The sequence below is a fragment of the Lichenostomus cassidix genome, chromosome 27 (assembly GCF_008360975.1).
Source record: "Lichenostomus cassidix isolate B80296 chromosome 27, HeHo_3.0, whole genome shotgun sequence".
NCBI lineage: Eukaryota > Metazoa > Chordata > Aves > Passeriformes > Meliphagidae > Lichenostomus > Lichenostomus cassidix.
The window spans coordinates 1-242382 of NC_139507.1; the positions used below are offsets into that span (position 1 = coordinate 1).

Genomic DNA, 242382 nt, shown 5'->3' on the forward strand with positions numbered 1-242382 from the left:
AGTAAATTCTGTCTGATGCAGTGTACAATGTCAGGCAGGGTGTTGGGACCTAGTGGCGCATTCACCAAAACCCGAACATTCCACTACTCAACGTCTCCTAAGAACGCCTGGGTCCTCAGGCCACATGCTCCAGCCACACTTGGAGGCTAACACCATCATTTCAAGTTTTTGGAGGTTGGGGGCCATTGGAATTTTTTCTCCATCTGTGTTACTAAGCAATGAATATCTGGGTGATTAGAGCCGTCAATTCCTTTGTAGGAGACAAAAGGGTGTGCTAGGTGGGGGAAGGGAAAGAGGCAGCCAGCCGTTTGGGACGGGCACTCGTCCATTGGACACCAGGAGGAAAGCGAGCTGCTTTTGCTTCTGGCTGTGACTGCGGGAGACCCAACTGTGCTCTGCCTTCTTCTCCTGGCTGGGTAAGCTTTGATTCAACCTCTTTCCCACTGGGAGTGCACATTTTCCCAGCTGCGCTTTGCTGCAGCTGCGGGGGAGTTCGGCTGTCCCTGCCACCCGCCCTGCTTTCACTGCACGAGACCGCGGCATCTGCTGTGACTGCACAGTCCCTGTCACCCCGCTGGCTAGCCTGGGAGAGCCAGCCCCCTGCCCCTGCCACCCTGCTTTGCTGCTCCGAGCTGCTTGCTGCCCCGCGTGCTTCTCAGCCTGTCTGCTATTACTAGCTGCGTGAGGCTGACCTGACCCTGCACCACAGCGCCACCTGCAGCCGCTCAGGAATCATCGTACCTGCCCTGCCTTGCTGGGAGCTCAACAGTGCCCCTGCTGCTTGCGACCGTGATTACACCACACGGGGAAAGTGCTCGGCAGCTCAAAAAGTCATCTGTTACTGGTTTCTGGTTTTGTTGGTTGTTGTTATTCTTGTTATTGCTTGTTTACTCTGCCATAGATACTAGCAAAGAACTGTTATTCCTTTTCCCATACCTTTGCCTGAAAGCCCTTGATTTCAAAATTAAAATAATTCGGAGGGAAGGGAGGTCACATTCTCTGTCCTAAGGGAGGGTTCCACCACTCTTAGCAGGCACCTGTCTTTCAAACCAAGACACAGGGTACACTTGGGTTAAGAAGAGACAATGTGGCATTGCTGAAACTTGACTGGAACATCACTCCTCCTCCCTACCTTCCTGACTCACTGCAAATCCTTGGCCATTGCTGAAGGCTACCCAGATGGTGCCTTCAAATGCAAAAGGTAAAGGCTTCATCACAGAGTCCTGTAATACCTGCGGAAGGCTCATGAGGGCGGCAAACCAGGTCCATTAGCAGGTTGGCAACAGATTTCGGGCCCGGTAGGTGTAATACAAGTGGACTGCTTAAAACACACAAATGACAACAGACGCTTAGAGCTGCACCAGAATTTGGCACCCAAGCAATAACAACTGGTTCTGTCCACTGGTCACTGCTCACCTTGCTCACTTGTCCTTGACTGCTGATATCAGGCTTTACTTCCTAAAAATAAAGACAAAGAACAACCCTGTAACATAGCCATTGTTTACGCCTCTCCTGAAAAGCTGCATGATGACCAACTTTCCTGGGGGAGAAGGAGCAAAACAAAATGGAAGGGTGCATACTGACATAGGGTCCAAAAGTGTCATGTTGCTGTGGTAGTTTCCATCTGAAACTGCTTGACTGCAACCTCTTTCCATAAGGGTCTCTGTCATATTGGACTAGTGGTTTGAATGCTGCACACCACCTGTAAAATGCAAAAAACAAAAGATGCTTATAGTATCATCACTAATACAACTCTGGTAACATCTATTTCTGTCCTGTAATTAATACACATCTTGGTTGCCAGTAGTCATCTGGCTCATGGTCCCCCCTCCGGTGCCGATACCCCGCCCTGTCAAGTGCTTTGCATCTTCAAAATGAAACAAAAAGCTAAAGAAAGTAAATGTAGAGCCGAAAGTCACAGTCACTTGGATGTCAGGTGCAGATCCTGCCTCGTCACTGTACTACTCTGGCCTCTTCTGTTTGTATCAGGTTTAAATCCTATCACTCTGCCTCTGCAAAAAAATTATTTGTCAAAGTCACCCAGAGACACAGGGAAAGTTTAAACCTTTCTGAAGTTCTCATTTCTTGAAGCAAACTGCCTAAGATCAGACAACAGCATGCATCAAGACAAATGACTAGAAAACTGCAAGAATCTGCTGTAGCACTCCCACTGTCTCTGCTGAAACCCACATGGACCAGGCACAGTTGCTCCATCTGAGGTGTGGCTTGGGTGGCTAAAAAAAGCAAAAGGTTACCTGTAAAGTCTTCTTTTTACTTCACCTACCCCCAGTCTATTCCACAGGGCAGAGTAGTTCCAGGCTAAACACAAACTCAAACAACACATTATGCTACAAACAGTATGATGCAAGGATGATAAAAAAGCTCTTGGAGAGAAGAATGATGGCAAAGAGCAAGGGGATGCCAAAAGAGACAACTGATGGTATGGCAACAGTGGATGGAGGAGGCTCTAAAGAGCAGAAGCAAAGACTGTAACAGGGTGACCTGTTATAAGGACCGTCAGTCATGATGATCAAGATGGCTGTGAGACAACACTATGTTCAGAGTGCTTCCCGTATCCTTACAATCTTACAAGCCTCAGGACATTACTGTTACAAATGGAGACAGGAGCTTAGATAAGTTTCTGTCTTTTGCCTAGGCCTTTGGCAGCTCGCAGTTAGCTTATTGGAGTGGTCAGCACCCCAAGATCCAGTCTTGTTCACAAGTTCTTTAATAATGGTTGATTAGGTCTAATATGATATAAATTATCATTTATTAGACAAAAAATAACAGACGTAAGACTTGGGACAAAACTACAATCTACACAGAAATAAATTAAACTACTATTAGAGAAAATGCAGGGTGCGAAAAGGTACCTATTATTGCAGCTAGCAAAGAAATATTACAACTTAAGAACCAATGTATCTTACCAACTCCAATTTGATTGAAGCACACATCAGAATCTTTTCTCTGAATTCTCGAGAAAGTAACCAGAAGAGCTCGCATCCAAACTCCAGCGAGAAGCCCCTGCATGCTTCAGGGTATGTGTAGAAAACTTCTACCTGTGTGACAATTCATGTGTCTTTTATAGTGTAAAAGCAGTGCTTTTTGGTCACCCTTAATGCTTCCTTTCATGTCTTTCCACATCTGTTTTCCCATACCAAGGTGCTGACTCTTGGTTGTAGTTCAGACTTTAGGGCGCCAGGAGATGCCCCCATACTGGGCCTTTTGACCCCTTGCTGGGCCTTTCCATACGCCAGTCATCTTGTGAGGAAAAGAGAAGGGGGGGACTTCCTACCACAATTGCAAATCACAGCTGAAAAAGCTGAATAGCAATACAGACAGGAACAAGGCCTCAAAAGATATCTGACTCAATGCTTCCAAGATGCAATTCCAAGACACAGTCAAGCCCACTGGTAAAAGAACAAACTATCGGCATCATGCCGAGAAGTGCAAATGTTCGAGAACCTAGAGATGACAGCTGACATTTTTGATAAGGCCCTCAAGGGTAAAAGGCAGAGATACCTGATCCAAGGGATCCTAAAGGCACACTAGGCAACACAACACAATAGACAACACAACACAGACTGGAACTGCTCTGCACTGCACTCCCTGTGGTTGCAACCAAAAGTAGAGCCGCTCCCTTTAGCTGTCCTAAGAGGTCCCTTAGAGGACATCTGCGACGTTAAAAACACGATCTACACAATGCTATGGCAAAGAAATTTTATTGCAAAAATCTAGGGCTCTTAAACTGTTAGTTTGAATTTACATACTTGTGAGGCACAACAAATGTGCTTCACCAACCACCATAGACCACAATAGGAACAGGCATCAGGTGTAACCACCCATGAGCCCCATGGTGTGAGCACTTATTGGTTTTATAATTGTTTTACAATTATGTAACTTGTTTTTCACTTTTAGTTGAGCTGAGTCATTCCCAGAATGCTTTTCTAGTTAGCCAAAGTAACAGAAGTGAGCAAGGATTTTACAAGGGCAACAAGGCCCTCTCACTTTGCAAGGCCTTTCTGCTCAGCAACAGACATCCCTTTCCCCTACGCTAATTTTTAAATCTCTCCCAGGAATTTCAAACCCACTATCCCACTGTCATCCCATCTCCAGGTCATGGCCCCCAACTTATCTTTTGGATGACCGTCGACGTGAATCCACGCTGGATGTGAAATGAGTCTGCCTCGGCCATCTCAGAAGGCCCTGTGATAACTGAGTAGCCTCTTAATCAGCTCTGATAAAGAAAACCAAAATCAATACATGAGTTTAGTGGCATGTGGACCAAATCCCAACAATTCAGCTACTCACCATCTCCTAAGTGCGCCTAGGTCCTTGAGTCTCTGGCTTCATCCCAAGTCAAAGGGTGGCTGTCATTACAATGGACACCTGGGTTAGCACGACACAAAGTTATGTGGTGTTTCTGTGACTGTGGTGAATGCATTTGTGTACCTTAAGATACCTGAGTCCATCTCCTTTGGCAAAGGCTGGTTTTAGTACACCCCTGTCTGGGCCCGCCTCTCATTTCCAGCATTCCTGAGAAAAGGGAGGAGGCAAATATCACAAGGTATGAAAGCTCTCAGAGCAGCTCTAACTTAAATTCAAGGTAAGTAAAGGGCTCAATGGAGAAGAAAAGTCTTCAGGGAAATGACAACACCTTCTTTTTTATTACAACTGCACTGAGTGAAAGGGCAGAAATAAAACTATGTTTGGGGAGCATAGATACGATTTAGGGGGATAAAGGTTGGATAATGATTTACTAGAAGTTGATTGTTAAAAACAATGTATCACTTGCTTAACAGTTTTTGCTCTTGCCAAGCAGAAAGGGAGCATACAGGAGGAATGCAAGATCGATCCACAGAAGTTAAACCACCGTGACCAAATATCCTGCTTTTGGACCCTAGAGTCGGCCTGAGTCAGCTGTGAGGTTTGGACTTGGACCAGGAACTCAGGGAGTATGCGCAAAGGAGACAGGGTGAAGACTTAATCCCAAGGAATAATCCGTTTACTGCCTACCAGAGACCCTCGAGACCCCTGTCCACAAAAATGAGGTGGCACCGTGCAGGTGCAAGCATATTTAAATGAACTTTGAACTCATTATAATATGAAGCAGGGGTAGGTAATGAATATGTATAAGGGTATTGTGTAACTTCGTGCATATGTGAGCTGTAACCTAATATAAGCCAAGTGAAGTGCTGCTGGGGTGTGCGTTCTACCTCCCATGCACCCCAGCTGGATTAAAGCATACCTACTTTGCAATTTTTTGAGTTGTAGAGTCTATCTGCGCATCAGATGGATAAGTTGGATAATTTATTGTTAACTTGCATAATTGTTCTTTAGTGATTACTAAGTAGTACTCCACATGCGACTGAGTAGGATGGAGAAGAATAGTAATGATATAAATGGTGTAACTCTCATTGGGACCTCTAATCAGAGCTATATACATTCTAAATAAATTTAAGAACAATAATGACTTTTGTACGGCATATATATGTGCTGGCCTTGCTCCCGTACGAGAAATTTAGTAGCAGGGCAAGAGTAGAAGCACCCTGAAATGCAGATTTAAATCCTTAAAATGCTGAAAAAGGGGGAGGTTTCTTCAATTGAAACCCTTAAAATGAGGGAATAGGGGGTGTTTATGTCCACCTAAACTGATACAATAGCAAATAAATAGCTTCTCCCCTTTAATTTAATCCCCTAAATCATTGGAAAAAGAGGGGTTTTCCTCAATTTAAATACCTCAAATGAAAAAAGGGGGATTTTTCTCTCAATTCAAACCCTTAAAAAGGAGGGACAAGTGGACTTCCCCCTCAGTTTAAACCTTAGCATGATGAAAATGGGGGAGTTACCCTTAATTCAAACCCATAAAATAGTATTGTTAAGGTTTTCCCCTTCCATTTAAACTGGAAAATAATGGAAAATGGGGATTCCCTGTCAATTGATACTCCTAACAGCATGGAAAAGGCAGGGTTTCCTTCAACTGATACCATTAATATTGCAGGGAAAGGGGATTCCCCCTTCATTTGAACACAGGCAATTATAGAAAAGGAAGTTTTTCCCCTCAATTTAAACGCCTTTTCTTTTAATAATCCTTCTCTTTTCTGGGTGTTCTGGGGAGGAACTGACAAGATGAAAGTGGAAAGTTAAAAGTTTCCCCCAGGACCCCTCATGCAGCCAGGTGCCCTCTTCCCCTGAGCCGGGCAATTTCTTTTGTCTCTCTTAAGTACCGATAATTAGGGTGTCATAGGGACAAAAATTCCCGAAGAGAAAGAAAACAAAAGGAAAAATCCTACCCTCCAACACTTAGGTTAGTAATTACCGAGGAAATTCCTCATAGATCATAAATGATTACCAGTAATGTTTGCTCTGCACTCATTACTGACTTGGGTTTCTGTTGAAGTGTTTGACACATCCCTTGAGGGGTCAGGGATTTGGCCAGGTTGTTTATGGTAATCCTGACAGGCCCAGACCAAACCTGAGCACCCCCATCACTGGGCCACCCTGAACATCAGTGCAATATTGATATAGTTTAAAAATACTCTCTTTGCCTGCTACTCACTCTTTCCCTGTGTATCCAGGGAGCAGATTTACTCCATCCTTTGTTTCCAACCACAGCTCTCCAGCCCAAATGCTGGTTCACACAGGCACAAACCAAGTAGAAAACTAATACAAATGTTTTCTTTCAAAGTGAAATTCTGGGGGTATCTGGCTATACAATCAAAATAAATACATGTATTGGTGGTTATCAGGGGAAAGCTCTTCAGAACAGAAAATATCGATTTTGACAGAGATCCCATTTTGACAATATTGCACTACTTTGTGTTTGGGATTCCTGCCCATATATGATGTCTGCAAACTGGTATTTTGGAATTTGATACATTGAAATTGGGACAATTTGGTATTTTGGAATTTTATATTCTAGTATTTTGAAAAGGAATTATTTTGGTATTTTGGACCTTGGTATTCTGGTATTTTGAAACTGGAGTACTTTGGTATTTCTGCACTTGTTTTTTTGGTACTTTGAAACTGGATTACTTTGGCTTTTCAAAACTTGGTCTTTTGGTATTGTAAAACTGTATTATATCAGGAAAATTGATCCACAAACACCAGAGATTTATGTTCAAAAGGAGACAGAGGAGTCCTAAAACTTTATTCATGAATAAAGGGAGAGGTCATGGGCATTTCCCATGGGGTCTCTCAAATTGCTAGAGGATGCAGCATCTTTTTATCCTAGTTTCCTGGCTACAGTTCCCTCTCCCTTTCCCTACTGGCTGAGGTACTTAAGAGGTACAAACTTCCCAAAACACCTAATAAAAAGGCCCTTCTAATTGACATCCCCCCCTTCTTTTTCTTATGTCTCTGTTTCTGCAGTTTATTAACTCAGTCTTGGGCAAGTCAATCAGTGCAATTTCTATGGGAATCCTTCCCATTGTTTCTTCTATTTTTTAGTATCAGTCTTATCTTACCAGCGGACTCAATTTGTTTGTAAAGACACTCCCTTATTCTTTTCAATTACTTTGGTATTTTGAAACTTGGTTTTCTGGTATTGTAGAACTGGATTGCTTTGATATTTTGAAACTGGGTTTCTTTAGTGTTTCTGAACTTTGCATTCTGGTATTTTGCAACTGGGTTACTCTGGTATTTTGGAATTTGGTATTCTGGTATTTTAAAACTGGGATTTTGAAACCTGCTTTTCTGATATTTTGAAATTTGTTTTTCTATTATTTTGTAGCTAGGTTATTCTGGTATTTTGGAACCTAGTTTTTTGTAACCTGTTTTTTTGGTTTTTTTGACTGGGTTTTTTGTTGTTTTGTAACCTGTGCTTGGCATGGCAGGGACCTGGGGCATCCTAGTCCAGGCTCTTGGCTTCATTTGCCTTCTTCCACTGCAATTATCTTTGCATGAGAACTGTTAAGTCACAGACTGTACAAAGAGACACACTTCCTGAAACAGAAATTCCAGCTATCGAAAATATCACTGCCACATTTAGAAACATTTCAGCAAAAATCTTGGAAAAAGCAAAACTGATGTGTGATTACCTGAGGCCCCAGGAAACTGAGGTGAAGGTGGGGAACAAGCAGAAAGTGAACAGCTTCCACTGCTTCTCGCTCCAGCCACTACTGCAAGCGTAGCTTCCCTTGAATTTCATGTCCAGTGTATCTCTGCCAAACTCAAGATGTGAACAGGTACTCTGTCGCTGTCGAGCCGCTAGCAGAGTAAAGAAGACCAGGTTCTCAATGGCATAAAAAGGGTGTCTTTTATTATTTAATTCCAACTTATATAGACTTTTGAAAGGTCACCCAGTTTGGTCAGTCTGAAACCTCCCCCTGAGCCAATTGGCCAGGCCTGAACTGTCCAAATCTCGAGACACTGTTTTTAATAACATCCAAACTTTATCATTGTTTATAAAACACAGGAAAAAGAGAGAAGAGAGTTCCCATGGGAAAGGTCTGTGCTAGCCACAGTACTCCAGGATTTACTTCCTTTGTACTTTGGGCACCACAGACCCACCATGAGGAACTGTAACCCAAGGTAAAATCTGAAAATGATCCTTCCCCCTACTTGCTGCTCTCATCTTTTGATTATTCCTGACCTTTCCAGTGCTGTGCTTGCAATGATCCTTTGGGCACCCTAAGTACACATCCAATTCAGGGCACACCAAGTTAGCCCTGGGCCAGGAAACAAAATACAACAAGTATTTAAAAATAATCCTTGCCTCGAGAGTGTCCAGGCCTGGGAGTAAGCCCTTCCCACCACCCTTTTGGCCTTTTCCCAGTCTGAGTAACTCCAGAAATGTACATCCAAATCTGAGTTAGATTGCGGTGTGTTTTCCACACCAAACACCATAGCCCTGAGCACCAGGAGTCTGAAGATGCTCTGGATTGCAATTCACAATCTTAGTGTACCCTTGTCATGGTCCACTCATAAGCAGATGCGTCATGGTTTGTACCAGCTATGATCTCGGACTGCAAAAAGAAAACAAAGCACAAAATCCAACAAGTCAAGAGAGTTAAATTTCAATCCAAGGGGGAACTTCATTAATTTGGCCCATAAAGCGGCCTGCGATAGAGAGAGAGAGAAAACTGGGAAAAGATGGGGAGAAAAGGGAAGGAAAGGGGGCTATAGCTACCACCATGGGTGCAGCAGTGCAGAATCTAAAGGCAGCTCTCCCCTGCTATGGGGGGGAGGGCTGCCCCAGAACCGGAACACGCAGGATGGTCTCTCCTTGGCCACGAGCGGTGGGATTGGTCAGACTGGGTCTTTGTAGAAGTGTTGCAGGTTTAGAAAGGCAGCTCTTCCATTCTAGCTTCCACGTGGTTTATTGGGATAATAAGGGAGGGAACTGGGGAGTGGGGGAGAGGAGAGCCGGGGGGATTTTAGCTCCATAGAGCCTAGAATCCAAGAGACCCAGTTCTGGGTCCCGCTGGACTTTTATTCGTGGTGTTAGGAGGCGGTCCTGGCTCACATCAGCCAGTCCGGAAGGGTCAAGGGGGAGGGATCGGGGAAAGGACACACGTTACAACACACGGGTCCACAGACGTCCGGCGTCCCTGGGATCCCATTCAGTTGGTGTTCCTTGGCCTCTGCAAAGATCGATGTGATCTTTCGGTGGGGAAGATCTTTGGAGTTCAGCCACTCCAGAGCTGTCTTTTATGCTAGTCCATGACGAAACGGCGAGAGGGAACTCACGGCAGTCTCAATGTGAGATGTAAGTAAGCTCCATTTTATTTCACCAAACGAGAAACTTATATACTGTTACAGATGTTACTAATTATAGTTACACACGTATCTGCAGTTTGTTCTCACACATTCAGGGATCCTCCTGGTGACTCCCTTATTCTTTCTCATAACACTTTTGACTCCCTATTCTTTCCCATGACATTATTCTCACAGCTCAGAAGCACAGCTGTGGTTCCCAGGTGTTAGTTTCTCATGACAGCTTGTTAGGATTTTTACTGAGGCCTGCGTATGCTGAGGTTTTGTTCAGGCCTGCTCAACCAACACAATCTTTGCTGGAAAACTGTGTTTTCCAACAAGTCCATACACCTGGTCCCTCCTTGCGACCCGCCTTTGTTCCTCCTTAATTCTTGTGGAGATATGCCAAACTCCACTTGACAGGGTCAAGGGAGGAGTGTCCGAGGCATGGTCGGCAGGTTTTTCACAATGGGTGTCAGGGCAACAGGTGCAAAGCCTTCGTCACGTACCTGCTTTGGCAGGCACAAGGCCTTTGTTCTGTACCAACTCAGGCAGGTGCAAAGTCTTTGTTCTGTACCACCTTAGGCAGGTACAAAGCATTCGCTCTGTACCAGCTTTGGGTAGGCACAAAGCATTCGTTCCATACTACCTTAGGCAGGCACGAAGCATTTGCTCTGTACCAGCTTTGGGTAGGCACAAAGCATTCTCTGCGTAAGTCCTGCACCTGTAGTTTCTGATGAGAAATGTTGAGACAGAACTCGATTCTTGGATCGACCCTTACAGCCCTGCATGGTAAAGCCTCCTCTGAGAGAAAGAAACACATGACAGCAAGGGCTGTCCCAGCCAATCCAGCCCTTGTAGTCAACTGTGTTGCTGAACAAGATAATGCATTGGGTCTCACTTTGCTATTGTAAAATACTACAAACCTTATGGTTCTGGGGTTTAAAAGTTACTTTTAGTCTGCAAAAAGGTCTCTGGCTGGGACATTTCACTGAATTCACTGCTAGATCCCAAAATCTGTGGATTTCCAAGTGCATAAAAACCTACATGAAAAGGTGCTGACCACACTGGAGTTAAAGGTGCTTAAGACACAGGTTCCCTGAACTGCAGGGAAATGATCTTGAGTCTACCTGTGGGCAGCTTGTCCCTGCACATTGTATTCTCCAGAGCAGCCATCCTGCCTGAGAAGGCCAGGGAGAGGGGAAGGAGGTTTGGAGACCCTCTGGGAGCCACAAAACACACTGTCAGTGAGCAATGACTGTCAGTGCCTGCAGCTCCCACTCCAGTTTGTGTCACTCACTGAGTGGCTCCTGATATGGTACTTGGGGATATTGGTCAGGGGTGGCCTCAGCTGTCCTGGGGTAGCAGTTGGACCTGATGGTCTCAAAGTGCTTTCCCAACCTCAGGGATTTCATGGAACACTTGGGGACTGACCCAGCTAAACAGGCATAGGAAGCTGTTACACACATTCTATTGCCATGAACCAGAGCACTTCAGGGCATTATTAAGAGAGTATAGAGAGCAGGGAAAAAAAATACACAGCTTCACCTTTTATCTTGCTCTGTGGTTTGCAGGTAGGGCATGAACACCATTTCATTTTGATATTGAAAGCTCCAAGGAAAGTAATTATAAAGGTGGCACTGAAGATGCCACTTTCCTGACCCAGAACCATGTCCCAGCAGGTTTCTGTGGGAATCTGAATGATTTGTGTTGTTCAAAAGCTGCACACCCCTAAAACTGCCTTGGGAACACAAAGCTTGCCACATTCATTTTATACTCCATGTTGTATTTCCAGCACATATTTCAAGACAGTTCACATCAGAATGAGGTCGCTTGGTGCCAGTACAACATTAGAATAGACACATCAGGAAGCTCAGCTGACAATATTCACTACAGACTCCCCATTTCCATCACTCTACCTGCAGCATCCTCATTTCTCACAGATACTCAATTGACTCACATTAGGAAATGGATCGCTGTTCCCAGAAGCCAATCCCCAGAGATATTTTTACTCCCTGCAAACAGCAAGAGTGATGGAGGACAGCTGCTGTCACAGGAAAAAAAAATAAAGAAGATTGTTGTGATCAGACGTGAAGCTCTGAGGGCTTCAGTTTCTACCTGCCATCCTGAAGCAGATCTGCCTTGCTACATCTGCTTTAAAATGCAGCCATGGTGCTCAACGCCATCTCTTTGGATCTACCACACTGCCTGCGCTGACATGAAGCGCCCAACACCATAGCAGGCGAATACCTGAAGAAGTACAGGCAGGGACACATAAGGATCACCAGGTTTTGCAGCACAGCTTACTGTGCTTTATGGCTTCAGGTGTTTGTTACAGATTCACTGCAATTTTGCCTAATTGAAAACATCTTGCAACACTCAGTAATAACCCAGAGGATCCAGTGAATCACCTGTGTTATCTCAGTCAGTTCAGCTGAGTTTTGTGGGAGAAAAATTGTGTGTTTGTACCTTTATACAACCCTGTTCCAGTGATTTTTGATTTTGTTTTTGTCTGTGACAATGTGGGGATTTTTTGGTTTTTGGCTGCATAAATCCCAGGAAGTATCTGACAGAAACTTTACAGTTTGGGACTTCTGGGAAAGATCAATCTGCCTGGATTTATGTAGCCAGAAATCAAAACCTTGCCCCCCCACACTTTTTTATATTCATATAACTATTTTATATAAATATAAACATGTAAATAAATATCATATAAATAAGATATATATATAATATATATATAATTTATATATACTCAGCTATTTAGGCTATAGCTATCTACACTTACCATATAGAATACCTATTTATACTTAGAGCTCTATTGACATATATCTATTTAACTTATATTAACACCTATACAAAACATGTGTTTAGACTTGTGTATTGTGACACTTCGATATCATTTTAAACTTCTCTATTTCGACGTAGATATCTACTTACATCACCCCGCTGACACTGTGGAATGGATGATCTCAAAGAACTGCCGCGTTAGCCGGGACCCGCGCCTGGTGCTCCCACGCTGCTCCCGGGCACAGTGCAAGCGCTAGGGCGGGTGGGAGGCACTGGTAGCCACGGAAAGGACCACCGCAGTGCTCCGACTCAGAGTGCCGGATATTTCCTAGTGGGCGGCAGCACTAAGTGTAAAAAGCCACGGCCAATGCACAGCCCCCGTCAAGTCACTGCACATCCCCGCATTTCTTGGTTGCAATACCGCTTTTGGTCTGCAGGTGCCACTACTGAGTCACTAAAAATAGTGTACCTGCACCACCTCATGCTTATCACCAGGTGGCAGCAGCGATTTAAGTCACAGCCAAGATCTCCGACTGTTTCAGTGACGCACAAAAAAGCTTTGACTACACAGAGCTATTTCTGTTGTTTTCATAGAGATCATATTTTCTCCTGTTTTCAAGCCCTTTATTATTTAATTTATATATACAAAGGTTACATTTGCATTTTCAAACCCTATATATCTGTATTTAGAATTTCTTATTATCTTAAGATCCTGCATATAAAGCACTAGATATAGAGTTGTATTTGGAAATTAATTTTTATTAATTTTTAAAAAAAATATATATAAATATAAGAGAAGTTACAATTTTTAGCTACCCTAATCATTAACTACCCTAGGGCACTACCCTAAGCACTGCCCTTAGAACTACTCTTAACCTCTAACCACTACCCTAGCCACCATCCTATTCATTACCTACAACAACACCCAACCTGGCAAAGCAGTGTCTTGAGGAATCCAAGGTCAGCCAGAGCTGTAGTTCCTGGCAGCTTTCTTCTGGGAGAAATTAATGTTCTTTCGAAGTTCTAGGAGGTGGAATCCCACGTTCAGCCACAGGTACCTGGCCATTCGGTGCGGCTCTTTTCCCCAGCAAGGAAAGCCTGATACCCCAGTGTCTTTGGGGCAGCTGAGATGCAGCCCCTTAGAGGCAAAGGCCAGTGAGACCCATCAGTCCTGTCAGCTTCCGTGGTGCCCATGACTCAAAGTGGGCTTCCATCTCCTAAAGCTGCGAAAGTATGAGGATTGCTTCCTAACGGAAGCTCCACCGTCCAAAAAAGGACTCCTCAGTAAGATTGCAAAACACTATTCCTGAATTTTAATGCACAAATTCTATTCTTTCGTTGTTACTCTGAAGTTTCCCTGACTCAAGGGAGTTCAAGTCATGGACAGGATTTCACTCTGCAAGCTTAACTAAGTAAGTTATTAAAACTAGACTTTTTAGCAAACTGCAAATAGGAATTGCCTTCTCCAGAGTCTTTCCAATGTCTTGGCTTTCCTCTGAATGCCTGGAAGGAGTCTGAGTCCCCACTTCTACACATTACAGTTTTCTGGTACTGGCAGCCAAGTAGCAACATTTGCATGTGAATTCCATGCAGAGTTTGCTTTTGAAGCTTTGAGTATGAACTGATACCTGTATTCAAGCTTCATTTTGTAAGTCACAGCATCCTGCTTACACATTCCACACAAGGAGAAGATGCAGAGCTTCTTCTTTGCCCCACAGCATTTTAAAAACATGATGAATTTCAAGTGTGAATAATTGCTAGATTATTTAGAGTAATTAAGATTGTATTTCTTTCCTGAGGTATTTTATATCATATTATACTGCTGTAATTTTAGGGTATTATTTGTGATGCATTCCTGGTGATGCCAAAAGCACCTAAAACATGTACCATGTAACAGGTACTCTTTTCAGCATTTCTACTCATCTAAATAAATAATTCAATGTGCCAGAGTCCTTCCTATCAACTAGAGAAGATGCACAATCTGGTAGAAGTGTCTTTCCCAAATTATTTGTACTAAACAGTGTATATTCTGAATCTGCATGCCTTCTAGCATTACTTAGAAAAGAGAAGTAAGCTATTTCCCAGGATTCTCTGACAGAAGTGTTCACCAGCAAACTATTTTCTAGATGGTTGATTTGCCACTATGGTGTAAAATACATATGAACAAAAAGCCTTTTGCTTAGGCTGAGATTGGCAGACACTCACTGATAGCCTGAAGAACATCATCACAGCTTGAGAAGAAAAGAATACAGAAATTGGAGGGGAAAGAGTGGAGAAAGAGACAACAGGTAAAAGAACAATTTGAGGAACACTTATAAGCACACTAAGGCATAGAATATTATAACAGAAAGAATACACTAACCCAGTTATAGCCTTTCCCAGGGGTAACAGAATACTTGACCCATGAGAGGGACACACCAGCACCCCCAAAATCACCTGAACCAAAGTCAGAGGTGTTTTGCTCAAAGTCCTGTGACAGCTAAATTCAGAGTTAAGGGTGATGTTGCTTCCATTCACAGACTGGCTGGTCCTGTGTCTTCCTACTTGCAATTTTCAAAAGGAGTATGGTAGTTCTCAGAAACACCATTAGTAGCCTTAAAGTAGATTTTATCAAGCTTGAATTTGCATTTCAAGATCCAGCATGTGCATTCTGTAAGTGCACATGTACAAAAATCCCTCCTGTAATCCCTCCTCTGCACCCCCCTCCAAATGAACTTTATACACAGCATTTTTTGTCCCTAATCAGTGAAACAGAACCCTGTCTTGCAATAAGGGCTACTCTTCCATGACAGCAATACTGTACTGTGTATTTACAGGGGAAATAATTATTAATTTCTATAGATAATTTCACTATTGGCAGCTGGGACTTTAATTACAGAGGCAAATGCGAGCAAAACATGTTTGTCAAGAGTGAGACAAAATAAATGTTTTACCCAGAGGGTTGATTAGATTCACTGTTTTAAGAAAAAGTATTCAATTAGAACCGTAGAGTAGAAAACTGGGAAGGCCAAATCAATTGCCCTTCATGGAACATTTCCAGGGCACTGCCTTTTATTTTGTGACAGTTATGAGTACTGTGAAATCTTCAGCACCTACAGGTGGCCAAGATCTCTTGCTGTATCTCCCTGAGAATTGACATTTCTAGAGGCAGCTCATGTCTCTTTCGTGATCTGTTTCAGGAAAGCTTAACACCATCTGATTCTGCACCTGGCTTCCCACTGTGCCAGGATTTTCCTTAGAGACCTTCCATCTAGGAATGCAGGAAATTAATTCCTTGTTTTTCATATTAGTGATTATTATCTACATTGTAGTTGAATTAGATTAAAAAAGGAAGCAGCCACATCCTTCCAAAAACCACACACATACACCCTCTTCCAGTTCTGGATTTTACATCTCTAAGTTTCAATTGCACCATCACTTTATTCCTTATAATTTATGCTTGGTAGTTGCCATCACTCTTGTCTAATCAGTATTGGACATTTGCTTTCTTCCTTATCTTCTCTAGTATTCACTGGGTCAGATGTGGCAACAAAGATTCTTTCCCATGGCAACTTTTCTTCTTTCTATGTTTTCATAAATAAAGATAAAGTTTTTACGTTATTGAAATGGTCTTTTGGATACAGGCGGTTCACGCCTGGACCAATCAGTCCTGGGGGGAGGATTAAATCGGTCCAATCCGAACGGCCCGCTGATGTCTATATAAATTGCTAAATAAATAATAAAATCAGACCTTTGGTGCACCCGAGAGGTCTCGACTCTTCACTCTGCTAACGGTCCAACAGTGACAGGTCAGACTAATTTCTTTGCTACCTTTTTGTCATTTAATGTAAGAGAGATCAATGAAATGCGGGGATAAATATCTGCATGGCCATGAGACAGGTTGTCACTACTGCAACATGGCCTGAGTGTAGTCAATTATACCATCCTCATGTAGTCCAGCACAAAGCAGTTGCCAAGAAGGAAAACACAGATTTGGGATTTACATACAGGCACAGAACAAACTTACAGATTCAGACCTCCCTTCCTTGACTGCATCACTTTTATTTTTAAAGACTTACAGAATTCTGAGATCGAGCCACATGCTGATTATCAGAAAAAGGGCAAGAAAAGTAGCAAAAATACAGAATTCCCAGTTACCTTGTAGTTATGTAACATCCTCACTGCTTTCTTCTGAGTGTTACAGCACTTTACCAGTTCTATTTTGTAGTTGAGCTCTTTTCACTGGGAATGACTAAGGAATGAGGTCTATAAAAACTTTTTTAACAGTGCTGATATACATGAGTACAGATACATGCCTTTCAGTTTCTCTGACCAATGCGAACAAGTCACCAACTCTCTTCAGTTGTTCTGGCAGCAATGAATTAGGGAATCTTAATTAAACTAAGGGTGAAAATTAGGGTTTTGATGAGGTCTTTTTCCAGCACTCATGATTAGCATCCCAATCCATGTGAAAGCTTTTCTTGGCATGGTTAATACAATTTCCATCATCTTGAGAGGTCCTTCATTATTCCACTCATTTCAGGTATGCATGCAGGAAGAATTAGGATCCATTTGTGGTGCTGTCATTTGTGACCAAGTCAGAAGATCAGCACTATGGACATGTCAAATTGAAACCCATTTCCCCCTCTTAGCTTGTTACAAGCTGCAAAGCAGTGGATGAAACTTTCCAGTTAATTGGCAGTCAAACTCTGCATGGATCTGTATTCTGTACCTTGCAAGGCTCTCTGGAATGACATTTTTGATGTTTTAAAATTCATAGAATATCTGGAGCATTAGGGCTGTAGTTGAGCTGCTCTAAACAGGTCACATCAACTGATCCAGTGGCTGCTTGTGGTTTGAAGTTTTCGTCAGTCATCCTGAAACTACAGGGATAACTACTTCCAGTCCTGACTGTCTTGAGGTTGGGAGGGATTTTAATTAGAACCCAGGCTATGAGATGTTGGATTTTTGTGATTCCTTTCTAGTCTCACCATTTTGAAATGTTCAGCTTAAAGTAACACTGTGATAAGGATAACTTTTTCTTTTATTGTTATTGTTGTTATATGTGTACCTGACATAACGACGAGAGGGAACTCACGGCAGTCTCAATATGAGATATAGAGTAAGCTCCCTTTTATTTCACCAAACGAGAAACTTATATCCTGTTACAGAAGTTACTAATTATAGCTACACACGTATCTGCAGTTTGTTCTCACACATTCAGGGATCCTCCTGTTGACTCCCTTATCCTTTTCTCATAACACTTCTGACTCCCTATTCTTTCTCATGACATTCTTCCCACAGCTCAGAAGCACAGCTGTGGTTCCTAGGTGTTAGTTTCTCATAACAGCTTGTTAGGATTTTACTGAGGCCTGACCATGCTGAAGCTTTGCTCAGGCCTGTTTAGTTAGCATAAGTTTTGCTGGAAAACTGCGTTTTCCAACAGTTCCCCCGTTTTGCTTGTGAGAACAGACATTGTCTGTTGTTAGATTAATTTGCTTTGCTATAAGTAATTTTTATTATTAGAATTGTTATAAGTTTACCTAAGGAAATTTCACTAGTTATTTAGATATGTTGCCATGGTCTAGGAACTGTCATTGCTGAAAACATTCACTTCACAGGTAAAGCTTGGAGAACCTTTTCCGGACAAGGACTCCAAGTTTACTTGGAAGAAGGTTTAGCTTTTATGAACTCAATTTGGTAAATGAAAATTATTTGATCACATTTTGGTGCAAAATACTTGGGACTCATGGCATGTTTCCCAGCTAGTTAGAACCAAAGCTTGGCCAGAGCTTAGGTGCTAAGTAGAAGGGTTTTCTTAGAACATCTTATAAACAAGCTTTGATTAATATCAATAAGGAGAGTATCTTAACATGTTACTATTTTTGTAGATAACTATATAAGGTAAGATGAATATTTGAAAACAGTAGATATTATTATTTGACTTTAACTAAGGAAGATGAAACTGCAAAGCTTTTGTGAATAATAATATAAACTAACAAATTTAAAACTTAAAATCAATATCACTGAAAATGAATAAAACTTAATCTTAATAAATCTGATTTTAAACTAACAAATAGGATTTAACTATAATGGAATTTAAAATTGATATCACTTTAACAACTTAACTCTAACAAAATTTAAAACTTAACGGAATTTAAAATAAACATCACTTAATATTACTTAACAGAATTTTAACTTTAACTGAATTTACAACTTAATAGAATTTAAATTCACTATTACTTAACTTTAACAGAATCTATGCTTAACCAAAAGTACTTAACAGGTAGTTTAGACTATTCAGTATAACTTCACTCACAGGTTTTCATTCACACATTAAAACTCTCAAGAAATCAAAATCACACTCTCATCAGTCACAGGCTTCATCTACACATTAAAGCACTCAACACACTCTCAGTAGGCCTACAATATTCACACACACACAAACACTATCTCTAGTAATGCTTTAGCAAAATTCAGCTTTCATTCAAGGCTTTAGTAATCAAGGTGTTATTTTTTATCAGGATAATATCTTGTTACAATGCTTCTTTATTAGTAAAACGCTGGAAATAGGTTTTGGTCTCGGTGTCAGTGCAGCCAGGCTGAAGGAAGAGCCGATCTGCTCCATTTGCTTGGACATTTTCAGGGAGTTTCAGTTGCTGAAGCTGCAGCAGGTGGTGAAGGTTTGCCAGGACAAGTGCTTACAGAAAAAGCCAAGCTCAGAGACATTTTCCTGAAACTCTGGAAAAGCTGAAAAGTCACAATGTTATACTGGATCAGCTATAGCAAGGCTGTGCTGCTGGTTAACATGGGGCAATGAGTGTTTCACCCTGCAAAGCGAATAATTAGAGGTTTTGGAGAGAACAGCTGGAGAATGTGTTCAAAGATCTGTATCTGTAGCTGGAGAGCGCAGCGGGACCGCTGCCGCCCTGGGGAACGACATGGACGTGATTCCCGAGCGGGAGATGAAGGATCTCCAGTTCAGAGCACTGAAGAAGATTCGCATCTTTGAAACTCTTAAAAGTTCTCCATGACTACGAGGAAAAACAACTCCATTCTGTATCAGACTGCTGTTTCTGCTGGCAACGCTGTTGGTTAGTTCTGGTTTGCTGCTGAAGCTGTCAATCATTTCCTCATCCTTGGGGAGGAGTAGAGTTTAGAGTCTCATCATAGACATCACCGTTGGGGCAGTGAAGGAGGTGTGGATGGCTCGCGGCTCCGCCCACCCGGGCACCCTCTTGGACCTCTGCTTTCCTTGTCATTTGACCGGAAACCACGGTTGGAGCAACTTCCGCCACAGGTCTCTCTTGGTGGCATTCAGGCGGCGTGCGATGAAGGGTGGGGGCTGTTGCTGCTACTCGGTCACTGGTCACTTTCTGTTTGTTCTTTTTGTTTTTACAAGCTTCTGTGCTGTGAGTATCTCTGTTGCAGCGGGAACACCAAACTTTTTCGTTACAGTTCTTTCGTATGTGTTTTTCATTCCCACATCGATAACATCGGGATGATTTCTGGTTACTCTGTTTCTTTACCCGCGATATTTGAGCTCTCTCTAACATTGTATTCAGTTGTTCTGGTAAAAGTTCAACAGTGACTCTCTCAAACAAAGCAGCTAAGATGTTTTTCGTTGTAAAGTTGCCAAACTCTGTGATATATTGAGACAGGAATAGCTTTTTCATCCAATCGAGTAACTTTGTATTCTCGGCTGCCGGCACGGAGTGCCCTCCCTCCCCCCCCACTCCCTGGCGGGGGGGGCTTCCCCGGCTGCTGTGCCGCGGCCGCCGAAGTTCCCCGCATATCAAAAGCAGTACAGTAACTCACAGGTTTCTCTCTGCTCTTTGCGGCTGTTATCTCGTGTGCCGCCAGCCACGCAAGGTCCCATTCCGTGGCATGCTTTTGTAAGCAGGCTATGACTTTACTCCATGGTTTACCAAGCTTTCTTGCAATTTTATCACACTCCAAAAGTAAAGTAGCTCCATAATTCAACCACTCTCCTACATCGAATACTGTAACAGGATTTGTAAAAAATCCATAGGCTTGTCCCACCACCATCAGGCCAGCTAAATGCGACAGGCTGCCTTTGCTAAGTCCGTGCTTTTCTAAAAAGCATAACAATAAAAATTGGGCTACCTCCATCTCCATTCCGTACCAGCTGGGTTTAAAGTTACGTAGTCGCCGCCGTCTGCGCTCTGCTGGGGCGTCTCTGCTTATAACGCGGTCGCCACGGTCAGTGCAGCCTTTCCGAGGTTTATTAGCCCATCCGGAAGCGGGTCTTTTTCGGCCCAGGCTCTCATAGCCCCCCAGCGCTGCCCCCGGGGCCTCTCCGGTCTCGTTGGTCTCTGGGCAGGGTCGTAAAACTCTGCTGCCAGTGTCCGTGGTCGTCAGTTCTAAATCCTGCTAACTCCGTATCACGTCGGGCTCACCATTTGACATAACGACGAGAGGGAACTCACGGCAGTCTCAATATGAGATATAGAGTAAGTTCCCTTTTAATTCACCAAACGAGAAACTTATATACTGTTACAGAAGTTACTAATTATAGCTACACACACATCTGCAGTCTGTTCTCACACATTCAGGGATCCTCCTGTTGACTCCTTTATCCTTTTCTCATAACACTTCTGACTCCCTATTCTTTCTCATGACATTCTTCCCACAGCTCAGAAACACAGCTGTGGTTCCTAGGTGTTAGTTTCTCATAACAGCTTGTTAGGATTTTACTGAGGCCTGACCATGCTGAAGCTTTGCTCAGGCCTGTTTAGTTAGCATAAGTTTTGCTGGAAAACTGCGTTTTCCAACATGTACCCTTACAATTAGTGGGTATTTTGGGCTTAGTTATGGCTGAACATCATTAAAAACAAGACAAAACATCTCAAAAAACACCAAAGAACCAAGCAACCTCACAATTTTCTCCTGAGAAACTATTGATTCATATAGAAGGTAAAGTAATGCTTTGAGATGAAGCACATAAGCCACTTGTCTGTAGTGTATTAGGACTTGGCAGTTCCACAGATTCTCACTTGAAATCTAATTTTGACTATTATAATAATAATATTAAAAACCTTCCTTTTGCCATTGAGAAAGATGAATGCAGCACCAGTGCCAGCTGAACTCAGCAAAGAATTTAACACTCCCAATAATTGGGCAAAAGAAGGGAGATTAATTTGAGACATCCCCAGTACAAAACCAACATCAGTTGGCCACAGGCTTTTTTTAAGCTCTTTGTAGAGAAAAAGTCAAGTCTAAGACACAGAAATATTCTGTTCTAGATGTGGTTCATCTTACCTTGCAAAAGATAACTTAAACTGGTCACAGGAGCTTCACTGTGGAAATCATCATCTTTTTAACAGCATAACCAGGTAATCGAGAAATTCCTTCTGAAATGTTGGGTTCAGGTGTGAGGTACCAAGTAACAGGTGAGAGGATTAGGTGTAGAATCTGCTCTGGTGGGTAGGACTTGTACAGCAGCAGGACAGAATTACAGCTAGAATGAGTCTGGTTTCTCAGCAACCTCAATTATGAGTTGTGATGACACGGCATTTCATGGTCAAACATGCTCTAAATTAGTCCAACTCCCTCTCCTGTAACACAAGCCCACCTCATACATGTGGTACATTTACTGCAAGCAGGAGAAACAGTACGGAATGCTAACATTTTTGATTTGCCATCGTTTTCCTAAAAGATCCAGGAACTGAAATTACAGCTTTAGTGTCAAATGATACAATGCTGCAGCCAGAGGTTACCAATGGCCTCCTCAAGAGGCTGTTGGCAACAGGTAGAATGAAAGAGAAACCACTTTCAAACAACCAGTTCAGAGAGAATACTGAATTAAAACACAAAACCATGGCAGAGGTTCAGGGTGACATTTCACAATATTTCATCAGTTAGTCATTCAAATATTTTGATCCAGAATCACGTACATTGAGTTTTGAAGTGTTGGAAAATGCAGTTTTCCAGCAAAACTTATGCTAACTGAATACACCTGAGCAGGCCCTCAGCATACTCAGGCCTCAGTAAAATCCTAACAAGCTACAGTGGCTTGTTTCCCTGAGAATCTTCTGTGAGAAGAATGTCATGGGAAAAAATAGGGAGTCAGAAGTGTTATGAGAAAGAAAAAGGGAGTCACCAGGAGGATCCCTGAATGTGTGAGAACAAACTGCAGATACGTGTGTAACTATAATTAGTAGCATCTGTAACAGTATATAAGTTTCTCGTTTGGTGAAATAAAATGGAGCTTACTCTATATCTCATATTGAGACTGCCGTGAGTTCCCTCTCGTCGTTATGTCAAATGGTGAGCCCGACGTGATACGGAGTTAGCAGGATTTAGGACCCTGCTTCAAGAACCGACGACCACGGACACTGGCAGCAGAGTTTTACGACCCTGCCCAGAGACCAACGAGACCGGAGAGGCCCTGGGGGCAGCGCCGGGGGGCTATGAGAGCCTGGGCCGAAAAAGACCCGCTTCTGGATGGGCTAATAAACCTCGGAAAAGCTGCACTGATCGTAGCGACCGTGTTATAAGCAGAGACGCCCCAGCGGAGCGCTCGGACGGCGGCGACTACGTAACTTTAAACCCAGCTGGTACGGAATGGAGACGGAGGTAGCCCAATTTTTATTGTTATGCTTTTTAGAAAAGCACGGACTTAGCAAAGGCAGCCTGTCGCATTTAGCTGGCCTGATGGTGGTGGGACAAGCCTATGGATTTTTTACAAATCCTATTACAGTATTCGATGTAGGAGAGTGGTTGAATTATGGAGCTACTTTACTTTTGGAGTGTGATAAAATTGCAAGAAAGCTTGGTAAACCATGGAGTAAAGTCATAGCCTGCTTACAAAAGCATGCCACGGAATGGGACCTTGCGTGGCTGGCGGCACACGAGATAACAGCCGCAAAGAGCAGAGAGAAACCTGTGAGTTACTGTGCTGCTTTTAACATGCAAAAAACTTCGGCAGCTGTGGCGCAGCCGGGGAAGCCCCCCCCGCCAGGGGGGAGGGGGAAGCGTAGCCCTCTATCGCTCCCAGCACTAGGAAGGGGAGGGTGCTCCGCGCCGCTGCCGGGAGCCGAGAATGCAGGGTTACTCGATTGGATGAGGGGCCTGTTCCTGTCTCAATGTATCGTGGAGCTTGGCAACTTTGCAACGAAAAACATCTTAGCTGCTTTGTTTGAGAGAGTCACTTGAATTTTTGCCAGAACAACTGAATACGATGTTAGAGAGAGCTCAAATATCGCGGGTAAAGAACCAGAGTAGCCAGACATCATTCCGGTGTTGTCGATGTGGCAGTAAAAAACACATACGAAAGAACTGTAACGAAAAAGTTTGGTGTTCCCGCTGCAATAGAGATACTCACAGCACAGAAGCTTGTAGAAATGGAAAAAACAAACAGAAAGCGACCAGTGGCCACACAGCAGCGGCGGCCCCTACCCTTCACTGCGCGCCGCCTGCATGGCACACAGACAGACCTGTGGCGGAAGTTGCTCCAACCGTGGTTTCCGGTCAAATGACAAGGAAAGCAGAGGTCCAAGAGGGTGCCCCGGTAGGCGGAGCCGTGAGCCATCCACACCTCCTTCACTGCCCCAACGGTGATGTCTATGGTGAAACTCTAAACTCTACTCCTCCCCAAGGATGAGGAAATGATTGACAGCTTCAGCAGCGAACCAGAACTAACCAACAGCGTTGCCAGCAGAAACAGCAGTCTGATACAGAATGGAGTTGTTTTTCCTCGTAGTCATGGAGAACTTTTAAGAGTTTCAAAGATGCGAATCTTCAGTGCTCTGAACTAGAGGTCCTTCATCTCCCGCTCGGGAATCACGTCCATGTCGTTCCCCATGGCGGCAGCGGTCCCGCCGCGCTCTCCAGCTACAGATACAGATCTTTGAACACATTCTCCAGCTGTTCTCTCCAAAACCTCTAATTATTCGCTTTGCCGGGTGAAATACCCATTGCCCCATGTTGACCAGCAGCACAGCCTTGCTATGGCTGATCCGGTGCGGCTTTGTGACTTTTCAGCTCTTCCATAGTTTCAGGAAAATGTCTCTGAGCTTAGCTCCTTCCGTAAGCACTTGTCCTGGCAAACCTTCACCACCTGCTGCAGCTCAGCAACTGAAACTCCCTGAAAATGTCCAAGCAGAGGGAGCAGATCGGCTCTTCCTTCAGCCTGGCTGCACTGACACCGAGACCAAAACCTATTTCCAGCGTTTTACTAATATAGAAGCATTGTAACAAGATATTATCCTGATAAAAAATAACACCTTGAATACTAAAGCCTTGAATGAGAGCTGCATTTTGCTAAAGCGTTACTTAAAATAGTGTTTGTGTGTATGTATGAATATTGTAAGCCTACTGAGAGTGTTGTTTGCTTTTCGAATGCTTTAACGTGTAGATGAAACCTGTAACTGCTGATAGTGTGACTTTGATTTCTTGAGAGTTTTGATGTGTGAATGAAAACCTGTGAGTGAAGTTATACTGAATAGTTTAAACTACCTGTTAAGTACTTTTGGTTAAGCATAGATTCTGTTAAAGTTAAGTAATAGTGAATTTAAATTCTATTAAGTTGTAAATTCAGTTAAAGTTAAATTCTGTTAAGTAATATTAAGTGATGTTAATTTTAAATTCTGTTAAGTTTTAAATTTTGTTAGAGTTAAGTTGTTAAAGTGATATCAATTTTAAATTTCATTATAGTTAAATCCTATTTGTTAGTTTAAAATCAGATTTATTAAGTTTTATTCATTTTCAGTGATATTGATTTTAAGTTTTAAATTTGTTAGTTTATATTATTATTCACAAAAAGCCTTTGCAGTTTTATCTTCCTTAGTTAAAGTCAAATGATAATGTCCACTGTTTTCAAATATTTCATCTCACCTTATATAGCTATCTACAAAAGTGGTAACATGTTAAAACACTCTCCTTATTGATATTAATCAAAGCTTGTTTTAAAGATGTTCTAAGAAAACCCTTCTACTTAAGGGCCTAGGCTCTGGCCAAGCCTTGGTCCTAATTAGGTGGGAAACATGCCATGAGTCCCAAGTGTTCCGCACCAAAATGTGATCAAGTAAGTTTCATTTGCCAAATTGAGTTCATAAAAGCTAAACCTTCTTCCAAGTGAACTTGGAGTCCTTGTCCGGAAAAGGTTCTCCAAGCTTTACCTGTGAAGTGAATGTTTTCAGCAACGACAGTTCCTAGACCATGGCAACATATCTAAATAACTAGTGAAATTTCCTTAAGTAAATTTATAACAATTCTAATAATAAGAACTACTTATAGCAAAGCAAATTAATCTGATAACAGACAACGTCTGTTCTCACAAGCGAAACGGGGGAACTGTTGGAAAACACAGTTTTCCAGCAAAACTTATGCTAACTGAATACACCTGAGCAGGGCCTCAGCATACTCAGGCCTCAGTAAAATCCTAACAAGCTACAGTGGCTTGTTTCCCTGAGAATCTTCTGTGAGAAGAATGTCATGGGAAAAAATAGGGAGTCAGAAGTGTTATGAGAAAGAAAAAGGGAGTCACCAGGAGGATCCCTGAATGTGTGAGAACAAACTGCAGATACGTGTGTAACTATAATTAGTAGCATCTGTAACAGTATATAAGTTTCTCGTTTGGTGAAATAAAATGGAGCTTACTCTATATCTCATATTGAGACTGCCGTGAGTTCCCTCTCGTCGTTATGTCATTGAAGTACATGTGCTTTCTGATACCTGAGTTGGTCCGCTCCATGTAAATAGATCATTACAGGAAAAATAAAGGAGCAGTGCCCCAAAGGTGGTGCAGAGGTGGAACTGCTGTGTAGATGAGGGACAATTAATGAGGGTTTGATCCTGTTTTAATAAAAGTTTACCATCAGTACTCTTCTGCTGCTGAGCTATTTGCATTAGCATCCACCATCTTCCACCCATACGGGTCTGTGTTTCTACAGCTTGAATGGGGAAGAGGGAGTGAAATCAGGAGCTTCCAGTTATAGGAGACCTTTGGGTTTTGAAAAAGCCCTGTCCACCTGTTATGATCCAATTATTAAGGTTCTTTGGAAATACCTCTGCCCGAATTAAGGTGCAAACGAGACCATATACCAGTCAATAGTATGGGTTTTATTTGATAGAAAATGTGAGAGAGAGAGGGAAGAAGAGAGAGAAAAAGAGAAGTAGGAAAAGAGGTTGGGGGGGACAGAAAGAGGAAGAAAGAAAATATCACCATCGGTGGATCCCAACGATATCACGCTTATCTGCTCCAGCTGGTCTTCTTGGTGGTGGTGGTCCCCCCAAAAGCACAGAATGCCATGGGTTAATACACACTGGGGCCAGGGGCAATGTCCAGGCATGTCCCCCGGGGAAGGGGGCAGTCTCTAGCAGCAGACTCTGTTTGCATCACCTGTACTCCTGTGGGGCCTAGCACTTTGGGGGGTCTGCAATGGATTGTGACTCTCCCTCAGCTGCCTCTCACAGTCCCGTGGATGTGGCCTGTGGGGTTGGGGATTCCACAGCTGGGCCAGTTTGTGTAAACCTGGCTTCTGTGAGCTGTGCTCTGCCCCCACCCCAAACTCAGCCAGGGATGATTCTCAGCACAGCTGGTGGCTTTGGCCTTTGTGGATGCATACCTTTCCCTCAGCCTGAGATGACTGAACAATAGGTTTCCCTTTGTGTTGGTTTGAAAACAAACCAGTAGGAGATCACAAGTCAAGATTGAAATTAAAAATAAGTGAAATAATACAAGGAAAAGCACTGACGAAGTCAGATACAACCTAACACCCTGTTAGGGTGGTAGTAGCAGTCCAACTGAAGTAGTCCAGTTGAAGTGGTGATCCTGTGAAGGTCTAGTCTCCAGCTGAAGATCCAGTAGTAGCTCTGGTCTTTTGGGAACCCAGTAGACAGGGCTAGCTCAGGCAGTTCCAAGGCTAGGTTATATCCAGGTGGGAACACCTGGCTCCTCCCTCCTCCGCAGAGCATCTCACAATGGGATGAGATAAGTTCATGAGTCACACGGTGGGTCCCTGATGGCCCATTGCCTGTCATACGGGGTGGGTCGTTAGCAAGTGATAATAGCTAACGGATGGCTCATTGCTTGTCATCCGGAGTGGGTGATAGCAGCTAATGGTCCACAGCTGGTGGTAATAGAATACTTAACTACATCAATATTGCAACCTAGGACATTATTTACCCCTTATTCTATTATTATCTACACAGTTCTCACTTAAGATAAGGTCTCTTTGTGGTACACAACAGGTTTCTCTATCTGCTTTCATCACTCACCAAGTATAACCAGGTCTTTGGGCAAAAACCACTCCACGGATGGGTTTGCCTTTGCCTGAGGTGGGACTAATCCAAACAGTCTTTTTTAAGAAACTTCTTACATGTATCACAGGGACTTTATTTCCATCCACTGTGTGCAAAGGTTCGGACTCGGCAGGACCGGCTCGATTGATAGAACTTCTTGTGTTAACCATCCAGGTGGCCTTTGCTAAGTTCAGTTCTCAATTTTTGAAGGTTCCCCTGCCAAGTGCTTTCAAAGTTGTCTTAAGTAGTCCGTTGCACCGTTCAACTTTCCCGGCAGCTGGTGCATGATAGGGGATGTGGTATATCCATTTAATTCCGTGTTCTCTAGCCCAGGTGCTTATGAGGCTATTCTTGAAATGGGTTTCATTGTTAGACTCGATTCTCTCAGGGGTACCATGTCTCCACAGGACTTGCTTTTCCAAACTTAAGATGGTGTTTCGGGCAGTAGCATGAGGCACAGGGTAGGTCTCTAATCATCTCGTGGTTGCTTCCACCATGGTCAACACATAGTGCTTTTCTTGGCGGGTTTGGGGAAGTGTGATGTAGTCAACTTGCCATACTTCCCCATACCTGTACTTTGACCACCGTCCACCATACCACAGAGGCTTCACCCGCTTGGCCTGTTTGATTGCAGCGCAAGTCTCACAGCTGTGGATGACCTGTGAGATGTTGTCTATGGTCAAGTCCACCCCTCGGTCACGAGCCCACCTGTATGTCGCATCTCTCCCTTGATGACCAGAGGCATCATGGGCCCAACGAGCTAGAAATAATTCTCCTTTGTGCTGCCAGTCCAGATCCACCTGTGACACTTCCACCTTGGCAGCTCGGTCCACCTGCTCGTTGTTACGATGCTCTTCATTAGCCCGACTCTTGGGTACATGTGCATCCACATGTCGAACTTTCACAGTCAGTTTTTCTGCCCGGGCGGCGATGTCCTGCCAAATCTCAGCGGCCCAGATGGGTTTTCCTCTGCGCTGCCAGTTAGCCTTTCTCCAGCGATCTAACCATCCCCACAGTGCATTGGCTACCATCCAGGAGTCGGTGTAGAGATAAAGCCTTGGCCATTTCTCTCGTTCGGCAATATCCAAAGCCAGTTGGATGGCTTTAAGCTCCGCGACCTGGCTCGATCCACCTTGTCCCTCAGTAGCCTGTACAGCTTGTCGTGTGGGGCTCCATCCTGCAGCTTTCCATTTCCGATTTGCGCCTACAATTCGGCAGGAACCATCGGTGAAGAGTGCATAGCGTCTTTCACTCTCTGGTAGTTCATTATATGGGGGTGCTTCCTCGGCACGTGCTACTTGCTCCTCTGCATCTTCTGAAGATAATTTAAAAGTCTCACCTTCAGGCCAGTTTGTTATAATTTCCAGAATCCCAGGGCGATTTGGGTTTCCAATACGGGCGCGCTGTGTGATGAGGGCAATCCATTTGCTCCACGTAGCATCAGTGGCATGGTGGGTAGAGGGAACCCTTCCCTTGAACATCCACCCCAGCACTGGCAATCGGGGTGCAAGGAGAAGCTGTGTTTCTGTGCCGATCACCTCTGAGGCGGCTTGGACTCCTTCGTAAGCTGCCAAGATTTCTTTCTCGGTGGGAGTGTAGTTGACTTCAGACCCTCTGTAACTTCGACTCCAGAATCCCAGTGGTCGACCTCGGGTCTCGCCAGGCACTTTCTGCCAAAGGCTCCAGGACAGACCATGGCTCCCGGCTGCAGAGTAAAGCACATTCTTTACCTCTGGTCCTGTCCTGACTGGGCCAAGTGCTACCGCATGAGCGATCTCCTGTTTGATCTGGGTGAAGGCTTGCTGCTGTTCAGGGCCCCAGCGGAAATCGTTCTTCTTGCGGGTTATGAGGTAGAGAGGACTCACGATCTGGCTGTACTCAGGGATGTGCATTCTCCAAAAGCCTATGGCGCCTAGGAAAGCTTGCATCTCCTTCTTGTTGGTTGGTGGAGACATCGCGATGATCTTATTGATGACCTCAGAAGGAATCTGACGCCGTCCGTCTTGCCACTTTACTCCCAGGAACTGGATCTCTTGGGCAGGTCCCTTGACTTTACTCTTCTTGATGGCAAAACCGGCCTCCAGGAGAATTCTGATGATTTTCTCTCCTTTCCCAAATACTTCCGTTGCTGTGTCCCCCCACACAATGATGTCATCAATATACTGCAGATGTTCTGGAGCCTCACCCTTTTCCAGTGTAGCCTGGATCAGTCCATGGCAGATGGTGGGACTGTGCTTCCACCCCTGGGGCAGTCGGTTCCACGTGTACTGCACACCTCTCCAGGTGAAAGCAAACTGAGGCCTGCACTCTGCTGCCAGAGGAATGGAGAAAAAGGCATTGGCAATATCAATGGTCGCATACCACTTTGCTGCCTTGGATTCCAGCTCGTACTGAAGTTCCAACATGTCTGGTACAGCAGCACTCAGTGGTGGTGTGACTTCATTCAGGCCACGGTAATCCACTGTCAGTCTCCATTCTTCACTGGACTTACGCACCGGCCATAGAGGGCTGTTAAAGGGTGAGTGAGCCTTGCTGACCACCCCTTGGCTCTCCAGATCCCGAATCATCTTATGGATGGGGGCCACAGAGTCTCTGTCAGTGCGGTATTGCCGGCGGTGCACTGTTGCTGTAGCAATTGGTACCTGCTGTTCTTCAATTCTCAGTAGTCCTACAGCAGACGGGTTATCTGAGAGACCGGGCAGGGTACTCAGTTGTCTTATGTCTTCCGTCTCTACGGCTGCTATCCCAAAAGCCCAGCGATGTCCCTTTGGGTCTTTGAAATATCCACTCCTGAGATAATCTATGCCGAGGATGCATGGGGCGTCTGGACCGGTCACAATGGGGTGTTTCTGCCACTCGTTCCCAGTTAAACTCACTTCAGCTTCCAGTACAGTCAGCTGCTGGGATCCTCCTGTCACCCCAGAAATAGAAATGGATTCGGTCCCCACATACCTGGATGGCATCAGGGTGCACTGAGCGCCGGTGTCAACCAAAGCCGTATATCTTTGTGGGTCAGACGTGCCAGGCCATCGGATCCACACAGTCCAATAGATCCGGTTATCCCTTTCCTCTACCTGGCTAGAGGCAGGGTTCCTCTAATCCTGTTTTTGGTGCACGATGTTCTTCTCCTGTAAATGTGTTCCTGAGGTTCCTTCAAGAGGATCAGTCATATTATCATTTCCATTCTGTCGGGGGTTCTGTCCACAAGAGACTGGGGCAGTGTTGTACCTAGATGAGCCTCCTGAAGTGGATGTTTCTGTTTTCAATTCACGTACCCGGGCTGCTAAGGTGGAGGTGGGTTTCCTATCCCACTTCCTCATGTCTTCCCCATGCTCTTGAAGGAAAAACCAGAGGTCACGTCGTGGAGTTTGTTTTCTTTCCCTGACTGGAGTACGTCTGCTCCTGATGGCAGAGACTCGGGTTGGTTTCGGTGTGACATGGAAAAGTCCTTCTTTGAACTCTTTCCTTAGTTTCTGGAGGCTCTCTTCAATCAAGCTCCGGACTTGCTCGGCCAGGTTTGTTTCTACTGATGAGACCTGAGTGCGTAGTGGAGCAGTGACAGTGTCCTCATAAATTCTCAGTTTGTTTGTTAACACGCCCACCTGGTCTTCGCCTTCCCTCCACTGCAGTGTTGCCAGGTAACGAGAGTATATCTCTGGTCCGAGCCGCGCGAATCTTAGCCACATTTGTGAAGTGCATCGGACGTTATCTGGGCTCTTGGGGAATCTCTCGTTGTCTGAGAAAATGATCTCTAGCACGGCCAATTCCCTCAGGCATCGGATACCTTGTTCTATGGTGTTCCATTTTCTTTGGTGCATCTGGAGGTCTTCTTTGCACAGGTATCTGTCCCGTACACTCAGCAGCAATCGCCGCCAGAGGCTGAGAGTTTCCTGGGTTTTCCCAATCCCCTGGTCAATGACCACATCCTGAGACAGGGATCCCATTTGTCTGGCCTCACTTCCATCCAGAATAGTGTCATTAGCTGCGGCGTCCCAGATACGGAGCAGCCAGGTCAAGATGGACTCATTCGCCTGCCGGGTGAATTCCCTCCGTAGGTCACGCAGCTCCCCCAGGGATAGAGAGCGAGTGATGATCTCCGGCTCTGTCTCTTCTGCTTGGTGAGATGGTCCTGCCGCATCCTCATCAGTCGCTGTGCGGACTGACTTGCTCTTGGATTTCTTTTTCTGGACGGGGGCAACCGCTACTGGCTTTGGCTGTTCTGATTCGGCAATGGTCTGTGTCGAGACATTGACTGCTCCTTTGGTTCTTTTCCTCTTGCCTGCTGACTTGCTTCGTTTCTCCTCCTCAAGAAGACAAAGTATTGTTCTGTTCTTCAGCATGAGGTAAACGGTGCTGGTCAAAGAAAACAGAACTAACAAAAAGATTATGCCATCCCTAGCATCCAGAGAGAACTCAATGTTGTCAAAAATGGCTGTGCCTGACCTGAAAGGCTGGAAGAAACCGCTCTCTCCTCCTAGCCCCAGAGGGTGGGTGCGATTGCTGATGAGATCCCAGACGAAGCAGCTCAGGTTAGGCCAGGCAGACAAAGTCGAGTATATATAACGAATGGTGTTCATCGCCTCACAGGTAACCATGCCATAGGCATAATAAACCAATAGAGCAATTTTCATGCCATTCCCTGGTCGCAACAGGAGCAATACGACGGGCAGATAGTATCCCATTTGAGGAAAAATATAGAGAGCGAGATACAGTACCCATATAGATAGGCTGAGCATCATGGTGATAGGATTTCTGAGTTTCCCCAGGTCGTGCCCCACGTTGGGCGCCAAAATATGTATTGGTTTGAAAACAAACCAGTAGGAGATCACAAGTCAAGATTGAAATTAAAAATAAGTGAAATAATACAAGGAAAAGCACTGACGAAGTCAGATACAACCTAACACCCTGTTAGGGTGGTAGTAGCAGTCCAACTGAAGTAGTCCAGTTGAAGCGGTGATCCTGTGAAGGTCTAGTCTCCAGCTGAAGATCCAGTAGTAGCTCTGGTCCTCTGGGAACCCAGTAGACAGGGCTAGCTCAGGCAGTTCCAAGGCCAGGTTATATCCAGGTGGGAACACCCGGCTCCTCCCTCCTCGGCAGAGCATCTCACAATGGGATGAGATAAGTCCATGAGTCACACGGTGGGTCCCTGATGGCCCATTGCCTGTCATGCGGGGTGGGTCGTTAACAGCTGATAATAGCTAACGGATGGCCCATTGCCTGTCATCCGGAGTGGGTGATAGCAGCTAATGGCCCACAGCTGGTGGTAATAGAATACTTAACTACATCAATATTGCAACCTAGGACACCCTTTATCTAATCTCGGCAGTTTAACTCTCAGTCCAAAATCCCAGTCAAGTATCTTCAGGGAGGCTTCTTTGATTGTACCTTCTTTATACACTTTTTGTTATAATGAGCAAAACTTAATATCAATGTTTGAGGCATGAACTATTTCAGTCTCTGACACCACCCCCGTCCCATCAGTCAAAGCCCAAAGGGATGATAGAGACTTCCTCATGCTCCAGGTGCCATCCTGTGACGAAGAGGTAAAAGAGCTTGAGCTGAAATGGCCACACAGGTTGTATCAGCAGATGTCATGTTCATGCATCTCTCTTCTTTCAATCTCAGTTTGAACTGGACTCGGAAATGACAAACCCCAAGTGCAGATGCCACACTCTCTCCCACATGAATCTCAGAAGAACACGTTCTATTCTGTTCTTTACTCTTAGTTTAAATTCAGTTGTACTCCAAAGTTTGAGTGTTGTTAGCACATTATTAAATCATTATTGAATCCATAAAAATCTCCGAGGGTTTGGTGGTCTTTCCTCATGTATAGAGTTAATTCCAAAAGCCCACAACTTAAAAAAAACCCCCATATAAATTTACAACCTTAGATTTGTCTTAGAACCACCTGCTTAAATTAAACAAGTCTTTTAAGTATAAAGTAATAGATGGATAAAATTTAATGGCGAAGCAGTCATGTCTGTTTACAAGCTGCTTTGATATTTGAAAGTAATCCAAAGCTTACTGTCTCTTAAGTATTTCCTCACTTACACTGTTTTTTAAGCACTTCCATACTTGATTTTCTTACAAAGCATTATCTTTGCTTTTTTTCTAGCTATATTAAATTGTATGGCTAATCAGTGTTAAAATGGGAAACCTTTATTAATCTTGGCTGCCTTTCTCTGAATGCTCATGACAGCCTAAAGAAGAGGAAAATGAAAGTCAGCTTTGGAGCTTAGAACTCATTTTTACAAAATTCTTGTTTAATTGCTCTCATTAAATATGAACAATCTCATGAATTGTCAAGAGGGATGTTAGATATAAATGAAACACATTAGACATCAAAAAGGGGGAGGGAAAAAATCAGGAAATGCAAGTTTCAGAAATTAGGAAAATTTACATGATATCAAGTGTGCAGTAAAGATTTTTAATTGAAGTTCTCCACAAAAACAATGAACTATGAAAAGAACAAAGAAACCCCCCACAGTGTACAAGATCTGGTGGTAGGACTTCAGTCCTTTAATTCTTTAAAAGTCTGTTGCAATAAAATTCGGTTGGTAATGTGTTTTGTGTGCTGGCCATCCCCTGATTATTCATTTCAATAATATGTGAAATTGCCTACCAGCACTTACGAGCTTTTTCTGGAACATCTAGAAAGAAGGCTGGCATCTTCTTAGAGACTTTATTAATTTAATAAGGCTTTTGTTCTCATCTAAATTGGTTTTAACCAAGTCACTGTGTTTTCTTTCCTTTGAGCTGATCAGGAAATTCTACATACCCACCCTGTTTACCAGAGCATTGATAACAGTGAGATATTGACATATGCAAACCATGGAAAGGAGCTGGATTACTTTTTTAGGTGCAATGACAAACTGTAAGAAAATGCTCTGCTTTTACTTGCAAGATGATTTTGGATTCTGTGTGTTAGAGCATTGAGCATTTACTCATACAGCTATGATGTCAAAGAGCAGGGCTACATCAAATACAGAGGAGCCTCAAGCTGTTTTCCACACCAGGTTCAGAGTCTGAATAAAGACCAACTGAAGCCTCATCCTTTGAGGAAACTTCCTGGGTTGGTTGTTCCCTCAGGGTTCAAGACCTAAAATCACATTAAGCCATCGAAGTTTTAGGTGCCCATCCCTGCTGAATTCAGAAGGATGTTGCGACTCCTACTAACCTGCTACTTTAATTGAATAAATGAGAAGTAAGGAACAAATTTTAAATGTAGTTATGAGACCTACTCGAACTTATTTTTTATTGATACTTCTATCACCTGGTGAATTAGGGATCACTCATTTCCCATGTCTGAGTGTAACACAGTTGACATTTGTTCTTTGCCTTGTAATTGTAAATCTGCTGCCTCCAAAGTTCCTACCCACAACCTTCACTTTGACCTTGGAGTTAAACTACCCATTATACATGTATTTTATCTATTTTCCATTGCAGAGATATTTTTCTTTCTGCCAAATCTGATTTTTAATAGGTATTTACCCAAAGTAAACTTCATATTTAACTGTTTTGTAGACAGTTATTACTGGCTAAAAAGACATTAACACCCCATTCCTGAGGTAAACACTGCTTAATTGTGTTACAGAACAGGTATTCCTGTCCCCCAGCAAATAGAAGGGGTTGTATTCTTTAAAAGTTTATAATAAAATGGAAATACAGGGCTAAGAAAACATTCTCTATAGTAAATAATTTATTAACTGTAACACAGCAATATTCTCCAGAGTGTGAATTTGCCTTCTTTGCCCAAACAAGATACTTTTCCTTCACCTTCTAGGTCCTATTACAATCCATTGTCCATGATTAGTGAAGAGAAAAATGAGAATGCATATTTTAAATAGACATTTTCCCACCCAGTAACTGACAGGTTATCTTGCAAATCCACTTACCAAATAGCTGATTCTGAAGTTGCAGTTCATGATGCTGCCGCTAAAGGAAGGTTTCTCTTTCAAATGTACCAATTTTCCTAACAGGAAAAACACCACATATAAACAGGATTTAAAAGGCTTGCATTGTCTAGGAACAATGGGAAATGCCAAGCAAGTGGAGCAAGATTTCAGCTCCCATGTCTATAACACAACTCATGTTCTCAGAAAAGCTGAGAACTCTCAGAAAAGCTCGATCAGTAGGGGCAAGTCTTGTTCCTTCGATGGATGTTGTGGTTTTGATTGGCCCAAAACATCAATAAAGTATTTTTAACATCTAGGAGAAATTTGGACCCCTCAGAAGCTGTTGTGGTAGGCCTGGGGAGGTGTCTGAGGGGTGAAGAGTGGCACAAAGATGGCTCCTGTGTGTCCTGAGTGAAAAAAAACCTGGAAGGTTTTACATCAAGTCCAGCAGAGCCAATCTCTGATGGCTCTGAAAATGACGGACATGCTGCCGGCCACGTTTGGGCCTATTAGAGGTGCTAGTTACGCCTCTGTGAAAACATATTTAAGAAGAAATCAAAACAAAGCAGGCACGCACTTCTTTCACTTCTTTGTATTTGGGGGAGGAGAAGGTGGAGGTGAAAATATGTAGAGGGAAAACAACATGGAGACACCAAGGTCAGTGAAGAAGGTAGGGAAGGAGGTGCTCCCAGCACCGGAGCTGAAAACCCTCTGCTAGCCATGGCGAAGGCCATGGAGGGAGCAGGAGGTCCCCCTGCAGCCCATGGAGTCCATAAAGATGCAGAAATCCACCCACAGCCCACTCCAGAGGAGTGGGTGGATGCCTGGAAAAGACTGTGAACCAGTGGGAGTCTCATCTAAGAGTTAAAACTTCAAAAGGCCTTGCAAGGGGGAGAGAAAGGCCTTGCTCCTGGTGAGAAAGATTCTCTGAGCTTTGCCCCCCTTCCACCAGCACAGGCGCCTGTCTGTGGCTTCCAGGGCTGAAGGCTGAACTCTTAATTCAAATTCAAATTGTAGGTAACAGCTCTGGCCTGATGGCTTATCAGCTAAGCATGCATTTGAAACCAGCACAGAAACAACTGAATCATCCCATGAAGGACCGTCACCTTGGAGGGGGCTTTGGGGGTCTGCAAAGACCACCAGGATATACGGAGCATGCGTGGTGCACATGCTAATGATATTAATGACTTCTGAGAAATGATTTGTATAACCACTCCTATCCTGAAGAATGTAATTAATATTCATGATTTTACCTATAACACTGTGTCTTTGGGGTACTGAGGTATGTGTGTTTGGTGGAAACAATTCCCCACACATCCGGTGCACCGAATAAAGCAAATACCCACTTCTCTGACTTGGTCTCTGAAGTGTCTCTGAGCTCGACTGGGGCGAATCACTGGCATGGAAGCAGCCTGGCCTCGGCTTGGGAGAGTCTGCACAGCACCTTACGGACACGTTGCAACAGAATTCAGGCAGGATGTTGCTCGTGAGATTGGACCCACACCAAAGAAGTTCCCAAATGACTGTTTCTTGTGGGAGGGACCCCACCGCTAAGTAGAGAACCCCCTCTCCCTGATTGGACTGACCAGAAAACCCCTCTCACCCTGCCCCCTGTCTGTGTTGCTGGTTTGGAAAGTGGGAAGGGGGGTGAGCACAGAGACTGCTTCTTAAGAGGGTGGGGGGTGAGAGCAGAAAAACTGTCTGGAGAAAGAGAGAAACTAGTAGAGATAAAGAGTATTTGTAGTAGAAGAATTGTGGTGATGAATAGATTTATGAACCTGCTCTGTGGACTGAGAAAATACCCCACACCCTGCCTCCCTACCCGGGCTTGTTGGTTATAAAAGAGGAAAGGGGGTGAATACTATGGGTTCGTAAGAGGGAGGGGGCAGTGAACAAAATAATGTATGAAAAGTTTATTTTTGTCTTGCATTTATCCTCCAGCTCTGTCAGGTAATTAAACCACTTTCTGCAACTGAAAGATGGAGCCTGTTTGCCCTTTTTCTTTTTCTGTGTGTCCCCCTACAAACCAGTGTCCTATCTCATTTGACTCATGAGATTGGCGTGTATTTTTACAGTTTTTTTCGTAGCAAGAGAGAGTCGAGGTGCCTGGCATTTAGTCAGGGTCAAACCCTGACAGATGTGCTTCCCCTTCCATGGGTTTTGGCCAAAGAAGAGCTCTTCCAGTTCTGTCGGCTGGGGCTGCAGTGACATCTAGCAATTGCCTGGCTAATTATAGCCGAGATTTTCACAGGCTCTTTCCCATTAGCTCCAGCAGTGAAGAATTCCCACAGCAGAACTTGCCTTTTCCACTTCCAGCATGTCACCTTCCATCAGAGCACAGGGCAGAACATGCTTGAATACTGAGAGACAAAAAGTTACTTGTTCATGCTGACACACTCCTTAGAATATAAAATCATGCTTTTAATTAATTTTAATTCATTAATAATAATGTCTCTTCTAAACAGACCTTCCTGCTTTTTTTTAACACTGTCCCCGATCTAGCCACTATGACAAAAGAACTACATCTGATAGTTACTGAGTGGACTGAATTTACTTCTTATTTAATATTGAAGAGTTAACAATACTATAGATTGGACAAACTCAAAAGCTTTTTCAGCTGTATTGTAAATAATAACTAATCTAAGCAAGCAGGACTCTACAGGTTTTGCATGATTTGCAACCAGTGACTTGAAAAGGTTTTCCACATATTAAAACTTGCCAACAGTACTGTAAGGATTACAAAATTCCCATTTTAAGCAAAAAGACACTGAAGCACTGGAGTTCTTAGAAGTTTACGTGTAATGAGAAAGCCATATTTACACTTTACATTTTCTCACAGTAATTCAAACTGTATAAATGAAGGCTACATCAATTAATAAACAGCCTGTGAGTGCTGAAGAAGCTGTTGTACCCTCAGAGGGGCAGCAGAACCAAGTTCAAAAGGGCTTGTGCAGGTGCCTTGGAGAGCAGAACAGCAGAATAACAGTGCAGATAATTGGCAATCAAAATAATTATTCAGTGACTGTTCTCTATTTCCAAGCTTAAGAGAAAGCAATGACTTTTCATCTTGTTACTTCACTTAGGTTTTTAACTTGTTGATGAAGAACGGAATTCTAAACTACCCTTCATTCTTCATTTACAAATCCTGACTTTGAGAAAAACAGTTAAAACTCTCATGACCTTGGAATTCCACCAAGAAGCCCTTGTATCAAGTACCCTTTTCACTGTTTTTTTATACTCCTACTTTTCTCCTAGTTTAATTAAAGCCAAACCAAGTTATGTCACACAGTCCTTTTTGTACTTCTGCTGTTGTCTTTTAAAGTCCAAACACTGTCAGCTAATTACTTTCAAAGACCATAGGTCAAGGTAACTAGTAGTGAAGTCAACATGACATTTCTGTTGATTAAGTCCCAAAACTGCCTCACGTAATTGGAAACAGTTGGCTAGTGAGTTGGGCTTCTAACTAACCTCCATTAACCTTTAAAATCACAAGTGATGGACGTGCCTGAGGTCCCCTGACTGTGTATCTGGAGTCACATTTAACACTGACATTCTTTGCTTCTGAGGTTTCTTCTGAATAGAGTTTGAGCTTATAAGGTGATGTGATCCTGTCCATAGCTTTCAGCCAAGGAGGCCAGAGCACACTTTTACATCTGTGAACAACATGTAGAATGCTTTCTTTCAGATGGAATGGGATGAACTTTCAGGAAAGTTCTTGTATTTAACATTCTCTAACAACTACCATGGCCCCAACAAAGAGGGGATTTTCCTTTGTTTTATAAGGGAGAATGCGGGCAGAAGGAAAACAGTTGCTCAGATCTTGACTTGAATGCTGACACAGAGTTGAATCCATGGAAAGCAACTTGCAAACAACTGCTGTCATTTGGAAGTGAAGCTGGGAAAGAGCTTGGAGGCTTCACTGCACTGTACAGTAAGAAGCCTGGAGTATTTGCATCTGTCAAATGAGCAGGCATCTCTCTCTGTCAGAGACTGATTGATATAAACATTGATATAAAGTTTTGCTCATTATAACAAAAACTGTATAAAGAAGCTACAATCAAAGAATCCTCCCTGAAGATACCTGAATGGGATTTTGGACTGAAAATCTTTTGTTCAATCATCTCAGGCTGAAGGAAATGTATGCATCCACAAAGGCCAAAGCCACCAGCTGCTCTGAGAACAATCTCTGAGTATTGGGGTGGGGGGAGAGCACAGCTTACAGAAGCCAGGTTTACACAGACTTCCCCTCCAGCCAATAGGGGAGGAGGAGGTTTGGGATGCGTGGTGTAACCTCTGGTCAGAGGCAATAAACACCCAATCTCCCTTACACAAACTGCCCAGCTGTGGAACCCCCAGCCCCACACGCCACATCCATGGGACTTTCACACGAGAGGCAGCTGAGGGAGAGTCACAATCCATCACAGACCCCCCAAAGTGCTAGGCCTTGCACCACAGGAGTGCATGAGATGCAAGCAGAGTCTGATGCATCACAGAGACTGCCCCCTCCCTGGGGGGTACATGCCTGGACGTTGCCACCTGGCCTGAGTATATATTAACCCATGGGATTCTATGCTTTCCGGGGGGATCATCATCAGCAAGAAGACCAGCTGGAGAGGATCAACGCAACATCGTTAGGATCCATGGATGGTGATATTTTCTTTATTCTGTCTCTGTCACCCTCTTTCTGCTCCCCCCCCCCCACTTCTTTTCTCTCCCTTTCTCTCTCTCTCTCTCTCTCATATTTACTATCAAATAAAACCCATACTATTGACTGGCATATGGTCTCACTAATTTGGGCAGAGGTATTTCTAAAGAATCTTAATAATTGGATCATAACAGCATATCAGCAAAAAAGTTGATCAGTACAAATTTGCTGTATAAATTCTTTTAAGCTTCTTTTTAAGGGTCAGGTTCATACATGAACTTTGTGCATTCTGGCCTGATTTACACATTTCTTAGCTTCTCAATTACACATGAACTTGAAATATATTACTTAATACATTATAATTATTTTTATACTTTATAATTCTCTGTGATGGGGTGGTATAATTTTGTAAATTTTAAGGGACTTAATATGCCCTATGCTGCTGATTAACACTGTATTTGTTATTGTCCATGACTGGAAACCTGATCCATATGTGGGACTGTGCTCACTAGTGTTCCCACTGAGCCTTACTGACTACATGAATTAGAAGGTAACTATTAAGCATGAACTGTACATGATAATTTGACTGATAACCATCCCAGGCGAGGAGCACACAGTGTATTTTTGATTATTCCCAAACAAATTTACATACTAAGCAGACACCGTATTCACAGAACATTGCATTCCTTCTTTGTCCAGCACAGATTAATACCTTCTGAGTCAGGCTTATGCCTGGCTTCTGGTAATGAGGAAACAAAGATCTTGTGGTGACTTGTTTTGCACAAACTGGTTGTTTTCAGAGTAGCAGTTTTTACCAAGGGGTGAAATGAAAACAGCTGCCAAATGCAATTTGCTTCAAAAAGACAATGGCCACTGGTCACAGACCAGACGCATCCATGGCTCTGTGAAGCCCTGACCTCTGCAGTGCTGCAGCCCCTCAGCAAATTCGTGTTCCTGAACATTTAACACTGAATTGTGACCTTCACAAACACCACTGTGTTGGATCTGAGTGGCAAAGAGCACCTCAGCCCAGCAGGCTCCTCACCCTCTCTACGCACTGCTTGCTTGTAGACAAACGTGCCACATGCCTTAAGGAGAGCTGAGCGTGGCACGGTGGATTCTGCACTGCCTGTGCTGTAAGGCTCCCTACAGTATTAGAGTGCCTCCCTGTCTTGGTTTGAAAGACAGGTGTCTTCTAAGAGAGGTTGAACCCTCCCTTAGGACAGAGAATGTGATTTCTCCTCCCTCCGAATTATTTTAATTTTGAAATCAAGGGCTTTCAGGCAAAGGTATGGGAAAAGGAATAACAGTTCTTTACTAGTATCTATAAAAAAGCAATAACAGTAATATTATTGTGGTTAATAATATTAACCACAAATAGAACCAGAAACCAATAGCAGACGACTTTTCCGTGTGGTGTAATCACAGTCGCAAGCAGCAGGGGCGCTGTTGAGCTCCCGGCCGGGCAGGACAGGTGCGATGGCTCCCGAGCGGCTGCCGGTGGTGCCGTGGCACAGGGTCAGGTCAGCCTTACACAGCTGGTAATGGCGGAGAGCTGAGAAAAGCAGGCAGCCAGGCAGCTCGGAGCGGCAAGCAGGGCGGCGGGGGCAGGAGCTGGCTCTTCCCGGCTAGCCAGCGAGGTAGCAAGGATTCCACAGTCACAGTAGACGCTGCGGTCTCGTGCGGCAAAATGGGGAAGGCGGCAGGGACAGCCAGACTTGCCCCCCGCAGCTGCTGCAAGAAAAACACAGCCAGGGAAGCGTGCACTCCAAATGGGAAAGAGGTTGAATCAAAGCTCACCCAGCCAGGAAGAGAAAACAGAGCACAGTTGGATCTCCTGCGGTCAGAGCCAGAAGCCAAGAGCAGCCTCTTCCTCCCGGTGTCTCCAGACAAGAGAGCCAGTCCCAAAACAGCTGGCTGCCTCCATCCCCTGCCCCACCTAGCACACCCTTTTGTCTCTTACAAAAGAATTGATGGCTCTAATCACCCAGCTATTTGTTGCTTAGCAACAGGAATGGAGAAAAAATTCCAATGCCTCCCCAACCTCTGACACTCCCATGAACTGTGGATGTGGGGGTGTGTTGGTTTTGCTTAGCCCAGAACATCAGCAAGTTATCTTTAGCATCTATGAAAAATTTAAACCCTTCAAAAACTGTTGTGGTAGGCCTGAAAAAGTGGCTGAAGGGTTGGGAGAAGGCGTACCCCTGTGTTCATGAGTTGGTTTTTCTTAGTCCAGTTTTTGCTAGTGGGTGGGGAGGGGCACAAAGATGGCTCCTGTGTGTCCTGTGTGAAGGTTCTGGAAGTTTTTCACCCTGTCCAGCAGAGCCAATCTCTGATGGCTCTGAGGATGATGGACATGCTGCTGGCCAAGCCTGGGCCAATTAGAGATGTTAGTTACACCTCTGTGATAACATATTTAAGAAGAAATCAAAACAATGTGAGCATGCACTTCTTTTTAGCCAGAGGAGGAGGAGGAGGTGAGAATATATGAGGGAAAACAGCATGGAAACACAAAAGGTCAGTGAAGAAGATGGGGGAGGAGTTGCTCCAGGCACCAGAGATGAAAACCTTCTGCTAGCTGTGGTGAAAACCATGGGAGTAGCAGCCCATGGGGTCCACGGGAGATGCAGAGATCCATGCACAGCCCGTGGGGAGGTGCCCACAGCAGAGGAGCAGGTGGATGCCTGGAAGAAGCTGTGATCCAGTGGGAGTCCCAGTGGAGAGCAAGGCCTTCCTCCTGCGGTGGAAGCAGCCTGGCCTTGGCTTGGAGGTCTGCACCCCGTGAACAAGGACTTGGGTCAGATTTGGGTGGGATGCTACTCGTGAGATTAGACCCACACCAAAGAAGTTTGTAGAGGACTGTCTCCCGTGGGAAGGACCCCATCGCTAAGTAGAGTACTCTTCTCCCTGAGTAGCAGATGGACTGACCAAAGAGAAACCCCTTACCCTGCCCCCTCCATGCTGTTGGTTAGAAGGAGGGAGGGGAGTGAGCAGAGAAACAGTGATTGTAGCAGAAGAAATTTTGGTGATGGATTGGATAAGAAAACCCCCATACACTGCCCCCCCACCCCATGTATTAAAATGTATTTTAATACATTTTTATTCCCTTCCCTTGTACCCTTCACAAACACTCTTTGTACGTTAGCTCTACATGTTTATGAAGCATGGAATTGACTCCACAACTCAGTTATGAAGTAGGTATGTGTTTATTCCAGCTGGGGTGCATGGGGGGTAGCCCCTCCAAAGACATGCACACCCTCAGTGGCACTTCACTAAGTTTATATTAGGTTACAGATTACATATGCATAAAGTTCGACAAAGCCCCTATATATATTCAATACCTATCCCCGCTTCGTATTATAATGAGTTCAAAGTTCATTTAAATATGCTCGCGCAAGCGCAGTGTCTTCAGATTAATTGTGGGCGAGGGTCCCGATGATTAATTATGACAGGTTCCATCCTCTTCATCACGATGAACTGTTTACCCTGTTCCCTTGCGCATGCTCCCTTGGTCCTTGGTCCTAGTCCAAGCCTGAGAACCAACTCGTACCGGTCCTGGGGTCCAAGGGCGGGATGCTTGGTTACACTTGGTGGTTTCTCTCAATTACTTGGCTCTCCTCTCTTCATCCTCCCCGATACCAGGTAGGCACAAATTCATTAAGAAAATAATAAATGGATCGTAGCTGGCATATCTTAGTAAATCATTATCCAATCTCTGGCTCTCTAAATCAGTTTAAAAATATTATTATTACTATTATCCAGCTTCTAGCTCTTTTACATTAGTAATTTCTATTTTACCCTAAATCATTTATAACTCTTTTAATCTGATATTTAGCTGAGTTTGGGGGTTCTCCAGGGGGGAAGATGAAACCTTTATAACTATCTCAAAACTAAAGGCTCCAACTTTGGACGGAGCCTCCTCTCTGGAACATGTTTTTGTAAACTAGGCTGTAGTCTCACTTGGTGGGGTGGATAATTAGAATAGGGGGACAATGACTTAATTTGTTAAGTTTCTTATTGGGGGATTTTAGGCAGATATGCTAATTTGCGAGCTGCATAAATTTGTATACGCTCTGTACATGGGTGTGCTTCTTGGCGTGTTTCCACCTTTGATGAATGTGCACCAAAGGATCCTATTAAAATCAAGGTAATACCCTTTTTCCCTTTATTGCTGTGTCTGCCTCATATTTTTACCAGCTTTTAAGGCATCATAAGCAGCTTCAGTCTGTTTTTACCTATCAAATCGAGGGAATTAGCCTCTGTGGTGGTTTTGATTGGCCCGAAACATCAGTAAAGTATTTTTAACATCTAGGAGAAATTTGGACCCCTCAGAAGCTGTTGTGGTAGGCCTGGGGAGGTGTCTGGGGGATGGGGAGTGGCACAAAGATGGCTCCTGTGTGTCCTGAGTGAAAAAAAACCTGGAAGGTTTTACATCAAGTCCAGCAGAGCCAATCTCTGATGGCTCTGAAGGTGATGGACATGCTACCGGCCAAGTTTGGGCCAATTAGAGGTGCTGGTTATGCCTCTGTGAAAACATATTTAAGAAGAAATCAAAACAAAGCAGGCACGCACTTCTTTCACTTCTTTGTACTTGGAGGAGGAGGAGGTGGAGGTGAAAGTATGTAGAGGGAGAACAGCATGGAGACACAAAGGTCAGTGAAGAAGGTGGGGGAGGAGGTGCTCCCAGTGCCGGAGCTGAAAACTCTCTGCTAGCTGTGGTGAAGGCCATGGGTGGGCGGGGGCAGGAGGTCCCCTGCAGCCCATGGAGTCCACAGGAGTGCAGAAATCCACCCACAGCCCACGCCAGAAGAGCAGGTGGATGCCTGGAAAAGTCTGTGAACCAGTGGGAGTCTCATCTAAGAGTTAAAACTGCAAAGGCCTTGCAAGGGAGAGAAAGGCCTTGCTCCTGGCATGGAAGCAGCCTGGCCTCGGCTCGGGAGAGTCTGCACAGCACCCTATGGACAAAAAGACTCACGTTGCAGCAGAATTTGGGCGGGATGTTGCTCGTGAGATTGGACCCACACCAAAGAAGTTCCCAAATGACTGTCTCTCGTGGGAAGGACCCCACGGCTAAGTAGAGAACCCCCTCTCCCTGACTGGACTGACCAGAAAACCCCTACCCTGCCCCCTGTCTGTGTTGCTGGTTTAGAAACAGGGAAGGGAGGTGAGTGGAATGCTTCTTAAGAGGGTGGGGGGTGAGAGCAGAAAAATTGTCTGGAGAAAGAGAGAAATTAGTAGAGATAAAGAGTATTTGTAGTGGAAGAATTGTAGTGATAAATAGATTCAAGAACCTGTTCTGTGGACTGAGAGAATGCCCCACACCCTGCCCCCTACCCGGGCTTGTTGGTTATAAAAGAGGAAAGGGGGTGAATACTATGGGTTCGTAAGAGGGAGGGGGGAGTGAACAAAATAATGTATGAAAAGTTCATTTTTGCCTTGCATTTATCCTCCAACTCTGTTAGGTAATTAAATCACTTTTTTGCAACTTTAAGCTTGGAGCCTGGTTGCCCTCTTTTCATGCGTCCTGCTGGCAATGTCCTATCTCGTTTGACTCACAAGACTGATGTGCACCTTTATAGTTTCTTTCTGTAGCAAGAGAGACCTAGAGTGTCAGCGTTTAGTCAGGGTCAAACTGTGACAGCCTCTGAGGGCAGGATTCTGCTCACCTGCCATCAGGTGCAATGTAGACACTGCAGTTCATCAAGCTGCCCCAGTCTCCTATTTTTATTCAGGAGAACAGGGAACTTTAAGTCACCATTCACCTGACCTAAGTTAGACCTGCCAGCAACCCTGAGTGCATCAGAGGTGACATAAAGGGAGCCTCTTGGGCTGTACTTGGGTTTATCAGACGAAGCCCACGTGGGGTCTGGGTGTGGTATGCTGCACTTACATGTGCTATAAACTGCTTCTGAAAATAAAAGGGATGTTTCCCTTCCACACCCTCACAATAGCCCATGATTCAGGGCTGATCCATGGACTGATGGGCACTCCCATGCCAGGGACTAATTTTAGATTGTCCTAGCTGCTTACCTTAGTGGTGTTGTCTGACACCTTGGTATTAAGCAGAGAAATTAAAGGGGATTAAAATAACGAGGCTATTTTTTATCCTTCTCCAGATGAACCCATTCTGAACCAGACCTCACGGAATTTTCTAATGACTCTCTTAAAATGAGTATGCTCAGTTCAAGTTTAGAAGAGTTGATAAAAGGTGGACATTCTTTATGCCTGTGAGAGAGGGGCTTTGGTTACTACAAACTGCTCTTTTCCCCAGAGGCCACATTTCTTTTAGATTAAAATATAAATAAATAAAGCACATTCTGAGCTTCACTGTTTCACATCAGTAGTACAAGCTTTGCTGGGCTTCCTTTGAAGAAAAAACACATACTGAATTCAGGTCAGGTCACCCTGAGAGGGTTTAAGCTCCAGAAGGAAGATGACTCCAGTCTCCTTTTCCCTGCTGCAGTGTGGTGTCACTCCGCATATTTCCACTACTGTTTGCAATTAAATGGAACAGCCTCCCTGAGATCCTTTCACCTCTTGGGTGAAAAACAAAAGAGGAGAAAAATAATTTCCTCCTTCAAAGCATCCTGAGAGTTTCTGCTCCAGGTGCCTGACGTATGCTCTTCACCCAGTAAAAGACAAAACCAAATGGACTCAGTAAAGCCAAGCAAAACCTCACTGAAATTTAAAAGATGTTGCCTGTGGATGAGGCAACTGAGGACATGGGTTAGTGGTGGGCTTGGTACTGCTGTGGGTACGGTTGAACTTGAAGAGCTTAGAGGACTTTCCCAACCTCAACAATTCTGTGATTATGTGATTCTATGATTATGAAATCTCATCTCTCCCCAGCAGGTGAGGGGGAGGATGCTGGTTCTGACCCCAGGGAAGGGAGCAGTGGGTTTGGACAGCCCCAGGCTACCGAAGGCATGGGGAAGCCGCAGAGAAGACGGAGGTGAGGAAACAGCAGGGGCGACGGGTGGAAGCAGGGGAAGCCTGGTGTGTGGGAGCGCTACTGGCAGTGCCCAGAGTGATGCCTGCACCCTGTGCCAGCAGGATGCTGCCAGCCTCACTGCTCCAGCAGAGATCCTCCTGTGCACTAGTGCTGGTCCAGGTCAGCCCTGCAGCCTCCTTTCAGCCCAGCTCTGCAGCCTTCTTTCAGCCCAGCCAGTGTCCGTGGTTGTTTCCAGTGTTCACTGCTCTGATATGAGCCACAGGATGAAGCAGACTCAGTTGGATTACAGTCCCATCTCCCAACTCTTGGTGAGAAATTTCTTCAGGAGGAAATTCTTTCCTATGGGGAAAGACACAAGTTGCCCAGAGAAGCTGCGGCTGCCCCATCCCTGGAAGTGTTCAAAGCCAGGCTGGATGGGGCTTGGAGCACCCTGGTCTAGGGGAAGGTGGCAGGGAGGATGGAAGTGGATGAGCTTTAAGGTCCCTTCTAAACCAAACCATTCTAGGGTTTTATGAAACAGAAACATAATGTCCTGAATGCCTGTGCTTGCCATCTCCCAAAGGGAATGGGTCTCAGAGCCTGTTCATGCCATTGGAAAGCTCCTGAAGTGCTCTTCCAAGGACCCTGCTCCACCTGTCATCTTCATGGAACTCTAGAGTCTCCACAAATAAATAAATGTTGCCCATTCTCCTTCATCTGTCCCTCCAGCCAACACTTCCAAACCACCAGTGGAGCAAAGACATCATATCCATGGGACATGCAATCAAATACCACAAGGAACCAATAAAACATCCCCCTCACGTGGACAGCCTTGGAACCTCACCTGCCTCGAGAAGGTGTGTCATTTCAGCTTTATATTTGTTACTTGTTAGGAACATAGGGAAAGATGAGCTTTGTTTTTTGCAATTAAAAGTAAGGGAAAAAATAAAAGGAAGAAAAGAAGTGGGGAAGGAAATTTTATTTCCAAGCTTCTAAAAGGATCTTAAAAACCATAGAGAGTAAAAAAACGCAAATATATATATATATATAAAATATATATATATAATTGACAGGGTCCTTTTAAGCAATTCTTCACATTATCTAATGGTGATAGGATATACCACGTAACCATATATGTGTTTTCCCGTAATCCTGATCAGTGCTGACAGCTCACAAATTTCTTCTCAGACAACATTACTCCTAGACTGTACAGATTTCTTTTCTCTAAAACAAAGGAGAAGGAAAAAAACCCCAAAGTAATCAAGTAGAAAGAAAAAAACCCAAAACTCTCTTAAACAAGGTCTTCCAGGTCGGGCTGGGTGAGAGCTGAGTTTAACACCTCCTGCATGGCTGTGGGAGCTCCTTCTCAGTCTCTCCATGGCACAGAATTTCTTCCAGCACCTATTACTACCCACCATCCCAGACAAATGCCCCCTCTTGCCCTGCTCCCACCCTGCCCAGGGTCTCATCACTTCACAGGAGCCCCAGCTTTGTCCAGCTGCACCCTTAGCACTTCTCCTCCCCCATGCCTGCCCATCAATCCTAACCTCAACTTTTACTTTTTAGGACTTCTTAATACCTCTGTCCATCCAGAAGAAGTTAATCCCTGCTCTCCATCCCAACCAGCAGCACAGTTTCCAGTTTAGCATGCCTGCTGCTATTGCAAGCTCCCCTCTAGCAGGAATTCAGGCTGCTGGGGATGAGGAGGGATTCATGCTTGGCTTTTCAGGATCTAGCTCCCACATCAGGAAGGCAGGGGCCCAAGGACAGAACCAACTGCTCCAAACCAGAAAGGACCTCAGGAAATAAAGGCAGAGAAAGCCGAGAGAGAGAAATGGAGCCGGGGCAGAACCATATGCTCCAGATTCTTCCTCACCCTGAAATGTCATGGCAGCTTTTGGACATTGCCAAAAAGTAAACAAAAACCCAACGGTGCCTAGTTCCCCATCCCCCCCCCCAACAGTTTTTTAAACACTTAATGTCCAGCTTAAGTGAAATCAACAGATTTTAAAATCCACACAGGTGTCAAAAAGGAGAGTTACAAAAATTTGCTTGTTCCTGTTATTGCAGCAAAACCAACCCCAACTCAAGCCTCAGAGGCAGAGGGCTAAAGGCAACATCTCGAGCTGTGTCACCCCACTTCAAAGGTCCAAGAGGCTCTTTGGATCCCATTCCTAGCAGGGAACTCCCACTGCGGCCCCAACAACTCTCTGTCTCCAGGCATCCTTCATCCCAGGGATGCTGCTGCAGGCAGCTGATGGAAGATGGCTCAGCCCCAGGCACCCCCACTCCTTCCTGCACAGCTCAAAAGCCAGGCAGGGGGTTAGTCACACTGCCTTCCTCTTCCTCCTCTTCCTCCTCCTCTGTTACACCCTACATGGGAAATTGGCAACCATGCCCACCCCAGCCAGCTGTTGATAAACTGCATATATTCAGCACACACTCAGTACAGTATAACAACAAAAGCTACCGTAATTTACTTAAAAAACCAACAAACCACCAATTTCAAAACAACCACCAAAGCTTCCAAATCCTCCCCACCCTACAGTGCTGATCCTCAGCCTTCTGGCCCCAACAAGGCACCAGTGGCAAGTGACACCAGCCCCGTGCCATCCCTGCCTGGTAAGGCATAAAGGGTGGCCCCGCCTCTCTAGCAGCATCTCCTGCCTTGGCACCCAACTCCTCCTGTGGAGTCTGGGGTGTTGAGGGTGCTCCCACCAGAGGGGCTGGGCCAGCAGTTTGCTCTGGTGCTATCCTGTCCAGTTATTTGGGACACACACACACACAAAAGAAAATGGGACAAGCTCTGGCTACCAGCATGGAGAAGCTGCCACAGCCTCACGGGTCTGCACACAGCCCCACAGGGAGGAGAGGGGGATTCCATTGCTGATCCTGGGGAGTCCACGCTGGGATCACTGTAACATTGTCTCTGCTGTATTCTGCTGGAGACAGGGGATGAGGCCGAAGAGAGGGAAGGAGCAGCACAGTGGTCAGGTTGGGAGCTGGCAGGGCCCTCGACACTACACACAGAGGGGAGGTAGATCAGCTTTGGAGTCCCCTTGCCTGGGAGGATGTCTTCTTGGACACCAGCTCGATTCCTGGAGTTTTGGAAAAGCCCACTGCAGGGCCCTGTATACCTGTGCTTGCCTTTTCTCAAGGCAAAGGTGTCTTGGAGCCTGTTCACGCTGCTGGAAAGCTCTCAAACTTGTGCAGGAATTTCCCTCAAAACTTTTTAGCCCTGAAACTGCCTCCATAGCTGCTGCAGGCAAACCGTTGGAAGCTGAGGACAAGCCCAGAGGTGACGGCAGCGACCTGCAGGGCAGGAGGGACCCTGGCTCCCTCCTCTTGGCCACCTGGTTGGACCCCAACCCCAACCCCAGCCCTTCTCCCTGCCCTGCCACGCCAGTCCAGCTGCCACCCCGACCCGTGTGCTGTGGGGATAGTGTGTGTGATGCTCTCCATCCTCCCCCCTCCCCAGGTCCCCATCCCCAGCATCCCCCCTGCCGTTAGTCTTGCTGCTCGTTCATCTCCATGTCCGACACCAGGATGTTCTTCTCAGCAGATTCACTGGGATTGGAGGTGGTTCGACTGTAGCGAGCGCTCTCGAAGGCGCTATGCTCCACGCTCTGCCGGCGCTTGTACAGGAAGACAACGACCCCCAGCACGGCACACAGCGCCAGCATCGACATCACCACCACTGCAATGGCTGTCGTGTTCTCTGGCAGAGCTGCAGGGAGGAAGGGTTGCTGTGAGGCCAACAGATAATGCCTGTTCCTTCCTCAGCCTGCAGGAGAGGCTGGGGCTGGTGGGGCTCCAGCCAGGCTTGAGTTTTTGGGTAGGGTCATTGAATAACAGAATGCCCTAAATTGGAAGGAACCCACAAAGACTATCAAGCCCAACTCCTGGACCTGCACAGGACACCCCAAGAATCTCACCCTGTGCCTGAGACTGCTAACAAAATGCTTCTTGAGCTCTAACAGTCTTGGGGCTGTGACTACTGCCCTGGGGAGCCTGTTTCCGTGCTGTTTCCCCCCATGTGGATCAGAGCAGGACAGGACTGGAATGAGATTAGCTCAGCTGGTTGAACATGATGCTAAATACATCAAGGTTGTGGATTTGATTACTGTATGGGTCATTCACTTAAGAGCTGGACTCACTGATCCTTGTGGGTCCCTTCCAACTCAGTACATTCTATGATTCTGTGAATCTGCCCTGGTGATTTGGGTCCATCTTGCCCCTGGCAGAGCTCCTGGAGCTGGGCAGACTTCCTGGGTCTTTCCTAATCTCTATGAACATTTAGCAGCTGCCTGGGATGGATCTTTGGGATCCCACCAGCAGATGTGGTGACCATCCCCCAGAGTGATGAGGCAGTGTTGGCACAGGCAGGAGAGTCTGGCAAGCAGTTGGGCAGACACACACCTCCATGGAAGTGTGGCTCCTGCTGCTGAGAAGTCCTAACCCAAGGCCAAAGTCACTTGGGAATGGCATTTCCCACCCACAAACCCCATTTCTTTGGTTATTTACACAAGCTGGGCTGCAGTACAGGGTCCCAGTCCTGGTTTCCAGTCCCAGTTCTATGCCAGGCTGATGGTTGATGCCACTCACCTGCCCTGGAAAAGCTGCTCTCCTCCACTGCAATGGCAACACAGACAGGTGAGTGCATGGCTGCGACACCCTCCCATCTTCCCACCACAAGCACCACTGGACCCATACCCTGCACTGCTCCCAGTGCCGCACCACATGGACAATGGGTGATGCACGGCTGGAGCATCCTGACTGTCCTCCACCACTGTCCCACCGGCCTCATCCTGCCCCAAGGAGTTGACCCAGCCTCTGAGACTTGCACAGCCCATCACTGAACCAAATGGGGACCTGCAGACCCCAACACCAACCCATACAATCCCCTGCACTGGAATGAACCAGAACATGTGGTTGGTGCTGCCTGTGTGACAGCTCTTCCCTGTAGCACCCTGCCCAGACCCCCAGATCACTTTATATCAGCCCAGGAGCCTTGGGTACCAGAGCCCTACCTCGGGGGATCTTGCAGATGACCCCCATGGTTACATTTGTGCAGGAGCCTAGGCGCCACACGCCGTTGCTGCTCTGGATCCAGTAGCAGCTGTTCTGGCTAAGCATGCTGGGCCCCGTGTCGTGCTGGCCCCAGTTGGAGTAGTTCACAGCAGTGTTGTCATGCCAAACCAAGGTGCCACCTGGGAAATGGGTGAATTAGGCTTGCGGAGGCTGAAGGGGATACCCCACCTTTGTCCCAGTTCAGAAAGTACAAGGAGGCACGACAGGGCTCTGGGCAACCTGGTCTAGGGGAAAGTGGCCCTGCCAATGGCAGGGGATGGGACTGGACAGGCTTTAAGGTCTCTTCCAACCCAAACCATCCTGGGATTCTGTGATTCTATGGTGGGGAGGTGTGATGGGGAGGACCAAGGGCTGCAGCGCACCTTTCTGCATCTGAAGGCTCCAGTGCCCTGGAGAAGGCTTTGGGCTTCCTATCCCACCAAACCAGAGGAGGACACACACAGCATGTCAAGCACAGCCTGAGACACTGATGTGCCTGGTCACACCATGGCATGAGCCCCCCTCACTGGTGCCACCACCAAGGGCCTCCTCTGCTCACTGCAGACCTGATGGGAATTCATGGAGGTGCCTGGGGGAATATCTTAAATGTTACTCTTTCCTTTGTACCTTTGGGGTTGAAGGTCATGCCCAGCCAGGCCCCCTTGGAAGGGCCCTCGTATGCCTGGAGATGCTCCCATACAAAGACATTCTCCATCTCATCCTGGATGGACAACACCGTGCCGCCAACTGCAGAGGGAAGACTTTCATGGAGGAGCCCAGAATTGAGAGGATTGAGCTGGGGAGCAGCAGTGCATGCCCAAGAGGACAAAATTGAGGACCCACCCGTGAACCACTATGATGATTGGGGAACCCTAACACAGAACAGAAAGATGATGGCTGACCAAGGTTGAACATAGGCACAGGGCCAAGGGGGCTTTGCTGCGCCCACAAACAGCCTAGGGATCCCACTCTCTTCCATTTCCAAGAATGCATCACTCTCCTTTACCACCCCAGCCCCCTCATACCTTTCTGGCACCTCCTCATGGCATCCTTTTGCCCCAGGGTGATCTCCATGTGGAAGGTGTAGCAGTGGTCCCGGAAGGGGATCCAGGATGAGTCTTCCAGTGATTTGGGACAGCTGCCACTGTAGCTCCACTTGTGTGTGTGGGGGTGACCTGGAGAGCACATGGTACATTAAAGGTGTGGTGGGGCACAGGATGTCAGGGTCGCACAGCACATTGGGGCACCCAGATACACAAGGACACAGGGAAGGTTCCTGGTGGGATGCCATCTCTAACCCGTGGTCACACCCCACCCAGACCACTCCAGGCCCCCTGGCCAGCACCTGTTCGGAGCTGGCAGATGCCCCCCTGCAGCTTGGTGTCACAGCCAGCTGTGCGCCAGGTCCCGTCTGTGTCCATGTAGGAGCAGCCGGTGATCTGCTGGGGCTCCCCATCCTGCCAGTTGGTGTAGACGAGGTTCTCCTCAGTCAGCCATGAGTAGCTCCGGCCTCCCTGGAGGACCACAGGGAAGAGATGCTTTAAGAGCTGCTGTGATCCCCCTGGGGACCCCAGCTCCAGGTGTTTGCCCCCTTCCCTCACCTCATCGTTGGCCAACCCAATCCAGAGTGGAGCCTGCAGGCTGCTGACAGCCTGCATGAGGAAGGCCTGGCTGTAGGGGTTAGGGATGGTGGCCAGCGTAGCATTGAGTGTCTCGCAGAGCAGCAGTGCCTCGTGCCACCTGAGGGGTTTCTGCAGGATGCGGTAAGTGCTGTTTTGGTAAAAGAGGGTGCCGGTAGGAGAGGGGGGGAATGGCGTCTGCGCAGGGCTCAGGGATGGGTCTGGAGGAGCAAAGAGACACAGTCAGAGGGCACAGAGGACACTCCTGCATCCCAGGTGAGTCACTGGCTTGTCCATCCCTACCCAGGCCACGCTGTCCTTGGCAACCAGGGAGGGCAGAGGGACATCCCCAGGGATGACAAGCAGTGACACCCTAGTACCATTCCCACCTGGGAGCTGTCCACCACGATATACATCCCTTTGGGACACACTGAGCCAGGCTGGCAGGCACAGGTTTGGGGCTGTCCCACAAATGGCTGAGATCAGGGATCCCCCTGCCCAAGTCAAGTCCCAAGCTCCCCAAGCTGCCTCAAGCTAAACCCATTGCCCCAAACTCCCCAGTCCACCACAGCATGGGGCACTAAGGTGGCAGTGGCAGGTCCCCAGCCAAGACAGCTGGGGCTGTCCCCTTGTCCCCCTCCTACCTATGCTCCGCTGGCAGACATAGCCATGCTTCTCCTCCAGGCAACTCCGGTCATCCCAGCGTCCCGTGAAGAGCGGTGGTGAGCCATGCCACACCACAACACAGTTGGTCTGCACAGCCAAGCCACAAGATCAGCACTGCTCTTAGCACTGTTGTCCTACACCAGAGATCCCCATGCCAGGAACCACTCCCGTGCAGTGCTGCATCCTGCACTGCCCTTGGAGAGCCACCCCAACCCACTGAATCCTTCCTTTCCCAAGGCTGGGCCTGGGGCTGAGACCTTCCAAGGGAATGGGGGTGCTATGGGAAATCTCCCTCACCGGCTTGTCACGGGGGCTGGAGGAACTGCAGCCTGAGGGCTCTCCAGGTGCCCAGCTCACGTGCTGCAGCGGCTCCCCCTCCACCCACTGGAACTCCCCCTGGGCATCGTGCAGGCCAATCCAGAGGTCAAAGGAGATGTTGGGCAGCATGGATGTGATGAAAGCTGCAAATGACAGGTGAGGTGCTGAGGACCACCCCTGGCAGGTAAGGTTAGTGGGGGTGGTGGGGGCAGAGGAGACCTACCCTGCTCCAGGGGGCTGTCAATGGTGGCCAGGATGGCGCCCTGGCTCTCACACACCTGCTTCGCCTCTGGCCACTTCACTATCTCACCTTTGTTGTGGCCATTGAAGCTGAAACACTGCATAGGCAGGGGCACAAGATGGTCCGGGAGGTGCAGCTGCCCCCAGCCTTGAGCCCTGCATCCTCTCCACCCAACCACCCTCTGCAGCCCCATTCTGCCCCAATGGTCCTTCTCTCCTTCACACCCTCATGCCTGCCAGCCCCCAACCCCTCTGGCCCTCCCACATCTCTCCTGGCAAACCTGTGCACACACCTCACCTTCCCCACCCCACAGCACAACTCCCCCAGCATCCCTGTAAATGCATCCCCCAGCATTCCCCACAAAACCTGTGCAGGCATCCCTCTCCATCCTGCCATTTTGCAGCCACCCCCTCTTTGCCTTGACAGGGCTGGTGGAAGACCAGGAAGTAGCCATCACCTCTCCATCCTGCTCTCTCCATCCCCTCTCCCATTCTGTTGTCTCTCCATCCCCTCTCCCATCCTGCTATCCCATCTCCCATCTTGCCATCCCCTCTCCCATCTTGCTGTCCCCTCTCCCATTCTGCTGCCTCCCATCTTACCATCCCCCCTCCCTCCAGTGGTACCTTGCTGAGGAAGGGCAGCCAGCCTTGGGGACAGCCTCTCCCATCTTGCTGTCCCCTCTCCCATTCTGCTGTCTCCTCTCCCATCTTACCATCCCCCCTCCCATGCTGCCATCCCCCCTCCCTCCAGTGGTACCTTGCTGAGGAAGGGCAGCCAGCCTTGGGGACAGCCCCCACTCGTGGGAGCAGGTACCGGAGGGAGGGAAGGCTTCACAGCCGTCCCATTGCTCCGCTTGCAGATATAAGGCAGTGCCGTCATGCACTTCTGGTCCCCCCAGTCCTCTGTGGGGAGGGACAGACTGAGCATGGTGCCCCTCTGCACTGGTACAGGTGCCCCAGGCCCTCAGAGCCCCTTGTGGAGCCCTGCCCTGCCCTGTCCTGCCCTCACCTCGGCTGGCTGTCATGTACACACACTTCCTGTCCTTGCTGACAGGCCGGGGCTTGCCCGGCGCCCAAGAGACGAAATTGAGGATGGACCCATCAGACCACCTGGAACAGCATGAGGAGGAACATGAGGCTGAGCAGCAACTTAATGAATGGGACCACCTGAATCCCCTAACTGGGAGCGCGTCCCACCACTGCCCCCTTGGGTGAGGAACCTCCAAGCCCAGCAAACCAGGATGAGACCCCTGAGACGCAGTTGCTGAGACACAGCACTCTGAGAGGTGGGGATGGTGGTGTAAGGACACACAGGGACATAGTGGTGTGGAGATGTGATGGGGACGGTGGTGTGGGGACATGCAGGGACACGGTGGGTGGCTGTGACTTACTTGAACCTCCCATCATTCTCGTAGGTATGCAGCCCAATCCACCAGTGCTGCTCCTGGCCCCTGGAGAACTGCACGGCCAGAGAGGACATATCAGTGCCCTTCAGGGACTGGGGGTCTTTGGGGACAACTTAGGCTGCAATGGGGATCAGATACCCTTCCCCAGCTTGCAAAAGCAAGGCAAAAAGCATCACTTTGCTGAGCCCCAAACCCACTCGCAGGTTTCAGGACCAGCCATCACACAACCCCATCATAACCCCAGCAAAACCCAGCAATGCAAGTACTGTCCCTCCAGAAAAGGGTTAAAGAAGACAAGGAAGAGCAGCCCACAAGGCAGCAGAGCCCATTGGTGCCCCAGGAAATTCTGGACCCCTTGGTACCTTCTTCAGGTTCTGGCCCAGGAAGCGCAGCTCGGCCTCACTGTGCACCGATGTCAGCTCGGCCTGGAACCAGCTGCAGATGCGCTGTGCCTGCAGCCATGTTGAGTGGTGCTCAAAGAACTTGTACTCAGCCTCCTGGTACTTCACCCACTCTTTGCTGCCTGCAGACAGGAACCAGTGTCATGCTAAGGCTGTGACATCCCTGCCACAGCCACCCTGACCCTTGGTCCCTGCGTGTTGGGCTGCTTTGTGTTTTGTCCCTCTCCTGCAGCAGAGCAGCAGCAGGATGCCTGGGTTCCCCTCCCTCCCACAGCCCTGCCCAGGATCCAGCCTCGTCTGGATATCACTGTGGCAGACATCCATTAAGGACATCAGGTGGTCTATGCATGAGCTGAAGTTGAATCAGGAGAGGTCGAGGTTGGATATCAGAAAAAGGTTCTTGCCCCAGAGGGTGGTCAGGCATGGAACAGGCTCCCCAGGGCAGTGACTACAGCTTCAACATTGCCAGAGCTCAAGGAGCATTTGGACAACACTCTCAAGCACAGGGTGGGATTGTTGGGGTGTCTGTGCAGAGCCAGGAGCTTGGGTCAGTGGTCTTTGTGGGTCCCTTCCAACTCAGAATATTCTGTGACTGTGACAAAAGGCCATGGCCAACGCACCTTGGATCGTGATCTCCGGCTCCTTCACATCGGCACCTGGAGAAAGTGCAAGGAGAAGCTGTCAGTGCGGTGTGGGCTGGGATGCTCCCATGGATGCTTCTCCACAAACCATGTGTGGGCTGCAACAGCAGGATGCCCCTCCTGAATTCCCCCAGAAGAGACAGCACCTCTCCCAGTCCCACAATTAGGAATCATTCTCCTACCTCCCGAGGATTCCCAAGGATTCCACCATCCTACAGCTCATGCTCCTCCAGGGCAGTCACAACTGATAGGTTTGGGGGCCCCTTTGCCAGTACCTTTGGGCAGTTTGCAGATCCAGTCCAGCTGGGCTTCACACTGCATTGGCATCCACTGCAGAGAGGCCAGATCCAGCACCGCACAGCTTCGGATGTCATCGTCATCATAGTTAGTGCGGTCAAAGTTGTGGTAGAAAAACTGGGGGTTAAGAGAGATGGGCAGTGTTGGTCATTTCCACCAGCATCAGATTTGCCCCTCCCACAACCCAAATGCCCCCTGGACTCACCCCCAGCCCGTCACTCCACCTCCAGCTCCGGTCCCCTGTGGGGTCCCGCCGGTTCAGGCCAATCCAGAACCAGTGCTGCTCGTGGAGCTCCGGCTCCGATTCCCTGCGGGGGACCAGGGATATAGGTGAGAACACAACCCCCTTCAAACCAGAGATGTTCATATTTATATACAAATATATATTTATAATCAGGCCTTTTCCTGTTTGTTTTCAAAGCCTGCTGTCCCTACACACCTGAAGGCAGGAACTGGGATAACAGGCATGCTGGCTCAAGACTGGAGTTGCTTTAAACCCAGTCTCCATCCCCAAATTACACTGAACTTCCTGCACATCTTGCACATCAGCCACACTAACTGATGCACCTTCTGTACACCAGTTTGTGCTCAGAAAGACCAGTCCATGCACCATCCATCCATGTGTGCTAGAGCACCAGAAGGGCTGTGGGCTCGTGCCAGGCGTGCTTTGGCAGCAGGACACACACTGATGCCACCAGCCTCTTACCCAAAAATCTTGTTGAGGGTGTTGGCAACAAAATGCTCCTCCTCGTAGCTGCCTAGGCTGAGCAGCTGGGCCCCCAGCTCCCGGCAGAATTCCTGCGCAGCGATCCATGTCTTCTTCTCCTGCAGCTTTTCGAAGTTGAACACCTAGGAAAGGAAGAACCCTCAGCATGGGGGGCCCTGAAGCAGAAAAGGAGCAGAGCGCTGCTCCCATCTGCAGGCAGTCAGGTCCCAGGGCACATTGCTACCACCTAGCCCCAGCCAGACTTGTGGGGTGCCTCTAGCAAGCACCAAAATGTGCCCTTTCACACCCCTGCACTAGGGAAGTACATCCATCCCCACAACAACCTGACCAACCCGCCTTCACCTTGTAGCAGTGACGGAGTTTGGGGTCGGAGTTCCATCCTGTGGGGCAGGTGGCAGTGAGGCCGGGTGTGGGGAAAGGACCAGGCAGTTCAGGGTTGACTGGGGTGCCCAGGTTCTGCCGACAGATGTACTTGGCCTTGAAGGTGCTGCAGTTCTTCACCTCCCACAGCCCCATGGAGCTGCCAGTGGCCAGGGCCACGCAGCCACCCTTGTTGTAACCTGGAGTGCTCACGAGAGCAGGGGAGATGCCAGCCTTAGGGTAGTAGAGTGCTGGGGGGCAGGGCCAGCCCCACCTTGCGTGAAGGGCAAGTCCCCATCCCACCCCCATCCCTTACCAGGCTGGTCGCGGTTCCAGTGAGTGTACATCACCTCATCACCGCTCAGCCAGCGGAACGCGCCCGTCTCATTGATGTCCTGCAGAGCCGTCCAAAAATACTCCCCGTCCCAGCCATAGATGAGGCTGCTCACGTATGCCTGCTCGAACCTGGAGACAGTGAGAATGGGCAATGCAGTGAGCCGAGACACTGAGCTGCCTGTGATGCTCCAGCCCTGGGAGGTCACTCCCCACCTTGCAGGGCTTCTTTTCGGGCAAACTCACCACCACTGGCATGGCACTGACCTGTTGGTGATGGTGACCAGTGTGGAGCCGTAGTCAGAGCACGTCTTGCGGGCACTGCTGTAGGGGACATGGTCCTCACCCAGCCAGAAGCAGGACGGGCTGTGCCACTTCCAGCCCTGAGGACGAGTGACAGGGGACATCCACCACCGCCCACCTGGACCTCTCTAGAAAGATGGGACCAATCCCAGGGCACAAGAGCAACATCCCAAGTTCCTCACCACCACATCTGCCTTCTCCTGGGAGTTCTCCTGCCCCTGGCTGCTCCAGTTTGACCCTGCTCAGCTTTGAGCTCTAACAAGCCCCTGGCCCCAGAGGACATGGCTGCAGGAAAAATAAACACCCAGGCAGCTTCAAAGCTGGGGAAACAGCTCTCCCTGCCAACATCCAGCCCCATCCAGGGTGAAGGGAAGGGAACACAATCACCTCCTTAAAGAGATAAAGAGGAACCTCCTCCTCGTCCGTAAATAGGAATCTCCTTTTACACCACAGGGCTGAGTCCAGAGTGAGTACCACTGCAGCTGGCTTTAATCCCCCACCTTGTTGATGCTAGAGCCTATCTGGGGCTGGAGACACAATAGTGCCTGTTTTCTGCTAGAGCAGGGAGCCGGGTGCCCTGGGGCTGGCAGTGGTGGTGGCAGAGTGGGGGGGGACATGGGGGCTCATCTGCAAGAGGTGACACACACCCTTCACAAGGGTGAACTGGCTCAGCCAAGGACCCAAGTGGCCCCAGGCTCAGGGACCCTCTGAAACAGGAAGCATCACTTGGGTTCTACTCCTGGGTCCCCTGGGCATTGGAAGGACAGTGGGGGACTGTCGGGGGTTGAGTACACTTGGAATTTCTTCCCATTCCTGTTACTAAGCAACAAATAGTTGGGCGTTTTAGAGCCATCAAGTCTTTTGTAAAAGACAAAAGGTGTGCTTGGGCAGGGCACGGTAAGGGGAGAGCGGGCCCTGGGAACGCTCCCTTGTTGTTCTGACGCTGAGGGGAGAGGCTGCTCTCTTTGGTTTCCAGCTGCTACCAGAGGAAATCCAACTGTGCCCTGTTTTTTCTCTTCTCCTGGCTGGGTGAGCTTTGATTCAACTTTTCTTCCCGCTGGGAAGGGCGCGTTTCCCCGGGCTGCGTTTCCTCGCGGCTGCTGCCGGGGAGCCCAGCTGCCTCTGCTGCCTGCCCCTGCCCTCTGCCACACGAGACCGCGGCGTCTGCTGTGACTGCAGAAATCCTTGCTACCTCGCTGCTAGCCAGGAGGGAGCCGGTGCCTGCCCCTGCTGCCCTGCTTTCTGCCGCTCCGAGCTGCCTGGCTGCCTGCTTTTCAGCCCTTCGACATTGCCAGCTGCCTGGGGCTGGCCTGGCCCTGCGCCGCAGCGCCACCTGCAGCCGCTCAGGAGTCATCGCACCTGCCCTGCCCGGCCGGGAGCTCAACAGCGCCACCTGCAGCCGCTCGGCAGTCATCGCACCTGCCCTGCCCAGCTGGGAGCTCAACAGTGCCCTTGCTGCTTGCAACCGTGATTACACCACACGGGAAAAGGCTCAGCAGCTCACAAGTCATCTGCTGTTGGTTTCTGGTTCTAGTTGTGGTTGCTATTATTGTTATTGCTTGTTTATAGATACTAGCAAAGAACTCATATTCCTTTTTTCCCATACCTTTGCCTGAAAGCCCTTGATTTTTCAAAATTAAACAATTTGGAGGGAGGGGAAAAATCACATTCTCTGTCCTAGGGAGGGTTCAACCTCTCTTGGCCAGACACCTGTCTTCCAAACCAAGACAGGGACACATGCCATTTCCAGTGTCATCAGCACAGCAGTGAGGGAAGCAAGAGAGAAGCTTTGGGAAATGAAAACAATCCCAAATCCCAGTTTCTCCCCCAAGCTCCTATTCCTACAGCCTTTCTCTGAAGGTGGCAAATCCGGGTACAGACCACCAGCTGGGTCCCTCTGGAACAACATGGATGCAACTGAGCAGCCAAGAAAAGGGCCTGTCCTGGGACAGTGCAGGCCCCCAGACAGGTCCCCAACCAGCCCTAGGCCCCAGCATTTCTAACACCCCAAGGGTGCAATCTCACTCACTGAGCACCACAGCAAGTCACTGTGATCCAAACGAGGGCCAGGGCAGGATCCCCAATCCCAGCTGTTGCTTCCAGCTCCCAGTCCCAGTGTGACTGCCCCCGCAGCCCTCTCCTGCTCTGCCTTTCCCACTGCCCAAACCTCTATCCTTCATTGGTCCCTTTAAGGCTGTTCCAGAAATAAGAGAGATTTTTAAAGGGCGGCAAAAGCAGAAAAGCCACCACAAAAAACCAGTGGACTGGCTGGAGTGGATAGGACCAACCCCTGAGCAAGGTGTGCCTCTTCTCCACCAGCTTCTGCCTCTGGGTGGCAAAAGTCCTCACTGAAAATGAGGAAGTAGAGGAATAATGGGAAATGAACTTTCCTTGGCTCATTTGTCCCTCTCAGTTTGTTTCCCAATGCCTCTCTGCTGGGCACCCAGGGCCAGGGTAAGACTGTGGCTGGAGAGTCAGGAGGGAGTTAAATCTGCACGGGGACATCCTGTGAGTGCTCAGGACTGCTTTGGGGACACACAGATGCACAGTAGCAGAATTTTGCTCAGCACCTGCTGACACTGGATCTCTTCCAGCTATGTCTGGCAGCCTTCAAATCTGGCCCTGCATGGCAGCTCTCCTAGCTGCTGTGTTGCCTTGAGCTCTGGCACAGCCAAGCAGCTGCTGGAAATGGGGCAAGAACATGGGACAAGCCTGGCAGCACCTCTGGGAGCTGGCCCGGAGCGGCTGCTTGCTAGTCAGGATGCAAGTGCACCGGCCAGCTCAGAAATGCTGGGAGAGGTTCAAAAGCCACAGCGCTGCCAGACTTGGCGCTTGGAGGTTTTGCAGAGAACCACAAAAGCCACTTCCCAGCAAGTGTGGGAAGCTTCAGCCCTGTGCGACAGCTGGGGAAACTGAGACAGGGCATGGGCTGAGAGAGAATCCGCTGGTGTCCCCAGAATGCCCATGCCCTGCCTGGAGGAGGCAACCTGCCATTGTGCCAAGGCACAGGGCTGGCAGCTACCTCCATCCTGCCAGCCTTCCACATGCTCCTGTGTTTTGGCAAGAAGAGAGGCAATGGGGAAAAAAATCCCCAAAAGGCCGCCTGATGGGGAGGGTCTTGGACAATGTGCACAGATGCATGTGCTTTGTGTCCCAATTTCTTCCCATAGTCTTCTCCACCATGGCAGTGAGGGGCTCAGCAGCCCCAGAGTGCTCCAGCTCAGCAGCTCTCAAGCACAGTCTAGCTGCTTCAGGTGCTGCTCATTGGGGCTCCCCAAACTGGTTTTAGGGAAAGATCCCCTGAAGCCTCAAACACCAGGTAGAGCCGGGGAGCAGCTAGAGCCACTCCTGCTGCAAGTGTTTCTCACCTTTCGGCACCCGTGGTCATCCTCCTCCTTCTCCTGGCTCACCCGACCAGGCTTTTTGCAGATGGATGGCAGGGTCTGGTTGCAGGGGCTGTCGTTCCACCTCCCTTCCTGCAGGGTGGGAAGAGAAGTGGGAATGAGCGTCTCTGACAGCTTGGGGAATGTTCCAGCCCCTTCACCCCTACCTTGGGTCTGAAGACTTTCCTTCCCTACACCAACTTCCCAAGGATGATGTGATGGATCCCTCCCATCCCAACGGCTGGGATGAGCCAGGTTGAACCCAGCAGGAAATGCTCACTGAGGAATGCTTTCCTCAGCCATGAGGATGCTGGGGTGCCCCCTGAAGAAGTGCAGGGTAACACCCGACCCCTCCAGGCTCTCACCGGCCCCCAGATGGTCACACAGTCCTCCAGGCTGTCACGGAAGTTGTTGGGCTCAAAGGGGTGCCAGTATGTGAACCTCACAGGTGTCCCATCTGACCACTCGAAGTTCATCTGCAGCTTGAGGTCATTTAGGCCAATCCAGAGCTCTTCCACATCTGCCACGACAGGAAGGGACGGGGTGAAATTCCTTCCTCCTGCCTGACCTTCTGAAGAACCGCCCAGTGACCTTAGCCCCTGTGATGGGACCAGTCTCTGCACAGCACCTGCCAAAACCCACTCAGGGCTCAGCTCTGACCCCCAGATGCAAGCGGGCAGGAGAGGGCAGGACAGGGTTGGGACCTTTCCAGGAAAGGGGCTGGTGGCATAGCAAGCTCCTCCTTACCTTGCTTGATCTGCTTGGTGACAAATTCCAACTCAGAGAGGGTGTGGATGCTGACCAGGTCACCCCCACTCCGCAGGCAGGTTTTCTTCGCCTCCTGCCAGCTCTTCTTCTCTCCTACCAGCCGGTAGCAGTTGGACTGGAAGGGCTGCCAGCTGGGCTCGCAGTCTACCTTCACCTCTGACCATGAGTCTGGCAGGACACAAAGCAGCCTGAGGGCTCCTGCCCAGCTCCCCAGCCCTCTCCTTGGCAGTGAAAGGACTGCAGTCCTGCATGTGTTCAGCAGACCAAGCCAAAGCTGCAGTGGGAAAGCCATGCCCAAAATATAATAGGCAGTGCAATGTGTGGGAATGGCAGCTTCAGAGCTCCAGGGACATAATAAAATTCCTTCTGTCTGCAGAGGAGTGAAGGCAGAGCAGGGAACCCCTGGGGACCATGGGGACCCGTTGTTCTCCATCCCTCCCTTACCACCCACCCTGGAATGGCACCAAGTGCTCCTTGGAAATGTTCCTTGCGGATGACTTTTCCCAAATCTAGGGAGCTCAAGTCCTGCTCCGCATATCTAGGACACCAGCAAGCTGGGTACACCACGGGCACTTATATGGCAGCATCCCCTGACCATGCTGGGGTGGGAGCACACCCAGATTGGATACAGAGCTGCCTGTTCCTGACGCTGGTCATCCCCTGCTCACCCGTCAGGAAGGGGTCAGCTGTGGCATTGGGCTTCTTCTTGCAGACATAGGGTAGGGCGATGCCACAGTCACGGTTCTGCCACCCACCAGACGATTCGGTACGGATCACCCCACAGTTCTCCTCACTGGGGTTGTCAGGCTGGTCTGGAGAGTGGGATGAGGAGGGGACAGGCTACTGAGGAGCCAGGGCAGAGCCATCAATGCAGCTCTCCCTGCTCCAACACCAGTAAAACCCCTTTTATTTTATTTTGCAAGATGAAGATGCAGCCCCACATGTCCAAGATTATTTACAGTGCCTCAACATACAAGAGCCCAACGCGTCACTGTTTTACCTGGAAATAGCAGTCAGGGGGTCAAAGTACCAGACCTGAACTTCTGCCTGTCCCCACACCTCCTCCAAGGGCATCACTGTATTCCCCCAAGTGCCTCTGGGTGATGGCACCAGGCACGACCAATGGGCCCTCTGCCCTCTGAGCACCCTAGGGCTAGGGATGGGTGTCTGCAGCTGGGGACCACTCCTCAGCCATACTCCAGCACTAAGCAGGTATGCAGCAACCCCCCAAACAAGAAATGACAACCCTGGTTATCCACAGGGTCAGCAAGTGTTTGCAGAGGGCTAATTCCCTCCCAGCACCCTGTGTCCAGGCTCCAGCTCCATAGATGTCCTACACAGTTACACAGGCCCCTGGGGCTCTCAGTCCCCATGCAGCAAGGGGATACCCTGCAGCAGCCCAGGCCACGTCCATTGCCATGGGGCCATCTCTGGTGGTCACAGGGAGGTCTTCAGCCCCCATTACCACCACAACCTCCCCTGTCTTACCACTCTCCCAGTTGAGGTACTTGAGGGGTGAGTTATCTGACCACTGCCAACCTCCATTGATGTCCAGGTCATTGAGCCCAATCCAGAGCGTGGAGCTGTACCCAGTCAGCAGCCCTGGAGCCAACACAGCCAGAGAGGCAGAATCAGTCCCCCAAGCCCAGCTCAGTCCCCAGCTTTCATCCCCCCAAACCTGGGGCCAGCAGAACAAACCAGCAGTGGCAATGCCAGCAGTGCCACCAGCTCTGCCCTGGATGAGGAGGGCACAGTCAGGCTGCCAGAACTCACCATTGATGTAGGTCTGCTCATGGATCTCAGTGATGCTCAGCAGGTTGGCCCCTTGCTGCTCACAGCTATTCCAGGCCTCCCGCCATGACAGCGTTGACTGGAAGTTGAACTGGTAGCAGCTGTTGGTGAGGTGATCCTTGTCCCAAAAGGTCTCACAGTCATTGCCTGTGGGGATGAGCAGGGTGAGCTCCCAACACAGACACAAAAAAGCCCCCAGTAACCCAGTAAACCCCAATAACTTGCTGCCCTGGCACTGCAGACTGCTCCCAAGGGGAGGGGAGAGCAGGAAAGTCCCCAAGAGGGATGGGGTTTTTGCTTTTCCGCATGGGAAGTGTTCCCCTACTTACTCTTTATGGGGCAGAAGCCCCACCGCTCGTCCTTGCCATAGTCCTGGGTGGTGGCACACCAGAGATGCCCGTCCTCCCGCCCTGTGCTGGTGCACTCGTGAAACCACTGGTTGTCGTACTTGAAGGGGATGGTGCAGGGCTTCCCATGGGAGTTGCCCTGGATGGTGTAAATCTCTGGGGAAGAAGAGGAGCCCTTGCTTGAGGATGTTTCTGTGGGGCCTGGAGGGACGTTTGGGGTGAGGGGTGTGGGTTGGCCCAGTGTAGGGGGTTATTGGGTGCCCAGAGGCTGCCCACTCCCCATTGTCCAGATCCTGCCTAGGTCTGTAGCCTCAACAAGCTGGGACTGAGCTTCCTAGGCAGGACCTGATTGCTGCAACACCATGGCGTCAGCTCATATTTTGGGGTTGGTTTGGGTTACAGGGTAACACTAATGCCCAAGGAGGTATTACCAGAGTAGGGCACAGAGCACAGATCCTCCTCGGTGCCATACGTCCTCCACTGTGAGCCATGTGTCTGGTCCCCCCTGTCCAGGGAGGAATTGCCCGGGCGGGCACTGAGATGCTGCGAGAGCTGCTCGCCGAGCCCACGGCAGCTCCAGCGCATGTTGACTGACTCGCGGTCGCACTCATAAGTGGCCAAAGGGTGCAGCCCTGACGTGGCATTCGCCCCATGCCATGACACCCCCAGGCACTGCATGGCCCCCACACTGAAGAGGCGATTTCGGGAGACCCATTTCCACTGCTGGGCCAGGGCACTGGCATTGCAGCCCTTGGCCAGTCGCACCAGAGAGTCCTTGGTCTCCAGGCAGCCCTGCGTGCCCACGTTGTAGATGAGGAAGACCTTGGAGTCTGGGGAGAAAACAAATGGAAAGGGTGAAATCATTGCTGGGGATGCAGTATGTGCCACGCATGGCCCAGAGCCCTCATAGAACATCCTGACTCTGTGCAAAGCAAGTTTTGGGATGCATCCCTGGGCACAGCACCCAGGACACCAGGGACCACCACCTTCCTTCAGCACTGACTCAGGGTTTACTCCAATGACTGTCCCCAGTGGAGCGACATGGGTGGGTGTCTGTATCCAGCGTGGCATCACCAAGGGTGGCTATTGGGCATCGAAGCCAGAGCAAAGGGCTCGCCCACTCTAACCACATCATTAGAGTCATTCAAAACTGAGCTCCCATGGGCAGCACTTGGCTGCAGCATTCCCAGGCATTGCAACAATGCCAGTGCTGGAGTCATCTGCTCTGAGTGGACAAAAACAGAGCAGGGAAATAGCATCCATCACTGCTATGTGTGTTTGGGGACCTGCTAAAAACTGGAACAAAGAGGAACTGCTAGGGAAGGTCTCTCATTGTGTGATGGAAAATGCCTGCATGGCCCCAGCCTCAGCAAACACAAAATATCATGTCAGGACCCTTTGGAATCCCAGCCCAGGCACTGGGAAGTAGAAGCCAAGTGAGGGGAATTGCTGCCAGCAGATAAAATGCAACCGATGAGGGAAAACAGTCTGAGCTCAACCCCAACTCCACACACGTCCCACAACCCTGCCTGCTGTCACGGACCAACCATGCATCCCCCAGGAAATTCCCTGACCTCTAGCAACACCGGGGTCACCCCACCATGTGACTCTATCCCAAAACCTGTATAAACCAGTAAATCGCAGACATTATGCTGGGACATGCTGCTCCAGCTGATGTGTCATTTAAAAAAGACATTTTATTTCTTCAAATGAATGTTTCTAAGATAAGAAGCCACCTCAGGGCTTCTCACCACCTCTTCCTGCCCCAGCCCTTCAGCAAGAAGCTGCCCAAAGCAACATACAAACACCACCATTTTTGTTGTTCTTTTTTTGTTATAAAACATTCCATTTTTTTCTACCACAAACATTCACCAGGAGTCCAAGCGAACTCATGGGCCCCACTATATTTAGCTTTGGTTTGCTTTGGTTTTTTGCCACTGTATGAATTATTTGAGCTGAAAAGGTTTCAATTTCCTATTTCCCTGCAACCTCACCCAGCCCCAGCTCTGTTGTTACAGGCGGCTACAGCACATTCAAGCAACAAACATCTTGGCTCACAGACCTTCCATGCCCTGTGTATGAAAGGAAAAAGAAATGGAGGAAGACAGACAACCCTATTTCATTTGGGAGTTACAGCGTCAACCTAGCTCCAGGATAGAAATTATGTCAGAGGCCCTTTCCGCAGTCCAGATGACATCAGTGATGATGTCAAATAGACAGAAGTGAAGCTTGTTTGCAGGGCTTTATTTCATTTAAGGGAAACATTTAATTTCACTGAAAATATTTTTAAAGTCATGGCAAGTGAGAAAATAAGCAAAAATCCAGACAGGGCGGATTCTGGCTGGCTGAAGCTCAGGTTCTTTAAGCTTATGCTGGTGTTTCTCCAGCTGGAACTGGCCTGATCCCAACCTGGACAGCGGAAGACCAGCTCATCCCCCACCAAACACCTTCTCCCCATGCCAGCACCCCCCGTATCACACCCAGCCCATTGCTCTCCCCTTCCCACCTACACTGAGGGCAGTGCAGCCCATGCAGCACCAGGGACATGGGGGCCTTTAAGCACTTTTGGGTGATGCAGCATCAGTGCCATGACCTGCTGGAGCAGGATGAGGCCTCCCAGGGGCACAGCCTGATGCCTCCATCCTCTGCAAGGAGACAAACGCTGGTGCTTTGCTCCTTAGAATAGAAAAAGCTGCTGTACCATGAGCATTGCCACAGACAGCATCTGCAACAGGACACCCTCCTCAGTTACCTGTGAGCCCTGCCGTGCAAGAAAAAAATAATATTGGGTTGGAAAACCCCTGCAGCAGCTCAGGAATTGGTGTCAGGGTGCTCAGTGCCACGTTGGGGCTGGCAGCACCATGCAAGGGCCACCCTCACTAGAGGCCCTGGAGGAGCACTGTGTACAAGGAAGCCATCCAGACTGGAGGGGGCAGGCCTGGGGCCAGAGAAGCACAAAGTATCATTTTACTCTAAAAAGAGAAGAGCTGGAGGTAGGAAATTACAGGCTACAGGATTTGGGCAGTCCCTGCATGCTGCAAGCAGCTCAGCCTCTTGGCTCAAAGAAGGCAGGAGAGGCCACACAGTGCATCCCCCCAGCTCTGCTGGGCCATGGAGGAATGGGAAAGCTCTGGCACCAGCTCAGCACTTGTATACCCCCAGCTCTTCCAGCTTCTCCCTGTGCAAAACCACTCGCTGTGCACTGCTGGGCAGGAGCTGGGGGGACGACCCACATGAGCTCAACACAAGGCAGCAAAGCTGTGTTTCATCCAAAATACACCTTTCTTTCCCTTTTTTCTATAGAATTTGTGGTTGACTGACCCCCACTGGTGTCTATGACATTGGAAGTGGTGCTTGAACAGGCTCCTGAGGCACTGAAGGGAGTGTTCAGCATTCCTGACCCCAGGATAGATATGGAGTTGGGTGGGAGGAAGCAAGTTTGAATCAATGAATCCCTTTTCCCAGTCTGGTACTCTGCAGAGCAAACCAAATCCTTGCAGGAGACAGCTCCAGAGGAGTATCCCAAAGCACTGAGAATGTCCCTGTCCCTTCCAGGGCCCACTCTCCTGCACTGGCCTCAGTAGCCATGGCACAGCTAGGGCTGACTCATTTCAGAGATGCTCCTCAGATTTTGGTATGCACCTGCAGACCTGAAATCACACAGGTGGAGCTTTCCAACCACCCTCCAGTTATGGAAACCTACCCATGGCAACACTAGCAGATCCTTCCCAAAGAGGCTGCCCTCTGGCACAGGACAGAGAGCACTGGAAAATGCAATCCTAACTGGATGCTCTGCCTGGAATCACCAAAATTAAACGAGGGCTGTGATTGGCACCATGTGTCTCTCCCTCCTGCATGCTCCATCTTTTGAGCAGGGCCAGCTCAGAGCAGCTCTGATCCATCACATCCTGCTCCTCCTTCTCTGTGGAGGACTTGTGGAAGCAAAGCAAAATCTCACACATTTCCATCAAGGATGGTGTCTTGTCCCAGCCATGCAGCCACTGGGATGCTGCCTCCAGCCTACTGGTGGGACCAATGGGAAGCAGTTGACGCTACAAGGCAGTGTGATAGTGGGGACAGGGGACAGCTGGGGCTGTGAGCAGGACACTGGCTCTGCCTGCAGAAACACTCTCCTCTCCCATGTGGGAAATACTGGGATGTTCATGCCCCAGCACAGCAGGAGAAATTGGCCTTGGCACTGGTGGCTGAACACTGCAGGGATGGAGAAGCTGTCCTTTGGGGCAGGCCTCAGGGAAGCTTTTACATCCTGCACTGGCTCCAGGTTCTTTCTCTTAATCAAAAAAAAGCAAGTTATTGGCCAGCAGAAAGCTCGAACTGAAGGACTCAGCTCAACCCTCCCCACAACAGCTTTACCACCCCCAAGCAAATATGGAAAGCTTCACAACCAGCAATTTTGGGGACTGTGGGCAGCACTGTGAGAGAGCACTGAGAGAGGCGACAGGGATGGGGAGGTTCCAGGGGGCAAATGCAGTGGTAGACAGAGAAAGCCCTGCAGCATGACATGGATGGGCATCCTTGGCACCACCTAGCCCCGCCACCTGCAACAGCAGCCCAGAGCACCCCTGCTCCATTGCATTTGTCACCCTCCCATCACCAGCAACAAGTGAAGGGAGCAAATTTAAGAAAGGACTGAAGCTACACCTGGACCCTGGTCCCAGTTATCCTGAGCTGGAGCAGCACCAGGGCACTGTCTACAACTGCAACCGAAAGCAAATGCTATCCCCCACGCATCAGTGCTGTGAGGCTCTGTTACCACATCCCTGCCAGCCCCCGCCACCTCTTTGGCCCCTCTGTGAGGGTGATCATGGCACTGTGTGATCCCAGAGCCCTTCACAAAGCCCTGGAGCACAGCCCTGTCCTGCAGCCATTCCAGCATAGGTGTGCCCTGCCCTTGTTCTCACTCAGAGTTCCCCTTTATGTGGGATGTCCCAGAATACACAGCTCCAAGTCACTTCTGCAGGAGACTGAGAACACTTGGAGTTGCAGGGACTATCCCTCTCAGAGGTTCCTGTGCTGCAGACACACTGTGGATATGGTTTGCTCCAAACCACTCAGTAAACACAGCAAAGCCTCAAAGCCCGCAAGGTGCCCCAGCCATGCCAGCAAACAGGGCTCCACTGGTGCTCCAAGACTCATGAGCTCCAGCAGGGGCTGCAGCCCCCATGCTAACCAACACCTTCATTTGGATTTCGGAGCCAAGGAAAAAGTTTTACCTGTAATGTCCTGCAGCAAGAAACCCACCCTTGACTCATATGGTGTAGAAAGGAACCCCTGTTCAGCCTGAACCTCCTCATGTCACATGTCTCACCCACCAGCAAACAGAACACAGCAGACCAAATCCACCTACTCCAAACCGCCATCTTTTCTGCCCATTTTTGCAGCCGAAGGGTGAGCAGTGGCTCCAAAACCTACATTGCACCTATGGGTGAAAAATTGTGGCAAGTGGGAACTCATTCACAATAAACATGGTGAGGATGCACCATGCATGGGGAAAAGATCAGCAACAGAGAAGAAAAATCTCCATGAAATTAAAAAAAAAAACCCAGAAAAATATGACAAAGAAAAAAAAAAAGACAGGCTGAGAGAGATGGGGATGTTCAGCCTGGGGAAGGCTCCAGGGAGACCTTAGAGCCCCTTCCAGTGCCTGAAGGGGCTCCAAGAGAGCTGGAGAGGGACTTTGGACAAGGGCCTGGAGTGACAGGACAGTGGCTTTAAGCTGGAGGAAGGGCAGGGTTAGATGGGATATTGAGAAGAAATTCTTCCCTGCAAGAGTGGTGAGGCCCTGGCACAGGGTGCCCAGAGAAGCTGCGGCTGCTCCTGGATCTCTGGAAACATCCAAGGCCATGTTGGATGGGGCTTGGAGCAACCTGGGATAGCAGTAAGTGTCCCTGTCCATGGCAGGGGCTGGAATGAGATGGTCTTTAAGGACCCTTCCAACCCAAGCCACAGAGCCTCAGCTGGGCCCACCTTGCACTGCCCTGATGAGAAGAGGGAGCTGCTGGAATGGGGAGAGACCAGCCCTATGATTCACCTTCTGGTGACATCTGGGAGGACAGAACCTCAGGACTGCACCCCTGACCATGCCCAGCCAAATCTGCTGAGGAATAGAGCAGGGTCACAGAAAATCCCCAACTCCATACTGAATTTCATATTACTGGACAAATTATTCCTCTGGAGGGAAATAACCTTCTTGCAGAGACATTCCCAGCAAAGTCCAGCTCCAGCAGTCAGCTGAGGCATGGCTGACACCACCCCTACAGTTCTGGTGTGGAGAAGAGCAAAAAGCATGGCCATTGCCATGAAGTCCACCAGGTTTTGGCCCAAGGAAGGAGCCTGTGCATCCTTCTGTGGGCTGGGAATGAGAAGCAGTGATAAAAGCATCAGCTGTGTCCATGGGAGCTCCCAACAGCAGACCTAGAGCATCCCTGCTGCCAGCAATCATAGGACACGAGAGTATTGCCAGACGGCAGGAAGGACATCACAGCTCTACATCCACCCCAGCTGCTTTTGGCATCGGTAACTCCATGCAGCTCCTTAGAGAGGAACTTCTCTAAAGAAAAATTAAGGGGAAGGAAATGCAGCCCCAGGACATGTCGGCAGCATCTGGCTCAGGAACGGCACCAGTCACATCTGCTCCAGAGCCAAAAGGAGACACAACCCCTACCCCAACACTCCTAAATTAGAAGTCTGCAGCAAACCAGCAGTGACGCCCAACATCCCACAGACTCATCCAGCCCAGCACAACCGTGGGGCTCAGCTGGGGCCAGACTCACCAGAAGCAGCTCTGGGTGCTCCAAGTCAAGCTCGGGAATAAAAGAGGGTGGTTGGTTGTTTTGTCTTTTAAAACCAGACCTCAGGGAATTAAGGACTTCTTGCTACAAAGAAGAAAGTGAAGCTCCTGACAATCTGGTTGGGGGTATGGAGCAGCAGGATGCGTACTTGGAGCTGAGAAACTCCTCTTGGCTGGCCCAGCAGTCAGAGAGACGCTGTTGCTTATATGGTGGGAGCTACATAAGATGAGCTCCTTACTTGGCCACGACAACGGCAGCTACCTACCACCCTGCTCACTCCTTCTGCCTCATAAAGATTTTGGAAGGGACCCACATACTTCACCTCAGCCTCTGCAGACATTAAGAAGTCTATTCTCCCAGCATCCTGCCCAGGACAGACAAATGAATGCATTCCAGAAGGGATGCCCGTCCCTGGGCAGCCCAAGGGACTCACCCCAGCAGTGGTCACAAGGGAGACGAGAGCCCCAGAATCTGCCTTCCAGTACACACCAAAGGATAGAAGGATGGAAACTTTCCCCAGTTTCCCCCTAGACTTGGCCCAGGCTCCAGCCCAGCAGCAGCTGCACTCATCCAGAGGTTCTGACTCCCCAGGAATGCAGGGAGAGGAAGGCAGCAGCATCCACTGAATGGGCCCCAGGATGGAGAAGAGCAATGGACCCACCAAGAGCACAGTGGGAGAGGCGAAGGCTCCCTCTTAGGACACGGTGGCCAGATACTCACCCCTCGGCACTGCTCTGCCTCCAGCTCCTCTGACTGCCCCCATTACCGCACCCACCAGCAACCCTGACACCCTGGCCCCAGAAAACTGGCTGGGGTGTGATGTGACGTGCAGGACAGCCGTGACGTGTCCTCACAGACATGGTGCTTCCAGCACAGTTGTTTGAAGACTTACTGAATTTTTCAAGACTACTAAAGAAACTCCCCCCAAACAGATGAAGGATCCATAGATTATTCCTCTCTTGTTTCTCCACCACCACTCCTGATGTTACTTCCCTGAGCAGTGCTATCACTGTCTCTGGACAGGTACTCCTCCATTTACCAAACCTGAGCACATTCACACCACCAGGGGCAGCTTCTGGTGTCCCACACCCTTTTTTTTTAGATTAAAATGATATTTACCATTAAACTTGCCACCGGATACCCTTTGCCTGCCTCATGCTCAGCACGCCCAGCACTCCAGGCATTACTGGGGTAATGGGGCCATTACTGCAAAGTCCCTGGTTCCCATGTCTGGATTCAGGTGGAGGAATGGGAAAAGCTCTATCTGTCCATTCCACCTCTGCACCATCCTGCAAACAAGGCTGTTTTACATGGAAAATCCCATATATGTCACTATTGAGGCAGCATGAGGTGCAGTGCAGGACTGAGCACTGGGATGGAGATGATCCTGGAAAAATACCCTGTGCCCCCTGAAACAGCCAAACCTTTGCTCCTAGACTAAAGAGTATTCCCAGGAATTTGCAAGTCAACCCACTAATCATTTTCTAATCCTTAAGGAATTAAAAATGGGTCCTTTAAGAACAAGAGCATCTGTGTGGGTCTCTTTAGGGCTCCAAACAATCTTAGGAATGAGAAAAATGTCAATGCTCTTCGAGCTGCACATGGTTCAAATTAATTAAAATCCTACTCCTCGCTGCACGTGAAAAACCAAATTTCACAAATTGCTTAAACAACCTTTCAGGAAATACTGGCTTGGGATGGGCTAGAGTGGGTGGGAGGGCAGCCACCACTCCCACTCCCACCTGAAATCCAGCCTCATTCATGGAGCTGAGCAGGGCACGATGATCCAGTGGGTAACACTGCGACCTCTGGCAGAGCTGGGCCAAACCCTTCTCTTCCCTGCTCCAAGCACTCACCGAGGAATGGGACCAGGGCCTCTTGTGATGGACTTATCGTCTGGAAAAAATGATTTAGTACAGAGGAATTATACACCCTCAGCACACATTTGTTTGACTTTGGGGCAAAATGTTTCCCCAATACTTAATGAAGAGGGAATGCAGAAGAGCACCTCTGCCTGCAGGGAAAGGTGCAAAATCCAGCCAGGAATAAAGCCAGAGAGAAAAACCTGCAACGTGGCTTTAACCATCACCGGGACCTCATGTCTGAAAACACCTTGGCACATGCTGGCAAGGAGCACCTTCCCATGGGAAACCTCCTGGGGTCCCCACACCAGCTGGGTGGTTTTAGGGGAAGGGGACAGTTTTGCACAGAAGGTTAAATGAAATCTCTTTCGCTTTTCGCTCTTGTCATTCTTGCGCAAGCACCATCCCCAGCCTTGCTGCCACGTCCCAGCAGCTGCTGGGGCTATGCAGATGCCGGGGAGGTGAGGGCTCCACTGTCCCTTGCGCCCTGCCAGGCTCCAGCAGCAAAGCAACCACCTCTATCCCCCTTTCCTGCTCCCAAACAGTCTGAAGAAGATTGATATAATTTCTTGGGGCTGCATTGCCATGCAACAAGCTATTTCCATTGGAAAGAGGAAAATGGGGAAAATTCAAAGGCCGCTCTGTTTGCTCCACAGGCTGTAAATTCTTTCCAGGTCCCTTTTGTATTCTCTCTTGCCCCACAGCTGACATGGCAGGACCTACACTGAGCACTGGATAGGTGGGAATCTGATCCAGCACCAAGTCCCAGCACTGACACAAAGACCTTGTCCCACCTGCAGCCATGGCAGGATGGGAGCTGCTGCCTCGGTTTTCCTGGAAAGGTGCATGGATGCTCACATGATGCAGCACAGATGGGTCAGCTGGAGGACATATTCCAGCAAGGAGCCCCAAACCTCCTGCCAAGAGCTCTGCTCCAGCTTCCTGGCTGTCCCAGAGGCAAGGGTTTGGCACAAACCCCTCAAGGAAGCAAGAGCTCCCCAGGCAAGGCAATGCTGTCTGTTCAGCTGGCCCCTGCTGAAAGTGTCCTCACAAACAATGGACTCTTGGGACTACTTCATCCTGATCCCAAAATCCCAGCGAGGATCCTTTCTGAGCTGCAAACCAGCCTGGTGCTGGGGAATCCTGGATGTGGCACTTCCATTGGCGCCATCTTTTGCCCCCTTCATCCATCAGGTTTGAACCAGGACTGAGCAGCTGAAAGTGGGGATGGGGAGAAAGAGCTGAGGGTGCTCAGCACCAGCAAGGCACGAGTGGCACAGCCCCACAGGCTGGCGGCTGCTGAAAGCTGCCTTGTTCCTCACCCAAGCCCGGCACAGGGTTAGCTGCCACTGCACTTCTGCCTCACAGCCAGGACAGAGGTGCCTCTGTCCTCAGGATTGCCAGACTTGGATCCCACTGACATTTTTTAGGATGAAAAAGCCAGAATCAGTAAAGGTAGCAAAGCCCTGCTGAAATGAAGTAACCCTCTTAAAACCCACAGAAGGAGGAATTCACGGCCCTCAAGTAAATTATGGGGAGGTTTAACAGGAATTCAGCTGTGGAAAGTCCAGCTGAGATGTCTACAAACAGCAGAGAACCCTGACCGCTCTTCCAAATGCCCCAGGGTATAGGGGTCCCCTTTCCCATTGCTTCCTACTTTCTCCATCTCCCAGACAAGCAGCTTCTCCTCTGATCCCAGAACGGATCCCTTGCTTGGCACTGGATTGCTGCCAGCTATCATCATGTCCATGACTCCATGTTTGCCCCTTGGGATGCTCAGCCCCAGGTACTGTAAGACTGGGGGGAAAGGGGGAAGCAGGGGGCAAGGGGAGGTCAATGCGCTCCTATGCTGCCACTTCCAAATCTGCTTTGGATTTGCTAAATGTACTCTAATACAATAGCCCAAAGGCTTATCGTTGTTATTTTCAGGCAAAAGTAGCCAATTTTGCTTTCTTCTAAAATTTTCATCAATAGGTCCAAAAAAATTCAAGGAAGCCCCAAAAGCAGTTCCCTACTTCTAGGCTAGGCTATCCTAGGATTAAAAAGTGTCTCAAACGGCAATTTCAGGGGCCGTCCTGAGGAGCCTCCAGTGTCTGGCTCATGGTGCCTTCAGAAGGCTAAAAAAAGATAAAATAGGACCCGCTGACTTTATTGTGAGAAGTTACTAAAAAAACCCCAAAAACGTTAGCAAATAGGGACTCGGGTCCCGATCCCCGCGGGCACTTTTCCATAAGGTTAACACGTCGAGAGAGGGGAGGGGGTCAGGGTGGGAGAGGGAGGAAAGCTCCAACAAACCCCTTCGGCCCCTTCCCGACCTCCCGCTCCGCGAACTGCCCTCCCCGGGGAGACAAAGGGCTGGAGCGGGGCTGCGGGGCCCTGCGGGCCAGCGGCCACCCCCCGGTCCAGGAGCCCCCCTGCCCCCCTCCGCGGCCGCGGAAGCGTTTCCGCTGGCCTCGGCCGGCGCTGCGTGGCCGCTCGGCGCGGGGAGTTAAACTCAGAGTGATAAAACGGAGTGAAAACGCGGTGGAAAGCGAAGAAAACACGGCGCGACTGGAGAAAACAAAACGCGGCGGAACGAACCGCGACGGGAGAGGGATTGAATAAAATAAGCCGTAGCAAAAGCAAATAAAACATTCCGCGAGGAAATAAGCCACGGCGATGTGATCCGCCTTAGAGCGAGGCAGCCCCCCCCGCCCTGTGCACCGCCACCAGGATCCCGTCACCCTCTCCCGGGGGGAGCCCGTCCCGGGGAGTCCCCCAGCCCTCCCCACCGTGGTTTCGCTCTTCAGCCCCGCTTTTTCCCCCGATAATAAAACTCGGGAAAGTGGAGGGACGTAGAGCGCGGTCCCACCTGGGTGTGCAGCGCCGAGCACCAGCTGGAGCCCGAGGAGGCAGCAGAGGGGGCCGCGAAGGGGGGGGCATAGGGGGGAGCAGAGGGGCCGCGGTCCCGCCGAGCCGCGCCCCATCCCCGGCGCTGCCTGCTCCGCTCCGCTCCGCTCGGGCCGCTCCTGCAGCTCCTGCCGGGCCGGGGACGGGGAGGGGGACGGGGGATGGGGGGAGGGGAAGAAGGAGGAGGAGGAGGAGGAGGGACGCAAGCTGGAGAGGGAGGGAAAGAAGTGGGGGGGAAATGTTACAAAATAAAGTAAGAAAAACCGAAGCGTGTGCGCCGGACTCAGACACTGCGTCAGCGGACCGGGACCCGGCCCAGCAACGGCGAGAGAGGGGGGCCGCACCCGAGCCCGGGGGGGCTCCGCCCGCTGGAGCGCATCTCTGGGGCGGGGGGTCCGGGAGTGAAGCGGTGGAGTGGCAAAAGAGAAGCCCGCGGAAGCCCAGGGATTGCTGGCTCCCCCGCAGAGTGCCCACGCAGCCCTCTCCACACCCTAGCTGATCCCGATGCCCCGGTACGGGGCGGAGGGTGGAGGGGGGAGATGCCCGCGGTGCCGCCAGCCCTGCGTCGGGTCCCGCTGCGGGTCCTCAGCTTGGGACCCCACCTCGCCGGGGAGAACCGCAAAGGGCTGCCGTGAGCTCCCACCACACATCATTGCTCGCGCCTCTGGGTGCCCGGCAGAGTTATCTGATCCCAAGCACAGCCAGCCCAGCTGGATCCTTCCTCCGTCTGTCCGTCCGTCCATCCATCCATCCATCCATCCCTGTAGCACAGAGCTGGGCCGCTCCCAGCCCAACTGTGGATGCTGAAGTCAGACACAGGTCACTGCACTTTCCACCACAAGCCCAGTCCCTCCAGCTGTGGGACGCTGGTGCAGCTTTCCAGCTTCCGGTGCTCTGCTGAGGGCATGGGGCAAAGAGCATACAGAATATCTGATGTAGGTATATCCCATATCCAGGAGCTGAATATAAAAGGCTTTTTAAAACTTAAAAAGAACTTTTAAACTTTTGTTTTCCCACCTCCACTCCAGCAGGGCTGCCCATGGCCCCAAAAGCCACACAAAGGCATTATGCATGGAAAACAGTGGACGTTGGCATATTCCTGTCTTTTTACATCCATTTGGTGCATTTGGGTGATGCTCACGGAGCTCATTCTTGTGGGAGCATCCCTGAGGGTGTATGAGCCTCATCTCCTCGAGCTCTTCTGGGATCTGAGAAGTGCAGGGAGGGTCAGTCAGTCCTTGACACACAGACTCTGCCATAGAAATTTAAATTTAGGGGAGATCACACTTTTGATGAGGCCAAGCTGATGGCAGAGCTACCTTGAGCAGGCAGCAGGATCCGGCCCCAAGATGGCACAAACCCCTGAAGGGGGTGAGGAGCTGGTGTGAGCCAGCCAAGATTTGGCTGTTCTTAGGAAAATAAACGATTCTGGTTTTTTTCCCAGCGAGGAAGGAACGATCTGCAGTCTGGTGCCAGGATGGGCTTTGGGGATGCAAACCTTCCTTGGAGCGGGGGGAGGTGCTAATTAAGCACATCAGCATCTGAGCAGTTGGTTTTTCTAAGGCAGGGATTATTTTTTAATTGCAGAAGCACTGAGAGAAAGGCTTCGCTGGCTTCCATGGCTGCCACAGGGAACAAGCATTACAACCCAGAGGAGAAGAAGGATTCTTGCTCCTATCCTGAAACCTTGGAGACCACTGAAGGGCAATGCCACCCACTGAGACACCAGTGGCTGGACATGATGGGGCTGTGAAGTCCCATGAGTGGGACCCTCTACCCATCCTGGACAAACCTGACATCCCTTTCCAGGAAGTTCAACCTATCTAAAGGAATGGACATAGAGTCAAAAGGCTTTGGATCCTGTGGAGTGTCACCGCTTTCCTGACCTGGTTCATTCCATGTCTTGGAGGCCCCTATGCTTCATGTGATTGGCAGATAATTAGCACTTCTTAATTAATTCACTTCTTCAACATAGGCCAACAGCTCCTTACCTACTCTCCTAATCCAGTTTAGTACCAGTTGAGTTGCTACTCGACGGAGTGGATCGGCAGGAAATGTGTTTTTCCCTTGGGACATTTCCAGGCTGTCTGACCCCTCTGGCCCTAATGAGTTGCTGCCTGATGAGGACAAGGGGACATGGCCGTATGCAGGGAATAGCCAACTGTGCTGCTGGCCACACTGTCAGAAGAGCTCCTTGCACCAGGAGATGGATTGGTTGATGCCAGGATTACCCAGAACTTGGGATACTTGCTGTCAGTATCCAATTCCCACAGTTGGAGCATCTGTATCTGTCCTTTAATTGGAAAAATAAATTCTGGGTTTTGGCCAAAGCAACATCCCGTGTAGGGAGTGGTCACAGTGGAGGGGCTGCAGTTGGATGGGGTGAAAGAGCATCGGCTTCAGTGAAAGTTGACCCACAGAAGGGTTTGGAAAGTATTTCTAGAGATAGATACAAGCCACTTGCCCACCTTTGGCTGGAGGTCTGACCTGGTCAGGAGCACTTGGGAGAAACTTGGTCAGTCAGGGTGCTCAGCAGGTTGCAAAATGTGTCACCAATGTGCAGTGGTACCCAACCATAGGGGTAGGGGAGAAACCCCAGATTTAGAGCTGGGGGACTCAGTGGCAGTGAGGCATCCCATGACATACTGAGTTTGGGGCTGTCATGGGGCACATTTGGTATTTGCTGGCACCAGAGGCTTTAGAGGAAAGGATCTGGGGACCTGTGGACCATGAGAACAGCATCTGTAGCCTTCAGATTTTCTGAAGGAAGGTCTGAACACCCCATCAGCTACCTCTGATGACTGGCAGGTTCCAAGGGTCTATTTATCATATGACCAGGGAAGCAGCATGTCCTTCTCTGTTGTGCTCTTCCAAGGGTATTCCCCCCAGCCCATGGGTCTCTGTGGGACTGAGGGTTCCAGGAGAGCAAAGCCCTGCCTGTGGGCAGTGGCTGTCGAGGGGCGCTGGTGTCAGGACCTTTGCTTTGCTGGAGACCAGCAGCACCTGCCAGGCTCTGCCAAGAGCACAATGCTGCCTCAGCCTCATCCTGGCCCCAGACAGGACTGGCTGGGCCAAGATCAACACCCACCTGGCAGGCGCTGTGCACTGAGGTCACTGCCTGGGGAAGAGGCCGTCTTGGCGTCTGCTGGCTCCTTCTCCCTCGCGCCGGCAGCAGCAGCAGGGAATGGCCACGTCGCTCTCTCTGTTGGAGACAGGCAGAACAGCCAGTCCAGTTTCCTCTCCAAAGCTCCAGGCTTTGCATCGCAGGCAGTAAGGGTGATCAGTATCCCCTCTCTGGGATGTGGGGTTTGGTGGGTGACCCCATGGGTCAAGGGACTCATCCCCAAGCTTTGCATTTGCATCCTTCCCCTTGGGACAAGCCTGGGGACACCATGTGGGGGCTCAGCTCCTCCACAGCCCTAGGTATGTTGGTGGCAATCGGGGCCCCATGCTAGTGATCCCAAGGGTTTGGTTTTCTCATTAGGGTTCAACACTGTGAGAGGGGTGCTCAGTACTAGCAGCTGAGGCTCCACTGAGCAGGGGGCGTCAGGGAGGCACCTCCTGTTTGCTTCCCGTGTTCCTTCCCCAGGAGCTGAAACACAATGTTTAGGATCAGCCCCGGCTCTGCTTGACACTCAGCTGTGGGTAGAGGGATCCTGGCCAAAATCCCTTTCCCTTGCCTCCAACCCAACCATCCCCTCAGCTCTTGCAAGGAGCAGACGGAGCATTGCCGGGGTGCCTCCGTGTGCTTGGTCAGCCCCATTTTCCCCTGATCTCCTTCCCAACTTTGCTGGCTCCCAGCACAGCAAAGGGGGTCCCTTTGTGGGTGCCCCACATGGCAGCTCTGAGAGCTCTTTGCTGCTCTATCTTCTGCAGCCCTGAAAAGCCAGGCAAGTTCAAGCTGCAAGTAATTTATTAAAACCAGATGTGCTCACTTGGAGCTGCCATGAGGAATTTCAGGGCGCTCCAGCCCTGTGAGGGCCAGCGCCGACATCCTGCCCTTCCGCTGCGGGGGCGAGACAAGGCTGGGGGCTGCCCGAGAAGCACTGCCCCCTGAGCCTGTAGCCTCTCCTTCCTGCCTGGCCTCCCCTGGAGGGCTCCTGGAAGGGGGCAGAGAGGAATTTCAGCCATTTACAAGAAATTTGTCTTTTAGAAAAACACTTTCTCTGCATGACTCAAGAGCCAATTTGCAGAACCGAGCTGCAGAGTGGGGAGGAAAAGCAGCTGGAGAGTGGTGGAGGACAGCACATCCTGAACGGTATCTTCCTCCTGCCGGAAGCAGGGATGGGACCACGGAGCAGAGATCTCACCCTGTTCCCTGGCCCTTTCCAGCAAGAGCAGCATAGTCCAGTTGGCCCAAGGTGCTTCATTTCCACCTCTACCACTGCCTTATCTCATAGCCACGGACATGTCTCCTTCCACCTCCATCCCTCATCAGTTCCTTTAGCCTGGAGGAGTTTTGGCATCAATCCCAGCCAGTCTCCTGGGTTTGGGTGTGAGTGTGTGGATTTTCAGCATTAGCGGGAGCTGGGATGAGCCAATGCTGACAAAAGCAGGCTTGGTGTCCTGATCCTGATGCGGTGCTGAGCCAGGAGCAAGGCAGTTGCCAACACGGCAGCGCATGCTTGTGGCACCCACGCAGCTGGCGCCTTCGGTCAGCAGAGGACACGGCTGAGCAGACTTCTGGATTTTTTCTTTCCCTGAATGCAAAGCAGAGCCAATCACCTTAGGACTTTGCTGCTGGCTTTCCTTGGGGCTGCCCAAGTGGGGATGGGAGATCTGGCCTGAATATGAGGCTGAATCTCCCTGTCTTCACTGTGCTGCTGCTCACAGCATCCCTGCATTTTTAGCTCCATTCCTGCTTTTTTATCTCCATCCCTGTGTTCTAACTCCATTTGGACCATGGCACTGCTCTGCACCATCCCTGCAGCCCCAAGCAACAGACGATGGGAAAGCAGCTCCTGGCCAGGGCTGCCTGAGGGCTGGTGAGGCTCATCCCACACTGGCCGGGCAGATGGTGGATAGCCTCTATTTTCAGGCTTTCCTGAATCAGCTCAAAGCAGTTGAGCCTCCCTTTCACTGATGTGTTTGGGAATTAGTAGCAACAGAGTGAGTGAAACACAAGCTGCAGCTGAAGGATGGAGGGAGAAGAAAGGCTTGTAGTAACCCATCCCAGGGGGAGGTGCAGGCTGGGAGCACAGAGGAGCAGTGAAGAGCACACAGAGCTGGTGGCAGCATGCGGCTCCTCAGCAATAGCACACGCCAGCAGCTTCTCCTGGCCTTCACATCCCCATGCAGCTAAAGCGTGGAATGGGAGCGTGTCTCAGGCCCACTCCCAGAACAGACAATAGTGTCCTTGTGGCCAAGAGCCTGTTCCTGGGTGTGCCACTCTGTGTTTGTTTGGCCTTTTGCCCCCACCCAGGGTGATGGCCGGGGGTGCACCCAGATGCCCCCGAGGGCAGCGCTGGTGTCAGGGAGAAGCAGAGACCATAGGCAGAGCCATGTGCAGCCATGGAAAATCAGTGTCTCAGTGCAAGGATGCATCAGCATTTGGTAGCAAAGGTAGCTCCGGGCTGGGTGGGAGTCAGGGCTGTGCCCAATTCTGCTCCCACATACTCCAAAGTCTCCTCTTCCCCTCCATGCTGGGAGTGGGAAGGTTTAGGTTAAGGCTGCTTGTGCCAAGCTTGTGTAGTACCCAGAGAGCAACATCCTCCAGCAGCAAACCCCAGGGAGATGCTGGCAGAGGTTGCAAAACTCACGTTGAGGGTTTGCCATGTCACAAAATAAACTGAGACTGGCCCATTTAGCAGAGGGAAGCTCATTTATAGAGTGACTCCCAACCGTGAATGTGGGAGGCGAAGCATCCATTGAGGCAGCCCCTTGGTGAGTCTTGATCCTGTGGGTGTCAAGGTGTGCCCGCCCCCCCCCATCCCTGCACGTGTGGGTACCTGCCTGCCTGCTGCAGGACAACACTGCTCCTGCTCCTGCTCCTGCTACTGAAGCACCATTGCCACCTCCCCTGGACCAAATCTCCATCGCATCTTCTGAACTGGCATAGGGGGTGCTAAAAATTGATCAACTGCAGCAGCAGGGAGGGACCTGAGCTCACTTGGTGCTTGGTTTCACTTGCACTCACCTACTTTGACTTCAGGCACAGTGAAGGCCTGGTCAGGTTTGCAGAGAAACCTGGAGTCTGGTGACTGTTCACTTGAGGAAGCAGCTCTGGGGGCAGGTATGGCCCTGGCTCCTGGGGGACACCCAGCACAGTAGCCCCACACACCTGCAGAGGAGCTGGATATACCAAGGGCCCCATCACCCCCCAGTGATCAGTCCAGATACAAACAGATTCAACATCTTCAGCACCCAAGGTCCTTTTTCATTTTCTGTGGTGTATTTTTGTAAAGCTGACAAGGTCCAGCCCCAAGAAATTAGAACTGAGTTTCGTCACTGCTTTATGTGGTTATCGTGGGTGACTGAGAGGGGAGACTTGGGTGTCCATGAGCTGGGGAGTACTGAGGGGTGGTTGTGAGCCACAGGTTTTCATCAACAGGTGTTTTTTTGTGTCCTCAACATATATGGCTTCCAAAGGCAGGTGCTACTCTACAGGAAAAGAGGGATAAACCCACCTCAGATTTCTATGTTCCAGGACAAGACGAGTAATTAAGTGACTTGGTAATTTTCAGGAAAGGTAAGATTCCTCTGATGCAGAAATCTCACTGCCCTGAGCTATGCAATGCACCCTTCCTCTATCCTTCCTCATCCTGTCCTGTGTCACCTCTGTGATGCCACTGTAAGAGAGCTCATGCCAATGCCAGGAGCAGAAAAAAAAGTAAAAGCCAAGCAAATCAGTTTCTTAAAACTTATTTTAATATCCATGTCTCATCTGTTGGGTAGAGCCAAAACAGTCTGGCCTGGTTTGAGTTACAAATTTTTCATACACTTTAAGTAAATGAACAGTGTGGCAATAGGGTCTGTTACTGAAAGTGAAACCCATATTAACAAGGGAAGTGTTGCAGCCAGAATTCTACCAGGGTTCTTCCCTGCTATCAGCCCTAAAAGGCCATTGCTATCCCCTGGCCCTGGATGGGTGTCACACAGCAAGATTAAATGCTTCTGACACAAAACTAATCACACCCACAGAGATGCACACACTGGATGGCCAAGAAACAATGGGACCAGGATAGAGAAAACCCTTTTACAATTCTCCCCAATGAGGACAGATGCCAGTTTTGGCAAATGGGATGAAGCACCAATGCTGATTTCTCCTGACAGAGGCTGAATAAACATGTTGAAGCTGCTTGCTGGACAATTAACTTCTGGCTTAGAGCAGCAGGCATGGAAAAGGCTAAGAAGGGATGGCTGAGGGTTTAAAGATGCAGTATTTCTGTTCTTTGTTTAAAACACTAGTTTAGACACCACCTTAATACAGCTGCAAGGGAGTAAATCCAATCAAAAGCCCAAGAGTCACTACAAAAATACTAAGAAAAATCAAAGCACCAGAGTTCTCCACTTCCCTGGCCTGTTGCTTAATTCCAACAGACTGCTCCATTTCTCAGTTAACTACAAATTCCTGATCACATTTAAGCAATTTTTGCAGATGATAGCTTACAATGAGGCAGACAAGTGGCAGTTCTGAGTGCATGATGAATAGCACTTGCCAGGGGATATCACTGGGGTACGGAGCCACCCAAAGCGCCCACATGCCGCCACAGCTGTGGGCACAATCCTGGAGTTATCCCACAAAGGATCCCCCCAGCCCACAGTGGTCCGGCAGTTGGCTTGGGAAGTGCACACAGGGTTGGTTTGGTTTTTAATGACCACCCTGAACTGCAGTAGTGTAGCACTTGTCTTCTGCCCAGGACAAACCCTGCTCCTCAACACTGCATCTTTAAATGTTTCTGGCTAAAAACTCCTGCCACATGTTAGGAGCACTCCAACCTAGCTGCCACATGTTCAAGTGCTGTGCTTTTTGTGTTTTCAGTTTTCCTTCAATGGGGGGTGGGGTGGAAGGGAGCAGAGTGGGAGGCTCCCATTTCACAGCAGGCAGATCCAGCTGAAGGTACAAGACCCCTCCAAGCAGATTACAGGAGGGAGACAACGATTAGGGTGTTTGCTCCTTTTAAGAACATTATCTCGTTCTTTCCCATCTGAAATTGGATGCAGTGACAGCAGTAAGTTTTACAAGTCAGCAAGTTTGAAAAGTGTTAAGGGAGTGAGGAAGCTTTGCTGTCAAGTCACCCAACAGAGAGGAGCAGACAAGCCTTCAGCTTTGGAATGCTCTAACATGAACCAGATACAAGAGAGCTGCATGGGCACAGACCACACCTGTGACACCTGCGCTGTGCTCTGATCCCCGCCTGCTCTCTGCCTGCCAGCCAAGATCAGGCTCATGAGCGTGGAGAGCTTGGCATGAGCATGTCAGGCTGAGTCTGCAAAAACAGCACTTCAACACATTAAAAAGGTGCAACCATTGAGAGAGCGATGAAGCAGCAGCTGAGACCTTGTGCCAGCCTGGGAAATGACCCACTCCGATCATAGAAGGATGCAGGCCTGCTCTCCCAGGGCTTCACCACCCTCCTGAGAAGGTGAATCATTCCTAAGAGGCCACCCCAAAGGAGAAGAAAGCTGCACCAGCTGAAGAACGGACACTGCCACAAACCTGCTAATATGGGTTTCACTTTGAGACCAGAAAACTGTCTTCTTCCAAAAATTATTATTTTTAAAAAATTGAAATTAATTAGGGGTAAAACACTAACTCTAGTGCCATGAACAGGCAGGATCAACTTTTTTCCCCTCCAAAGGGCAAAGAGTCATATACCATCCCCAGCTGAACCTTGGTGCTTCGAGCTTTTCAGGAGATGTTACCTAAACTTTATTAAAAGAAAAAGAACAATGTTTAAATATCAACACTGGACTAGCCCAGTCTTTTTTCCAAAGTCCACATTCTTCATATGAAGCACACACGGCGTCCTGGATTCCCCAAGGCTGCATGTTCAGAAGTTCACAGTACATGGAACCATGTCTTTTTGTATTTTTTTCTTGAATTTCCCCTCCTTGCTCAGAGCAGCCACCCTTTTGTGGTCACTGACTGGATAAACCTCAAGCCATCTCCTATCCACGTGGCTTGGCCTAGATGCTGCAGGTTTTCTTGATGAAAGTTGATGTTGTCATGCTCTATGGATGGAAAAAAGCAAGAGAAAAAAAGCACCTGGTACAGGTTTCTTGAGACCCTTGTGGATTCCTCTATTCCAAAGGTGTTTCTGAAAGTCTTTTGCCGGTTTCTCAAGCAATTTTTGGCCTATTACTCTGACTCAGTTTGAAGAGCTGTTATTGGATGATCCAGAGGTTGATGCAATTGCAGCTCCAGCTGGGCTGCTTGTGGATACAGATTTGCGGATGTGAGGCAGCAAGTAGGGGTCACAGGCCAGCTGCTGGACATCTATCCGGTCCTCCTTTCGATAGGCCAGACACCGCCTGATGAATGCCTGCAGCGCCCCAAAGCAAAAGCAATAATTAGTTTTTTATGACAGAAAGAAAAAGGTTTTGACTCTTTGGGAGTGGGGCCAATGTGACAACCCCAGTGCCAAAATTCCCTCCCCAGAGACAGCCCAGCACTTCTTGTACCAAGAGAAGCATGGACAGAGGCACACGGTTTTCAACCCTCAGCCTGACAACTGCAGTAATCATGGAATCACAGAATGGCACGGGTTGGAAGGACCTTAAAGCTCATGTCGTTCCAACCTCCGTGCCATGAGCAGGGATACTTTTCACTAGACCAGGCTGCTCAGAGCTCCATCCAGCCTGGCCTTGAACACCTCCAAGGATGAGACGTGCAAAGCCACTGATCACTGTGTGATAGGTGAGCATTAAACACAGGATTCCTGCTGGTTTTATGGGAATCAGGAGGCTGGAACTGCCTGTGCTGACTTGACCCACAAGCAGATTTACCTTTGCTTCTGGTGTGACTACTGGCTTTGGAGGGAACTGCACCTCGGTAGCTTTCAGGATTGTGTTCTCCTGCAAAATATCCTGTTGTGACTGGTTGTGACCGAAGGGCTACCAAAACAAAGAAAGAAGTCATTAAAGGTTGGTGACGGGCATAAAAAAGTCGTAGCACTACTGTTGATCATCACCTGACATCAGGATTCTTCCAGGCAAGCAGCCCACAACTGCTGGGAAGGTGCTGTGGATACCAGAGGACCACGACACATTGCTCCCATACTTAACTGAACAAAAGGGATCAAGCTGGAACATGTCTGGCTTGGCCAGGAGGGATCTCCACCTGCTTCCAGACCTTGTGGGTCTGTTACAGCATTTGGTATCCATCTGAGCTGGCAGAGATTCACTCAGTCGTCTCTGCTAGGCTGGTTCCATGTGTCTGACTGACAGCACTGAGAGCACACGCGTGTTGGCCCCAGCTTTCACAACACTTGGCTACCAGGGACTACCGAAAACAAGAGCCCATGGAATCCTTTCCCTTCTCCATCCTACCTCTCTCCTGTTGTCATTAAAGAAACTACCTTTTCTCATGACAAATCATCTTTTCCTGATCCACGCTCTTCCCTTCCAAAAGCCATCCTAAAAACTTCTAAAGTGAGTCTTTGTACCTACTTTCCCCCCCCATCCCTCAACATTTGCAGCCATCACAACCAGCAAAGACTCAAGGCATTGGAAGTGTTACAGACAAGACCAGATCAAAAACTTCAGACCCTGAATGAGACACCTGTCCTGCCCAAAATGGCCTCAGTGGGAACATGCCCAGTGGAAAGAGATGCACAATGTCTTCTCTGAAGGAAATGCCAAAGGTAGAGCAAAACACAATATAGTCTACGCTCCCCACTTCCATTAGCATGGACTCTTGCCCTGGAACTGAAGGCAAGGAGACAAGGGAGCACATCCTAAGTCTGTGAAGAATGAAGCAGAAGCCTGGGCTGCCTCCCAAGAGGTTTGGGAAACACCACTAAGGAAAGGAATTAAACACCTTCTTACCTTTCTGCCATAGAGACACTGATAGAAGATGACTCCCACTGACCAGACATCAACTTTATTTGAAATCTTTGGAGGTTCTTTCCCAACCACAAAACATTCTGGTGGCAAATACCTGATTAGAAGGAAGTGATAAGAAGTTAGGAGCACCAGCTTCAAGTATTTTCCGTGATTTCCTTCAGAAGAGAAGGAACAAGATTCTATGATCAGATACTGGCGTGGGATGTGAAGGTCCCATTTCATTCCTGTGCATCTCTGGGTGAAGATCACCAGTGCCTACCCCTTCTGGGAACAGTGATCCCAAGGACTCTCCAGACACTCGTGTTCTGAGCTAGTCAGCACAGTCAGTTTCTTTTCCCCAGAGCATGTAAAACAAGCCTATTCTCTTTTATCTTCAGAACTGGTGTTTGTTATTGAAAGGGCTTGGCCAACAATTCCACAATGAAAGCACACAGCCAAAATACCTATTTCTAGAAATACAACCCCAGATGACATGTCCCAGTTAAAGACACTCAGCTTCACTCAGGGCACAAATAGTTTCATTTTTAGGAACAGAACAAAGCTGTACAACACAGAATGTTCCAACAAATATTCTGTGCAGCCACTGCTCATGGTGACTGAGCATGAGCTTGCACCCAAGTCTGCAGCTTGGCTGACATCTAAGAGTTACACTCAGAGGCACTCACCAAGGGTCTGCTCTCAGCCACGGGTGATGCAGTGACACTTGGACACAGAAGATAAGAGGATTGCTGAAAGCATGACACTCACGTGAAGCTCTGGCTATAGACAACATTGTGAGATTTACACCTTTTTCGAGAGCTAACTACAGATTTTAACCTTCTCATTTCAGAGGAATACTCTTTTGATCTCCCTGATGGACCTCTATTTTCAAATAGGTACAGTATTACCCTTATTCTTGTTTAAGATGTGAGACAGAGCCACTCTAGTCTGTGAAAGAGCAGCCAAGCCCCACTCTGGAGCTTGCTATCTCAGCAGCATATACAGCTTTTCACAAGCCCTTTGGATATGAGCTGGTTTTCAAATGCTAACCTACTGAATGGTGAAAAGCTGCCAGCCTCAAAAGGAGCTGTGTGACAATAAGAGCAGTTTCCAGGGTCTCAAACCTCCAGTGTGTCAAGCTGTCACAGCCAATGGCAGCACACACAGAGCTGACACAGAGCCAAAGCTGTTAATAAACTGTTCTTGCTCTTAACTTGCAAGTGCCCCAGGCATCGCTTACCAGTAAGTACCAGCCCCCTGTGATGTCAGCTCCATGCCATCAACTGAGTTGTAGCTGTCATCGTCCATGATTTTGGAAAGTCCAAAATCTGTGATTTTTATCTCTCCACACGCAGTACCATTGACTAGAAGAATGTTACCTAGACAGAGGAAAGAAACAGCCCTTAGGATACACCTTTAGCAAGAATAAAATTGCATTGAGCTCTGCACTGCATGAGGACAAGGGACCTACAGTGAGCTGCAGCAGATGTTTTAACTCTCAAAACCCTGAACTTCAGAGACAATTCGGGGACCAGCAAGTGCCAGAGCTGATCTGCGCATCTTGAATGACCCAGTGACCTCATAACACTTGGAGCCTCCAGATCCTGAGCCCTGTGAGCCAACTAAGCTTCAAGCCCAGGCTGTTTTGACCTCTCCCAAAGGTCCCATTGTAAAGGCAGGTCAGAAAGGAGGATTAAGGAGAGAAGTACACATACAGAGTTATGATTCTGCTCAGAAGTTCTGACTTGCCCTGTCCTCTCAACATGCCAGAAACTGTCTCCTTCCTGGCAGTGCTCTCCAGTGACGTTCTAAGCTCAAAAAGAACAATTATTGCTTAGGCAAGAGTCTCTCATAAACCCATCAAAAAGTCAGATCATCACTGTTTTTCTCCAAGCCTACAATGAAGCAGCAGAACCGTATGTGACGGCAGTGGATGAATCGCAGCTCTAGGCAGCTGCAGGCAGAGCTCAGACAACTTGGTAACAGCCAGGGAGGAAATGCACCACTACAACCAGTGCAACAGCACCATCTCCCGTACACATGCCTCACGCTGATGCAACAAACCACATCACAAATCAGTTACACAGTGCTGATGAGGTGCCACTAGTACAGCGAGACAAGCCAGAGATAACTGCCCAAAGAGATGGATGAATTTACTGGACTAGGAAAAAAGCTATGTAGCGAATATGCATCACCCCAGAACAGAGCATTTCTGTTTTCACCCTTGTGGCTCTGCCCCAATGGTAGAAGGAACATCTACAACATCATTTGGGGAGGATCCTCTCCATGGCAGATGTAATTGAATCAACTCAAAGGCAGACCTGAGCAGTCTCACTGTGTCCTCAGCTTTGGGAGCTGACACACAATATGAAAACGTGAACATTTCAAAATTAGCTTCTGCCATCAAATTTTCAGCTAGATGATTACAGAAAGAATAAGCCAGAAGAATGGGAACATGAGACACAGCAGTAATTGTGGGAACCTTTATGAAGCAATAACAGAAGCTCTCAACAGCAGAATACAAGCACGACATCAAGAAAACAAACACAGACACTTGGTGGTTCAAGGGCTCATTCTGAACAAGGAGGCTCCTTTTTCTGGAATGTTACACTTCCTTGTTTTATGTTGCAATTCTAGGAGACAACACCTCTGTCCATGGCACGTTCTATGCATTTTGTTTTTTGTCTTGTTGCAAGTTATCTTTCCCAGATAGCTCTGTCTTCTTTTTGCTGTCTGACCAAAGGAAACTTCCCTGCATTAACTGTAACCCATTACATTTCCTTAGTATCCTTAAGCATGTTAGCAAAGCATACCTGGTTTAAGGTCATAGTGTATGATAGGAGGTTTGATTTCATTTAAGTATTTTAAAGCATTAACAATCTGCATGATAATGGATCGTGCCTCTTTCTCCGACATTAGCTTGTGCTGCTTCAGGTAGAAATCCAGATCATTTCCCTCACAGTATTCTAACACTGTACAAAACCTGAAAGGAAAACAGGAGTTGTTGCAATTACGGCACCTGACAGAAACCAGAACACTTTGTTACTGCTTGTCTGCCTACCTATTTGGCCAATATATTAAATTAAGAGTCCCCCAGCCTATTAATCCCTTTCTAAAAATAAGCTATCAAGAACACAGGCCTCAACAGTACAAAGGTCAGAGATCCCCCATGACAGACCCAGAGGCTGAAAGCTGTATCAGCGGTGGCATTTGTCCAGGGCCAAGAGCAGGGCTTACCGGTAAAGCACCACATCTGATAGAATACAACACACTGGTTTGTGAACTGGAGTCTCTAGAAAACCAGCATATGCTGGAAGTACACCTTGGTTATCTCTGCAGTAAAGTCTAACATTGGTATGGACACTTTCTGGACTCTCTCAGAAAGTTTTAAATACTTTGCCTGTAGTGAATAGGTCGAACCATGGGAAAGGACATAGCAACACAACTTACGAGTCAGTATCCAGTGAGAAGTAGTCATATAGTTTAACTATTCGAGGGTGATCCAGCTCTTTGTGAATTCTATACTCTCTACACGCATGTCTGAAAAAAGCAAAGTCTGAGCATTAGTCATACAAGTGACTTAATTCGAATTTCTCCAGATAGTGAATCCAGATATACCACATAGCATCCAGCTTCAATCAAACCCATGCATGCTCCTCAGACAGCTTCAGAGAAAGCAAGTGAAGGAGGAACTGCACAGAACAGCTCTTGGGAATCACAGAACCCGAGGGCTGCTCCAACCCTGGCAATGCTACAAAATAACTCATCTTGATTAATGGGCCTGCTTGCCAAAATATAAAACCTCATAAATCCTTAAGGGATCCAAGATAACTGAATACAAAAATCAGCAAGTTCTAGAAGAATTCTATGCTGCTCAACAGCCTAATTTCCAGGCTTTAAATTCAGCTTAGTTTTTCCCAGTGACTTGTTAGGGAATTAAGAACACAGCTTTAACTTAGAAGTCCTATGGAGAAGGCTTGGCTGTCACTCTGCAGAGTTATCTAACCCATGGCATTAGGGAGCAAGAGTTACCAACAGCAGAAGGCCTCCAGTAAATAATTTCTTCCTAATATTTAATTTAACCCTGCTCTCTTGTCAGGCTGAAGCCATTCCCCCCTTGTTCTGTCACTCCAGGCCCTTGTAAATAGTCTCTTTCCATCTTTCTTACAGGCTCCCTTCAGGTACTGGAAAGCCACAATTAAGATCACTTATTCTAGGAAACAAAAGGAAGGGGGAGGCTTCCAGGGAGCACAACACAGGTGTGTACCTGTAAGATGGGCAGGAAAGACCATTTCCCAAAAACCAGCTTGAACATTTCAGAGAGAAGAAACCACTTTAGCACTTTCCTCACAGAGCACCAGTGCTTTAAAACATGGAGCCGAAGGGCTTATGAAAAACTCTCTGTGTGTAGGCACACATTTAAAACATTTCTAATCTGGCAAGAACTTTTGCAAGTAGCTACTGGGACAGAAAGCGGCTTTTGAAATGTGACAAACACAGGAAAAAACTGGCAGTCTGTTCACAGGCACTGGATAACGAAATGCAGGAGGAATTGGGAAACATGGCAGGCTGCTTTACAAACTCACTTACTTGTGATAGTTTTCTTTCTTCTCATCCCTCCAGTTTTTATTTAACTGGTGTATTTTCACAGCTACATATCTCTGTTCTGTTAAATCAAATGCCTGCAGAGAGAAGAGCTGAAAATCAGTGGGAATCATAGCCTCAAGTTAACACTGCAAAAGCAGACAAAGTCTTAACAAACCAATGTCCCCACCCAGGAAGGAAATCAGCATTACAACATAGTGAGGGAAAAGCAAACCCACATTTTGATGTAATAAGTTTCACGAATAAATTCAAGCAACTCTGAAAACAATTGAATATTCTGTGCTTTGATCTGACCTTCCCTACAGATTCTAACTCATGCTGCATTTATTCTGACATTTTACTACAAGAGCAACAAAGGGACCAGGAAACCCAAATTACCAAAGTATAGACAGATTTTATAGTGGGAAAGATCCTGCCCTTATTCCCCGAAGTCCACAATGCATTTTCTACACTTGGGTTAATAAAAAACAATGACCAAAACATGAAGATTTTTCAATGCTTTCACACTGGTAGCTCAGCTCTCCAACTTGGAGCATGATGTTTCGGCACAGTTAGAAGCTGGATAATTCAACAGCAGAGCTTTATCTTTCCCTCTGGTTTTTTATTACTTAAACAGTCCTTAAAGAATGGACCTCTGAAATTGCGCTCAAGGAGCAATGCAGAAATCTTCTACCTTGCCTGAGAGCAGCAACACATAAAATACTGAGGTCAACAAGCAGGCACAGTATGTGTTCATCTCAAAAGTTGTCTATTTAATTCCTAATGTGTAATAGATTGGCCAAGACCCCAGAGAAGAAGGGCTAAGCATTTCTTTGCTTTAATAAAAGTTACAACTCTTAAGAGCAGGCAAGTAGGACATATTCATACCCTCTTGCTTTCATCTGTGGAGCCAAAACTTTCTGCTTAGTCTGCAAAGCAGCTCAAAGTACGTACACATAGCTCACACTCTTTCCCCCTGCCCCATCTGAGCTCTAGTCCCCTTAGTTTAGGGTACCTATTGTTGCACTGCATCAAAATAATATATCACCATGAAGTTTCCAATATTTGCACTGACATAATTATTTCCATTTTAGCCAAATTCAACATGAATTCAAAATTCCTGAGTACAGATGGGGAATATTGAGAACTGGAATGACTCTAAGTATAATAGTCAAACAGCAGGCACCAAAGTATCCCAAGTCTTGGCTGTCAAGAGTGCTGACAGACTAGGAATCCTCAGTTCTAAGGAAGTCCCAAAACTACACGCACACTGCCCCCAGTCTGCTACTTCAGAGGGTAAAATGAAGGCACAAGAAACAAAGCCTTATACCACCAAGAGGTACAGGCTTTGCTTTCATTATTGGAGCTATTTTCTCTTATTTACAGAGATGTTCAGACTTGCTGTGCCATGTCAGTAAGGCTTAGCCACTGTAGATATTTGTGCGTAGTATTTGAAGAAACAAGTGGTTTGCTTCCCTGTCCTAACAAAAATGGAAGAGTTGGTACAACCTTTTTTGACACATATTTGAAGGAAATTTGACCTCTGAGGACAAGGCCAGCACCTGAAAATCTCAACTCTGGTATCTAATGCAAGCCAGATTCACCAGGAGCTTTGCCTTCCCTTCTTCCCTCCATAACCAGACACAGCATTGAGAAAACAAGTGTAAAAATTCTGCTTCCTGCAGATTCAGATTACACCAGATTGCCACTTCAAAGTTACCTTATATACTTCACTGAAGCCACCTCTACCCAGAAGATGTAGCAACAAATATCTATCATTTAGCGTCGGATGATCTTTAAATCTGGTGAGAAAGGCAGTTTAAGAAGACAGAAATAATAAAATCCTCTGCAGAGTAAATTACAGCTACTGCACAGCTATGAAACATTTTCACTTTCAGATAGAGAAATATTATAATCATGTTAATGATGGACAGATTTGATGCTATTTGATCACTCTGCACCAATGAATGACTATTTAGCAGTACCTTGAAGCACTTGAAAGCCTCTGTCTTACATGAACTTCAAGCTGTAACTGTGCCACCCCACAATCAAGTGACTATTGAGTTATAACATCAATTTTAAAAAGATTGTTTCCCATTGTGAACAAATAAAAATTTACTTTAAGTTCTTATCCCTGAATCACATGTGCTTACTGTGAATTATCTTCATTGTGTATCCTTTTCAATTCCCTGATGTGCAGATTTCTAACCCTCTCTAGCCGCTCCAGCTCTGCCTGGATCTCTGCTTCTTCCTGCACAATGAAAAACAAAAGGAAACCACAACACTCTGTAAGGTACTGCAGGTAGTGTTTTCATCTGATTTATAAAAACACAAATTCAATTCCACTTCTGAAGAGGTTATTGGCATAAAACTTGTCTGGGAGATCAGAGAGATGGTCCGAGTGAATTCAGAGTCAGGTGGCAAGTAACAGGAATGAAAACTGACTGGGCAATTCTGTTCACACCTGCACAGACAGGAGGAGACATATCTTTACACCTCCTTGTTTCTAGTATTTTCTCTAATTAAGAAGCCTTGTTGCTATTGTCTTGTTCCTTCCCCGATTAAGTTCTATGCAGCTGTTTTTGAAGGAATTTTGGTTCCGGTGGGACAAGAAAAAGAAGACAGCCCTCAGCAGTAAGAACAAGGATGTCATGATGCCAAGTGGGATGGGGAGGCATCTGGACAGTATGAGAAGTGTGAGAGAACAACATTATGTTCTTCTAGTGGTAACTGCTCAAGCAGGTCAGTGATCTTCAGTGCCATGTGGAAGTTCTGACCTAGTGTTTGTCCAGCTGGAAGTTCTGGTGCCCTCAAAAATGACATGAAAATTCACATCACTGTGGCCAGGACTGCCAACCTCAATTCGTATGCTCTCCCTGAGCAGTATGATTTGTGTATGTGACTCAAGGGACACCATTATCCATTTGTCTTGTGACTCTGCTCCTTCCCTTTCCAATTGGTTCTATTTTTAGACATAAAGAATGAGCCAGTTTCCAAAAGTGGAGAAGGATAAGCACAGCTTCAGACAATGCCACAATCCCAACACATTACTTCATCTTCCATTAAGGTCCATTTCCAAACGGATTCCTCCATTCCAGGGTGGCAATGCTACATGCCAGCACAGATGGACCTGCAGTTAATTCCCTGAAGCAATGTGGGAGCTGTAGAGCTAGCGTGCCTGCAGCGTTCCCCTGCTCATATCACTTCTCTTTCACAGGTCAATAAAGCATAATGGGTAGACTGCCAGCAGATTCCGGGTGTGCAGTAACTTTCTCTTCCACTGAAAATAACAAGGGAGTACGGAGCCTTGCATTCAGCCTGCGTGTCAAGGTTATGGGAAAAAACCTAAATGCAGAGTTTGAGCAGCACCTGAGAAAAGAAGGGGCAATCCAGCAAGACATTTGCTTCCTCTTTGGTTCATTCGCGAAAGGAAACGCCTTAGACTTAGCAGAGATCACACCTAACCAGGAAATGGCAGAAGACATCTATATTTTTTCTCAGTATTCCACCTGTTGAAGTGTCGCAGAAAATTTATTTATAGGTCACTGCAATCATTTTCAAGGTAACCAACAGCCTACCTCAATATAACCTCACTTGCAGGTACAGTTCCTACTGAAGCCAAGGCATTTGAGAACAAACGTGCACTGCAGCTGCCTCAATGAAACTGGTTTGCAACAGCCCAAGAGATTTTATTGGACTGATACTGTTGGTTACTCCATATTGCAAAGAACTGGAAAAGTCAATGACTGTTGCATTTTTTGGCTGTGTTCTGATAATTTTCTTCCCTTGGTCCATTCCTTCCTGTTTCCCTGTGTTATACATACTTAGAGTCCAGCACCAGCCAGGTCACAGTGACAGAAGATGTATCAAAGAGTGGAACTCTGCACGAAATCCTAACTTTAAGAACATAGAAATCTATTTATTGAAGCAAAGAACATCCTTCATGAATACCACTGCCCTGAAAAAATTATTACAAAATCCTGGCTATTCCTTTCAAGCACAAAACCTTCTTGATTATCAATTGATTTCTTCTAGAGGAAATGCTCTTGTTCACAGAATACTGCACAAAAAAACCTTTGCTGCAGCTAGTTCTTACCTTTTTAAGATGACCTAGTCGGAGTTTGAAGATTTCCTCCTGTTCATGGTATTCTGCTAATGTTAACCTGCACAAAAAAAGAAAGACTGAACACATTAGGTTTCAAGACATGATAAAGTGAACAATCTGCAGAATGCACATTGCCAGTGAAAGTAACAACTCCGCAGAGTAAATCAACAGCCAGCACAGAATTTTTTACATAAACTCTGCAAACTGTATTTTTTAATAATCAGTCTAAATGAGAACAAAACCTTAAACCTCAACAACATACATTAATTTCAAATCCAAGTCCCTAATAACACCTATCTAGGCCACTGACTGACTTTTAACTAAACAGCTAAATCATAATCTAAACACAGAAAAGTGAAGCACAAATATTCCCCACCTTATTTTCCATGTAAAGTTTGCTTTACTGACTCATTTTCAAATTTATATTTGTAATAAAAGCTGGATAATAAAACCCAGCTATTCACTCTGGGACTAGAAGCACACCGGGCCACACAACCACTGCAAACAGAGCGATGACCGGGGATTCAGAAGTTTTTCTTGTTTCAGATCCTGCCAAGTGGCTTCCAGGGAAACCTTGGGAAATTTACTTTATCACATTTTTGACCTCCCATGTAGTTAAGAGAAGAAGCAATGGGATAAGGGGAATAATCCCTATTTTATTGATAGTAAATGATGTGCAAAGTTTCTGCTCTAGATGGTTGGTCAAAAGGTTTCATAATGTTTTCGATATCTTTTCCATGCCAAGTGTGCCATGTAGAGGCAAAGCACAGCCTTACACTGAAACACTGACAGAGCTCATCACTTGTAAAATGCAATGACATGCTGAGATCTTTAGGATTAGAAAAATGAATCACTATATTAATTATCTCATTACTACCAACAAGGGGTTTGGTAAAAGCATCACATGTGAACATAAAGTTACGAAGCCCTTATCAACTGCTTCTGTTTGCTCTGTAAACAAGATCTGCATGTGACAGCACACAAGTATCTGTTTTTGAACCTAAATTGAGTTCAAAGCATATTCCAGGAGGATTCCTGCAGCAGCAGTTATGCTCTATACAGTATTTCACACAAGGCTAGCGCAGGAGGCCTCCAGAGTATCAATACCTCAACTTCCTTCACGAGAGGACTGAGTCCTACATCTGTGCAGGGCAACCTTAAATCAGTAAATTGAGAGGAGAGAGCATTCAGTTCATCAAGTGCTCATCTTGAAATGCCCCAGCTTCCCTCTGTTGATAGTGCAGAGAGTCCATATACTTGAAACAAGGGCAAAAAGAGTTGTTACCTGATAAATTTAATGGAAAACTCATAAGCCCATTTCCGTAAGAAAGAATCTTGAGCAGAAGAAACTGTTTATTATGAATCAAGGATACATATAAAACAAAATCAGTATCAAAAATGGTCACATGTTGCCTCATTTCATATAAAACTGCTGAGGGCCCTGAGTCAGACCTGATGATCCTTGGGACTCCCCTCCAACTCAGGATATTCTGTGATTCTATGATTCTAATTCACACAGACAGCCTGAATTCTAATTAGATTCAGATAATCTGAAAGATTGTCCCAAGAGTTTAGGTCTTTGCGGTTCTGTGACTCTTTGGTTGCTGTTGCTGTGTAAGGAATAAAGAGACAATTGAATAAACCAGCAACGAGGTTTGCACACATTCTCGTGCACACAAATAACAAACACTGTCAGTCTGCTCATTAGGGCAAAGATGTAATGAGCACCACCAAGCTAACGCTGCCCAAAACAGCTGCCTGTTACAGCAACCATCACAAAAATCAAGGGGGCTCTGAGACAAACACCTGTTACACAGAAACATGTTAGAAACACTCTACCTACCTCTAGTGCAGCTGAAGGCTGCCCAAGCTGCCCTAATGAATCTCAATCAGCCCCAGCAGAATTATTTTCCTGAATGAAAATCCTTTTCTCATTCACAGGCTAGAAACTCATTTTGGGAGAGCTTGTGTTTAAATTTGGATCACGGGACCTTCCTCTCCTTTTTAAGGCACAGCAACAACCATGAACCAAAGACAAATGAAAAATCAAAAAGGAATTTGGCTCTCTGCTTCTTATTCAACTTTTAGAAACATTTATACTTAAATTGCCTAAAAGTCAGCCTCTCTAAGAATTGCACAACAAAAAGCCTCCCTCCAGAAATCAGAAAATTTTGTTCCTAATACACAAGGGTACAACAAATGCACTTAACTGGATAATCAATGATTAAGTGAGTAGTCTGTCAGTCCAGTTGCTACAGATGACTTGCAAAAACCTCAGTGTTTTCACATAAGCTACAACAGTCCACATGAACCATATCCATACCCTGGCAAGCAGTTTTTATCAAGCACACAACAATAAGCTTTTCTAAACCACGAAGATATCACCCTAAAATATATCAGTGAAAAATGATAAACCAGCAAGAAACAGAGAAAAAGACCTTGGAACTTAAAAGGCTTCCTAGCAGAGTGTGGTAAAGTTGGATTATGCCAAGGCAGGCTCACAGCACAACACAAGCAGAAGCATCACAGACATGACCAGGATTCCAGGGCACATGAGGACCTGTGCTGCCATGTCTCCAGAATACGCCACACTACAGCTGCACCAGACTGCTGGTGAAAAAGAATCCCACAAAAATGGGGAAAGCTCATCCTGCCCTTTGGAAGTGAAAGGTTACCACAATAAATAGCAACACTGTAGCATCCATGTACAGACATTCCATTTGCTTCTCCCAGCTCACACCTGGCAATATAAAAAGACAGCTTTAAAGTTTTATGTAGTTCTTTTCAGGCTCCCTTCGCCATAACAAGGGGGAAACATCTCCAATCAAGTTACTTATCTGCAGGAAGCACCTAGTGCTCTCCCACACAACCCACCTGATCTGCAGGTACCTGTACCCCATTTGGGAGCACAGCCCTGGAGCTGAGGGCACCCTGAATATCAGGATTCAGCCATGTGCCATGTCTGCTGAGACTGCGAAGGCAGTGGGAGCTTTTGCTTCACATGCCGTTTTAAAGATCCAGCCCAAGAATTCAAAGGGCTTCTGGAACTTGGAGGTCAAGTCAAGCCCAGGAGATTTAATAGTGAAAAATGAAAAGTGTCAATGAGAGTTATAGTATTAGCCTACAGCAATAAAATGAAGTCTGTAAAGGGAACTGAGAGAAGGTAGGGCTAAGTGTCCGACTACATGTATTTCCAACTCACAAAAACTTCTGAAAAACTAATGTTTTAAACTTCTTCCGAGACCCAGCTTTACTCTCTAAGAATATCAAGTCTCTTAGAGCATCAGTAACTTCAAAAGAGGCAGGAGAAAAAAACAAATCTGGAAAAGAATAGCACTTCCACCATTTCCCTGGGTCATGTATGTGTGAAGAACTGTTTTGGAGAACAGGCTAATGCTCAATGCACTGTCTCTTTAGAGAGCATCTTATTTCTTCATAACCCCAAATGAATTGTTTGAAAACTCTTAACTCAGAATTTTCCACAGAAAATACACAGAAATCAAGGCTTCTAAATGTGTATAATTTTTTTCCTAAAAAAAGCACCCTGATACTGATATCATTCTGAACTTGCAACACTAAAGTCAGACCCCACTTTTCAAACCTGACAAAACAGGACTACTGAAAAAATTACTGCACTCATAAAAAAATAAAGTTAAGCTCATACAAAGTCTGGACTCAGCAATGATGCTTGTTTTACTTCAATGAAAACTATTTAGAACTGCAGCCAGGTGTTGTTGAATGCCAGGCTAATTCCACAACATTCATTTGTGCATGGAGTGAAGCCTGGAGGCAAGGGCAAGACCCTGTTTCCCAGGAGGTATTTCATGCTCTAATCAAAGTACGTGGCTTTGCCACACACCAAGAAGGCCATGGAACCTACGTTTCATTTTCTGCTCCGTTGGTCTTGCTCTTGCGCTGCTTCTGCTCAGTGCTTGCTGGAGGGGTCTGGCCCATCGCCGGTGGCTTACGCTTCGCTAACATTTTTCGTTGTCTTTCTATTTCTTCCCGCTGGGAATTTATCCTTTCCTGTTGCCTGAAAAGCAGAGGGGAGAAAAAACACGATGCAGATAACTAAGGGTGTGCACTTGGCTGTCTTCAGCATCTGTTCAACCCGACTGGATCCATGAATTTCGGATCAGTTGTAAGATTTGTAACAAAATATTTTTGTACAGAAAAGGGGGATGTGCCAAAAATGATGAGTCCAATTTTTAAAGGTATTTTTACATAAAAGAGGATTCCTTTCCTGGCTCAGAGAAACGTTTCAGTAAGTGAAAGGTTTAATTCATGCAGAGGACATCCAAAGGAGTTGCTAACCCCACAGAAACCCAGGATCCATGGCAAGTCACTAACTTTCCACGTACTTTTTCCTAGAAGCCTCTGCTCTAAATCTCAGATTTTCCTGTTAAAACTATTCCTGAAGTCTGGCACTGTCTGAGAAAGTATCCTTACACTTCAAAAGTACAGTTAAGCTATCCTAATTTCTCTGGAATGTAACCAACACCATTCCCACTTTCCCTGGGAAATGGTCTCTCCTTCAAGATAAAAAGACTATCTGGAAACTTGTTACAGTGATAAAAGCACTCTTGAAATTTCAAGTCTAAATAACCTAAGCATTTGCATAGCTAATTCCCTTTTTAAAAGAGACTGAGGCTGCAGGTAAGTATTCCAGAAGTACTTTTTCCATGTCTTACAGCACAAACTAAGGAAGAATTATAAAGTCCTTAATCTGCACCCAACAAGAGCTGCACCTCCTTACCAGACTACAGAGAAATGATGTGATTTTAAAGGATCACACGTAACTCTCTAGCGCAATTAATTTGCCAAGTCCTACTTAAAGGTCTAGGCGCCAGGTGGGAATTGACTGGATATTTCCATTAACATCCTGCATAAAAGGGTCTCTGATCTTTACTTCCAGATTTCTGCAGCCCCCTTTGATCACTGTTACCAGAAGGCAAAACAAGTTAAATAGTATGGATTTTCTCTTTCAAGCTTCTCCACTTTCTACTTTAAAAAAAAAAAAAAAAAGAAAAAAAAAAAAGAAAAAAAGCTAATAGCTAATTAGCCTTCTTTGACTAATATATGCAAGGATGCAAATCAAATTGATTGACTCATGATATAGGTGAGATTTTGGTCCACTCCTCCACTCCAAGCACTACACAGCCGGGTGGGCGCACTGAGGATTCCCAAGAGGGAACAACAGTTGGCCCAGAGGTCAACTCAAACCATTTTATTCCAATTCAAGTCTCTTGAAGCTTCAGTGGAAATAGATTTCTCACTTCAGTGTGAAAATGTTCCCCATTGTCAGGAGTTCCTATCTGATCGTTCCATGCATCAGTCACACCACTCTCACATTCTGACGTGCAAGACAACACACACAACTGCTGGGGTTTTTTTCCACTTCTGCCTCTGAAGTTAAAGACAATCCTGTTTGTCCTCACTTGATGAGGTTCTGGAAGGCATAGCCATCTGTCCACTGCTCGGTGAAGGACGCGCCGTGCCGCACTGTGGTGAAGTGCCCCAGCCTCAATCGATCCTGCATGCTCTTATCTCGGCATGCCATCTTCTCCTGCTTTGACTGAAAGCAAAATAAAGCCCATGTAAAAATACAAGCCATAAATTACTAGCTAAGGTCTGCAGGGTGTTTTAAATCACCACCAATTCTTACCACTTTCTATTGTTTCACTTCTGCTTATCTGAAACCCAGCTAAGTATCATTGATCAAATTACTGCTGGTGCTTCGCACTGGTTTGACAGGCATTTGTTCACCTCCATCCTAACATTTCAGCCTCACTCTTCCCTCCTGATGACTGCCTGGGCAGCTCATCCATCCTATGATCAGCTGAAATCAGCCTGGCAGTAGGATTCAAACTATCCCTTTGTATCAGTAGTTTAGCTAGACTGCAGGCCCAGCTCTGACCAGGCCCTTATTCAGGAGATGAAGGAAGAAAATGCACCTTGGATCACTATTAAGACTAAGGTACAGTGATCAGCCAGCTCAGTCCTAGTCTTCTACCATGTTCAGAAGTGACACAATCTCAGGTCACCAACATGCATAAACTCAGGTGGTCGTGTCTGTCACAGAGTATTTCTGGTAAGCGAGAGGAAATTTCCAAGGCCTCAGACAAGAGCAGCAAAATTCCAGTCAGACAGAATTAGAGATGAGCCAGTGAAGCTCCTCACTGGAGCTACAAGCATCAATCTGAAAACCAAGTCTACCTAACACCTTGTCCAGAGGTACAAATCCTCCCAGAGAGGGGAACCCTGCTCAGCCAAGAACAATCAGCTCTGTGACAAAGTCAACTCAAACAGACAGCACGTCCCAGCCAGCACCTGGGTAGATTTGCCCATCCAGTGCTCACAAACAATAGGTGTAACTGGCCAACAGGTGAAAGAACAATCAATCCCCCACACTGTTTAACCATCAGAAAAGCTGGAAATCTTTCAACATTGAAGCAGGCTGGATGCTGGTTAACAGCAGCCTAGCACTGTCCCCAGTGTCTTTAATGTGTTGTTTTCAGCGTAACACAAAGCAACAATCTCCAACTTTGTTGTTTGAAAGAAGGAAAGGTCTAAATCACCTGCTCTGGGACATGGGGAATTCCACTGCACAATGGGACACTGCTCCTGCTTCCCAGAACTGCAGAGTGTTGCTTTTCAGGTGTATGGTTTTCCAAATCAAGCAATGCCTGCTGCATTTAGAGCTCTATTTCACTTAAGCAAGAGATCACTCTGCCACTGGTCAAAGTGACCATATTTGAACATTCTGAATCCCTTCAGTCATTGGATTACATTCCATTTCTCAAATTATTTTTGAGAAATAATTCAAGACAGAATTCCAGTTGTCTTTTATCACTAAAGCAGTAGGAGTAGGTTTTGACTGTTAAGAAGATAGAGATGTTTTCAAGGACATGAACTGTGACTGCGGAGATATCCCCTGCTCACCTTTTCTATAAGAAGCTTCTTGCTCATGGTTACACATCGATTCAACCGCTCCTTGTACTTCTCCAGCATCTTTTGCTGCTCGTCTATCTGCCGTCTCAAATCACAGTTAGCCTAAAAGTGAACAGAGAACAAAGCCTGTGACTTTAAACCACTCAGAAGAGCCAAACTAAGCATCATGTAGGAAGACGTTTCTCCAGCTAGCTGTGGGGAGCAGACTAAAGTCAGCAAACCAGCAGGATAAAAGAACAGATTTTGTTTAGCAAAACATCCAAGACAAACTCTTAAATTTTTAACTCACTTCTTAACACCCATCTAGAACACAGAAATTCTGTCATCCTGATTTACATGTAAGGAACTAAGGTACAGAGAGATTAAAGACAAGCAAAAGTATTTTAATTTTTTTCTTTTGTTAAACATTTAGGACCTTGCCACAGCTACCAAGTCTCAAAATAGCTTAGTCATTCCTGGACCATCCTCCCTCTTTAGCCACAATACTGGCAGAGGAAAAAGACAGGGGAACTCCCTTTGTACTTTCAGTTGAATTCTTGTTCGAGTCACTTTCTGTCAGCCCCTCTACACAGACTGCTCCCAGTGGCAGCTGCTGCTTCACACCACCACAGCATGCAACAGGACTGTTTGTGCAACCACTTTCATTACTACAGAAATTAAATTCAACCATTTCCCTTCCAACTAATAGTCTGGTAAAAACAAAAATAATAATAATTAAAAGAAAAAAAAATCTATTTCCTGCTTCATGGATTGTTACCCACAAATTCTCATGTGCCCCATGTCTCCATAAACTGAGGTCTTTCAGGTGCTGAGACAAGATATGCACAGAGCCTTCCCTCTACTTCCTTTAATGTGCTTTCTAATGCTTTTCAACACTTCACAAGAGCTGCCTCTCCAGCTGATGAAAGCTAAGTCAGTTAGACCTCCTCCATTAAGACAAGACACTTGATTTGAAGGTATTTATCTTCTACTGAAGAGTACTAATGGGTTAAGAGCTTTATTCTTTTGGCTCGGCCTAAGGATGTTCTCCTCATCTCTATACATGTCTGTGACTCTCCTGAATGAGCATTTCAGAACATTACTTCCCAGGCTACTGAGAGGCTACTGAGCATGCTGTCAAAGGAAAGGCAGTCAGCTCCTCAGGACACAGAAGAGGGGAATAACTGGGTGGAGGGAAAAGGTCAGTGGTGGAGTCACCATCCCTGGAAGTGTTCAAAAAACGTATGGATGTGGCAATGGAGGACATGGTTTAGTGGTGAACATGGTGGTGGTGCTACACTGATGGCTGGACTTGGTGATCTTAAAGGTCTTTTCCAACCTTAGTCATTCCATGATTCTGTGAATTCTCCAGAGGAACCTGTTAGGTTAGCCAGCAAAATACGTAAGTGTGCAATAGATCAAATGGAGGCCAACACTGCTGAGGGCACAAACAACTGAGCTACAACAACACTGCACTGTACATCCCCAGACACTGCTTAGATTCAAGCAGGCCCAAACACAGTGGGGCTACAATCCAGACAATTATCCTGCAGATAAGGGAACATTGGATTTGTTTTACCTTGCAAGTGTTGGATCTACAGTTGGTATACAAGCCCCTGCTCTGCAGCCCGGCTGGCACAAGCATTCTAAGTATATTTAAATAGCAGTTTTTAGAAGAGTTGCCCCACTTTAAATACTTACTCTTAATAAGTCATCTATCCTCCCCTCCTTCTTCTCCAAGTCAGAGTTCTTACTGTTTTCTAGTGCAGATATTTTTTCCATTGTGAGGTCAGACTGTAGGGAAAAATCACCATAAACCATGTTTAAGATAAACGGATAATGTTTCAAACAGACAGCACCCCAGTGTAAGCCCCTCTGATCTGAACTGCTGGGTCTCAGAAGGACTGATCCCCTGCATCCTTGCAGTCAGGGGAAGAATGTTCTCCATTATTAATTTTGTTGTTGCATGGCGGGCTCCTCCAGCTCAGGAGGTGCAGCCAGCCAGCACGGAGCTGATCTGAATAGCACAAACTGGTAACTCAACAGCCTAAAATATCCTCTGTGTCCTGCAAATTTTGTCTATAGTTGAGTTTTGCACACTTTTTGGTGGTCTCTGTGCAGGAGAGATTATACAGAGAAAAGGCCTAAGAACAAAAAAAAATCACACCAAATCCCAGCCCTTAGCTGGAATACCGAATTTATCTTTCATGAACACAGAGAACCACCTGCAGACAAAGACAACACCTGTGGGGCTCTAAAGTGGTCCTGACAGAAAAAACGGCTCTTAATTTAAAAATATTTTAACAGATTGAAAACAAGAGTATTGGGCACAAGCTTTTGTTTCTGATAAACTGATGTGTTAATGCCCACTGGGGACAGGAGCTTTATAGTTCTTCAGTGAAAACTATCTGCAAAGTTTTATGGGGTGCAGCACATATCAAGTACCTTCAGTGAAGCAGTGAAATGAGCATTATACCCAGGAACAGAAGACACACACTATATTCTTCAAATATTTCAGATTTGGCACTCCAATTAACAGGTGGGGAAGGGGGAAGAGTCAGTATGTACATGAACACAGCATCTAAAACAGCCAATTAAACATAGAGGAAACTCTCCAGGACTGCACACACAGAAATCCCACTTGTGGCTAGCAGGCACCTATTCCACTTCTGAACAGAGATAGCACTTACCTGTGTTCTCCAAATTTCAAGCTTGCCTGGAAGCCAACACCATAGAGTAAGAGACAAACTTGGCTGACTGTTGCTTCCTGACATATGCCCAGTATGGGAAAGCTCAAGCAGAGCACCTGCCAGCACAGCACATCAAGAATGATGGGCCTAAATGTCAAGAGACAAAGAGGAGGCCTGGGCAGGTAACCTCACCTGTGCCTCAACTTGGTTCATGCTTCCTGCCTGCAGGAAAAGCTTTGCCATGGAAGGCACTCTGCAGGATGTCTGTGGAGAACCTGGTGCAGCTGGTGGCCAAACAGCAGAAAGTTTCTTTAGTAAGTGATTGTTATTTCACTTTGGTGAGTGCACAGACATGCTTGCCCCGTCTCAGATGAAGTCTGGATACACGCTCTTAACATGTGACTTCATCCCAAGTCACATCAGAGCACTCAGGCCCTAGCATTGTCTGAAAACACTAAGGAAATCACATCATGCTGACTTGCTTTTGGCACTGCCACAAGCGATTCAAGCTGGGAATCACTCAAGTTTGTTTTTTAACTCTATCAACTCTTAACAGGCTTGGAAGGGAAAAACCAAGATATGTACACGACCTCATCATGCAGCCAAACATCCTCCTAGATTCTTTCTTGCACATGTATGCTCCACCTAGACCTCTGGGGAATATAATGTAGCTGAACACTGGCAGAAAGCTTGCTCAGATAAAGTCTTGCTAAGAACATGGACCTTGCAGGCATGTTGAGCACAGAAGAAAATAAAAACACCCTGTTCCCTCCAGGCGGGACCACTGCTTTAAGCATGGGTGTTCGGACAGCAAAGACTGACATAATCTCTGGCAGGTTCTTGAGTTGTGGCATCATTCTCACACACAGATCTCTCCATGCACTGTCAGGAAACAGGGACCTTCCCAGACCAGCATTTTAACAATACAGACAACAAATGCAACCCTAGTGACACAACAGAACTCAGACTTGAGCAGGTGAGTATCCCCAGAGAGGGGATTGCTGTCTCTGTACAACAGAGAACTTGTACCACCTGCAGGGTTAATGGAGAATGGACCTTCCCAGCAACAACATCATCTCTGACACAGACAGGTATGAGGAAATGATTGTTTAAAAATTGCTCAAGGGAAAACACAGAGAGATCTGAGATGAAAATCCAAAGAAGATTAAAAGCAGGCTTGGAGAAGAAATAAACCAGGTGCATTGCAGATAAATCTGGGCACCCTGGTAAGCAACAGAAGATGGCACAGCAAAAAGAATCTCAATTTAAAAGGTATCAAAAAGACAGAAGTACAGTCAGAAGAGCTACTCCTCTTCTTGACTCCAGGTCAGTGAAGTTGCTGGGAAGCACTTTCAGGAACACATCACGTTCCACCTCGACAGGACAAACTATTCCATGAGTGGACTCTGCAGAGGTAGAAGAGCTGCCAGATAGACTGTGGCTATTTGTACTGTAAGCAATGTGATGCACCCAAGACCCAGCGCTTGAACAGACTCAGCGCTTGAACAGAGACATTCACAACTATCACTCAGTGTTCCTTCACACCTTCACTTCCAGGGAGAGGAGGAATGTTGAGGATACAACAGAGCAGAAAAAGACAGAGCTGAGGTGTTCCTCTCTCAAGCACAGTCACACGCAGCTGACGAACTGCCCACAGCACTGACACAGAAAAGCCTCAGCAGTAGACTGGACAGACTCCAGCAGTAGCAACTGAAAACATTCTTTACAGAATGAGGAACAAAGCTCAGAGAGATTCACTTCACTCAGTAGTGACAGACGGAGCCGGGAATACTGGCTCTTCTCACTGGAAACATCATGTCCACTACCAGCGGCACCTTCTGGCACAGTGGACAAGCTGCATCAAGCTTCAACCTCACATCCACGAGGTATATTGTCTAGTGAGCTATACCTGTGACTGTTTGTGCTGGATGGAAATCTGTTTTTGAGAGGTGCAGGAATGCTCAGTGTTCCCTGATCCGGTAGAAGATGGGCTGCCTTGCTGGGCCTGTAAAAGAAAGTTGTGTATTGTTACATGTCCCTCAGCACGATCACCAGTGCCCGTGCAGATACATTCATCTCCACACTGGAGCTGCAGCCTGGCCTGCACCACACTTTCATGTTCATGTTTAAGGATGCTTTAGAGATTCAGTTCAGTAAAACCTGAGTCAGTTTCCCTCAAGAAGCCTGGCCCAACCTGCTAAAGACAAAGCTTTTAAAAGCCTGATATAATTCACAGCAGCCGAGATTATGCAAAGCCAAGCCAAACTCTTCTCACAACAAGACTCTAATTCAATCTTTTGCTTTTCTGCATCTATCAGATTAGCCTCTGAGATGACATAATTTTGATCTATGTAAGATTTTGACCTGTTAACTTAAAACTCACACCATTTTATTAAACAAGCAAATCCTGGTACCTAGAACTCTTCACAAGGAAGATGAACTTACCAGAAGGGTCAGAAAAAATGAGGTTGCACTTGGGCAGAAAAACTTCAAACTCCCCACCCCTTAACTACACACATGCCTTAGGATTTAAATCTTTTCGGAGCTGCTCACCGAGACAAAAGTAAAACAGAGGCCACCTCCCCTCTGTGCCAGCTGCTCATTCTCTAGCCGCTGCTTCGCCAGCATCACCGACATCAGCGTTGGCAGAGCAGAGTGTTCCTCCTGCGGCTCCTTGGCTGCGCTGCCGTCTACCCCATACAGCGGCTGCTCCACTCGCCGCTGCAACACAGTCAAAAAACAGACAATGAACTATTTTTTTTTTTTTAAATTAGAAAAAGTGATTCTCTGACTCTGCCAAAACTGTTGTCAGCGAAGCAGCAGCTCAGGAATGAGCAGGCAGCGTAGTGAGGATCTGGTAATTCAAACAGGACTCCTGCAGTAATTGTTCCAATGGCAGACAGCAACAAGGAAATGATATCAACAGTTTTAAAAAACTCTAACAAATGAACTCACAGGACAGAATTACTTGTCAGTTAACATACCCCCTTCCTTTGCAAATATGTATGTTTCAGAGTCAGTGGAGCAAAATAGATTGCAGGTCCAAAAATCTACCTTGGGGTTTTGGTCAATGCATTCATAATTGTATTTTTTGATGTTTCTTAAGGTCTCATTTTCAAACAGCCAATTTCATGATACACTGCTATTCTGATAAAGTAACCTAAATCAGAACTGCCACATGGCAGCAACCTGACCATGTCCATGACCCAGACATCAGGGAAAGCTCACTTCTGTCATTAAAGCTGGGGCCCATCTCCAGCAAGGGTGAGAGATTCTCCAGCAAAGTACTAATTCATTCCCAAAATCCCTTAAAGGTCCATTACATCTCTTAAGTGCCAGCTCCTTTCTCCTGCAGTAAGTTAGTTTTCCAACTGTGATGGAGGAACTGGGTTTAACAATAAGAATCATCTGAGCTACACTGACTACAACACACAACATCTCAATGCCCTGGCTTCCAATGCCACACCATCACTGCTAAAACTTGGTAGTCTGGGTAATAATCATCCAAATCCTTCCAAGCTGTAACTCGAGGCCAGGCAAATGCCTCAGAGAAAGCAAACAGTCAGGTCAGGCTTCAGTTTTTCTTAAAAACCTAAACTGCAACCTGTTTTCTGGCTAGCATTATCCATGTCAAGAGTGTGCCTCCTTCCCCCAAAGAATGCTTGTGCCTGAAAGTGGCCTCACAAGAGTCTCAAGACCTGCAGATCATTCTGATCAAATGAGGAGCAAGGCAATTCAAAGCAGTCAAGAGATTTGAAGAGAAGAAGTAACGTCCTGATGCCATTACAATTTCTCTGTGAGTTCTGATAGCAGAAATTTTCCAGTACAGTACAGATTAATTCAGGTCTGGAGGAGGTTTGTCTCATGTGAAAGACATTTTAACGCTCTGCTTCCTTCTGAAATCACACTGACACCTGCAATGGGTAAGATACTCAACGTTTTCCAATTTTCACTCATCCCCTCATTTTTTGGGGATTAGATGAAACCACTGACATTCAGTTTCTAAGAAGAGGACAGATCTTGGAAAGGCCCAGAATAGTTTGTCATGAATAAGGAAATATCACAGATTTAGCTGCAAGAGTAAAGAACAGAAGACAAACACAAGCATCTGTGTAAGGAGAGAGACAAACTGGCCTGGCTGAAACTAACAGTGACATCAATATTCACCAGAAACACTCTGTTAAATTTTTACCTACTCAACACATACAAGCTTAGAAGAAGAAAACCAAAGGAAGAATCTACTTGTCCCATTGTGGGTTATCTAATCTGCTGGAATAAAGAATTGTGCCTAATCCCTCACACACCTGCAACATTCAGAGATGCTATTTCTTCATTAACTTCCCTTTAAAGAGAGGTATTAGTCAATTAATAAATGATAGGATGAAAGTCCATTCAATCAATAAAATGCTTTTTAATTTTTAGAAACATTATAAAGTGTCTGCAAGCATATGTGAAGCTCTCCCTTCAAACAGCATTACAAAGCCTCTGAAATCTAGCAACACATGGCATTCTGAGCAGAGTATTCAGTGTTGGGGTTTAGTTCCGTACATTCAGGAACTGTGCAAAGGTCTCTGCAGAATAACAGAATCACTAAAGACTTTGCATTTGGTTTTGGGAATACCAACCTTGCCGACAATGTCTTTTGTGACGCTCGACAAATGCTGAAAATTTTTTAAGAGGGGCCCAGCCAATGGTCAAAACTAAAGCTCAGGCACCAGAGCAATTGAATACTGCTTTGCTAGTTGCAACAAATTTTTTTTAGCTGCTCTGTCCAAAAATGGCTTAGAAACACTGGTTACTTCTTCACATCCAGATCTTGCAGCAATGCTGCAAGTAAAGTGGGATTACATACCAAAAAATAGCATCAGCTGTGCATGTACACACATTTCTCTTCAAACTTCTGCTAATGCCCCTTGCAAGTCACGTGCACACGAACAGAAGTAAAAGAGCTCCCCAAAATATGCAACAGTGTGCATATTGTTCAAGATATGCAAGGGGTACAACCAAGATCAGAATATCCCTGACTAGTGCTGCACAAACACACAACACACTCCCAACTCCATGCAGAAGTTCATGTGCTACAGCAGAATATAGGGTAACTAATGGGTCAGTTCCACCTTTATTAAGGACTGGAATCCCTCTGTACACACAAACCATGTTACAAACATTCATCCTGCACACTTTAAGCTCAGCTATCCATGTCAGCTACAGCTGGACTAGCTATTGTCCCAAGGTCCTAGACATGGCTTTGCTCTCAGGACCCAGTTTCAGATTTAAAACAGAGAACCAGCCAAATCACTCACCAAGAAACAGCTCCCTGTCCAGAACCTTGTATTACCTGTCTGAAGCATGGCCACCAAGTTTGCTGATGCCAGGCCACCAGCTGTGTTCCCAAGAACACTCACCGGCAAGGGGTTGGACAGGGAATGCTGCGGAGAGGATCTGGCGACAGGTGGAACGCTTCTACCGGGACTGGTTCCTGGGCCACTGCCCCCAGCAAACTGGGCAGACAAACAGATTGGATCATCAGGAATTCCAGAGAGATACTACATTTAATCATGTTTAACACAGACAGAAAAAACACATTTATCTTAAAAATGAAGCCTTATAGGCTTCAAGGAATCATTTAAATAAACAGAACATAAATTAAGAGGAAAACCTTAACAGTTCAAGTAGTTTTCAAAAATAACAGAAGTACCTCAAACACTTGTATTTGCACTGAGTACATTTTCCTTTGTAACACAAAAAGATATAAGCCTGCACACTTGGTCATAATCAGTCATTTACTCTAAGGAATTAGGAAGCCCATTCCCTGTGAGGAGACGTGTCTGACGTGCACCCCAGGAGTGGTAAGGAATGCTCGTCTCCACTGAAGCACCTGTGCCAGTCACCGCTAGAGGCAGGACAGGTATGGAGCTGGGGAACTGCTCCAGCTGGTACAGAAACCCCTACAGCGTATCACTCACTAAAAAACTTAACCCAGGAAAGAACTAAGCACTAATAAGCACTTAATTTCTGACTCAGAGTTACTTTATTAAATAAAGAACAAACTCAAGAGAAAGCTACAGCTCTGGATTGTGCAGACCTAGAAAAACTTCAGTATTAAGCAGTGCAAAAAGAATACTGATTTTTAAAACGTCCATCACTATTTTGGGGAGAGGCTTCCATGTCCCCTATGGTGCCTTCCATGGGAAGTTCTTCTTAAGAGGGAACCCTGTAAGTAACTTCCCACTCCAATCAGCAGGATTGTGCAGGAGGGCTTTTTTGCAGCACTGGACCCTTATCAAAATCATTTGCATACCTAAAGATATCCTCAACTGAGATCCAGGTTACAATGGAAATCAACCTCAAACCTATACTTAAGTGAAAAAAATGCCTTATCAACTGTTCAACTAAATAATAATTTAAAAATCAACTTCCTCATATCCTCTGCCTAAACAGATCTGAGCATAATCAGGTTGACATCATCAATCCATGATCCTAATGACAGATCAGTAACATACGTCACATCACAAACTTCATCTACCAATTTTGCAAAATGGGAATTCAGGCAGATTTATCAATGAAAAGATTCTTACCTCAAAATAATCACTGATTTTATGTCCTCTAGGAGTGCCTTTCCCTAAAAAGGAAAGCAAAGGATCAAAGTAAGAGTTGCACTTTTAAGAACAGAAGTTACCATGCCATTCTAAAAACCTCCTCCTACATTTTGACACTCCTCTTCCTGTTCAGTGGAACACCTATCACAACAATGCTTCTGCGTAACAAAAGGCTGCCGCAGGGTTACAGCCCTTGTGCTGTTTTTGGGAGGCTCTACAGTTGACAATTCAATTAACTCTCAATTCCAAACATGTCAGATCCAATCAAACAGCATTTGCACTGGCTGAAGTACTTAAAAAACACTAAAAGTCCTGACTGTTGCATAGCTTCTCTGAAATTTCCTTCAAGATCAGGAGAGAGCGAAGGACACTTTTACTCCTCTGCCTTCAGATAAATTACTGCATATTAGATGTCTCACTAGCATTCCTGTAAGAGTTTGAGAGATAATTAGCAGTGGCTTAACATCAGCTCATTAAAACTTAGCCCTTTTCTCTTATTATCATATTATCAAAGCAGTTCTGTCAACACAATTCTCATTACTTTCTTGCCGAAGAACAAAAGAAATCAAAATCTGCCCCTCTGCCCATTTGCTAGAAAATCTGAACTTGAATTGAACATGCCAGGCTTTCCACAGCATCCAGGACAGTACTGCCTGCATAGGTACAGCTTGTTCCTGATTTGTCATGGTGAGAACTTGCTCTAACAAGGCAGGCACATGTCTTGGAAAGCAAGGAAGAGATACAGGCTGTATTCTGAAGTCTGGCTGCTGTATATGTAGTGACACAGGACCAAAACAACACTTCAGAACAGCATATGAAGCCGCTGGGCAGCCTGTCCTGTAAAAACGTAAGAGTTTGTGTGAACAAGCCACGTATTTTGCTGCCAATAAGGATAACAAGGCTCCCAAAAGAGAATACACCATCATGGTGTAGTTTTTGACAAAGTTTATGACAAGCTACCTGACACACCCTTGAGAAGAGTCATTAGTTTCCTAGGACACTGCCTGTGCACAATGTGCCCGAGTTACCAAGCACGCGGCAATCCTGCAGCGGGGTTGGAGTGTGGATTACCTTGACTGGTTTCGTAGGCTTCTGCTTTCCTCTTCCTGTTCCGCTGGTCATTCTGCTTTTTCTCGGGAGTCTGTTAAACAATACTTCAAAATTAACATTGCTGCAATTATTCCCATATTTAAAGAAAATGCCCACACACAATGATCCATATCCCAGTGGCTGTTTCACTTCTCTGGTGCATTTGTTTCTATTGTTGGTACCCAAAGAAACAACTGCTGTCAAAGAGCTGCTACCTTCTTATAGATGTGCTGCAGGAGGGAGAGAATGTGGTTAACAAGGAGGTAAATTTATTTTTTCTATTTCAACTGCTGCAAGTCAGCCTGTACTGCCCAGTGACCTCACAGGGTCAGCAGAGTGAGCTCAAACACTTATAAAAACCTGTGTATACCATTTCAAGGTGATCATAGTACTGGTACAAGGGGAATAATGATGAGAGGTTTAAGTACAGACATGCAAATCTGCAGTCCAATCTACAGTCTCTTAAGCCAATTCAATTTGCCTGCAGGTTATGCTTCTTGAAGCCCACTTCAGATGGCTACAGGAACCATCCCAGGACAGAAGCCAGGACAAAGCTGCTACAGATGCAGCAATTCACCTAGACTTCTGTTTGCACATCACCTGCTCTCACTGAAGTCAAGGGTGCCATTTCTGTGACCACCCAGAGACCTGATGGGCAGCTGATCAGTGATTTATGCACAATCAATTTATTTATGCACAGGCACAATACAGAGCACACTTGACAGGCCTGAAGGCTCCAGAAGTGTCATGCCTATCTGTCTGTACAAGGCTAGCAAGGCTAAACATGTGAGAATGGAGGAGACCCTGGCACAGTGCTTTCCAGATCACCACAGTCACATCTGCGGCCAAACCTGCCAAAGACACTGGGAAGCACTGCTGGAAGCAGCTCACTGAGGTTGCTGGAAGAAGAGGTGTCTTGTCATTCGCATCACCATCGTAATTTTAAAAACATCCCAAAGTATCCCAAATAATTCCTGAGCTGTATGTTCTCCAACCACTGCAGCCACGACTAAACTATAGCCTGGGGGCAGGGAGAAAAACACTGTGTGCAAAACACAGGTCTGGGGGAAGGGAAAGCCATGGCCAGAGAGTCTGTGGTAGACCTAAATTTCATGCTCTTTGGAAACCCAAATCTCAAGTACCCTGTTTAAAGATCTCTACCAAAAGACTAGCACACACTAAGCACAGAAAATAAACTCCCTCCTTTAGTAGGGTAAAAAGGATAAAGTTGAATCTAAACCTGGCTGTGTCCCCAGTGGGTGGTGGACATCTACAGCACCATGTTACCACCTGGGCATTCACAAACACACTGTTTTCGTAAGAGGATGGAGCAGATGTTAAGACAAAGGTGGTTATTGTGTCTGCAAGGTACCTTTTTAGAATGAGGGGACTGAAAACTCCAAAACTACCAGAGACTTGCTGTTTCAGCCCCTGTACATGTAAAAGTCAGTGACATTGTCTCCTCACTGTGTAGTGAAGAGCAGCTCCTGAACAGTGTTGGCGTGACTGTAACACCACAGGCTCCATTACAGCCTCCATGGAGCTCTGAGCATATTAATGAGACTCAGTTTAAGCTGTTTTTCCATTCAAGTACTTACATAACAAAAATGACACACAACATTATCTGCTACAGACTTAAAAGGAAGGAATGGGAGATTGGAGTACATCAGCTCGGTCAATTATATCTCTCCACAAAAGTTCATTAAAAAAAAAAACCAATTAAAAGAATGAATACTCAGATTCTCACTATTAACTACACTTACTTTATGGAGTTTAAGATACTGCATTCTCAAAAGCCTCTCATACCAGTACTGCCATATAACAGAGGGAAATATAGTCCAAAACTTACCTGGTAACTATTGGGGAGGATCATCAGAAATGCATAAGAAAATGCACTTACATTCGAGATTCTCATTCATTAACATGGAATTTTAGAGTAAATATCCAACTAAAACTCATTTTACTGCTTTAGCAAGCATTTTGAAATAGTTAATCCTAAAGCAGTGAGATTAACCAGGAACAAAGCATCAATTTTCACTTCCCCAGACTTCACAGAGCAATCCACAAAAATGCTCTGCCTTATATAGGCTTAGGTGAACTCACATATTTGATAGATATGGCAAACTTTTCCATTAATGTTCTCTGGATTTTTTATGTGTTTCCAAAAAACTCCTTATGAACTGAAAACAGTTTCCTAAGCTGAGCTTTACAAATGTTGTGTTTGGGATTGGGTAAAACCTGCCTGGAATGGTAGGAAGCATTGAGGAGAAGCTTCACACAGAGGTTCAACACCTGGAGGATCAAGCTAAATACTTCCCTGGTCCCTTTCACTCTCCAAACTAAGATGACTGTCACTGACTCTTCCATGTTTTGAGTTCAATCTTGTTCACCTTAAACCCAACTACCCCGAGGAGCTGTGCCTGCTTACCTCCAATTCTTTATCGCTCAGAGAGCCCACGCTGCACAAGCTCTGGTTGGAAGACTCACTATTTAATGGACCCTAGTGAAAAGCAAGCAAAGATTGTTAGAAACAACTTCCCTACAAGGCAGACCCATCCTAACAAACACTGAATCTCTGTGCTAACTACGGTTACTAGAGCACCACAGGTCAAACTTCCAGACAAGGTATGGGGCAGTAAGAGGCTTCAGAAGCCATTTGCAGCAGGACAGTGGATTGCTCAACTCTTTTTCTCTCAGGATCCAGCCTTTGGAATATTTCTGCATCAGTTCCTATTCTAACTGATCTATTTAACCACATCCACAAAACAGCCAAGGTGATATTTATAGACGTCTAAGGATTGAGGAAGAAAACCTTCTTATTTGTTGCGTAGCAAGAGTTCCAAGCTCAGCTCTCCAGGCAAGCACCTGCTTGACTCTGAGCTAAGCATTCAGAAGCATCTTCCAACTGGCAAGCCAGCTATTACTGTTATCAGATGCTGGCTGTACCACTGACTTAAATGTGTAATTTTATTTACTGTTTTTTTAAACACTAGGAAACTGAACAAGTGAAAGTTGTGTTAACAGCAGTACAACTGGTACCCATAATACAACCTTTTTCACTTGGTTATTTTATGGACCCATATGTGATGGGCCCACAGAGCACCCACCCAGCACAAACTCAAGAGGCTGGAATAGATTTACCAGAATAGTAACCAGGTACCTCAAGAGTCTGCTGCATCTTTGCAGGCTCTGCTGGATACACATCTGCATTTTTACATATCCAAGCAGTTTGAAAATTATTTAAGATCTCCAGCAAAACTGGTTTTAAAAGGAAAAAGTGAATCATGCAAAGTCACTGTGTTTTATCCTGACACAAAAGTATCCTCCTACAGATCTAACTTAAGAAATGAAGACAAATTTGACAAAGATGTAAAAACAAGATTCACAATTAATGATGGAACATATTAACAGGAAGAATGACATGATAAAGCCAGTTCTCCATTAATAACTTGTGAGCATCTTTTCCCCAAGTTGCTTTCTATCTTAGCATTCTTAACTTTGCAGTAACCACTTCCCACCAATCAATCTTTTCTCAAAGCAAAGCCACTTCTCATTATACACTTGAGCAGAAGACTCCAGTGGTGGAGTGGGTGAGAAACCTTAACACCATAGAGAAGCCCCATAATAGGTAATTTTTGAACGGATGTTTTCCCTCTCCTATTTAAGGGACAAACACCACCATCAAATTGTGACATAATCTAGCTACTACTAACCCAAATTCCCAAGCAGTCATGTACTCAAAGTAGAAGTTCTGTTTACCTTCTGTGTTCACTGTGAGTGTTAAATACCAAATTTGTTTCTCCTAAAATGACATGCTCAGTTGCTTCAACCAAAAAAGAAAATCCAGCACCTGAATAGCTCAAGAAGCAAAACATTTAGGATTCCCTTAGAGAAAAATTGCATGTTTACATTCTTTAAGCCATACCACTATCCCTTCAAGGGATCACACAAACAGCTCAGGGCTAGAGAGATGTTTCACCTAATCTCTCCAGCAATAGTTGCTTTTCAATCAAAGCAGCAAGCTCTCCACCACCCAACGTGATGTCTCACAGATGCTATAGGTACAACTCTTGGTTATTCCATGAATTTACTCCTTATCCAACAGAACTTAACAGAAGTGCCAACACTAACCTCAGCTACATCCACGTGAAAGTCTCACTGCTACAAAAATTGTAAAATCTTAGAGCAAGTGGCAACATAAAGTGAATCCTTTCACACATGAAAATGGCTTGTTTATAAAGTGCTCAAATGCTGCCCTCCAAAATCTTTCCGTTCTCTCAGGAATTTCAACCCCAACAGCACATCTGAGGCAACAACCAACCTCCTGTGCCAGGTGAGAGCTTTGTGAAATACAGAAGCATCTCTCCGAATGAGCATTTGCTGGTCTCACACTGGGGTTCTGACATGATGAAGATGAAAGTGAAAGTTGTTTCTACATTTGCTTAAATCTTGCTGCCTCCATTTTGCGGATAGATAGCAAATGATGGGAGCAGCTGCTCCAAAAACACCACATTTGAACTTTCCAGGAACATTACAATTTAAGGGGAATGTCAGTGGCTTACACAAGGCAATTCTTCTGCAAGACCCCTGTAATCTGAGATCACCTGGAGAATTAACTGATTAACTTCCACTTATAATAGCTAGGAGTGATACTAGGAATGTTTCCAGAAATACAAGTTTATCTTGCCCAATACAAGAAACCCACTCAGTTTGCACTTGAATGTAAAGTTCTGGGATGCAAACAGCTGGAGAAATGCCTAATATAAAATCCACAATGTTTTTCTTATTTGCAGTACTACAACTAACTGTACTGACTACCTTGCACAGGAATTTTTTAGCTCTACCAGCTGGAATCAAAACCATTTCTTGCATCAATAGAAGAGTAGCTTGCTGCTGATCAGATTCTTGAACAGAAAAAAACCCCCTTTTTTTGCTTTATTTTAAATCTTCCTCTAGAACCTACCCTGACACTGTGGTAAAATTCAACTTAGTGCAGTAGTAGAAAGGGTGAGAAGGAATCAACTCCTTCATTATGGAACTGGAACAGAACAGCTTGTCATTGTCTGCAAGTATCCAGCAATTTCACTGTCACATGTATTGATTGGTGAACAAATGCACATTTAATTCTCTGTAGACATTTTTGACCCATGTAATGGGTCAAATGCCTGACCTTCCCTTTCCCCTGATTACCTTTGAGAGGACCTTCCACTGACATTTTTCTTACTCTTAAGGATTAGACCTTTACAGACAAGAGCTGAACTTGGCAAAGGTGGCAAAAAATCTTGTTTTGAGGTATTCTGGCTATGGAAACTCAAATTGTTCACTAGAACATGCTGTACTCAAAGCAATAAAGGTGGAATACACCCAGGATGTTTCAGGAAAGTGACCTAGTGCTCAGATGCACCTCTTCTCATGTAGTGAGGCAAGAGAAAGGAAAAGGAAGTCTTCCTGATTATCCAGTTAACATGAGGTTATGCGTAAAATTAGATATCAACTGCTTATAGCAACACGTTTAGGTATGGATGTGAGAAACCATACATCCGAGTATCTCCCTTCAGCTAACAATCAGTGAATGTGTGTATAAAAAACATTTCAAATTTATACTTTATCATTCCTGACTGTTTATATTTAACTTGGCAACTGACTTGGAATAAATGTTCAGTACTTAATTTAGCATACCATTTTTAAGTGGACATGACACAAAAGGAATTAAAGGAATAAACCTGAATTTTTGGAAAAAAACCCCAAGTAAGCAAAGGCAAAGAACATTAACATCAGAATATTGCCAGGGAAGAAGCAGTGGGGAATAATAAACATACAATAGTTTACACAGGAAGGGTTTATTAATTTTGTTCCAGAAGTCATCTGGCCTTCCTAGCATAGACCACTTTGGGATAATAATGTGCTTCTCTGCTTTCACTTCCAACCCACTCATCCACTGTGCCCTCTCAAGGCAACTGGTGATGGGGCTCAGCAAAAATCCAAAATACGTGGGTCATCTGAAACAAGCTAATAGTTCCTATAGTGTTTACCCAAATGACAAGAACAGCACACACTTCCTCCTCCACAAGGAATTTCTCTCCAAGATAAGCTGGCATTCTCTTTTCCCTTGTGATTCACCTATCAACTGCTGCTTCGAAGTCTGTGGCCTACCCATGCACAACAAAGCTTCCATGTTGAGAAGTGGATGCAACAGCAGCAGGCACTTTCAAGACTCCTACTCAGAGGCGAGAATTTAAAATCTGGCCACTCATAGGAGCTCGTTAGTCATTTCTCCCTTTACCAGAGCCCCTGGAAAGCCCATAGTGAAGCTTCAATGGCTGAGACTTCAAAAGAAACAACTTATCCTACTAATAGCTCCCACCAGACCATCTAGAACAACGCCAAGCTGACTCAGCCCCTTACCATCTCCTGCCTCCCATGACTTGTGCATTTCCACAGCCTCTCCAAGTTCTCAGAATTGATCCATCACTCCACAACTCAAACTGGGCAGTCTCCATTTTCTGCTCTCCAATTCCTCATACTGAAAGGGAGCTCTAGGAATTCCAGCTGCCTAGCCAGAGTCTCCAACATAGGGTTACAGCAACGTGCACTGCGAAATTCTATTGCTGTCTAAATGGGGGAGACATGGAGATGGACATGCTTCATTACTCCAAGCCAGGATAACCCAAGTTCCTCTGAATTCTGTAGCAAATCAAGAGATTTCAAAGGCAAAAAGTAAATTCTTAGTTCCACTGAAGGTTAGTGCTGACTCCACACAGTTTTACACAAAGTGAAACGGTTGAATGATTTCACAGTTACTCTGGTCCAGAGCTACTGTGTCAGACAGGTTTAATTAACGTATTCTTATCTTATTTCAAGCATCACATACGTATGAAAATTACAACTTGCTTCTTAATTGGACCTTTAGAAAAGCTCAGTATTACTGCTGATAATGAAATCCCTGAATCACTGAGGTCTTTTTACCAGGAGAAGTTAATCTACTCTCAGATGTTCACAGGTAACCCCCACTCTATCAGATAGGTAAGCAGATTTGCAGCAGGATTTGCTTGGCTTCCATTATGCCTTAGGAGTTCTCTCTGGTTGGAAACATAGTATTTTTATTTTACTGATGGCAAACTGGACAGAAGGGTCACACAACTCATCCGAACCCTCAGCTCAGGAGCAGAAATAGAACTGAGATGTGACAACTATTTCTGGGCTCTAATAGCCAGACAACACATTTGAAGTAATGCTGCACACAGAAGCATCCAAACAGTTTTAAAGTATCTGGCATAAAGTGCTGGCACACTCTGTGGTAGCTGATAAATTCAATTCTAAGTTTTAAAACTCTTATTAACTGGTTCTTCTCATGGCCTATGACACATGTTAGGGACCACCACTGTGCAGCACCACTTCCTTCCAAGGAAGACATGATTACCCTCAAACACGAATTCTCAACTTGGTAACTTTGCTGCTAAAACTGTTGCTGAGTAGATCACAGAACTGGAGTTCCTGAAGTGATCAAGACTTTTAAAGTTACAGAGAAAGAGTAAAACCAAACTAATACAAGCAAATACTGTTCTTTATGAGCTACTTTTTGGTGGCATATATTCTGCAGCATTACCTCAAGGCAGGAGGAAAGGGAGCACTACCTACCACCAAGAGAAGAATACTTTTTCAATTCTGGCACAGTCAGATGGATCTACAAGATTCTTACAGCTCAGTTACTCTCCCTAGAAGTACTTCAGCCTTTATAGTTTAACTATAAAAGTGGCACACACAGCTTGGTTCAGAGATCTCTTGAATTCTAAACCTGTAGAAGATACACGTGCTGCTGTGAGGACCCACCATGTTTAGGCCTGAAACAGGGTGTGTGCAAATACAGATTCACCCATTACAATTACTTATTCCCATTCTTGTCAAGAAAAGTCTGTGGAAATTACACAAATCCCTAGGAGTTAACCCACCTGATATCTTAAAGGCAGCATCCAAATAGGGGGAAGGGAGGCAGAAGATGAGAATAGACAAAATTAAACAGTATTATCTAGAGAAATAACTCACATTTTGTCTCCTGGGCCTCCTGACCCAAGGTAGATGTCTAGTCAGGATAACACCTCATGGGAATGCACTTAGATTTTCCCAGTAAGCAAATATAAACATGAGCTAAATAAGCAGGAACAGTGTCAGAGTGTCATGTGTTAATTCAGGGAGATTTGTTCTGGAAATTTGGGGAAAATGGCGCTTCACCATATGGCAAGAATAGATATCTAAAGCATCACCAGCTTTTTGAACCTATCTAGTGACCTGGATGAACCACAAGAGTATAACAGTTGCCTAGAAACATCCCTTGCTCATAAATTTGATTCAATGAATTAACTCCAAGCTTCTAGTGAAATACCTTCTTCAGCTACTAAGTTAGAAATATCATTACAGACTTGGAACAGAATTTTGAGGCTTTTGGGGCTGCCAATGACCTCGGTCACTGGATTGTGCCTTCAGCTACCACAGGAAGTGACAGCACACAGCTGTTTCCAAAACAGGTTAGGATTTCTGTCCTCTACTACTGTTACTGGAAAGCTCTTCCAGAATCCCATGACTCTGATGGCTAGAAGCTTTTTGCTAGTTTCCAGCCTGGAAATTTATTTGAGATCAGCTTGCTCTCATATCTCAAAACACCTATAGTTATTCTTTAATAACACAAAGGAACTGTGGGCTTGAAGCTGAAGTTGTATTAAGGTATAAACTAACGCTTTAGTTTTAAGCATGTTCAAAATATACCCTGTGTTTATAAAGATTAAAGAAAGAAGCCACACACAGGGAGATACACCCAGTGGGAGGAAGGCAGGAAGCTCAGTACAACTGCCTCCTGCCTTCACCCAATCACATCTGAGCATCTGAGATGACATTTCTTCCTTTTATGCAATTAACAGCACCAGATACCTTCCATCCCAGGAGGATGGGCCAGGCCCTGTCCCACTAGATGGCACTCACTTCCTCCACGGTTCTTTCCTTAAACATTTCATTTGAGCCAGCTAAAAATCTTGGCTGAATCACACAAAATTGTATCACAGCTTTCCCAAAATATTCCCTTTAAGACAGTGACCTACCAATGCCAGTGCGGAGCATGACGGACGGAGACTTGGGGGGGTAGGGAGGGAATTTGAAGCACCAACCTGGGAGGGAATGTAGTAGCTGAAATTAATATTGCAACCAAGATTTGCTGCAACATAGTAGAGTCATGCTAATTCATATCAATGGTTGGCTGATCTATTGCAAATTAGCAAGAATACAAGTAAATAAATAAATATATTGTTTGCAATAAGTGTAACGCACTTTAACAGTTTACTGACTAGTACAAGGTAGAACTGCATAACAACAGGTAAAAATAAAACTCAGTAACAGAACAGCTTTGCTCAAAGTGAGGCCTCCAAGAAATGAGGTGTTTTTACTTGGATTGCCTTAGAAATGAATTTTAAATATTCACCCCTACAGGAAAGGGCATGTACTTTCTGCTCCAAACATATTGGAAACATAATTAAGATTTGCTTTCCTGTATCTCTTAAAGGTTATTCCTTTAAAAGGAAGAGGTCCTAACAGTCTTTGTGAACACTGAGTACATTGGCACTGCTTTAAAGCTCTAACAGTGTCTATGCTTTTAGCTATTGCAGTAAGATGCTTGGTTTTATCTGTACTGGTACAGCTAGAGATGCTGAAGTGACAAAAATCAGGGAAAAGAGGCAAGAAACAGGTGATAAAGTACACAAGAAGTTGTAATGCTATATAAAACATGATCACAGTACAGTAAATGCCATAAGCTTTTATGCAAGAAAAACAATATGTTAAAAGTCTTAAGAGTAGGGGAAAAGATAAAAAAAATCCCACACTCTTACTTCAGCAACCCAAATTGTTACCCCTTAACTTCTAGTGTTAATCTTCCTTACTACGCTTTTTTACAACTGAGAATTTGGCTTCCTCATGCTCCCTTCCCAGACTCAAACTTGTCTGAGCGGCAGAGCAGAAAGAAAATCACGAACTCCAACTAAACTCCTTCAAGTTCTGAATCACTTTGCGTTTTTCTGAGCAATGTAGCATCAACGTTTCTTCTCAAAAAAATGGCTTCAGAAAATCATCTAACAATTGTTTCTTTACCATCTACCTTGATGTTATTCAAAACTCAGTATCTCCCTCAAAAATTAACTCACTATCCCTGACCTAGTTTAAAATGAGTTCTGTCACCATTTCATCGCTCAGAAAGACTGATATTAGCAGTACCAACACTTGGATAACTCACAGCTTAATTCCACAACACCAAGCAACCATACAATGTTGTTACTCAGGTGCCTTGCTTTAGACAGCTCCTGACCAAGTGGAAGCTCTACGTGAGGACAAAGATGGGATTTTACTGGCAGGTTGTGGATCAGACACAGGAGAGCTGCCATGCAAACACTTTCTGTGTGTCTTCCATGTGATGGGGTAGACAATTTTAGCTCCTGCACCCCAAAGAAGGGAATAACTCAAAGTTTCAGTCTGGTTACATGTTGTACCCAACACACAACACTTGACACTGTATCTCACCAGCAACCAAATTCAGCTCTCAAAGGTATTCTTGGAGAAAGGATCAGCCAGATGAGATTCCCACTTCTACAAAATTGACATGGAGAGTTCTTTGGGCGTACAAGCTGCCTTGATATGGAACAGCTCCTATGAACTTAGAGCCCCAAATCTTCTGAATAGCAAAACATCTGCTCACAGAGATCCCATTTTCATTCCTCTTAAACATACTTCACACAAATTAGAGGTCAAAACACAACTAGTGATACAGAATTTTGTTTGCAAAGCAAAGTGATCCATGTAGAAATTAAAAAGCCTAAATAAAGTGCAGGGTGGGATGGCTAAGCAGTCATACTTGCCACCACAGGCACGCACACTCACCTTGGCAACCCCAACCCCAGTGAACCTGGCTTCCAGGAGCTCCTGCCTGCGTGGGTCCAGGCTATGCAATTCTTCCATCATTTCTGCTGCTATGGGAGAACAACACTCAGATTATGCAATGCAAGGAAAGGAGAGAGACATTTAATATTCCGTGCCACTGACGAGACTTAAAAGTGCCTGTTCTGCAGCACAACCACGTAGAGAGCATTTTCTTGCAAGAGAAATGCAAGATTACCATGTAATAATAACATGACTTTGCCACCATATTATTGTTTTTAAACCATAACCCTGCTGGAGTTTCCTCTCCTCTGTTGTACCAGCCATTTCAAGATCTCTAAATCCAAGAAAGCAATTATGTCACATTCTCCCACTGGATGCTTTATTAAAAGGAAAACATGGGACCAGAGTGTTATGACTAAAAGCTCCAGAGCTTTTCATCCGTGCTGCATGACTAGGAGAAAAAAAAGCAACATTCTTTACCCCATAATTTATTTTTGGCCAATCCTGGAAATACTCGATCTCCACGAACTCCAGATTTCACTGACAACAGCTTTGGCTCTTCCAAGCACAGAGTGGGATTATAAGAAGAAAATAACGCACGATTAAACCTTTTCATTTACAAGGTAAAGCATCAGATACTTCTAAAATAACAGCAGCTTCTACATCCTGGATGTGCCTGGGTTATCTCTTGGCAATCCAACACTATGGATGCCTTATCTGAAGGGTTAAAAACCCACCCAACATAACTGTGTAAACAGGTTAAAAATCAGGAAATACATAATTCAAATCCTGAACTGAGAAAAAATGGGACAAAATTCACTGTTCATTATAACTGTGAATCCCATCTTCCCAACTGCACCAATCAAGTTCATTTCCAGAAATGTCTGTTCCAGTTTCATTTTCTGGACTAAGGTAGAAAAAAAAAGGCAAGAAACAGAAAATAAAGATTTGCTGTATAAAGAGCATATGCGATGAGGAAAGTTCTTGAAGGGCAGCAAGTGCCCTCTAGAACAGGCAGTGCACAATTGTTCCTTTTATGAACTGTCCATTTTGTCCCTGCTGCTTCCTCCAAACGCTGCGGCTCCAAGTCACAGGGGCAAAGTGAATCCATCCGGGGGCATTCACAACTGCTCTCCCAAATCAGTCACAAGCCTCAAAAACTAATGGGATCCTAAACGTGGTTATTTAACAACCATATTTCTGCCACAGGCTCTAAAAGCCCAACAAAGCTCTCAGCCCAGTTTTCAAAACAGGAAATCTGAGCAGCGAGGAAAATGACAGACAAGCCGCGAACGCCAAGATGTTCAAGTGCTCCCAAGGCTCTCGGCAATCATGGGGCGACCATCCACCGGGAATCGCATCCCCACGCCGGGATGCCGCTCTGGGGAAGAGACTGACACAAGTCCCCCTGGCCGGGGGCTGCCCCGAGACCCCCTGCACCCCTCCAGGCAGGACTGGCATTTTTTCCTGCCCTCCCGGGACGGGACTTCCAGCACCCCTCTCCTACCCACCCGGGACGCAGAGGCACCAGCCGCCGAGCCAGCAGCCCTACCCCGCTGCCAGCTGCTGCACCACCTCGGCCTCCTCCTAGTCTCCTCCGGCATCGCCTCAACCCGGGGCTCCGCAGGCCGAGCCCAACCCTCTCCGCCCCCGCGCTGCCCCCCGCTCTCACCCCCCGCCCGCCGGGCCGGACTGGGCCGGGCCGCGGGGCCTGCGCTGCTCCGTGCCCGGCAAGGGGCCCAGGCCGCGCTGCCGCCGCCCTGGGTATGAGGCCGCGGCCCTCCCGCCGTGACCCAGCCTGGCCCGCGGTACCAGCCCCCGCCACCGCCTCCCCCGTGGCGGCCCCCACACACCCTCGGGCTTGGCGGGGGCGAGGCGAGAGGGGTCCCCGCGCCGCCCCCGGCGGTCTCACCTGGCGCTGCCGCTCCCGCCGCCGCCGCCCGGCCCAGCGCTCCCCGGGCACCGCGCGGATCCCGCCGCCGCCGGGGGCAGGAGCAGCAGCAGCAGCAGGAGGAGGAGGAGAAGGAGGAGGGAGGGAGGGAACCTGCTGCGGCGGCGGCGGCGGCACGGGCGGGAGGGGGAGGCCGGGGGCGGCTCCGCGGCCTCCGCTGCGGGCACCGGGGCTGAGAAGGGCGGAGGGGAAGAGTGGCGGGGGATGGGGAGGGAGGGCACCGGGCTGGGAGTAGGCCGCGGATCCCCGGCCTCGCGTGAAGAGCCTGGCCGGGCCGGAGCGCGCGCGGGCCGGCAGCGGCGGCGGCAGGACAAAGGCCTCGCGGGAGGGCCCGGCGAGCAGGTGGGGCGGGCGGGGCGGGGGGTGCACGGGGCCGACGGGCGCGGCGGGGCCGGGGCAGGTGCGGCCCCTCGTCCCTCCCGCCCCGCGGCGCTGGGCCCGGCCCGGCCGATGGGGGCACACGCGCTAGGGAAACCGCGCCGCGTCTCGCGAGACTTGCACGGTGGGGGAGAGAGGGGGGTCAAGGGGCGTGGCTTAAAGTGGGGCGGGGACTAAGGGGCGGAGGGAGGGGCGGGGGGCGGCAGGTGGGAGGGGGGTCAGTGGGGCCTAGAGGTCAGGGCAGGTCCGAGGGGCAGGAGGAATGGGGGGTGGGGGTCACATAGGGCAGGGGGGCAGAAGGGGGTCTGAGTCCTATGGGATCGGGGGGGGCTGGGGCATCATCAGGGCCTGGGGGTCAGGACAGGTCTGAGGGGGCAGGGGGTCATGGCAGGTGTCACACAGGTCTGGGGGAGCAGCAGGGGTTTAGGATGGACCATGGGGTCATGGGGGGCTGGTGGCTGGAGGGAGCAAGAGGCATGGGAAGGGCAGCAGGGGGTCAGGATGGACCATGGGGTCAGGATGCCTGTGGGGGTTGGGAGGGCTGAGGGGGCAGCAGGCTCAAAAGCAGGTCAGATCCAGCTTTGGGATCCAGGTCTGGGGGGTACTGGGGAGGGGTCACGCACCTATGGGGAGGCAGCAGAGGATCAGTGTCCTGTGGGGCTGGGGGGACAACAAAATGTCAAGGTGGTCTATGGGGTCATGGAGGGCTGAGGGAGCAGGCACAAAGGGGGGGTTGGATCCAGCCTTGGGGTGAGGTCAGGGCTGAGGATCAGCAAGGGAGGGGTAGGGGGTGATCACACAGGTGACGGGGCAGAAGGGTCAGGGTCCTAGGGGGACCAGGGGGTGCTGAAGAGTGACAGGAACAAGGAGGGGGTCAGATCCAGCCAGGGCTGGGGAGCAGGGCAGGCCTGTGCACATGTCGCCACCAGGAGAGAAGAGGTTGACCTACCCCCTGCCTCAGTATGCCCCAGAGAAGGGGTGCAGGTGTGGCATCCATGCACCCTCCAGTTCTTCACCTCCTCTCCTCTCAATCTTACACACCCATGAGCAATCTCGCTCCCCAAACCACCCTCATTCCCCTGAGGTAGGGTGCAAGGACACCTCAGCACCCCCAACTCACCCCCATTCCATCTCTGCCCCCTGGGAGCACCATCTAGAACAGGCTGGGCCTCTGGTTTGGGGCTGATCCAACATGGATATCATGTGTGAGATACAACCCGGGTGCCCCAGCAGCCCCCATGACACACAGTCTGCTCTCCCCTTTCCAAGGCCAAGCTGCCACCACATTCAGGAAAACAGCCCCAAAAATTCATAAAGATAGGGCTTGTCCTAGGTTGTATGGAGCAATTCAATTACACGTCATTTGGCTCATTGCAGGCAGTGGGGGCAGGACCCAAAGCGCTGCAGGCATTGCACCCGCTCGCTCCAAGGCTGAATCAGCTTTCCGAAAAGCAAACAAGCAGAAGAGGATTGTTGGGAAAGGAAGTGGCCAGGCCTGTCCAAGGGGAGGCAGGCGTGGATTAGCAAAGGGAGCGGAGGTTCCTGGAGCTCGATAAAGGATTCACCAGGGCTGGAAACGCCAAGGGACATCCGTCACCTCTGCTTCAACTGCGCGACATCGAGCAATTTATGACCAAACTAGAACCGACTAGTTTGGCAAAGGGGATGTGGAGAGGAGCCGGCAAAGCATTGTGGAAAAACCGCTCCTGCAAGGCGATGGGGGAAGTTGTGTTATTTTAAAATTGTTAATTTATCGTACTTATTTAACTCGGTGCAGCAAATGGCTCTGGGAGCGCTGCCTGCTCGCACACGCCACGTTTCCTGTGCTTTAATGTTTTTTTTCAGTACAAGAGCTACTCTAGTTTCAGCTCCCACTCCGTAAGTCACATTTTCAGCATGACCAGTGGCAGGCAGTTGTAAAACAAATAAATAGTGTTTTGTATCTGTGTTGGGTTATGTTTTTTTTTTTAAAGAAAAGATCCTGGAGTAAATATTCCATCAGCTGGTAGCTAATCACAGCCATTTAGGGAATGTTAATTAGGACCACTTGCAGTGAACATCGTTCAAGGAGGTATAAATTTAATTTGTGCATTTCAGTGTGATTTTGGGTGGAGAGTGGAGAAGATGTGGAAGACGTTACACCCAATAAAGGGACTGACTTACTGAACCCCCCAGCTCTTCTGGATCCCCCTTCACTGCCCCTGGAAACAGCTCCAGCTCCAAAGAGAGCACTTCACTCCCTCAGAGTGCTGGGCAGAAACTGGACATCAGTAACACCAAATCTATGGCACTGTCCCCGCCTTTGTGTTTTAGGGGTGATGGGGGTCACTTTGGTCTAACTTTTCCTGTGCTTTTTGGACAGCACTTGATGGGGCACCTCCTCCTCCTTCTCTATGCATTGCCAGGGATTACAATGCCATAAGTATTTCCACGTGGGCCACCAGAAGAACCTTTGGCTATCACAGAATCATGGAGTGGTTTATGTTGGAAGGGATCCCAAAGCCCATCCCATCCCAACCTCTGCCATAGGCACGGACATCTTCTGATAGACCAGGCTGCTCTAAGCCCCATCCAACCTGGCCTTGGACACTTTCAGGGATAGGGCAGCCACATCTCTCATCTTCTGATGGTCGTTTGATCACTGTCATTTTCACCGAAATAACATACCTCTCCTTCCCTCCACCAAGACCAAATTCCCAGGGAGGTAACAGCCACCTGGAGAATCCACTGCAGCCATGAATGTTTTCCAAGACATCCCCTGATGTACTGCTGAGTTCCGGGCCTGACAGAGGACCCATGGCCACAGCTCTGGGCTCTGCCAGGTCAGGCTGGAGCAGGAGGTGGTGACATCTAATAATGAATAGATAAACTAAGGTTGCACCATCCTCCTCCTGTGACTCACCCCTCTCCTGCCCTGCATTCCTCTGAAATGACTGGGATTTCTCTTCTCCCTTGCAAGTTCAGGACTGGGGCCCATTCCCTTCAGTACATTCTGTGAAGGCAGCCCCTGTGTTTTGCAGTCAAGGGCTCTGCTAGCTCAGCTCTGCTTCTGGATGTTCAGCAGCTCATCCTTGGCTGTAATCACATCCTTCCCCCCTCTCCTCTGCTACGCACTCAACTATGGTCCTCTCCACCTTCATCCTCCACAGAGCAGCTCAGAGCAACACTTCCTAGAAAGTGCAGGAATCTGCAGTTTCCTTTTCAAGATGCCAAAACTGCACCTCACACCAGACATGGCAGCTAGTCTCTCAGTGGCATGGAGACAGAAGGAATCAACAAGTTTTAACTGTATTTCTGACCATAAGCAGGCAGAGCAGCCTTTAAGGGTCCTACGTGCTGTCAGCAGAGTGCCAGGTAGGAACAAGGGATTTTAGACAAGTTTGTCGGCTAACAGTAGGAAGTTACTGGATAAATTTCCCAGTGATCAGTGATCTCAGAATGCTTTCCTCCTACACTCCATCAGGACACAGCTCTGAACAGGAATGCATCACACAAGCCCAACCTGGTACAACACTTCCAACTGTGCTGTGCCAGTACATCCAATATTGGGGTCCCTGGAACAGCAAAGGTCTCTCAGGTAAAAATACAACTATCGGTGTTAACTTGGACTATTTTTTATGACATCTTGTCTGCTGGAAGCTGATCCCCTGGGTTTGGACTCAGCAGAGAACTGGTGGACTGTTTGTTTTTTGAGTGCTGTGGAGTTTTTTTTTCTGTTTGTTTGGGGGGGTTGGTTTGTTTGTTTGTTGGGGGTTTTTTGTTGATTTTTTTTTAAAGACAGCTTATTGGAATGTGCTTCTGGCAAGAAAAGGTCAGTTTGTGAGTTTATGTTCTTACAGGGAAAGTTTTGCTACTTCAAAGTGGCTGGAATATGTACATAGCTCATTTCATACAGGAAAATTTTGGATTCAATTAAAAACTCTAATATCAACTTATAAGATACTACTTCTGAAAGCTCACAGAGCTTCAAAACTAAAGGAATGTAAGGATAGAAATCAAGATTCTGTTGACCTCAACTCCATTTTCCCCATCGTATTACAGTCTGGGAGCAGTTTCTGTGTGTTTTGCATTCTGGCCTAGCAAAAGAAGAGACTATTTGGATCTCCAAGGATTCTCATGCAGGGAAACTCCTTCCAGCCCACACTTGAGTGATGCATGAAACTATTGTTTTCCTTTTTTTTTTCATTAACTTTGTAAGAGTCCCTGAGCTCTGGTCCTTTCAGAGGAGCTGGTTATAAGCAACACACTATGTACATGGCTGACCGAGTATTGTCTCATCCATGGGGACAAGCCAGCCCCTCCTCCATCATCAGCTCTGCCAGATCCCTCCCATGCACATCCCGCTCTCCAGGTCTGCCATCAGCCAGTATTAATGCCTCTGATTACATTCCTGTGGTAGCTTTCCTCTTCTTATCTCAGCCTCCTTGGATGTCAGTGATATCCCTAGAATGCTGCACTTGTATCATGTTCTGAAGAACGACCCAGCTACTGCAGCCATTTTCTTTTGTCACTAGATTTGACTAGAGCTTGGAGCTCCCTTCCACAGGGACAGCACACTCAGCAAAACAGCAGCAAGCCCTGCCTTCCCACCATAGCCTCTCTGTTAACCCAGGTTAGATTAGACCAAAATTGGCAAAGATTTTATAGTGATTTTAACAGAGCATGTAAGTTCCTCCTGCCTTGAATTTTGAAAAAATAAAATTACAGAAGTCAAGATCCTGATCTTTTTAATGGGTTTTGATGACTTTTCTTTGCCTGTGCTTTCCAGGCTTGTGGAATACTCTAACTGTATTTTTCCAGGCATTTCGGTACTGCCACAAGGTCTGGAAATCCACTGATGTAAGGTATGCAAAAGAAGAGCTGAGATTCCTCAGTGATACCAGGACATGGGCAGCTGGGCACTGGAGAAAAACAACAAATAACCTGATCCTTTAAAATGTAAAAGCCGGCATCAGTGATCTTAAATCCAAATTTTATAGCACTGGGGAAAAAAAAACCCAACCAAAACCCACAAGAGTTTAACACTCAACAGGCTTTTTAAGGTTTCAGCACCAGGGGATGATGTCACCTCCAGGCATCACATCCTGAAGAGGCCAACCCTTGTCTGCACAGCAGATTCTGTTAGACCTAATGAGGCACAAGCTGCCAGTGAAGATTTTTCTAGGCTTGGGGCATTCAAAACGTGTCACCCTTGTGTGGATTGTTGCCTATTAAAGGTAGGGCTTCTGCCACACTAGGAACACTGAAAGTGTCTTTCCTCATTTTCATTAGGAAGAAAATTTGGCATTTGAGCTCCTCAAAGATAACATGCCATTGTCTGACTCCTTCCTGAGGCCATTCTGAGAGCCTCCACCCTCCCATACAATGGAGTTTATCTCGGAGGTTGTTCCTTCCCCTCCGTCTACAGTTTCAGGAGCCTCCATTATGGAGGCTTTGATACCCAAACCCAGTAGGAAAGCGTCCAGGTCACTCAGCCTCCACACAAGCAGCAAGCTGAGAGCAGCCTCAGGGCCCTGATCCAAAGCAATGTGTGTCCTGCTGTTGGAGGAGAAACGCAGCTGTATGCAGGCACCTGGAATCCTGCAGCCACCTGGAATTGTGCAGCTGCCACGGCCCAACAGAGGGGAACCAAACCTCGAATGTAGGAAAGGAATGCCTCTGTGATCCCAAAGCACATGGTACTGGAAACATCCCCTAGTTCTGCAAGCACCTGGAAACAATGTGATTCTTCTGAATGTGCCAGCAAGTCCTTCCCTGTCCTCACTCACTCTCAGCTTCCCAGAATACAAGAGGACTTTATTCTCAGCAGGGTTTGCCCCTTGCTTCTATTTCTCCTGCACAAAATGGGCATAATAACACCCTACCTTATACGGCTTTGGAAAGCCTTAATTAGACAAACTGCTCTGAGATTTGTGTAAGAGGAAGATTAAATCAACGTCCTATTGTAAAGCCAGAGTCACTGCACACACATTTCTCTAAGTATATTCAGCTTCTCAGTGAATGTAAATATATTCCAGCCTTCCTAACGAGGCTCATCTCAGTAGGGAAGAACTCACTAGAAGTTGTGGAAAAGCCATATAGATTTAGTTTCCTGTGCAACCTCCATCGACCTCTTCACATCCACCATTGGCACCGAATGTGGAAAAAGCCATGTGGCTGTATAATTACAGGCTGCGAGGTGGCCCTGCCCAGGGACTGCCCCCAGGTGAGGGGAATATGCAGCATGCCCTGAGCCTGGTCCCAGGGATGAAGAAGCAGTCCGAGGGCAGATCAGGCAATTTCATCTCCAAATGAGGAAAGCCACATCCAGTGACCCTAGGGAAAGGTGATAACTCTCCCCTTCCAACCGAGCAGATCCCCGCCCCTGTTCCACACACACCACAGAGGTGTGAGTCCCGCCCCTCTGACCAGGGACTGCCAACAGCTTTCGACTTCACAGGAGCTGAAACTAAGTTTCATATTCCAAAGATCGGGCTGCAATCCTCCAGAACTCCCCAGCTTCCTCATAACATGGAATTGCAAGAGCTACAAGGATCCTTTGGACTGCAAAGACAACCTGAATAGAGCAGTCACACTCGACCCCAAAACCAACCTGCTGGTGGTGCTTGCAATGAGGGAGGGCTCTTTGGGGTTAACACCAGAGAGCACAGTTTAGAACAGCAGGGTCCAAACCTCACCAGGATTTTCTTTTTTCCGGGAACAGCCATGGTTGGGAGCTGCTGGCAGGTGCTGACATGTAAGACTTGCTAGTGAGCTTTGCCATCACTGCTTTCCAACTGCAGCCATTTCCTGCTCATCCCACTGTGGGTCAAAGACAGAAAGCCTTCACTGACACGACAACTGTCACGCCATATGACCCTCGGGCAGGAGGGAAAAGCAGAGGTGCACATGGCTCAGATTCCCTTGCCTTTCCCTGCCTGTGTTCCAGCCAATTGTCCAGGCTTTGCCTGTGCTCTCTGTAGCAAAGGTGGCTGTATCCTATTTAGTTCAGATTAGCACTCAAGGCTGCCTACAAAGGTACTTTCTGCAACGTGTCTCACTTTTTAAGCAACACAAGCTCCCATTCAGCCAGGCAGTTACACACAGGAACTTAATGCCTTCAGCAAGAGCTAAAAGCAGGAACTCCAGAGCTTTACTGATTAAGCACAGAGCTGATAACTCCTTTTCCTCCAGAGCACCTCACTTTGCAGGAGAGTCCTCCAAAAAATTCCTCCTAATCCTCGTTTTTTTGGTATTTTCTATTTTGCCCTGAAACACAGTTAAAATCAGAACTTCTGCTGAAGTCAATGTCTAGGGACACTATACACAAGGATGTGTGCCAGACACCCCCATCAAGGCAGAGGAATAGTTAGAACAGCAAAAATTATCCTGATTGTGGTATCCTCTCTCATGGACTTATTTTCCCCAATATGGCAAAAACCCAAAAATGGTGGCACTTCTCTGATTGACAAATCAGATTTGCTGACTGATCAGAACAAAGACTGCATAAATCAGTTTCCCTCCATCTGTGTTTGCAGAGATGGAAGGATGGTCCCCAGGTCCTGTAATAACTTGATCCCTGCAGCTCCACCCTCACTTCTAGGCACTAGAACCTGTGCATCTTTCATTAGAGCTCAGGAAAAACAGTTAAGTTCAGTTTGGGTCTGCAATTCCTGTAGGGAATCCAGCAGGGACAAGCCAAGGCTCATCCCTATGGCAATGACAGAGAGAAGCTCTTCCAGCTTTTGTTATGATACAGTGCCAAAAGCTGCTGGTGTGTGCATAGGGAGGTTCCCTCTGCTCACACCTCTCTTCTGTTGAAAATAATCAGGTGTCATTTATGCTGGAGCTTTAGAACTCATTACAGATTAGAGATGGTGGTGGCATACCCAGAGAAGGCGGAGCTGAATTATTTGGGAGAGAAGACAATTGTGTCTGATCATACATGCCCCTGGTCAGAAGAATTTGATGATTACTGTTGTAACAATCCAAATCACTATGGATGACTGCTGTTCTCAATTTGCTGTGCTGTCAGGAAGACCCTGTGAAAGCTCCAATTTGCAGTGGAATTTACAATTTACTTATTTTTGAAGGGACAGCATCAGAAATACCCCCCAGCCCTTGTTCCCATCACCTCCCCTGTTCCCTCCTGCCTCCCAATTCATAGCCTGTCTGTGAAACCAGGATGTTGTGAGAAGAATGATGTAGCTGGGGAGGAAAAGGCTTCTCTGCTCTCCTTTGCATGGAGCCCTCAGCACCATGGCTGGATCAAAACCCCTTCTGAAGGACTAGTTCCAAGTCCAAATCCAAGTCACAGGCTTGATGGCATTATCCCTACAAGAAAAGGTTATGAGAGGGGTCACAATAGGTGATGATAAAGCTTCCTTCCAGCCAAGACAATCTATGAATCTCCAAGGAAATCCACCATCCTCTGGCAAGAGCCAGGACCAGATTTTCCAAAGTGTAACAATGCCTGGCTCCAAGATCACTGGGGCAGTGCCTGTGAAGAGCTATGAAATCATCTCTTCTGCTTGGGAGGTTCATCAGGCCATGCTGGCGTTGCCTGTAAACCACAGACCACAAGAACTGGAATGCTGGGAACACAACCAGAGCAGAAATGCTCAGCAAGACTTTAAAGTTAATGTTAATCTGCTAAGAAGGAAGAGGGGAGAAAAAAAAAACCCCAAAACACTAAAAGCACTTAACCCGGCTTTTCAGCATGGTAAAAGTCAATTTGGAGATTTCCTTTGAACATGCTGGAAAGCTCGTGCAACCCAGCCTGCTCACCAGGCCCAAGATGGGAATGGCAGGAGCTGCTCCAAGTCAGGACCGCGGTACCTGAGCAGAGCTGTGTGGGAAGCAAGGCCTGGACTGTCAGGAGAGCAGCAGCTTCTGAGAGAACAGGAGCTGGCAGGGATTAGTGAAGGAAGCTCAAACACTATCTGTCTGTAGGAGGCCTGGCTCAATTCAAGGCCATTAACTTGTTGCTTTCTGAACACCACCAAGAGGACTGGAAACAAAAGCATGTCTGCCCAGCATGGGCCCTGCTGAGTGACTGTTTAAATACTTCAGCAGAACTAAGAGCATTAAGAAAGGCAAAGAGCTACTTCAATGGCTCCATGCTCACAGAGCTGTAAGTTTTCGCATGAAGCCCAAGTTAAAACCGGGCAATTGGGATATAGCCTTGAAACAAAAACCAAATAAATCATTAGCCTTCATTTTCTCCCGTTCAGGAGTTTGAATTTAAAGGGGAGTCCATCAACTTTACATAAATCTTTTTTATAATTAAAACCACATTTCCCTGCACTGCTTACAAACCTTTGGATGATTAATAAGGCATTTTTCAAATTACTTTAATTCACACTAATTATGCTGATTGTTTACCCCAGTCAATAATTTTCCTTGCAGGGAGATAAAGCTATCCCAGGAAGAGGTCTTCCTCCAGGGACCAAGAGGGAAAGGACCCCAAGGAACTGCCTGGGGCCCCAGTAACACACAGGATGTCTGCCACTGAGCCGGTTACACGAGTCACGTCAGGTACAATGCTCACAGCGCACTTGCTAAGTCTGACCCTGTGCCTGGATAAGCTGAGGAGACTTGAGCTTGCTCACCTGCTGCCAGAGGCCTTGAGCTGTGTTTTGCTTAGATCTTGCCTGAGGCCTCAGCCTTGCCAGGGAACCAGACTTTGTAGGTTTAGTATGAAAACACAGCAGCTACTGCATAGCTTCTGAGGTGGGTCAGACTTGTGCTCAGCAGAAGCCAAATGTGCTTCAGAAGAGACAAGCTTTATCTCCTCCTGTTTCATTTGCAAGTTTGAAGATTCTTGGCCAAGAACCTTTAGAAAATACACAACAAACTGAACAGGAATTCTCTTCCCAGTTATTTGACTTCCATTCCCCTCCAAAAAAAATTATTTGATTTGATTCAACATTATTTAAAAGAGACAGATACAGAAAAAAGCAATGGTGCATTTCCATTGCTCCAGCACTGCAGCCTGCGTAGTGTGAATGGATTCCCTGGGTTACATTCCCCAGGGAGGGCTGAAATGTCCCAACCCAGAAGCCTTTAGGTAGCAAACAAAGCAATACCTGCAGGACAACACAGTGACTTGGAAGTTAGAAACTCATCATGTTGCCACATGCCCAGCCGGAAGTACTGCCCAGTCCCTTCCTACCCTTCCCAAATCAAGGTGTTCCTGGTCCATCACTCCAGGGCTCCTGCAGGGTTTCCAAACACAGCAATGACATTTCCTCAGCTTTTTACCCCCTCTCCTCTAGTTCAAGACAGCAGTTATTTCATAACCTATGTAGCTCTTGAGGCGACAGTTACTCTTAGGCAATGCCAGCTCCAAACAGGAGTGCCTGGCTAACAAAATACATGGGAACTGCTCTTCAGCCAGCAAGTCACACTCATTTTGTTGCTTTATGAACTAAAACAAAGTAAGAGGTACTAGCCAAGGCTTTCTCTTCTCCAAATACAAGGGCAGGCACTAGTGAGACTCACAACAGAAAAAGAAAACTGTAGTTCTTTAATGGTGGCCCAGGTTCTCACAACCACTTGAGGCTTTTGCAAGCCTGATTTATATGAATCAAACCACCATTGAAAAGCATGACATTTATTCTAATACCTGTTGTACCACACCCTAAAAATAACAGAAGAAAACAAGCTGATAAAAGGTATTTGCTGTCAAAGGTGGGGAAACACCTTCTGAAAGCCAGTGCTGGCTTCCTCCAAGAAAGTAAACAAGATTGCAGAAATTAACATCCTGCAGATTTTAGATCTAAGGAGGTGTCTCATCTGCTTCGGTTTAGCACACCACCATAACAGGGCAGTTTGTGACCCAGGGACCGCAGCCAGTAGAAAAAGCAAGTAATTATTTATAAGCCCTGGTCCTGTGAGCTGCTTCTGATCTGTTGCACTCTGGAGGTGCCCTAAAACCAGCATCAACACCAAACCTTTGAAAACCTGAACCCTGTCTGAGAGGAATTTACAGCACCTGAGTTACTGTGTGCTGGTTCCCTGGGTGGACATCCCTGTGGACAGTGAGGGCAGGGCAGCATCATTTGCTTTCTCCACAGGTTTTCTCCACACCTTGAGGCATCCAGGGAAAGCAGGCACAGAAAGACTCATACAGTCTCAGTTCCTGCCTTCAGATGAATGTATTTTAACTCATGGATTGGCGCACACCTGAATGACTAGGAAACGGCTGCATGAGATAAGCTGGCCAAGGGATTCATGTCACTGAGCAGTTGCAGAGAAGAGCAGATTTATCCGTTGTATGTTAGCTCCCAAGACAAGAGTACACAAGACAGAGATGAGGTCGGAGCTCTCCTGTTTCATGCGGAACTCCAGAGTATAAGCAAGTCACTACTCAACTTGCGCAGCTGCTGTAAGAAACTGTGACCATTTCTTAAATTAAAACCATAAATAATTTTTAAAACTCAAACCAGTAGCATGACATTTACAGGGCTCCATCCTCAACCCTGTGCTCTTCAACATCCACATTAATGATCTGGATGCAGGACCTGAAGGAATACTAAGTCACCTTGCCAACTGCACTAAACTGGGAGGAGCTGTGGAGTCTCCCAAGGGCAGAGAGGTCCTGCAGAGAGACCTTGACAAATCAGAGAAATGGGCAATCACCAACCGTGTGAAGTTCAACAAGGTCAAGTGCTGGATTCTGCACCTGGGAAGGGGCAACCCTGGATGTGTGGATGGACTGTGGAATGAGAAGCTGGAGAGTAGCTGCAGGAAGGAACTTGGGAGTCCTGGTCCATGACAAGTTGAATGTGAGTCAGCAGGGCCCTGGCAGCCAGGAGGGACACCCATGTCCATGGAGCATTAGGTAAAGTATCCCTGGTCCAGCAAGGGATTGTCCTGCTCTGCTCTGCACTGGGACAGCCTCACCTCAAGTGCTGGGGGCAGTTTTGGGCACCACAATACAAAAAAGACATTAAGCCACTAGACAGCATACAGAGAAGGGTCATGAGGATGGTGAAGAGCCTTGAGGGTAAAGCCATATGAGGAGTGGCTGAGGGCACTTGGTCTGTTCAGCTGGAGGAGCCTGAGGTCAGACCTCACTGGGATCTTCAACATCCTCCCAAGGGACAGCAGAGGAACCAATCTCTTCGCTCTCCTGACCAGGGATTGGACTTGAGAAAATGGCTGGAGCTGTGTCCGGGGAGGGTTAGGCTGGAGATCAGGGAAAGGGTCTTCCCCCAGAGGGTGCTGGGGCACTCCCCAGGGAATGGTCATGGCCCCAAGGCTGCCAGCACTCAAGAAATGTTTGGACAACACTCTCAGGCATGGGGTGGGATTATTGGGGTGTCTGTGCAGGGCCAGGAGTTAGACTTGATGATCCTGATGGGTCCTTCCAAACTGAGTATGTTCTGTGATTCTATGACATCTAAAATATAGCTTGCTCTATTCTCGGAACATTCTTCCTTAGCAAAACTCACTTGAAGTGATGCCAGGCATGGTACAAGGCACTGAGGTCCTGGGTGGCAGAACTCCCTCACACACGTCAAAAGGAGGAGACATGAAGAGGCTCCAGCCCAAAAGCCCAGGTGCCTCATGGCTGAGGGGTGGCAGGTTTGCAGTACTTGCACTGGATCCACACCCGATACATCATCATCTGTTTCCCACGGTTCACTTGCAAGCGCCGATCAACCAAATTCTGAATTTTCTCCAGCCCAGCTGTGGTGAAGAGATTATCTAATTCATCTGGAAGCAGAGAGAAGGAGACTGAGGAGGCCATAGCTTTTAACTGATACCTACTCACACTGAGGGCTAAGCTAAGTCCAAAGATGGGCCAGAGGAAATCCATGGCCTCACTTTGGCAGGGAAATGATCAAACAAGACTTAACTTCGTAACTGTTAAACTAGGTGAGTTTAACATCACACTTACTCAGGTTTCCCTTCTAGCAAAGAAGAGAAGAATTATTTGGAGTACATCTAGAACTACAGCGACTTGACAAAGAAAACAGCAACAGTTTCAGACATGGGTACTGCCTCTAGTAACTGATTAAGGAGCATCTTCTGGTAAGTAGGGACAGAGTCATTCTTTCCCCTCCGCTGCGCAGAGGAATTTCAGAGTCCGCAAGAGCGAAGAACAGGATCAGACCTATACTTTTAAATGGTGGCAGTAAGGTCCGTGCTACGTAGGCTGGAGGGGAATGGGATTCATTAACGTTAAGTTTGGGGGGAAAAAAAAAATCCTTAAAACCCACATCCTGTTGGGGCCCAATTAAAGCACTAAGAACCCTCGAGGCTTCAACACTTCCATTGGCAGGCATTCCTGACCAAGCAAATAAGTCTCACAGTGCCCCAGCACCCTGACTGTGGGCAAAGCCAGCCCAAGTCCTGCTGAGCAGCAGAGCTTATTCCTGGAGCACGTGGTTTGTCCGGAGTTTCTGTAGGAAAAGCCTGACAGGTCCCAGCTTAAGCTCCTTTATCAGATGCTTTCCATTGTGAGGTGTTTGCCAAACACACATTAAACATTAATTTTGTTGTGACAAACAAGAGTTGCGCAGTGGGGAACAGCTCAGTTCTGCCACTGCTCTAGAACTGACTGTGCACAGGGGCCTGTAGCAGAGGGACTGGAGGTGTAACTGATGATGAACTGGGAGAATAATAACTGCTGCTAACACCAAGCAGCAGCAAGAACTGGAAGGGCTGCCTTAGCTCCATGCTGAACCGCACCCTTCTGATTTCCTCATAGGAAATTAGGGGAAAAATTAAGGGAAAGTTCCGCTAAGTGGTGTCTATCTCCCTTCATCATCTCCAGGCAAGACACAAGGAGAGCTCCTCCAATCCCACCCCTCCCAGGGTAGCAAACACACCAAACACACCAGTCTTCCTCTTAAAGGATTTTCCACTAAGGAATTCACCATGCCATGCTTACACCAGTAGCTGACAAGCCCAGGTCACTGTTTAATTGGAAGACACTTAACATTTCACAGTGCTCCAAGAAAGTGGCTGGAAAGATCTAGTGGCCAAACTGGAGGGCACAGGGACAAGAAGTGGTGAGGAGAGTCAGAAGGATGTTTTTGGATGGCCAGAGGCATGTTTCTCCTCCTACCTTGTGTGAAGAAGTAGACTCTGGTGCCATCACCTCTCACATAGAAGTTATCAGACAGACACTGACCTGCAGGCAAGATGGATATAAACAGTTATCACTAATCACTTAAAAATCAACAATTGCCATCCAACAACAGGCCCTTCTCTGGCACACTGTGCTTTGGGGAATTAATGAGCCGCCTCCAAACAGGGCAGACACAGCTCCAAAGAAGCAGAATCTACTAGTGATGTGGCAAGAGCTTCCAGGGGAAAGGGAAATACCTTTCTTAAACCGAAGCTGGGCAAGATCATAACGGCCGTAATCTCGTAACAAGATCACTCCCCCTGGTTTCAGAAGGCGACTCAGTCTGGTCACGATGGACTGCATCCTGAGAGAAGAACAAACCAGGAGCGCTCAACATGCTGCAAAATCATGCTTGTTTCTGTCCAAAAAGATGGTATAAAGTTCTACACGCTTCAGCTTCATATAAAGAGCTACCCAAAGCCAGCAGCATTCTGAGCTCTCCCAGAGTCAGGTGGGATGATTTTATTTGGCCTCTTTATTTCTGACACTCCCTCATTTTGCTTTTTTCCTACAAGGATAACATCCTGCCCCAGCAGGGATTAACTGTTCTCTCTTACTGATTACAAAGATTGCCGGTTTCTGTAAAACAAGTAGTAAGCAAACTTGAAGAGAAGTACTGTGAAATAAAACTAAAGGAAACAGAAAAAGAGACTAGTGTGGGTCGTAACAATTATCACACTGAGACCACAGCACTTTCCTTACCTGTTTTCTGAATCTGAACCCTCCCTTCTTGCCACCTCCCATGTGAGAAATTCATCTACCCTTTGAGCCTGAAAATCCAGCAGAATACTTTCCAAAGAGGTGCTGAGTGCTCAGTGTGGCTGGGGCTCAGAACAGTGACCCCAGCAATGATCACCTGTAGCCACGTAGCACTTCACAACCACCCTGTCCTCTGTCAGAATTTGTTACAACAGCATATACCTGTTAATTTCATTTTTAGAGGCTTCATGGAAAACCAGACCACAAACAGAACAAACTTTAATTTTCCTTGATAGGAGACTAAGAAAGAACTCCAGCTTGCAGAATTATCTTCTGCAATCAGAAGGAATCATTAAAACTTACTTCTCTGGAAGAATTGCTGAGAGGACAAAGATAAGAATAACAATGTCAAGACTCTCCTCTGGCATTGGGAAAGGACTTTGGTCACTGCACAGGTCATGGACAAATGCAAAGCAGCGAGAAGAATCATATTCTGCATTATTCTGTAATTGAGGGAGAGAAAGTAAGAACATTAGTAGCACACCCTGTTTTCAGTATTATCTGGAATATACAGATTATTAGTATTGTATGGAGTATTTTAACTTTCACATAATCAAATGATGTGTCCAGAGATCTGTTTCAGCCTCACTGGACTTCTGTATCAGGTATGTTCCTTGGGTAGGCAAGGAACAGGGGTGAAATGTGAAAAAATATTTACACACAGGAGATTTACAGAGCTTTGGTCTTGTTACAATCAATCAGCACTGAAAAAAACCCAAACTAGATTCAGGGTTTATCACATTTTAAGGTCAGCTTTTCCACTAACAGTGGTAAGAAGCAAGGGATTTATACTGTTAAATTGGAAACCTGTATGTAAGGGAGAGTGTCAAGGCACCTCTCTGCATCATTGAAATTAATAATAATTTCATCTACAAGCACATGCTCCCCATACCCCAATAATCAAATCTGGTTGCCTAAAGTTACACTCTTAAAAATCAGATTTAGACTTTTTTTAGAAGTAATATACTTTTCTAAAGCTGATGCTACAGATTGCAGATGCCTTTACAAACAGTGCTTGTGCTATATCCAGAGGAGGAAATGGATGCTGACTCTGGCACTGGGCTCCCCTCTCAGCTCAGCAAGCAACTGACTGCGTTTGATACTTCATATCAAAATGACCTGAAATTTATTAGTGGTATTTATCCTTTGACTAAATCCCAGCCTCTTGCTCCACAAACAGGATCCCTCCTCAGCTGCCTCTGCAGAAGCAATCAGACCATGTTCCCAGAACTACGGTGACAGTAACACTCACACAAACCAAAATCAGCTTTAGTTCCTGCTAAAAAATAGCCTGAATGTTTTCAAAGTTCAGCAGTTACTCAGGTAAAAGAGCACTGTATTGAGAAAAGTACTGTCAACCGCAAGGGCAGAAAATCTGGCTGACTTGTTAGTTCTTAATATGACATTTTGAGAACTTTTACTTCCCTAATTTCTACAATCTTTGATGGTTCATCTTCCAGATTTCCCAGTGCAAGGGTCAGCACCAAGGCTGGATAAAACCAGAAAGCTGCCAGCTAGAGAGTCATTGGCAGCTGGAATAGATTTGTGTTAACAGGCAATTGGCCCCACATACTTCCCACATTTTCATACGTCACTGTTGAGATTACCTGGACAAGATCCACAGCTGTTGTAGAAAAATCACAGCAATAAACAAACAGGCCTGGGTCACTGCAGTAAATCAAAGAAATTCATCATTTATACTGAGGAATTAAGGAGTGTTTCAAATGCACAAAGCCCAGAAATCCCGGGCTTTAGGTTCTGTGCAAAATCTGGTGGATTCCACTGCTCCTTTATGCCTGTTATTCTCATATGGAACTGACTGCTTCCTTTTCCTTCTGGATCTAAAACCAAGGGCTTCCAAGCTCAAAACACAATAAACTGAAGTTGCAGATGGCAAAGATACCATTTGCATTTGGCCTTTCTCTGAGATTGTCCAAACTAAGAGCACATGGAACATTTTTCCAATTGTTTTTCAGAGGCTGGTATCTCATGCAGGTAAAAACCTACTGAGAATCCAGAATGGTTTGGGTTAGGGTCCTTAAAGACCATCCAGCCCCACCCTCCTGCAATGGGCAGGGACACCTTCCACTGTCCCAGGTTGCTCCAAGCCTCATCCAACCCGGCCTTGGACACTTCCAGGGATCCAGGGGCAGCCACAGCTTCTCTGGGCAACCTGTGCCAGGGCCTCAACCCCCTCCCAGGGAACAATTCCTCCCCAATATCCCATTTATCCCTGCCCTCTGGCAGTGGGAAGCCATTTCCTCTTGTCCTGCCACTACTTACTTGTTGGTTTGTAATATTGGGAAGACTGTATTCCCAGCCCCACAGCCAACCTGCATAAACAGAGGAGATGTACACAGTGAACATAACTCCTTCAGCACACCCATTCAGATAATTTCCAATCATCTCTTGACATTCCCATGGAATGAAGAGCAACTCATGAGTAAGAGCTGAGCATGGCAGTGACCATTCTTAAGTGTTCCTGCAGGGTTTGAGCGTGTTAAGGTCTACGGAACAGGATTACATGTGGTAAACCACTAAGCAAGTTCTTGTCAAAATCTTACTAACAAACTATATATTGTTACTCCTTTGAAAGCTGTTTTTGCTGGATTCCCAAGCATAACAACCAGTATGAGTCACTGAAGCACTGCCAAAGGGCATGGATGAGTTACATTCACTTCCATAGATAATCAGAGCAACAGAGAAGTTAGGTTTGCTTTACTCTAACTACTCCTTCTACTTGTTCCCATTTGAAGAGATGATGGCTCACACAAGTATAGATTTTGAGAATTTGCCTTTGAATGTTTAAGGAATCAGTAAAATTAAAATAGACTGAGCAGAAAACACCACAGAGGGTTTGCAGTGACAGATGTTACTGAAAGTGCTCAGGTGAGACAGGAAAGGCATATTGAGAACACCAAAGTCTGAGGAAATCTTAAAGTGTCAGATTAAATTTAAAAAATCAGGACAGTTCATACTAACTCTCCCTGGAAGGGCGGGCCTTTCATAAAAGACAAAGTATTAAACAAATCCAGTAATACCTGCAGTGAACAACTAGAGGTGGCAGAGCAAAAGGTCACAACCAGCTGTCAGGAGTCCAATAACTATAATTGCCACAGACTTCTCTGGGACAAAGCCTGTATCAGTCTGGGATTCCCTGTCATCACAAGGACCCTAAGGAACAAACCCAAGACCATCTTCACATTCTTGACTTCATTGTTTCAAACCTCTCAAGGCAAACAGGAATCAGCACAAACATGCAAAAGATAAATGACAAGGGAAAGCTTTATACAGCTGAGTAGAACCAGCTTCTTCAAAAGATGACTTTGAACATCTGATAGCAATAGCTTGGCTTTTCAATTTGTAAAGTTCTTATGGTCCTTGTGCTCTGCCAATTCAGAGTCTGAACCAAAAGAATCCAAACAGATTTTAGTTCAGTTCTAAGCTGCCCTCTGATTTTTGCATTTTACTGACTGAAGGCAGTCATCCACTCCCTTGCTGTTTTGCAGTGATACATATTTTTATGTTGCAGTCACATTGACACAAGGGAGGCTTTGATGGTGACTTTGATTTACAGCTCTTACCTCTAATATACGGTAAGATGCAGCTGATCCTGGGTAATCCCCACCACTCTGACTCAGATCACTGTCCTCCTGTGCAGCCAACTCCTCTGTGTGGCCCCCAGGTGGGCTTTTTATCAGGTCTGACTGACTCTGTATCCTGGCTTCCAATGAGCAATGGCCATTTTCACAGCTTCTCAGCCCATCATTGTTGGATTTTTCTGTTTTACTAAATTCATGCACAGAATCTCTATTTTGGCTTGAGTTCCTGTTAGGTGCCAGCTCGGGAAATTCAGTGAACAGCCAGTGCCTGTCCTTGAAGAAGCCATTTTCATGGACTTTATAGAAGTCATCCCAGTATTTCTTAGCATTCACCTCATATTCCTCTGTGAACACAAGCAAAAACATCACCAGACATCAATTCAGGTCTCAGGGTTTAATCAGTTCAGAGAGTGAGGGATCCCTCCAGGCATCTATCCACCAACCTGCTTTAGTAAGTGAGATTGACTGAAAATCACCTTTATTTAAATTTGCAATTCCACATAAACAGCCTATATCCTCACAGTCACTTTGTTAGGACTTAGAAAGGGAAAAGAGAGAGAAGAGGAAATTCTGCCTCCTAGTAGGATTTAAAGGAAGCAGCAACAGAAAAAAGTCCCTTTGAAGGAGACTGGAATGAAGAAATCCATATTTTACTTCCATCTCTAACACTAATTTGTTCAGTTCACTGGAACAATTTATTTGGAGCCTAGTGACATTAAGTGTCAAGCACAGCTCCCAAAGAATTTTGTGAGAGCTGCCTGGAGCTGAAAGCTTCCATCCAATACACTGCTCCTATTTTCAGGGGGAGAAACAGAAAAATTAGTCAACTCCTAAGGCCTGGCAGGAAGCTCAGTTAGCATTTATGTAATCCTCCAGATTACAGGACAGCATGGTGTCTTGGATTGATGATATGATAATCCTTTATCCCCTATCGTTGGCTTATATGCCCAAGAAAGAAAAAAATGTGTAAAAATGTGTGGTCCTGTCCTTTTAACTGCACCCAGCCGCAGAGAGAAACGCGGGTTGTTTTGAAAACATTTTCTCCAAGCCTTGCTCCGGGGGAGGATTCGTCGCCCGGCAGAGACTGCGTGCTGGACGGGGGTCGGAGTGAGCTCTGTTCCCGTTTTTTCCATTCTTCTTCTTTTTCCTCGTTTGGACCCCTTCTCTTCGATCTGCTTTGCCACCCGGAGACCCAGGAGGGCCAGAGGACAGCAGAGCTCTCCAGGGAGCTCCACCCGGCCCCGGGTGGGGGGCGAGGAGGAGAGGGACTGCGTCTGAGAAAAGGACTTTTTAATCAGGTTGAATAACTGCCTTTCACCTTGTTTTTTCCCCTTCCCCTGTGCCTTGTAGGGCGCTCTGCGTGGTTTTGTTAAATAAATAGTTTTTTCTTCACTTCCATCTAAGAGGTTCTGTTGGGGGTGGGGGAGGGGGTGTCGGGGCCCTTTGCTCTCGGAGGAGAGAGAGTCTTATCATTAACCCGGGACATATGGTTTCCATGTTTTGCTGCAGTCCAGTCCAGAGCGCTTTGCTTTACATAATTCTGTGCACGTCAAAGCATGACACATTTAGGAACTAAAACAAAAGAGGGGAATCAACAGAAGTGACCACTGTATTAAAGTACCAGTGGAGAGCTAAGGTAGACAGGCTAAAGATGAACAGAATTAATTGAGCAGCAGCACTTTCGTATCAAATGGGTCATTCCAGCAACAAGATGAGTATTACAGGAAGCTGGAATAGCTCTTGTGAAGCCATGATCTAGTGAAATTTGAGCCACCTGCAAATTTATTTCCACATGCACAGATTTCAGATGAAGTACAATCTAGGGGAACTACTTCTTCCACGGGAAGCTACAAATTCAACTGACTTTCTGTGATTTCATCAATGTGATGAGTTCTCTGTCCTGGGAATTAAGACCTAATTATAGCATCCTATGCTTGGAATCACCTAGAGAGGTTAACGTCCACGGCCAGAGATCCCAATTGCATTCCAATAAGTAATTCCTCAATCATCTTTGCAAAGCAACAAGTGCATTACTGAATAAAAATGACTGGAGATCATTATTAGCTGAACTGCCGTTTACTCAGTAGCCTTCCACTAGAGCACAGAACTGTTTCAAAGTGAGACAGTAACATGAATCCAGAATACCTGGAAAAATATGTAGCCTCAGCCCAATATAGACAAAAATGGCTTTAACAAAGAAGCACAAATCAGTCATAGGTCTATTTTTAGTAGGATCTATCCCTGCAGCACAAAGAGCTATATATAAAAATAATCTCTTTATCTCAACTACAAGGATTTTCTCCTTTTAAGAAGCCTTGTCCTTAAACCCCAAACTGAAGAAAATTTTAGTGTCTTATATTAGACACAAGCAGTAAGTTTGTGCCATGATCTCACTGTAGGTCACAGTGAGCAGGGCCAGGTCAGTTCACAATTTTCATGGAAGAACTCAATGACTGCTGATGCTGGAAGAAGTGTTGTGAGAGCTCAGATCTCCAGAGCCAGCATGCTCTGTCCTGAACTGTCATTCTCTCATGTACTAGGAGGAACATGCAAGGCTTCTGGGGCGGATATGCTCTTTCACCCAAAAAAACCCCCCAAATCCTGATTCCTGCTTGTCTCCAACAATCCCATGACAGCCTGACTGCAGTGGAATGCTTACCTGAAATGCTGAGACAAAATTCCAGCCCAGCCATTTTGGATTACCCACATTTTTGCCACATTACACCTCTGAACAAGACATTGTGCTCTTCCTTTGGTAAATTAGTGTGAAATTCTGTTGGATGCTATTGAAGAGCTGTTATACTCCAAACCACATGTGGGGAAGCTTTATTTAAAGCTCATTTACCTTGGAGCTTGGTGTTTACATAGCCCTGAAGAAAGGATCACTGACAATATAAATACAAAAAATCAAGGGCCAGCTGACAAAGACCACACGAGAAACACATTTAAAGCAAAAATATGACCATGCTAATTTTTCAGTAAGACTTCCAGCCAGAAAAGTTCACATACCTGTTTCAGCCCCTTTTTGGGGTATTACCTCACAGGGCCATCAGTGTGCAAGCCAGATTCCTCCAAAGACTTTCCTGATAAGGACTCCTGACCTTCTGCTCACCTGTTGTAAGCACACCCCCAAAGCCAAGCCCATACTCACCCCTTCACTCTGCGAAAGGAGGGAAAACAAAAGTAATTGCTTACAAAGACAGGAAGAGAATCAGGGACCCCCTGAATTGCAAGGGGGCTAATTATGGAGCCTCAAAAGGAAACCAAGAAAATTGGATTTCTTTCTTTTCCCAGCCAGGAGGCACATCTTCCACATACCCAAAGAGCTTGCCTCCTTCTTCAGAACAAATCCTGACATCCCCAAGAAGTCTACAGAATAATACAGCCATCATGACCAATACTCTGCCTTTGTTCTCCACTTTGGACATTCTGATTCTCAAACTACCAGACCCTTCAGGCACATTTGCCTGGGCTGTCTTCCCTACTTTTCAGCCATCCCATTGTCTCCACACACTTCCCAGTAAATAGCAACCATCAACATTTGACTGGCCTCCATTGTTCAGTCTGGGAAATACATCATGGAGCCCTGAAAAAATGCTCCAACAGCAAATTGCTCCACAATTTCCTAGTTGTATATAAGTTCTCAAAGCATGACAGACAGCACCCTTTAATGCTAAACAGATTTTAAAATGAACTCAACACAATGGAAAACTGCTGGATACTTCTAGGAGTCCAAGAAATTAGGAGGGTTACTCTTGGTGTAATTAAATTTGCTATTGTGAACACAACTGGGAGCTATATGGAAGTGTCTCAATAGTTGCAGTAGTGCTCAGAACCATCTTATGGGTGACACACTCAATTTAATTTGAACAAAAGGAGCACATCCACCCTAGAACTCGGCAGGCTATAACAAGATCATCATCAGACGAGTTTCTTATCACACCAAAGAACCATTTCACCATCATTTGAGGGACTGGATGATCTCTACCAGGTGTGGAGGAAATGCATTATTAACCAGCTCAGAACGGCTTCAACCATGACTTAACCACAGAGCTAACCACCTTGAGCTTGATTCAGAGACAGGTAAGCTCTGCATTTTGGACTGATAAATACCCTTTAGGCCAAATAAAAAAAACCCTTTGGAATCCCTTTGCTTTTATCTGACGATAAATACTTCAATCAAGATAAAATAATTTTTCTTTCTCTGATGAAATTGTTCTCATGCAGTTTGTTCACTCTGTAGAGAGAGATATGGACACTATCAGACCCTTTCAGGAGAAAATCAGCTTGAATCAGGGCTCACTCCACAGCAAACCAGCAAAAAGAAACTGGCTACTAGCACTTAAGCTTTAGAGAGCTAAAATAAGCAGAGGCAACAACTCTACAGTCAAAGAGGTTTGCTGACAACAAACATTACCAAGTATTGTAAGATACACAACATGACTAAGAAACTCAACCCAATCTGACTCCTCTCAACCAGAAGGAGTCTCTGGAGAAGTTAGAAGAGTCACAGAGAGGTAAATTAAGAACAGAAAGGCTTCTCCTCCTCCATTTCCAATTATCAAACGTGTTAATGCCTTCTGAATGACTGGGAGAGAGGGAAGGGAGGAATTAATGATGTTCTGATGTAGCTCTAGCCAGATGGTTCCATTCCTGGCACAAAGCCAAGACCCACATGAGGACACTCTCCAAAAGTACCTTGTTTATCTTGTGGCAATAGCTGTGAGCTGTTCTCTTGCACTTTACTCCTGGCACTGGCTTCCTGCTCTTCTGACCATTCCACATTATCCCTGTTGTGAAAAATAAGATGAACTAGAGCTAAGAATGGTAGCACAAAGACAGAGGGAAAAAGAAAGGTCTGGAGAGCCCTCCAAATGGACATTGGTGTGATTCCCAATTCTAGCCCAGCACCAGCACAACAGCCGTCAGCACACACAGGTCCTAGTCATGAAGGTACTCATGAAACTGCAAACACAAGGGAACCTAAATCTATCCCATTTTGGATGCTCAGCCAAATTTAGAGGGAATAGATCCTTGCTAAAACCACGAGGGATATCAGCACAAAACTTCATTGTCTTCCTCAAGTTAAAATATAAAAGGCATTTGGGTTGTTTGGAAGGCAACTGTTAAATTAAATTGAATTGTGAGAAAAATAGGCAGGAAGCTTTAAAGCATTAAGAATTATTAGTGACCTCAATGCACATACACAGCTATGCAATCATTAAAGTGACTCACTTGGCCTTTTTTATTAAAACAAGTGAATAAAGCAGAATACAATGCCCAAGAAGCAGTTCTTGTCTCAGAAGCAATTAGCCTTCTGATTTTAACTCACAAAACAAAGGCTTAAATGTTAAGTCTGTGAAAAAATAGATTACTAAGAATTTTCACAGGAAAACTGAGGATATGCTTTTGTAACGTACCTTTGGTATAGAACAGTCCCAGAAGGAATGACAGGCTGACACATGTAAATATTCAGTAATTACAAGTTAAACACACCCAATTCTTAACAAGGTATAGCAGCCATAGAGCAAAAAAGGTTCTATTTACTTCAAAAATGCAAAATACCTTCAGTTCCCAGCAATTAGAGAATATGGATGCTTAACTGACTTAAAATAACTTCTGTATCCAAATAAATAACTCCTGTTCCAAGCACACCTGGCACAACCCCAAGGGAGGAATGACAGATTATGGGTTTCTAACAGCAGGTAATTTACCTTTATTAACCGCAGCAATAAAACAATTGCTACAAGCATAGGAACATGAGGAATGCATATTGATTCCGAAGGGGCTGAGAATGGCTCAGAACCCCCTATCAATCAGTTCTGAAGGCGCAGAATACCTTGGGGAATCAGTCCCCAAGGCTCAGAACCCCGCGGAGATCATTCCCAAGCTCTCAAGACCCCCGCGGATCAGACCCAAAGGCTCAGGACCTCCGTGGATGAGTCCCGAGCGCTCAGGACCACGCAGGGATCAGTCCCGAAGGCTCAGGACCTCCCGGGACTCCCAAGAACCGGCCGCGTAAGGCAGTGCCCACCCCGGGGATGCTGGTCCCCGCCCGACCTCCAGCCGCTATCCTGCCGCCAGCCGTACACCCACCGCTCCCTCAGCCCGCTCCGAGCCCTGGCAACGTCTCTCGAGGCGAGCCTGGAGAGGAGGGCAGTCACCGCGGTCAGGGCTCCGTGAGGCGGAACGGGCAGGTTGCGGCTGGCTACTGACACCGCAAATCGCAGCGGCGACGGCGAGCCCATCCCGGCCACCCCCACACCACCCCACCCCACCGCCAAGTGCGGGGCGGCAACAGAGGGCAGCAGCGCCCCGGGAGGCTCGCCGGGGTCCGGAGCGGGCAGCAGCGGCCACCATCACGCACCAGGCGTTGTGCTGGAAGAGTCGGGCGGGGTCGGTGAGGAGGCGCCTCCCGAAGGGCCGCCGCTCCCGCGCCTCGCAGGGCGCCGCCATGACGGGCTAGGTAGCGCCGGAAACGGAAGTAGCGTCACGCGGTCCGACCCGAAGGAGGACTGCGGGCGGCGGTCACGTGTGTGTGGGGCGGTGGTGATCACGTGGGGCGGTGCCGCGGGAAAATGTCGGGAAAGGGTGCCGAAAAGGCTTTTTCTGGAGTTTGTCCCGCATTTCAGGGATTCCCGGAACGGGGCAAGCTGGAAAGGACTATAGGGGTTCGTCTGGTCCAGCCTCCCTGCTCCAGCAGGTTCATTCCAGAGTACATGGCACAGAATCCCAGAATGCTTTGGGTGGGAAGCAACCTTAAAGGTGGGAAAAACGAGGTTCACTGTCCTGTTAGGATTTAAAAGTTTAATAAAAGACAATAGGGGACAGATAAAAGCAGAAGTACAGTGCTGAGTGCTTGGCATTCAGTCAAAAAGCACACTTGGAATGGACACCCTTTACATACCCTTTAGTCTAATGCATATTCATAAACAATTATGCATATGAGAAAGGAGTGGTCAAATAGATAACCCAAATCTATTTACACTTCAACCATCCTTATTTCTTTGATCTTTTGCCCCTTCCACCAGTATGGCGCCCGTCCAGGGCTGAAGGCTGATAACAGTTCTGGCCTTATGTATTCCCTTAATCTTATCAAGACAAAAGGGGGCAAAAGGAATCCTTTTGCCATTGAGCACAAGAAATTGCTAATAATAATAATGACTTATGAGAAGTAATTTGTATAACCACTCCTATCCTAGGGAATATAATGAATAATAATGAATTTTACCTATAACACTGTGCCTTTGGAGGTACTGAGGTGTGTGTGTTTGGCGGAGAGAATTCCCCCACACCCAGTGCACCAAATAAAGCAAGTACCTACTTTCTGACTTGGTCTCTGAGGTGTCTCCAGGCTCGATTGGGGCGAAGCACATATTCAAACATTTTCCAAACTAGTTTGCATGTTCTATGAACTGCTTTGCCTAGCTCCTTTTGGGATACGCCTCCTCGGAGCGTGCACAGTCTTCTTTAATTGATTTTGTTATCACTCCTAGATTGTAGTTTCTGCAGACGACAGGTGCTGATAGTTGGAATGTAAGTGGCAGGGTCTGTTCGTTGGATATTATCTAGTTCAAGCAGGCAGTTCAAAAACTATAGCAGCTATTTCACTACTACATCTAAGCTTAGCTAGCAGTAAAAAGAAAGACATTAGTCATCATCACACAGCTATTTTTCACAACAAGACTACCTTTGTAAAAAAAGAATTAAAATTATAGACATAGTATCTATTGTAATATTTGTGAAAAGCCAACATTATGATATGTATTTATCACAAAGGCCATCCATTCCCACCCCTGCCATGGGCAGGGATACCTTTCACTATCCCAGGTTGCTCTATGCCCTGTCCAACCTGGCCTTGGACCACTTCAGGGATGGGGCAGCAACAGTTTCTGTGAGCAATCCATGCCAGGGCTTCACCACCCTCACAGGGAGGAATTTCTTCCCAGTATCCTATCTAAACCTACTCTCCTTTCAAACTGAACCCATTCCACTATGTCCTGTTGCAATGAGGCATAAAGATTTGAACAGATTGTCCAGGACTGCCTCCAGACTGTTCTGGACTATCTCCAGCAATAAAAGCTCCACACCCTCTCTGGGCAATCTGTTCCTGTGCTCGGTCACTGCACAGTGAAGGAGTTCTTCCTCATGTTCAGGTGAAAATTCCTGGGGATTAGTTTGTGCCCATTGCCTCTTGTCCTATTGCTCAGCACCACCGAACAGAGCCCAGCTCCACCTTTTTGTCAACCCTTTAGATATTTATTTACTTGGCCTTCTGGGAAGAGGGAGGGAAAATGAAGTAGGAAGGAGGGAAGTTGAGGAGGCCACCAGGATGATCAGAAGGATAAAGCACCTCTTGTACGATGAAAGGCTGAGAGAATTGGGATTGTTCAACCTGGAGATGAGAAGCTCTGGGGTAACCTAATTGTGGCCCTTTCCAGTACCCGACGGAAGCCCGCAAGAAAGATGGTGAGAGACTATTTAAGAGGGCCTGGAGTGACAGGACAAGGGGGAATGGCTTTACACTGTCAGAGGGCAGGGTTAGATGGGATATTGGGAATAAATTGTTCCCTGTGAGGGTGGTGAGGCCCTGGCACAAGGTGCCCAGAGAAGCTGTGGATCCCTGGAAGTGTCCAAGGCCAGGTTGGACAGGCTTGAAGCAATCCGGGGTAGTGAAGGTGTTCTTGCCCATGTCAGGGGTGGAATGTGGAAAGGTGGAAAGGTGGATGGCCTTTAAGGTTGCCTACAAACCATTCTGTGATTCTGTGATTCTGTAACTTTGTTCACAGCTTGCAAAGGGAAGCACAGTGTGAGCCATCTCTTTCTGAATTTTGTTGAGCTTCTTTCTGCCACTCTTGAGTGAGTCCTCATCCATCCAGACTGGCTGGCGCAGTCCCTGAGTTCCTGCGGGTAGCAACCAGAGGACAAAAAAGGCCGACATTGGCTTGTGAAACAGCCCAGCCCTGCTCAGCACCAGCTGCTGTACCCACGGCTTTGGAGGGATCTGGTACCCAGGGAGTTTAAACTGCACAAGGGTGTGACATGCATGTGGTGGCACTTCCAGCAGTGCCTTTGCAGAGCAGATGGCAGCTGTGCAAATGCTTGAGGATGTGCAACCACATAGGAAGCTTTTGTGGAAATCTTATCTTGGGGCCCCTGTGTTTTGTCTGTGTTGTTATATATGGCACAGATACCCCAGCAGAGAGGGGCACTCCTCTCTCTATCCCACAGAGGCAACTCACCTGATAATCTGAAACAATTCTCTAAAGCAGAGCTGCCAACTCCACCTATTTCCCAAATACTTTGAGGAGGAGGATTCCTCTGGTAATTGAAGCTGCCTGAGTAATTTTTCCTAAGGACTGAAGAGGAGGAGAGTGGTCAGAGCTGTGATTGAGCCTTGTCCTGCTTTCACAGAGCTCAAAGGGAGCAGAGATCCCAGCTGCCCTGAGAAAATCTGGTCAAGTTATGCCACGGGGATCCATCCCCATATTTTGCAGTGCTGGTTGGGTATCTGGCAGGGAGGACAATTCCCTGCAGTTTATCATTAGCCAGAAAAGGTAAGGTCAACTCCTGTGTCCCATCTGGTAGGAGAAGAGCTTGGCCTCTGCTCTTGTAGCCAGGAACATCTGGAACAAACTGGAAAAAGGGAAAAAAGTAACAATCTGGACTAAAATCATGGGCACAAATCCCCATCATAGCTTGATGCCTCTGTGGCACCTGGGGGTACAGAAATAAGGTACTAGACCCTGCTGAGACAGGGGAGGATGATTTTACTGCTGGAGGAGCCATCAGTCCCTCACCACCAGAGACTTGCTTCTGTGTTTATCCCATGTGGGTGGGAACCACTGCAGTATTTTAAGGGAATCAGTTGCTTCATGCTAACATCACATCTTCATCATCTGACAAGCACCAGTACAGGCATGCAGGAGGCTTTTAACTAATCTCTTGAATTCCAGAGATTTCTAGGTTTTCTCCAAGGAAAAAGACCTTAGATACCTAGCCTTACCTTCCTCTGTCCTGAGGCTTCCAGCTTTCCTTGCTGGTCAGATGAACCCTGCTGACTCTGGAGCCCAGAATGGAGTTGAGGTCCTGGGTGTCACCTTTGTGCCCTAGGGAAGGGCCTAGGCAATGTTTGAATGGAACAGGGAGTGTTGCCAGCAGCAGGGACAAGCTTTCCAGGGAGATTTCAGGCTTTGGGAACGACAGCAACAGGGCAGCTGGAGAGACTACATCCACAGAAGCTAGACTTGACACCTCTGATGGCTCTGGGGTCAAGTGAGTCTCCTCCATGACCAGGTCAGAGCCCAGATTATCCACGGTGGCTGTGCCCTCTGTAACAAGAAACTGTTGGAAATCTCCCTGCTGGCAATCAGCACAGAAAGACTTGCCAAAAGAGGTTGTTGAATAATAATAATAATAATAATAATAATAATAATAATAATAGTGGTGACTCCTTTGCCTTTCACCCTCACTCCTTCCATCTCAGGATCTGAAGAACTGTAGCCACAATAATGCAATTAAACTCCCCCCCGCTGCCCCCAGCAAGGTTGGATGCTGAGGCCAAGGAGGATTAAATTACCTTTCCATGGCCACTCATCACCCATCACCTCCTTCAATGCTCCTCCAAGAGTACAGACACAGCCCCTTCTCCTGTGCCCCACTGAGGTATGGCACTGCTGAGACACACCAAGTTCACACTGTGCCTCTCTGCCATGTAATGCAAAGCAAAAATTCAACCCAAGATTACGGGGAGTGCGAGAATTTAAGCTGTGCTGAGTGCATGGCATCTCCCATGCCAGAGTGAATCAAAGAGCTGCAGAGACCCAACAGCCTCCCTGTGCTCCTGTCACTGGGCTGCTGAATTTGGGGTCAGGTAGGAGCAGAAAGCAGGGAGGGGAGTACCAGTCCACTCCTGTGGTGTGTCCTGGGCTTCCTGCAGCTCCTCCCTGGCTATGGGGATAGCTGGAATCGGCATCGTCAACCATGTCCCCGGAGCTGTGGGGAAAGGTGGAGTTAATCAATGGGGAGATTAATCATAGAGTCATGGAATGCTTGGGATTGTAAGGGACCTTAAAGACCATCTCGTTCCACCCCCTTCCATGGGCAAGAACACCTTCAACTAGACCAGGTTGCTCCAAGTGCTGTCCAACCTGGCCTTGAATCCTTCCACAGATCCAGGGGCAGCCACAGCTTCTCTGGGCACCCTGTGCCAGGGCCTCACCACCCTCACAGGGAACAATTTCTTCCCAATATCCCAACTAACCCTGCCCTTTGACTCCCCCTTGTCCTGTCACTCCAGGGTCTTTTGAATAGTCCTTCAGCATCTCTTACCTCCATCAGGTATTGCAAGGCCACAATTAGGTCACTCCAAAGCTTCTTTTCTCCAGGCTGAACAATCCCAATTCTGTCAGCAAATATGTTTGAGGAAGGGAGCCCAAAATACAACAACCTGAATTATTCTGTGATTTTGTGCCATGGGAAATGCAGCATTTTGCCTTTTTGTTTTCAAGTCCAGCTCTTTCTTCTCCTCCACATTTTAAGTTTTCTGCCCAGCACATGCTCCAGATCCTGAGCTATCCTGAAATGCTGATATACTCACCATCCACAGCCATGTCCTTCAGTGCCTCCTGGTGATTCTGGTCTGGAAAGTGGATTTCCATTGAGAGTGATGGGACTCCACCACTCCAACATTGACCTGCTTCCCTAGAATGAGTGGGGGACATGTGTTTCATTTCAGAAAATTTCCTAGAGAGACCTAGAAAACCCAGTTCCGGGTTGTGAATCAGACAAAATGTGCCTTAAATCATCTTCTGACTGCATGAGAAGTGCTTTGCTTATTTTGGGGGTTTATTAACAGAAACAGTTTACAAAAGGAGTTAATAGGGTCCAAGGAAAGTGAGCATTCCCGCACTTTCCGGAATTAAAGTAGCAGTAAAAAGGATCCTGGACTGAAGTGTTGCTGTAGGGGCTGTATCTGTGGAATGGGTTTCAGGGTGTCCCCACCCCCTGGAAACCTCCTCAGGGTGTCCCTCTCCGACGTGGGAGCTGATCACTAAGCAGTCCAGAAGGTGGAAAGCTTGGGCCAAGCACGTACAGACATCACCATCTAGTGGTGCCGAGCTCCAACAGCCTCCATGCAGCCCGGAATTGGCACGTTCCGCAGGGTTTGATCTACTACAGCTCCCAAATGGCTTCTCCCAGGGAGCTGAGAGCAACCACCAACTCCACGCCCTATCCCAGGAGGTACCTTCAGCTGCTCACTCTTCTCTACTCCGGCCGGCACAGCGACACTGCCTTGATTTTTAAGGCGGGGGGAGTGGGGCGGGAAGCCACTCCAGACTTCCAGCAGTTGTTCCTTGTGGTCATGGGCTTGATCCTGCAAATAGCCATGCCCCATGGCATCAAGGGGCAGAGAACGAGGATAAACTGGGGTCTTGCTCATCCCACAGCTCCATGGGAAATGGAAGTTTCTTGCCTGAATGGCATATATGGAATCGTTGGGGTTTCTCCAGTGGAAGCAGCCCCAGGCAGCCTGAGGGGTTCATCCTGCTTCTTAATATTGCTGCCAGGCTCTGCCTTTGCCTTTCCCTCAGCCCACCCTGCAGACAAAATGCTCCTCCTGGGGCCAAATCCACCTGGGCCCACCTCAGCTCAAGCCCAGATCCCACCGGAGTGCTGGAATCACCCACTGAGCCCCTGCCTAAGCACATCTGGGGACACTGAACACTGCCCCAGGTGCCTGAATACAGTGTGGGCTGGGGGCACCTGGTACCCTAGGGTGTGTGGGGGCTGTCAGAGACCCAAAAAAATAGGACATGGGGTTCACTCCACTTGCAAGGAAATGAGGTGCTGCCAGTACCATAGTCTGCAGTGGGCTTTGGCCCACTCTGTGCCCCTCAATTTGTTATTGACCCCGAGGAGGGAAGCAGTAACAGAGCAGAGACCACCGTGGGGGACCCACAGCCCTGCTTGCCCTGGTTCTGCCATCCCTCAACCCATCTCATCTCAAACCAGCTCCCCTAGTTCTGCTGGGGTGCCAGGGGCTGCACTTAGGGCAGAAGCCCGGGCACAGGCTGGGGATACTGACAGTGTTAGTAGTCTGAGGGGTGTTTTTTAATTTTTTTTTTTATTTATGTGATGTGAAATCACTGACACTCTGGTGCTGCCCATCCATCCCCAGCCTCCCTCCAGGGCTCAGTCCCAGATCCCATCCAGCACCAACCCCTGCCCCTGCTCCCACACTGCTGGGACCGGCCAACCAGGGCACAGGGCCACAAGGCCACCACCAGCTCAGCCAACTCACTGCTGGGGCCATTGGGTCCAACCCCATGCTGGGAACAAGGTCACTGTTGCTTTTTTGGGGCAATTGAGGGGAATTGAGCCACCGTGCTCTGTTAGGGCAGGGACCAGGCAGCAACACTGTCACAGCCCAGCACTGCTCCTGGGACACCTCTTTGTTTTTCTCCACGGGTGACACACAGCCCCAGGCAGCAGGACATAGCCTGAGCCCTGCCTGCTTTTCTGGAACCCTGAGCTACACAGAAGTCCAGGAGTGGTGCAGTTACATAGTCCAAAAAACACAGAAGGGGGAGAGAGCTGGCCAGGCTCAAGGGATAACGGGCATCGTGACCCTCCCAAAACGGCTGCTTGCACATGCATGTACACTGTGGCATGGGGAAAGTGGAGGGGAACACGAGGAGCTCAGCACCATCCCAGGGGCTGAGCCAGGCTGCAGCTGGGACCAGCACAGCTGATGCTACATAGAGTCTAAATGTACCAGAGGGAGTGAGGGAGGGCACTGTCATGTGGGACACAGCTTTTCACCACGCTGGGTCACAGCCGCGCAAGTGACATGGCTGCAAGAAGAAAGGAGCTGCTGGGCTGCTCAAGCAGTGTCCTGAACCCCCAAAGCTAGCAATGGCTCCTGCCTGCTGGCAGCTGCCCTGTCCCCAAGGAGAAGGTCCCTGCACCCAGAGGGACTGAGGCCAATGCAAGAGGTGACTCCAAGTAGACAGAGCTTCACCAGCACAGGCCGTGGAAGAGAGCACAGCCCAGAATGTGGTTCAAGCAGCTGATCCTGAAGTGCCCTTGGCCCAATGAGCACCGCAGAGTTCACAGACTGACAGAGATGATCCCATTTCTCCGTGTTCAGTGTATGGAGGGGCCACCAGCTCTGTGAGTGACCCGCCGAGGTAAGGACCCGAGGTTTGCCATAGAAAGCACGTCCCTGCAGTTACAGTGGGGTGACAGACAACAGGGGTTGGAGGCAGTCAGGGACTTGTTAAATTACATACAGTCATTCACACAGGCAGACACACACAAGCTCTTCTGTAAACTGGGTTCCAGGAGATCCCACAGATCCTCAGCTGATCCCATGGCCAGTGCTGGATGTGGCATCCTTACATGTTCCCACGATATGTGATGTTGGTGAAGGTAGATGTGGCCTCTTTATATAAAGGGTTGTGGGTCTGGAGGAAGAAGGAGGACGAAAAAGAGCATCAACATTTCATGCTTGTCTCCAGCATTTGTTCTACTTAACATCCAGAGTAACTGAGGCACCATCTCAGCATGGAGTGGTGGATCCCTGTCTCTACCCAAGGCTTTGGATGAGCAGTTTAATGTCTCCCCATAAGGTTTCATGGGGGAGAACAGGGAAAAGCTGCTGTGGAGGAAAGGAAAAGCAGCAGGAGCTCAGGAGGAGGGAGACCTCTTGAAAGAGGCCCCCCATCCCAGCCCATCCCATCCCATCCCATCCCATCCCATCCCATCCCATCCCATTCCTTCCCTTTGTGGGGGTTTAGGAGATGGAGGGGAGGTGGAGGAGAGGTACCAGTGCTGTCCCAGCCCCCTCCCTTGTGCTCTGGGCTCCTCAGTGCTTTCCAGCATCCTGTGGCAGGAGGGACCTTCTGCCTCACTCACAGGATGGAAACACTGATGGGAGCAGTGAGTAAGTGGGATATGCTGGAGGTGTGAAAATCATCTATGACATCTCTTATCACCTGTGCACAGCCCCTGCAACCACAGTGAGCTCAGGGAAGGGGTGTCCAGGCTGGCAGTGTCACCTTGAGTCCTGCCTGGGACACTGTCCCAGGCTTTAGAGAGGAATGGGACAAGCTGGTCCTTAAGGACCATGTCATGGGACCACAGACAGCAGCTGGGTTCCCATGCTGGGAGCACTGGGATCTGGATCCCTCAAGCCAGGGTCTGTGGGGTTGTGGGGCTCCTGCCCAGCAAATCCAACCCGCTGCCCCTCACCGTATCCCACTTGGCTCTGGCCTTCTCCTCCTCGAAACGGGCAAACTCCCGTCGGTCGTGGATGGTGATGAGGAGCTTCCAGATGAGCAGGGCAGCGAGGCCGATGAGCAGGATGGCACCTGTCACCGAAAGCAGGACCACCAGGACATCTGGTCCCTTTGGACAGTCTGGAGCAGAGAGGAGGGCTGGGTTGGGGGGGCGTGCTCAGCACCCCCAGGACAACTAAAAGCAGCTCTGGGGCTACATGGCCATGGGTACATGGAGCTCCTTTGGTCTCAGGAGGGCTTCACCCTCCTCTGCCAGCAAGCAGGAGCCTCCACCCTGAGCACAGCAGGCTCTGTGAAGGAGGATCCTGTTCATGGGGCACCTGTGCCAAAATGCTTGAGCACCTGTAGGGTGGGGGATGGAGCCAGAGCAGGGGCATCACAGGTCCTAGTCACAGTGGGGGATGACACCAGAGACAAAATCCTTGTGCTGGTGGAAGTTCACCCCAAACCACCAGCCCACTGACACCTGCCCCGGCCTGGCTCTCTGGCTGTGTGTCAACACCGAGTTGGCAAATGGGGGCAGCGAGACCTGGAGTGAGCCTCCACAGCTCCTGCTCCCCCTGCACGCTGCCCAGGGCCGTGTGGCCGCCCCAGCCCTCGCCTGCCTCTCCTCTGCCCTCTGGCTGCAGGGCTGGGGAGTGTGGGCTGTACTCTGCCCACAGCAGATGGCTGCAGTGAGAGCTGGTGGTTGCCTTCACAGCTGTGCTTCCAAAGGACCTACAGCCACACAGCACCAGACTCAGCTAAGGTCAGTGGAGACCCTGGGGCCGCTGATGGGAGCCTCCTCTCATCTGCTTCCCAAGAAAAATCACCCCCCCCAGAGTCAGACAAAGGATCAAGGCGGTGGGAAGATTGAACCCCCATCCTTGGCCTCAATGAAGGGATGAAATAACTTAGGAAATGTGATACCTGAGAGGCAGGAAATCACAGCCCTGGTGGCACTGAGCAGGGAACAAAGAAGTTCTTTAATCCGTCTCAGCCCCCAGCTGTGGTGCCCCATGAGCCTGGCTGGAGTGGGAGGTGCAAAGAGCACTCAAAATCCCTGTTTTGCACAGAAACCCAGCACAGCATGTTCTGCATCCCCCAGCCTGAGTGTGGCAGCTGGGTCTTACCAGGTTCCTCAATGACATAGAGGATGGACTTGCCACTGGAGTCCTCATAGTACTGGAACCTCATCACACAGTCATTCTCATCCTTGTAGGTGCAGTTCACAGCATCCTTGCCCCTGTCATCTGCCAGAGTGAGAGGCTCAGAGCCCCCATGCTGGGGGGGTGCACACAGGGAGGGAAAGTGGGTGGCATACCCTGGATTTCCATGCATTAGGGCAGGGGTTGGGTCTCCTCTTACTCAGTTCCTGCACTGTCTCGATCTCATCACGGCACATGCGGCTGCAGGACTGCTGCTCCACTAGCTTTCCCCGCTCAAACTTCTTGCACTCTACGCAGTCCCTGTGGAAGAGGAGGGAGGTACCATGAGCTCCCCCATGCTCTCCTCAGGGGACTGTCACACCTTTCAGTCTCAGGCTGTGGAAATCACCACAATCCCAACCGTACTGGGCTGCAGCTAGCGAGAGCTCCTGTCACCAGTGCTGCCAGCTCCACGATGGGATATGACCCTTCCCAGCACTCTGCTGGCACCCCAATGAGATATGACCCACTCCAGCTGTCTGCTGGCTCTTCAATGGAATAAGATCCATCCCAGCTCTCTGTTGGCTCCCCGATATGAACCATCCCAGCTGTCTGCCAGCTCCCCAGTGGGATATGACCTATGCCAGCTCTCTGCCAGCCCCCAGTGTGGTATGACCTGTCCCAGCCCTCTGCCCTCTCTCACTTTTTGATGGTGCAGGCATCCGGGCAGGTGGGGCACTTCTCACAGGTGTCTCCGTAGGAGCCAGGCTGGGTGCACTCGCAGCGGCCACACACACAGGAGCCGTGGCCGCTGCACACCAGCCCACTGCTGGACATGCAGGTGTCAGTGCGTGTGGTGCAGTTGCAGTAGTCGCCTGTCCAGTCTGAGTCGCACAGACAGTCCCCACAGCTGCACTGCCCGTGGCCTGGGGACAACCAAAAGTCTCTAAGTTTCTCCACAGATCCTGGTAGCAATCCCCCATATGGATGCACATGACCCAGAGTGGCAGCTCACCCTCTGTTGGCATGGCAAGGCAGGCCAGGAACTCAGGACAATCCTTTGCACTGTCCTTCAGGCGGGACACAGAGTAGCTCACACCAAACCCAGACTTTCACCACGTTCCTACCATGTTCCTCTTATCCCATCCAAACAAGAACAAACTCTCACATTGCAGGCTGAGCTGCCCCACCTCCAGCAGCAGCAACTGGAGATGCTCCATCAGACCTGTCTCTGAGTGAGTCAAGTTCTGGCTGTGGCTTTGAATTTCAGATTGAGTCAGGACATCTGGTCGAAGCCCCCAAGTCTCACTCCTTTCTCAGCCCTGGACCAGTCAGGGAAAGCTGACTGCTGGGAAAAGCCCCACGCATGCCCACCAAGACTGGTTTAATCAGACAGACAGGCATGCTCAAATCCTGCCAAACCCCGAAGCTATTTGGATTGTAGTTTGATTCCAGCTCAAAGAGGAGACACGGTAAGTGCTGGAAACACTGTGGAGCTGCACTTGCTGACCCATCCTAAGCCCTGAGCACGGTGGGACACTTTGAGAATGCTGCTCCCAGTGGGGGATTGGCTGGGCACTGTCATGGCCGTGGCCTTGGAGGCACTGACATGTGAAGTAAATGTGTAACCCCATTAATGAGGAACTAGGGCTGAGTCACAGGAAAATAGTGCCACGCTTGGTGACAAGGCATGAAAACAGATGGGCAGGCTGGGGAGAAGTGGCTCAATGGGATGGGATTGATGCTAACGGGGTCAGACGGTTCAGGTTAATTAACAGCCCACCCTGGTCAGGGACAGCTCTTCATCATCGCCCTTCATCCATCCTGGTGAGCTGCAGCTCCTGTTCAAACAGGAACAGGTTCCTTGAGGGCACTGAATGCTCAGGGTGGGGGAAACCCAGCATTTCCACCTCCATTATCAGCAGGCTGTTAAGATAAGGGATCAATCTGAGCAGCGCAGAGGCAGAGTGAGCCATGAAGTTGGCCTGAGGGGCAGGTGGGGTCCCAAAACCTGAATTTGGGGGAATCAGGGAGCAAGAACTGAGTGTCATCTGGCCCCAGGTTTCACCTCACCCACCCTAGGTTCCAGCGGAGTGGAATCAGCTTTGGCCACTGAATTTTTCCTGGGGATTTTTGGGATTTCAGCAGGAAAGCCCTGGCTTTTTTTGGCACGCTGTTAGCAGCTACCTACCCTGGGCTTACAGAGGGAGGCTGGGGATAGGAAAGGGGGTAGCTACCCCTCTCTGATTCTCCCCTTGAATCACTTTTGTGGTGCTCTGTTCCTGGAGAGGATGTGCCACAGTTTCATGCCCCATTCCCTAGGCACTGTCACCTCTCTCACATCCCCTAAAAAACAGGAGATGGGCAGAGCACTGCGATTCACTAGGACCTTCCGTGTTTACTGGAGATGTGGGTGAAAGGAACATTAAATGAAGGTTCCTGGTGGGTAAGAGGCCCTGGCATATCAGGACATTTGGAATTGCTGTTGGGATGGGGGTTCTGCAGTAGGGCTCCTTCCATGGGAGGAGAACCAGAGAACCCAAGGACCTGGTCCTCTCTCCCCGGTACTGAGAGCAGCTGGACTGGAGAGGGGGAGTCTGGGAGCACGTGGAAGAGATGAATATTCAGGAGGGGAGATGCTGTAAGGCCAGTGAGGAGGGAGGATTTACTTCCCCAACACTTCTGCCAACAGGAAATCTTACAGCACTGGGTGGAGGATAAAACCCACCCCTCTCCAACCCTCCCCCTTCACCCTGGGAATTCCTCCTGCAGAGCAGTACCTCTGATGTGTTTGAGCTGTGGTTCGAGCAAGGTGCCTGCCCTGTGCACCCCAGAGCTGCTTCACTTGCATCTTCACCCACCAGCCCCACCAGGCCTCATTTTTAACCTTTTTAACCTTCTAGCCCATCTCCCCTCCCAGCTCTCAGGCACAGGAGGTGATAATAGCTGCCAAAAAGGGAGCAATTCCCCTGGCATCGCTTCAGACCAGGGCTGTTCCAGGGAGCGCCACGACTGAACAAGCCAGAGGTGGGGACAACTCATGGGACAAGCCCCAAAATGACTGGTGTCTCCCTTGCCCATGATCTCAGGCAGCCTGAACAGCCCCAAGCTGCCTCCCTGCCAAGCCCAGCACTCACCTGAGCACATCTGGCCCTTGAAGCGAACACAGGAAAAGTCGTCGCACTCACAGTACTTGCCCGTCACCTTCCCAAAGTCGCTGCTGTGGCACACGCACTGCCCACAGATGCACTCGCCACGCTGGCTGCACAGGGGCTGGCCTGGCCGGGGGCTGCAGTTGTCCTGCTGTGAGGGGTTGTACTCCTCCTCCGAGCACTCGCAGTGTGAGCCCAGGCGCCCGGGGTTGCAGCGGCACACGCCACACTCCAGTGTGCCATTGCCATGGCTGCAGGATGTGCTGTTGGCCTCGGCATGGCTCTCGCAGGAGCACTCGCAGTCAAAGTTCACTAACACCGTCAGGCTGTCCTTGAAGCCCACAGGTTTGATGGTGAAGGATTTCTGCTGCTCCTGGGGGCAGCCCCGCACTTTGGCCTCGATGCTGAAGCTCACCTGGAGGGCAAAGGTGTGTGTCTGGATGTCAGTACCTGCTCCAGTCCATGCCCCAGCTTAAGGAGCTCAGAAATGGGACCCACCAGGTCTCCGTGGACTCATCAAAGCTTATCAAAGTCCTCCCAGCATGCTGTGGGCCAGGGAATGTTCCTACCACAGTAACCAGGCAAATTTTAGATTTGATATTAGGAAAAATTTCTTCAGTGAAAGGTTTGTCAGGGACTGTCACAGGCTGCCCAGGGAACAAGTGAAATCACCGTCCCTGGAAGTGTGCAGAAACGCCTGTAGATATGATGCTTAGGGACATGGTTTAGTGGTGGACCTGTCAGTGATCAGTTTGTGGTTGGCCTTGATGGTCTTAGAGGGCTTTTCCAACCCAAATGATTCCATGTTCCCATGCCCTATGGGCAGCAGCCCAGATTGAGCTGGAGAGATCACAGAGTTGGCATCCAGCAGAATCAAAAAAGCATTTTTCTCCTTGTAACTACCCTGCTGGACCTCTTTCTCTAGTGCTGAGATTCTAGGGTCCATGTCACCAGGGAGGTGGTGGGACAAGCTGGTGGTGCTGGTGCAGAGCAACAAGTGACCTGGCAGTGCTGCTACGTAGAGGGGAAAAAAGCCAACCCATGAGCAGGGTCCTCACCGTGTCACCGATCTTGAGCCCCATGCAAGACTTGAGCCCAGGGATGACCTCATCATTGAGGCAGGTGGCATTGAAGGCCAGGGACAGCTCTTCAGGGAGGTCACGCACCTCCAGCTCCACTTTGGAACGGATTTTCTAGGGGAGGAGAGAGGAGTGACGAAGACACAGTACAGGCTGGGCAGGGCTCAGCCCTGGGGAGGGTCCTCCCCAGCACCATGCACATGGGTGGCGATGCTCCCATGCACACGGGAAAGGAGCAAAGTGTCCCGAGTCTTTCTCAAGACTCAGCTGTGTCATTCTCTACAGGGAAAAGTCTTCAGGATGGGAAGGGACAGGCAGTGCACACAGTGATCTCCCACCCCCGGGGTGCCTGCACATATGGGTGGAGGCAGATTCTCACAGCTGGTCCAGGGAGGATGCTTGGGGCTGAGGGAGCTGACAAATCTGTGTGGATAGTTGGCAGTGGGAATCAGTGGCTGTTTTGGGAGAGAGAGAACTGCTGTGGGGTCATCACATTCCACACTCACCCCGTAGGAGTCCACTATGAGCTGCAGGACATTGCTGGAGTCTCTGGACAAAGTGCCCACAGTTGTGCCTGGGATCAGCTCACTGTAGTTCTGGAGGAATATAATAAACAGGGACTGTTTGTGATGGGTGAATGTGCCACGGCTGGGCCAAACCCTGTCCAGGCACACGGAAGCTTTGATTGGACAGGAGACCACCAAGCCATGTCCAGGCACACATGGCTGGCTCCTGGGGACCCACCAGCCCCCCAAGGAAGGTGGCTTTGCACAGCAGCTGGTACCTGGTAGAGGCCAACAACTGTATCCGTCACAGCAAAGATCAAGTTGATATTCTTCTGTGAGAGTTTCTCAGTCATCAGGCCCAGAGAGGGATAGTCCTGGGGAAGAGGAGAGGCTATAGCCTAGGAACATGTACACCCCCCCACCACCTTGGTCCCCATCGTGCTCTCCAACCATGTCCACTCTTGGTTCCACTCATGGAACACTCTTCCCATCCCATGGGGACCCAACAGGAGCTCTGGGCTCCACAACCCCATGCCTGGGTCAGGCTTTACCAGTGTGGTGGTGGCAGAGTAGAAATTATCCTTGTCGATGTGGCACTGGGCATCGTTGGGCTGCACAATGCCAGCCAGCCGCCCGTCCAGCGCGATGTGGGTCTTGGCATCCGTGGTGAAGACGAGCAGGTGGGAAGCATCATTCCTCCAGCCAATTTTTTCCTGCAGTGAAAGACAGCTCCCAGTCATGTGTGTTAGTACATGCTGAGCACAGGCCTATGTGCCAGGACCCACTACTGCCTTTGTGGCACCCTGGGGTCATGGCTTGGCCTTAGAGATCAACCCCTGCACAGGGAACCAAGGCACTTGCTCTCCCAGGGAAGTGCTGTGGGAGTGTGGGGTCTGGAAGGTGAGCATGGGCTGCTTGTAGGTGAAAGATGAGTTTTAATTGGTTAGAGCGTTAATCTAGGTGGCTAATGATTCAGGGATGCACCCCCTCCAGGAAAGTAAGGTGCATGCACAGGAGGTGTTGTCCCTTCTGGACTGGTCACTGCAGGGCTGACGTGGGATTGTTGCCAAGCACATGATCCACTCCTCTCCTCTCTCATGATCCCATGAGAGTCCTGCTCTTCCCTTGGCTATTGGGCTAGAAATGTCTCACTTGAATGTTCACCCAGAACAGAGTCACACAGCAGCTCAACAAGGCTTATGATTGTGTCCTGGTGGGATTGGTTGGTCCCTGCCAACCCAGCTGGCCCAGCCTGGTGACCCTGTCCTGACCCCTGCTAGGCCTTCCTGCCCCTTACATGGCACACGGTGGCCTGGATGATGGCATCAAAGCCGCCCTCAGGTGCGTCACGGTTCCGGGAGACGCTCTGCTTCCGCACCTCCTCGTTGAAGCGAGTCACCTCATCCGTGAGTGACAGGACATGTTTGTACCCAAACATGGGCAGGCAAGTTTCCCCAATCCTGCGGGAGAAAAGCACTCAGGGCTAATCGGGTTCTTCCAGCTCCCATCCCTGCCCTACAGCCATCCTATGTCCCATGGTCCTGTCCAGGATGTGCTGGAGGGGCCCAACCCCTCAAGAGCCTGAAGTTGGTGAAGGACCTCTTAAAAAAAGTTAATGTTCTAGGGATGCTGAGCTCAGGTCAGCTCCCAGCCTCAGCCCTGCTGGGATTTCTAGGAATCATTTTCTTCCAGCCTTAACATTTCCTCTGAAAGAATGATGCAAATTTTTTCGCTCCAGAGCTTTCCAGTGGTAATGCTATTTCTATTTTAGACCTGCTACTCCTCCCTGTGCCAGCAGAACACAGATTGCAGCAAGGCCTAAACCCTGTCCAGAATCAGTCACCCGCTTTCTCCACTCACCTCCTTTCCTCCCAGGCTCAACTTCACTCCTGAATTCTCTGCCTACCCACCTCCTAGTAGCACAGGTGAACAGGGAATGGGGGATAAATTCAATTCCCAACACCTCTGCCATTCCTTCCTCCTCATACTCTTTCCTTGCTCCAGCCTGTTGCCCTTCCCATGGGAGACAAGCTTTCAAGAACCTCTCAAACACAGTTCTTCACCAACTGGTGTGGATTTTCAGCCCTGTTCCGGTGGTGTCCGATCATCTTCTCGCCCTTACAGGACTCCCTCAAACTGGACTTACTCATAGCAAGGGTTCTTGATGGCTTCTGGAGGAGATATGTACATGTAGGGGGAAATGGGTTTGTCCACAAAGGCCCCGAAGCCAATGCGTAGGTTGCTGGTGAGCTTGCGCATCTCGCTGGCCAGCTTCGTGCCCAGGTTCTGGATATTCCTCAGATCGTCCTTCATGGAGTTGGACAGGTCCATCAGGTAGTAGATGTCCACGGGGTAATCTTCCACTTGACGCACTTGGACATGAAAGACCTGGGAGTCATCTGCAAAGTGACAGGGCAGTAGAGTGAGAGCTCCTCCCTAATCACCACAGGATTAGGGAGAAGGGGTCAGCAGGAGCCCAAGGGGATGGTTAAAGCTTCTAGGAGGAGAACATCACCCTTAGACAGAGGGACAAAGCACTTAGTCAGGTGCTTGCACAGGAGATGTGCTGTGCACCCCCCAAGGGTGTCGAAGGCCAGGTTGAACTTGGAGAAACCTGGTCTAGTGGAAAGTGTCCCTGCTCATGGTAGGGAGTAGAACAGCATGGTCTTCAAGGTCTCTTCCAACCCAAAAACCATTCTGGAATTCTGTGGCAGATGGAGGTTACGGCTCCTGTTCTCCTAACCTCTCAGTGCCAGGACATGAGCAGCTCTTCTTGTCCAGGGCTGACCTCCCAAGATATCCTACAGGGACAGCTGGATGGAGTGAGGGAAACCCCCAGTGTGTGGGCAGTAGGCCTTGCAAGGATCACAAGGCGGGCTGCAAGGCTGCTGTGGACTTCACTGAGCTCCAAAGGACTCTGACTATTTTCTGTACATCCCCCCATCCCCATTCCTTTCCTCTCCTCTTGGCTCCTCCCATCCCCTTCTGGGAAAATTTTGGTGAAATATTTTCTATTGAAACAAAAACCTGCTTAGAAAGAACCTTCTGGGAAACACCCTAGTTTTGATGACTTTTGCACTTAGAAAAAAACCCAAAAACCCTTTGGGTTAACCTTAAGATTCTGCCTTTTGAAGAGACACAGGTCCTTTCTTCTGATCTTTGAAATGGTTTCTTTGAAATGTAAGCCAGGGCACAGCTGCAGCCTTGTCAGAACACCTCAAGTATTGAGAAAAAAGGCCTTGACTGAGCTTCAATTATTATTGTTTTTACATTTCCTGCATGCCACGTTCTTTCAGGATGAAAAAGTTTCAAAATTTGTGACAGCCCTAAGAGCTCCATCCCCTCTCCAGCTGTGCTGGGAGCTGGGAGCTCACCATGGAGCCAGGGGTCCCACCTTTGTGCTTAGAGAGCAGCTGTTTGTCCCCACTGAGCTGAAACCATGAGGATTCTGAGCTTGTGGGACATGAACTGTGACCTGTCCTGCTTATATCCTTTGTGATTTGGTCTTGGTTCATGAGTCAAGGCAGATGACTTATGCCAAACCTTCTTGGTTCAACAACAGACCGTGTCAAGATGGGGATCTCTCCTCTTTATTCTGAGAAACAGGGATTTACAGCACTCAGAGCAGCACACTCACCTGCCTTGTGACAACTACCTTAAGACCTAAGGAGAACAAGGGCCACTTAGTAGCTCCACGTCCCCATTGTGTGGGGACACCTCTGCCTGCTGTTCTTCCAGGGGCAGGACTCCTCCCGGCCATGCCCAGGGATGTGCCCAGAGGCCAGATGCCTGATAGTTTTGCCTCCTGCCTGGCATGCTTGAAGCTCCTGGATGCTGGCAAAGGGCCAGAGCAGTTAATTGGCTCCAGCCTGCCTGACTGAGCAAAGCCTGTCGGCAGCCCAACTCTGCCAGCTGCTCCATGGCTCAGTTAGACATGAGCTGACTTCCACCCAAGCATTCCAAGCACAGCAGCAGTGCCTCAGGTCCAAATGGCTTTGCAAAATACCCTATGTGTGTTGCATCCCGTCCTACCCCTCAAAAACATCAGGATTGAGGCAAGAGAACGAACACAGTGATCAGACAGCTCAGCTGCCCACCAGAGATGTTCCGGAGGATACTGTGCAGCTGCCAGCCTGGCCTTGCCCCTGAAAGACACGAGACTACTTTGGCCAGCAAGGCAGAGTGATGGCTCACTCAGCGCTTGAGCCTCTTGGGTTATTCCCACTGCATCCTCCCCTTCCTGCAGCAGTTTGGGGGCTCTTACCTGGCCGCAGATTCAGCTGTATCCTCTGGGGGCTCATCTGGGTGGTGGTGGACCCCCCCGAGCCCTTGTTGCTGAGGGGCTTGTCCTCCAGGACAGTGACACTGCTGCTGGGGGACTCGATGTGCTCCTGCTCACAGCCGTTGTGCAGGAGGTTGGCATGTAGGTCACAGCGAGGGGTTGACTGTGCCCAGACCTGCGGGGGAGGGACACAGTCAGGAGCCTCCCAGGACTATGCTGGGAGAAGGAGAAAGGCCCGCCCTTTTCCCTGGAGAGCCCCTGCTTTATCTCACCTAACTCCACACCAGGATCAGAGGCTTCTTGGGGCACATGGTCTCCGCCTGAGGAAGGCGGCACACGGGGGGATTTGGGATCAGCAAGTCTTTCTGGGGTTCAGAGCTGGAGCTCATCAGCTGTTGCCAAGGAGTGATGGATAACACATCCCTGCCAACCTCCTCCTGACTCCTAGCAGCTGGAGCCTTAGGTTTGGGTTTTGGCAGAGCTAAAAGGAAATCCTGTCTCTCTGGGATGGCTAGAGGAGGGTGTGGCAGGATGTGAACAGGGCAAGCTGTGTAGAGGCAGTGTGGGACTTTTAAAATTATTTATTACTTTGACAAAAGACAAATTACCTTTCCCCCATTTTCCCAACACAGGCCCTTAGAAATTGCACCATGAGCAAGAAGCATGTCCATTGTGGGTGAGCTCATTGCTCTGTGTTCAGTTCCTGTCTGGAAGTGGATCAGACCTATCTATAGCTCTCCAGCTTCCTAATGGATGGAGCTGACCGGGGAAAGGAGCACCAAAAAAGGAGTGAAAGAGTGTAAAGGCACCAGGGCTGCAGGAGAAGCCTTGAAGAGCCTGTCAGGGGCAGGAAGCGCAAAGTGTGAAGTCATGGTGAGCTCCAGCCCTGTCCCTCCTTTCCTAGAAAGCTCCCAGCTCCTCATCCTTATCATAGAACATTACGGAGGGTTCATGTTACTTTGGTTGCTTATGAAGACAAATATGGGAAGAATTTCTCTCCCAGCCCAACACTGCTGCGACCTGCTGCTGCATACTCCTGCTCAGGCAGCACCCACCCTCCCCTCCAAAGGGATTCTCCATCTCCCTCCCTCAGCCCAAATCTTTCTTCACTGGGGTCCTCCAGTAGAGGACCAGCACAACCTCTTCCTGCAGCAAATGGAGGTGGCACAAATCCTGGTGAGGCTGGTTCAGTACCCTCCCTGCTCCTGGGATGCTGGAATCCAATGCTGAGCCTTCCAGTGGTGGAGAAGTTCCCATGCAGGGTATCAGCTGCCCTGGGTTCAAGGCTGGTTGAATCCAGGGATGAATTTGTATGTTTTATGCAAACGAGTAGAAAAACACAAATGGTGGCAGGAGGCCCTGGCTGGCCCACAGCCCTCTGGAAACAGTGGCCAAGTGATAGCCAAAAAATACATCAGCAGGCATGTTCCTACCTCACCCCCCCAGGACATTGTGCTGACGGAGAGAAGGACTACTCATTCCTCCAAATTATCTCCCTCACATCCACCCACCCACAGGCTCACACCACGGGGCTCCCTGCTGCGGGAAGGGGTGGCTGGTTCATTCCAGTTCCATCAATCATCATGTACAGTCCTGTCCCAGGCAGGGAAATCATTGGAAAAATACATGGGTGAAAAGCATGCTGGGCAGGTGGGTTTTAACCATGGTGCTTGGTGATACCTGGAGATCCTAGGGAGCTCCCAGGACCTCAGAGGCCTCATGGCACCTTATGGGATTAGCAGCAACATTCTTGCTGTGAGATTTCCATGGAGAGTCTGTTTAACCCAGGGCTGCATTCTTCCCCTTTCTCTGGAGCCCTAAACATAGTGATTGACTCAAGACTTACAGGAGCCTCCCCAACAATAAAAACTACCACAAAAGTGGTACATTTGGCTACAAGGCCCTGGCAGCCTCCAGTCTGTTTTTGACACCAGGCTCTGCCATTTTGCTTACTCAACACCTGGGGCACAGCCTCAGTTAGGAACAAACCAGAGGCAGCCCAAGCTTGCTGGTGACAAACTCACAGCACAGGGATTTCATCCATGAGAAATCCATTCCCTGTCAGCACAGCCCTGATGGCATCAGCTCTCCACATGGAGATGTAGGGGGAGGTGTGCCCCCTCTATCCCAGCCATCCCACAGACCTTCCCAGAGATGCTGCCCAGCTCCAGCTGCCCTCTGCCCCACTGCAGGGAGGAAGGTTTCATCTCAACATCTGCTCACGCTCCCTCCAGAATGGCAAACCTGATGATTTTATCCCAATCGCTGCCTCCAGATCTGATTAGTGAGGGCAGGGTCAGACAAGGCTGTGGCAGAGCCAGCTCTATCCCTGAGCTCCCAGGGCAGGAGCCTGCGGGAATTTGCACATTCCCCAGGGCATCTCTGTTTCCATCTCGGAGACAGCCACATGCAGCATCAGCTTCTCTGCAGGAGAGCTCCTGGGAGTACTCAGAGCACAGATACCTCCACAAATTAAGCTAAAACCTTCCAGCGGCTTCTCTAAAATCCAAATCTGATCCAGTCTGGCCTCCAAGAGACCCAGAGTGGGTGACATTTTGGGTGGGTGAAATCCTGGAAGATCTGTCACAATAATCGCCAAAGGGATTTTAGAGATATGTCTCAGTGTTACAGCTTGGCTGGCTTTTTCCAAAAAAGCAGATGAGAACATCTATTTGTTGGTTAGAGTGGTCAAGGTTTCTGAAAAATAAATAAAACTCAACTCTCCTCTGCATCAGTGCCTGGGGGGGGGGGTGGGGGGTGGCAGGGGGTGTCAGTGATCACAAGAAACCACAATGAAATCCTTCTCCAGTCCAAAACCAGGATGGAACAGGAATAACTCATCAGCCCTGGCTCCTCGGGAAGGCACCGTGAGCTGAAAAGGGCTTCAGTGGGAGCAGAAGGAACACAAATATGGGCACTGTGCCTTTAAAAACGGTGTGGGTGTGGGTGTGGGTGTGGGTGTGGGTGCGCAGTATCAGAGACCTCCCCCACCCCAGGGAAATTAAACAAACCCACAGAAAAAAACCTCATTTGCTAAATTAAGACAATGTGGTCCAGATGTTGGAGGCAGAGTTGCTGAGCAGAGCGCACAGCCTGGCTCTCCGGGGGCCAGCTCTGGCAGCGGGACGGCTCCCTTGCTCTTGTCATGTCTGCCTGGGAGTACAGCTCGGAGCAGCACTGGAAATATTTCCTTTTTTGGAAACCTTTGCTGATCTAGAGGAAAAAAATTCCATCACGGCTCCCACTGCAGCGTCAAGCCACCAGCGCAGCCCAGGATCAGCGGCCGGGAACGAGGAGCTCAGCCCAGCCCCCGTTCCCCCTTGGAGAGGGGATGGAGAGGGAAGCCAGGCTCCTTATCAAGCTGCACGTTTCAGCCACTCCTTGTGGGAGATAAGAGGGCAGAAACATCTTTATTCACACCACACGCCAAGAGTCAGATCTGACAGGCACAGCAAGCCAGAGGCTTCCCCTCTGGATATGCATTGATCCCAAAGCATCAGGCCATGCTGGCATGATCCAACAGCGTTTTTTAACTTGGATCACTTTTCCCATGTCTTTTCCAAATCCCACTATGGGCACAGTTCCATCTGACAAAAGTGGGACTTCAAGGACAGAGAAGGAGAAAGCAAGGAAAGCCTTGAAGAAGGTTTCGTCACTTCTCCCCATCCCAACCTCACCTCCCTTGTCTCTGCCCTGGGGCTCCTCTCCCATCCCCTTAGTAAACTCCTTCTTCTTACCCAATGGATTAATGCCCAGGACAGCATTTTTGGAGGGGAATGTGGCAGATCTGCCTGGCTCTCTCCTACCCAAACAGGGTGATTTGAGAGTAACAGCTCAGCACTCTCATCCACTTTAGCTCCATAACCAAAACCAGGTTACTTTTCTTCTCCCCTTTTTCTAATGAAAAAAGGCTTTTAAACCCAGCCCTTCCTTCTTCCAGGCCTTCCAGGCCCCCTTCCCTTTTCAGCCCTTCCAGGAATTAGGCTCCTTCAGCCAGAGCTTTACAACAGGTTTCCAAGAAGCAAACCAAAATAAACGAAGTTTTTAAATGTACATTATTTGAAAGGTAAAGTGAATTCCTAGTGGTAACACCACTATTTCCCAACCATGTGTTGGCTCCCACCATCACACCCAGATAAGGGGCATATTTTTGGAGCAGGGCAGAAGCAGTTCCCACTGACCAAGTGCCTCGAGCCAAGGTCTGAGCCATGTGCCACCAGGTGCCACCAAGGAACCTGTTTAGATATTGTGGGAACAGATGGAGACTGAGCTTGTGGCTGTAACCTGGACTCATCCCTAGGATTCTTCCCTTCCTTTACATCCCCTGTCCCGCTCATGGATGTACTTTAGCCCTGCTCAGCCCCCAGCTCTTACCTCAGCAGAGCACCAGGCACAGAGGGGACTGACAGCCAGGCACTGCTTGCAGGAGTTCACCCCACGGGTGGTGCAGATGTTGCCTCCTGAAACAGCAAAACAGAGCAATTACAGCCCACAGAACCCAAACTCACATATGCGCTCAGCCACCAGCTTCCTGAGCAGCCAGAGCTCCACCAGGGCCCTGCTCTATCCCCTTTCCCACCTGCAAAACCTGGACGTTGCTTCATTGCTCTCCCCAGCCTGGTATGAGCTGGGCTTCATCCCGCCCAAGGCTGAGCATCATTCCCTACCTGCCAGCTCCTCAAAGGGTCCTCTCACCCTTGCAGTATCACATGGGTGTTGGAGTGAAGCCCCCACTGCTGGCAGGTTCATCTCCCCTTGTGCCTCCCTGCAGACACTTTGGGGCAGCAGGAGGGGAAAGAGTGAATTCCCAGAGGCGCAGGGTGGTACCCACAGCCCTGCTAGGGATCGGCTGCCTCTTCCTACCACCCCGACCTGGGGTGGTTGGTGTCACCTTGTGCAGACACTAAACTCAGTGGCTGGTCTTGGCTTGGCTTCAAATCCAGGGAAAGGAGGGGAGGGAAAGGGCACAAGTCCGGAAATGTGCTGATGGTGGTTGGCAGCAATGTCCCAGGCAAAGGCTGGGCTCTGTGAGTGGCTGTGGCGACTCTGGGAGATAGATGCTGGCACCAGTCCTGAAGGTCAGAGGCTGGTGAGTCTGTGGGGGGGAATTAAAGGGCTCCAAAATGCCTGTGGGGCCCAGGGGCAGGAGGAGCTACTCTGGCACAGACCGGACTGGGTGGCCCTGTGGTTCCTGCTGCCAACGGCCGATGTGACAAATAACTGGGACATGACTGCTGCAGTGTCACCCTTGGCTCTTCCTCCCTCCTGGGCACAAGTGTCTCAGCAGTTTTAGGATTCCCCAGGCAGAGCAGACTGCAGCCATGTGCCCACTTGTCTGGGACACACTGAGCCCAGGGAGGCTGGGGGATGCCGGCAGGGAGCAGTGGGCACTGGGCCCTCCCTGCTGCCCTGTGTGCCCCCATCCCTACCCAGGGCTGTCCCAGCAGTCTTTTCCACAACTGCAGGAAATGCAACAAGAAACAGAAAGAGGAAATGGTGAAACAACATCATCACATCTTGTGGTCAGAACCACAATTGCAGCATTGCACACTCCTGCCTGCTGGCATGCAGCCAGAGAGTGTGAGTGTGTACACATGTTCACACCTGTGTGTGTGTGTGTTTGCATGTATGTCTATTCGAGGGTGGTATCACAGGCTCTAGCTATCCCAAGGACCAGCGGCTGCTTGGGGATGTGCCCCAAGGTGTCCCCATCACACCTCTGACACCTGCAGTTCCCACTTTAGACTAAACTAAAGGCTGGGCCCAAGTGCCTGGCTTAGCACCAGCTTTGGGGTAGCACCCATACCTAGAGCTCTCACCATACCCTGAAATACCTGGCTCATTGTGAGGATGGAACAGATTTTAAATGTAGCATTGCCCAAAGGAGTGACAGGTTGGTCTCCAGTGCTTCCTGCACCTCAGCAATGTGCCAGCAGCAATACTGATCCTTGGGTGGAGAGGGCTGGGAAGAGGGAAAGCAGAAGGCTCTCTGAAAACAGCTATGACAGCACCTCCCATCTCTCACGCCAGCTCCTGCTGTGCCCATGTGAAATCCCTCCTGCCCTGCCAAGTGCTGGCAGCCACAGCCAGGGCACGTGCCACAGATTTGTGCTGTGCTGTGCTGTGCAGCTGGGAGGCAGCTTAGCCCTCTGGGAAGCAGGGAGGCAGTGCCCAGACAGCCCTCGGGATCAGGGACAGCCCTGGAAGCTCCAGGTGCTCTGGATTAAATGTGTAGAGCTGCCAACCCCAGGGCCACTTGCCTGAATATGGAAACAGCTTCCAAATCTGCAGGTCCCCGAGGAGCCCTGATGCTTTGACAGCTGGACCAGGATCATGGCCCCTTGCTCAGGGATGGGGAGAGGTGCCAAGTACCTGCCTGTCCCGTGCCAGGAGTTTTTCTGCTTTCCACTCTCATGTCCCTCATGGAGTGGCCATGTCCAGCTGCTGGATCATGGCTGTGGTGGCTCAGCTCTGCTTGGGCAGAGTTATAGCACTGAATCCCACCAGCAACACTCCTGGTCCAGGCTCCTGTTTAATGCATGTGTGGGGTTTGTCCCCTCATGGTGGGTTTTAGCTGGCTCTGCCCCGGCACCGACGTGGGAAGGGCAGAGCTGACAAGGGCTTTATTGAGGGCTCTGGCACATGAGACACACCAGTCCAAGTCCTGCCTCAAACAGGTTTTCCCTGTGACTTGAGCCAGTCCCTCAGCCACTCCCTGCCTCAGTTTCCCCTGTGCAGTGTTAACCCTGGTCTCAGTGAGACCAGGTTCCACTGAAACTCCATGTGGAGGTTTCCAGGGTCATGTCTGCTGGCAGAGCCCCTGGGTGCCTCCTCATGCCATGAAATCTGAGCTTGGGGCTAAGGAGCCCCAGGACTGTCCCTCTGAGCTCATCTGCTCCTCACCATTTGGAACAAATTACTTCCTGCCTGTGTGCAGCCTCTGGACCCTGGTGGCTTCCTTTCCTTCCCTTTTGCTGCCACCCCAAAACCCAGAGGTCCTTGATCTGGTGTCCCCACTCTTTGCTGGGGATGTAAATCCAGTTTTCTGGTGGATCTTAGAATGAAGGCCACAGACCCTGGCAGAGCAGTGTCATGGCTGGGGAGCTGGACATGGGCTCAGGTGGGGCTGCAGCTGCAAAGTCCCTGTGGGAGGGATGCTGCTGTTCCCAAGGCTCCCTTGGGGTCTCATGTCACATTGTGCAACTGTGCCATTGCTGGTGGCTTTGCCTTGGGGGTCCCTGGAGATGTTTATCTGCCCTCAGACTCACACAGCCCCGTGGCCCCTGTGGTGTCCATCACTCCATGACCAAGACACATTCCTGGGGATGGAGGACCCTTCCCTTTCCTGGACCCAATCTCCAGGGCCATTCTTGGCAGCACTTCCATGGGGCTGGATGGATCAGGGCCTGGGCAGTTATGACCATCCAAACAGGAGGCTGGTCCTGCTGTGAGAAGGCAACTGCACCCCCCACCATGGGGAAATGTCCCTTTTTTGGAATTCCCAGCACCTGTTGCATGGCTGGGTGCAGGGATGCAGTGTTGGGAGGGTTTTGTGGGAACAGGGACATTGAGAGGATGTCAGAACAAAAGCACAGATGTGGGAAAGTGGAGGATGCGGAGGAGGTGGAGAATGTGAAAGATGGGGAGGTTGGTGCAGCTGGAGTCCCCTCAGGTTTTGCCCCTGTGAGTGCCTGGTAGTCCTTACCAGACTTAGACACTGCCTGGCTATAAGCAGGTTAGCACAGTCCCAGTACAGATTATACTAACAAATTCTGTATTTTTAGTTTGTTTTGTTTTTTTCATCTTTGGAGCTTATTTTTCCAGCCATTAAAACTAATAAACCCAAGGAAAAAACCTGCATTTTTAACTATGGTAGCAGCTGCTCTCACACAATGAGCTGATCCTAAAGACTCTAGCTTCTGAAAAAATGCAATCCTGAAATACAGGGAAATGGGAAATAAACTGGGCAGAATTATGAGAATCAGCCACCTGGGACTGTGCAGTGCTGTGGCCCTGAGAGAGGTGAAAGCAGAGAATTCCGGACTGGTTTGGATTGGGCGTGTCTTTTAAGCCCATCCAGTGCCACCCCCTGCCATGGGCAGGGACACCTTCCACTAGACCAGGTTGCTCCAAGCCCCAGTGTCCAAGCTGGGATTGAATTTAGGGAAGTGATGCATTGGAAACACCCCAGACGTCTGTGGCTCATCATCACCCTGTCCTGACTGGAGAAAATTACTCAGTCCCAGTCTGCACTTGGAGTAACCCCTGTGTAGTGAAGGAGCAGCCACACACTTTTCCGCCTCTGCCAATTTAAGCAAGAATGAGCACAGAGAAAACCTGATAAAAACATGTGAGGAAACTTGATAAAGGTACAAACCACATCCCCTCCAGCCTTTCGGCTTGACTCAGTGATAAGGATCTGGGCTTTTTTGGCTGATCCCCACCCTACCATTCTGGGGGTGTTTTCTTCTCTCGACCCTCCCCCTTCCTGCCAGCTTCTTCCTGGGAACGGGATGCTCCAAACTGAGCACAGGCACCAGGGATATCACCTGCACAGCCCAAACTGCAGCTCTGTGAACTCAAACTCTTGCAGGGGTTATCCCATGTCCTGGACTGATGACAGCTCCATCCGGCGGTAGATCGGAGCCTCAGGCTGTTCCGGGGAATTCACCAAAGTCTGCAATTCTTTAGACAGAACAATGTTGCCCCAAACCCCCTGAGTCTGGCCTTGAAAACTATGTGACCGGTTTATAAATCACCATTTTGCAGTTTCAAGATTTACTCTGAGCCCTAGGAACACACCTGGGGAGGAGCTTTTCCAGGCTTTTCTGTACTTCTGACATTGGAAAACTTTTTAAAAATACAAACTGCATTTGTCCCAAGATAATTTGATACCAGAAACCAGATTTCTTAAAGAAAAGCATCAAAATAACATGAGAAAAAAATCAAAAACCACAGGACAGCAATGCCGACATAAATGCCCCCATAAATGCCCCCTACTTAAAATGTACAGACAGGGAGGGATTACCTGCCCTGTGAGTTCTCCCAGTGAATCTTCTGTTTATAAAAGACGGACTCCAAGTCACACCCCAGTCCTTCCATTACAAACCAGTACCCAGAGCCAAACACACAGTAGGTAGAGGATATAAACTCACCATACCCAGTAACAATAACCCATGAAACTCTGTTTTGACCCTATAACACACTTGAGAACCTTCTGGCCCCGACCCAACCGATGCCTAACTGGCCTGAGTGGTGCTCTCTATGTGGGAATGTGCTTCAGCTCAGGCTGCCAGCTCCCCCTACGAGGGATTTTCCCATGAAATCACAGACCCTGGGAATGCAGCAAGTCCTGGGGTTTGTAGAAATAAAAGGCAACATCTTCACTAAATGGTTTTAAGAAGCGACAAGTGACAGAGAAAACCTACCCCAGCTGCCAGTAGCGTACAGCAGGAGGATCCCGAGTGTCACGGAGAGTTGTCCCATCTTCTCTGAGGCCCGGGCTGGGGGACTGCTTGGACCAGCCCCACCACGAGTGGTGGGCAGTGGCTCTGGAGTAGCTGGAGGCTTTTAGCGGCCGAGGAGATGAATCATGGGGCTGGGTGAATGACACACATGGCGAGTGTGGCCGCCGGAGGAAACTCTGCTGCCTCGTCACTCCGGAGTCAGGAGTGTCCCCGCCCGCTCTGCAGGCAGCTCCTCATGAGGCTTTCACTCTCTTGGCTCAGACAAGGACTTGATAAACCCTGGCAGCGAGTCCTCGGCACTGGTGACCTGCAGCCCCGGGTCTCGTAACAGGCTCTTTCCCATAGGCTCTTCCGCCTGGCTTTAATTCCTTACAAGATCTTGCTCACTCTTTCCTTCTATTAACTCTTGAAAGGCAGCTGGTTTTAAACCCCGTCTGAGCTGCTGGAGTTTAAGGATTTAAGGAGAAATAGAGCAAATACACACTAATACAATATGAAAGTTTAGGTTCTCAGCTCCCTCACCAGAGAGGAAATATCTCTGCTGAAGCAGAGCTGGGAGCTGAGGGAGACCCAGCCAGGAGCCAGACCTGGTGGAACCAGCAGTTTGGGTATAACCTTGGACATCTCAAAGGGAGGGAAGCTCATCTTGAGGTCACATAATTTACACCTCATTTCTTTTCACTGTGTCCTCATTTCTTTTCCTTCTGTGTCCTCAGGAATTGATTCTGTGCAGAGCAAGTACAGGGATTGAGATCTGCATAGGGATTGTGCCCACTGAAACATCAGAACTGCCTGTGGGTGTCTCTCAAAGGGATTTTATAAACCCTCTTGCTCCCCTTCAGTATCAGAGTCCTAGTCAGAGCTGGGGAAACTGAGGCACTGGCAATACACCTTAGGAGCAAAAGGGAGAGAAGGGCTGGAGCCCTTTCCCTGGGATGCTCTCTCCCACTGTGACAGGGGTTGGAGAGAGTAATGACAGAACCCTGGGTCAAGACAACCCAGCACTCAGAAATACCAAGCTGTGGAATACAAATTTTTGTGGGTGCCAAGAGCTGCAGCCTAGAGGTACTGGAGGCTACAGACAATATGCACAGAGCTGTACAAGAGCCACAGCCCCATGTTGGGAGATGAGGCACTTGTCCCAGAGCTGGCAGCTATCCACGAGAGGTGATGGTTTTTGTGAAGATGACATGGAGATCTGGACTCTGCCTCAGGACCTGAGGATTTTCCTTGGCTTTAAAAGAAATTTTGGTTCGTCTTTGCTTCCCCACACTGCCCCACCAACCTTGAGGATGCTGATGTCCTCCTCAGTAGGGATCACTGTCCGCCTGGGATCCAATCCCAGGGCTTCTTAATGAGGATTTGGCAAACGGGACTAGGAGAAGCCCATTGACCCTCATGCAGTATCAAAAAGGGCTGTACCTTAGCTGAGATATCGATACAAACCCCAAACGTGTTTTTAGGCAGCTCCAGTCTTGCCCTGCTTCAGATCCTGGAGCCATGTGTCACTGTAAACCCCATTAGCCAGTTTTAAAGCACCCAAGTTCTTTATTTTCCTGTCTGGACATGCTCCCTACATGGCCTTTCCCATCATGTGGGGCTTTCTGCCCACACGGTTGCCTGTCCTCATGTGCTGTCTTGTGTCATCTTGTGACTATGTCTGAGTGTTTCATGGAAAGGAAGATTAGTCTTTACTGTCTAGAGAGGACTATGGGACCTTGTTTGGCTCTGCACACCCCCAGACCCAACCTGTCATCCATCTCCCAGACCCTCTTCACCAGGGACTCATCCCATCCAGCTCCTGGCTTGCCAAACTGGCAAGTACTGCTGCTCCCAAAGGATACGCAGCTCCGCGTGTCCTGGAACCTCCTGCCTAGTGTGGGCTGTGATACTTCCAGCATGGTGCAAAAACTCTAAAGAGAAAGCAAAAAGTTGCAAAATGAAGTATTTGACAGACCTTCACCTTCTTGGGCTGGTCCTGCCTGCGGACAAGGATGGCATGAACTCAATCCAACTTGTTTGGGTGGAATTTCTCTGGAAACTGCAAGAAGGTGCTGCTTGTCCAGAAAACATTGCCAGGGTGTGAATGTCCCATCCCTGGAAGTGTTCAAGGCCAGTTTGGACAGGTCTAGCAGAAGGTGTCCTTGTCCATGACAGGGAGTTAGAATGACATGAGGTCTTTTCCAAGCAAAACAATTCCAAGGTTCCCTGATGTTACCTCCAGGCACTGTGTAACAGGCAGTGGGATGCTCCAGATTTTGGAATCCCTGGTGGGATGAAGGCAGGAGCTGGGAGGGGAGTGTCTGGGAGCCTTACCTGCCCCATCACCACAGGCTGTGACCCAGAACCGATGGATGCAGCCCATATCCATACTGGGGTGTGCTGGGAGAGGAGATGCTGGAAGTGAAGCCACCAGAGGGAGCAGAAACTCCTTCAGTCTCGGAGCATGAAGGGAGACGAGCTCCCTGCTGGGGAGCTCCCAGTGCTGGGGCACTGGGGATGCTCTGATTTCCCGTGGGATTTTTCCTGGTCCTCAGGTTAAACACAAGCAGATGCTCATTGGATCAGGGTTTTCACCTCCTTCCTGCACAACTTCTGCAGCAACTGCCCTAGCAGAGTGGGCAGCAACTTGGAAATGCCAAGTGCAGAACAAGGAGGAAAATGCAACAAGTAAACCCCAAACTGAATAGTTCTGAGCCCCTAAAGTCACAGCAGCAGAGCAGGGGCACAGGTCCCAGCTGCCCAAAAGGAAGATCACTTGACACTGCTCCTACCAAGCTGCCCGCCACCCTCAGCCAGCAGCATGCTTCTGCCTTTGGCTACAACTCAACAATCTCCATTTTTGGTTTATTAAAATCCCCCCGAGAGCTGGGCAAAGGAAACGAGCCAATATGTACATGGATAAACCAGGACAAGGTCCTGACACTATGCTTTGGGGGTGATCTGCTGCTCTGGGCCATCCAGACACATTGCCAGGCAAATGCAAATGGGCAAAGCCAGGAAGCTGGGACATGGCAGTCCAGTGGGCACAGCCCTGGGATGAGCAGGAGCAGGAATAAGCCTGACATGCTAGACACCCTGACTCGTGGTGCCACTTTGGGAGCTTATGCAGACACAGAGAGGGGAGTGATGGTGAAAATTCCCTTGGGATTGTCCTGCTGGGGCTGAGGGGCCCGTGATGCTCCAGCCCTGGATTCTGTGGGGATGCTCCAGTGGGACGCAGAGCTGGGGACAGGGCAGAGATCAGGCTGCAGCATTGCAGAGCTCCCTTCTGGAGGGGCTAAAGGAGTGGGAAGGTGAGGAGAGGGAGACCAGTGTGCCCTGAGGAAGAAGCCCCCAGCCAGAGGAGCAGGATGCAGAGAGGGGCTGGATCCAGCACTTCTCTGGAGGCACAGGATAGGCATCACCAAGCAGAACTGGGGGTGGAGTGGCTGGATTGAGCCACACTGCTTGGAGAAGGAGTGGGTGGCACGAAGCAGCAAGCAATGATTGGTGACAGCAGTGCTGACCTGAGGCTTGCAGGAGCCTTCAGGGGGGACAGGGACCTGCCAGCAGTCCAGGATGAGCAATGACCATGTAGGATGCTTTTGGGAGCAGGTGGGAGGGCTGGAGGCAGGGCCTTAGGGATCAGCCCCCAGCCGGGGGTGGCACAGGGGTGGGTGCGGGCACCCCTGACAGGGCAGAGAGGGGGTGCACAGTGTGGGGAAGGGGTGGGCAGCAGGATGAAGGTGGAGGGGGAGGAAGGCGGGCCTGGGGGGGAGGCTGGAAGGGGGTGGAGTTGCTGTTTTTTCCTTTGAACACGGTGAAGACTTACAGCTTGTAACTTGCATTTGTGGAGCTGCCAGCCGGCACACACAAGCTCTCCCTCCCGCGGGAGGACCCCCGGGATCCCGCGGCACCGCTCCGCTGCTTCGGGGGCAGGTTGGGAGGGCAGGGGGGATGGGGTGATCCCCGGCTGCCGTCCCCTCCCCCAAGTCCCTTTCTCCTTCTCTATCCTTTTTACTTGTCTGGGGGCTCGTGCTAACGCTCTTTCAGGAGTGATCTGTGATCCAGCCATCCCTCGGCTGCACGGACTGGCTTCCCAACTGCTCACAGCCTCGAGGAAGTTCCCTCTCCATCCCGGGCGCTGAGAGAGGAAAGGCAGGAGGTGGCTTGGAGCCACTGAGCCCTAGCCTGAGGGGCGGGCAGGGGGACAACAAGCTTTCCTTTTACCTTTCCCGAAGATTTGGGGTTACACATAGACCATGAATGGGTCCTTTTTCAACCAGACTCTCCTGGAGCAAGCAGCTGAGCCCAACAGGACCCAGGGCTTGGGGATGCTCATGGCCTGCTGCAATGGGACCAGCGCAGTGCTGGCAACTGATGGCAGCTCCTCGGTGCTGGGGCCCGATGAGAGGAGCCTTTTCATCACGAGGGTGGTGCAGATTGCTGTCCTCTGCGTCCTCTCCTTGACTGTGATGTTTGGCATCTTCTTTTTGGGCTGCAACTTGCTCATCAAATCGGAGAGCATGATTAACTTTCTGGTGAAGGACCGAAGACCTTCCAAGGACGTGGGTGCTGCAATCATGGGACTTTACTGAAGCCACCGGGCTCTTGTAGGCAAGTGAACTGTCTGGACCTGGTGTTGAGACGCACATTGCCATGTGTTTGGGGCAACTGGGGGAAGTGGGAATGGGGGGAAGGTCTTTTGTCTGTCTGTGTCCATGGGGAAGCAAACCTGCTCTTCCCAGTCAACAAACTGTGGTGGTCAATGGGGAAACCACCCCAGAGATGTCTGAAGCACAATAAATAACCAGCATGGTGTTGCATGTAGAAATAGCTTAAGTTTTTAATGAAACTTGCAGAAACAGTGATAGTGTGGAGATCTGGACTCTTTGCTGCTGTTACCTTGGATACTGCTACCTGGAATTTAGGGCTAAAAAAAAAAAAGGCAAATAAGTAGTTTCAAAAAGAAAACAAAAGAACAAACTAAGGGGAGAGCAAAATGCAGGGCGCAGACCTCATCTTTGAGAGGGGAAGGGAAGTGTCGTGTGGGTCATAAAACAAAGCCTGCATGCTACAAAATGTGTCAGTCTGTTGTGTTCTGGACCTCAAGCATGCATCTTCTGGTAGTTTTGTAACAGGGAAAGCATGTTTTTCCTTTTTTTCCTGAGCTATCCTGTTAAATAAACTGGTACTTTCATTTTTCACATTATGCTGGAGGAAGAAAAGGACCCAAATAAATACAAGCCCCTTCCTACCCCTAAAACAAAAGCATGCTTGTTTTTGTACACACCAGCCTCTTTTTCCGAGTGCTGCATTGTTACAGTCTTTGAGGTTTTGTAATTTTTGAAAACTGGTGAACATTCAGGAAAAAACCAACCTGTTTCAACAGAATTTTGTGTTGTCTTTATTCTTTCTGTGTGTGTGTAGTTCAGGAATTTCAATCCTAGTTCCAGGTATAATCATCTCACCTTCAAGTGAAGAGTAATGAGAGATATTTCTTTAAAGCAGAAACCACCATCATTTTTCACAGGCAAGTATCACTTTCCACTAGCAAAAAAATTCTTCAGGAACTGTGTATTTCAGGCTCATGTTAAATACCTGCACAGTGCTGAAGCAGAGACTCATAAAGATACTCTGAGTGCCTCTTGCAAAGCAAGATTTCAGCCTTTGAGTTAAAACCTCCAGCTCTTTTTATTCCTGATGAGCTATCAAAGCTGAATTATGTGAGAGGAGGAAGACTCCTGATTTTTGTTTTATGATGGAATTACAGCTCTGGCTGTGGTGTGAGGTAGAAATAATTTGTGTTTTGTTGCGCCAACAATATGCCTGCTGGGTTCACTTCTGTAGTGGGAAAGCAATCCTGGATACTGGAGGAGCTGAGGAGCTGAGCTACTTGGATGTAAATCCAGAGGAACAGCTCTCTGCCTTTCCCAGAGGGAAAAACATGATTAGAGAATATTTTGTAATTAATCAGTATTTGTTGCGCACCTTCTCCAGGCTCCCACAGGATGCAGAGCGGGACCAGTGTAGTGCTGTGTCTGATTGCTCCCACTCACCTGTTGCTTGTGTCAGCCTTAGGAGCACACTGACAACGTGGCAGCAGGGCCAGAATTTGGGATTCAGAGCTCTGAAATGTCCTGTTGGTGGAATGGCTGAACAGGCAGCTCTGATTTTTATGAGCAGTTGCAGGTCTGCAGACTTGAGCCACCTTCTCAATGCAGAGGGTTTGCTGCCCCACATGTAAAGTGGCCTCACACAGCAGTGTGGAAGAGGATTTTGGTCCCTGCTGCTGTGAGGGGTGTTGGGGCCATTGATCTCCTGGAAGAGTTTGCTCAGAGAACTGGCACAGATTGCCCAGAGAAGCTGTGGCTGCCCCTGGATCCCTGGAAATGTCCAAGGCCAGGTTGGACAGGGCTTGGAGCAACCTGGGACAGTGGAAGGCGTCCCTGTCATGGCAGGGGTGGCACTGGATGAGCTTTAAGGTCCATTCCAACCCAAACCATTCTGGGATTCCATGATTCCATGGTCTCTTTGCATATGAGTGCAAACCACCCCCACTGCAGGAGAGCACATGTTGCGGTTTAGAGGATGTTACAGCAGACTTTACCCTAGAGCTTCTCTACCCAGCCCTGTTCAGCGCCTCAGTGCTCCAAACCCTCTGTCCCAGGGCTGGACACTGTGCTCTCACTGGCCGGGGAGCCATAAGGCTAGCTCTGGTTCATCTGCTTCCACAACCGGCGGTGATAAAGGAGGCGAGGAGGGTCTATGCGTTGTGTCCACGGAAGATGTTTATTTGCATGGTGCAGCAGAGGCCAACGACCTCCCCGAGGCAGAGATGCCTCGAGGGTGAAGGCCTCACATGCACAGCCACGTGTGAAGCACAGACACACGTGGAGCATAGACGGCAAGATAGCGGAGGGTGAGGGGTTTTATAGGGAAACAGAGAGGGGCAGGGACAACACACTGGCCCAGTGACCTCTGGGCACAGGGGAGGTACAGGGGCGGAGTTAGGAGTACAGAAACCAATAGGGGAAACCCAAGGGAGGGGCCAGGACCACGTGGCGTTAGGGTACAGGAACCAATAGGGAAAACTGGGGGCGTGGCTAGGACCACGTGGAGTAGGGAAGGCAGGACAATAGGTGACAAGTACAGTCGTTAAGAAAGGTGTGTGGGGAACTTGCAGCTATTATCACAATAAGCACAGCCTGGTCAGACATGAGAGCGAGACATGAAAAATTCCAAAGCAGATGATGACACTTGGGGTGTACTTGTGTTTGTAACCTAAAGGTGTATCTGCATCTCCAGGCTGCTGTGCTGTCACAGGACAGCCCAGATGCACTCACTGAACTCCCATCCCATCCTGCTTTCAGCTGCCATTTGGTCCCTCTTGCAGTCCATCCACCAGCTGTGCCCCCTGTGCAAAGGACAACTCAGAGGTGATGGAAGAAACCTTCCAGTGTTAGCAAGGAAGACAAGGCACAGGGAAAGCTGCTAATGCAATGAAAGGATCAAATTTACCTTTGCCCTGCAGCAATACTATGAGTGAAGCAGTTGGTCACACATCTCAGCTGTCCCACCTCTGCCAGGGCTGGGACAGTGGGTGTGTGTCTTGAGGGTCCTTAGAGGACCCTCTAAGTGGCCTTAGAGGCTACATCCAGGAATGGGGCATGGGGGTCTTCATCCCTTTTGTGCTGTGGAGTGTTTCAGACGTAAGGAAAAACATCATCCACAGAAGGCTCATGTACACATGAGCTGGAGGAGCAATGAGACACCTCAGAAAGCAGAGCTGGGCACCTGCTGAGGCAGGGGGAGCTTTCTCAGGATTCAGCTGGGAGAAGGAACATTTTCCACATGAGACCTTGGAGCAAGAGCCCGACTTTACATTGGCTTGTCCGTCCTCTGGTCATGCTGTGGCTCTTCCCTGGCATCTGGGATGGGTCTGCATTAACAAGTTGTATGGACTAAGAGGAGGATCCTCAGAGGAAGCAGTTGGTGGCACCATCCACATTTCACATATTATAGTATGTGTCCCTGTGTGCTTCTGCCCTCCTTGTGCTGGGGTTATGACACTTGCACGTGCCCTCATCCCATTAGATTCCCAATAAAAGGCTGATTACCCCACTGAGGAAGAATTATTTGTGGAAAAGAAGGCTGGCATCATGAAGGAACCCCCTGGATCAGAGATTATGGGTCTTAAGACCATCTTGAGGTGAAGTCATATTTGCTTAAGGGAAGGTACTAAGGGCACCACAATGCTCCCCAGTTCTCAGGGGAAAAGCTGCGATCTCAGATTCTGAAAACCCAGCTGTACTGCCCCAGAGACATGAGTCCTGCAGCCAGAGGCTGAGGTTGTCAGTCCAGGGCTTGTTGAGGAAACCAGACCATAACGGCTGTTTCTGCTGCCTTTCCCCACCAGCTGTGGTTTTTCATCTCACACCTACTCATTTAGCATAACCTCACAAGTGAATACCAGCTCCCAAGAATATTGAAACAGATTTAAATTTTTTTTTTAAATTGTTGCTTGTAGCATGATAACTTCCAGAGTGCCACTGGGGTGCCAGGAGCTGTTCAAGCATGACTGAGAGGAACAGGGAGGGAAGGGATGTGCTTAGATGGACCTTCACATTAGTGGCAGACTGAGAACCAGCCATCGAGTCTCATCTAAAATCCCCTCCTAGCAGTGGAACACAAGATACCAGTGCAATCCTGTGGGACTGGTTATACTGGTCTGAGTCACTGGTCCATCTAGTCTACATCCCTTCTCTGAAAACAACCATGATTTTAGGCAGTACATGGTCTTGGAGGTCTTTCCCAACCTTAATGATTCTATGACTGTGTGGTCAGTCAAATTGTCCTGCCCACCAAGAGCAGCCTGCCCTGGACCTTCACCATCCTCCTCCAGGCACAGCCCCTGTCTCTGGGCTGGTCCCCACTTGCTGTGATTCTGCTCCAGGTGTAATTTCTTCTTTCTAGACAGGTAGCAGGGAAACAGCAGAGAAAGGCAAGTGAGAGCATTTCCTCCTGCTGAACAGCCTGCAAAGAGAATTCCTCTGCTTATGGAATCACTGGTTGTACAATTGCAGAAATAAAGAGGTGGTTTGACCCACCTGAAAAACGCTGGTCATACAGATGTTCCTGTGGTGGGGAAAACACCAAATTTCTAGATGATACTCACCTCTTTCCCCTGCCTTGGCAGTCTGGACTGAGTGAATGGAAGGGTTAAACGTGATGAGACAGACAGACAGATTGTGGAGGGAAGAAGGATCCCAACCTGAGCTTGGCACCAGATGTACTGGAGCACCTGCACCAAACATACACAGTATTTAATAATTCCTGAGAATCACCATGGTAATAAAGTACAGAGTCAGGTTGTTATGGTAACAGTTGTTTTTTTTTTGGTTTTTTTTTTTAGGCAGGGAGGCATTACTCGGGTTGTAACCTCAATCCAGACTGAACACATTTCTGAGAGCCCAGAAAATAAAATAGGAGTGAAAGGAAATCAAATTAGATAAGCAGCAGTTTCCTGTCTCATGTCTGGCAGTCCTGGGCTTGTTCTGTACGTAGGTGGAGGGAACCAGGTTGTTCCAGACACGCATTGCCCTGGAAAGCCTGAGGAATAGCTGGAGTGAATCTCTGCAGGTTTAAATTGGGTGCTAGAGGGGGTGAAGGGCTGAACCCCTCTCACGGGTGGGTCTGGAATGCTCTGGCACCACTTTGGTTCCTTGCCACACCTCTGGCCTAGCTCCAGGTGTGTCCCAAGCTGGCTAAAGGAAAGGACACTCTTGTCTCTGCAGGTGTGCACACATGAGGGAGCACATGATGGACAATCCCTCTGATTCCAGCTGGGCCCACAGCAGGGTGCTGCAGTCCCAGGTCACAGCCTGCCCATGTCCCACATGATGGATGTCCCAAAGCTGGTCTCCAAGATGAGACAGGCATTTGGGGGCTGAAAAGGGGTAACAGACCACTTTTCCTAAATTCCCACAACAGACCTAAGAAGAGAACACATGTTTTCTGGGCTCTGGCAAGGTCTGCAGGCTGCTGTGCTCCCCAAAGGGGCATCCATAAAGCAAGATGGAAATCTGTGTCTCCCTCCTGCCCTCCCAGCTATGGGTAAAAAGGCACTTCCACTTGCCCTCCCAAGCCATACCCTCCAGCAAGAGTGTGAGGTCTGTCCAGCTGATGCTCATACAGAATTTTAATTCAGTGCTGGTTAAAGCAGCAGCTTTGTGAAGCTGTTTTCTCTGGAGGAAGCTGAGGCAGTGCATGTTAGGTTCACTTAGCAGAGACATGGCATGAAATTGGCAGTGCCATTACTCAGGAACATTGCTCCATAAATCCACTACCCTCAGTGTGGGCACTGGCTGTGCAAGAGCCACTAGCCTCCAGATAAGCCTCGGTAGTCCATTAGCTCTGCCAGAGAGGGACAGGTTGATGCCATCAGAGTCAGGGACTCAAGGAAGAGCTGAGGCCAAATGATGACAGAGTTCAGGGCCAGCCTTCCCTTGTTCAAGACTTTGCCTTCCAGTTTCTCTGTTTGAAAGGGAAATGTTTCCCTGTTTCTGTGTGTCCCGGGTTAATGATAAGACTCTCTCTCCTCCGAGAGCGAAGGGCCCCGACACCCCCTCCCCCACCCCCAACAGAACCTCTTAGATGGAAGTGAAGAAAAAACTATTTATTTAACAAAACCACGCAGAGTGCCCTACAAGGCACAGGGGAAGGGGAAAAAACAAGGTGAAAGGCAGTTATTCAACCTGATTAAAAAGTCCTTTTCTCAGACGCAGTCCCTCTCCTCCTCGCCCCCCACCCGGGGCCGGGTGGAGCTCCCTGAGAGCTCTGCTGTCCTCTGGCCCTCCTGGGTCTCCGGGTGGCAAAGCAGATCGAAGAGAAGGGGTCCGAACGAGGAAAAAAAGAAGAAGAATGGAAAAAACGGGAACAGAGCTCACTCCGACCCCCGTCCAGCACGCAGTCTCTGCCGGGCGACGAATCCTCCCCCGGAGCAAGGCTTGGAGAAAATGTTTTCAAAACAACCCGCGTTTCTCTCTGCGGCTGGGTGCAGTTAAAGAGACAGGACCACACATTTTTTTCTTTCTTGGGCATATAAGCCAACGATAGAGGATAAAGGATTATCATATCATCAATCCAAGACATTCCACCCCTTATTCCATAGCGTTGGCTTAAGGCCCACCTTAACATCTTCCAACTTCAAACACACACATATATATATACACATATATACATACATACACACATATATATATACACATATATACATATATACATATATACAAATAACTATGTACAAATAATGTCACGAACGGTGAACGGTGGTATGTTGCCATCCCAACCTTACATGTGGCCTTCACCCAAAATTAAATTTCCCTGAGGGACACATTGTGTTTTTCCATCTTCCTGCATTATCCACCAAGTACACCCAGGTCCCTGGGCAAAGACAACCCCACGGATGGGTTTGTCTTTATGTGAGGCAGAATCAATCCAGACAGTTTTCCCTAACAAGCCTCTGGCATGTACTGCTGGGACCTTATCTCCATCCACTGTATGTAGAAGCTCAGATTGGGCAGGACCTGCTCAGTTGATGGAGCCTCGGGTATTGACTAACCAGGTGGCCTCTGCTAAATGTCGCTCCCAATTCTTATAAGTTCCCCCACCCAATGCCTTTAGGGTGGTTTTTAACAGTCCATTATACCGTTCCACTTTGCCAGCAGCTGGTGCATGATAGGGAATGTGGTACACCCACTCAATGCCATGGTCTCTAGCCCAGTTGCTTATGAGGCTATTTTTAAAATGAGTTCCGTTATCTGACTCAATTCTCTCAGGGGTACCATGCCTCCACAGGACTTGGTTCTCAAGGCCCAGGATGGTGTTACGAGCAGTGGCATGAGGCACAGGGTAGGTTTCCAGCCACCCAGTGGTGGCTTCTACCATTGTGAGCACATAGCGCTTGCCATGGCGGGTTTGAGGCAGTGTGATGTAATCAATCTGCCAGGCCTCTCCATACTTATATTTTGACCACCTTCCACCATACCACAGGGGTTTCACCTGCTTGGCTTGCTTGATGGCAGCACATGTTTCACAGTCATGGATAACTTGAGAGATGCAGTCCATGGTTAGATCCACCCCTCGGTCTCGTGCCCACTTATAGGTGGCATCTCTGCCCTGATGGCCTGAGGCATCATGGGCCCATCGAGCTAGGAATAAGTCTCCTTTATGCTGCCAATCCAAGTCTACCTGGGACACCTTTATCTTTGCAGCCTGATCTACCTGTTCGTTGTTTCGATGTTCCTCATTAGCTCGACTCTTGGGGACATGGGCGTCTACATGGCGGACCTTCACAGGTAGTCTCTCTGCCCGGCTAGCGATGTCTTTCCACTCTTCAGCTGCCCAAATTGGTTTTCCCCTACGCTGCCAACCAGCCTTCTTCCACTTTTCCAGCCAACCCCACAGAGCATTGGCTACCATCCATGAATCAGTATAAAGGTAGAGCTTTGGCCATTTCTCTCTTTCAGCAATGTCCAGGGCTAACTGAACGGCTTTGAGCTCAGCGAATTGGCTCGATCCCCCCTCTTCTTCCCTAGCTTCTGCAACCCGTCGTGTGGGGCTCCACACAGCTGCTTTCCATTTTCGTTTTGTCCCTACAAGACGACAGGAACCATCAGTGAAAAGAGCGTAGCGTGTTTCATCTGCTGGCAGTTGGTTGTATGGTGGGGCTTCCTCTGCACGGGTCACCTGTTCCAGCTCCTCTTCCTCAGTCAGACTAAAATTTTCACCTTCAGGCCAATTTGTAATTATTTCCAAAATCCCAGGGCGATTCAGATTTCCCATACAGGCGCGCTGTGTGATAAGGGCAATCCATTTGCTCCATGTGCCATTGGTGGCATGATGGGTAGAGGGAACCTCTGCTTTAAACATCCACCCCAGCACCGGTAGTCGAGGTGCCAGGAGGAGTTGTGCTTCTGTGCCAATTACCTCTGAGGCAGCTTGGACTCCTTCATATGCTGCTAGGATTTCTTTCTCTGTTGGGGTGTAGTTGGCTTCAGACCCTCTGTAACTTCGGCTCCAAAATCCCAGTGGTCGGCCTCGGGTCTCACCAGGCACCTTCTGCCAAAGGCTCCAGGACAGGAATGTCTCCCAGCTGCTTTGCTGCTGAGGCTGCTGATGGCATTTTGGCCTGGAGTTCTTCGGACTCCTTGCCCTGCCCTGGCCCCATCTTTGAGCCTGCCTGGAGCTGCCAGCCTGGCACTGGGCTTGCTCTCTGCTCAGATGTGCAGAGCACCTGGTACCCACCAAAAACCTGGGGCAAAGAAAGATGTTCACTTCCAAACAAATGTGATTTGTCCCTATTCTCTTTGCCAAACAAGAGCTGTTTTGGGATTGTGTGAGCATTTAAAGCCATCCTTGGAATAAAATGGATCTTACAGCCCCATCTGTGACTGGGAAATGGAGAACACCAGGAACATTTCTGGGCACAGGAACTTGACTGATGATACTGTTAATGTATGAGAATGGTTCTGGTGCGGTACAGACTTGTGCCAACAACCTGACATGAACAGCCCCTGGGCTGTGGCAAAATGACAGAGGTAAAAGACCACAGAGGACTCAGGGACATTCCTCTGGGCTCTGCTGTCTGTGCACAGGGAATATCTCATTAGATTTTTCAAGTGTAAATGCTTTTAAAGCAGTTGTTTGGCTTCCTGAATCCAACTCAGTGTTCTTGAGTATGAATGAGGGATTGGAAACCTCTGGTTTTAGTCTGGAGAATATGTCTTTGTACAACAGTGAACACATGGAAGAACAAAACCTCAACAGACTTGACAACTGCTGATCCAGGGTGTTGCATACACCTTAGGCTTCATGCTAGTTCTCCCACTAAGTCAGTTAAACCAAGCATTTCCCCATAAGTCTGGCCAAATTTGTGCTACTCTGGTTTTAGAGACAGACAATTTCTTGGAGTTGTTTGTTCCATGAGCACATGGCTATGCACACTTGAGTTAAGAGAAAATCAGAACATTGTCAGCAATGAATATGGTTTGGCACATCCCTGAAACTGTCACTGTCAACGTGCTGGGAAGTGGTGGAGGCCCTGGCAACATTCAGAGACATAAACATGTATCTAAAGTGACTGTCTCCAATGGGAAAGATGCTGCTCATCTACATGTATTTCAGGTTGTAAGTGCAACACAAGTTTTTCTTCAGAGAGGCCTTTGCAGCTCTGTTCCCTGGCAGAAGCTCATCCGTGGGGATGACATTTTCATAGCATTAATTTAAGGCAGGTTAATCAACAACAAAGCAAAAATGTCTTTCTGAGAGATGGGTCTGAGTGACAATCTTGGCTGTAGGTCACAGGTGCCTTCAAGTTGAAGGCAGCAGTTTTGTCACTCTTTATCAGCCCATGATATTCAGCTGGGAATGAGAATGGCAAAGTGCTCTCTGCTGGGGTGCAGTCAGGGACCAGCTATTAAATGAAATTAATATCCTCTTTTTGAATTAATAAGACCTGCCTGAACATGTCTTCTCAGAAGAATAGGGTTCTTCTGTCCTGGTGACAGTCTTTGAAGACCACCTCTGCAGCTAGATTTACTCTCCTAGCAGGGAACTGTGAGACCAGAGGACTCGGAACCAGAATCCCTGGTTGGATCTACTCTTTCCTTCCTTGTGGGCTCACTGGCTGCTTATGAATTTCAGCAGCAGCATCTGTTCCAGCTGACATATGCTTTCAGTGAACACTACCACTTCTGGTTTTTGGAGTGACTCTCGAAGGAAGGAGACAAGATCCAGCCTTCCTGTGATGCTCTACTTCTTCTAAAAGGATCCAGTACTGTGAGGACATGAGTTACCACTTCCATCTGACTGTGGATGTGACACTGGAAATGATGGGCAAGGTAATAATTAAGAAAAGGAGAAGAAAAATAAACGAGAAGAAACATCTACCCCTGTGGCATCAGACAACTAGAGTGGCCTTTCTGGAAAAGGGGCTGGAACTGCAGAATCAAACAACTCTGCTTCTCCATGAAAGAGCCAGTTTTGTTGCCTTGGTGTGTATTGGTTTTGGAGGCTGGTACTCGTGGGTGTGAGGGTGGTGGATGCAGATGCTTGTGCATCTTCCAGGAGAATGAGGTGTGCATGAAGGAAGCCCAGGGCACTGTTCGCTTTCCATTGCAGCTGCCTGGCTGGTGCTGGCTCTCTGTCCAGTCACACATGTGAGGTTAAAACTGGAGTAATCCTTTCTGGCAAGCCCTACAAGTGTCCCACCTTACAGGTTTCCAGGCAGCTGAGTGTTCCCCTCTTACCTCACTGCATCCCGAATGCAGGTTTAATAGGACAAGACAGCTGAAGAAGCAGTCAAAATGTAATTAGACTTTAATTAGCTAAGTTCTTTCTCTCAGATAATTGAAAATTGGAGTAATTGGTTACAATGAATTCCCAGACCAGCCATCCATCCAGCTTGGTGTGTGCTCTGCCAGCTGCCACAAGGACCAGACTGGAAGCAGAGCACTGCTCCCCACTGCTCTGCCACGCTCTGCAGGGTTCAGCTCTTCCACTCCAGAGAGGTGTTAAAGCCCGCACAGCCCCCAGGCTGCAGCCAGGGAGGTTGTTGACCCATGGACACAGCAATGCTCATCCTGCCTCATCCCACATTTCACAAACTAGGGAGCCAAAGGGCCACTAAATCCCACACCCCCTGTCAGGACATGTCATCTGTCCTGTGTGACAGGATGTACCCTGGGACATCTGCAGCAAGCCAGAGGGTCACAGCCAGAAAGGACAAGGGGTTTAATTTCCACTTGCCCTTATCCTGATCACAGAGTTCTGAGCTCAAAGTCTGGCCATGCACAATAAGTGCTGAACCAACTTTCTCCTTCCTGTACTTCTCACTCGGCTCAGCTGGGGTCTGTTCCAGGAGCTCTGCTTCCAGATCAGAGCTGCCCTGGACTGATGGAAACCTCTAGGCTACAAGCTGGAGTTGGCAGTGATACTTCTAGATCAGTCTTAGCAATGATTTCTGGTAGAAACCCACAGATTTACTATAGAATCACAGAATTGTTCAGGTTGGAAAGAGGTCCAGCCATCTATCGGTACCACCATCATGTTCACCACTAAACCATGTCCTCAAGTGCCTCATCCACATGGTTTTTGAATACTTCCAGGCGTAGTGACTCCACCACTGCCTTGGGCAGCTGGTTCCAGTGCTTGGCAACGCCTTCTGTGGAGAAATTTTCTCTAATCTGAATGTTTTCCCTAATTTTCCCTTATCTCCCTGCCACAACAATCTCCTTCTGGCCCTGCTGGAGCTCCCTTTTACATGAATGAAACTATAGATCTCCACCATAAATATTGATTATACAAAGTGAAGTACTTTCTGGCTGAGGAGCTTCAAGAAATAGGTTGCTTTGCCCAGGCACACACAGTTTTCCTAGCGAGTCCCTTGCGAGACTCCACATCCCTGTTTTGTGGTGCTAATACTTGGTCTCTGGTACAGATGGCAATTCCCAGTGGCTGGGAACTGTTTAAGGAGGTTGCACAGGTAGGAAAAACATCATGATGTTCTTTTCATCACAGCGCTTGCAGAATCATGCCTAGAAAAATGCTGGACTTACACTGCACCCTTGGCTCAAGATTCCCTTCTCCCTTCCCTCTCAGCAGCATGCTGTGTGCCAGGTGGCTGCATTTCATTAAGGAGTTTATAAAGTTCCTGGGGAAACAAGGCATGGGAGGGTGAAAAATCTGTACAGAAATGAGATGATCGCTGGGCTGGGCAGAGTTGCAGAAGGGAGGCACTGATCACATTTGCATTCCTGTAGCTCATGGCTTTTTTTTCCACACTTCCTTCTTTCTGGGCTGCATCACTAGAGATATTTCTTTCGATTTGAGGTTAAGACAGTTAATGGTTTTATGTGCTTCCCAGATGAATGGGAAAGAAGAAAAAAGGCAGCTCTGCCATGGCAGGGAGCTCTGGATATTTATATTTTCAAGTCAAGACCCGACATCTGTTTTTTGCCTTGGGCTGCAAAGCAATTTCAAAGCACTCCCCTGCACTGACCACATTTCACGGAAGTACAGGTGGCTCTACCCACGCCATCCTCATGTGCTTGAGGTGCTGATTTCAAAGCACTTTGCTCTGGAGCTGAAGTCTCCAGCACGACTGGATGAGCCACAACAAAAATTGTTTGTATCAAAAATAATGTGGCAGCAGGACCAGGGCAGTGATTGTTCCCCCGTGCTGGGCACTGCTGAGGTCACACCTCAAGTTCTGTATCCAGTTCTGGGCCCCTCATGGTGAGAGAGACACTGTGGGACTGGAGCATGTCCAGGGAAGGGAACGGAGCTGGAAAGGGGCTGGAGCACCAGGAGAGGCTGAGGGAGCTGGGAAAGGGACTAAGCCTGGAGAAAAGGAGGCTCAGGGGGACCTTCTGGCTCTGCACAACTTCTGAAAGGAAGGTACAACTGGGGGTGGGTGGGCTTTGCTCCAGGGAACAACAGAACAAGAGGAAATGGCCTCAAGCTGTGCCAAGGGAAGTTCAGGTTGGACATCAGGAGGAATTTCTTCCTGGAAAGGGTGGTCAGGCCTTAACAGGGGCTGCCCAGGGAGGTGGTAGAGTCTTCATCCCTGGGGGTGTCCAAGGAAGGCCTGGATGTGGCACTCCATGCTCTGCTCTGGGTAACAAGGTGGGGATTGGTCACAGGTTGGCCTCAATGACTTTGGAGGTTTCTTCCAACCTGGATGATTCCATGATTCTTTGAAACCCAGCTCCATCTCCTTGGCTCAGCAAAAGCTGATAGGAGGGAGGAATTAGTAAGAACCTCATCTGCATAGGAATTTCCACAGGCACAGTTACTTTAAATGGCTCAGGCTCTGCCTGCAGGTGCATTAGTTCAGGGCTTTGAGATAACTAATGGTTCCAATTATTTTCTGCCAGGTATTTACTGGGCTGCCTTTTAACAGACAGGAGGGAACAACACCTGGCACCAAGACACAAAGAACCTCAGCTGGCTGCTGGATGCAGTGGGCCAAAGGCCCTTTTTATAGCTACCTCATCATGTGAGGGGGTTGTGAGATGAAGAAATAGAAGAGCAGCTATGCCAAAGCTCAGCCTCAGCACTGCCCTCCACGTTGTGATGGGAATGCCCAGCTGAACCCCACAGTTATGGACATTTCTGGAGGAGGGGATGGTTTAGGACTGGGCTTTCCTCTGCTAAAGCTTGTGGCATGAACAGCTTAGAGTGTCCCCAGCTTCCTGTCCTTGATGCCATCCTGGCATCCCACACAAAGAGGAGCCATGCTGTGACCCAGAATTAGGGAACCTGAAAAAAACTCAACATAGTAAACTAACACTAAAGATAATTTTCATATTGTTCAGGTCATTCCCTGGTTCACCGAGCAGCCCCCAGGCACCACTGCTGGCACAAGGAACAGGAATCTCTGACTGCTTAGGAATTTGCCACATGCACAGTTAATTGAAATGTCTCAGGCCTTCTGCCTGCTGTAGGGAACAGGAGAGAAAGGCTACAACCTTGTGAAAGGTATTTCTCAAGCTTTCCAAAAACCAGCTTTAGAAGAGTTCTCCTTGAGGCTGGATCCACTAAAACCCCAGGACCATTTCTGTGCCCAGGTCGCTGTTCCCCACCCACAATTTATGGAGTTGATGTCCATGGCAGGTTTGCAGAGTTCTGCCTTTGCTCCTAGGGAACCCCATTCCAGGGCTATTTCAGGGCCATTTCTCTGTTTTTCTGGGCTCGTTTCAGACTCTCATCCTGTCTCTCATCTTATCTTGCATTTCTCACACCTCTCCTCCCAGTGTGGGGGCTGTGCAAACATATTACACATCCTGAAGCAGATGAACCCCCTGTGGTCCCTTCTAACCTAACACAGTTTTGTGATTTTGTGATTCTGGTCTCCTTCACCAATACCATCAAACAGTCCTTCTGCAGAAGTCCCTTGACTTCTGGTGGCTTCTCCCTTGCTTTTCTTTTCTGGGTGTAATGAGGCATGTTTGGAAAGCACAGGCAGCATGGCACAAATCTGCCACCTTCAAGTCAAAACCACCTTGTCCAAAGCACCATCCATGGGACCTGTTGCTCCCTTACTCAAAGCCAAGTCTTCAGTGTAGCTCAGCTCACTGCACTAGATCTGGGAACTCTCTCTCCCGCTTTGAATTTGGATGGTAGTGTAGAGATGGTGGGAGGATGTGACATTGGTTTCCTGCTGATAGGTAAATTTGGAGCTTGGGAAATAAACAGAAAGAGACAAAACATTTAATTCTTGTGATAAAACTTGGCTTGCTATGCCTTAGTCCAGCTGCCCCATGGTGTTGCCATTTCTCAGGCTTTTTTCTCCCTTCTTTTAGTCCCCATTTATTGCAAATGTGATAAGAAAATAACTTTCTATTACAGAACTTGCCCTTGTCACTTTGTCTATGTTAAAACGCTCTTCTTGCCCCTTCCTCATGTTTTTTTCCCATTTTCTTTCAAATCTGCTCTCTTTGTTCCTGTGACAATCTCCTTGTGAATCCAGACAACTTCAAGGGAATGGTTCCACTTAAAAATATCCCAGAAGATCTAATTCTAAGTGTTTTTTTGTCATAGATTGTTTTGTGTGGGTCTCCTGCAAGTTATTCCAAACTCAACAGAAAATAATTACCTGTCTTGTTCCCTGGGGAACATTTTCAGCTGGGTAATGAATTGCCTGGGAAATGACTATAGAAAGCACTGAAGGCCTCCAACAGAACAGCCTCCAGTTCTCCTCCTGAAATGTGTCAAAACCCTGCCAGCCCTTGTTGTGTCTGCTCCGGGGATGCTGCCTTGTGACTGGGAAATTATGAAGGTGGTAGGGAAAGAGTGCCTAAAGCAGGGCTGGAGGGAAACATCTCCCAAAGGCCAGGAAGCTCTGGCAGAGCTGCTGGGCTTACACAGGGAGCCCTTTGCACTGTGCTGGGGTGAAAGGGGCCCTCAGTACCTCAGGCTGTGTCTGCAGAACCCGCTGGACTCTGAGTGTGCCACAGTACCTGGGGCAAAGCCCTGCTCAGCTGTATCAGTCCCTGCACTGACTGTGGGCTCAGCTAGCTGGAATCCCTGAGTCATTGCCTGCAGTTATCCCTCTGAACTGGGCACTGCTGAGGCAACCCAAATCCTGCGGCCAGTTCTGGGCGCCTTGTGACAATACAGACATTGAGGGGCTGGAGTGTGTCTGGGGAAAGGAACTGAGCTGGGGAAGGGTCTGGAGCCCCAGGAGTGGCTGAGGGAGTTGGAGGGGGCTCAGCCTGGAGAAAGGGAGACTCAGGGGAGACCTTCTGGTTCTGCACAGCTCCCTGACAGGAGGGGGCAGCTGGCAGGGCTCTGCTCCCAGGGAACAAAGGACAGGACTAGTGGAAACAGCTTCAAATTGCACCAGGGAGGTTTAAATTGGATATTAGGGAAAATTTCTTCACCCAAAGGATGAAGGGCATAGGCTCCCCAGAGCAGTGGTGGAATCACCATCCCTGAAGTGTTCACAAAATATGTAGATGTGGCACTAGGTAATATGATTTAGGAGTGGATCCGGCAGTGCTGGGTAATTGTGGGACTTGTTGGTCTTACAGGGCTTTCCAACCTGAATGATTCTGTAAGTCACAATCCCACACTGGTGCAGGCAGTGGGTTTCCTTCTCCCCTCGCCTCTCCTGGTGTCCATCAGTGAGGCAGATCAGGGAGCTGATCTGGCTAAATAGTGGGGGTTTTTTGTTCTCAGCTCTCTGGATCTGCTCCCTTCCCTGACTCACAGAGAGGATCCACTTGCTGCCTGTTCCATCACAGCAGAGACGAGTGGGAACACAGGATCCTCCTCTGGTAGTGCCCAGCATCTCCCTGCCCACAGCACCCAGATCATGGTCAAACCTTCAAACAAATCAACTTTCCACCATGAGGGCTGGTAAGGCAGAGGAGGAGCCCTGCACCTGGAGGTATGGGACGTGGAGCAGCAACGATCCCAGAATCACAGAATTAGCTGAGCTTGAAGGGACCCACAAGGATCATGGAGTCCAACTTCTGCTACTGGGTACTGCAGCAGTGACTGAACCCCAGGGTGGCTTGGGGTGCACCTCCATCCTGTGTCCTGTCCTATTGATGAAGCCAGTAGTCCCAGTGCACCAAACAGTGCCATCCTCTGTGGGATCTGCTCCTGCTGGATGCTGCTGAACCAAAATAACTCCCAGTTTTACCCAGCCAGCACAAAGCTGGGATGCATTTGGGAAGGCATCTGCGACACTGTGACAGATGGCCAAGAAAGCAAACGCTGTTTTTTATGTCACCTCCATGTTTCCTCTTCTGCTGTCTCCTGCACTGGAGGCGGTGTTTGAAGATGGGATGTGCTGCCAGCACATGCCAGAGCTGAGGAGACAGCAGAAGGTGGAGCAAGGTGCTGGCCACCTCACACACATTTCTCCCCCAGCTTTCTGATGCTTTGTGACCCTCATCAAAACCTTCTCCTACAGAAATTCATGCCAAAGGAGGGGCTCAGAAGTGGGCTGATGCTTGAGTGGAGTGTTTGCTCTTGCAGAGCTCCCTGGTTGTGAGCCTTGTTCAGAACCTCCTGCAGTGGTGCTGGCCCAGGCTGGGGATTTTTGCCCCAAAGAGCCAGATAAGCCAGGAAAACTTGGCTAGGGGATCCTCCAGCCAACTGGTGACCAGTCCTGGCTCTTGTCCTGTGGGTTCAATGCCAGCTGAATGTAGAGGACCCCCAGCAAGCCAGAGCTTTGATAAAAGTCTGTTTCTGAAACAAGGCTGGGGTGGACAGGGCCTGGAGCAGCCTGGGAAGGGGAGCCTAGGAAGGGAAATTCTCGCCTGCAATGGCAGGGGCTAGAACTGGATGGTCTTTCAGGTCCCTTCCCATGCAAACTATCCCATGATTCCATGGAACTCCTTGATGTACTGCAGCCTCTCCTCTCCCTTGGAACATGTGACTCAGGGTCTTTGGGCAAGAGACCTCTCTCCTCCCCTCCTTGGGCACAAACATCATGACAGTGTTACAGAGGGCTGGACTAGTGAGAGATGGAGCCCTGGATGCCTGACGCTCAGTGAGAATTCAGCAGGAGAAGCACAGTCAGTGAGAGGGAAGTCACAGGGAAGCTGGTGATGGGGAACTGCTGTCCCTTGGGTTGTACCTTGGAGGAAGCAGGAATAGCCCTGCACAGGGACACAGGCATGAACCCACCAGCCTGTGTGAGTGGCTGCTGCCCCACCCTTGGGCTCTGTTCCCTGACAGGAGATGCTTCTTCCGCCATCTCAGCTGCCAGGATCCAGCTCCTTTCTTGGCCTGCCTGGTGCGGAAGGAGTGACTGACATTGCTGTTGGCATGGCCTCTATCTGCCTCCTGTTCTACCATGTTGCACATAGCAATTTGTCCCTTCTCCCTCTGTGTTTTCACTAGGAGAGCTCACAGTCCTCTGCCTTGGCAGTGAGTAGACAGACAAGAAGGGCTGGACAGATACATGGCCTCGGAGGCTCTCCCTGCTTGTGACAGCTGGAGCCTCTCTGAGTGCAAGGATCCCTGAATTCAAGGACATGGCATTGAGCAGCAGGGATCCCTGGTGTTTGAGGCACCTTTCTGAAGAGAAGAGAAACTGAATTCCAAGAGGTTGGTGAAAAATCAGTGTCACATGAGCTGACAGAGTCATGAACTGGTTTCATTTCTATTGTGAGCTGAGAGCCCCCGTGGGCCTAGGGAGCCCCAAAGGGGCTCAGCAAAGCAGCTTCCAGGTTCCCAGCCCTGAAAAGCAGGAGACCACAAGTGAAGGATGAGCAGCTCTGCTTTGGACTGGTGTGCTGGGCTCTTGCTCACCGCCTTCTCAAAGCCCTGAAGGAGTAACTCAAACACCATTAAGAGACATTTCAGGAGAATAAAGCAATAGAGATGGTGGTGGGCAGATAGGGAGGTGACACAGGACAGATGTAATGACAAGAAAATTCTGTAGGGAAGCAGCACAAAGTAGGGAGAGGTAGAGAGGAACTCGTCTGCACCCACACACCCAGACCCAGCCTGGAGTAGAAGCATTGAAATGGAAATTACTTTCTATTTGCAGTTCCAACATCCTCCCAGCTCCCCTCAGGAGCCAGACTGGGGCCTTCTCTGTCTGTCTTGTGTGACTCTGTGGAGGAAGCACAAGATGTTGGCACTCTGTGCCACAGACAGGTGTGTGGGGGGAACAGGGATGCTCTGAGGCTTTGGGGAGCAGGCTCACGCCTTCATCCTCTCTGGACAGCACAGACCTGCAACAGTGAGCAGTGTGCTCATGGTTAAACACACACTCTGCCCTGGAACCTCCCTGGGTCCCTCCACAGTCATCCAGGGGCTCAGGAACAAGGCAAGATTGGACACCCAGGGGCTGGGCAAATCCACAGCTTCCTCCAAGTGGCAGAAGAGACCAGGAGGTATTTCAGTCCTCCTTAGAAGAGCCTGGTCATTATTCTGCAACATTATTCTGCTGTGCATGACACATATGTGGGAGTGCATGAAAGAAATGCCAGCCCACGTCTGAGCTTCTTTTACCTACAGAGACAGAAGAGAAACTTGTTCCTGTGTTGCACCCTCTTTGCCCCAGGGGAATGACTCAGAGCCAGGCCCCAGCATCTGCAGCAGGTGCCAGGGATCAGGAGCTGAGGCTGAGCCATGCCTGGAACCAAAACCCTCCCTTGAGCTGCTTAGTGACTTCATCCTTCAGTGGGCCCTGGTGCTCAGCCTCCTGGACACAGATCATGGAGCAATGCCAGGGTCAGGGATCACAGAGATGTGCTCCTAGGTGATGTCCTTTGAGAGCAGGCCTGTGAGCACACAGAGCCTGGGGGCAGCACCCAGATCTTCATCTTTCTCCACACTGCCACACACAAAGGACAACAGCCCCAGGCCTGGAACAGGGTCTGTAAATACCAATTGTGCTTCACCCTTCAAGGACTAGAAAAGTGGAACTGAAAAGAAATGAGGGATCAGCAGGTGTGACTGGTATACATGTCAGTACTTTTGCACCCTTCAGTATCCGTGCTTGTTTGTGGAACCAAAGCCACCAACAGGCTCCGTGTGGGGTGAGGCCCTCACTAAGATCTCCTCACCAGAACTTTTCAGCTGTAAAACAATCCCTGATCTGCTTTTCCTGCTGAAGAAACATGTACAAGCAGAGTTGGGCCATCCATCTCTGCCCTGTTACTCGTGCTTCAAGAAGCAGCTGTGCCACAGGCAATGCTGAGCCCCAAACCCTTGAGTTGGACCCAGTGTGCCTGTTCTCACCCCTGAGTGCTGCTCAGCCCTGTGGTGAGGAAGAAGAGGCAAATTCCACACCTGTCTGCCCCCCTTGGTTGGTGCAGGGCAGGCTCTGTTGTATTTCAGGACAAGATTTCTCTGAATAACTCTCCTCATCTGCCAAACTCAAAATTTGCTGCCAACAGTCATGAGCCTTCTTCCCCTCCTTCCTCCCTCCCTCTGCTCTGTTTATTTGGACAATTTTCTGCATTAGGATAAATGAGTGATAATATCAGACTCTGCATTAAACACATGGCCCTTGCTGAAACAAAGAGCATGTGGGAACACTGAGATTTCAGCTATTGCTAATTCATTCACATTTGGGCAGGTCAGTTTTTAAAGAATTTTCTCAGAACAATTGTTTCAGATTTCTTAAGGAACCTGTAACATTAAATTTTGTAAGAAAACACTATCATAGAATGGTTTGGGTTGGAAGGGACCCTAAAGCCCATCCTGTCCCACCCCCTGCCATGGGTGCACTATCCCAGGTTGCTCCAAGCCCTGTGCAACCTGGCCTCAGACACTGCCAGGGATCCAGGGCCAGCCACAGCTGCTCTGGGCACCCTGTGCCAGGGCCTCACCACTCTTATAGTAAAGAATTTATTCCAAATATACCTACCCTCCTTCAGCTTAAGGCCATTTCCTCTTCTCCTGTGCCTCCAGGCCCATGTCCAAAGTCCCTCTCCAGCTCTCCTGGAGGCCCTGTGGTACTGCAAGGGTCACTGAGGCCTCTCCAGAGCAGGCTGAATTATCCCAACTCTCTCAGCCTGCAGGCTGTGAGCCACAGACCCAGAGAAGTCCTGGAGGGCCTGGTGTTGATGCCTTTTGTATGCAGGGGAGCAGGCTGGTTCTGGAGTGGAAAAAGTTATGTGGGTGAGCCCCAACTCTGCATGATACTGTTAGGTTCCTGCAGTAAAATCACCAATTTTTTTACTATCTTTAAGATGATCCCAGCCTGTTTTCCAGAGTAAAAGGTCCTACTATTCTGTACCCATACCTGGCACTTCCTTCAGTGTGCTAGGTTACCCAGGCAGAAAATTCCTGCAAAAAAAGTCTGGTGTTTTAGCTGACAGATTTTTCTGTTGCCTGGAAATCTACAGGAGTCCTGGGTGCAATGACACAAACCTATTTCTTCTGCAACAAAGGTGTTCTACAACCTTGGAAAAGTGAAAGGAATGGCTCAATGGGTGGCTTCCACTGAGGAATTAGTGTGGGCTTTCATCCAGCAGCTATATGCTCACAAAACCAACAGTTCCCTCTTTCTCTCATGGAAGTAGCCACAGAGCAGACCAACAGAGTGTGACACTTCCCAGCAGCTGGGTTTGCTGCAGCTCAGACAACCCTTTGGCTCCCAGAGGCTCCGGGAGTAGCTGAGTGTGGATGAGTGTCTGCAGGGCACAGGAGTGATGGGAAGGGCCCCAGTGAGGCACCAGGCGGGGGAAGAGACCCTGCTGAATGGCCCAGCTGAATGGCCCAGCCTCAGCACTTGTATGCATCACACACACTCAGCCCTGGCAGCCCCGCCGGGAAGGGAGGGCAAACCCATACCCATGACTTTCATTTCCCATCACCTCCAACTGGTCTATTCTAAGAAAGTCTGCCTAGGATTCATCCACCCAAAGCGTCACACTTCACAGCTCCCTTCCCACTCAGAGCTTGATTCCTTGCTCTAAATAAACATCACTTCCCTGCCCACCTCCCCACAGCCAGGCTGCTGCCTGTCTCCCCCTGTACCCCAGGGATGTGTGGCATGCCTAATCCATACCTTGGAAGCTATGTCCTGCTTCCCATCAAGTGGAGGAAAAAGTGATAAGGATAAAAAATACACCAGTCTTCCCTCCTTGGTTTCCAGTTCCTGCCAGGAAAGGCAGATGCTCCCTGGTGGTAATAGCAAAAGGTTCAGTGCTCAGGGATCTTATGCCAGGCAGGTTCCAATCCACTTCCCAGTGAACAGATGCCATTTTTGAGGACAGCAGATGGTTTGTGGTCCCTGAAGAGTCCCCGGTCTTGACAAAGAAAGGGCTGGCAGTGCTCAAAAACTTCCAGGAGATGTCCAGAGGATGGTCCCAGACTCTTTTTGGTGGTTCCCAGCAACAGGAAAAGGAGCAGTGGCCATCAACTAAAACACAAATTCCACCTCAACATGAGGAAGAGCTTCTTTCCATGGGGGGTGGCAAAGCCCTGGAACAGCTGCCCAGGGAGGGCAAGGAGTCTCCCTCTCTGGAAACATTCCCAACCCACCTGGACAAGCTGCTGTGTCACCTGTTCCAGGTGATCCCGCCTGGGCAAGGGTGATCTTCAGAGGTCCCTTCCAGCTCTAAAGATTCTGTTATTCTGTGATGTGGGTTTTGTCCTAGCTGATGTGCATTTTGTTCCAGTCCTTCCTACAACAGAAACAACTAATTTTTGTGAAAGTTCCCTGTCAGCTCCATCACAGCACAAGTATAAGAGACTCAGAGAACCTCCTGATGCATCTCAGAGATTACCACAGCCAGAAGCTAAAGGCAGGTTCAGAATCCTGCTTTTAGGACTCAGGGCAATGCCCAGTAATGAAGGAACTGTGCTGATCCCAAACACAGAACACCATCCACCTCTGGAAGGGCACTTGAGTATACAAAGACTTTGTGACAGTGGTTCATCTGTAACAAATACAGAACAAGTTTTTCAGGAAAGAGATCAAGAACTGTTTCTGTGGGGACTGATGGATGTGAAAATCCATGGGAAAACAAAGAGAGATTTGGCTCCTTGGGGAGTGTACGTGTGGAGAGCCCAGCAAGCCCAGACAGAGGAGGTGACAGAGTGAGATGGGCAAGAGGACTTAGTCTTAAGCTGCAGCAGGGAAGGTTCAGGTTGGACATCAGGAGGAATTTCTCCATGGAAGGGGTGGTCAGGCATTAAAAGGGGCTGCCCAGAGAGTCCCCATCCTTGGAGGTGTCCAAGGAAGGACTGGATGTGGCACTCAGTGCTCTACTCCAGGTGACAAGGTGGGGATTGGTCACAGGTTGCACTGGATGGTCTTGGAGGTCTTTCCCAACCTGTATGATTCTGTGATATCACCACAACTAGAACCACTAAATAGTAAGACTGAATAGTTCTGTCCTTTTCCAATCTCTCACTTGGATAGTTGGCAATACTGAAAGCTCCAACAAGCCCCATGTTGCAGCCTCACAAACGTAATCATCCAACACACTGCCTCCTCCCAGGACTTCAGTTATGAAAAATGCAGAGAGAACTAAATTCACCATTTTACCACTTGCAGCAATCAGCTCAATCTCAAACCAACACAGGGCAGGCAGTGGCTCATAAATCTGCTATTTTTATGTCATTTAAGCCCTGAAATTTCAGCCTGCTGTGGCCTGAGCAGACTTCAGCGTCCCCAGGCTGATACCTGAATACCAAGGGCAATTCTTTCCTCCTCTTGCCCCTCAGCTTTAGCTCCAAAGGACAGTCTGCCACTGTTGCATTAAAAAAAAAAAAAAAAACAACCCAAAACAACCACCATAGTCTGGTAGATGGTCTGGCCCAGAGCTTTTGGCAGGTGCTCCTTCAGGCAGCCGTAATCACTCATTTAAATCTCATTTATTTTTATTTTAGAAAGCTTCCAAACAACACAAAAGATTTCTTTCCTGCATCTCACTGGAATTGTGTGCACATTGCCATGGCAACCATGCCAGAGATTTTTGTGGTCCAGGACCCATTTTATTGGTTATTAAATATCTGTGCAAAGAAAAAAAAAAAAAAAATATATATATATAGCTTTGTTCTCCCATCTGTCTGTTCCATCTGCTTATTTCCCAGTGAAATACAACGATTTGGCTCAGCCACAGTTTTCTCCCTTTCCTCATGGGATTGGCTGAAGGAAACAGATGTATCTACTGGTGGTCATGGAAGTGGTGGAGGGGAGGAAGTGGAATGGAAGACATTGTTGTGGACACCAACCTGACCAACACACACAGAGAAACTTTAACTGATGACAACACCTTGCAGTCCAAATCGCTGCGCATTCCCAGTTATCTCCCAGGTGGGAAGGGGAAGAGAAGCTCAAGAGGACTCTGGCCAACATATTCCCCATCTGCTGCTGGTGGAGCAGCAGTGTCCTGGCTGCAGCTCAACCACAGCGGGTTCATTTCTCGCCAGGGTCACTGGGGAAGTGAAGTCAAACGTTGTGTCATTGGTCAGCAACAGGAAACTCATCACAGCTCAGCCGCTTCCACTGAGAGTCCTTCTTACATTCCCAAAAGAGAAGGACTAAAGTGTCACTTCATCCCAGTACACACTGTTCTATGGAATGGAAAACCACCAGCAACAAGATCTCTGTGCTGAACTGACTGTGCTCCTCCCAACAGTCCCCTCTGTGCCAAACTGACCATATTCCTCTGACAGTCCCCTCTGTGCTAGACTGACCATCTTCCTCCTGATGGTACCTCTGTGCCACACTGATCGAGTTCCTCCGACAGCTCCCTGTGTGCTTAAGTGACTGTGTTGTTCCCAACAGTTCCCTGCCTGGATCAGAACCTGCACCGACAGCTGTTTGACATCCTCCCTCCCAGGCACTAATTCCTCCTGGCAGTGTTTGCCGTGCCTGCCCACCCCCACAGCTCTGCTGGGAGAGAGGATGTGTTCCCAGCCTCCCAGCTCCCTCACATTATTTAAGCTGTCAGTTGTTAATTATAGCGCTGCATTTTAACTGATGCTTCCTGGGGGGCCAAACCACGCTACCAGAACAAAATCTGTTCCCAACGGAATATTTTTGGAGACTCTGCTAGAGGTGAGCCTATGCCTCTATCAGCCAGGATGAGACATTTCTGACTGCTTTCAGGACACTGGAACTACACTTGCTGCTGTAAGACCCACACCTGCACTTCTTACCCTTCGGAGCCAACATTCCCACTCTCCAGATGGGAGTCATGGCTTTCTTAAGGATATGAATATAATTGCTTTTAATGATATAAAGCTATTAGAAAGTGTTCAAAGGAGGGCTATGACCATGGGGAAAGGTCTGGAGGGGCCACACAAGGAGCAGTTGACTGAGGGGAGACTCACTGGGGTCTGCAGCTCATCCTCAGGGGCAGCTCCAATCTCTGTTCCCTGTGACCAGGAACAGGACCTGAGGGAATGGCTGGAGCTGTGCCAGGAGAATTTGGGATGGACATCAGGGAAAGGTTCTTCCCCCAGAGGGTGCTGGCACTGCCCAGGCTCCCCAGGGAATGGGCACAGCCTGAGGCTGCCAGAGCTTCAGTAGTGTTTGGACAAAGCTGCCAGGGATGCCCAGGGTGGGATTGTTGGGGTATCTGTGCAGGGCCAGGAGTTGGACTGGATGATCCTGTGAGTTGGACTCAATATCCTGCTTTCAGCTCAGGATATTCTGGGACTCTCTGAATCACACAATCCTGACCACTAGGCCTGAGGGACCCACATATTCCTCTCAGTGAGGAGGGTGTTCCCATGCAGTTGCCAAATGAGTGGTCAGGTCAAGTGAAAGCAAACACCTGAGAAATAGATGTGACGCTGATATTCTCTAGCTTGTAGCAATATTACCCAGCCAAGTTGTTCTTTTGCTTTGTGTGAGCACAGAAACATCTGCTTCAAATGCAGAAACAAGTGAACAAGAGCAGTGATCAAACCGTCAACCTGCTTAGGGCAAGAGCATGGGGGAAAAAAAGGAGTAGACTGTATTATGGGGAGAAGCTTGAGGATCTTAACAGAAGAGCACCCATGTCCCTCGACTGTGTTAAGTGAGACATTGCTTTGTGGGGATTTTTTTCCAGGAGAATCAGATCTGATGGATCAGATGTGCCAGAGGAAACTGAAGGGCTGCATGAAGAGTACTGCAGAGATCACCTGCTGCTGGCACCACCTGCCCATTGTGGTCACCCAAGGCCAGCTGAGCCCAACCCAGGCACAACAGCCAGGAGAATCCAGCTGTGTCTCTGCCTCTCTCAGCTGGCTGGAAGCATTTTACTCAACATCTACAGAGAAATCACTGTAAGAGAGTTCACAGCATGCTTAGCAGGATGTAACTCATCCTAAAAACAACAAAAACCAGAAAAGAGGCAATAAGTGAAAAAGAACTAAAATAGAAATGTGACAATTGTATTGCATTAAGCCATAATTATAGTTGAGAGCATCCTTTGCACCAGGAGATTCAAAGTGGCTGTTCAGCTCCTCAGTGCTTTGCCAAATTTGCATAAAAACCCCTCAGTAATTACAATTTCACCTTGAATAGGTATTGTTTCAATTGTGAGTGCTTTGCTTGCTCTGCACTAACTGTAGGAATCATGAAAGTGCAGCAGGAGGGCCATGGATGACTTTGGCTTCTCCTTCCTCCAGCCACCTCAGTGCCCCATCAGATCCTCTCTCTGAGCCCCCAAAGTCTGTGCAATATGAAACAAACCCTGCAGTGCTGAAATAAGCATAGCCCCTAATTACAGCCCCGGAGGAATTGTGCAAAGAAACCCAGTACCTTCCTGCCCAGGACAATAAAGCTTCAGCAAAGCTGCCTCAGAATATGATGCCAAGCAGGCACCCACTGTGGCACTTGCTGGTGAGATCAGCAACTTGAGCTCCAGGTGATTTCACTTAAAATCAACTCCTCTGCTAAACTAAAGAGAAACGACGAGAGGGAACTCACGGCAGTCTCAATATGAGATATAAAGTAAGCTCCATTTTATTTCACCAAACGAGAAACTTATATACTGTTACAGAAGTTACTATTCATAGATACACACACACACCTGCAGTCTGTTCTCACACATTCAGGGATCCTCCTGTTAACTCCCTTATTCTTTTCTCATAACACTTCTGACTCCCTAATCTTTCTCATGACATTCTTCCCACAGAACATTCTCAAGCAAACAAACCCCTGTAGCTTGTTGGAATTTTACTGAGGCCTGACCATGCTGAAGCCTTGCTCAGGCCTGGTCAGTTAGCATGAGTTTTGCTGGAAAACTGCGTTTTCCAACACTAAACCACTGTGATTCTGAGAGAGCTTAAACCCTCAGCAAACTCTCAGAGAAACCTCTTTCAGGTAGCACCCAATGTCAGCTGATTTCAATTACATAATTCTCACTGCATGATAGTCCAATACCCAGCAGAAAACCTTGGAACAGGCTGGTCTAGTGGAAGGTGTCCTTGCCCATACAGGGGGTTGGAACTAGGTGGTTTTTAAGCCCACCCCCAATGCAACCCATTAATCTGTGATTCCATCAATTATGCTGATGTGCTCACTTGTCTTTCAGTGTATGTGAGCAGTCATTTATCAAACACCGTTTCTTGGACTGGTAATCTCTGCCGCCTTTTCCTTTTCTGACCTGACCTGAACACACCTGACCAGACCTCTCAGTTCTGTGAAGGGAGTGGTTCAGGCAGGAACATCTCTAATTTGTCATATTTTAAGGCATGATACTCAAAAAAGGACAGTGTCCAGCTGAGAACTTCTCAGCAGTGAGCAAAGTGCACTAATTATCTCCTGCATCTTGTGTATGACAGTGAGTGCTGTATCCTTGGAGAAGGAAGAGCAGACCAAGTGGTTCATGGTCTTTTTGAGCTTGAAAGAAAAGATATGCAAAATTACCCAGGAACACTTTTAATTTGTTGCTGCCTACTGACAGCAGCTGGCAAGACAGCCCTTTGCCCATCAGCATTCAATTAGCTCTGTCCTCCACTCGAGATGGTGGAGCAGCTCCGTATTTATTCATATTTTGGGTGAGATCAAAGTGAATCACTTCTGTGATTTATTGTCTGCACAGAAAAATCTCTACATCTCCTTTCTTCAAAGAGGGCTGTCTCCAGATCAGGGATCAAAGAACTGCCAAGGAGGCATTCTCCTCTGGGGAGGGTCAGAACTGAGTTTTCTACTTTGTTGGCACATTTTGGCAGGAGCTGTCTGTGACAGAGAACCTGTCTTTAGAATCATAAAGTGGTTTGGGTTGGAAAGGACCTTGAAGATCATCTCATTTCACCCCCTGTGACCTTCTGCTGGACCAAGTTGCTCCAATGCCTCACCCTCTGGAATGTCTGTCCATCGCCACTGATGTCTGAGTGCTGAAGGCACTACATAGATTTTCATCTGGAGCCTCCCACCTCTGTGCCATCCCCAGCTCATTCCTTGTGTCTTCAAGACAGGCACTGCAGCCCTTTGGCTCCTCAGACCCTCAGCTCATGGGGACTCTGATGCAGGAGGAGAGTTTGAGCAATTCCTGTGAACACAGAAAGGAGTGGTTGTCATGGATACCAATACACAATGGAGGGTCCAATTCTGCTCTGCTCTGCCTGTACTTCCTTGGCCCGTCGTGTGGATCTGTGGAGTTCCCATTCCACAGCATGGAGGTAAAGAAAAGTGAAAATGAAAATCTACATGGGAACAAAACTGCAGTATTTGAGGGCAGAGTCCCCGGCCTGTCCAACCAGGACAGCTATTCCCAAATGCACAAAGCCAGGACATATTTTGGAGTATACAGTTGCCTATGGTGGAAAGGAAGATGAGGCAAGAGGTACATGCAAGGAAAGGTGTTTGGCAGCTGGAGAGAAATTTCAATCCTGAACTTACTGAGGAGATAAACCTTTCCTGGGCTGGGTTCAGCCCCTGCAGTGCACTGGACATCAGCTTTACTTGGCACTTTCCCCCTGGCTGTGTAAGACTGACTCTGTGACCTCCAGAAATTTTAGAAATTTCACCATGTTTTCATTTCCAAAAGAAAACCTCTGTCCCAGGTATAAAGCTGTCAGGTCTGATTATTTTGTGCTGAAATGTTTTGTGTTTCCCATTTGAAATTAGTATTTCTATTTATCCAGTACATTTTTGTTTGTTGTTCGTTCTGGCCAATCAAATTTTCCCATTGTCTTTGCCCCATAGAGTTCATCACAGTATTCTGGCTGGATTTGAGACATAGAATAAATTCTGGACTGAACTACTTTTTTTTTTTTATGGCATTTATTGTGTGACCTAGGAAAGATGAAACTTTGGCTCCTGAATTACTCTGGAAAGGTTCTATTATATGCACACACAAGCACAGAATTGCTCTGATTTAACAGAATACCTTTTTGGATCCAGCAGGACTGAAATCTAACATAAATTAGAATGTTTTCAAGATGATTGCTTGTAAACGTAAGCATCAATTAGTTATCTCAGTCTGGTTAAGCAGCAGTGTGGGCAGATGATTACAAATAGTTGTATTGCTGCCACTTACTGACTTATCACCCCACACCAAAAATCCCTTTGGCGTTCCTAATGATCTTGGTCTTTTTCTTAGATCCCAGTCCAGGGAAGCATTTAAACCAACACTGACACCACCAACCTCAGATAATAATGTGTGTGTTTTGAATTAAACCCCAACGGGAACAGCCTTTGTTTATCACATTCATTAGGAACGGCAGCCCCAGGAAGGCAGGGGGATTTAGACTCTCACATAGTGTAGGGAAGAACCAGGAACTCACAAAACATGATGAACTAAAAGAGGTTTTTAAGAAACCCTAGGACAGAGCATTCACAGACATGTATGCCACACCTGGGCTTGTTTCAGCCATGCTGGACACCTGCCCATCTCCAGGCCACCAGTCCTGCTTTGCTCAAACCTCTTCTGTGGCGCAGTTCTTTGAACCCTCCAGAAGGAGACTGACTTGGGAATTAGGAATTTCTCTGCTAGGCTTTTTGCTCAGCCCTGGATTGCAGGGGTGAACTCACCTTTATTGAGAGTCCCTCACTCCTTCCCCATCAACTTGGACGCAGTGATTCTTGTGGGTCCCTTCCAACTTGGAATATTTTCTGATCTGTGAACTCTCAGTCCAGGCCACCCCACCACAGGCCTGCTATTTACAATTGTCTCAAGATTAGTCAGAAGGTATCTGTTCCCTGCAAGCTGACCTGAGTTGGGCAGCAGCTGCCACTGCCTCCTCATGCCAAGCTGTGCCAAGCCAGCCTCGTCACACTCTGCTGGGTCCCTGACACCGGCTCAGCCTCCTCAAGGCAGCAGAGGTGCATTAGCTGTGCCTCATTAGCGTGGTGCTGGTTTGGGCTGCAGTCTTGCAGGGTCACTCCAAATGGGGTTTCATAGAATCCCAAGAGATCCTGAATATGAATATGAAGGGATCCACAGGATCATCCAGTCCAACTCCTGGCCGTGCACAGACACCCCAACAATCCCACCCTGTGCATCCCTGGGAGTATTGTCCAAATGTCCCTGGAGCTCTGGCAGCCTTGGTAATGTCACCATTCCCTGTGGAACCTGGGCAGTGCTCAGCACCCTCTGGATTTGCAGCCCCTTTTAGGATTTTGCAGAGGGGAGAAGCTGTGAGCGAGTGACGAGGCTGAGCACATCCAGACTCCACAGCAGAGACAGAGCCCCAGTGCTTCTCAGTCCCCATGTTCTCAGGAAATTCACACTTTCTTTCTCCTGGAAATGCACTTTCCAATTTCCTCTAGGGGCTTCACCTCCAGCCCAGCAGAAAAACTTTAAGGGGACAGACCCAGCACTAATTCACCTGCTCACCTATCTCCTTTCCACAAGGTCTCCACTCTCTGCTTCAGAGATCCTGGAAGCTGGCACTCCCTTTTCCAGACCATCAGCCTGATGGTGCCAAAGTTGTGTTTAATTCCCTGCTGCAGCCACACAGACTGGAGAAGAGCTGTGAGGAGCAGCAGAACTGCTGCTGTGGAGCTTTATAGGGAACCACTGGCCCTCCTGCAACCTCCTTCCTGCAGCTTCCACTTGAAGACTCACAGCCCCTGCCCTCACACAACTTGTCTCCATCTCCAGTGCCACTCCACACAATCGTTCAGGTTAAGAAAGCCCTCCAAGATCATCAAGACCAACTGTTCTCCCAGCAATGCCAAGCCCACCAAAACCCATGTCCTCAAGTGCCACATCCATAGGTTTTTTGAACAGTTCCAGGGATGTTGATTCCACCACTTTCCTGGGCAGCCTGTGACAGTGCCTGACTACCCTCTCAGTGAAGAAAGGCTGGTCAAGCCTTGAAACACTGCTCCTCTCCCTCCTCTCCAGGCAGTTCCTAGCATTCCTGTCCAGGGTGCTGTGGATGCATTGCACTGGTTCTTTCTTTGTTGAACCTCCTCAAACAGTTGCCAGCCCAGATTTCCTGTGAAGTTTCTTGGGATGGCTTCATGCCCCTGAAACTATTGAGCACAAGGCTGGAGCCTTGTTCTAAGTTTTGTTCTGTGGTAAAAAGCAGAACAAGCCCCTCCTCCTTTTGCATTTTAGATCCAGAACTTTTTTCCTCTAAAAAGATCCAATTTCTGTTAAAAGTGCCAGCTTCTTGCACGGTATTGCTGCCCTCTCCTGGGCTCTCTGGCAGGTGCTGGGCTCAGCAAAATTCCAGCTATGTACGTCATATGTCAGTGCTTGAGGTCAGGAAGGTGGGAATCCTTCCTGAAGCCCTATGTCCCCACATGGCACGACCTTGCTCTGAAAAGGAAGATATTTGAGGTTGTGCTTTCTCTTGCCCTGTCCTATTAACCTTGACCCTGGTAAATGCTCTGGCTTTCCTGGAGGTTGTTTTTTCAGTGGTGTGTAAAAAGTGGTATAGGAAGGAAATTGAGTGCAAGACTGACTGGGAATGTTGCTTTCTCTCACTTGGTTTGACCTGTATGATGGGTCTCCCCCTAACTCCCAAATACCACTGTGTCTGGAGCAGTCAGTGTTGCAGAGATCAGTTAGGAGCCAATCTTTATTAGCAAAAAAAAGTGGTTCTAGTCAGAGGTATTTGGGAAGAATACTTCAGAGAGAAGGGTGTCCCTCTTCTTTCTTGCTGGATATTTCAGCCAGTGTGAGGTGGATGGAGGCACAAACAATATGAACAGTTGTGGCTAGAGGGATGCTGGGTCTCATGAGATCTGAGTCTTTATGCGCCCCTCACCTGCTCCACAGACCTGCTCCTTCCTTGGGGGGCTGTTTGTCCTCCTGGTCTTCTCTTCCCTCATGGGAGCAGAGCTCATCACAGCTGAGAGGAGCTGGGGTCCCCCTGCCCTGCCCTGCCCTGTCCTGCCCTGCAGAAGGTGGGATCAGCCACCTCCATCCCAACAGAGTTTTGGCAGTGAATCCAGGCTGCTCTCCCTGTGGATGAAGACATGGTGCAGGCCAGAGGGAGAGAGACAAGTCTGGGGGGCACATTTGAGGAATTTCAAGGCATTGCAGAGAGCAGGCCTGGAGCCCAGGGGAGAGGAGGGTTGGGAATTCACTGGGACAGGCTGGGAACCTGTGTGGCATGTTGCATGCTGCATGGATGCAGCCCCACCTGAGACCATACTACAGGGAGACTTGAGGTTGTTTATGTGCTTAGAGGAGAGAAAATGCCAGGAGCTGTTGAAATAAGTGGCAGGAAGTGAGGCAGTGGTGAACAGAGCTGTGGAGACCAGAGTCAGACTGGCACACCTCTGCTCATGTTGACTGTGACTGGGAAGCCACATCCTCTGCCCAGGTCATTGGCAGGGTGGGCAGAGAGGGGAGAGTCCTCTTACCAGCACCTGGATCTCCATGGATGTGGAGAGCTGGATGTGGAAAGAGGGGGTGTGGGTAAGGGAGGTCCAGCAGCAGAGCTCTGTAGGTCTCACCTCTTGGTGTTCCCAGCTGGAGATGGGAAGGTCCTGGCAGGCAGGCACAGCGGCTGGCAGGTCCCAAGGGAGGGACAGTGGATCTCCAAAGGGGGAAAGTACAGCAGTCTGGAAAATAACAAACACAAACCTATGCTATTTTCTAGCAGGATTCATCTTTATTACAGACACTTCAGCATTTATTTGTTTCTTCTGGGTACAAGTTTTGGGAAAGTGCAGCAGGAAAGACAAAACAGCCACACCAAACCAAGCACCCGTAGAGCTGACGTTTCTGCCCTGTTTTCATGCATACATGCAAATATACCAGTGCCCAGTGTTCTGGGTGGTAAAAGAAACATTGGCACCTGGGTGTTTATGGCTGGAGCCAATCCTTTGGTATGTGCTTTTCCCAAGGGAACAGAGCTCTTATCAAGGTCGAGATGACTGTAACAGGCTGCTGCTTCTACACAGAGCTGTCATCACAGTCAGGATGGCTGCAGCTGGCCTGTGCTTCTACAGAAAGCAGAGGGGCAGTGCTCAGGCCCAGATCAGAGGGTGCTCACATCACTCCAGTTCCCCTCCGAGGCTCCAGTCAGCCTTCCAAGGAGTCAGAGTAGATTATATCCACTTCCACACTGATCTTTTACCTGAGAAACTCCAAAGCACCAGAGTCAGCATCCCCATGGTCCCCAAGACTTTGGGTCCCCTGGCGGCTGGGTAGACACGTGGAGCACAGAGCATCCTGCCCTGCTGGGCAGTGTGGAGCATCCTGTTACCATGGCAACAAGGAATCTGCTGCTTCTCCCTGTCACCTTAGTGATGCCTCACAGGCTGGGCAGCCTCATCTTCCTGACCACCTTGCTGACAGCTCACCATGTCTGGCCTTTGTGGGAAATATGGCCCTGGAAGGAATCTGGGAAGAGGAAATACAGGTGGAGGCATCCTAGAAGGAGAGGATGTCAGGAGACAGGATGATCAGAGGAATGGAGGAGTATGAGTGTGCTATTCAAGGCTTTTTTGGTAGCAATACTAGCAGAGCAAGAGGCAGGGCAAACCCAGAAACTCAGACTGAAGGTGAATTTGCCTTGCACTTCAAGAGGGAATCTCCAGGGTCTCCATCTGTGGAGGGTACCTAGAACTGGCTCTGGAGGATAGCTGAAAAAATAAGAATGTGTCGAAGAAAAAAGGGAATTGTGGTTTTAAAGGGGAAATTATTCTCACAAAGGTCTAAGGGGTTGAAAAGAGAGAAGTTGCTGAGCAAAGATCAAGGTGTGGCCACACACCAGGGAGGACTTTCTGCCAGCTTGGGTCATCCTAAAAAGCACAGCCCCAGCTTCCAACAGGAAGTTTGGATTCAAGCCTGGGATACTTTAGGCAATCTCTTGGTTTGGATTAGAGTCTCTTTTAAAAAGGGTGTGTTTTCTTAACGTTGCTGTTTGTCCTGGAAATGAAGTTTAGATTCCTATGCTTGTTCATTGAGAACTACAAGTGAGCATTTAAATATACGGACAGCCAGAAACATGGGAAGAGTAAAGCTAAAAACTCCTTCTCACTTTTACCAGGGTTTCTGGAGGTGGGATTTAGGGGGAGGGAGAAGTACTTTTAGGGCAAATATGTTCAGATCATCCTACTGGCTTGTGGAAAAAAAAAAAAGCCTATGAAAAACAGCACAAGGTAAAGAAAAAAAAAGAAGAGAAATATGAAAACACCCACAATTTCATTTAAGATTTAACAGAGATAAAGTGCACACAACAGCTCAGAGACAGCAGAAGGCATCAGCAATTATTCCTAGGGAAAATCTTGCCAAGCTAAGGCGACCCTCCCTCCCTCTCTCTCCCTGTCCTCCCAGAATGATGAAATAATGAGAAAATCCATGAAAAACTTACACTTCCCAGCCCTATGGCTGGGAGGGGTGGGGAGCAGACCCAGCAAGGGCAGCCTCACCCCTCATCCTGGCTGGAGCCAAAGGAAAGGGCAGGGCTGGGGAAGCATGTTTGTTTCCAGGCTGTGGCTATGGAGAAAACGTCACCCTGGTGAACAATGGGATGAGCAAATCCTTAATTTTTTTTTTTTTTTAAAGAAAAAAAAATCACACTACACCCCAGATGCCAAGTTTCCAAGTTTTTTTTCTGACAGTTTAGCATAAACAAACAAAGGCTGGTCTGAAATCGCTTGGGATAAAACCAAGCAGCAGAAGGAATGAAAATTTCCTTGTGGTTTGTGGTGTGAGCTGTGCATCCCTCTTGCCTGGTGTGGGCTGAGCCGTGGAGATCTCCCTGATCACCTCTTTTACTGAACATGCTGGAACTTGATAGTACCTTTGAGATCTCCATCAAATCAGAGTGAAATTCATGTTCAGAAATTATTACAAAGAAGGCAGCCAGCCGGCCAGACTCTGAATGACTCCCTGTATCTCATTTCCTGAGGGAACAAGGCTAAAAATATAAATTATCTGAGGCAGGTGCAACATTTCTGAAATTCCCTGGTTTTGCATTCATTTTAACTCATTAAGGGATTTGTTTGTGAGTTCTCAGATGAGTTTAGCAGTCACTGAACATGTGCTGTGGTGGCAGGAGAAGGGATACCCTTCCTACATAGCAAAGAGATTCCTGCTTGAAATGCAGAATTCCGGCTCGCTTGCAAAGCTGAACTTGGTTCATCTGTAGGAAAATGCCAAGAATACAGATGCACTTTCTTACCACCTTATAGTGTTTCTTATTCCTGTGCTTATCTTGGAAAGAACACAACCAGTCCCTCGGTAAGTATATGGAAAAACCATCCCATGTTGCCCTGACTAGGAATTAAGCTCCCTCCCTCCAAAGGAGCGAAGTGAGTTATCCCCACATGCTAACTCCATTTGTAAATAAGAATTGATATAGGAATAGTTTCTGCATCCCTCTATGGCTAGAAACGAGAGATCTGGGGTTGGTGGGCATTTTGCATCATCCCTTGGCTTGTTCTACCCTGTGAAGGGCTAAGGGTTGTTAATAAAGGCAGGAGCTGCCCTGATACCACTTAAAATTAACCCTGGTGGTGCCAGGCCATTCTCTGAGACCCGAGAAGGACTTTCAGTGCTCAGCAGAGTCTGGCTCTCCTGTGGGCTGTTCCATGAGTGACACAGAGGGAGAAACAGCATAAAGGTAGGGGCAGGAACAGGGGGACCAACTGGGAGAGCAGAAAGAACCATATGAAAGAGCAGGCTGGGGGTGGAGAGAAGCACAGCTACTCTGTATTTTGGATATTATAATATCTCGGAGATGGGTCTGCATGGTCTGGGGAAGCAGAGGGTTGAGGGGGCAGCAGACTCAGCCTGAAGGCACCTGGAGAGGCTCAGGGCAGCATGTGCAGGATGATGAGGGCCATGTGGCAGGTGCACAGGGACATAAAGAAAGGAGGAAAATAGCGGTGGCCTCTGCCAGAGGGAGGTGAGATAGCGGGAGAAGGACAGCAGAGGGTAGCAAATGCCTGGATTCCTCTCCTGGACTCTCATGAGCCACAGGCTCAGTGGTGCGTGCAGCCTGGTGCAGATGCACAGCGCACATCTGGGAAGGTTTTGTTTAAAGATAAAAGGGGGAACAAGGCGTTTTGATGAGATAGATATTTTCTCACCACAAAGGCTTGTTCTGAAAGACATTTTCTTTAGAAATTTACTGTCAAGATATCCCCAGTGACCCCACTACCACCAGGGAGAAGGTGAGGCAGAATGTGAGGCTTTGATTAGAATCAGAGGAGGTTTTGACCAAATGAAAAGATACTTCTCTGTGTGTGGATTTGATTCCCCAAGAACAGCAGATGCTGTTTGGGCAGCTTCTTCCTAACTTTTAAGGTCTGGGCTTTGCCCAGGTCTGCTGGGGTGTTGTGCTTGTGGATTGCTAAGATGGAGATCCCCACCCCTGAGTACCCTCCACAGGTCACACTTCTCTCACTCATTCAGAAGGGAAGCAGGTTTCCTTACAAACATACCCAGCTACAAACCAAAAGCCCAGCAGGGCTTTGCGCTCCTATTTTAGAACCTGAAGCCATCCCTGGACCTAAATCCCTCTCACAACTCTGCCCCTGCACACCAGCCCAGCTGGTACTGTGGAGGTTTCACCCCTCATGTCCAAGTTTCCTGCTGCTCTTTGCATGCTGCCTGTTCCCTGCTAAATGCAGGGGATGGGGCACGGGGGTGATTATAAATGCTCTAGGTGTCATTAGCAGCCCAGGGTTGATCATTAGGCAGTCTCCCTCTCTCCCTCCCCACAGATGTAGATTATCCATGTCAGGCTCAATGCTTGCCTTTGCCCCTAAAGCAGCTGGGAGTTGGCCTCAGCTGCTGGCTCATGTCATCACATCAAATAGGATCATTCATCTTCATGAGAGAGCTGGCTGAGCAGGGATGTGTGTGTCAGGCCATTTCCAGCCACAGGCTGGGAGGGATTAGGATTTTTAGGTGGTGGAGAAGGGCACAGAGCCCTGGTAGGGAACAATTGCAGTGGTCAGTCCTCAGCTGGTGGCACCTGGAGTACCCCAAGATAGACTCAAGGCTGGTCCCTGCTCTTGACTGAAAATCTTTTCAAACCTCACTGAGTTATTTTTATGACTGTAGGTGCCTCTGCCAAGCATGAAGGAACAGAGCTTTCTCATGGAGGCATATTAAGTTTGATAAAATCAGTTTTCAGGAAAATGTAATCTACCAAAGAAACTCTTGCAAAAACACAAGAGCAGTATATTCTGTGTTCATAGGTGGCACTTCAAGTAATCCCCACTGCTTGTTTCTGTGATGACTCTTGAGTGCAGTAAGTAGGTTACACATGGGACAGGAGCATTTGGGAGGAAGTCTCTTACATGTAAACAAGACTCTGCTTAAATTCACAGGGCCTGGCATGTCAGGCACATGGAACAGGAGAGAGATTATTAACCAGAGAGCAACTGGAAGATGCACTTTTGAGCTTGTAGGGTCAATATTCCCCATTTAGGCTTGAGTCTTACCATTCTGTCCTCCTGGCATTGAAATCCACAGCCAGACAAAATCCCCTGGCCATGGGATACTGGAAAAGTGCAGATTGAAACATCACTTGATGCAGGAAAATGCCAGTGTGCAGCTGATCTTCAGAGCTGGTTTATCTGGCTCTTTACTGATCAACACACGACATTTTACACCCCTCTGTTGTGAACAACAGGACCAAGTATTAGGACTTAGAGAGATACAGGGATAGAGCTGAGACGTGGTACTCAGGAATATTTTCTCTGCAGTTTTTATTCTGAATTCAATGTCTTATTGCAGAGCTTTCAGTTCTGCTTTAAAGACAGATACATCTCTTTTCCCCCTTGAACAAAGGAAGAGATTTCCCCCTTGGTTTTGTATTTCTGAGTCATTCCACCTAATAGTGACTCTCTGGCAAAGTTGTAGTTATGGCTAAACGGTCACTTCAAATTTAAATCTATTTTCCAGCAGATTTATACCTTTTAAAAGCAAACAATTGCTCTTCTGGGATAAAAACTTTTCCTCATTTTGTCTCACTCTGATGTCAAAATACTCTGGAACAGGGAAGAAAAATCAGCCTGAATCCCTGACGTGGCTGAGAGCACCTCTTCCTTTCCAGCTGGTTTCCCTTGTGGTGATGGCTGAAGAAGCCATAGTTCCTCTAATTTCAGTTGTAATTAAGGGTAATTTAGCCTCTCGCTGAAAGTGAGAGCAAACAAAAATGCAGTGCTTGGCAAACAGAGTGGAATGTTGGGTCTGTGGAATGGCTTATTTGCTCAGGGCTGGAAAGTGAGATTTTCCATGTCTGCTATTCTGGCGATGATCTGGATGAATCCACCTAAGTCCCTTTGCTGCATCTCAGTCTCTCCTTCTATTGGAGAAAAAGATTCTGTCTTCTGCCAAAGCCAGGTACCAAGTCCTAGCCTTGGTCCTGGCACTCCACGCAGCAGTCCCTAGGGAGTGTGGAGAGAGGAAGGCTTTATCCCCAGCAGAACAGACAGGTGCAGGTGTTTGTGGCATCAATGCCATCAGTTCTTAGATCTTCCTCTGTCCAAAAGAGGGATATAAAGATGGTGAAGGATCTGGAGAAGCCATGTGAGAAGCAGCTGAGGACACTTGGAATGTTCAGCTGGAGCAGAGCAGGCTGAGGGCAGAGCTCAAAAGGGGCTGCAGCTCTGATCTCTGCTCCCTGGGACAGGGACAGGACAAGGGAATGGCTGGAGCTGTGCCAGGGGAATTTGGGATGGACATCAGGGCAAGGTTCTTCTCCCAGAAGTTGCTGGCACTGCCCAGGGAATGGACACAGCCCTGAGGCTGCCAGAGCTCCAGGAGTGTTTGGACAAAGCTGCCAGGGATGCCCAGGGTGGGATTGTTGGGGTGTCTGTGCAGGGCTGGGGTTGGACTGGGTGATTCTGTGGGTCCTTCCAACCCAGGATATTGTATGATCCCATGAACTTTGCACACTACACCCACAAAGCAGCACCCAAAATCCTGGCTCCAGGCACAGCAGGGAAGTGACACAGGTGTCCCAGATACAGGAGAACAGCTGGAAGGTGCAGAGAATGTAGTGCAGCCCAGGGCCATCAAGTTAGAGATGGGTAGGAGTCACACGGAAGAGGCAGCAGGATGATATAGCACAGAAAGGGCCAACAGCCTAGGTTTTTCACAGGAGAGTGAGTCTGGAAGCAGTCTGACCTCTGCCCATCTCAGCAGTGGCAGTGAAGCTTTCTTCCCTCTGTTGCTTTTTTGGGAAAGAATCTGGCAGCACAGCAAAGGGCACCTTCTCCTCTGCTGCTCACTGCAGACCCATCAGTCGGGAGCTAAGGCTCTCCTTTCCCTCCCTTTGGAGGCATTTTCTCTACAAAGAATTTTCACATCTGGCAGTGTCCAACCTTTGCCAGCCTCCCTGCTGCCCACCCCAGAACATGTTTCAGTCCTTGAGCTGCTCAGGGCAAATCTTTGAGATTATTTTCTGACTCCTGACAAGCCTCTCGCAAGCACCTCTGGGAACCTCTGTCTCTCCCTTTCCTTTCCTTCTCTTTTTTATCCATTCCCCAATAATACAGAGGTGCCAGGGCACGGGTGGTGACAAACAGCTTCCTTTATCCTCAAGCAGTCACTGTTGGAGCTGGCTGTGCCTCAGGGACACGAGAGGAGAGATGCAGAGGCTGTGCATCCAATTTCTCTCCTTACAGAGGTCACACATCCCCTAGGAAAAAGCCCCCACCTGCTTGGCAGGGCCTCTTGTCAGGGGGTTGTAGAACTTGAAGTTCTGATTGAGGGGAGATGTTGTGGGACTGCTGGGGACAGGGATCTAGTAATTTCCTTACTGACACCTGCATTTATATGAGAAAATGTGAAAAGCAGAGTGGGGGAGGGTGGAGAGCTCTGGATCAGCTGGTGCAGGATTGTTCCCTGAGAGGAACTCAGATGTTGTTTAGTGTAATTCTGAGCATCCTGAATGATGGAACTTCTAACTCTTCTGCTTTTACAGGCTGACACTTTTCCTGACTGCTCAGTCTGGATCATCGTACTTCTGCTTTCATACAGGCAGCTCAGCCATGCTCCCTTTGAACTCTCTTCCACCATAAAATATTTCCTTTCCTTCCTTGGCAGTGACATCCCTTGATCTTTGGAGACTGCAATTATCTTCCTGAAGCTGAGTCACCACAACTCCAGCTGGACCTGCCTCTCTGTGCCTCAATGTGGCTCCAGCACGGAGATTTTCCCTCCTCTCAAGTTTAAGCTCCATCCACTGTGTCAGTAACTGACACTTAAACTCACAGTCCTGCAGCAGCACTGCTGGTTGCCCACCCATTGTCCCTAGAATGAAGGAGTTACCTCACCTACAGTCATTCCTCCTTCATGTAACAATCGAGTAAGACAATGTAGGTGTAGTGGAAACCACTGTGCATAACAGCAATGGGATAATTCCAAGGCTGGATGGAAAACAGTCAGCCAGTTTGGATGTTTAAAGTGTTTTAATTCAAATTGGACGAGAAAAATTTCTCAAGCAGGGAAAACAAAATCAAGCCAAATTGTTCAGTGATTCATGATGTCACATTTGCCTTAGGTCATTTGCATCTAAATACTTATTTTATTTTATCAACATTAGTAATTAGAGCCAAAATATCTTGTGAACTGCCTTTTTCACCTCAAAGCAGCCAAAATCAAAATCTAGGATGATTTTAAAGCTTTGTCAAATCACTCCTTGAGGTGAGGAATACATAGAGGAGCCATCAGCTGCTGAGGAAAGCCTCAGTTTATAGGAAGACACATCACTCTTGGGAAGAACAGAAAAGAACAAATTTCCTGGAGCCAGTGGTCTGACATGGTTCACATCCATCCTGGCAGGAAGGGCTGGGGCCACAAACTGCTGCTGCTGGACCACTTGGGGGGGATTTTGCTGCAGCTCAGATTGCACCAGAGACATCCTTCAGCATCACAGGAAGAATACTCCAGGTAAAGAGAAACAAATGGAGAAGAGAGATGTAGGCATCCATCCCAGCAGGTTCTGAACCCTATGTGGGTGCCATGGCATTTATCTGGGATTTACTGGCTCTGAGCTCCTGGCAGAAGTGTTGCTAATTTTCCTTGTGCTTTCGTTATAGACCAAAGGTACGTTTATTATGGATCCCCAGGAAGGCATAAAGTGCACAGTGAGCAAAGCTGCTGTTTGGAAAAGCCAGATGGGTATTTTTCAGTGAGTCAAAGTAGAGAAGAGAAGAAAAACAAGCCCAGATAAACTTTCCCAGACACTGGAAGTGTCGCTGCCCGTGGCAGAGGATTGGAACAAGATGAGCTTACCAGATGTCTATCCACACATCCAGGGCTGACCCGTCCCAGGTGCAGAATCCAGCACTTGACCTTGTTGAACTTCACACAGTTGGTGATTGCCCATTTCTCTGATTTGTCAAGGTCTCTTTGCAAAGCCTCTGCCCTCGATGGAGTCAACAGCTCCTCCTAATGTTGTTTCATCTGTGAACTTGTTTAGTATCCCTTCCAATTTGCATCCCAGTCATTTATGAAGATGTTGAAGAGCACAGGGCTGAGGATGGACCCCACTGGTGACTGGTGCCAGTCTGATGTGACCCCAGCCACTGTCACCCTTTGGGTCTGTCCTGTGAGCCCATTGCTCACCCACCACATGATGTGTTTAAGAGCCCAGCACCAGCACACCCCACTCTGGCTGACAATTTTTACTTGGCATCACCTTCACAGGTGCTTTAAAGCACTTTCCTGCCACTGTGCAGCAGTTTCACAGTGTGGCACAGTGAGACACTGGAAATCTCCCTCAGTTTTTTTGTGGAGCTTTTATTTCAACCACTGCAGCTGGTGAGCACCTGTCAGTGCCATTGCCAGGGTGATGGGGAGCAGGTTGATCGTACACAGGGTATTTTTAGCTTGTAGACACCCAAAGAATGGCAAAACTGGCAGCTGAGATACTTCCAGTGGAATGGAAAGGAAAACTCCCTCAGGTATATTTTCTCCTTGGAGAACAGTGGCAGAAAAAAAATCCTCTCATTGGAGGATTTGTTTGCTAAAAAAAAGTTTAAGTAACCTTCAGCTCAGAGTTTGCACTGAAAATCATATCCCCAAGCTGCAGTTGCTGGTGGTGGAGCAGCAGGATCCCTGAGTTCTCTTCTGGGCTCTGATAACTGGCTGGTGTCTGATGCCAGGAGTCAGTGGGGAAAACCACCTCCAATATCCTGCTTCTTATGTCTATTGTTGGTGAGATGAGGTGGAGGAGAAACTCCACCCCCTCTACTGGAGCTGGTCCAAGTCACTGTCCTGGTTTAGCCCTGCAGAGCAGTTGCTCTCCAATGATCCTCAGGGTAACACTTCCTGCATCCCTGGCTTGGTTGAGAAGCTGCTGAAAGGACAAAGAGAAGCTGTGTGGCTCTGTGGGGCATCGTTACTCAGCTCTGCCAGCCCCACACTCACACCCATCAGCTCCCTTTGCTTCTCAAGCTGTGGCTCACATCCAACCAGGGACTGAAGTTTTTAGAATCTTGAGGGAAAAAACAGCTGAAAACTTTCAGTAAAGTTTGTATTTATTATTTTCCTGCAGAATCAATGAAGGCAGAGAAAGAGAGCCCTGTTATTGAAGAAAGCCTTATGTAATCTCAGGTCATTTTCAGTACATTTTTGTAACCTTTTCCAGTCAATAATTGAATCCTCTAAATTTAGGAGGTAGGGAAGGGTTATTGTCAGGCAACCTGCTTGTGCTGCTGAACATCTGGATACATCCAGGTGATATTGGTGGTGGTGGGGAGGGGAGAAGTCCATTCACACCAGCCTGTTGCAAAAAGCACCGAATGCAGAACACCAATTTCTTAACACTACAACAGGAGCAGAATCTGCCTTAAAATCCCTTTTGGGGGTGGGTGAAAGATGAGGACATGGGGAATGACACAGGATGGATGGCTGGAATTGGCACCAGCTCATTGGCAGGCTCTGAGCCACCTCCAATAGGGACATGTGGTCTTTGTCTGCCTTACTGCTGGCAATTTCTGCCTTTAAGTCCAAGCTGAGCCATGAGGAACAGGGCATGAGTCCACATTCAGCCTCATCTAGGCCAACAGTACAGGAAGTTATTGCCACCTGCCAATGCCTTCTAACCTGCACAAAATTAGTTTGTTGGAGCTCAGTGCCCCTTTAAATGAGTTCCTGGCCAGCACACAAAGAGCCACTGCAGCATTTGGCCTTGGACAGCATGGGGTGACAGCTAGTGGGGACAATCTGGAGGTACCAGCGTGTGCCCCATGTGTTGGCTGCTCTGTGCTCAGACCTGCTCCACAGCAGCTGGAAATCCATAGACAGTATCCCAGTCCTGTTGCTGACTCCAGCGCTGAGCAGGGTCCAGGTCTCAGTCTACCGCTCTCAGCCTCCCAGCCAGCTGCCCCCTCACATGCTTGGTCTGTGATTCATGAGCCCCCCCTGCTCTCCTCCTCCCTGCTGCTTTGTCACCAAATTATTTCCATGCATATTTGATTGATGTCAAAGGCAGGCTCAGGATCTTTCTATTCCTCCTTCTCACCATTTCCAGCAACAGAAGATTGATCCCGTCTGTCTGAGTTATTACCCTAAAGGCCTCTCGGAGGAGGATGCTGCCCTCATCCCTGAGTTTCTACATCGCTGTCAGAGATGCTCCTGCATCACCTGCCTCTGCCAAACACAGGCTGTGGACTCTTGCAGCAATACAGCCCCAGCTAGGCCCTGGCATGGAGATGAGCCACCAGCTCAGGTCCCCATTCCTGGTCCTGCCCAGCATAGGAATATCCTCATGGGTTACTGTGGAGCTTCTTCTCACACAGCACACTGTCAGTGACCAAAAGCGAGTGCTGGGGTAAGAGCAGAAGCATCCTGAGGTGCGTTCGTTGCCTCCAGCTATTTGTAGCTTAGGGAATAGGTGAGGCTGAGGTGGTTTCTCTGTGCACTGACGCTCTGAATTTTCCTCCCACGTGGTTATCTGCTTCCCCTCATACTCCTGCAGATGCAGCTGGATCTGTTTGAACAACCTCCTGGGGACACCAAGCACCCTCCTGACATCCTCCACATCAACAGACAGCACGACACAGATTTTATTATGTAAGGCTCAGGTTAACCTCTGTGTGAGCCTTGGCTTTGACCCCAGGGCCACCAGTTTCCTATTTGGGAAAACTCAGGTTTTCCATCTGAGGCAACAAGCCAAACCCTGGTGCCTCCTGGCCTCTCTGCTCTGACCTGCCACCCCGTGGCAGCAGCCAAGCCAGAGCCCTTTGCTGAACAGACAGCAGCAGGCTCAGGTCAATTAGCTTGTAAGGCAGTAACAGCAGGCAGGATCTGGGTTAGGCAGGGATTTAGCCAAATTAGCTGTGTTAACAAAATCTTTAATTCAGCCCTACAGCAGATTCCCTCTGGCTGCAATGGCCGGAGGTGGCCAGCCCAGCGTGGGGCGGGAGAATGGCTGGCTGAGCCCCATGCTGTTTTTTGGACCTGCCTGGCACTTTGAGATAATTTTGAGCAAAGGCGCCTCTCCCTTCAGTGCTGCTTCCCACTGCTAATGTTGTTTTGGGAAAAGGAGAGCAGGCCCACAGATTAAGCCTTAAGCAGGGTGGACTAACTGTTCCCATGCTGGGGAACAGGGGGTTGGAAAGAGAGGTGACTGCTACGGTTGGCAGGTGATCCAACCTCCAAACAGCACGTTCTTACTGCGCAAGGAAAGGCAGGGTTTCGGAAGCATTTGCTTGATTTTGGAGCTGAGCTCTGGGAACTGGAGTCCTTCTCAGAGGCAATTCCCACAGATTTGAAATCAATTCCCACTGAAAATCACAGAATATTGGGAAATGAGCCAAGGCAGCTGTTTGGAGTCAAACACCTGCACATGTGATTCTTGTCTGTAGTAAGATATTCTGGTGCAATTATTTAAAAAGAGCACCTGCAAGCTCAGCCCTCTGTCCAGGTGTTGGGGGTCAATGCCTCATCCCATAGACCAGGGGAAGGCTTTGTGCCAGTGCCCAAGAGTACAACATCCCAAACACTGTACTGTGGCAAAGGCATCCCTCTGTCCTTCCCACCACAGCATCTGTATAGATTTTAAATTAATTTTTTTCTGAAGTTACACTGGTCCTACTTAAGGGCATAGGTAGCATGTCTGGAGCTCTGTCTTCAAGCAGCAGCTTCCTCTGGAAAATCACCATGAAAAAATGGTGATTAAAGTGGGACAGTCCTGGACAACTTAACCTTGGAAGTATCACACCTCCTACAGAGCATCAGCATGGATGTGTACCTACATGCTATGAACTACTGGGCATTTACTGCTGCAGGATTCCATGATAGAGGAATTCCTTGAGGAAAAGGGAAAAAGGGAGTAAAAAAGAGAACAGGAAGAAGAAGAAGAAGAGGAAGACAGGGAGAAGCTGTTGGATTTGATGATGTTAAGGTTCTTTTCCAACCTTAATAATTCTATGATTCTGTGATTACACTTGTGGAATCAATTCCACTTTAATCCTATTTGTGAGCAGCTGGTGGACTCTCAGTGAAAAATAGGTAATAGGGCAAAAATTAGGTAGGAGCAGTTATTGTAATTAAACATATAAAGAATAGGCAGGGAAGCACTCTCTTGACAGAGAAGAAGATAAAAGTAAATTAAATCTCTGCAACCTGCTGCTACTGCTCACCTGTTGAAAAAGGCACTGCATTAAGCATTTGGGGGTTTTAGCAGATGAAGATTTTGTCTGGGTTTATAACTGTGAACAAAGAATCAAAAGAAAAAAAAATTCTCATGGGAGCATGTGAGTCAAAAAATGCTCATGCTGGGGTCTAAATCCCATCCCTGGAAGTGTCCCAGGCCAGGTTGGATGGGGCTTGGAGCAACTTGGGATAGTGGAAGCTGTCCCTGCCATGGCAGGTGGCTGGAACTGGATGTTCTTTAAGGTCCTTTCCAACCTAAAGCATTCTGTGAATCAATAATTCTAAATCATTTCCATCCCAGGCAGGAGAGGGGCAGCAGCCTTGGGAAGAGCATTCCTCTGGTCACGCTGAGATGGCCCACTGTTCCTGTTCCTTCTCCTTCCTGAATTAACATCTGCCTGAACAGGCTGGTTCAGTATGTTTTAGAGATACACTTCATCTGTAAGGAATGGAGAATGGGGAATTGGAAATGGGCAGGGGTAGTAAGTTAATAAATTCAGTAATTACTAGAGGAAGCTAAAGGTAGCAATAAAATGTCCTTAGGATCACGCTATGCATGCTGAATCTGGCTTTCTGCTCCAGCTCCTATTTATCATCTGACTAAGAGGTGTTTAAATGCACTGTCACACTCACCCATATCTCTCTGCAGGCCAAGAAATCCACCACCCATAAAACATAAATTCCCAAATGGCTTTAACAGGTTCTGCTTTCAAGCAATGGCATGGCTTGATTTGCAGATTCCTGCAATTTGTTGTATTTAACCTGCTGTTAAAGACCCTGCAGCATCACTGGCCTTCTCCTGCCTCAAGGAAGGGAAAAGCCTGACAATAAACACTGTGCTGTCCCTGGGCAGACACTGTCTCTGGCTGCAACAGTGATTTCTCTCAGCTGTCAGCAAAGTTGTCTCAGTTGAGGCAGGGGATTGTCCTGCCCTGCCTTGGGCTGGGACAGCCTCACCTCGAGTCTGGAGGCAGTTTTTGGCACCACAATATAAAAAAGATCAAAAGTTATTAGAGTGTATCCAAAAGAGGGACATGAGGATGGGGAAGGGCCTGGAGGAGCCACACACGAGTGGCCAAGGTCACTTGGAATGTTCAGCGGGAGCAGAGCAGACTGAGGGCAGAGCTCAGCAGGGGCTCCTCCCCAGGGCAACTCTGATCTCTGCTCCCTGTGACCAGGAACAGGACAAGGGAATGGCTGGAGCTGTGCCAGGAGAATTTGGGATGGAGATCAGGGAAAGGTTCTTCCCCCAGAGGGTGCTGGCACTGCCCAGGCTCCCCAGGGAATGGGCACAGCCTGAGGCTGCCAGAGCTCCAGGAGTGTTTGGACAGCACTGCCAGGGATGCCCAGGGTGGGATTGTTGGGGTGTCTGTGCAGGACTGTTTGTGCTATCCTTCCAGCTCAGAATATTCCAGGATTCCATTCTGTGGTTGCCTTTTGGAAGCTCTTACTGGCAGAGCAACAAGGTAATGTCTTTCTCCCTCTCCCTGCTCATAGCCTGCATCCCAAGGCATCCCCAGCATTCTGGGAATGCAGCGGGATAAGAAAGGCTCAGTGTTTGGCAAAGCCATGTCCACCAGCTGCCTGGTTTGAACAGAGGGTTGAACACAGCACCTGTGGCTGCTCTGCCATGGAGAACCATCACAGGGCTCTTCCCACAGCTTGCAGGGTTGTTGAGGCAGCTTCAGCCTGGAAGTACCAAACCTGGAAGTACCAAACCACCTGTCCAAGCCCTGCTTCTTTTTGCAGGTGGAGATGCTCTCAAGTAACCTTGACTTTTCCAGGTGACACCATGGCACGTGGCTGGGGTGAAAATGCCCCAGCTGCACTGCCCAGCCTGACTCAAGGGACCAGGCTGGGCTTCCTTGGATCCGTCATCCTCAGGGAGCCACCAGTGAGAGCAAACCAAGTGGCCTGAAGTGATGCTGCTGATGTGGAGGCTCTTGCACTGTGCAGGGCCAGACGTGGGTGTGAGCATCCCCAGCAGTCAGGATGCTGAATTAATGTGATGCCTTTTATTTCATAGGTGTACAGGCAGGGCTCTCTCAGGAGCTTCCTGCCAAGCAGGAGTGACTTCATGGAGATTGTCTTTACATCTTAATGAAGCTAGAAAACCTGATTATTCCACACAGAGTTAATGGGTTACCTGGGATACTGCAGCTGGTTGCAATCCTATGGGGAATTCCCATCTGATGCCACTCCATCTCTCCACAAGTCTCCTTTCTGACTCCTTTTCAGCTCCTATGAAATTTCTGTCATCTCTAAGCTCCCCCTGGCTTTGCTGCTACCCCTCCTAAGTTTCCATCCCATCCCATCCCATCCCATCCCATCCCATCCCATCCCATCCCATCCCATCCCAGTCCTCTCTCCTTTGCTCCACGAGTCACCCAGGCATTCCCAAACATGGCACTGTGAGGAAGGATGCTTCCCACAGAGCACAGCTGGCTCACACAGCAATAAATACTCCAGATATTCACTTCCATTGATCGGTGCTCATCCTGCCTGTGTGATGGAATTACAGTGAAGGGAAAGCCTCCAGGACTGGGATTCTCCTTTATCTGTGCCCTTCTCTCCCCAAAACAGTGAGAGGAGCTGTCTGAGCTGCCTGAACTCACTGCCTGACATGAGATGTGTCCATGTATCCAGTGCTTTGAAAAACAAGCAGGTCCCTGGCTCCTCTGGCAGGAACCCAGCTGTTGATGTTTGGCTGCTGCGGGTCAGCAGCCAGCCTGGCCTCTTGTTTCTCATTTTGAGCCAGACACCAGTTTTGTGTCTTTCAGAGGCAGCCTTGGGGATAAAAGTGTCACAGTGCTGTGGTTTTGCTGTGTATCCATCTCCCTGGAGCTGTCACAGCCAGGAGAGCCTGGCAACACAAACACTTCCACACAGGTTGGGCAGCATTGCACTGGGAAGGTGTTTTCTCCTATTTATTCCTTTATCGTCAAGCAGTTGCTGGTACTGGTGCACATCATCCCTGTGTTATCCTGGCTGCTGCTCTTTCAGTGGGAGCTTTGTCCTGGAGCTGTGTCAGAGCAGGTCAGGCTGGAGATCAGGGAAAGTTTCTTCCCCCAGGGGGTGCTGGCACTGCCCAGGCTCCCCAGGGAATGGGCACAGCCTGAGGCTGTCAGAGCTCCAGGAGCATTTGGACAGCACTGCCAGGGATGCCCAGGGTGGGATTGTTGGGGTGTCTGTGCAGGGCTGGGGTTGGACTGGATGATCCTTGGGGGCTCCTTCCAACTCAGGATATTCCATGGTTCTGTGACTTCTAGCGATGCTCCAGGATCATTCAGGAGCTGCAGACTCCCCTCTACATTGCAGCAGGAGCTGCTGCAGAGTAACACAGGACACAACAGAGCGGCCACTCTCTTGGGAAACCCTCTTTCCAACAAGAGGTGTGGCATGAAAATGCCCCAGAGAAGAGCATGGTGTTGCAGTGTGCTAGTAGGAATTAAGGTATGCATATTAATAGGAGCTGTATATGGTTTATGTTCTAGAAATCTCTCCCTAGCTGAAGGTAATATTGGTTCTCTGAGTTTGCACCCTCCTCTGCTGTAAACTTATTCGTGTAACCCCTTTCCCCTTCTTATCTCCTCCCCTCTGGCTTTCCGTGGTTGGCTCTTCAGAGCTAACCACTCCCCTCTTCCCTCTCCTTTTAACCCTCTGCAGTCTTATGTTCTTGGTTTGTAGCTTCTGGTTCCTCGCCCGTCTGCATCCCTTGCTCCCTGTCCCTCTTTCTCTCCCCTTGCCCTTTGCCCATGGACCCCAATAAATCCCTTGGAATCACAGACTGCCATCCTACACTTCTTTCTTTGCTGCGCCTCCATGAAGACTTGCGTCCCCAGCAGCTCCACTGCCTGCCGCGGACCGTGTGCCCTGGCATGTCTCGGCCCCGGACAGCCCCCCGCTCTGTGTGGCGTGGGGTGGCTGCCTGTGAACCACGAGGCTGCACTGCTGCAGCATGGCATGCTTTGGGTCTCCCTCCAGCCTTTCCTTCATGGGTAAGAGGCTTCACCAGCAATTTCCCTTCGAGTGAAAGGAGCAGAAGGGAGTTTTCCAGATTAATTAAACACCCTAATTTTGTAAGAATTTTAGTGGGAAGTGAAAGCAATTTAATAGAGAAAAAGGGAGTGGGGTCACACCTACATGACTTTCCCAGCATTGAGTATTTGCTGAGAAATTCCTTTCATGGAAAGCAACACAGTGAGAAGTCCCTTGCACACCAATTTCCTCAAGGATCCATGAGAGCAAAGCTCACCTTGTGCCTCCTTTTTATTTTGACTAAATGAGGAGAAAATGTCTCCAGCCCTGAGATACTGATGTTCAGTCATTAATTTTCAGTTTGAAGGCAGTCAAGGTTCCCAGAGCTGCTATGGACTGTTTCTCCATGCCATGTTGTCCGTGCTACGTATGCCAAGCTTGGTGCCAACAGTGGTTTGCATCCTTTGCTTTCTTTTTGCAGGAGAAGGATTTGAGGTATGGGGAGGATCAAAGGATGAGGGTGCTTAAATCAAATACTTCTTTGCAGGAAAATCAGCAGCTCCACAAGTTACATCCACTCTTGGGCAGTGAATGAGTGAAGAGAGAAAGAGGATCCAGATGTGGCCAGGAGCATCCAGGACTTGAAAGCATTTGCAGGAGCCATGCCGGAAAGGCAGGTCCAACTCAGCTGCTGGCAAAAGGCACTTGAATCTCTGGATTTCTGTATTCCCATTCAATTTTTAATTTTTTTTTCATTTTTTTGGATTGTTTTTCAATGCTGCTGTGGAGAGATGCCAAGTTAGGAAGCTGCCTCCACTTGTGCACTGCTGTTACCCAAAACAGATGCCTTGCCAGTATGCCTTGGGATCCCTGCATGGGCTTGGGGAATGTGAAACCAGCTCAGAGCTCCAAATGAAACCGTAAGTCACTGTGCAGGGGAAACTGGGATGTGGAGGAACATGCCGGGATCCTCAGCTTTCACCCTGCCACAGCCATGAGAACACATGACCTGTGGACAGAGGTGATGAATGCACAGCCCCCTCCCACACTTTATCGCCTCCAAGTCTTTTTAAAAATAAATCTTAACTGAAAACCTAAAACACTAAGAAGACTTTCGAGGTTTTAAAATGCTCCTTGGAAATTCTTTCATGATTTTGGTTCCAGGCCAAAACATCTTAGGTTTTCAACAACTGAAAGCTGAAAGCTTTGCCAATAAAATATCACTTGGGTTTTTGATCTTCCAGTGGGAAAGAAATACAAGAAAGAAAGACTTGTTTTACTAAGGAAGAAAACAGTAATCAATCCCAAAATGCAAAAAAATATGTATTCAACGGAGAGCTTTTGATAAGCCCAGACTCATTTTTTCCCTTTATTGTAGGAAAAAGATGATGGAGAAAAGAGGAACACTATCAAGCTGGCCATAGCATCAAAGGATATGATTGTATAATGTTACATTGTACATGAATATTATTGAACTGCTGAAAAAATCCCACTCCCTTGGGTAAAGGAAGCAGTGCAGATGCTTTTAAAAGTGCATCTCTTTGGAAACAGGATTGGCTATTGAGTGGAGCAGGGAGAGCCTGCAGAGCAAGGGGTATTAGGGACAGACACAGAGAACATCAGCTAAACTCTGAGGTCCACATTAATAAAAGCTTAAACATAAATACAGATGACAGGTATTGATTTTCCTTTGCAACCTGAGTGCTTTCCCCTGGCTAATGAAATGCAGCCCCTTCCTTAGAGAGAGGTCACAGTGTGATGTAGCCATGAAGGTTTAACGGGGTGGGAAAATAAATAATGCTCCTCTGAGAGAAAATGCAGCTGATCTGCCCAGGTTGTACCTGCTGAAAAATGTCTATCTCAGCCTGGAAATATGAATTCAGACAAAAGCATATTGTGTTATGAGCCGTGCTGGCACACACTGAAGTGTATAGGGCTGTTGCTGTTGAACCGCTAGCTGAGTGCAAGAACCGAGCCGTGTCAAATGTGGTGAATTTCTGCTTTTATTAATTAATTCTAAAACTTATATAGACTTTCAAAGATCATCCGGATTGGGTCAGTTCAAAACCTCCCCCTAGGCCGATTGGCCAGGCTTGAACCGCCTATCTTTCCAGAGACCATTTCAATAACATCCAAACTTTATCTTTGTTTATAGAACACAGGAAAAAGAAGAGAAAAATTCCCATGGGAAAGAGTCTGTGCTTACCACATAGGGCTTCTGGTGGAATTTGTCAGTCTTCCCTAAAATCCAGAATTACTTTTTTTGTCCTTCAAGCTTGAAATATTTTGCTGTGATATTTCAAAATTGCATGATGTGGATCCCTCCCAGAAGACTGATTTAGGTAGAAATTTACTTCCAAAGCTGTTTTTTAGGTTAGGTTTGCCTTGGGTTTTTTTGGACTCTCATCTGTTCTCATCCACTGAGGAATTCGTAATCCTAGAACAGAGTCAGTGGTGGAGAAGGGGATGAAGAACAGCTTTTACTTGACTGAGAAATTTGGTCTAATGCAAGGTGTCCCTTCCCATGGCAGGGATGTGGAACTGGGTGGTCTTTGAGGTCCCTTCCAACCCAGTACCATTCTGGTATTCTAGGATTCCATGACTTTCTCCTCTGCCATCTGAATCCCAAGTATGTTTTTGACTTGTGCAGCTGGGCAAGTCTAGACTGTGGCTTCTGTTGCCAGATTTGCCAGACCAATGTGATGCTGCACCATCCTCTTGGAGCAAGAACTGGGAAAGTAGTGTCATTCTTCTTGTTTTCAGGAGCCCATGATGCTGGAAACAGTATAACTTTAGAAATTTTATTGTATCTCTCTAGTTAGTTTTTAACTTGAGTTATCCTGGGGAAAAGGAGTTTTCTTTAGGTTTTTTTTAGGAGATATATGTGTTGGTTTGAAAACAAACCAGTGGGAGATCACAAGTCCAGATTGAAATTAAAAATAAGTTAAATAATACAAGGAAAAGCACTGACAAAGTCAGATACAAACTGACACCCGGTTAGGGTGGTAGTAGCAGTCCAAATGAAGTAGTTCAGTTCAAGCGGTGATCCTGTGAAGGTCTGGTCTCCAGCTGAAGGTCCAGTGATAGCTCTTGTCCTCTGGGAACCCAGTAGACAGGGCTAGCTCAGGCAGTTCCAAGGCCAGGTTATATCCAGGTGGGAACACCTGGCTCCTCCCTCCTGGGCAGAGCATCCCACAATGGGAAAAGTCCATGAGTCACACGGTGGGTCCCTGATGGCCCATTGTCTGTCATCTGGGGTGGGTCATTAGCAGGTGATAACAGCTAAAGGCCCACAGCTGGTGGTAATAGAATACTAAAATACATCTATATTGCAACCTAGGACATTATCCACCCCTTATTCTATTACCATCTAGACAGTTCTCACTTAAGATAAGGTCTCCTTGTGGGACACAACGGGTTTCCCCATCTGCCTGTATCACCCACCAAGTATAACCAGGTCCTTGGGCAAAAACAACTCCACGGATGGGTTTGCCTTTGCCTGAGGTGGGACTAATCCAAACAGTCTTCCCTAAAAAAACCTCTTATGTGTACCACAGGGACTTTATCTCCATCCACTGTGTGCAAAGGTTTGGACTGGGCAGGACCGGCTCGATTGATAGAACCCCTTGTGTTAACCACCCAGGTGGCCTTTGCTAAGTTCAGTTCCCAATTTTTGAAGGTTCCCCCACCAAGTGCCTTCAAAGTTGTCTTAAGTAGTCCGTTGCACCGTTCAACTTTCCTGGCAGCTGGTGCATGATAGGGGATATGGTATATCCATTCAATTCCGTGTTCTCTAGCCCAGGTGCTTATGAGGTCATTCTTGAAATGGGTTCCATTGTCAGACTCGATTCTCTCAGGGGTACCATGTCTCCACAGGACTTGCTTTTCCAGACCCAAGATGGTGTTCCGGGCAGTAGCATGAGGCACAGGGTAGGTCTCTAACCATCCTGTGGTTGCTTCCACCATGGTCAGCATGTAGCGCTTTCCTTGGCGGGTTTGGGGAAGTGTGATGTAGTCAACTTGCCATACTTCCCCATACCTATACTTTGTCCATCATCCACCATACCACAGAGGCTTCGCCCGCTTGGCCTGTTTGATTGCAGCGCAAGTCTCACAGCTGTGGATGACCTGTGAGATGTTGCCCATGGTCAAGTCCACCCCTCAGTCACGAGCCCACCTGTATGTTGCATCCCTCCCTTGATGACCAGAGTCATCATGGGCCCAACGAGCTAGAAATAATTCTCCTTTGTGCTGCCAGTCCAGATCCACCTGTGACACTTTCACCTTGGCAGCTCAGTCCACTTGCTCGTTGTTACGATGCTCTTCATTAGCCCGACTCTTAGGTACATGTGCGTCCACGTGTCGAACTTTCACGGTCAGCTTTTCTGCCCGGGCGGCAATGTTCTGCCAAATCTCAGCGGCCCAGATGGGTTTTCCTCTGCGCTGCCAGTTGGCCTTTCTCCAGCGATCTAACCATCCCCATAATGCATTGGCTACCATCCAGGAGTCGGTGTAGAGATAGAGCCTTGGCCATTCCTCTCGTTCGGCAATATCCAAAGCCAGTTGGAGAGCTTTAAGCTCTGCGACCTGACTCAATCCATCTTGTCCCTCGGTAGCCTGTGCAACTCATCATGTGGGGCTCCATACTGCAGCTTTCCATTTCCAATCTGCACCTACAATTCGGCAGGAACCATCGGTGAAGAGGGCATAGCATTCTTTCACTCTCCGGCAGCTCGTTATACGGGGGTGCTTCCTCGGCACGTGCTACTTGCTCCTCTGCTTCTTCTGAAGATAATTTAAAAGTCTCACCTTCAGGCCAGTTTGTTATAATTTTCAGAATCCCAGGGCGATTCGGGTTTCCAATACGGGCGTGCTGTGTGATGAGGGCAATCCATTTGCTCCATGTGGCATCAGTGGCATGGTGGGTAGAGGGAACCCTTCCCTTGAACATCCACCCCAGCACTGGCAGTCGGGGTGCAAGGAGAAGTTGTGCTTCCGTGCTGATCACCTCTGAGGCGGCTTGGACTCCTTGGTAAGCTGCCAAGATTTCTTTCTTGGTGGGAGTGTAGTTGACTTCAGACCCTCTGTAACTTCGACTCCAGAATCCCAGTGGTCGGCCTCGGGTCTCACCAGGCACCTTCTGCCAAAGGCTCCAGGACAGACCATGGCTCCCGGCTGCAGAGTAAAGCACATTCTTTACCTCTGGTCCTGCCCTGACTGGGCCAAGTGCTACCACATGAGCGATCTCCTGTTTGATCTGGGTGAAGGCTTGCTGCTGTTCAGGGCCCCAGTGGAAATTGTTCTTCTTGCGGGTTATGAGGTAGAGAGGACTCACGATCTGGCTGTACTCAGGGATGTGCATTCTCCAAAAGCCTATGGCGCCTAGGAAAGCTTGCGTCTCCTTCTTGTTGGTTGGTGGAAACATCGCGGTGATCTTATTGATGACCTCAGAAGGAATCTGACGCTGTCCATCTTGCCACTTTACTCCCAGGAACTGGATCTCTCGGGCAGGTCCCTTGACTTTACTCTTCTTGATGGTGAAACCGGCTTCCAGGAGAATTCTGATGATTTTCTCTCCTTTCCCAAATACTTCCGTTGCTGTGTCCCCCCCCACAATGATGTCATCAATATACTGCAAATGTTCTGGAGCATCACCCTATTCCAGTGCAGCCTTGTCGGGGGTTGAGAATTTCTTCCCATTCCTGTTACTAAGCAGCAAATAGTCAGATGTTTACAGCGATCAAGTCTTTTGTAAAAGACAAAAGCTGATTTTTGGGCAGGGCAGGGTAAGGGTAGAGCCAGCCCTTGGAACTCGCTCTCGTGGTTCAGACGCTGAGGAGAGAGGCTGCTCTTTTTTGCTCTTCACCTGCGACCAGAGGGAATCCAACTGTGCCCTGTTTTTTCTCTTCTCCTGGCTGGGTGAGCTTTGATTCAATCTTTCTCCCCACGGGGAAGGGCACATTTTCCCCCGGGCTGCGTTTTCCCGCAGCTGCTGCCAGGAGAGCCCCGCGGCCCCTGCTGCCTGCCCCCGCCCTCTGCCGCATGAGACCGCGGCGTCTGCTGTGACTGCAGAAATCCTTGCTGCCTCGCTGGCTGGGGGGAGAGAGAGAGAGAGAGAGAGAGAGAGAGAGAGAGAGAGAGAGCCGGCGCCCGCCCCTGCTGCCCTGCTTTCTCACTGCTCCGAGCTGCTTTCGCTGCCCTGCGTGTTTCTCAGCCTGTCTGCCATTGCAGCTGCCGGACGCTGACCTGACCCTGCGCCAGAGCGCCACCTGCAGCCGCTCGGCAGTCATCGCACCTGCCCTGCCTGGCCGGGAGCTCAACAGCGCCCCTGCTGCTTGCAATCGTGATTACACCACACGGGAAGAGGCTCAGCAGCTCACAAGTCATCTGCTATTGGTTTTCTGGTTCTAGTTGTTGTTGCTATTATTGTTATTGTTTGTTTGTAGATACTAGTAAAGAACTGATATTCCTTTTTTCCCATGCCTTTGCCTGAAAGCCCTTGATTTACAAAATTAAATAATTCGGAGGGAGGGAAAAAAATCACATTCTCTGTTCCAAGGGAGGGTTCAACCTCTCTTGGCAGACACCTGTCTTTCAAACCAAGACAAGCCTGGATCAGTCCATGGCAGATGGTGAGACTGTGCTTCCGCCCCTGGGGCAGTCGGTTCCATGCGTACTGCACACCTCTCCAGGTGAAAGCAAACTGAGGCCTGCACTCTGCTGCCAGAGGAATGGAGAAAAAGGCGTTGGCAATATCGATGGTCGCATACCACTTGGCTGCCTTGGATTCCAGCTTGTACTGAAGTTCCACCATGTCTGGTACAGCAGCACTCAGTGGTGGTGTGACTTCATTCAGGGCATGGTAATCCACTGTCAGTCTCCATTCATCACTGGACTTACGCACCGGCCATATAGGGCTGTTAAAGGGTGAGTGGGCCTTGCTGACCACCCCTTGGCTCTCCAGTTCCCGAATCATCTTATGGATGGGGGCCACAGAGTCTCTGTCTGTGCGGTATTGCCAGCGGTGCACTGTTGCTGTAGCAATTGGTACCCGCTGTTCTTCAATTCTCAGTAGTCCTACAGCAGGCAGGTCATCTGAGAGACCAGGCAGGGTATTCAGTTGTCTTATATCTTCTGTCTCTATGGCTGCTATCCCAAAAGCCGAGCGATGTCTCTTTGGGTCTTTGAAATATCCACTCCTGAGATAGTCTATGCCAAGGATGCATGGGGCCTCTGGACCAGTGTCGGGGGTTGAGAATTTCTTCCCATTCCTGTTACTAAGCAACAAATGGTCCGATGTTCGGAGCGATGAAGCCTTTTGTAAAAGACAAAGGCTAGGTTTTTGGGCAGGGCAAGGTAAGGGAGAGCCGGCCCTGGGAACTCGCTCTCGTG

The 242382-nt window shown here is 48.2% G+C and overlaps 5 protein-coding genes and 2 long non-coding RNA genes across 15 annotated transcripts; 1 reads left to right on the plus strand and 6 right to left on the minus strand.

Annotated features, from left to right (window-relative positions):
* Positions 1-1231: 1231 nt before the first annotated feature.
* On the minus strand, positions 1232-4496 carry LOC146426375 (uncharacterized). 2 transcript variants are annotated; one of them, XR_014856718.1, is made up of 5 exons: positions 4312-4496; positions 2928-4237; positions 1581-1702; positions 1417-1449; positions 1232-1318 (listed from the first exon to the last, which is right to left on the minus strand). It is a non-coding gene; the product is annotated as an uncharacterized LOC146426375 (long non-coding RNA). The 2 variants fall into 2 exon arrangements; XR_014856717.1 differs by having other exon boundaries at positions 1232-1321.
* Positions 4497-48167: 43671 nt separating this feature from the next.
* Positions 48168-77832, minus strand: MRC2 (mannose receptor C-type 2). The gene is made up of 30 exons (XM_085083348.1): positions 77399-77832; positions 66305-66703; positions 65856-66029; positions 65509-65673; positions 65224-65337; positions 64404-64547; positions 63715-63903; positions 63333-63487; positions 62953-63060; positions 59549-59664; positions 59265-59413; positions 58931-59148; positions 58568-58710; positions 58067-58169; positions 57840-57978; positions 57544-57579; positions 56885-57045; positions 56508-56575; positions 56126-56226; positions 55874-56019; positions 55100-55214; positions 54856-55019; positions 54537-54645; positions 53875-54113; positions 53619-53787; positions 53299-53448; positions 52901-53020; positions 52234-52413; positions 51809-51835; positions 48168-50930 (listed from the first exon to the last, which is right to left on the minus strand). The coding sequence occupies exons 1-30, from the start codon at positions 77511-77513 to the stop codon at positions 50710-50712; spliced, it is 4437 nt and encodes a 1478-aa protein (XP_084939474.1). The 5' UTR covers positions 77514-77832; the 3' UTR covers positions 48168-50709.
* A 6449-nt stretch (positions 77833-84281) lies between these two features.
* On the minus strand, positions 84282-125418 carry TLK2 (tousled like kinase 2). Of its 4 annotated transcripts, XM_085083368.1 has the most exons (22): positions 125334-125418; positions 123509-123574; positions 116848-116919; positions 114402-114471; positions 113310-113353; positions 112137-112232; positions 109285-109452; positions 108641-108736; positions 105743-105835; positions 104054-104164; positions 102550-102686; positions 100992-101144; positions 97103-97169; positions 95160-95257; positions 94727-94808; positions 93013-93104; positions 91873-91962; positions 91236-91405; positions 89663-89801; positions 88426-88537; positions 87385-87492; positions 84282-86921 (listed from the first exon to the last, which is right to left on the minus strand). In XM_085083368.1, exons 1-22 carry the CDS (start codon positions 125412-125414, stop codon positions 86748-86750), a joined length of 2319 nt encoding a protein of 772 aa, XP_084939494.1. In that variant the 5' UTR covers positions 125415-125418; the 3' UTR covers positions 84282-86747. The 4 variants fall into 4 exon arrangements, with proteins under 4 accessions (XP_084939494.1, XP_084939495.1, XP_084939496.1 ...); XM_085083369.1 differs by lacking the exon at positions 123509-123574 and having other exon boundaries at positions 125334-125414; XM_085083370.1 differs by lacking the exon at positions 109285-109452 and having other exon boundaries at positions 125334-125414.
* LOC146426378 (tRNA N(3)-cytidine methyltransferase METTL2-like) lies at positions 125332-152625 on the minus strand. 5 transcript variants are annotated; one of them, XR_014856663.1, is made up of 10 exons: positions 152513-152625; positions 150844-150935; positions 146128-146489; positions 144827-144876; positions 144151-144211; positions 142847-142986; positions 141982-142088; positions 141722-141787; positions 140100-140364; positions 125332-125422 (listed from the first exon to the last, which is right to left on the minus strand). XR_014856663.1 is itself a non-coding variant. In XM_085083372.1 (9 exons), the coding sequence occupies exons 1-9, from the start codon at positions 152599-152601 to the stop codon at positions 140213-140215; spliced, it is 1119 nt and encodes a 372-aa protein (XP_084939498.1). In that variant the 5' UTR covers positions 152602-152625; the 3' UTR covers positions 138146-140212. The 5 variants fall into 5 exon arrangements, 2 of the variants coding, with proteins under 2 accessions (XP_084939498.1, XP_084939499.1); XR_014856664.1 differs by having other exon boundaries at positions 125333-125419; XR_014856662.1 differs by lacking the exon at positions 125332-125422 and adding an exon at positions 131413-135975.
* Positions 152626-160405: 7780 nt separating this feature from the next.
* On the minus strand, positions 160406-181328 carry ITGB3 (integrin subunit beta 3). The gene is made up of 15 exons (XM_085040119.1): positions 181022-181328; positions 175968-176053; positions 171576-171768; positions 169458-169710; positions 168609-168771; positions 167863-168024; positions 167590-167685; positions 167312-167401; positions 166785-166919; positions 165712-166141; positions 163278-163500; positions 162795-162895; positions 162560-162679; positions 161401-161567; positions 160406-160613 (listed from the first exon to the last, which is right to left on the minus strand). The coding sequence occupies exons 1-15, from the start codon at positions 181077-181079 to the stop codon at positions 160545-160547; spliced, it is 2346 nt and encodes a 781-aa protein (XP_084896245.1). The 5' UTR covers positions 181080-181328; the 3' UTR covers positions 160406-160544.
* A 3507-nt stretch (positions 181329-184835) lies between these two features.
* RPRML (reprimo like) lies at positions 184836-186436 on the plus strand. The gene has a single exon (XM_085039886.1). The coding sequence runs from the start codon at positions 185305-185307 to the stop codon at positions 185638-185640; it is 336 nt and encodes a 111-aa protein (XP_084896012.1). The 5' UTR covers positions 184836-185304; the 3' UTR covers positions 185641-186436.
* A 31618-nt stretch (positions 186437-218054) lies between these two features.
* Positions 218055-219868, minus strand: LOC146426381 (uncharacterized). Its single transcript, XR_014846169.1, has 3 exons — positions 219758-219868; positions 218519-218784; positions 218055-218384 (listed from the first exon to the last, which is right to left on the minus strand). It is a non-coding gene; the product is annotated as an uncharacterized LOC146426381 (long non-coding RNA).
* Positions 219869-242382: the final 22514 nt, after the last annotated feature.

Excerpts from the sequence above, each read along its gene's own strand:
- LOC146426378 (XM_085083372.1), bottom strand. The coding sequence starts at position 152,601 with ATGGCGGCGCCCTGCGAGGCGCGGGAGCGGCGGCCCTTCGGGAGGCGC. Across the intron at positions 146,490-150,843 it reads ATTGCCACAAGATAAACAAG|AGGAATATGAGGTGAATGCT; the intron begins GTACTTTTGGAG and ends TTGTGTTCACAG. Across the intron at positions 140,365-141,721 it reads AGTCTACTTCTTCACACAAG|ATGAATTAGATAATCTCTTC; the intron begins GTAGGAGGAGAA and ends CTCTGCTTCCAG.
- TLK2 (XM_085083368.1), bottom strand. The coding sequence starts at position 125,414 with ATGATGGAAGAATTGCATAGCCTGGACCCACGCAGGCAGGAGCTCCTG. Across the intron at positions 102,687-104,053 it reads AGAAGCTTCTTATAGAAAAG|TCAAAGCAGGAGAAGATGGC; the intron begins GTGAGCAGGGGA and ends TTTTGCTTTCAG. Across the intron at positions 86,922-87,384 it reads TAGTCACACCAGAAGCAAAG|GCATTCATCAGGCGGTGTCT; the intron begins GTAAATCTGCTT and ends GGGGCGCTGCAG.
- MRC2 (XM_085083348.1), bottom strand. The coding sequence starts at position 77,513 with ATGGGGCGCGGCTCGGCGGGACCGCGGCCCCTCTGCTCCCCCCTATGC. Across the intron at positions 65,338-65,508 it reads TGAGCAGACCTACATCAATG|GGCTGCTGACTGGGTACAGC; the intron begins GTGAGTTCTGGC and ends TGTTGGCTCCAG. Across the intron at positions 54,114-54,536 it reads TGTCTGCCAGCGGAGCATAG|ACCCATCCCTGAGCCCTGCG; the intron begins GTAGGAGGGGGA and ends TTGCTCCTCCAG.
- RPRML (XM_085039886.1), top strand. The coding sequence starts at position 185,305 with ATGAATGGGTCCTTTTTCAACCAGACTCTCCTGGAGCAAGCAGCTGAG.
- ITGB3 (XM_085040119.1), bottom strand. The coding sequence starts at position 181,079 with ATGGGACAACTCTCCGTGACACTCGGGATCCTCCTGCTGTACGCTACT. Across the intron at positions 168,025-168,608 it reads TCCAGGCCACCGTGTGCCAT|GAAAAAATTGGCTGGAGGAA; the intron begins GTAAGGGGCAGG and ends CTTTCACTGCAG. Across the intron at positions 166,142-166,784 it reads GGCTCAAGATCGGTGACACG|GTGAGCTTCAGCATCGAGGC; the intron begins GTGAGGACCCTG and ends TTTGCCCTCCAG.